A 266,915-nucleotide genomic window follows, 5' to 3' on the forward strand; every position below is an offset into this window, starting at 1 on the left:
AGTCCTAAAAGTCTGAACAAGAGGCAGAAGACTCCCTCTGGAGATTTGCAGGCACCACCAAACTGGGTGGGGTGGTTGACAGACTGAGCACCAGTGCTTTGATCAGTGGGACCTTGGGAAACTTGAGGCCAAGAGAAACCTCCCCGAGTTTTGCAGAGCCATGCAAAGCACAGCACCAAGCTGAAATAACCCCATGGATCAGTTCTGGCTGGGAACCAACTGCCTGCAGAGCAGCTCTACTGAAGAGGACCCACATGTTACCTTGAAAGATTAAATATGAAACAACAGTTCCCCCTTGCCACAAACGAGGCAAACCATTCCTCGTAATGCATGAGATCAAGGAAAGCTATCACCCCTTCTCCTTGGTGCTGGTGGAACTGCACCTGTTTGAGCCTCCTGTTCAAGGTAGGGAATTTGGACAGGATCCAGCAGATGAACTGCTGAAACACTCGGGGCACAGAGCACTTCTCCTGTGAGGAGAGCTTGAAGGCATTACACTTGCTGGATCTGCGGATGATGAGGTCAAGACGGGTCCTAATAGGAGCCCACTATGCAAAGGCATTAAAAAAGATGATGAAGTCAAGCACTTCTCGTTAGCAGCAGTGATCAAGGCAATGTCCACAAGCTGTCACTTGGAGATTAGACTGAGCATTAACAAAAACTTCTCTACCAGAGAGAAGAACCTGGAACAGGCTACCAGACTGGCTGTGGCATCTCCACCCTTGGAGGTGTTCAAGATGGCAGCAGCAGAGCCATGGTTGATGCAATCCAGTGTAGGCTCCAGCCCTGTTTTGAGGAGGAGTTTAGATTAGAGACATTCAGAGGTCACTTCCCACCAACATTTCAACAAGTCTGTGAAATCCTGCAAGGGGTACTGTGGTCCTGACACAGGTTTTAGTGTACATGCCACACAGTCCCCTTCCTGCTCAAGGCAATGTCCTGGTCTTTACCTCACATGTAATGCCCTAGCACATGTGCAATGTTCACAGCTTCACACTTCCTGAAGAGATTCATGGTAAAAGGTCTGCATCCTGTTCTACTGCACTGGCTGTCCTGCCTCAGTGAGACTTCTGTGCAAAAGCCAGCTGAAAAGTGGTTATTTTTAACTCTAGAGGAAAGGCTTTATTATAATCTGGAGCTGGCAAAGTAACAGTGTCAAGTAGACACATCCTCTCCAATGTGAACTCCTCAGCCATGAAATAATTCCAGGATAATTATTAGACACAGTTGAGCATGTAGAAAGAACTCAAATGCTCCACCCCAGGGCATTTATCTGTTGTAGGACAGCATGAAGCATGAAATACATTACAGTCTTTCATTTCCCCTGAAAGATTTTAGAGACATTTTAAATTCCTGGAGAGGAAAACAATTTAAGATTCTTCATGTACTCAAAACACCTTTCAATAGTCCCTCAGAGAATGCTTAGTACCTCACCAGAATCACAACTTACAGCTACAAGATCACTAGTCCTTAACAAACACTATGCTTAAAAACACAAGAAATACAAGAAAATACAAAATACAAGAAAACATTGGCCATTATTATTATTATTATTATTATTATTATTATTATTATTATTATTATTATATTTGTTCTTTGCTTCAAAGTAAAGCTTCCATCAAATGAGGTTTTTCTTATAGAAATGCTCTAGTTAGATGATTCACACAACAAATTCATAACTAAGAAGAAGATAGACTGGAAAAGGGAGTGTGGTTTTCTTTTATTAGCTACATGTAGTCTGACTGTAATTATTCCCAACTGGAATATTTGTACATAAAAGCAATTTTGCAATGACAGTAATTTGTACAATTATTCTAATAACATGTTATTCCCTTAATTTTTATAAACAAATTCTAAGACTCTTTTTTATTGTGTTTGCACAGAAATTCTCAAGTCAAATAATGAAGCCTCCCAGGTTCCCTTCAAGGTAAGGTAAGGTGAGGTGAGTGGAGAGTGATCTCTACTGCTGGTTACAAATGCACTTATTTCCTCAATATTCCTTTCTCCCTCAGGATATCCCAGATTTCCTGCTTATACAAGATGTCATCTCTTGTCTCTGCAAGTCCTGTGGGGCAAGTTAGCACATTTGTATTAATGATTTAATACATTTGTATTAACTTCATAGGATGGCACAGAGTGTGGATGCACCTTACACGTGCAAATATCCCATCACCATTAGGTAACGAAAAAGTCATCTTACATTGCAGGAAACTTAAGGGCAAACTGACATCACCACAACGTGATGGATGTGTGAATAAATGCCAGGGTGATGAGTCCCAGTCTAGCTCTCCTTAGCAGCCATACAGTAGGACCAGGGAGAAGCCATCTCTTTCCAGGTAGGATATGCAATACTGAAGTCTGTGATTTCACTTTCTTGTTACACATCCAGGGATAAATTTAAGAATTGTTTGACAAAAAGTAGTGGAGTTACAGAAATGTCAAAAATGTGCAGGTGGAAGAAGAATCACAGAATATCCTGTGTTGGAAGGGACCCACAAGGATCATTGAGTCCAACTCCTGTTCCTGCACAGGACACCCCAAGAGTCACACCATGTGCCTGAGGACATTGTCCAAACACTTCTTGAACTCTGCCAGGCTTAGTGCTGTGACCACTTCCCTGGGAAGCCTGTTCCAGTGCCCAACCACCCTCTGGGTGAAGAAACTTTTCCTAATATCCTAATATTTGAACTAGAGACTTTATTTTCCACATAACAGTGGGTACATTGATATGACTTTACAATAACTCAGTGAGACCAATAGAAATGTGACAATTTTGGCACATTCCCACACAACCCAGGGCAGTGGTTTAAGACACTGTTGTTTCCTAATCTTTTAAGATAAATCACCAATTTCAAGTCTCTTTAATGTACAAATCATCTGCCCACTGAGGTACCCTTGTATTGTGGATAAAGACTTCCCAGAAAGGAATGGGATAGCATCTGAGGGCACAAACAGTGATGAATACCTTCAAACAGGACAATCCCAGTGACCAAAGCACAGAACTGCTACATCTTCACTTGCAAAAAGAGGACTTCTGTGGGTTTGTTTTCATAGTGCAGTAACTAACCTCAGTGCACAGCCCTCCTGGGGGCCATTATTTTGGCTTTTCCCATGATGTCGTTGGGGGGGGTCAGTGGCAGTTCAGATGCACAGTATTCAGTACTGCTGGCTACAGCATGGCAGAAGCAAGCCCCTTCTTGCCTTCTCTAGGTCTGACTGTCAAACAGCTGTTGGACTAAAGAGACAACAGATACCAAGGATATAATCAAAGCTCACTGTAGCAAGCAGAAACTGTTGTCTTCAGCAGGATTTTGTCTCAGTCTAGAAGCACTCCTGTATTTCACAGCAAAGACAAGCACAGACTTTCAGAGGAAGTTTTTCTATTGTTCTACTTTAATCAATCAGTGCCAATTAATGAACATTTAGTTTCAGCTCAAGGAAGGAATGACAGAAATGATTATGTCCTGAGACAGACATCCCATCAGCTTCTCCACATCATTAACTGCCTCAGATGAATTGGCAATCAATTAACTGAGATTAAAAAGTCTAACACACAAACCATCTTAATTCCCCTCTCTAGAACCAGGATGACACAAAATTACTACCCAATCTCTGCATATATTCATATAAATGCAACCTTACTCTGTCCATAAAACAGTTTTTCTGGTTCATCCCAGGATATGGGTTCCTCTGACACTGAAATACATTGTGGATTTGCTCTTGGCTGACCCTGAGCAGGGAATGGGATAACCACTCCTGACATGTCTGTTTATAAGGCATCAGCTAAACAACTGTCTTACCACAGAATGATTCAATCAAGAGCTTTGTGCTATAGATACGTGTTGCCCATCGTAAAAGAAATTTGTGGTCTTGAAGACAATATAGACTAAAGATGCAAAAAATATGAATACTAGGGTGCAATAGGATAAGGTTGTAGTAGTTCTAGTGTAGCTCTGCCTTTCTTACTTTACTTAACATAAATATTTGTTTAGGATAGGGTGCACAGCACCTGAATTCCCTGGATTGTGCCAGTGAGATCCCAGTGCTATAAACACTGGAGATGAATCAGATGAATCCTGCCAAACATCTGCTTTCATTTATCAAAAAAAGGTTAAGAAACTTGGTCACAATTTATAAACATCTCTTGGGAAGGGTCTTTTCTTGACACAAACAGAAGCGAGGTGGTAACACTGAAGGGGAAGCTGAGTGCATCCAGCAATGTCCAGCTCATAACACCTGGTGGGAGCAGTAGCAGTCATGGAGATTATTAATGGTGAGACAGCACCATTTTTTTATGATAAATAAATAGAATAAAACCAAAGTGACATCATCTACTTAGTAGTGTCAAGCAGTCAGATTTATCATCATAGCTGCTTTTCAATAGTTTCCATTTATTTGAAGTGGCTAGCATTTTGATTTTATCATTATACCTGCCTTCTCTGCTTTTTTTCTTCAAAAGCATAAAATAAGTTATTCTAGAGTTCTTCTTCCTGCAGGTTTCTTGTTTGGACTGTCCTAACCTTAGCAGTGAATAAAATTAGGAGGTTTTAATCCAGCAATCCAAGCATGAACTGCATTGAAGAACTGTCCATACCATTGATGCCAGTGTACAGCATGACTTGGAATCCATGGGGAATTCCAGAGAAAAAGCCACATTGTGATAATATTTACAAAAGGGGAGGGATGGCCTCCTTGAGCAGCTTGCTAACTGCCCAAATCTAGGAATCAAACAGTAACACGATGATGTGGGGAGATGTCTCTTGGTGGAGGCTGTGGGCAGCACACCAGGTGTTATCCCAGCTCAGCAGCAGGGAGTTGGGAGCAATCAGACTATGAACTTTCAGTGAAAAGAAATGTGCTTTTTGTAAGGGTAGCTTCTCCTGCTATCACCCCTCTGATGGTCTGAGGCTTTGTTCCAGCCTGTGGGCTGTCCTTGTTTGCTGGATCCAGCCTGACAGCGTATCTCTGCTAGGTCCAGCCCAACACAGCTGGGCATGGGTAAATGTGACCAGAGGACTTTTGCTCTGCAGCCCCTCACCTGTGGGGATTTAGATGCCAGAAACTGCAGATGAAATCCCGTGGTTCCTCCTGGATTTGGGGGTCATGCTGCAGCAGGCTTCAAACAGTGACCCGGAGACCCTGCAAGGGCCCAGATTGCTCCTGGTGTTATTTCCTCTCCAGTGGAGAGTGATTGCACTTCACAGGCCAGCTGGCTATAGATGTCACTTTTGGGGGATTCCCATCTCTACTGGACATAAAAATAATGGTTGAAAACCATTGAACTACATAAAGGCAAGAGCCTTCCAGTGGCCTTGAATATGCTATTCATTGAGGTCGGAAGCTGCTATGGAATTTTTCAATACATTATTTAATCTGGGCAGCCTGAGCTCCAGAAGCAGAGGGAGGAAACCCTTCGACTCTGGAGCCAGGGGCCCTCGGGCAAGGAAAGGGAACATTTTCAATAGCTTTTAGAGGACACATTGGCCAAGTCACACATGTTCCAGCAGTTCACTGGCAGCACTATAAAGCTAGAAAAGAAGTGTCAGGTGAGCTTTCTAAAAGGGCACAGATTGCTCCCTACTCTGCAGCATGCTAACATTTGGGCATTTGTGCGTTTTAACTGCCTCATGGCTGGAAGGCAACCTCTTAGCACAGGGATTTTTGGCCACCCTAAACACAGAGTTAGCAGCAGCTCCTCAGTGGGCAGAAACCTGCTGTGGCACCCACTTCTCAGCAACTGAGGTGTCCCTAGTGGGTTCTGGGGTGACATAGTCCTGCCCTGAGAGCTGCACTGCCTCCCCACGCACTTCCACCCACCCACTGCAGGAGTGCTGCACCTCTCCTCTCACCTGTGCCAGGAGGCGAGCAGCTCCCTCTGGGAATTGTTCTTTCTTCAAGAGAGAAAAAATGGCTTTGTTTTGGTCTTCAGTTTGCCTCTCAGATGGATCAGTCCCAGGATCTGAATCCCAGTGTGGAGTGGTGGTGCCAGCACAGTGTGGGGAGCAGGGAGGAAAGAAGCCAAGGGAGGGCTGGGGATGGATTCTGCTCTCAGCCTAGTGAGGTATGAATACCACTGATTGTATAGCATGGTCTTAACTCCAAAGAGACCAGAGTCTAAACAGCTTTCCATGAATCACTTCTATATCTTCCTGCCTCGATGGCATTCCTTCCCTCCTTGTGCCTGTCAAAGTTTGCTGACATTTTCTGCATACAGCATCTTCTTTTCTAGTCCAGAAAATCTAGAACCTTGTTAATAAAGCAAACAAACACATGAAACAGTTTTGTTTCATTGACTCCCAATATCCTAAGGGAAAGTAAAACAAAACTTCACTGACTGGTTCCTGAAGGGTGTGGGAGCAGCTCTCAGTGGGGAGAGGTGACCCAGAGTGGGGGAGCACCCAGGGGACACAGTGACTGTCTTCCCTCACCCTGCACTGCACAGCTCTTCCCAGGCACACACATAAGTGTGTGTTGGGACAGAGCTTCAAGGGTGATGTCCTCAAGTCAAGGAAACAACATCACCAAAGAGGGGCCTATTCAATTTTCTGTCCTTCAAATGCCAGTAGCCTTTTTGTGGGTGTCTTTGATTTTAGAGACTGGTCGAGGAATTTGTACTTCACACTCAATTGCATCCAACTGCTTTTAAAGCAGAGACCATTGCCAGCCCAAGAAAAATAATCTTATCCCAAGGCCTTGAGAAATGTGGTGGCTGTTTTTAAGTGTCTTCCTCCATCACAAGCAGCTCTTTGTCAAGGGCATCCAAGGCTAACCAACACTGATAAGAGGATCACATCCCCTGCTGCTGCAAATGGTCTCGCTGCTCCAAGGGAATCAGGCTCTAAAGCAAAAAACACCCCAGTCCATTGGAAGGCCTTGTGCAGGCAGGGCTGAGGCAGAGCTCCCTGCCCACTGTGAGGTACCCTTGGCACCAAGGGATAGCAGTGCTCAGTTCAGATTGCACAGCCTGCTCACTGGCTTTAGTCCCAAGGGAAGTGGCGTCATCCCACACCGGCAGGGACCATCAGTTGCATTTCCCATCTTGGGACCAGTTAACCTTGGAGAGCCAAGGGAAGGGGAGGCTCCCCCTGGCAAAGGTGCTTTCTGCAGCATCCATGAGATGCGGGGAAGCTGGGACATAAGGTCAGAAAACAAACCCTAACACAAACAGAGCTGAAGGAATGGTTGGATATAATTTAACTGTGTTTCAACAAAAGAGGCAGCCCGTGTCTGAGCATGTGTTTTAACTCTCTGCAGATATGTAATAGCTGTGGCAGGATCCTGGAAGTGCAGAGAAACAGCAGAAGAGCAGAAACTCACCATCCCCTTGATAACAGGAGCCTTGAAGCAAGATGTGCCCCATGTCCCCAAAAGATCTCCCAGTGACTGTAAATTGCTTTGGTAACTTTTTTTTTCTGGATGCACAGTTTGCAGGGCCTTCTCCTGAAAGGGACCCTGTTAGTGCACCATCCCATGCCTCTGTTTCCCCACCCACATCCAGGGCAACTGGGCTGTCCCCACAGGAGCACTGGGAAGATGGATTGGTTAATATTTGCTTAGTGCTCTGGAGATAGCACTATATAAGTCTAATTACATTTTATGCCCTCATGTGATAAGGATGTCATCTTGGATTAGAGGGGATTAGTTGTTAATGCCATTCCTGTACATACCGGTCCCCTCCGGGGCTTTGATTTCTGCTGAGAAGGTTATTCACTCTGCTTTCAAATCAGTAAGGTCCTCCTAGTTATGGTAATCGTGGAAATCAAAGGTTTTTGGTGGATGAAAACAAGACTTGGTGGATACCTGACTATGCCTTCAGCCAAGCATAGGTGTGTGCTCAGTGACTGATGGTGTGCACTCAGTGATTCTCTTGCTTTGGCATCCCTAAACCTTCAGCAAGGCCAGGGGAAGGGGGTTGAGCATGTCTCCTCCCTCTGCACTGAGTTCCAAACACACCACCAAGTTATTAAGTACAAATCTAAGTTAATGTTTAGCTCTTGCCCAAAACACGGTGATTGCCAAAAGCCAAAACAGAGTGAGAAGCCACACGCTGGTAATGATTGCAGGGCAAAATGCTACTGCAAGGACATTCCCACATCCTCGGGATGCCCTCCAGGGAGTGCTCCAAGCTGCAGACAGGTCCCAGGGGGATGAGAGGGGCCTCTGGCTCCCATGCTGCATGGCAGGAGCAGGGCGGCTCGCAGGGATTTGGCTTTTTGGAGCCCATTGCAGTGAAGCTTTCATCCCTTCCCCACAGTGACCCAGAAAGCTCTCAGGGGACTTCCTGGAGAGCAGAGGCCCTCTGCCCTGATTGCAGAGGTATTATGGATTAAACCAAGATCCCTTTCAAGGATCCCTTTGCAGCACTCCCAGTTGCTCCAAGCATTGGTTTACCTCTGGCACAGGCTGGATTTCAGCTTCTGGCTCAGAACAAAAAGGATTGTCCTGTCCCCACCTCCCATTCACATGGGTTTGTCCCAGAGGAAAGCCTGGATCCGTCACCTATCGCTGACCACCCAGGAGCAGCCGAGGTTAGAGCACAGGCTCCTCTCCGCAGCAGAGGTGAAGGATGCCATCTCCTGGCTCTCAGCCCCCAGCGGACAAGAGCAGTTTTGGCTTACCAGCATGGTGAAGAAGCTCATTGGAAAGGAAAACCTGCAGGGACTTCTTAAAAAAGCTGCATTAAACCTTCAGAGACAGATCCCACCATGGTCCTTTAGCAGGGACCATCTGCAGCCAAGTATAAAACAGGGAGCTGCAACAAGAAGTGGTGGGAAGTGGTGAACAGCAAAAGGAGCCCTTTATGGTTCCAGGAACACCCATGACAGTGCTGAGAGGGCACAGCTGAGCGAGGCAGAGGGTGGCCAAAACTTCAGCCCCAGCTCTGGAGAGCCTGTGAGGGCACAGACGAGCACAGTGCAGGCTGAGGCTGCTGGAAGCCAAACTGGGTCAGGCTGGAGGTGCTTCTCCATCATCAGTGGAATGCAAAAGCAAGTGGAGCTTTCTGCTTACTTGGATTGGCTCTACAAGGCAAATAACCACCTCCATTTATTTCTTACTGTTGGCCAGAAGAGCTGGTCTTTTGCAAGACAGGGAATAAATTAAAACCACTGTCACTTTGGGTGGGTGTTCTCTGTTCTCCCAGGGCAAGAAGTGATGGGGTGCAAGTGGGGGGCAAGATGTTTGAGGGAAAAAAAGCTTAGTTTGGTGTTTGAAACCAGACATGTTCCATGGAAGACACCCCATGGCACAAGAAGCACCAGGGGCAGCTGCAAGGCAGAGCGCTGCGGGACATGAGGCTGAAGATGCCACCAGAGTGCCCTGGCTTGGCACAGCCTGTCCAGAGCCTCAGCAGAGCCATCACCCTGGGAGCCCTGAGCATCACATTTCTTTGGCTGCAAAGACCAACCTCCCTCCCAGCAGCTACTCCAAATGCAGGGCACGGAGCCAAGCTGTCAGGGAAGCCAGCAGGATTCCTTAGCAATTTTATCAAACTCAGCATTTTCTGGTAGAACATTTCCATTTCAGTGAGTCAGCAGCCTTGGAAAGAGTCTGTCTGTCTGTCAGCAGCAATGAAGCTCGAGGTGGGCACACAGGGAAAGGCCCCTGGGACACACACCTGACCTGGCTGCGTGGACACTTCTCGGGAGGAGACATGCAATGAACTGCCCCACTTTTTGGCCACTTCCCCTCCAGTCTATTCCTTGTCCATCAACAGAGAAGCTTGCCCAAGCTGAGTTTTCAGGTTAAGTGGACTGACATGCAACAGGTCAAGATAACAGAAGGATTCTGTTCCTTCACATGCTTGGTCACATCATCCCTTTGTCAAAATTAGGCCTGGAAACAAGTTAACTTTATTTCTCTGACTGTTATGTTTTTCTCATCTAAAGTTTTCTTGCTAAGCCCAAAATATCTTGCCCTATCCAAGAAGAGATTAACCCCCCCATGCATTTGCCTCTTGCATATTTGAGGGCTGCTCTCATGTCTCCCTGAGCCCCTTCTGTTGCCTGTTATCCAGCCCAGGTCAAGCTTGCTGGGAGTCATCATGTCCTCACTAATCTCTGGCCTCACTCCAACCTGCCCATGTCTTCCCCAGTGGGAAGCCAGCTTTTCTTCACAGACCTTCTCTGCAAACCCCCAGTCCCTTGTTCCAACAAGTCCTGGCAAGGATTTACAGCCTGTTGCTCAGCAGGGATGGAGTTGTTCTTGTTGTTGGAGAGATGGAGGAGATAGGGCAGGGGATGCAGGCTTGGGGGTAGCCAGCAGGTCGGAGACTTGCAAAGAGACCAAAAATGCTGTCAGCTCCCACTCCCTGCTCCCTCTCCAAGAGGGATTTTTACCCGGGGAGCTGAACTCTGTCTTCCACATCAGCTTGCAGTGCTTGAACCAGGGCTTCACCTGTCCCAAAAGGGGATGGCTCCGAGGCAGCTCTGGAGGGGCAAGGCAGGAAGTCAAACTGGGCTGGAGACTCCCAGGACAGACCAGGATCCTGAGTCCCTGTCAGGGCGGGGCTTGTTTTCCCTCCTTTCTTTTCTTCTTTCCCTTTTGTTTTGTGTGTGTCTGCTACCGAGGATGGGCTAGAGCAGGACTGACACATGAATCTCATCGGGCAGAACTCGGCTGCTCCTCTTCCTCTCCCAGCAGTGGCTGCAGGGCTGCAGACTGTAGCAGTTGCAGGTACCTCCTTGCAGGAAAAAGCAGGAAAAAACTGGCAGGGAGTGGAAACGAGTGGCAAGCAGATTAGAAACCCAGCTCCTATTTATAGAGCGGCAGTCAAGAAACTGCCCCTGTGACAGGGACATCCGTTTAACCCTTCTGGTCCCAAGCACCAACCCATCCAGAGATGCTGAGCCAGCCCAGCCTGTGCCGGGAGGGAGCATTCTGGAATAGGGGAAGCAGGACCCTGCGCCAGGGCACCTGCAGAGGGGGCAGGAGACAGGTCCAGGCACAATGGAGCTTACAGGGGTCATTCCTCAGCAAGGCAGTGGGGAGAGAGGTGGGGTTATGGGTGTTATGAAGTTGGGTCACCAGACAAGGAAAAGAAGTATCCTGCTGCATGGCAGACAGAGAGAGACAAAAATATTTCCTCTAAGAGGGAGGTAATGAACATGTTTTTGGGGCAGCTCCAATGTTTCCAGCCTCTTTTGTCTCCCCGAGCCTTTGGTAAATTTGAAGGTAATTGCAGGCATCCCTTCGAAGGCCACTGTGTATCCCTTGCCCAGGAGTGGTTGCTGATGCTCCCACAGGGCTGCTGCATCCCACAGGAATGCACACGGCCCCTGCCCCCTGCTGCTCCCCACCATGGTCTCCCCAGAGCTCAGATACTTCACAGCCCCCTCCACATTTGCAGGGATTTGTTAAATGTATTCTGAAGCTCCCTCTTGGCTGTTACTCTACCTGGTGTCACTTATGGGTGTCTTTATGCCATACACCGTTGTTTTATACACTGCCATGGCAAGACTTTCCAGCCGTTCCCCCACTTGCTTGTGTCAATAGCTATTTTTACAAGATTGCCTTTCTTTACTTCTTAATTGATCTAAATCCTTTCCCTTAGCTTTCTTGTTAAAGGTGGATTTAAAGGAAAGGAGTTCATTATCTCGGACATTTTTGAGTCATTATGAATTTCATCCCTCTCTTCATTAATTACTCATTACCCCTCAGCTCTGGAGGGCTGCTTTGTCCCCGATGTGTTTGTGAGCAGCTTCCCTGGCACCCTGTAATCCCCCAGCCCCGCTAGCTCGGTCTGGTTTACACTGCCTTCACCGTCCCTCTGCTGCCTGCGCGGCTGCTCCCAGTCTCCTCCGCTCCCAAACAAGCTCCTGCCTTTCCTTGTGCCCCAGCACTGTCTCTGCTGAGCCCTGTGGCCCCGGGTCCCTCAGTGGGTTGAACCCCATGAGCATCATCCCGTGCATCCCACCTGCCCCAAGGGACAAGCGCCCACTCCTGCTGTCCCTGAGCTGTGCAGTGAGAGGAGTCCCTGGCTCCTGGTAAATGGGCTGGCACTCGAGTCTGGATGTAAATAGCTGGGGTTTGGGAAGTGGTGGCTGTGCTGGGCCTGTTTCAGTATACATGCCAAGTTATGACAAAGCAGCATGGAGAATGGAGTAATGTTGTGTAAGGGCCCTGGGACTAACAGGCCAATACTTCCCAAGCCTTTGGCTGCAGTCAGATCCCCAGGGAGAACCTGAAACGTGAGCATCTCCTGTGCTGCAGTGGTCCAGGGGACACAATGGCTGCAGTGGGTGTCACTGTCCTCCCATCCTCCCGGCAGAGGAAAGCCATGCACAGTTGGGCACTCAAATGCTGACCCCACTCTGAACCAACCTTCTGCAGCCCGTTTTACATGCACATACCGGCTGTAATCCTGTGTTGTCCACAAATGGATCCATGACTGGGGCTCACAATGAGAGATGGCCTTTCTCTGGACTTAAACAAGCACACAGCCATCCAATCTCTGAGAGACCCCCTCCATTCCAGTCTCATGCTTGGGTTGATTTCAATGCCCCTGCTGCCCCAGCAGCCTCCCTAAAGCTTTGCAGGACTCTTTTTTCCCCCCAGAGCAGGGGATGGTGGTTTATGGTCTGCCTTCTCCTCCCTGAAGTCAGTGTTACATCCATTTCCCTGAGCCTTCTCCCAGCAGGCTCCTGCCAGGGCTGGAGTGCACTCGCTGGGATGGGCCCTTTCCATACTTCATGGAAGTGCATGAAAAGGCAAAGCAGGAAAAAATGTGTTGGGTTGGTGAAGGGAAGAGGGGTGTGCAATATTTGCTCGGAGAGCGTAAACGAGGGTTGCACAAGCAAGAAGTTGGGTTGCACAATCAGAGGTGGTGGAATTATTGAACCTAAGTTACCACTGATCAACTGAGCTGGACTTTCTCAGGGTATTTAAATTCTTTAAGTGGAGAAAATTGAGGTAAGACACCTACCTGGTGCAGGAGTACAACTGCTGACATGTCCTGAGCCACTCCTTGGCACACCCCTTAGTGGGAGGGAAAGGATCACAAAATCATTTGAGGGGGATTGCAGAGGGAAGAAGCAGCAGCAGCTCAGACTCTTCAGGACAGAGAAATGAATTGAGAATGGGCTGCAAGTGCTTCCAGCAAGTCTTCACACTTGCCAGGAATCTGCTACCTGCCTTTAATGGCTGCAGCAACTCCAGTCGTCCACAGGGGTGTGCTCAGCAAAACCCTCTAAAGCAAGGATTACAGCCATTCCTCATTCTCCATCTGTGAAGCAGTCATGTGGCTGAGGACGGGGATTAACCAAAAAGGGATTAAAGGGCCAGATACTTTCAAGTGGCTCAATAAACACTCTCCTGTGCTGCTGTCTCATCCTAAAGAACACATGAAAATCCATAGAATGGTTTAGGTTGGAAAAGACCCCTAAGGTCACCAAGTCCAGCTGCTAACCCAGCACTGCCAAGTTCACAAAATTGTGTCCATAAGTGACACATCTACATCTTTTAAATACCTCTATAGATGGTGACTCAGCCACTTCCCTGGACAGTCTGTTCCAAAGCCTGACAAATCTTTCCATGATTTTTTTTCCTCATATCTAATCTAAACCTCCCCTAGTGAAACCTGAGGCCCTTTTCCTATCATTTGTTACTTGGGAGAACACCTCACTACAACCTCTTTCAGACGGTTGTAGAGAGTGATAAGGTGTCCCCTGAGACTTTTTCTCCAGAGTGAACACCCCCAGCTCCCTCAGCCACTCCCTGTAGTATTTATGTTCCACACCCTTCCACAGCTCCATTTCCCTTCTCTGGACACTCTCCAACACCTCAATGTCCCTCCTGTAGGGAGGGGCCCAAAACACAGCATTTGAGGTGCAGCCTCACCAGTGCTGAGTACAGAGGGGCAATCCCTGCCCCAGTCCTGCTGGCCACACTATTGCTGGTACAGGCCAGGTGCCACTGGCCTTCCTGGACACCTGGGCACAGCTGGCTCATGTTCAGCAGCTGTCAGCCAGCACCCAGGTCCTTTTCCAATGGGCACCTTTCCAGCCACTCGGCCTGTGGCACTGCCTGGGATTGTTGTGACCCAAGGGCAGGATCTGACACTTCACCTTATTGAACCTCATACAGCTGTACTCAGCCCATGGATCAAGTCTGTCCAGACCCACGTGCAGAGCCTTCCTGCCATCCAGTAGCAACACTCCTGCCCAACATGGCATCATCTGTGAACTGACTGAGGGCACTTGATCCCCTCATCCAGATCATTGATAAAGACATTAAACAGAACTGGCCCCAGCACTGAGTCCTGAAGAACACCACTGGTGACCAGCTGCCAATTGGATTTGATTCCATTCACCACCTCTCTGAGCCTGGCCATCCAGCCAGTTTTTAACCCAGCAAAGAGTGAACATGTCCAAGCCATGAGCAGCCAGTATCCTCAGGAGATGCTGTGGGAAATGGTATCAAAGGCTTTACTGAAGTCCAGGTAGAAAACATCCACAGCGCTCCCCTCATGCACTCAGCAGGTCACCTTGTCACAGAAGATCAGGTCAGTCAAGCAGGACCTGCCTTTCACAAACCAGTGTTGGCTGGGTCTGGTCCCCTGATTGTCCTGCACATGCCTCATGATGGCACTCAGGAGGATCTGCTTCATGCATTAAGTACCTCAGCCTTTGTCACTTTGTTCCCCATGCATCCAATAAAGGATGGGGATTCTCCCTCTGGCTGTTAATTGCTTTTTTTCCTTTACAGCAGTAGCCAGATTAAGTTCTAGCTGGGATTCAGCCCCTCTAATTTCCTCCCTGCATAACCTCACGGCATCCCTGTAGTCCTGTAGTCCTCCTGAGTTGCTGCTCCTTCTTTCAAAGGTCACAAACTCTCCTCTTTTTCCTGAGCTCCAGCCCAAAGTTCCATCAAGCCAGGCTGGGCAGTATCCCCACTGGCTCTTTTCTTGGCACGTGGGGACAGCCTGCTCCTGTGCCTGTAAGATTTTCCTTCTTGAAGAATGTCCAGCCTTCCTGGACTCCTTTGCCCTTCAGAACTGCCTCCCAAGGGACTCTGTCAGTTGGTCTCCTAAAGAAGCCAAATCTACCCTCTGGAAGCCCAAGGCAGCTGTTCTGCTGACTCCCCTCCTTACTCCTCTGAAGCTCCATCATTTTGTGATTGCTGTGGCCAAGACAACCATCACATCACCCACAAGTCCCTTGTTGCAGAAGGAGCCAGGAGACTGAGATTATTTCCTTCTGCTCCTGTATTTCAATTGCATCCCATAAAACTTTCACCTTCTGCCATGCTCCTCCTGTAGCAAAGTGGGGTGGCCCATGCTGGCACCCCCAAATGTGCAAGTCTTGGCACCAAGGCATTTATTTGTGTGTCTTCCACAGAGAACAGCCATGGTCAGATCTGGGCAGGGAGTGCCTGGAGGCACAAGCCAGTGCTGGGAGAAGACAACTTCTCCAAGAGGAGCTCTGCATCTGGCTATGCTTGGTGAGGAGCCAGACACAGCTCCATCATGGCCTTCTCCCTTATAACCTCATGCAACAGCATGAGGACTTGGAAAAACCCAGTCAGAGGTTATGGAGAGCCACTCTGGAGATGGAGTAGGCGTGTGCCCAGCCTCCTCCAATCCAACCCAAGCTGCCTGGTGCTCCAGAGGGCAGGGAGACCTCCAGCTGTGCACACTCCTCTGCATGAGTCTTGCACAAACTGCCAGAATGACCAATTTCTGTATCTGTGGGATGTCCCTCTCCTCAGCTCCCACAATGTGCTTTGCAAGGACTGACCATTTCAAGCACGTCAGTAAAATCCAGCTTTGCAGCTTGGGCTGTCTAATACAACATTTGCAATGCCTCAGCCTTCAGAGCTTTTCCAACCCCCTCAGGACTCTAAGGGTAATTTAGGCCAGCACCTGGAGTTCCACAAGGCCCAGATGAGGTACTACTCTATTCCTTCTCTCTTCCCTTTCTTATAACCCCAGATACCTGGCACTGCTTGAGAAGATACATGGAAAGTGCTCTGGGAAGAAGCCAGGGTCACTGGGCAAGGGGGGACCTTCCCTCCTACTGTTCTGACACACAGCAGAGTCAGAAAAGACCCAGTCATCACAGGGGCAAGACGGTCCATCTGCTGCAGGGAGAGCCATCACTGGCCCTTGTTCCCAGCCCAGCCCCCGAATCTCGATGCAGAAGGGTCCCTGGGCTGGCATGGGCAGGGCTTGGTGACAGCCAGGAGTGCCAGGGCTGATGTTAATGCTCTGTGACACTCTCCATATATTCTTCTGTCTAGGAATATTCACACCAAAAGCTTTCCCTACAAAACCTGAACCTCTCGTGCACTCCTGGCTTCCTTGCTCCCATCACAAGGTATTTGAGGTAAAAATCTTACCTTAGGGGACTCACTTCCTGAGTGTAGAGCACAGCTTCACTACAGGTTTTTAAATTGTGATGAGCTATTATTCCCACAAGAAAACACACAAATGCTTGAGTGCTCAGGCTGCCCAGACATTTCAAATTCAAGTTGCCATTTGGTACCAGGCACAGAGACCTGTGCAGTTCCCCACACTCCTTCAATTCCCCAAACACTTCATCACCCTTCTCTTAACAAGCCTCAGAACACAGATATCCTTGCAGCCCTTCCTCCTTGAGTTACATGACTTTGCACAACCATCAACACAACCGTGTCCAGTAAGACCAAATCACTTACAAGCACAGGTTGGAGTAAGGAGCTGTGTTGGACAATTAGTTACTTTGATGTTTCTCCCCCAGGAAGAAACCCAACTTCCACTTACTCTAGGGCAAACTCAAAAGGTTTTATTTTAATTTTTTTTTAGCAAATTCTATCACGTAAATGTTAACAAAAAACATCTGTACAATTGCCATGATACACTCAAAAGTGAAACAAATAAGATATAAATACAGATATGGATGTAACATGACAAAAGCGGAAAAAATAGAAAAAAATACATGCGCATGAACACGGTGCCAACAAAGTCATTTCTCGTGGCTGGCATTTTTCAGAGCGTTTTTCACTTCCCATCTAAAACATTGTTAGCAACGTCCTGCTGTATACTACAAAGGTCTATTTTCCTGTCCCTTAATATGTAATATTATGCTTGATAAATAAAGGGGTGGGGAGAAAAGGTTCTGATGACAAAGATGCAAGTTACATTACTTATACAGGTTATTGGTAAGCTAGTAATAAGCAATTAAAAAGACAGTCTCGTATTGTATTGTAATCCAGGCAAGCACACATAGTGTACCTTAAGAAAGCCACATGCCTCGGTATTTCTGAACTACATGAGAACTACAGTACGTAGACCTGTGGGGCAGATGGAGCTGGGATTTGCCCATGCCCATGGAGCACTGGTGCAGCCAATGGCAGAAAAAACATCCACATCTGAGATTTCGGCAACCTTGCAGCCAAGAGCTGCTGTCTGCTGAGAGTTTTCTCTCATTCAGATTTTTAAAGCATGGTGGGCAAAGAAAATACACTTTTTTTTCTTTTTCTTTTTTTCTTTTTCCCTTTTTTTTTTTTTTTAAGTACGAAAAATTGAAGCCCTGCATAATGGGCAGCAAGAAAAGAAAAGGCAGCTGCAGTAGGTGGCTACTGCCAGGAGAAGGTGAACACAAGCTTCACCGGTGCAGTGAGGCACTGCAGCACGCAGACCTTCCTCTGCAAGCGTGCGTGGACACTGTGATTTGTAGCCAGAGAGACCTTTATGCTCGCTGAAGGGAAAACAAGATGATTGTACAGCTTGTTGAAGTCAAAACTGGAGATCAGAGAGGTGACATTCAGAGCTAGCCCTTTGAGTACTTCAAAGGAAACACAAAATAAAAACTGGGTCATGTTCAACATACTAAACAAACCTACTATGTACATTATCCGCGATGATTTATAAATACCTAAGCAGAATGCTCCTACTGTGTACAGGTAGAACATATCCTAGAGTACTCAAAGGATGGACAGTCCTCAACTCACGCAGTGAAATTTAAGTAGCACATTAATGAGCATCTGTTGACAAACAGAACTGAATCTGATTCAGGAAGTAAGGCCTGATTCTACCCTTTGCAGCCCCGGGTGTGCCAGTGGCCTCGGGAAGCGCAGGCTGGCCGCAGGTGCCTTTTCAAGGACGAGCTTTGACCCTGACTGAGGTGTCAGGGACATTACAGTGTGTTCACTCTCAGTGCATACCAACAGGATTTTATAAAACATATAAAATCATTTGAGAAGGAATTCAATTCCTGGAGATTTGCTACAGTGTGCCATTCAATGGAAAAAAAAAAAAATCAAAACCAACCAACAGCAAATGATGATGGACCAAGCTCCATCACAGCTGGGAGGGACTAATACCACCTGGTCAGCTATGCTGACCTTCTGAACCCTAGAACTGGAACAGAAGATGCTGAACTGAGATGGGGAGAAAGAGAGGCATAAATACTAAGCAGTTAAGAGTACAATTAAAAAAAAAAAAAACCCAAACAAAAAAAACCCAACACCCCAAAAAAACCCTAGCCTGCTACTAAAAATTCAAACAAGACAGCTTAACTGCTGCCAACAAGTCAGCTGAGTATTTCCTCAAAAGGAAAAAATAAATTTGTGCTAAAATCAAATTTGAATCATTCAAAAAAATTAAAAAAGAGCATTCTAATAAGCATACCGAAAGATGTGGAAAAGAAATGGTCCACAGAAAGGCAGACACGAACCATGGAGCAGCCAATATCCCCTGTGGTGAGGATGGCTTTTCTGAGCCCGCGGAAAGACCCTGGGGGAATCCCACAACACCCAGGAAAGCACAGAGTTTCTCCTGCCCTAGCATTACTAGCTGGGAAAGATGAGGGAACTAGCCCTGCAAAAGCCTGCACACATACCAGGAGCAAATCACCTCCTCTGCTCTCATGTGAGCAGGGAAAGGAACCAACAAGCTTTGCAGCCCAGTGCCACACAGTCCCCCACCAGCCCCAATCTCTCCTGAGATGAGGACTGGGAGAAAAGCTGGCACCAAGCATCAGCTCTCAGCTTAGCTCCTCAGGAGTGGGGCTGAAACACACAGGGATAACTGATGGAAGGGGCTCTACCCTCCCCTGCTGCAGTAACAGAGTCTCATGTTCTCAGTATGTTCCCAAGGTGTCCCTTCAGCTCCCCAAAGGGGAGATGGAGGAAGCTGGAGAGACTCCAAGGCATTGAGAGCAGCCAGGGAACACACATCCATCACCACAGCTGCGGCCATAAGCTGCAGGCCCGCGGTCCTCTTGCGTCACTGGCACTGGGAGCAAAACCCCAGCTGTGATCCATGGCAGGTTTGGGGTGGGCATGCCCACCAGCCAGGATCCAGCCCAGGGCCAAACACAGCATGTTAATTAGTGAGGTCCTGCCTTCCCTAGTTACAGGCAGAGCCAGGGGGAGCTCCCCCTTTGCAAACAGAGGGTCTCTGTTCAGGGAAGGGCAGTGCTGTGGGGTATTTGATTGCTGCTGGTTTGCCTCTGACCTGGTCTGCACTATTAGGCTGCAAAAGGGTTTTCCCTGGTGCACCCCCACCTGAAGCACCCTGCTGCCAGCAGTGCCCAGTAAGGGACCCCCACTCTTCTGAAATGCAGAGCACTCAGCAGGCCTGTCTGTGGCAATGGCCACAAAGAAGGTTTCTAAAGGCAGTTAACAGCACTGCAGGGTCTTCAGGAACAGGAGGGGCTGTGGCAGGCAACCAGCACCATCCCAGCTGGCTTAGAGGTGCTTCCATGTGGTATTTCTGTTCAGATTCAGACACCCTTTCTGTCCTCTGGGATGAACATTTTGCCCAAAGTGCAAAGGAGTTGTGGGGACAAAGCCATCCAGCATCAGTGGGTCAGTCAGAGCAGAAGATCAGCCCTTTGATGCTACAGATTTCAAGGAAAACAGCTGGCACTGAGGTACAGCTCTGCCAGCTCCCACTGCCCAGCCACTGACACACTGAGAGCCTAACCCCACCCACCCAACTCCACCATCCTATTTGCAGACATCGGTCCCAGAATGGGGTCTCAGTTTCCCTTTGGGGAGTAACAGGTAACCAGGAGAGTCTTTTGAACGTATGAAAGAGCCAAATGGGTTGAGAGGGGAGAAGTATTTACAAAATCAATGAAAAGAGCAAGAGTCCAGCTGTTATGCACAGCACAGCTGGCTGAAGAGCAGTTACAGAGAGATCAGCCCATCTGGGGTCTGTCAGAACTATGTACAAAACTCAGATGTTTAAAAAGAACCTACGCTTTCATTACTCACTTGGTATCTCTCAGTATTAAAGCATCTGAGGCTGGAATCACAGCCACTTCTGCAAAGATCTCCTCATGGAGAGCCCTGCAAGTTAGGCAAGCTGCAACAGGGAGTACGAAACAGGAACACAAGACTTGAAAGAAAAGGAGGACCCAGTCAGAATGGGTGGGGGGAGAGAGCAGATAACTAGCACACAGAAACCAAAACTGGGTATGAACTAAACCAACAAGATTTGTTTGACTTTTACATGTGTCCAGGTTCTTGGACTCAGGGTTAGAATGCTAACCTAAACATATTTCTGAGATTTCAGCAGGCTATACAAATATGTTTAAGTACGGCTTTCTGATGTTCACTTTTAATGAAGACTGCGACACAGACCTTGCTTCCTTTACATTCAATACCAGTAAGATTCTACATAAAAGCTTTTAAGGGACTAAAATACTGATTGCAATAAATATCTGCATGGCCTCCTTAAGTTGATGGAGCGTGCCAGTGAAGAGTAGCAGAAAGGTCTCTGAGAGGCACCACTGATTGCTTCTAAGTCTACACATGTCCACAGATCTCCATTAACTGTGCGTTGAAACATCTGAAGAGGAGCTGCTGTTGCTGTTGGTGGTCTGGGCCCTCTTTATATACAAGTTTAGTAGCTTCATCTGAAAGAAAGAAAGAAAGAAACATCAGGAGAAGATGCCAGAAAAGAACAGGTGGGCAAAAGTTGACTGCCAATGTAAAAACTCGCATTCTGTGGTGAGCTAATTTTGGGGTGAGTGGACACTGGGCACTCTGGAGGAAAAACAAAAGCAAAACTGACCATATTTCAGAACAGAGACAAGAGGCTGTGCCCAGTCCCACTGAAGTCACAGGCAGACTTAATGGGATTTAGAAAAGCCTCTTGCATTTCACTTCAGCAGCCATCAGTTCCCAGACCTCAATCCTGCAGCTGGATCAGGTCAAGCAGGATTCCCACAGAGGTCAGTAGGGCTGCAGGCACACTGGTGATCCAAAAGCCATGGGTCCCCGCCGTAGGAAACACCCTGAACTTTCCCTGCTTTATAGAATGTTCTTTTTCAATGACATTATATCTTCACTAACGTGGTACATCTAGTGCAACTGCAGTTGTTATGACTATATACTTCCCTTGCATGGGTTTGTTCTCTTTTTCCTCCTTGCCACCTTAACTCCAGATCCTGTCATGACTCATGTTTACATTTAACTTTAAAAATGCACGCACTCTGCGTAAACCCAGAAGAATGACTTACATGTTTATAGTTAGTGATGTGGTGGAGTATGTTTGTGGCACCAAGGATACTGGGATAATAAAGCCTCTACAACATTTTATATGGGGATTTCCTAACATCCCAAATATAAAGAGGTAAACCTCAACACACTTAGCTGTCCTCTTTGCAGAGCAATTTGGAGGCACAACTGTAATTTGTTTAGTGACAGGACAACACAGAAATAAAATCCAAGTGCCTTCAGTCTTGTTTTGGCCTATACCACACTTCCTTAACCATGACAGAAATTATTGCTTCAAAATGACAGCATGAAGCCCTCTGAACTAAGTAGCTATTCACATGCACAGATCTGTTTCAGAAACAAAAAATGCAGAATTCATCTTAAAATTGGCATAGAAATCTTGGATATGAAGACTTAAAACAGCAGAAAAAAAATTTGTGGTGGCTTATTGAGCAGCTCTGAAAAGCAATCAAACACAACACAAAATTTTTGTCTGAAGGACAGAGCTGAATTAAGGGCTTGGATTCACTTGCAGCATCAGGTCAGAATTTGAGTTTTGCAGCTAGTGTGACTCCAGGGTACAAAGTCCATTGAAGGGGCACTTGAGCTTGCTGTTGTCCCAGAAGGGACATGTGTGCCCTGCTATTAAGGGTGAAGCTCTACCTGCATTTCTACCAGCCCTAATCAGAACTTGCTGATGAGAGGACCTGCTCTCCCACCATCGCCATGCATTCCCATCACTCTCTGCACGAGAGTGCCTGTGCAGCCACAGAGCAGACTGAAAGCTATTTAATTTGTATTGCAGATCTGGTTTTCAGCCAGAGCAGCCAGCTGATCCAGCTCACTGCACAATCACCTCTGGATCTAATGCCAAAGGAGCAAAGCAAACATGGCTGGAGCGGGAAGGACCTGCTCAGAAGCAGCTTGCAGTTACAGGATCAAACGCATCACGAAACCAATCTCTGAACACCATCAAAATTTTCTTAGTGATATTTCAAATGCTCACACTGCTGAGCAAGTGCTGTGCTGCTCCAGTGGTATTTGTCAGGGTGAGACAGGATTTTAATAGAGTTCAGGGAACTTGACCCAGAGCTACAGTGAAGACATTGGTCTTGCTGCTAGTAAAAGCCAGCAGAATGGCTTGCACTACACCAAAACACCTGAGACACATTCCTCTTGTACCTTGCTTCCTGTGAGTTGTGCGAGATGAGGTTTCAGTTCTTCTCCAATTACTGAATAAATAGCCACTAGGCAAAATACACTGGCTTTTCGGACACTGCTCTCTGTGTTATCATAGCCCTGGAAATGAGAGGAAAAGGTCAGAAGACAAACAGCACTCCCCCACACCCTTCCTCAGCAATACACTACAGAGCTGAAGTGCATTTTGCAAATGCGGCTGACCTAAGAGATCAATAAAAAACCCTGTGCTTAATGTAACAGTTTGCCACCTGACTACTCAAAGAGCAAGAGAATACAATCACCCTATCTGTTCCTTCTGTTATTACTTATTACTGCCATGTTATAAGTTATTAATATCCAGTTATTTACAGCATTAGATAACAACACACAGTTTCCTAACACGAGCTCGGGATTCTATCAGGTACACACACTTCTGTGTCCAGTTCAGATGACCATGAACTATCCTGAACCGTCTGGACTCCTCACAGGGCAGCTTGCCTACCAAGTAGGAAATACCACAGGGAAGATCATACTGAAAGACCCCTGTATGTATGCTGATCTCTGGCAGCTTGGGCAGAGCTCAAACTAGCCACCAGGTCACTCAGCAGCTGGTGACACCAGTCCCAAACTCAGGCAGAGATTTATCACTCAGCAGCCATCCCACCCCATGAGAAAGGCAGACATCACTTCAGCCTGTGGGATGCTGCTCCTCTGGATGCAGGGTGACCTCTGCCAGGAAAGCCAGAGGAGGGATGCAGCACAGCTGGGGCTGTTCCAGCTGCAGGGCTGAATACAGCCCAGAATGACAGTCTGCAACCCCACAAAGCACTGAGCTAGGAGGGCACGAGACCTCGGTGAGCTCTGAGAAACACCAAGCTATTGAGGATCAAGGTGGAGAAAAGACTGAGCCTCCTCATCAGGACCAGGGCAAGCACCACAACTCTCCCCTGCCAAGCCCTGTTCTTCCATGGAGATGCCCATCTGTTCATGGAGTGCCTGCTCCAGGCCGTTGAGCTGCACACTTGTGCTCACACTGCTGCTGACACTCCTTGCCTCCTCACCACTCTTCCAGGGCCCTCAGTGTGGTAAACAAGCACAAAGGTGACTGTCTCCACACATACTCCTTCAGCCAGGATCCCAAAATACTTCCCAAATGTAAGGAGCAGATTCCTTCAATCACTGAGTTTCTAAATCTCAGGCAAACTAGGCTCTGAAACAAGAACCATTTAAAGACATGGAAGTAATTAGAGAAGACAAATACAACTGCCTTTTTAAAGGCATGCTGCTCCCAGACTTTTCCAGTGCATTGAAGCTTCACTGTTCAGATTGTTGTCTCCAATAGCAATGGCTAAAACCATTTTACAACAAAAGTTTAGATCAATACAGAATTGTCCAACTCCCAGAAGTTGAGATTTAAGAATTGCAAGAACTGACAATACAAAGTTGGGACGAATGCTAGGATGCATAAAGGGAGTTTCTGACTTTGCTCTTGTCCTTCCAATGTTTTATGCTCACAAGTGAGGAGGCCTCTTTATCCCAGTTCTCCATGGAAGTCTTACCCACCCAAACACATCTCCCCCTTTCACTCTGATCTGTTCCTGTCACAGTCTCTCCCCAGTAAACACATACATTTTTTCTCCTCTCTCACTGCTACTTCATGTATTTCCTTCTTGTTTGCAGCCCCATCCCAGCATGGCCAGCTGCTTGTGCAGGGGACCAAAAGACAAGACTGCTACAGCCAGTGCTCAAAGCTAAATCCACAGCGTACAACCAAGCCTTAGCACTGGCAAAAACACAGCTCCTCACCCAGCCTGAGAGGGTTATGAAAGAGGCTGAATGAAGTCAGCAAGTAGTTTGGTTCTAATTTCAGAGAGAAAAAAGGAAAGAAGCAACCTGCCTGCTGGGATTCAAATTCAAGTGCAAAGTACCATCAAAGCACAGAACAGCTCAGCAGAATTAAAGGAGACTACAAGATGTATAGAGACAGTATAAAATGTGGCTAACTCCTACCCTCAAGCTTATTACATGGCTGCTACTGGCTTATTTAGGAGTCAGAAAAAGGCATCCAGTTGTGGAACATACACATAAGAACCTGAATCTTCCTTTCCTTAACGCTAAAAGGATCAAAAACTCACATATAAAAACTTTGTTTTACCAAAAATTAAATCGTTTAATATACCAAAATCTGGCCCCAGAGGATCCATCATTCTCCTTTTAGGGCACAGATCTCACAAATGAATGGTGCCTTGTGCTCAGGAGCAGTGACATGGGATTCTGTACCTGTAACAACCCAGGAATGATATCGGGTAGGAGCTGATGCAACGATTCCTTGGAAATCCTCTCGATGACTTTTGTTTGCATTTTGATGGCAGCTAAGTTAATTGGATAATCTGCAGTCTGAATGATGGGGCAAAGCACCTTGATGCACTGCTCGGGGTGGATGGAACTCGCCAGGGTGGAAGCAGCTTCTTCAGCAGCTCTGACGACCTGAAATGAAAGTAGAGCAAACCCTAATGTTAATGAGGTCAAACCTGACAGCCAACACCACTGGTGTGTGCTAGGAATGACTGCCAGGAAATGCTTGGGGATGTTCATTAACAGATCTGCAGGAGGCTCTGTCGAGGGGCAATTGACTCTGAGAATTCACATCCTCTGCCTCCAGTGACATCTTTGTTCCAGCCAGTGGCAAGAAGTCCATCCTGCCTAACGTAACTGTGTCAGAGCTGTGGCTAGTTTGCAAAAATCACCTGTCACCCAAGACAGACAGCCACTCCCATCCCAGAGGAGCGAGAGGATGACATCTCTCCAGCCACTGTCAAAGAACCCAAACCCACCAGCTTAGACTTATAAAATGAATCTCCTTAACCATTACCACAAATGGCCCTGTTGCAGCTTTAGGCTGCCCCTGACCAGGCAGCTGTGCTCTCAACATGTCTAACCCATCAAGGCAGCACTGGGATCATCATATAAAATGGGAGGAAGAACAAGTGGAAACAGCAGTAGCACCCACCCTCTGCAGCAAGCCCACACTGTAAAGCAATCACACAAAGCAAGGATGATGCTAAATTCAACTCCTACCCTGAGGGAAGGCAGATTCACAACTTTCACTCTTCCCCAGCAGGTAGGACAGCTAGTTCAAAGAAGAAAGACCCAAATCTGGTCTCTCCTCCCAAGAGAATTTATTAATTTTACATTCTGCAGTAATTGGATAAAAAAGAACAGGATGGGAAGGCAGGTTTTCTTTTTTCAAGTGTCTGTGCTAATTGCCAGGCAACAAAATCAAGCTTCCTCTTGGCTGCACTCTTCCTGGCCACAAATAACACACTTTTTGCTCCTCATGTTCTTGCTAAAACACAAAAGATGGAGGATACTTTTTCCCATCTTCTCTCACTCCCCTCTTCTCAGGCCTTACTTTAAAGGAAGGGTAAATCCTGAGTAGACAGAGATGCCCCCATAGGCAGACTTAAATCCAGCACCTCAGCTTTAAGGAGAAAGAACCATTCTCAGATCCTCACGTTTGGATCTTCCAGCTAGTCCCAGGCAGTCCCTAACTGAGTCCAGGAGCATTAAAGCACCCCCTCTTTCCTGGTTGTGTGGGAGGCTCAGGTGTCCAGCACCAGTTCTCTACCTCCTCCTAAACTGAACTGCCTGGTGTTGTCTGAAGTCAATACTTTGAAACCAGCACTAGGAAATCTGTCCCAGGCAATCTGCAAAACAGCAAATTAATCAAACCATAGGTCTCCTGTCACTTAAGACTGAAGCAAGGGCTGCTGAATTTGCCTTGTTCTCCTCTCCCACGTACTGTGATGGTATTAAACTCAGGGTTTAACTGACTTTTAAGATAACAGCAGTTAATAGTGACCAGAAGGGATCATCTTCACCTACAAAGCCTGCTTCACCCACAGTCTTAGCATCACAGCCATGCTGCTAACATTAATCTTCTGCTCATGCTGACAGCTACCTCCCTGAAACAGGAATGGCACGAGACACTTGTATACCCAGGAAATAGCAGAACTCATCCACTTGGCTTTTGGCATTCTCTACAGCAGATCCGACAGTGAATGTGATCTCAGACACTTCACACAGCACAAATATTGCATGCAGGCAAGATACGGGCAGGATGATGAAGCAGTCTGAGATTTTGGACTGCTTCTGTACCAGTGCCCTATTTACAGAAGAAAAGCTGTCCAAGTGCTCCATTTATTTCAAGCCTTTCTCAGCATTTAATTATAACATTAAAACATATTCCAAAATGAATGGCAATCCACAATGTGGTCAATATTAAAAAAAATTTTTTCCTGAAAAATCTGTGAATGAGTAGCCATGCAAAACAGAATGCTTGCTTTCCCACTTAGAGCAAGTTTTTCCTCTTCTAGCTATTTTTTTGCTAATTTCTCTTCAATTTCACACGAGAAGCATGAAAGTTAATATTTTTCCACGTAAGTTAGTACTAACTTAGGAGCCAGCACTGTGTGATTTTGCTGGGAAAGGAAGGAACACCCGAGTACTTAAGGGAAGCCTAATGCCAGGCTTTGATAGCACAGAGTGGAATTGCTGGAGTGGATTAAGTCGGGAGCTCCCAGAAGGTCTCTAAAGGAATCCACTTCCTGGCACTGCAGTTTCTGACATCTGCTTTCCACAAAGGATGGAAAGCACGAACTTACAGAGGGCCCTGATACTTTACCATCAATTTAACTATTCACTAGCAAGCCACTAGCTAAAAAACCCCAAATATTACTATTTGGACACAGGCCACTTGGGATTTTGTTCTGCAGCAATGCCAAACACTGTTGGGAAGTGTTTTCAGACACTCTCAGAAAGAAAAGCCTGCACATATATCACAACACAGTAAAAGAAAATTGAAAAAAAAAAAATTAAACCTTAGATCCTCTTGCTATCCTGCTTGATAAAAAAGCAACAATATTTTAATATAAACCTATGGCTAGACTCTGATCTCAAACACAATACCATAAAAAAAAAAAAAGCAGTAGGTGAAAAATTCAGTGAATATTCTGTCTGGGTTTCAGCTCCATATCCTGTTTGCACACAGTTTACTATGCCTATAAAGTTGAAGATATGAAGCAAGTGCACAAGACAAAAAGCCTATAAACCAATTCCAAGCACAAGGAGCATTAAAACACAGTAATAATTTTTCACAAAAATAAGCAAGGGTTCAACAGCAACAAAGGTCACACATATTTTGCTCATCAAAAGGTAAGCAAGGGAAGTTTTGTAGGAACAGGAATTATTTATGCCCCTGACAGTCCTGCTTTCAGCACTGCTGCCTAGTTCTAGCACAGATGTGGCTACATTTAGGCAGTGGCTGGCTATTTCACATCCCTTCTCCCTGCAGTGCCTTCCCCCTGAACACAGAAGGATGTATATTACACATGTCCAGCATGATTGGAGCTTGTAAATGTGGCAACACCGGGGAGACTTCCAAGCCTCCCACGAGCACATCTGGTGGACAAGGCCTGCATCTCAGCCACACTTCAGCAAACCCCCTGAGTGTGTGATTAATAACATGCTCCAGTCTCACTGACATCAACGGGATCCCAGCATGTGCTTACATGCTTGCTTGGATGAGAGCCTCTGCAGGTAACAGCTCCTGGCTCCCTGGGGAAGCACCGGGAGGTGACAGGGTGTAGGAAGGGGTAGGGCAATACCAGCTGACAGTGAGCCAAAGAGACAAACTCATCCCTGCTGGCCCAGGAAGCCAAATGCCACCATTCTGCAATGCAAGTACCAGCCCTGTCCTTCCTCCTAGCTTTGGCAAAAAAACCATTCAGCCACCCAGACAGACTCTGCATCCCATGAGGGGCTCTCAGTATTTACCCAACTGGCTCAGTCCCTCTCACCTGGCACTGCCAGAGAAATCAGAAGCATTCCCAAATGGAGGGAAGAGCATTATCAAAAGATACAACCTGCCAGGTCATTTGGCAACAAGAACATGCAATTGTAATAGAGTTTAGCAAAGACACTTTGCCATGAGGCACAACGCTAGTACCTTGCAAATTGTACACAGCTTACAATATCAAAAAATCAAGTATCTTTTTTAATCAGGGCTTTAACCTGACCAGCAGAGTGAAACAACCTTAAAAGGAGTGGGAGAAATGAATGAACAGGATCAAGAAACAGGTCTTCCTCCTACCTTTGAAGGCAAGATCAGCAGATACACATCGGGAAGTGACAGGAATGGCTCGTACTAGCAGTGACACCACAATAAGTAGTGTCTATGTAATCTATCCTTTAAGCCCAAGAAAATGAAAGGGTGCTGTTTGCTACATGCTCAGACTGGAGAGCTTGCTGTCACAAGAGGATTAGAAGTTAGACAAGTTAAACAAAGGGGAAAAAAAAAGCCAGCACACAGAGGGAAGCAGGCAGAACCATTCACATGGAAAGCTGGAAGGAGGGAGAATATTCACAGAAAAGCATCATTGTATGCTTGCTTCTTGCTAGTCAGTCAGGTAGGGTATCAAGTGAAGCAAGATTTTTGTCTGACCTAATACAATTATTCTCAGGAATCTCAGAGATACAAAGAAAACTAGAAAAGCCATCAAACAATGATGGCTGCTGGATGCAGCAGGTTCAAAAGGGTGGCTATGAAGCAAGATGTGCAAGACTACAGAAAGCCTGCAGTTCTTTAAAAGCACAGACACTAAGTTGTGTGTAAGGTATGTCACAAACATGATTTTACCTCCCAGTAAAAGCTTAGAGCAAACCATGGCTTGAACTGGATAGTTTGACATCATTCAACACAGGGCAGGTAGCCCAGGAATGCAGATTTAAGAGATAACTCTTGTCCTTAAAGCAGCAGGTTTTTCTCCTTTCCAAAGGCTTACCTTATGCTCTACACACTGGAGACTAGATTCAGCCTGACTTCTGCTGGCATAACATAAGCTGTGTGTGCTGGTGGGTTCCTTGAAAGACATTTGTGATGCATTAAGATCTTTCTAGTGAGTCTCACAAAAGGCAAGTTTTTATACTTCCACCCAGTTTGCTTCAGGGAAGGAGCCATATTCACATGCACAAAGCCAGCAAGGTGTAGCACACAGAAAGCTGATCATCTCTAGCAATGTCTCCCTTAATGGCTACCAAGGAATAAACTTCAAAGTAACAGGTTAGGCAGTCCCAGGAATATGCATGGGAATTGCTTCCTGATTTCAGTGGGAGGGGATATGCTGACGTGCAGTATTAGGAACTGTGTGATCAAGACAGTGACTGGTCACAGATCCTTGTCTTTTAATAGAAAAGCACATTGGAATCATAAAAGTTCTACAAAATTTTCTGGACAAACTTTGGATGACAATTCCCACTGGTTTACCTGGTTCACAGTGCACTGCAGCCACAGGATCCTGTTCACTTAAAGACAGCCAGAACTCAGACTCCATCTCTTCCACTCAATTTCTTCTGCTCAGCTATTACACTCCATGCATTAAGATGTTGCTTGCTGCCTGATGGCTGCAGCAACCAGCTTACGAGTTTTGATAGTTTCATTTCTGCTTTAAAGAGACACAAAGTACTGGCAAATAAGGAAAGAAAAATATGTCCTGACTCACCTAAGGCAGAACATGCCAGGTTCATAGGCTACACAGGGCATCAGTGTAACATGCAGGGATCTCAGCAAAGCAGCACTTGCACACCTGGGTGAGAGCTTCCCACAGGAGCTTAAGCTGGAGCACTTTGCCACGATTGCTAGTTAACACCATCTCTCTAGAAGGTTGTAGAGGATGAGGCAGTGCAGGCAAAGCTCCACTGAAAGCTCAGAGGCTTTGTACACCATTGTGAAACACGCAGAGCACCAGAGAAGGTTATGAGGCAGAAGAACAAGGTTTTGCTTTCAGGCTTACAAGGCATGTGGCTGTGCTTTTGAGCCAATTTTTGCCATCTAGAGGTGGTTACTTAAAGCCTGTATAATCTAAGTTGGAGGGGATGGAGGTTTACGAGTACCTAGTCAGGCAAACTGCTATCCCTGAAGGCTTTACAGTCTGATCCAGACAGGAACAAACAATTATGGACTTGGTTTCAAAGCAGGAAGTGGATTCAGCAATGGGGAGTGCTCAGAAGATGAAAAAGCAGTGTGATTTTTATAAGGGATTCAGAGATTAAGTAGATTAGAGTGCTTCTCCTGGGCACTAAATATTTGAAATGTGTTGGGAAATAGAAGAAGCACATAAATGCGTATTATGGAACATCAATGGCTGCCCAGTTGGAGCACTTGGTAGCTTCCAGCATGGACTAGGTTAACAATCAATCTTCAAGACTATTATTATTTAGTGCTTTTCTTTTTGTAGAAACCTACACAGATCATGCTATCTCAGAGGACAGTTACAATATGTAAATGTCAGAGGCCAATCTAAAAGCACCTCAGCAAGATAATAAAAATTATCTACAGCTAATGGATAACTGATTTCTTGTTGTTCTTCTCCCTCTTTTAGAGGCTTATGAAAAAGAGTGCACAATAATGTACAATAAGCATCCCAATTATGCTTATGGACCTTCTAGATCATGAAATACAGAACTTAGATATCTAAGATATGGCACAGGATCCTTTCCTTACACACAGAAAACACACATCAGTTGAGTCTATAGCTTTTCTGCCAGAAACAGAAGCAGGGAATCAGCTGTCCTATGATTTTTCACTCTGCAGCTGATTTCCAAGATATTTTCTGGTTTAAAATGCTCAATAATAAGAAATTATCCTCATTTTGCTGGCATGAATCTGAAGCAACATCTTATCAGTGGTGTTGGGTCAGCAAGCAGCATCTCTCCTTAGTTATGGGTGAGTAAGTACACTGGAACAAATGAGTTAATATTAACTAATTGGCAACAGAAAGATGGTTCTCTTCCAAATAACTCCAAACAAAGACTGATAAAAATCAACAAGATTTAATATCATCCCCAACTTCAATTACGTTCTAATGCTCCAAAAGTAAGTGAAAGGCATTTACATGTCAACCCCCCTAAATGTTTCCAGTTATGACTGAAGAAGGCTTGACTCTTCACATCACCCCATTACACCAACAGCATTGAACAGACTGTTGTACTACAAACAGTATAAAAACAGAACAAAGCTAGAAAATGCAAACTAAACATGAATCCAACCCAGAGTCTTCTAGTCTGTAGCCTGGGGTTATGTTAATTTCGACCTGCCACTGAGGTCTGTGCTTTGCCAATCTCCTGCATTTGCACTCACAACAAGGTGTGACTCAGTCTCCAGCTCCATGTACCAACTTTTCCTCTCCTGTTTCCCTGGGGGGAAATGTGGTGCTCTCAGTTGTGCTGCTCTGCTGATCCCAGATCTTGCCTCCAGCAGAAGAAGGCAGAAGATTTTTAGCCATGGCAAAGATCCAACTGTCTCAAGACACCTGCTTGGACTTGGAAAAGCAGCCAATTATCCAGGCTTCCCAACTGTGCTAACACTGGTTTCATACTTCCAACTATGTAATCTGGAATAAAATCACAGACCTTTTCTTGTTTAAAAACAAATCAACTTTAACTAGCTATCAGTACTCAGTTGGGGGAGGGGGTGACATCTGCTGGTTGGTGAACATGTTTCATCATTTGATGTCTCCTGGCCATGCTGAACAACAGCAATATTGGAATTTGGGTAGACAAACAAACCTTCCTGATTTCCAAAGAACTGCCTCTTACTATGACTTCTTGGAGACTGTACCCAACCTTAACAGTTCTGCACTGTCCTCCTCTTCAAATTTCCTTTGCTTGGTCACTTTAAGATTGAGTCTCGGTGAGTCACATATAATTGAAAATGTGAGCAATAGCTTGGAGCAATTAGCAGTCCCTGTGCTGAAGGGGAAGCTCAGGTAAGAAAGACTGAAACAGATCCAGCTTGCTCAAACCAGACATTTTCTCCTAACTTACACAGCCTGTTGGACACCAAATTATCAAACCATAACCAAGGATCACTGCTCTCTTCTGCTACAAGGCAGAAGCAGCCCAGAAACATAACAAACTGGAGTGACATCTTATCAGGACATCACTGACACAAAGATTAACCCTTTCCCAACTAAATTATATACCACCTATTCTTGAAATAGTTCTTAGAGTGTAGAGGAAGATTTGATTTTATGCAGTTTAGGGACAGTGCACCACTCCCTCTAATATTGCTCTGATACAGTGTAAAGAAAACTGTAGAACAGAGTGCTCAGAACTTCCTTTCCCTCTTCAGCTATCCTTTGAAAGTGCCCTTCATGCACAAACTGGTGAATCCTCACTTAATCTCCTGCTCAGTGGGATCCAGTCAAAGGGCAGCTCCTCCTCCCCTCCTGGATAGAGCAGTGCTGTGAAGTCAGCAGTGGGAGTGAGCTGGAGGGCCACCACGGGAAGGGAATTTGTGACCTTCTGGCTCTAGGCTATGAGTTTGACCAACCAGGCCTTGCCCAAATGAATTCTCAGTTAATTTTTCACAGACTTAACTGAATCAGCAAGTGCCAACTACAGGTAAAAATACTTTGAGCATATTCCCAGGTATACATTTAGCCTAGCTCATGTGGATACTCAGGTGCAGGTACCTTTCTTAACTTCAGGAATGCTGATATTCTCAAACTACTGATAGACAGATGATGCCTTTCCTGGGCTGCATCATGGTTCTGAAAGCCTCATTTACACAGGTATCAGAAAATACTCATACACAGAATGAAAAATCCAGAACCAGTACCCCCACTTAATACAGCTGTGCACACACAACACAGATGGCAAAACAGGAACATACCTGCAGTGTCCTGCTGTGACAGCTGTCACCCAAAGATCCCACTGCAGCTACTGATGTCTCATTATGAAGATGCTGTATAGAACTGTGGCAAATCAAATGTGCAGCACAGCAGCTACTTGCTGAGAGCAATACAGCCCAATTATTCTGTAAAGAAGTGCCAGAACCCCCACCTCTCATTCCTGGTTTATCTTTCTCTGCTTTTCCTTGGGAGGCACCTCATGCAAAGCCTGAAGAACCTTTCCACACCACAAGAACACAGAGCATGGTGTTTTCAACATTGTTCTTAGCAGTCCCACAAGTACAGTGAATTCTGACGGGCATTAAAAACAATGTCAGGGACAATCAGGAAAAGTCTTGCTAGAAACATTAGTTTTGGAGGATTTTTAGACAAAAAATACAAAGGGCACTGAGTCAACGTGAGCTGAGAAGCATGCAAGCAGGAAAACTTGCCAATAAAAGGCACTCCTTCTGAACATAATGTTTTGTCTAACTGCTTTATCAGAAAATCAATTTACAACTGCTTCTTACTACTCTGAACTGAAAATGACGGGTGCAATGGCTCTAAATCAAGAAGAGGAAGGTAGGCAGAGTAGGGCGGCCCTCATTCACTAAAGCATTAATCATCTTCTACTTTTGCATTTCAGAGAAATCCAGACTGTTAGTTTCTTTCCCTGAGAGCGTTTTTTGGTTTGCTGTTTTCATTTTCAAACAGTACAGCTTCTGCTACTCACAGCTAAAATAACCTTGTGTCAGTCACCCAATGCTCTGGAGCAGTCTGGTCTATTATAATCACCTTTTCATGGCCAAATCTCTTCAGAGAGAGACGCCTAAAACTGTGAATTTAGGACAACCCTGTTGCAGAGAAGAATAAATGCCTAGGTTTCAAATGAAGGACTTTGGTAACAAAGCCATCACAGACTGATAGATAAATTCTGGTAGCACTTTCCAGAAGGTTTAGTTCTAACTTGTGACATGCACAAGGTAGCTTAAAAGACCCAACTTGGAAATCAAGCTACAAAGATTAACTTTAAATGTAATTTGAATTAATCTACCTAAAATGTTATCATGCCCCTTTATTCTTGCTTTACTTCAGAATACTTTCAGTTTTGTATATGAATTCTCTCATAAAAAGAAAAATGCAATTCACCCTTCCCTTTGCTTCTTTCTCTGCTGCTGCAGTATGGCCTCTTGGTCCGTTTTCTTCTGTTACTCACCAGTCCCTAGTTCTCCAGCACGGCCCAATTTCACCATTCAGTTTTCACACACAATTCTGCTTGAACATGGCCTTTGTGTTCTCCAGTACATTTTGTATTCTTACCTGTACAGCAGCACAGTGCCCCCAGCATGCTCTAAAAAATAATTAAACATTCACTTTTTTCCTACAGTGTCTCAGTCTCTCCCAGAACGAGCAGGGAAATCCTGGGAAATTAACAAACAATGGTGTGCCACTCCAGACAGCTCTAAGTCCACATAAACAGCTCTGACAGTCTCAACTTTTTTCCTCACTGTTTCAGCATGTAAAAATCCTGTCTCTTCATACTCAGGAGACTTAATACCGATTTGTTCTGCTGCCAAGATGGCACAACATGTTTGCCTGTTAAGACTCACAGGTGCTACATTTCTTCAGCAGGTCCATATTGCTTTCCCAGTAGCAATGATGAAACGCTCACTCACCTCCTTGTGGGAATCCTTATGTGCTTCCAGTGTTTTCATGATAGTCAACTCCGCGTAATTCTTAAACCTCGCCGGCTGGTTCCGTAGGATCTCCCTCAGGACTCGCAGAGCCAGGGCTCTTATCGAATGCTGTGTCAAGAAAAATAGGCATTAATAAAAGTTGTTTCTCAAAACTGTAGTTTGAAGTGAATTGTCGTGGCTCACCAAGAATTCTCACGGCTCCCTACACCACCAGCCCCAGTGGAGTGAGCAGTGGAATCCATGTAACAAATTCAGAATTGGGCTCCTTGCTTGCTCGTGCACAAAAAGCCACATAAAATGACTGTTCTCACATATACAAGAATCAGAATAACTACTTTGTTGAATTCCGTACTTTTGGCAATGAAGTACAAATTTGTACTCACAGGAGGACATCTGCATTACATGAATCTAAAAGAAGGTCAGATCATTTATGTTTTGCCCTTCCTCTTTTGCTCAGCTTGGAAGGTATCAAAGTGGGCTCCATCCATGTCACAAAGCTGTTTCTCATATACTGATGCAATAAAACTGACTCTTCTTGTAACTCCTATGGAAATTACTTTCAAGGATTTAAGTTACTGTAGTCAACACTGACCTGTGTCTTCATTCTTCATATCAAAAGATCATGAGCAGAAGGGGTTTATAACACCTGTTTCAATTGCATAATTTACATTAAATTTTTGACCTGTGGCCACTCCAAATAGATTTCATTATTTCAGCAGAGAAATACTTACTCTACTTCATACTCTGCCTTTAAAATATGTGCTTTGCTATTCATCTGCAGAATTCATACAGCAGCACAAATCACACATAGTTAAGACAAAGTCACCAGATCTTCTGATACTTGTGTGATGGTGCTATGATTAAACATGTAGAACTAGAGCAGTTCATGCTTAAACTAAGAACAATGACAGAGAAAATGTCAGCCACCTACCCTGCTTCAGAATTAACATTTCTGAGAGTGTGCCATATATTTTACAAGGAGTGTAAGAAATACAATAGATTTTTGAATCAGATGAAACAAAAAAAAAGAACTGTGAGTGCTTTGAAGCCTCAATATTGTACTGTTCAGATGGAGCATGGCTCTGATGTGAAGGTGCAGCGGGGTGTTGAGCCTTTACCAAGTATCATTGTGCTGCAAGCTGAACAAATATCCCCAAATGGAAAAAAGCCTAGCCTGTAAATTACCACTTTGATCAACTACCAAACATAAAGCTGTGATAATAACACAGCTTTCTTTAACATTTCAAAACAAGATTTCCTATAAAAGCAGCTTGTTCTTGATGACATTTTGTAAGAGACAGAGACCCATCCCATAAGATCTAATACCCTGGGGTCTTAAAACCACACAGAGAAAAAGAAAATTAATTTATTCTAGAATGCCTTTATTCTCCTTGTTGGGAATGGGTATAATATAGGTAAGAGCTTGTAACTTTATCCTAACTAAGAAGAGAACAACTACTGAAGTCTTGATAGTTTTTTAGAAGACTAGAACTTCTTTTCTGCTTCTAGTTTAATTTCCTAGCTATTTATTAGTAACACTCTGGAGGGAAGGGGAAAACCTTGAACACTTTGGAGTAACTTAAAACTCATCACTGAACCGAGTGAAAACTAGAGTTGCAACCTTCAAAAGAAAAAATGAGCAGTGCAGTATCACTGATGAGTGGCAGGTTTCATTTAAACTGGTGTGTAGGAACTATTACCCAAGATGAAGCAATGTACAGGAGAGTTAAGACAAAATCTACATCTCACATCTTTGTCTCCAAGCGTTTCCAGCAGCAAGAGCAGAATGGTTTTGAAATGCTCCTCCCAAACTCCAAGATTATCTTCCCTTGTGATCTTTAGCAATTCCAGGAGAGCTCCTTTCCGCTCCTCCACCCGCTCGTTGTGGTTGGAGAGCTCTTTCAGAAGATCAGCCACCAAATCCGAATGGTCAATGGGTACTTCTAGGACAAATGGCAGCAAATCATTTGGAGAAATGGGGAAAAGATCAAAGGTGCCAAGATTGCTAACCCTCTACAAAATAAGGTGCATGTAACAAGGGGCCGGCCCCCCAAAAATGCATCAAATTCCAGGTGGCCTCAGTCAAGCAAGCAACAGAATTGGACCAGCCCATAATTTAACCTGAGTTCACAGCATGGTTCATGCATCTGCACATGGCTTCTAACGAACCAGGAAGAGATGACAATTGGACTTCTTCCAGTTCCAACAATTACTTCTACAAGATGAGAACTGCCATGGTTTTTCCCAGACACACACACCCAAAACCAGTGGTCACATGTATGACCTTTAGATTAAAGTACAGTGACTCATCAGTGTACTGCAAAAGAATAAAGCTGATGTGTAGCAGCACTTAAATGAAGTCAAACACTCAATAACAACAAGCTGTTGAGTGAGGCGTTTCAGCCATGAAGAAGGGAAGGTCCCAAAGCAGTGTCCCTACAGATGCATGTGGTGCTTAAGGGACTAGTTTGCAGGAAACCCCAGGCAAACAAGAATCAAAACCACAGTATAATATTTTTTCTCAATAGCCACAGATGAGGTTCTGCTGGGACACGAGAACAAAGGGTATTTCATACCAAGCCTTGGCTCAGATGCAAAGTAATACACAACACATGCACAGGCAGGCACGTATCTGAGAGCACCACCCGTACACAAATACACCAGAAAGGCAGCAAGCTGCCTGCAGTGCTGCGAGGTGAGCTGATACAAACCATCCCGAAGCTGATCCATGTCGTCATCGAACACTGCTTCCTTCAGTGCAGTCTTGTCGTAAGTGTTGATTGTGTCAGCGTAAGGATAGGGGTTGTATTCCCGAGCACGGGGCCCTGAAAAGGCGCGGGGAGGCTGGGTGTTCAGGAGGGAGGTTTTGTTATCCAGGGCCATCCTTCCACCTTCCACAATGTCACTGCTTCCACGGACATCACCAGTAGGGAGAGCAAGGCCACCATCTCGAGATACCTGGGGGATCAAGCGGAGGAAAAAAGGTATGTTCAAAATTCTATGCAAACTGTAGCATTTCTGGAGTGCACCCACCAATAGGAAGAGGCACAGAATTATTTACATGTATTATTTATAGATACCACTTAAGTAAAACTTTGATTACTACCTCTTTCTTTCACACGACTATACCTGCTCCAAAAAATCTCATGATCACAGTTTCTGTAACCACTCTTGCAGCATAAGATACCATATGAGCTGTGCACTTTGCAGTGATCACAGGTCCTAAGCCTGTGAAGGAAACCATTCATGCATTTTAAGAACTAACATTTCCCATTACAGACCTGACTACACACACTCCATGCAAAAGCCACTACTGAGCCATGCCGAACCGGAGGAACACTAGACTGTTTCCATCCTACATGGGAATCCCACAGAAGCCCAGTGAGTACATTCCACAGGAGGCCAGAGTTCAAAGGGAGCCAAGGGAAACAGTCAGTGAAACCCCATAATTAAGGTGTAAGAAGCTAACAACCAATACGCAGAAGACGCCTGTAAGAATACAGCAGGAAAAACTAGATTTTGTACACTAACAATCCACAGACAGGTTTGATCACAATGTTTTAAATTGATCAAAACGTTTTAAAATTTCGTCTATGTGGGAACATTAATCAATGGAATACTTACAATGTCACAGTCTTTCTTTCCATCACGTTTGATTGGCTCATTCAGGTCCTCTTGACTACGAAAGCTAAATTTCTCAATCGCTTCTGTGACTCCACGAAGAGAGCTGTAGATTTCATCAGAGTTTAGGTTCTCCGTGTCATAATCCAGCATACTAAAGACCAAACGTATATGAAATGTTACAAATGAAATTGGAATCCGCTTCTGACTGTTAACAAAAACAAGCTGGAGACAGATGGTTCGGAGTACCCTTTCTAACAGTGACTGGTAACACAACATGGATGGAATCAAAGCAGACTTCGGGTCTGAGTTTCCCCTCAAACAGGGCTAAAACAAGGAGAAACATTGCTGTAAGTGAAGGGAAAACAGGTCCACTGTTTCTTACATTCAGTAAGTGCGCTACCTTCTGTAAACAAAAAAACCCTATCCACAGCGTGGCAGTGTATTTCAAAAGGAAAATAATATCAATCACTATGAGAACTCAAAGGGTTGTGACAGCTGATGGAAATGAAATCAGTGAAATTTAAGTTTAATAATACATTAAACTATGACAGATTTAAATGGAAAGGAAAATGTATCTTGACATAAACCTTAGTCTAACATGGCCCATTTTAATTTATAAAGTAGTAAAACCTAACTCACTGGCACAGTGCCTTGATAAAAAAAGCATTTCAGTATTGGCCCTAAGTTTGGGAATTCTCTCACTCAAATCTGACACTTTCCTGCAATCTATTTGTTCCTCAGAAATTTCTCAGCAACATAAATCCTCAAAAGTTTGGGGATTCCTTGAGGAGTTATCCAAAATTAAGTCCCATGATAAAATGCCTTGTATGCAAGGGCAGATGATATTAAAAGATCTGGCTGAAGAGAAGTTCCTACAAGCTTGGAGAAAATAAAGAGGCATTATTGGCAGGGCTTTGCTCTATCTAGGAGAAGTTGAGTTTGCATGAGACAATCACTAAATTAATAGATCCAGCACCAGAGAACAATTTCTGGCGGAGTCTCGGATCTCAGCAGAGCCAGAAGCAAATAGACTGAATCAGACATTTACATCAAGTTGTTTGTCAATAAATGGCAAGAAGTGGCTCCCTACAGTGGTGAATTACTATTTCATAACACTTTGGGAAGGATGACAGGCTGGGCTTGGAGGCAGATGGCTGGACAGAGTTGTGTTCCTTTTCCACAAAAGAAAGATTCCCTATGAGGTGGGTGGGGGAAAAACCCAAACAAACAAACAAGAAAATCCCTTCTGAATTCTGGGTGCACAGCTGTTATTTTCAATGGAACTAAAAGTAGGATATTAAATATCTATTAAATATCTAGAACCACAGCTTTTTTCTGGAAGAAACTTGGGAACTTCAGACAGAGGATAAGATTGGCGCTGCCCAATTCCTTTGGGATTAAAACACTGAAAATAGCCATAATCCCTGGCTCCCAAGCAACACGCTCGCACTACACTCACACAAGCATCAGCACCATGTATTTTGGCAAAGAAAGCAAAGAACAACTCCCCAAACAGTGTCTGGAAGGTCAGGGAGAGCAAGAAACCACTTAAAGAACGGACCAAGATCAGGAAACAAAAGCTGTTCATAAACCTACAGATGTCGAAGTATTCAGGGCTTTTGAGACAGCTGAACAACACTACTGCACTGTGATGGCTTTCCAGACAGATGGGAAGGCAGTTTTTAGGTTCTTCAGAAGTACCACCCAGGAATAGAAAAATCTTTGTTTCATACGACCTCAAAAATCTACGTTTGGAGCTCAAGCACATTTAATTCATAGATCTTAAAGGGTTTTTCACACAACATTGAAGTGGGCAATGGAATCACCATTTGAAAAGGTGTATACATGTGACTGTACCTGTGTACTCAGACCAAGAGATGACATGACTTACCAAAGGTCACACAATTAAATCCATGGCAAAAAAACCAAGAAATAATCACAAATATAATACTGACAATAAACCTTCTGCTGAAATCATCACTTCTTTCCTCAGGGATGAATTTTGCTCTACACTGTTACCAAAGAACAATCAGAATACAGACTCTTCAGTGCTAAAGGACTAAAGCAATTTCTCAGTGCCACCAATCTGATGCATTTGTCAAAGCACAAACCCACATTTTAATAAAAATCTAAAGAATCCAGTGATTTCATATGTCAGGAGTAAGCCTGTGTAGGAGGTCACATTATGGCTGTGCTCTACATGAATGAAAATTCTACAATGTGAACACACGTCTCTACTGACAGTTTGTGCACTGGAATACTTCACAGACAACACAATGGGGAGGAATAAAAGTAAAATGGAACTACACTCACCTTTCAGGGGAAAAAAAAAAGGCACAAAAGGGAAAAAAAATAATTATGACCCATGCAGAAAACTAGAGGAAAGGCACAGGATGAATAAGAAGTGAGTAGAGATGAGCAGTGTTTAGGGATGTCACAACATTATTTTCCATCTGCTGCACAAAACCAATGCAGCTGTCTGTAAGTTTACCAAGATACAATTTGGCAGTTTTCCAGTCTGGCATAAAATACATTTTACTTCCATAAATTGTTACTCAGTTTCCAATCCAAACTATGTGTAACTGATCCACAGTTTAGTGTCTTCAAGCAGTACACAGTAACTCACATCCTTGCACTTTCAGGCTCTGGGCTGGAATATACATTACATTATTCCAAACCTTATTATCTGGTTTCAGAAAAAAAAAAAAAAAAAAAGACAGAAAAAACACACTCAACTAGTTTTATTCCAAAAATCAACATGGATCTCCTCCATAGATATCTCCACAGTGTCCTGGCAGAGTCAGAACATCAAAGTTTTTAATTCTGCAGGTATTCACAGAGGTAACTACTATTGTATTCTATTTTCTCTCTCAGATGTCACAGCTTCTCAAATTTTGAGCCCTCAGAGAAAAATTTCTTTGCTTTTCTTTCAATAGTTTTTCATTAGGAACATTTTGCTTTAAGGAAAGGCTATATATAGTCCTTCCTCAGGTAGGAAGGACTAAGTCTAAGTCATGAGAAACCACATTTACAGATAGTCTGTTCTCAGGGTTTAAACTTAAAAAAATCTAAGGAATTTAACAGAGATCTGACAAATTAAATTTGTATTCAGGTTGGGGTTTTTTTATTAAAACCAGCATACAGCTTTATTCCAGTATATTGATCCAAGATCTGTATGCAGACTGGAACAAAATGTGAGGGCACAGAACAACAGTTGAAACTGTGATTGATAAAATCTTGTGGTAAGGACAATTTTAATTTCAATACTACACATTTCCAAGATGTTCCACAATCCCATTATACAAGCAAAGCTCTATTTGAAGTCACTCCTGAGCTGTATGTGTCCATCTGGAGGTACTCAAGTGCCACATGCACAGTGCAGCCAAATTGAAAGATCCTGCCCCTGGTATCATAATGCAACCAGCACCTGCCAAAAGTGCTCAGCAACTGTGTTCTGCATTGGAAACCAACTGTGAAGCCTTCCCTGCCATCTTCTTGAATGGGTGCAAGAGTCTGGAAAAATCCACTTTTTTTTATCCCCCCTTGCATGCTGCATCTTCCCCAAGCAGTGAGCAAGTTGCTGCCCAACACTCCTGCTCTCTGAAAGCTATCATCATCTCTTCTCCTTTTCCAACCAAAGCCTCTGCAAATCCCACATCTGAACAAATCCCACAGTGTGAAAGGGAAATAATACTGTGACACCTCAGACAAGTTGGTTTAACAGGTAGCTTGTTACCTGGGAGAGTAAGAGCGTCTGAAAGTCTTGTGGGAAGGAGCAGTGGGGATGGAGTTAGGCTGAGAAAGGGGAGGGGGGTGCTTCGACAGCCCGTCTGCACTCCAACCCCAGAGCCGACTGCCGTGACCAGAGGAGAAACAAAAGAGAGAAAAAACAGAGAAAGGAGAGGGAGGGAAAAAAAAAGAAACTATAATCTGAGTGGCTTAGTGCTGTCATGCTGCCTTGGAGAGAGAAAAAAATTAATAGAAACAAAATTAAACAAGAATACTCCGTTGAGCCTCACAAGTCATTGTTTTGGCCTTTAGTATTCATTTCCATTTTTATTCCTAACATAATATGATTAACAAAAAATCCAGCCCCTGCTTGTACTAACCAGCAGATTTTACAAATGGATATAGCCTCTATAAACAACTCTATTTATAATGTTCTACGCAAACAATCCCTGGCCGCATGTGTATTCAAACTCTAAGCAGGTATTTCTAAGCAACAGGATTTCCCTGGAAGAAAGGAAAATTGGAGTTTATTTTTTTATCAGACACCTGAAGGTAGCTTGTAAAGTTTGTCTCCTGGTGCCTCTATAAAAGCCTGCAATCAGGCCCTACATAACCAGAAAACCTTTGCAGGGCTTAGGATTTGATCCTGTTTCAACAGATTCAAACTGAACTCAAATATGCAGCAAGTGAAAGTCAGTCTAGAGTGTAAATGCATCATGGGGACTTGGCCCAGGTCTCAGCAGACAAAGCTGGAACGACTGGGTAAAACCAGCCTCCAAGTTGATCCAGATCTCTCCTTAAACTTTCACAGCCCCTTTGAGTTACTGCTTGACCCTGTGCCTTTGGGTCAAGACATCCATCCCTTTCTCAATTTGTCTAACCTCTGCTTTTGTCCTTTTCCCATTATGGTACATGGATTTTAAAAATCACCTTCTAAATGAGAATAAATGCTTGAGCTGATGGAGTATTCACAACACCACTTTGTTTCTATTACATTTCAGCACTTTGTCTTGGATAGCTGTATTTGTATATATGCAGGTGAAAGATACTTTAAGATCAGAAGTGAGAAACAAGTCAAGAATTCCTCCAGTGCAAACAGCAGCAAAGCCAGTTAAAAAACTCCTCTGAAGAGCAGTGTCAAGAATTTCACTCATTAACCATCAATCAAATCCCACAGCTATTACATGCCACTATAATCCTGTAAATACCCCAGACTCCCAGACTGCTGATCAGAAGTCTCACAGCTCAGGTCTCACCTACCTGAACATGGGCCACCAAACAATACAGGCTTGTCCTTATTGCATAAAGTGGGTGGCTTATTTTAATTCTGTTTCCATGCCTTTGCTTGCTCAACTTAATACTGAAAGTGTCAAATTTTGTTTTTAATGGTATTTTCTATTATCAGTGAAATAGCAAGCATGTAAACTTACACAGCCAGATAGAATTGTTAGCCTTTTATTCTGATGTATTTCCTCTAAAGAGCTTTGAAGGACTAAATTTTTTTTTTAATTTTAGGTGATTTTTGTTTATTTGTTTTTAATAATTGAAACTACACACAGGCTTCTGGGTTACTAATAATTGCAGAAACCCATCCCAAATGCATTCATTCGCTATTCCTTCAAGTACTCCTACAAAATTCTAGGTGAAAGTTCCCAACCTGAATGTAACATTTAAGTTTACAGAAGTTGATCTACCATTCAGAATAGTATACTAACACCAAAGGACTTTACAACTTAAGTGTTTTCCTTTCTGTACTACAATGTAATTTATCAAATCTCAGAAGATTTTCTCTGTCCAGCACAAACTCAAGCCATTATCTGTGCTTTGCCTAGGAAACATTCCTCTCTTTCAGTCTTAAGTCTGGGGGTTTTTTTCCTATTATTTTCAGTCTTCCCAAGTGCCCTTCCTTGCTTTTCTTTTTCACAAGGAACATCTTTCTCCCGTAACTCCTCTCACCAAAAACTAAAACTGTTAAGGGGAAAAAAAAAAAAAGCAGATACAAATGCAGAAGTAACTCACAGATGTAGTGGATATGTTATAGTGACCATGCAGCAGAACTGGAGGGAGTAATGAAGGCAGGAGAAAAGACTCTGTCCAAGACCCTGAAAGCATGCTACCATCCTGAAGGTCCTGCAGACGACTTCAGGGGATACTTAAGTAGATGTTATCATCTGGATAGGCAAAGCAGCTGCTTGCAGAGTCCAGTTCAACCAAAACATTCAAAATCTATCTAGAGAACCCAAATACATGTACACATAAATACATACACACACACCCCAAAAAGATCAGTCATCTGGAATACATACATAATACAGTAAATCTGTATCAATGAAACCTTGCTGATTAATGTTGAGGCTATTGTCCACAAACCATTAATAATATGGGAGAGCAGCTATGCTTAGCAGCATTTTCATATTCCTACAGGACCCAAACATCGTTTCCACACGTATCCCAGCTCCAAAGACATGTATGCCTCTGGTTTTCACTCCAATCCATGCATCAAGAAAAAAAATAAAAGGAAAGCATATTCTTCAAAACCAAAGCTGGCATTAAAAACTGGAGATAACCCTTCCACTGACTGCACTCAGACTGCCTGCACAAGACACAGGCAGGCACAAGGTAAGCAGGGCCTGGACATGGAGCACCCCAGGAGGCAACGGGAATACACAACCTGACTACAAACCTTTGATGGTAGGCCCCATGAAAATGTAAAGCCAAGCCTACTTTTGGAGGAGAGATACACAAAGAAACTGGGAATCTTCATCCTTTACACTGCTATCAGAATGACCTGGCTGTGCTTATGTTCCAAGTTTGTAGAGAGAAAAGTGACATTTCACACCAATGCTGAATAGCAAACAACAAGCATTTGAAATGGAAACATGACACTGAAGCACCTATACCAAAAAATGCAATACTGCAGCCTACCCTACTTACCACAGTCTGTTAGCACATCTTTCAAAGCCTTTTCTCTGAAAGAAGGACAACCAGAGCTACATTCTCCCTTTAAATCAGGACCATGCCCAAACTGTGCTGCACAAGACATTTTCAAGGAGGATGCAGCCCAGCAGAGCATCAGAAGCTACTGCCCCTAATTTGCAGTATTTGCCACTGCCTTTTCTACAAATGGCAAAAATCTGCAGATACTGTAACTGCTCAGAGGTCACTCACCACAAAAAAGTACAACTTCTCCCCTGCAAATATTTTAAAGGGCTTTCATAGCAGCTTCCACCTTTACCTATCACTGAAGAGTAACTTTCAAACATCACTCCTGAATAACTAAATCCATCAAGGAAGCAGGACATGCTTCTCGAAGACACCTAAATTTTTGAATAAACACCCCCAAGAACTCTATAGAAAATGGAAGGAATGATTGTTTTCTAAAGGAAATTCCTGTCTGACTGCATCCATGGCAGAATGCTCTGGAATTACATGCCCTCTCTAACTAATGCTTGAGAATAAATCACATGGGGAAAAAACCCCTTCAGTTTCTAAACCCAAAATTCTAGAAAACAACAGCAACAATGTACACTGGATTAATCAATACTTTGATATTTGCCTCCTGACATCAAGAGGTGAGAAGAAAGCAAAGACAAATAGAAAACAGTGAGTGAAGTGGCAATAAGCAGTCATGTCCCAATGGCAAAACCCAAAAGGCATGGTAAAAGGTTGTGGAATTATAAAATAAGTGCCACATGCAAACACGGCCAACAAAACCACAACGTAACCACAAGGAGACACAGTTAATAATTTCCCATGACAGAAATCAGCAAGGCAACAATGCTCAAGCTAGTCAAAAAGGAAACAACATAGTTGGAACCATTCCCCTGAAACTCTACCACTTAATTTCTTAATGAAACCTTTGTGGAAAAAACTCATAAGAGGCAACTCGACCTTGGCTTGCAAACTCCTTGTTTAGTTTGGAATTACAGCAGATATAGAAGTTGCAAAAATGTATCTAGATATCCAAAATTTTCTCAGGAAACCCCAGTGGTTCTTATGCTGCTGGAATTAGTACAATTCTTCATTAAATGCTAAATGCCTGTACTTTCCCTGACACACTGGAACTCACGTGTCTAAGCACCCCTTCAGAGAGAGATTTGCAAGCAACAAGCACAGATCACAGATTTCAGTGTAAACTGCTACACTGCACAATGAACTGCAGTCCTCACCCAACATGGTTCCTTCCTTACGTTTCTTCCACAAGAAATGTCATGAAGAGGACAAGCAGACAAGGGCAGCAAATTTAAGCTTTCCCAGCATGAATCAGATCTCGTCCAGGTAAGAGCTTGATACTTTCCTCCAGTATTTCTGTCGTCCCAGAAGATACTGTTTACAATGTCATCTCTCCTGCTCCAAGTTTTAATGGTGCAAAACATCCGCATTCCCAGCATCCAAGAGTCCATGCTGGCTGAATACAAGATTTTGGAGTGGACCAATATATTCTAGGGTAGCACCTGCAGCTTCAGCAAAACACCTGCTTGCAATAGACCTGCTGCCCAAAAGACCAGGCCACTACTCTGCTGGTGAGCAGCGAGGTGAGCAATTTGGGAGGTATTCAGCATTGAAACACAGTCACCACCTCTGCTTGTCCTGCATCCTCACAAAGAATAAGAGGGGAACAGGAGATGCAGCACTTCTCTCAGCAGCACAAGCACTGTACTACAGTCAGAGGAATTACTGATCTCAAGTCCACACCTAAAAAATAGGCACAACCTGAAACTCCTGTCCTGAGAGCCATCACAGACTTTGTGACATATGCAATCTCAACAAGACCTTACTTCTTATGCTGCCAATTAAAATTACTTTTATTTATTACCCACAAATGTAATTCTGAAGGCCATGAAAGAAAACTAACATGATAAGAAAAGACATTAAAGATTACACAGATAGCATGAGGACTGGAACACTGAAGTCAATCACCAACCACATATTATCATGTTCAAACACTGCTTCTTTGCAGAAATCTACTGTAAACTTTTTATCTTGTTTTTGCTTTCAAAGTGAGTCATATTCTGCAAATGCACACTCGGTGTTGAAATCCTTTAGTATTTTGCAAGGGGTTTAATTAGCCTACCACATTACCTTGGAGACAGTCCACCATGGGAACAGTTGGTAGGTGAAGTTAAGGGGCTGGTTCTGCTGCTGGAGTGCCGGGAAGGAGTCCGACCAAGGGTATTGCTGGGAGAACCCTAACACAGAAGCAGGAAGACAGGGATTAGCAACATGTTGCAATGCACAGACAGGAGAACAACAACAGGTCCAAACATTGCCTCTGTTTGCTCTAGACAAGCTTAGTGCAGTTTTGATTATGCCTCTTGACCTAAAAATCTGCAGCCATGGTTCATCTAGTCTTTAATATGCTCCTGAAGATACGATTCTGAGGATAAAGCCAGTGTATGTGCACTTCTGTACAACCACAGTACCTGCAAATTTCAATACACAGCATGTACAGCCTGCAAATATTGCCAGAGAAATGGTTCATCAATCCAGCTATCCAGCTTCTCAAACAAGATTTGCAAGGCTCCAAAATATGCTCACCATTACCCTGGCAATTTAGCATTCTAATTACACAGCTATTTTCCACATTGTCTAAAGCATTCTGATTATGCTTGTTAGGAGCATAAGTAAGCAGTCTAACTTATCATTTTTCCACTGGTCTGCACAATTTTTTATACCACAGCAAAATGAGTAGAAATTGCTCTCAATTCTGACACTTTTCACATAGAGTCAGAAGTATTAGAGAATCCAGACCATTTGCCTGGAAGCCTAACACTGCAGTTCTAGCTTAGCCTAAATTCTACTCGGCCCTGTTAAAGTGCTAAGATAGGGGGGTTCAAATTCCAGCAAGTTCACAAGATTTCCACATTAAAAAGACAAAAAGTTCCCTAATCCTTGCTGCTCTAGGAAGGGAAAGAAATTTCCTATTTAAATATTCTACTAACACATTCCTTCAGTGAAATAAAAATATGTAAGAGCTTCATATAAAAGCAGAACATCAGGTAATAGGCATAGACTGAGGTGACCTTGTAGGTCACATTAAAGATCCTGTAAACTCCTTAAAAGACAATATATCTGTTATTAAACTGATCTCAATAATAGTCATAAGCCCAGAAAATCTGTGGTATCAGGATCTGTTTTAGCCAAAAAAGTCATTACTGGCAGGACTTTCAAAAGCACCACCAACTTGAAAGCACAAACCCCACCAATTTTAATGCACTTCTCAGTAATTTTTTAATCTCTTCTGGTTAGGACTGTATTAAATTTTAAAATAACTCAGTTTTTTATTTTAATGGTCCCTATTAAAAGCAACATCAAACAAAAGCCTCTGTTGCCATATTGCTTCAAGACAACAGTTACAGATAATTCAAACTGAACATCTGCAACAGCTTATCAATGAGCTGCTGTCTTCAGGGCTCTGCTGTTTGCAAGGACAAGGGCCTCTCACCACACTGGTGTTACTGGAGTTCTTGAGGTGGTTGTGCAGGAGCTTGGTAGCACCATCCTGGAATGTTTTTGGCAAGGCACCAAGTAACATGGTAAACTCAGGAGTGTTCAGTTCAAAGAGAGAAATCAGGACTATTTGTGCTGCCTGAAAAGAAGAAGAAAGAAGAGACCATCAGTTTTTATTCTTTGAAAAGAGCACACATTCTCATAGTAGTGAACCTTACAGTAAATGATGTGTGTTTCACTCAAAAAGAAGACTCCTCTACCAGACAAATCTTTGAAATGTTCTTTGTGATGTATTATAAGAGCAATAGTTAATTTTTTTAGTTCTTAAAGCTTAAATATATTTTTGCATTTATATAATTATTTGCCCAGATGTGAAGTGTACAGCTATTCACAACTAGTGAGAAACTTTTACCATTGGCCTGTCCAGCACATATTTCAATTGAACAAGTTACTGCAAAGATTTACTGAGAACAAATAAAACTAGAAGTTCAAATAAGTATGAAGACTCTAGGACTGCAATTTGTCACTCCGGTGCTTTTTATTGTGTGTGTGGGACTAGTTCTCTTCCCACCCAACCTCTCCTCTTCCTAGGGATCCTAAGTTTGTTTCATCAAACAGATAATCCACCTCTCCTTGTAAATCTTAACCCCACTGAGGCTGTTTCAGCAATACAAGACTCCATCTGAAGTAGAAGATCAATGAGGATGGTGAGAACCACCATTCTCTCATCCATGGACAGGGTAAACCCCACCAGATTTCCTAAATTTAGTAAGTGAAACTGAGGTGCCACTGAAACAATTGAGAATTCTACCATTAATTTTAGTGGACAGGGTTTGCTTTATCTGCCTCAGAGAACTGCTGCCAGAACAGGATCTCCCCATATCCATTAGCAAACATACAGCTCTGCATATCCTGAACTAAGACAATGGAATCAAATGGGAATGGAAGCAGAATAAATCACAGTGTGCAGACCTGAAAAAGTAATTAACATCACATGTTCCTAACTAGACTTCCCCAGCAGAATCCAGCCTGCATGGATGCACCAATTCTATGGGTTTTTTCCCAGACTTTACTTTGAAAGTATACAAACATACAAACATTGATAAATAGAACAATAAAAATGAAGCACTGATGAACGACCTCTGATGGCCTGCAGCAGCACCTGCTCCAAGGGGCGTGTAGCCATTGACACATCAACTCCAGAATACCTATCTGGACACAAAGCAGTGGCTTGGGCTTACAAAGTTAAGCAGCAAAGCTACACACGCTCTTATTTTGGAAAAGCATACACACATGCTTAGGAAGAGCAGATGCTTGTGTTTGACCCTTTCAGGAACTTTCTAAAATCTCCTAAAAATGAAAAACAACTTTGAAAAGGGTGTAAATATAATTCCCTGCTGTGGGGATAAATGTACATTCATTGTTCTCATCAATTTAAAGAAGGATTTTTTAGTAAATAATGTGTTCACAAACATACTGTGCCATAATTAAGTGTATCTGCAATTCCCTGTGGAGTGGAATTCCTCACAGATGATGAACTTGAGTACACAAGAACCTTTCATAATGGAGGGGAATCACAGTACCTCATTGTTTCAGTGTGCAAACTGCAACTCAAGCTATACTGTTTTCTTCTGCCATCAGCAGCAACTAGCACAGTTTTGTATAGAAAAACATTTTCCATCTATGAAAGTTTGGTCAGTGTCATCCTTTTCATTTGGCCAACAAAGGAACCAAGGCCCACAGCACTCAATGAGCTTCCAAAGACTGCAGCAAACAAGGTCTTCAGACTTCATTCCAGATGGATCATGCTGCCTCTCCTGCCAAAACTCTCACTGACTTGAACAGAAACACAGTATGTCATTATTCACTCTATTATAAAGATCTAAGGATGAAAGAAGTGGGGAGATAATTTTCCCTCTGGCTTTCTCAATTCCATAGTCTACTCTCTTCTGACCTGAAGTTTTGGGCAACTCTGCCATGAAGCCTGCCTGGTATCCAACAAGGAAGTGTATTTCTGTCCATTTTGATCCAAGAACTTTTAAGTTTTCACCAGCACAGTATTTTCTGTAATAAAAGTATTACTGCACACAAGAGATCTCAGAACAAGGAACAGCAAGTTTCAGTGAATGCAAAGTGACAAGTCATGCCAGAGTACATTCCCACTGGTGAACAGCATGCGCATCCTCGATGGTTAGGAGTGGACATGCAGATCCTCCATGTCAGAACAAGCAGATCTCACATTCATTGAGATTAAAAACAAACAAAGAAACCCAAAAAACCCAAAACCGCAAAAAAACCCCAAACCAAACCCCGTGAAAATTGATCAACAAGGTTCCCAGATTGAGAGATTGCTTAGAGATTAGAATATCTGGAGTTATCAACTGGTAAATTAGGAGCTGCCCAAGGTGTGAAACGATTTCAGATACCTTTGTCCCACAAATCTCCCACTGATGGCTTAGAAATAAAGTCCATCCTTGGAGACCTCCTAAGTAAGTAGGGCAACCAGGTGCAAGAGCACACACACACTCTACGATGGGACATTCTGGAGGGACCTTTCTTGTATGACAGAGATGTTCCAGATGCATCTCACAAATCTGAGCAAAACCTTCAGCAAAGCTCCACCACAAACACTGATACCACAGACATTGTCCTAGTGGAGTAGCTGAGAGAAGTTTCAGGTCTCAGAGGTCGCTACAGTTTTGTTCCACTTTTGCATTTTGACTTTAATAAAAACAGAACTATGTCTGCCCTCCCTCTTTGCACAAAATACAGCTTGTCTTTAGGAGTGGCTGCCAGTATTCTGTGTACCCAGTGCTCTTCAGCAGCTTTCCTATCTCCTGTAAATAGTCATTGGGTTTTGAATGAAGTGCTGAACAGTAGCTCCCAGTGCTCACAATCTTTCGTGGCCTCAAAGAAAACAGACCTATAGTTTATGCCTTTTGAAATAAAGCCAAGGACTACTACATCCTGAGAGTGGTGCTCCAGTAAAAGTCTCAAAGGCAACACTGGAGTTGCATAGGTAAAACCCTGTCTGTGCTCTTTCTAAATCGTCCTCAGCCATCCAACTTCACTTCCAAGTTTATTTCAGGCAAGAGCCATTATTTGGAAGTACACCCATAATTTCCTACCCAGTATTTAACACACAAAGGTCTTGGTCCCTACTACCATAAGATGAACACTATTACTTACTGGCTTCAAAAGCTGGAAGATCCACACTAGCTTGAAATCACATTTGTAACATGCTCCAAGTCTCACTCCTGCAATACTTCCCATTTCTAATGCCAGTAGTTTTATTTCAGTAATGAAGAGCATCAGGAGCAGCATTTCCACATCTGTCTTAATAGTTAGATCTGGACACACTTGATAATCCTCTAAGTTTCACTTACCTAGCATATTTTTTCCTAATCAAAGGACATCTTCTACAGATAATGTTAAAAAGAATTTTGAATCTGTGGATTTTCAGCTTGTGACAAATCAGAGACATTTTCATAATCTCTGAATTTCTCAACATCTTCTGAAAATCTTGTTTCACTAGATTACTGTCAGAGTAAATAAATTTAACAAGCAATAAAAAAACCTTATTTCTGTACACAATGCACAAACATTCTCCATGCAACGTGCTTGATGATATATAGTCTGAAGAAAGTAATATCTGAATTTTCCCTTGCCTTTGTGTTCCTGTACCATTAGTATGGAACACTAATCCATCTCCTTCAGTGACATATAACGTAGACCCTACAGATTACCTAACCTTAATGAAGCCATTCTCTGCTGGCTTGAGCTGGGGAAACTCCAGTCACTTCAGAGCCTGACTGTGCTAAAGAGGGGGTCTGGCTCAGTGTCAGGTCCTTGAATCATTTGCAAAGGATTGCTTATGTAACTTCATTATTTTCCTTATCACAATGCAGTGAGGGATCAGGTTCCACCAGACAGTGGCAGCTCCCAAAGCTGCACACTTAGGTCACTGCAATTCCTGCTGTCCAACAGTGTCAGCTGCTAAAGGGACACAAATGCTTTAGCAATATCTGTTTTTTGTTTTTACCTAGATGGTGGATGATAGTCAGACTTATCAAAAGCTGTAACCTTTTCAACTTGGCTGAATTACAAGAAACTCTCTTTGAAATTGCTTGGGCTTATTAAGCAAAAAGATCAAGGTTAAGTAGAAAAATCCATTGATTTTAGAAAGGAAATGTGGTCAGCGACCTAAGGTTAATAAAAGTGCCTTATGATTGCTGTTGCTGCTGCTGGTCCAGTGGACCAAGCAGAATAACCAGCTAGTTGCCTGCCTACATGAAGGCAGTTCCCAATTTACTCAAACATTTATTGGTGATGGGCTCCCAACACAAGCAGCCCCATAAACAGAGGGGACTTTGTACCCATATCCTTTATGAGGAACTACAACAAGACAGTTAACAGAAAAACACATCAAAGCCAAAAATTACTTCAGACAGACACACTTTTTTCAGGCTCCCAGTCCAGGTCTCTTTACACAGCTAGACAGTTGAGTTGAGACTGCAAACACAATTAGTGTGATTAGTGCACAAGGCTTTCAGTCTACCTGTTTACATTTCTCTTCCAAGTTTCCTTCACCAGGCCCTGAGGAGGCTGTAGTTGTCCTAGCTGGCAAATCCTCACCCACCCAACTATGCATCGTCTGGGTTTGACAAACAGGAAAGTTGGTATTATTCAAAGAAAACAGATTTCAACTCAATCACCTAAACATTACACATGCTATCTTTTTGCAGAAGAATTCTGATCAATTTCTTGCTTCATTTCAAGAAACAAAAAGCATTATTTGATGTCATCAGAAGAGCACTTCTTTCAGCAGAGGGCAGCTGAAATTAAATTAAAATTAAAAATTAAATATTAAATTCAGCCACAGCTCTCAGGCTTACAGATCATCCCTTAGTTCTTCTACAAGGCATTGCTGTGGCAACCTCCTGGTGGCCTCCACAATCCCTTGAAAACATCTGCTGAGGTGCAGAGCCTAGGCATTGCTGAACTGAAATGGCACTTGCATCTGGCCAGCCAGGAATGGGGGAATAAGTGCATCTCCCTGCACCTGCCCTTGCAGGTATCTCAAAGTTCAGAGTAAGTTACAGTTAAGAACTTGCAAACTCCTGTCCCCAGTCTGGACATCAGTCTGATGGACCAACACTGCCTATAAATGCCTTTTATCACGTGATCAGTCTGGGGAAGAACCTCAGCAACATCTACTCACTTTTGACAAACACAATCATATTCTGAATGCATCACACACTTCACCATCCAGTCTAAGGCAAATGTGGTTTTTAATAACTTAGGACACAATGGGGCAGAGAAGCTCTCTCCCATGTCACTTTGAATGATACTAAACTGCAGATCAAATAGAGATCCACTGAGATCAAGAGGCAGCACTTGCACATTAGGCAGCTTGCATTAGCACACACTGGCACACGGCTTCAATTCTCCAGTGAGTAGCTGATGTTAAGTGAGTTATTCACATCTACTGAGAGTTTGCAAGCTCTAAACAAGTGTTATTTCAGTGTACTTTCCAGCAGACAACTAAGTATTAGCTGGCACTGAACTAGCAAACTATCTAGTGAACCAAACCTCCTGCTCGTTCCTTTTTCAGGCCTAGAATCAGATGAGCAAGGACGTCCACAACACAGACATGGATGGCAATATGAAGCACAATGGCCTTAGCAGTTTATACATAATCCAAGCACGTTAGCTTGAGTACAAGTTTTTAAACACACAGTTTTCCCAAAACATTTGTATTAGAATATGCTGTTCACATCCACATCCTGAAAAGAAAGAATTTGTTTCACAGATTTAAATACAGAAACAGATTAAATCCATGTTGCTATTGTGTTTTACACAGTACACACTTAATACGTCATGAAAGCCTTTTACAAGTCAGAGATGGTTGCATTACAAGTGTCAAAGGCATCTCAGAAAAGTGACAGCAAAAAAGATGCAGCACCAAATCACCACGTTTGGATTACTTTTCTATAGCAGATAGATGTGCACTGCTGATTCATGACCTAGGCACAGAAAAGACCATGCCAAAATGTTCATTATTTCTTGAAAACCTTAGACATTACCCCAGAAATCAAGCTGATGAAGGCTGCCATGAGTAACTTTGCTCATTATGAAGTGACAGTTGTTGCAAAAGCAGGTTTCAGGACTAGAAACAAAGGTTACACTTCATTAACAACTGAGAAATTTTTCTTATACACCTGGCATGATAGAAGTCTGAATTCTCAGGCAAAAGTTCCCACATATAAACTAAGAAAGAAGAGCTACTGAAGTCATGCGGTTTGTAATGAAAACACGCACTTTAATCTGCATGGAGTTTCAAAATGCTAGAGGAAGTATGGCAGAATTATCTGTCACACTCCAAACAGCTCTGCAATACATCACGTAAACATCACCTCGACCTGATTTTCAAAGCAGATACATCACCTGTACCTGTGTAGGGGTGTGTGTGTGTTTATATAATGGCACGTACACACAAACACATTGTGCACAGACACATAATATATGTGTGAGTACACACACCCTGTGAAGCTATTTCTTCTCTCATATTACCACTCACTAGCTCCTCTAGCAAACAGAGTATGTGCTTATATTCAAATGCTTTCAGCTCAAAGCATACTAGAAGGCTGTATAAAGTGGAGGGACTCGTTTTAAGGAAATCTACCCCAGCACCATGCTTCCAGCAAGCACACCATGATTTTCTGGCCACTAACACTGGGTGAAAGCCAAAGTTTTCCCTACACTGAGTACACTAAAAACATTTGGGCTCTCATAGCTCTGTAGCATCAAATTCAAAACAAACAGAAAATGAGGGATACTATTTTGGAAACACAGCTAGGACACAGAGATCCTTTTTGTTCTAACAGCTTTAAATCAAGTAAGCACTACAGTCCACCAGGTGCCATTTCTGATGTATTACACTATTTTTCCTAACACTACGTTTTAAGTGCCGGACAGAAGTTCCTCTGGGCATTTAGACTGAGTTTGACTTCTTTAGGAATATTTCTTGGCTAAAACAATTTGCCATTCAAAAGCATTTCTGCAAATGTCCTCTTTGCCACTGCTACTGTAACAGGCCATGACCAACAGTGTTTATTGCTCAACACCAGTAAAGATCAGCAAAATGCCATTTCAGCTCACTAAGAGGCTTTGGGAGTGCTCTTACAGTGACACATCTGTCCCAGAGTTGCAGAAATCAGCCTGATGCTAGATGGAAAATTAAAACTTTGAAGAGATTTTAGCGGTTACATGGCATCACCATGCAAAGGAGCTTAATTTCCTTTCCTTAAAAGTGTTTGCTTTCCTGTCACTAGTGCCCCTCCTACAGATATCACAGCAATATTTCATCCAAAGTTGCTCTATCTAGGCTTTACTGATAGACAGGATTTCCTTATCAAAGTGACAATATCATTATTTCTCAAGAAATTACATTGAAGATTACTAGTTAAAGAATTAAATACGTTTTCAGTGCCTGCTTCAGCTTATGAAGAGTCTGTTGGCCTGCAGCTTTCTCTCTGAAATCTTCATCTTCTGCATCATTCAGAAACTGTTTCTCAATCAGTTTTCGTGAAAAAAATCTGATCCCAAAGTCATTTTCTTTGGCTATCCCTACACATCACCTGAAAACCAGTGGTACCAATCCAAGGAGAGCCTTCCCCAGGGTACTCCCAGGGGGGCTTCATCTTCATGAAAATTAGAGCAACACAAGCACCCTCCTGGCCTTTTTGATGCATTGCAGTGGTTCTAGTTTCTTACCAAAACCCAGCCAACCGTCTGTATTCAAGGGCAGCTTGCAGTTACAAGTGGGGCAGTTGAAAGAAAAAGTTTTCCCAGTTACGTAAGTGGAAGGTAGAACATGGTGTACAGGTGACATAAGGCTGCCCATAACATGTAAAAATGTCTTCAGGCTTGTAAAATAAAACCACTGTAGGAATGCCTCATCAATAGAGAAGCCAGTCGGGATATTTGGAAAAAAGGAAAAAATTTCTTCTGCCCCAAGATTAGTACTCCAAATACCAATCAGGCAATACAGATCTTGTTATTTATCATTAAGACCAGAGCTAGGCTGATTAACAAGATGGTAAGAATTGTCAATGGACTTCACCTCAGGCGGCCTCATTCCCCTTCAGCCTCAGTACAAGGTCCTCCTAAACACTAAGATCCTGTGTGCCCTCACAGCTGATTCCATACCCACAAATTCTGGGCACTAATGTTAAATAAAAGTTTCCATTCAGACAAGCCTTGGACAGGAAGCTTCTGTAGGCTTTGGCCAGAGTCAAATGAGAAGTCTTATTCTAATTTCCATTCTCAAACTGATGGCTCTTTTCCAAGATCAAAGTATTTTCCCACACAGAGCCCATGCCTGTAATCCAAATTCAATAAGCATTTTACCTACGTAAGGATTACACAACAACTTTGCTGGCAGTATTACTAATAAAATGGTGAAGTTACTGACTTATAATGTCCTCACAGACCAGTCATCACAGTATTAGCACTGCTACTGTGTTACTTTTCTCTGTGGCAATTAACTGGCTTTTGTATAATTATTTCATCAAATCAAACAATTTCCAGAGGAAAGTCAGAATTAACACCCTGCTACAGAGGGGAATAAATCAGTGCAGAGGAAAGTCAAGTACCTCATACAAGGTTAGATACTACTGCAGTTGAAATCACAGCTCAGTTATCTGAAAGTCTGATCTGTGCCCTGCCCACTGATAAGCTCTGCTTGGGGAAAAAGCCATGAGCTGGCTGCATGTGCAAGCATCACCAACAGGTGCTCTCCTCACACTGGAAACACATCCCATCCAGGTCTCCAGGCAGCACTGCAGGACCTGCTCCTACACTGTGGCTTTTGTTCAGCATGGAGGGTAAATGCCCTCACCTTTCTTCCAGCACTGCTTGCAGGAAGTAAACCTTAAGCCGAATGCAGGGTAAACACCCATAAGTACTAACAATCTTTAAAACAAGACAAATATTTACCCATAACACACTGCAGATCACCTTATTTTAAACCTAAAGCTTGACAATAAGTTTAACTGTACACAGTTCATGGCTACTATGAGCAGTTTAAATGATTTCTGCCCTGAGAGGGAATCACGACATTTTGTCAATGATACACTCTTTAGTATCAACTGCATGTTTCTCATAGTACATCACATTTTCCTTGTGATAACAGAGCTTATGTTTAACTACAGGTGTCATTCCATACAGGACCATAAATTGTTCTATGCAAAACAGCATTTCCTTTGACTTTTTCTGATTTCACTAGCTACAAAACTTGAGCTGTAGTTCCAAGTCATGTCAGATTGGTTAAGTGTGCCCATTAAGTGTACTTAAGTGTTGTCACAAGAATACATAAAGTAATTAATAAAGCTGTAGCATTCGGTTTGAAAAGGTTTTTGGGCTAAATGACATTTCTTGTTCTATTTTTCCACAGTGCCTTAACACTATGTGGCTGGGACCTCTACAACCATCACACAGTAAATAGCAGTAATGGACAGATGATCACTAACAAAAGGATAACCTCAGTATAGACTGAAAATATAATCAATTTCTTGAACAGACACCTTGATTGCTATCACAGGATCAGATCTGCATGACTAATTGCCACGTGCACACAATAGCCACATGCCTTCCCCACTGGTGAGAGAGATCACCAGTGTGAGGAATTTTGCTTTATCTGCCTCTGCTCAAACCCCAGACAGAACAGCATGGCCACCACACACAGATGCTTCCTGCATTATGGTAGAATTCAGTAACTCAGACTTGGGTGAGGAGGATATTGGCTGTGGGACTACATTTCTTGGGGGAAAGAGTCCCTACCTTCACGAGTAGCTGATCAGCAGCATCACTGTTCCACCAAGTCAGCCACAGTCCTACCTGTGGACAGGACTACACCACCCAGGAGCCTTCAGTACCAAGAATGATGTGCACTCTTGACAGCTTGTAGGAGCTGAGTTGATTACAGTGGTAGTCTTAAGCCCAGATTCTACTGAAAAACTACCTATTTTTACACTTTTTACAGGCCTCTTGTGGTACTTCAATCACCTGAAGACAAAATTGATTCTTCTCCTTCCCAGTAATCTCTACTGCCATCTCCATTTTCAGGTTGTCACAGTGTTTACAAGGCATGGTCTGCTTTGCATTTAGAAAACCTCAGATCTTGAAGGCCACCATAGTACCTTCCACAAGGGTGGAATCTTCTGATGCTTAAATGAATCATCTTGATATTCAAAAGGTACTGCTTTTTTTTTTTTCCAAGTTATATTCTCAAAAAAAGCACGGCAGTACTCAATTGTGTTCTTCAGAACATTTCACCTGCCTGGATTGGCTCTTGATAATCCAATTCACGATTGCATAATGAATTTATTAGTCTGTTAACTACAGTCCTGACAGAGATAATAGCCAATGATTGCTTATAAATCCTTTGCTGCACTGTTTCTTCTAAAGCCGCTGGTTTGTACTATGTTCTTAATAAAACCAGAGTACAGCAACGGTATGATGAAATAAAGATCACCTGTGCATTTGTTTTTAGTAGCCTAACTTAGCTGAACTGTGTAATAATTTATTTGAAAACTACAGGCAGTGAAGGCAAATCCAAGTCACATGCAGGTTTAATAAAAAGACATTTTGATTCAGTAATCTCTTGTCAGCCTCAAGGCACGTGCCCAAGTACTGCCCAGGCAGAGTTTGCTGGAAGTTTTTGCCAGAGCTGTGCAAGCCATTGGAACAGACAGAAGGATGGACACCACAGTGAGCACCCCCTCCCCACAGCCCACAGGGAACAGCAAACATCCAATGTTTCAGCTGCAGCATACTTTGCTCTGCTCCCTTCGCACGCAGCAATGATGACCTCTAATGGTGGAATGTTTCTCCTGCTGAGCAATGTGCAGAGATTTTGCTTTTCAATGCTTATTTCTACTTAAAATAATCAGAACTTCCCCTCACAGCCCAGCAGCAAACTGCTTGAGATCCACCTGAACTGTAACACAGAAGCAGCTGCTTTGCCTGATCAATTCTTTCTGACTTTGGACACAGAAACATTAAAATGCAAATCTATATTCCAGATCCAAGTCCAGAATTTAAAGTACTCCTTTATTCCTGAGGCAGACTATCTCACAGAAGCAAGTTTCAGTTACAGTGCTGTGAATAATCCCTGTAGAAAGTCTTCAGAAAACAGGATGTTCCTTTTTGCCCCAGAACCAATCATCTGTATGTGAGCAAGCAAACAGCACACACCCAAACAGCTTCTTTGAAGCCTTCCTTCAAGCTGCTGGGTAATGCTGCACACATGTGTGGCAGCATATTTGATACCCAGCAATCTTTTTATCAGAATCAAATAAAAGTAATTTTAGTATTTCCGAAGTTATAGAATGGTATGTTGTTCTAGTATTAAGTCAACATTTTATGTGCATATAGTGTTAAGTTCTCATATAATTTTTACATTGTGGAATTATTAAAATTTGGTTGGGTTTTTTTTAAATCCAAGTACATCTCAAAGCCTTTACCTCCTACTGGAAATATAAGGTAATTTTAAATTGTGTTACAGATGTCAGCTACATAAAACTAAGCCTTGCTTGTCTCTTGGAAGAGATGAGTATCACTACCTGTCCTATTTTAGCTTGCCTGACACTTGCATCTAGAGCAAGATAAAGAACAAGGTAACTATTACCCAGGCCTGACCTAATTGTGTCAGTTTTTCCAGGCAGAGATAAACACACAGCACTTAAAAGAAAAGGGTTGAGAGCCCCTGGCAGCTTACTGATTTGTTTACTTTCTTTTAACAACATTATAACACTGAATTTTGCTAGCTTTCAGTCTACAAAGCACAAACCCTTCACCTAAACAACAAACAAACCTAGAGATATTTCCAGAATGCTCAAGAAAAAGCACATTTTCAAACTATGATCACTTTTTGTATGGTAATAATAGTTAAAAGGCACACAAAAATTATGAAAGGAAAAAAATTATGAAAACACGCTTCAGAACTGTGTGGACTGAATTAACAGTTTTGTTTGGACAGTGAGGTATGCAAAATCAGGGTTTTTTTAAGTTAGAGTCTAATCACTGAACTTCTCATTACCTTTATGACGGGTTTGTTTGCTTCTTTTCTCCTTTCTGAACAGTGATAATTACTGCAAATAATTCATTGTCCTGGCTTACCTTTCTCACATCTGAGCTCTTTGGTTCTGTTGTCCAGGTTATAATTCTAGATACAGCAAGTCTTGTCTCACTGGAGTTCACAAAGTCTGTTGGATCCATCTGTCTTGCCAAGGACTCAATATACTTCAGGATAGCAACTTTCACCTGAGAAATGAAAAGGGATTTGTGAAGCTTAGGAGCTGGCAAAGATGCATTTTTCCCATAGGGACAGATGCCACTACAGATTGGCAAGAATTTGTCACATGGTGGGGGAGAAGTATTCCTGTGACATACATGTCTCAAAGTTGCCAATATAATTTCTATATCATGCACATATTGCAAATAATTACCTTCTCATGAGTTCTGTGCTTTATGGTATGCCTGACATGACAAACTAAGACAAGCATGTTGATGCCTCAGTGAAATGGCTTTTGATACTGACCTTCAGGTTTGGTGTCTGGGTCTGATCTACAATAAACCTCATCAAAATGTTAAATTGCTGATCAAATGGAAAAGAATCCCTGTCCAAAGAAAACAAAGGCAAAAACATAATGCAACATAAGCTAAATTAACTCAATACCTTAAAGCTTACAAAACAGATTTCAACACGCTTTTCTCCTTGGTAACTTTACTATCAATAAGAGGAACTCTAAACTTAAGGATTAGCTAATTATTGACACAATACTGGACTAAACTGCTAAATCAGTATCTTTACACACTGTTACTTTACTCTCTGTATACTTCTTCAGCTTTTGGCACACCTGTCCATTCCTTTACATTTCAGACTCTGCTTTGTTTCCTTATCTCTAGAAGCAGCTTGGTTTATCTTGTCCTTAGGGTTCATGGCTGGTTTTGAACTCTCTCCTCTTTTTTCCTACTTTATTCTATTTTCTCCTAGATTATTACTACTTTTTCTTCTCTTTTTTAATTAACCTATTTCTAGAATGAGCTGAGCTTTATTGTAATAGTGTCCTGTGCAGGATATCCTTTGAAAAGGACATGGAGTGCAGAACTGGTGTAAGCACTGCAGTAGCATTCAAGATCTTATCCTGTTATTTGTGTTTGAACGTGAAAGAGGTGCTGAACTTTGTGGTAAAGCACCTTTCATATTCTGAATATTGCAATTCTTTTGGTACCTGTCTATCAAAAAAAACCTGATATCTGAGCAAACACCCCACAAAACCCTAACATTAATCAGTTATATTACATTTATTTTTTGAAGTTACTTATTTAGAAGAGAGACAGGCCATTTTAATTCAATACTTGGAATATTGTGACATAACTTTGTTCTCCTTTATTCTTATATTCATCAAGATTGAACCCTCAAAATACACAGTACTGCTGGATTTCTAAAATGTTTATGCCCTCCTGTAATCCTGAAAAAATCTCCACAACATTTGCCATCTGAGTACTCTACCTGGTGACATCCAGAGCTTTTTGAACTTTTGCCTGCACAGACCCCAACAAATCTGCTCCCATTTTTTTTAGCAACTGGGTCAGGAGAACAAAAAGCCAATCCTGCAAGTCATCTTTATGAATGATGATGAAATCAACCAGGGTTTCCAGAAACATGCTGAAGACCTATAAACAAAACAAGTGTCAGAGAAAGAAATACAGTCCTTAAAATATTCAAAGGGGAGGGGGGTTTACAGTCTGAGTTTCAGGATTATTTTGTTATAAAAGTTTCATGAATGAATGATTTTAGTGACTACATTGCTCTGGAAAAAAAGATCACACAAGACATCTAAAATGTGTTGTATTAAAATACCACATGTAACAAATGAAGGAAGGGGGTAGGAAACACTTACTCTCTGTTGTGAATTCCACGGCAAAGCAGGCCATGCAACAAAACAAACCACTCGTTAGCACACAGAGTGATCAAGGATGCAGTTTCTCAACAGATAAAAGACACATTCATTGAAAGTTTACATCTTCTTAAAACACAATCTCTTCTCAGCAGAGTTACTTAAAACATTGTATACCTTGGATCAGATTCAGTCTCCTCAGTCAAGAAAGTAACACGTGTTTATATACATTTATATGAACAAAGCTACATGTGTTTAACACCACAGCTAATGAGTTTGTATCAGTAATTCTATAAAAGCAGTGATGACAGATCACTGCTGCCACTAAGGACGTACTTGAGCCCAGTGTGCAATAAACTCCCACCTTACTCAAAAATTGGAAACACTTTGCAAACAGATAATTACACCTCCATCCTTTCCACTACACATACCTTGGGGAACCAAAACATTAAGAACTTACAGGTAGGTACTACATGTTTGGTGAGACCTACGGGACAGCTGGTCTACAGTATAATTAAGGCCAAAAATGCACATTTTGAGCAAGACCTGTGACAGGCTACTCTGCCTGCCCATGGAATTTCCACCTGACAATCATTTATTAAAACTGTTTTACCAAGAGGTCTTGAAGTACAAAGATTTATACAACTTATTCTTTCTCAACCTGCATTTAACCCAACTGCAGATCTTTTAAACTGGTTTTCCTCAACTAGCAAAACTCAGAAAAGGGCATGAAATTCCCTATTCCCTTCTCCCTGCTGCCCCTTAGCTGTCAATAGAAAGCCACTAGCTCTGAACATGCCTATGAGCCCTACCTCCCCATTCTGTGGCCCACTTCTCCTTAAGAAATGTCTGTGAATTCATGCCACAGCCTTTAACTTCAAAGGTCAGGGTTATAAAGAAGACAAAGTAGTGTATTTAAGATCTTAATTATGAAATTCAGAATAGTATCTTGGCGAGACATCTGGTCTCAGGTGTATATAACACACAAACCCCAGTGGCTGGGATGCTCATGACCATCATGGACCACACTTCCCTGTGTAGCACCAAAAATACACCCTAGAGAAGTGCAAATCAAACTGAACTTTTCACTCCAGGAGGTGACCTCTGAAAGGCATTAGGCTGCTCCTCAGGAAGCATGGAGTAACCAGTTCCTAGCAACATAAGAGAGACCGAGACACATCCCCTCCTTGTAAAACAAATGAAAGCCAAGGAGATTTATAAATGCCAGTTTTCCCCGGCAGATGGCAGGGGTAGAAATACAAACCACTCATCCTGGAACAGGGTCAAATGTGCACACATGGTAATGTAGGAGAGTGAGCCAAGGCTTTTGTGATCTTACCTTGCTGTGAGGGTCAGCAAACATGCGAGTAAATATTTCACACAGCCTTTTTAATTCGACTCGGCTAAAACACATAAATAAAACACGACATTAATGCCAAAGTTTTCGCTGCAGCAGGAAAAAAAAGCAGCTAATAAATATTAACAGCTGAAAGAGCTAACCTTCTTTATTTAAATGTTACTTCAGTCACACTTCTGAACAGTTTGCATATCTAGGCAAAGCCTTTACTGGCACTCCAGTTTAACTGCTGGGATCACCAGTTTTAGATTAAGAATCTAATAAACATTTATTTTTTTTAAATCTTAAGCCAGACACTTGTATTTCCTGCTGCTTTTATTTTCTTCTATATTCTGTACCACAGAAGACAACTTGAAAATGTGCATGTTTGGGAGGCACTTAGTTTCTGCCTGGGTCAAGGTCGCTGAATCACTGAATTATGCATCTTTTTCAGTTTAAGAATAGATTTTTCAAGTCTCCTTTGTGTCAAGGATTTCAAATTTTCAAGTAAAATCAGAACTTTCTAGTTATATACTAATCAAATATTTTGGTTTAAATTCCCAGTTGCTTCAGTAGTATCAGTCTACAATCACAGACTATTAACAGATCAGAACTGACTCCAAAGTCTGACAGAAGGCACATTGAGGAGACAAATATATAGAAATGGAAGACAGATTAACAAATGGCAATCTCTTAAATCAGAAGATAATTACATCAAGGAACAATCTAAGTTCCTATTAGCAAAAGATTATTAGGTGCTCAGTAGTGCTCTTTTTATGGTAGTGGGGAAAAAAGAATGATGCATGAGATACTGAGTTAGAGTCAAATGCAGAACGATTTGGTGCCAAAGCTCTTATCTGCAATGTATTGAAAATAAAAGTCTTAGCTTTCCTGCAAGGCAAACTGGCAAAAAATACAAAAGCTCTTCTTGTTTATGGTGCAAACAAAAACAGAGCAAGACAGTCAAGTTACATTTCCTGCATACTACAGATGCAACTAGGCATTTTTCACAATTATAATGAAACCAGAGCAACTAGTCAAATGAGTACTGACTGCTCAGAGAAGAGTTATTGAAGATTTTGACTATAGGTAATGTATTTCCAGACCAGCACTAATTCTACAAATCACCAACTTCTCTCTTTCTAAAAATAATCTTCAAACAGGCCAGAAAATGGCAGTAGTCTACAGATATTTTATGTTTTATTGTTTCTAAGTAACACAGGACTTCTTTTTTTTTTCCAATAAATCTATGCATGAAAGGCTGATTAAATTTTAAAAGGGCACAAAACTAATGGGTTTAAGAGTCTGGTAGGGAGGGGAAAGTCTTTGTGAAAACATCACAGTAAACTGCCAGCTTAATTCAGGGTGAGGCTGCACAGGCTCAAAATGACTACAACACTCTCCTGATATCATGTAGATTGCAGCTCTCTGAATGAAACCCTGTTTATTACGCTAATGAATTTTCTTTCTGGACAAAGGTTATATAAAGTCAGCAAGTATAATCGTGTCTGTTTCTAAAAGCTCTCAGACCTAAGGTAACAATGCAAGTACTAAACTGCAACAGGCAGTAGAAGAACATTTCCTTAAGGGACTCATTTATTTAGAAGACCTTATGGGGAGAGCCCTTAAAAAAGTAGGGCCCCATGAAGCTGTAGGAAACAAAGAGGACGGGTAAGTGCCACTCCACTTTGCATGCACATCTCTGGATATGCAAATCCCAGCTAATACAGGATCAGCCATCTTTCAGTTCGGAATACTAAAGAAAACCTGGCCACATCACTGCCTCTTATTAATGTGTTATACCACAACAGAAGGTATCAGGTTTAATTAGAAGACAAGACTTGCCCCTTGGACTAATGACCTTGATGATGTTCTTAAGATGCCGTGGGAACAAACAGCATGATAAAATCTAATCATCAGAACAGGCACCAAATCAACTCTGAACCAAGGAGGAAGCACATCAAAAGAAAACCAAAATGAAATATAGAGAACTAAACCCAGTATCAAATTAAAAAAATAACTGTGCAGAGGTGTAGTTTCTGGGACAGGTTTAAGAATTATTCAGGATCAAAGCTAAGACAACTTGCTAGTTTGAGGGACTGGTGACAGCAGAGTTCAAGCACTACAACCAGCAGGGTTGAAATCAAGAGTTTAATTCCACCAGCATTTTTGCTATGAGCTACTGACCTGGATAAACAGCCCATCACCAAAACTTCTCAGCACTTCCTCCCTTGCAACTATCCCCAGCAGCACTCCAAACCTTGTTTATAATCCTCACACACTTTTGTGGCAAAATCAAAATCTCACCCAAGTTTTTCATACAAGTAATGAGGTGCCACAGTTTTCCCAGACAGTTTGTTAAAGAGAAAGAAAAAAGACAGTACACAAGGTGGAAGTGTCTTTTAAGAGACACAGAAATAGACCACATCAAAAAGCATCTCTGATCTAGAGACTCTAACTACCCATTTTAAAAACCTGTAGCACTTCCCATTTAAGGCTTGTATCACATCATGTGAAGTGCTAGAATATTTTTATGATGGCAAGAAAGCAACTGTTTCAGGCCTGCTCTCAGTACATTTTCATTCAGACTGTTAACATGAACCATCAAATATTTTCAGCCAGTGTGAAGCCCTTTTAAAATGGAAACAATTGCACAAACCCAAGCAGGGAGGCTCTAAACCATACAACAAACACTTACAAACTTGGCTATAATTTAAATACATACTATTCATAACAGGAAAATAAAATTGTCACAGCTATTTGTGAATGTTATCTTCAAAGGAGCCAAGAGATAAACAGCTTGTTTCAAACATTTTCTCCATAAACTAAGGGTGAAATGTCTGAGAGCCAGTTGTCTAGTTAACATGACCTGTGGCCATAGGGAGTTTCCACATGACTATTGAATAATTCTGGGATCTACTGGATAATTCTAAGACCTCTTTTAATGTGTGATGTGACAAAGGTGTTTGAAGGGGTTTTATGGTTCTCAATAAGGGAAAAAGGTCTCCCTCTCCTACCACATGCAAAGTTTCATTGCCCTAAGAAACTTCCCTCTACATTATACACTACACCACTTATAGGACACAGGTTTCTGATATAAAATTTTTCAAGAGTTCTATACAAGATCTATAATTGCACCTAACACAGCCTTCATAAAGAATCAAAGTACAGCCAATGCCAACACCATCTGATCTCAGCTTTGAAACCCACACCCCAAGTCATTTTAGAGTAAGTACAATGTTTGCTTCATCAACTAAATTGCCATGGGAAAAAAATATTGAAGGTTCAAACAGGCTAATGTAAAAATGGCACCACCCCATGAGCATGTTTACAATAGCACCACTGTGGGAAATCTCACTGGGCTGCAACAAGCACCTACCATTGGAGGTCTTCATGAGATGGATGAAGGCTAAGAGAAGACAGCATGCTTACCTGAGCCCTTTCTACATTACTGCCACAAATTACACTGATGACACAGCAGAAACCTTTCCAAAAGTTAACTGCAATCCCACATTGTGGAGACAAAGCCTTCACAGCCATGAAGACACTACCTGTCTCCATAAAGCAGGTAAATAATACTGGCTTTTTACTGGCTAATTACTGACACCAGAAAACTATGAAGTCACCTCAGTGTCCGTTGGCTTTTCAGTAAATTCTGAAGACCTATGAGCCCTTCTTTCCTTTCAGACCAGTTGGAGCTGGCACAGTGGTTCAGAACCTCAGCCACATCTTCAGTCTGCCGCAGGTAGTGTGGAATGCCGCCGTTCCTGGAGCCATAGGAGCGCTCCGAGCAAGCGCTGGATGCGTCACTGTTGGCATCGTCATCCGAGTACATCCCATAGGGCTCGTATCTTCTTCTCACTGGCTTTTTCTGGAAGAGGGGAAACTCCGACTTACCAAGTTAGATACAGTTACATCGATGCCAACAGAAAAACATTCTATTTGCAATCACTAAAAGGAAGATTAGTGCTACTGTTACAGTGACTGAAGTGTTTTAAGGATGTCACCATGCACTGCCTGCTTACCTCTCACAGTAGAGCAAGACAGACCTCACTGATTTCAATGAGACTGAGTGACTAAGGGGAAGAGGGCCTGCCTTGCCCAGCATGAAACCAAGATATTCATGCCCAGGAGAATTAAGTTACTGCTAACTAAATTAAATTAAATTAAATACAATAAATGTTCTATTGGCAATAATGGTCAGTTCCATTGTTACAGGTGCTATGATGATACAACCTCTACTTTAAAAAAAAAAAAAAAAACAAAGATAAGGAAGAAATAGCTGAAGGAATCTGTGCTGGCATGCCCAGTCACTTTAATATTGATACTGAAGTGACTCTAGAAATGCACTGGGTATAGGACACGGCAATTTCACTTTTAGTTTGGGCTAGGATTCTTTCCAGAGGCTGCTTAGGGAGTAATTTCCATAGCATGGCATTAGAGGACCTAATTCCCTTAGGTACATCTTTGACAGCCTTGATCCTTACAGAAAGAATAGTAGCATAATTATGGCAGCAAAACAAACTCTTAAATAAACCTTAAAAGAACAGGGTTGACAAGATAATGTATCAGAAAAAGATCATCTATATTCTGAGTGTTTTCTACAGAATTCCTTCCAGTGTCCAGTCCTGCAGGTCTTGGACTTGTGAAGCCAGCAGAGTTTTGCTTCCACTAGGACTGGAGGATTGAAGCATAGAAATTAACTCACATGCAGTACCATGGGCGTTAGCAACAGGGTGGGGAGAGTTGGAAAGTAGAAATAAAAAGTCAAGAAAGCACTAGTACCTTGCTCCTGGAGTCTCCTAACAGCTGTAGGCAGGAAAATATTGAAGGGTGGGAAAAAGCATAGAGAATTATGTCAGAAGCTTATGTAGGGTTTGTTTTTGCAACAAAAACGTATAGCAAATGCGTCTTAGCAAATTAAAAAAAAAATACAGTTTTTGCAAAATAAAAGTGGGTATAATAATGCCTGACTTTATCTCCTAACTGCTGCACTACTCATACTGCCCATGATTTCCCTTAGGAAGCTTGGAAGTGAGAATATCAGTTGAAAACTTTTTTAGGAACAGATCTATATTCAGCACCTCTTTGTTTACTTTTCAGAAATCTGCAATGAAAGGTACCAGAGATTTTGGTAATGATTTCTTTCCCCACATATTATTAGCAGTGTTTCATTTTAGAGTGTTGCAAAGAAATTCTGATATGAGGAAGCTGCTATCTACAGTACAGCACATTTAATCAACTTCACTTGCCAAGTTCTCTTTCAACCCACAGTTCTTACACCACACTGTTTTGAAGATTAGCTTCTTTTAAGACCCCCTGGTTGGCACCACTGGCTTAAAGGCCTTACTTAACAGCAAAGTTTCCATCACCCTTTGAGCTCTTCTGACAGATCCGAGCACTGATTCCCAGTATAGACACCGTGGGTTTAGGCCAAGTCCAGCTCAAACAGAAGTAGTGGATGCAACTGGAATTGTACAGAGGGAGTAGAGGTCACAGAATGACCCACCATGTTTTGTTTCAATTGAGAATTTGGCTGAAACCCTCTTTGGAGAAGTTCTTTTTTCCTACTACATGGAAAAGACAACTCTCTGAAAACAAGGCTACTGGGTAAAAGCTGGCATCACAACACTCTCTCAAAAGGAGCCTGCACAGGCTTTGTAAATTGCCTGCTGTCAGAAGGCAATGAAGAAAAAGAGAAAACTGGGGTGATGGGAAAGAAGGGACCAACAAGACTGCGTTGCATCTCCTGAAGCCATACGAAGTCAGATTGATCAACCAAATCAGCAGCACCAGCTAGTTTGCAGCTAGGCTTAAGTATTTCCCTTTTAAGTGTTCAATCCTTCAAAATTTTAACATTCCAGTTTAGTGTTATTTAACTTCAAAGACAGAATATTTAAAAGAGCACTGTGTAAATCTAGCTGAAGATTAAGTCACACCCAAAGAAATCTTAGGGCTCAGCAGTCAATTGAAATGCTGTGACACTCTCCTCCCTTAAGAAACCTGCATTCAGCAGCTGCTCACATGCAGGGACGAAGCCTGATTTCATTTACACAGGCAAACCATTGTCTGTAATTATGTCTGAACTGCTCTGGTAGCAAATTTGAGGTGCTGAGAGCAGAAATTGGCTCACAAGCTGTTACATTTGGTAATGAAAATGCTCACTAGTGATTCAGTCCACTAAATGCAACAGCGGCATCCATTATATACTGCTCTTCCTTTCTTTTTTACAAATCCTCTCTTTGTTTTGAAAGGTAAATTTTGTAAAAAGGGCAATTTTTCCAGAAGAATTCTAATAGGTGCCATGAGCTGGGTGATAATCAGACATAAAAAGGAAAATGTTAGCCATCCTTGGGGAAAGTGAACTATGAAATGGAGAAAGGCCATCTACCACAAACACTGGTAACATAGTTCATCCTCCTTAAACTGTATCTGAGACAGATTCTGAGAGATCTGTCTCAAGATACATCAGGAAATCCTTCCCTCGTTCAGGTCTAGAGTTGGAGAAGACCCATGGGTACCCAGCTAACATGCTACAATAATTTCTCCTGCCTCTACACATCCTCTCTCCCCCAAATATTTGAGGTATATACAAAGGCTTAACATGTGTGTTCTGAAGAGCAGAAGACACTTTCTGGATTCTAGCCAAGAGATACCATAGTACAATAAGATTATACAGGACAATAACATTTTTTAAAGTGACATAAAATTTACTAGGAAAAGCGGTGAATGTTTGAAAGTATTAGCAACAAACTAGACAAATACACTTCAACTTACAACTTAACTGCATGAGATGGCACAGATTCCATGCAAGCCAAGTTATGAGCTCTCTGAGTATCTACCCAGGTGCAAATAACACAGGGCAGAAACTTGTGAAGTTCTCATTTCTTGCTGAAACCTGATCAGAAATTGACACTAACACAGAACACTGTTTCTCTGACAAAATCTGCATGCAGGTAATAGGACTGATGGAAATCTCCAACCCCGTGAGTGCCGAGCACCGTCACAGTGCTGTGCACATCCTCTGCCAGCCAAGCGAAAGGCAAACAGCTGATTCAACCCACCCTGCAGCTGTAGCACCAAGGCACGGCAGTCTGTCTGACAACAGCTGTGGAGAACTGACATGAATAAGGAAAAAACATACTGCTGCCAGTATACCCAAGGTGAAAACAGCAGAAGCTAACTCTACAGCATCAGACACCGGCACAATCAGAACAAAGCTATTTAGAAAGAGGAGAACATACGTACAGGTAACTTTAAGCCACTTTCCGGGGTTGGAAGCATTTTGTATTTTTCCTCTTACCAGTGCATCGGCTACAGCAGCCTCCAGATCTGTGCTGGTGCTCAGGACTCGCATGGCATTCACAGAAGCAGGCATCCTGCCTGGCTGTCCGAGTCCAAACCGGTCTGCACAAAAGACAACAGTGAAAGGGATTGTTAAATGAATTCCCATTCATTTGGAATCCTGATCAGGTGCCCGAGCAGTTCTCCCCACGGACTCTGGGAACTTACAGTGCTTTTCCATTAAACGCCCTTTTACCCAGAGCTCCAGAGAGTCTGCCATAAGGCTGAGAAATAAACTACTGTTTGTTGGGCGTTAAGAGGCAATTTTGGATCCTTAGGGCAACTTTGCATTTATTTATTTTAAGCTGGGAATCAGGGTATCTATTTTCTTTTTACTCAGTTGTCTCAAAATTTTATTTTAATGTCAGAGACAGACATGCCCATCCCAATCTGGCAGTCTCAGAAATCAAGAGAAAGACTCTCATTAACTTCAGAGAGACAGCACCATGCCCAGTGTCAGAACATGTAAGTACCCGAGCACTCATCTATCCTGCAGCCTTTTCTCTCAGGCAGGGATGTGAGACTAGCAGCACCAGATTAGCCTATTTTATGTCTCAAGGCTTGATTAACCAGTGAAATATATTCCTACACCTTTACGGTATAAAAATAAAGTTTATAACTCACTTGTGAAGTGACCCCAATTTCTGTTTAGTACTGCTCTTGAGAAGCAGTTTAAATTCCAGAGCTCTATATCAAAACTGGTTTTGAGTAGACAATATCAATTTTTTCCCTTTGAATTTGATGGCAAATCTCTCAGTAGCATCCAAAGCAATGGCATTGAGTCTAAAATGCCACTTACACTCCTAACATCAATTAGTTTACTTTATCACTTGCCCAATCTACCAAAAAAGTTACTGAAATTAGTTTCTTTAGCAAAGCCAAATTCAGAAAGGTCTACTAGCAGAGATATGACAGAATCAGTAACTTAAGTATCACAGGCCAGGTTCTGGCAGCCCTCCTTCCAGAGGGGAGCAGATCAGATACCAGATACTGGGATCCTGGCTCTGGTCCACAAGCAGAAAGACTGGGTATGACATTCCAAGTTTTTCTTTCATTGTGGGCTTGTGTTTGCTCATGAAGGCCTTAGAATATCCCTCCTGGAACATATGGTTACACCTCTGTCCCTGTATCCACACATGCCAACAGGAGTTTTGCCAGCAAATTCAGTGGAGCATGGATCAAGCTGCATGAACCCATCTAAGAGACCTTCAGCTGATCCACATCAAGCACCAGGAGAGAGAGGTCAAGTCACACAGGTTCTTCTAATTGTTCATCTATATTTAATTTAACAGTGGAAAAATACTGCTGAACTGTATCACAGATTTGCTCCAAAACTGAGGCCAAACATGGTATTCAGCAGCTTAATGTGTTTTTGGGGAAAATACTGCATATCACAAAATTTCATTGCTTTCTTCTTTATGAACCTACTGCACTGAAAAATCTTTTAGGGATTAGCTCACACTGACATGCATAATTTAAATCAGAGATTGAAGTTGGCCAGTTCTACTGTCCTAATTACAAAGCTTTATTCGAGATTAAGCTACTGTGGGGAAACAGGGAAGATTTTTAAAATCCAAAGTATTTTGAAAAGAAAAAAAACCCTGCAGACTAATATTTATTTCAAACAGAAGTGATATCTGTCAAAATTTACTGTTTCTTAGAGTTACATACCCAGACAAGACATTTCTGATTTACAACAAAAGCACATTTTCTACAAAACACATTACAAAGGAAAAAAAAAATAAACAAACTTCTTAGAACTACTGCCAAAAAGTAATCAAATCATGACATTTCACAAAGAAATAAAAGTTGTATGTGTTATTACTATCCCCTTTTTTAATGCACTTGGGTTGAAGAATCACTTCAAATATGAAGATGGAATAGTGCTTTATTCCTAAAATGGAAAAATCTGTGCACCCTTAACAGAAGCACAGAGATGATAATGCATTAGGTCTGATTGAAACTGAAGTCACCACTACAGAAATATATACACTGTAAAGCTGTACAGAAGACAAGCACTTTCCTAAGTGTAAATGAGATCTGGTACAGTACAAGGGCTGTAAATGTTGCAGTAAATTCTGGACTTGGTTTTATATTTGAATCCAACTCAATTACATTACTCAAGTGTTACTGAGATGAGAATTTGGCTTTAACTTTTGAAACTACATAGCATGAAGAATACCACTGTCATTTGTTTTCAAATAAATTTAGAACATTAGAAAAGGGAAGATAGTTGTTTTGGGTTTTTTTTTTTAATGAAGAACAAAATGACAAAGTAATTCAATTGCAGATCAGTTTAAATGCCCAGCATAAAGAAACAAAACTGAGCTTTTTCAACACATTAAGTACAGTGTGGCATGCTGGCTTCTATCTCGATGTCTATCAGGAATCCTCCAAACCACTTTGTTCAGTGATTTTTAAATTCACAACACCCAGGTTAGTCTGGGCTTCTCCCCAAGACACTGCTGCCATACTTAGGTGCAGAAATAAGACCATAGGAGAGACCTCAATGTACCTCTGATGTGGGGCTGGGAACACATCTGGCTCCAGGAATAACCAGTACAGCCAAGCCCAATCTTACTGGGCAAGGAATCTGTGGATTATGCTCTGGCCACATTCCCTTGTCTCACTGGCTAGATTCATTATACTTGCTACAAACGTGGTGAAAATTTCCAACCACCATTATTAATCCTATTCTGCCATTTCCCAGAAGATTTTGGCCTTCTGTAGTACACAGGTAACCATATAAAATTTGATTATGCTTTGTACCAAACCACAGGAGCCAAACATGAAGTGACTATCTCAGGAAGCCAAAAGCAAACAAAGCTTAAATCTGTATTACAACTGAGCTATTTTAGGTATTTTTAATTATTTTGGTTAAACACAAATTCAAATAGTTATTTGAAAAATACCAGTCAAATCAACTTGCATAATTTCTGTCAAGAAATGTTTTGTATTTTAGCTAAGTAGTAGCCATTTAACTAGACTCATGAGAAACAGAGTATTTTTCACTCCCTATTTGAAAGGTGTTAACTAAATGATTTTCAGTATAACAAATTCCTTACACAATTTTAGCCTCCAAGGAAACACTGAAGCCCTCATATTCTACATTATCTTTGTCCCCACAATTAAGTCTCTGTTGTCCCAAAGCTAACAGCCCTCATTCAATTCTTTTTAAGATTCCCAGTAAAACACCCTTATTTCAAAAGGAATTATGGGTTCTCTGTAACTGCAAATCCAGTACAGTGGTGGGACAGAAGCAACTGGAATCTGCATTCTCATTACATGTAACCCTCAGTCACCTCATGCAAAGCCCAGTGAAATTAAGGGATTTTTTTTTTTTTTTTTTTCAGGAACTTCCATGTACTTTGGACAAGGCCTTCAGAATTACATGAAGGATGGATCAGCCCGCGTTATGCTCCAAAGTTCATCTTGAAAGCTCATCAGGTGCTTAATTTTTGCTGCTCTTGTGTATTTTAGAGGGGATCCCACAAAGAACTTTCATTAACAGAGACAGGAGTCCAAAATACTTAGTAATAAATGGGATGAAACCCATTGGGACTCCTAGGCACTGGAAAGTGCTACATTGCTAAAGAGGAAACAGAATTTGCAAGTACTCTGCATCAGTCAGGATTTAGCCCATGCTGCACAACTGATCCAATTTAGAGGAGAATTAAAAAAGCCCTGGATCACCCTTTGCTTAAACACTGTTCACAATGTTCCTAAAATACATAAAATTAAAAACATCCAATAAATGAAACTCAAAACAAAAAGCCACGTTGAACAAAACCAGAACAGAAAGCCCCGCAGTGGTGAGAAGCACATGCCAAGTGCTGGCTGATGCACACGATGGCAAATGTTAAGATGGTGTAAAACAAGACTACGTATAAGAAGCGGATTCATGCAGTTAGCGCTTGTTCACCTGACTGCCCAACAGAATCAGCAGTGGAGAGAGCACTAGTGGACCTGGAATGACGTCGAGAAGCTGCAAGTAGAAGGAATGGCAACACCCACAGGATTAACACACACTGAACCTGAGACAGAAAATGCCACAATCCAAAGGGGATGCGTGTGACCGCTACCAGCAAGGGTGTTTCATAGTGACAGGGAATGGCGTTGTATGTGGATGCGTAACAGGTACAGTGCAAGCCCCACAGCGACGCCTCCACCTGTAGCTTCCCCCTTCCCCTCGTGAGCATAAACACGATGCATGACAAAACTCATTTGGAACAGTCCCACACAGGGTGCAGCTCAGCAAAAACACCCTGATGCACATCAGCCACGTTCCAGACCCGCAGGTCTGGCAGGCAGCCGTCACGAGAACGTGGAGCACATAACTACAGAGAAGGATTTAGATGTGTCTGATCTAAACCCCAAAGTGAAGCCATGAGGAATGGTTACGAATTGTGCTTGCAGGTATTTTTCCACAACATTCTAGCCTATACATAATAAAACCAACGTTAACAAAGAGAATGCGTAACCACATAAGTAGAAAGAGTCATACAGGGAGGTCACCAACCACTGCAGAGGTCCTCAGGTTGGTTTCTTTTCCAAGTAAACACACGTACACACATATTGCAGATGTTGCTACTTCCAAAGGTCTCTTGCTTTTAACAAATTTTGCATACATGTTTCTTGAACCTCAGTATGTACATGCACAGCTAACGAGAATATGCACATCACACACCTATCCAGAACGACACATGTATACAAATTGTTAAAAGCAACGGAGCACACACAGTAGCAGAGGAGCCTGAGCCAAATATAGCTCCCAATTCCCAGTTGTTAGCAGCACATCAATCACAAAATGCCTTTGGAGAAGTTTTCAGTTCTTGGATTCAGCGTACAAGTGAGTTCTTTATGAAAGTAAATGAAAAATGGGCCCAGTCATTTCCAAATTACAGAAATTTTGTCTTTCTAAAGAAGCTTTCCCTATGTCTAGCAATGACATGCTCACCAGCTCAAAGCAACTGACCCAAGAAACCGACTGTTCATTTAAGCAATTCATCACCACAGACTCACTGAAGGCCTTGTTGCTTTAGCATCATAACTAGTACTGTCAAGAAACTGAAAAAATAAAGCAGAATCACCTTACAATACAAATAGGCTTTGTCAATTATGCACATAAGTGTGCAGCAGAAAGTCTTCTGTATAAGGCAAAGCATTCATAAACACAAATACTAATATAATGAAATAGAAATCAGCAAAGTGAGAAAAATAAAATTTTGTGGTTTTTTTAACTTGGAGAGCTTCAGTAAAAGCTATACAGAATATGAAATGTGGTCTTTGACCATGGAGAACACATGCACTTATTCAAGAGAACAATCCCACTGATATCATAAGTAAACTCATGAAAGATTTGCATGATCAGTGCAGGATTATGGACTGAATCTCACAATTAAGGTTCATAGGTCACAACTGCTTTCTCCCAAGCCATCCACTGTGCCCCTGTGGACACCACTGGGCAAGACCAAGGCCCACGGAGAAAAAAGAATAACTAAAAAAATAAAAAAAAAACAACCCACATCTCTGCAAAGAGGCTGAGTATAGACTCACTCTTGAGTGTTTTTACTGTTAGGAAACAGGACTCTTGATACACAGACATGCATACCTGCACAGCAGCCCCAAAACAAGCTGCAAAACAACATTTACAAGGTAAGGATGTCAGTGCTGACTCTGACCATAATACCCTTAAATGCAAGAACCTTGTCATTTACATACAGCTACTCTGAGTACAATTCACAAATATACAAGTCTTTATAAGCAAAACCAGACCATGCACAGCAGGATCATATTACCTTTGCATTATTGCAAGATTAACTGGGTTCTAAAAATACTGTAAGAGAACCACATTGTTTTGGCTTAAACTGACATATATAAATTTCTTTGATATGAATTACACACTACATAATTAACAAGTTCATGAATGTATTTGAGCTTAAAGTATTTCAATGAAAACACAAGAAAAAGGTAATAGGATAACAACTACATTGGGTTACTGTTGTTACACTGATATTTCCTCCCCACGTAACCTTTATGACCTAATAACAATGTATTTCTAGAAATGCATTACTTTTCAGGTAATTAAATACCATGAGCTAAAATGAGAAGACACTCTCCTCACAATTTGTTAAAACACATCTGTAACTAAGATTTTACAGTCAGTGTAAGAGTCAGACTCAGCACTGGTGGGAGTCTACAAAGCTCACACCATCCATGGTTCTGATACACTGCATTTGCTTTTCAGAATAAGGGCTCAAGACTTCAACTACTGTATTTTCAATAAAATAAACAAAACACAGCACAGTGACATAAAACACTGACAAGTTAATGCTGAAATCCAGCCTGCTTATATATTCTGGCTGGAGGAAAAAAGCTTCATCCAAAATTGAAGCTAGGCAGGTTAACCATAAAAATAAGCTGCAGTTGTGGATCTACTGTCTTTTTCTAACTCTGGTATGAAATCAGCTTCATTTAATCAATAAAAAGTTAATCTATTTATCTTAAAGAGCTATGAACCAAGTTATGAATGCAAGGGTGAACTCCTTCCACTTTTCACCAAAAGTTGAGATATTAATGTAAACAGATCATTTTATAGCTCAATATAATGAAGTCTTTGAACCCAAAAGTTTCTCCAATATTAATTTATGCTACGTTCCATTTACACACTACATCATATAACTGTATTTTGTCACTATGTGCAAAATAGATCCTGTAACAGCATTCTTCATTAAACTACTACATAAATGAAAAGGGCCTGGAGATCAACTATATTTCATGTCTGAGATGACAAGTTTTGATACAACAAGTAATGTATTTGGTTGAATATATGATATGGTATTTGATCAGAAACATTAACTACGTTGCTGTATTCAGCATTGTGCAGAAAAACTTCTGCATACGGTAATGTAATGAGATTTTCTATTTGTACTGTACACTTAAGCTGCACTTTAATGATGCTCCTTGAAAATCTCAGGCTTTCCATGGTTTTAGGCTGCCTGACAGAGTTGCCCACAAAACAGCATATGCAACTTAATTGATGATTGACTGTCCTGTAAAACCTCTACAAAAAGAGAGCTGCTATCTCCATTGGAGCATTTAGGATAGAAATTATATACCGTAACTATACCTAGCTGTAAGAAAACTGAATCATGAACAATTGAGAGTCACTCAACAACAGGCTATGATGCTACAAAACTACTTCACTGTGACCTAGAAAATCCAGGCTTGCCCTCCCATAGATTTCCATCAGTGTCATTAAGTGAAGCACAGCAGCCCCATACAAGCTGATTCAATGAAACTAAAAATTGCAGAAGTTCAAACTAAGCTATTTCCCTGCTAACAGTGAAATGCTGAGAACCAGAATTGAAGCATGCAGAAGAAAACAGAGGGGGAAAAAAACGGGGTTGGAAACGGGGAGCGTCAGGAATCCAGAGGACAGAAAAGAGCTCATTCCACCTAGCAGTGTCTTGAAAGGGCAATCACAGGGAAAAAGGAAAAAAAAAAAGTGACCCTTAAAGCTCCAACACCTACATGTACTCACCAAGTGGAGGGAAGCCCCGAGCAGGGCTTGTATCTCGACTGCTCTCACGGCTGGTATCACGACTGCACCCCTGACTCATGCTGGGTCGGGGGATACGACTGCTCCGTGCTAGCATGCAGCATGGAGAGTTTCAGAGAAGGTGAACAAGTTTAATGAGGACAGAAAGCTCAAAGTCAAGTCACATTTCTGTTAGTTATGGTAATTATTACATTAGTAATTACAATTTGCAGCAGCTTGCTCAGGCTCTTTACAAACCAACTACCTTACATGCTGAGCTGTGTTTGTGATGTGAAATTTCAGCAGCATTAATGTCTGGCTGACAGTCTGCTTTTTTCTTAAGCAATCCAAGTTTTGTTATTCAAGTAGAGCAGGAATCTTCAATCATTTAGGAAAGCTCTACTGTTGCAAAACAGATGAGGTTGAAAGAAACCCTTCCGGAATATTTCTTCCTTAATTATAAAATAAACACCCTTCTGGAACAAAATAGCAGATGAAAATTTTTTTAAAGTAATCATAATACCAAAATCTATTTTTACATAGATTTGCCTTTCACAACATAGTTTTTTGAACAAATATCCTAAGGAAAAAAGAAGGTGTACGCATAGACTTGCAGAGATATCTTTCTCCAATGAAAGATACTGGGAAAAACATTAAGAACCTGAATACCTGAAAGACAGGTTAAAAAGTGATTTGAATTTTAACAGAACAGTAGCTTCAGATATTTAACAGAAGCTAACTTCTGCTCTTCAGACATTTCTAAAAACTTATCTTTATGGTTTTATATGCATACTGATTGAGATATATGCACACTTCAGGGGAGCTTTAAACTATATTCTTTAGTTTGACAAAACCCTACATGCTTGCAGACGTTTGAGACCCTATGTGCTTTTAAAATGTTTGCAGAAAGCTATTTAGCAAGCTTTATGCCTGGTAAAGAATACAGTATTTTCTTAGGGCAAAAACCAGCAGTTAATTGTCAGGAGAATTTAATGACGAGGCATTTCCCTTGCTGTTTTGAAAATGCAGTAGCATATTTCAAGTGTTCAGGAATCGTTGTTAAGGAATTTTTTCAGGCACAGAGTAAAACCTAATCTACCAGCTTGGATGACAACACAGCAGAGGTACATATGCATAACATGAACGTGCTAATACTTTAACTGTATCCTCATTTTTATAAAAATAATGTAATTTGCATGCTTCAGAATATATATATATTCTTATAAATCTCTACTGGTTTGTATACAGAACTTAAAAGCCTTGACTCAAGATGAAATTCCTCTACAGTGCTTCAGTGCTCTCACATACACTGGATATATTAGCATCCTTCAAGCAAAACAGTACAGAACAAAATAGAAACCTTCATATTTAGGCTTTAAAATTCAAATAGAGACTTCTGCCAGATTCTTGCTTTGTCAAATCCCTCCCAGTTTTGCAAAACCCAGTTTGCATCTCTCAGAAGAATTAATGGTTCTGATGGTTGACCTCTGATGTCAGACAATGCAAGATGAGCTATTAACCAAGCTGATTAGATCACCATAATGTCTCATGGTACAGGGTTAGATGGTCTTACAATAAATAAGACAGACTAAATTATAAGAACTGGATGAAATTAGGGTCCATGAGTACAATAATCCCATCCCAGATGTACAAGGGAAAAAGCTTACAGGTGAACTACAGGTAAAAGTAACACTAAAGTTCTTCACACAAATACTTAGCTTGAAATTGCAGACTGTCTAGAAGCAAACTTCTCATTCTTGGGTCTCATGCTTAGATGTAAATAATGGCAGCCTTAACATCAGGTTTGCACAAGCAGTCATTTCTCTTAAGCAGAGATGATCTGCCCATCTTTTCTATAATACAACCCTACTAAAAACAGTAAAGGCTCTTTAGAGAGGGAGAGATGTGAATGATTAAAAAAATTAATGGATGCACACAATAGATTCTCCTTCCATACCAGCTAACAGCAGCAGCATGAAGGATGAAGAAAATGCACTTTAACTGCATGAGAACACAGTAGTAGGACAATGCTACACATGAAGCATAATACTGACTGCACAAACCAAACACTGGGTACTTCAGGATTAATGGTCAAATAAAAGGGTTGCATGTTACTGGATACAAAAGAAAATCAAGAAAAAGAAATGGATTGAAAGGAACTGAAGGATGAGTCTGGACTCCCAGGCACCTGCCTCACACTTTCACCACTGTGTTGTGTAGAGGAGATTTTGTATCAGCTACTCAGACTTCCTTTAGACACTGCCAGCAGTAAAGGCCAGCAGTGTTGTCATTTAAGTAAGTGTCTCACACTGTGACAGCCTGTCTCTGCAGCACAGGGAGCAAAAGCAGAGAGAACAGACACAAGTCTCAATTTGAGAATTCTAAACCCCCAAAAGCTGGACAGAAATCAAGAGAATGAGTAGCAAAATTGATTAAGAGGAGTAGGCAGCATGAAAGTAGACAGTGTGTCCACAGCCAGCTCTGCTGTGAGAAAGTCTAGGACAGGACAAGGACGGGTTGTTTTCAATAACATTCCAACTTTCTAATGTGTACTGTACAACTAAGTTTTACCAATTTCATCTGGAAAGTCAGAGCACTTGGACACGGCTCACACCATTATTAAAACACACTATTGAGCTGTCTTACGCCAGTGGAACTCAACAGATGCAAATATCACCAGCAGAACATGAAAGTGCCCCTGTTTACCAATCTACCACTTGGAAGAAACTTGTATTTCATTAGGGTGTGAATTCTAATGATTCTTAAGTGGAGACTAAAAATCAGCAGAGACTTTCTTACATCAATACCAGCATTTTAAAGAGTTTGAAATTCTGCCAAACAGCCAAAGGAAAGCTCTGCAGTGGGGAACACCCAGTCAAGGCAAGTCAAGAACTGCCTTCAGATTTCCAATAAACATGCACAGCATAATCCCAACCAGAAAGAGTGCTGCTGCATGAAACTGACAGCTGTGCCTTCACCACTTTCTGGAGAATGGCTACCTTGAATCTGTCACTTCTTTCAGATCCAGCTGTGCCACACGATCTGCAGAGCATTCAACAGAATTAACTTCAGGCTGATAATTTTCAAACCATGGAAAATGGACATCACCTGTTTGAGCAGATGATCTCCTTCAAAGGGCCTAAAGAAAAGCTCAAAATTAAGTGCACTGTACTCCTCCTTCCCAACAGGGTATCATCACTAGTCAATCTCACTGAGCAGACAGCAGAGGCAAGCTTAATACTGAAGTGTCACAAGTAGAGCCATATAGGTGACTGCACAAGACCTCAGCAGGCTGAATGTGCTTTGTTGTGCTGCCTCTGGGAAAACGACATACTTCATCAAGGCTCCCAGCACACAGAAGGAATCTGCTTTATGGATACCTGTAGTCATCATGGAAATCAAAGCTAGCAGCAAGGTACTGATGCTAACAGGCATTCACATGCAAAGGGCTCTATTATTGCTACTGCCCCAGGAGAGCCTGAAAAATCCAGTGGATGGTTTCTGTATTTGGAATCAAGGTGAGTGGGAGTCTATTTAATGAAATGAACAAACAAAATAAAATAGCAAAGAAATACAGAGACTGAAGCAACACAATAAGAAAGCATAAAATACTGTTAGCTACTATGTTATAAAGGAATAAATACAATGGAATAATGGTATACAGCTGACAGCTCAAAAGCTATCTCCATCTGGGTCAGTATCACAACTTTCAGGATCCAATAAATAGACAGAATTTCTGCAGCTGAACAGGAAAGTGTCAGACACTCCTGTTCCCATAACAGCTCAAGCCAGGCTGTGTCCATCAACCTGGGAGAAATGGGTGAAAGCCACACATCTGATACATGTCAGAGCTCTCTCCCACTCTCAAAGAACAAGCACTTGATTGTGTTCTCAGGGAGCACATCAGAGAAATGAGATACAAATTACTCTTTCAAAAGAATTCAAGGCTCCTGTAATGTACCTGAAAGCAGGCAACCCAAGAGTGAGGATTTCACACAAGGCAATTTCCCTTCAGGTGCACAAGAATGTTTCAAATCAGACCACATAATATGATGATCAGTTTAAGCATGTTTGATGGTACCATCCACCATTCTTTGCTTCCTCCTAAAAATCAATGCCCTTCTACACAGTGATAGCAGAGCGATTATCTCTAGCATTTGGGAGGCTTTACACTTTAAAAGCAACGAACAGAAAAGCACAATGTATTCATACAGAGGCCATAAAATAGATCAGACATGAGAAGAACAATGAATTTGGAAAAGCAGTCACAATGAATATGCAGTATTTTTTATGAATCATAATGGCATATACACTCAGGTGCTTTAAATTCATTTCAGTATACTGGAAAGAATGAATAAAATACTTCTTTATTACAACCTCCTCTAAATAAAAATGCAGCTCAAATGTAAAATATAAAACTATTGCTAAGGCAATAGGTATAAATTTAATTGTCAACAGTAAGGCTATAATTTCAGTAAATTTCAATCTACCAGTGAAGCCTTTGTAGATAAAAAACCAATTTAGTATTGGTATCATTTAAAATATTCTTCTACATTAGCTTCAAACCTATAAAATAATTTCTATTAAAAAATGAAAATGTTCAGACAGCACATTGAATACCTTTTCACTTCAACTCAGATACACAAAATTTTATATATATGATATTTACTCACCTGACTTAAAAAAAAAGTCTGCTGAAAAATTTGAAAATAGAAACTATTACAGAATATTTACATAACAGTCACTGAGAGAAGAGTATCAAAAGCAGAACAATTAATGCATACCTGTAAAACATGGTCTAAGAACATGGCTCCAGGATATTAAGGATGAGAGAAGCAAACCATTTAAGATGCAAATTTTCTAAAATAATCCAAGAAGGTGCTTTTTGCCCTTAATTCCAAGTGACTGTGAAGACTGCTCAACTCATTTTAGGACTAAGCTTACATGAGGTCTTTTTGCTGTGATGGTTATTCACAACAATTGTTCTTGCTTCCTGATCTAATAACATTGCTCATGTTGAATCTCAAACAGAAAACACATCATGACATCTTTAGGCTTACTTTGAAACCATGAGCTCAACCTGGAAAATTAAAATTACTCTCCTATAAACCACAATCACATTAACTTGTCAGCTGAAAAACTCAGCAGAATAACAGTACCATAAACAGTTTCCTCATCAGCAGGAAAGCCCATCCTTCAAGCAGGCTGGCCAGCCTGTCACTGCAGTGACTGTTCTTACCTAGGCCTATTCTGTTGGGACTCGTCTCCCGACTGCATCCCTGGCTCCGAGGAATCTTGCTGCGCTTCTCTGAGGATGATGGCACTGCCTGGACTCTGGATGTTCCACTGCTCAGGCCACCATAGGAGCTTCCTAAGAGCTTACCCGGAGAACTAGACCGGCTACCAGCTAGAAGAGAACCAGAAATAAGGAAAAAACAATTAAACCGCCCCCCAAGATTTTAAACACACTGACAGCAAAACTGGAACACAATCAGCTCTATGTAAGAATTTAATCCAAATCACTCAGAAAACTAATGGGAGTGTTCCCTGCAAGCCTTCAAGAAGACTGAGGAAAGCCTGTGGACAATGAACACTGACATCAGCAACCCTGTGCTGCCCACGGAGACAAGCCCAAAGCAGACACTGCAGCGTATGAACACCCCAGTTGGCTTTAGCAGCTTGTGGAGGTGCTGGGGCAGCCTTGCTGCAGCTGCAAGGGATTCCCAGCCTGCCTCACCTCCTCACAAAGCAACACCAACCAGGCTGTGTGCAGAGCTGTGCTGCAGTGCTTCTGGCACAGGTCACGTGCTGCAAAGCAGCTCAGGCAGCTTTGTGCTACACTGCAGTGGTGGCATTGCTTTTCTGAATTACTTCAGTGAAGGAAAATAAAAAAATCCACCACATCTGAACAGATCAGCACAGTAATGGGTAAATCACATGAGCCTCTTACATTTGTAGATGCTGGCTTACTTAGGTCTGGCTGGTTAAACCTAAGCTATTTTTCAGATGATGAAAATTTTTAACAAGTTGAATAGTTGGCCTGTTTTATTTTTCCTTGTCTGTTTGAATAGTCCATGGCAACTTCGCATTTCTTCTAAGCCGTTTGTTTGCAAGACAGTATATTAACCAAGATTTATCTGCATATTTACATTCCAGCTGCAGTAGATATTTCTATCTGAAACATTCTTGCTGGCTAACTCAATGAGATGACTAACACTTTTTTTTTACTGCTGTGAGTCTTCATTTGGTAAGTCGTTTGAAAATTAAGTAACGCTAGATTAAAGGCAATCATAAATAACTGTAAGAGTAATAGATTGATGACTTTTTTTTTTTCTTCAGGTATGTCAGTCCCTGAAAATCTGCTGTTGCAATTTCTGACATTCAATCTAGTTGCTGAAACAGCCAAGAAAAGTATATTTGAAAAGGTTGCAAGAACATACTCAGACAAGCTCACATTTTGAACCAGTATTTGTGATTTCTTTCTGAAATGCATCTACACATCTCACAAAAATTTCATTTCCAGATACTATTACAACTAGTAGGAGTTCAAGATTCTTCTGTCTTAATTTAAGAAGATATGCAACTCTATTAGTCTCATGAACAATACCATAGCACATGTATTATTTTAACCTACTTGCCCCCTCCAATTTCTTGGCCAGAGCCATTCTGAACCAATCAAATATACTCCAATATTGTATGTGGTACTGGCTCCATTCTCCCCACCCCAAAGTGACAGGTGCCAGTCTTCCACACAGCACCACAATCTAAAAGTCACCTCACTGATGTCAGCAGGGACATACTGAAGTTAACTGAGAGAAGAATTCAGCCCCAGGTTTTGAGCTGCAGCAGTGAGCCAGCTTCAACATCAGAATGTACACTCACCATGTTTGACTACTGGGAGAAAGCAAAATCACCTGCCATACACATTTTGATTTATGACTTCAAGAAAATGCTTTCTAAGTCTTACAGTTAGGAGAGAATGAGGGAAGCTAAAAGCTTAGCAGTTAAAAAATGTGAAGGAAATAACGTGAAAAAGCAAGAAAGGGAAAACGTTTCTTACCACCAGCAGGATTAGCTGATCTGGATCCTTGATTATGAGGGCAGACCAAGGGACAGGCAAAAAGTGGATTAAAAGACAGCAAGACAATACAGCGTTCAGCATGCGGTTTGTGCTATACACAATACAGACAGATTTATTTACAAACATGTCACTCCTAAAGCCCCTGCAGAATGCAGTGAGTTAATGTGCAGATGCAACTAAACTTCCCAAGGTTGACCAGCTTCTCAGCAAAATGTCAACCAAGACACCAAGACCCAAATTCTGCTCTAAATTGCACCCCAACCCAGTCTGTGAAATTACAACATGGTTATTCACTGTGTGGGCATGGAGAATTTGGTTCTGTGACCGACTCATTATACTTGAATTCATAAATTATTCTATGCAACGTTTGGCGTAAGGATAAAGATCACATCTGGTTGGGCTAGGCTGGAAACTCAGCAAACTAGACCAAGGCAGCAGGTCCAGATATGACCATCCTAAATTTTCATAAGGCATTCTATAATAATATTAGATCCATAATCTTTGAAACCTTTAAAGAATATTTAACTATTCTTTAAATACTTCTGAGACTTGTCTCATCTGATCTGACCATTTTTCACCAAACTAAGTTTAGGGAAAAAAGGATGCTTCTGGCCTTGGATCAGTTTTAGGTTCAACACTGAAGAAATCAATTTACATTAGCATCCCAAAGCCCAAATATATCCTTATGACCTCAATGTAAAGATTTCCATTTGGCCCCATGCTCAATACACTATGTCTTTCTGCAGTTCTCCCAGCCTAACACAAGGCTATAAACTGCTTTTTCATCCCTCCAGCATGACAGAGCAAAGCAATGAAAGAATGAACAGAGAAGGGCTCTCAAATAGGGGTACAAAGCAAGACAAGTCCGCAGAACAGACAGGTCCTTCCACAAACCCAATCTTCTATTCACAAGGCTGAAGGTCCAGTTTCTCCCTCCCCCCAGTTCTTTTTTAAAATCTGAGTGACAAAATTCTCCCCAGATACACATGACAAATATGCAGCAGCACCATATGTGCGGCTCCTAGGAGAAAACCATGCCTTGCCAGGAAGCCAGCAGATGTGTCATGTGAATCAAAACAGAAACCTTTTTCCCATATCTACAAAAAATAGGTAATGTCCTATTTTCAACTGATGCCAAACCCCATTAATTTTAGACAGCTCACGTGTTCACACATACAGAAATAGAGTCACATAAGCAGGAGAAGCTTGGCAGGGCAAGCAGTCAGCTACAGGCACAGGGGGTGTCTCAGCAGGACCCAGTGCCAGTTATTTAGAGCTACACATCACAGCGACATGAAATTCTGCTGCATGACTGGTAAAAAAAGGCAGCAACTAAGCACTCAGATTTGGGGCCCTGTTTGTCAGCAGGAGCACACACTGGCTAGGTGGGGATCCGTTTTATTACGTGTCCAAAGTGAGCCCAATTCTCTGCTGATGCTACTGTAATTCAAGAGAAACATATTAATAACTCTTTGTTCTGCTCCCCCAGGAATAAAGCAGTTCTTACGCTGGGACTGGGAAACTACTTTAGCCCGGCTGCGGCCTCGAGTATCAGCAGGTGTTGAGGTGACGCTTGTGGCACTGCCAGAGCTCTGTCTCCTGGTACGAATCCGACCTGCAGGAATGCAAAGACAAAAAGACTGTTAACAAGTTTCTTACAAAGGCAGCAGCAGCATCTAACACACTATACACACAATTACCCAGTGTACAAAATAAATTTACTGGGAGAGGCAACACCTTTCATGAGGCTGGCTGAGGTGCAGGGGAGGGAGTAGAAACAGCCACGGTCCATGAGTCCAAAAACTTCTTTGCTTTCTGTAATGCTATCAGCCAGTTTAATTAAAAAATATTACCTCTCTATAGCCTTTGCTCCTGTTCTATAATAGCTTCTTTACAGAGGATCAACAACAAAAAATTTCAACTCTCCTAAATGCAGCTTCCTGTATCAAATTATTACTTTCTGACAAGGTGATCACCCTTTCAGAAACAGGTGTAACAGATGCCCTCCCAAATTCCATCTCTGGGATTTCCAGCTAGCTGTCTGGTGCTTTATATCCTGCTCCACCTGCGCAGGCTGGCACACACTCCTGTGACAGTCTGTCAACGTAGTCTGATCACACTTTTATTTCAGGCTCATTGAATTTTTCCTGCTGTTTACAGATCCCTCACATTTATCCAGAGATCAGTGTAACTTTACTTGTAATGGAGAGCCCTATTTAACACAATCAGTGAAGAGGAAAACAGATTCTGTTTGCCTTCTCTTTATTTAAGCAGAGAATGGATATAAAGTCTCAAAGTGTTCTTGGTCCTTGTTCTGTCCTTTCCTCACGAAAAAGCCACAGAAATTTGAGCTAGGAAAGCTTACGGGGTCATCGGTTCATCACCTTCCTGGGGCAGGGCTGTTTCCTACAGAATGTTCTTTCCAGTGCTAAGCTTCAATTATCTGTCTCTAGTTAACGGGAAAGAAATGATAATTAAGAGTAACACAAAGAAAGTCTCCACCAACACTTTTCAACAGGTCAGTTCTTAGCCAAATCTGAAGTTTTTTTCTCAGGACTCATGCCAGTGCTATCCTGCATTCAGAGGATGACTTCAAGTTTCAGGCACAATAACGAAGGGAAAAAACCCATCGCAGGTAAGAGAAGATCTAGACAACTGCACCCACTGGTTACAGATACTCATCTCCTGCCCTCTGTCTCCTCCATAAGCATACAGAGAAATATGAACAGGGAAACACACACTTCTGACCCAAAAAAACCCACTTCACAGAAGGCACACATGCAGGACAAGACAATGGCAAGCAGCCCAGACGGAGTGATTGGGAGCTGTGTTCCTTCTCTGAGCTCTCAAAATATTCGTAACATGTTCTGCAAGCTTCTGCTAGACACAAGTGACAAGGAGATGCCTAACTTTGAGAAGAAAGGGTAAATTTGTTTGCAAGGGGAAAAGCCTACAAGACAGTTCTACTTCAAACCCTCCACCAGCACCTAGTTTTTAAACAGCTCAGTAGGCAAAGTATGGGAATGTACCTTCAAATGATTGTTTATAGATGAGACACAGAAGGAACCATCAACATAAAACTGGGAAAACACAAACAAAGCTTTTTAGCCACTGGCTCAGCTGAACAAGCTCTGAGCACACCCAAGTGGGTCCAACAGCCATAAAACTGGCTGCTGATGTCTCCTTTACCACGAGCAAGGCTACAGATTCCTCTCCTCTAGGGCATTCTTGCCCCTTATGAAGAGTCAGTCTGATGCACCACCAGAGGCAGCTCTAGAGCTCTCTGCCAGCCTGATCCCACCCCATGCAAGCCTGGCACAGCTATACACAGATGAGCAGAGCCACTCTGCCACTTGGTAACAAGGAATGGACCCAAAGCCTGACACAGGCTGGCTCCAAGGCAGGCGGGCATGGGGAAGGAGGCAGACGGACTCTCCTCTCACAAGCCTCAAGGCTTCCCTTCATTTCTATTAGGAGGGCATCATAGTAGGACAAGAAGTTAAACCTGACTAGTCTTGGGAACCAGTAATGCAATTCCTTTACATCCTTCCAGAAGGCCAATGGGAGGCCTTGGCATTGCAGGAAGTCCTAGGAGGAAATCAAACTGAAATTCAACACTACACACAGTAACAGGCAGTACTGGAAGACACATTTAGTGATGTGCATGGGCTACAAATGGGTAAGAAGGGACTGATGTCTCCTCCTCTTACACAAAGACCCCTTAAGATCCTCAAAATTTCCTGGATTTTTCTGCATCTACAAAAGCTTTTTTCATTTTTTCTTGCATCTTCATCAGTAGGTGGCTAAGAAAGGGAAAACTGGCATGTGTCACTCTTCCACCTTAAGAAATACAAAGCCTAAAAGAATATAAAAAGTGAAACTGAGATTAGCTTCTGAAACCAATTCTAGAAGCTTTAAAAAAATAAAACTGACCTAACACATCAAACTTAATTAACATGTGATTATCAGCAAGATTGGAAATGGAGAACTCAACCCTGTTTTGAAACCCGTGAGGGCTGGTGGACAGATTCCTACCAACTTCAGCAGTTTCTGAATGAATGAATGAATGAATGAACGACCAGGAACAAAATTCTGCTTCCTTTTGGACTGGTACATTTGCACACTGATTTAGGCCTGTTGGATGTCAGAGAGAACAATGTGAGAGGAGAAGCTGTTCAGAGTCCCAAAACTGACACTGGTTTTCTCATCCCTTTAAAAAATGCTGATGAGCATTTGAACTAACACTGCACTGGATTTGCATTGTGCAAATGGATTTTTAATATATATTATACCAACTACAGTATGCATATATAGTAGTTAATCCAGGCAGCACAAATGTGTCTTCTACATTCCCCCAGGAATTTTGTTTGCAAACAAGAGTCTGCACTCACATCCAAGAGTTATTTGCACATAGGACTATGTGTGTGGCTTTATCTCTATCACTCTAACCCAGACAGAAAAACTAATTTCAAGCAGGACTGGAAATAGAATATCAAGGAAGTTATTTAGACTTTTTTGTTGTTATTAAATTCAAGCAAACACCTCCCCTCCCAAAACTTCTTTGTTTTCAAGTGGGTTTGTCTCCATATCTAGCTCAAACTACAGATGTAGCAATCCATATTTCATAACCATTATTTTTCTGCTGCTTCTAAAAGCATTACTGCATCCTAACAACAACAGCACAGCAAATGAACAGATAAAGACTGCCCCAACTAGCTTCCAAAAACCATAAAAGTATTTCCATAAAAAAGCCCTTGATCTAAATTTGACATGTGACAAATTGCTGTTGGTACAGAAAAGACTCAAAGACTCCACATAAATGCTTTGTATTAAGAAACCACTTCTGGATTTTTTAGGAGGTTTTAGTTGTACTTTTTAAAGTTATTGTCATTTTTACAACAATGGTTCAGAATCAACCCTGAAATGTCTAACAAATGCCTAAACCTAGAAAGGTTATTTTGGGGGTTTTTTTAGAAAAGGAACAAACAAAGGAAGATTCTGTGATAACATTTGGCTTTACAAGAAGCTTCACCTGGCAGGCTGTTCTGAGCTCTCTGGGTGGATACTGCAGCATCCCCATCCCCAGCACTCAGAACAGTCATAGGCTTTATGACATTCAGTCTGTCTATTACACTGAAGAAAATGGTTTTCAAAGAGTCTAGAAACGTCATATAACAGCTCCACAACTCAGTTTAATCAGCTCTATGCTGTGAATAGGGACACCTACAACCACAAAAGTTATACATGGATGATCTGGGACGATGATGGTCTCTGCAGGAATCAGGTTCATGCATTTAGGTTACCCAGCACTGGGGTTTTCATCCCATTTGGAGAAAAACATTCCTGAAAGAGCCACTAGCCCTAGCTGTACCACTGCTAATTGACAAATGGACATGGGAGACACACAGTAATCAATTAAAAACATGCTTTATAGATAATCTTTAAAAAACTTTTTATAACTACCATCAGAATGGCTTCCATGCATATCTAGCACTTCTCCAATGTTAGAAAGACCTGACTCTGCACCATGATTTTCCATGAGAAGCACTTGATCCTTACTGGAAACCATCAGGCTGCGGTTGCCTCTGGGTTTTACACGAGATCTCCCCCCAAGGCAGAGGGCTCAGTGAACAACAGTCCACTTTGCCCTACACAAACAAACACAGCCAAATCAACTCAGCACTTGCAAAGGGATGGACCAAGAGAAGTAAGAAACCTACTACCTGAGCAGTTCCATGTAAGGTCCCACTGTCAGTCATCACTTTGAATCAAGTCTCGCCCTTAAGGACAGGGGAGAGCTTTAAGGCAGAGAAGAAAACAGGAATGGCAATTTCTTTAAACTTGTGTTGCTCCCAAAGCCTTTGATAATGCACTCAAGGTGTCCACCTGAGCCTAAGTAACCTGAAAACTGTAACAAACCCCAGTTTATTGCCTTTCTGGTGAATATTAAAAATTGTGCCAATGACTGCAAACTTCTGATTTTGTTTAAACCTCCCAGTTTCAGGTCAAACTAGCATTTGTGCTCTCCCCTTTGGATAAAGGCTTGTCTGAAGGGCTTGACTTTATGCTTGCTTTGAAAAAAGGTAGCATAAATGCTCTGAACCATTCTTCTTGACTGAAAGTCAGCATTATGCACCCTTTTAAAATATTCCTTGAAAAGTCATTTCATGATACAATAATCAGAAACTTTCCTAAGGTTTCCCTTTAATCAGGTATAACAAACATGGCACAAGTGCCACCTCCCTAGCACTAGCTGTGAACATCAAGACTATAAAAGTTTCTCTCTTTTGAGCTTTCTGTGCATGAAGCCCTTAATGCAGTTCAAGAGATCCCCATACATGAAGGCTCTGGGCAATCAAGGCACACCTGTGCACTGCATGAAGACCTGCACAAACCTCACTGGTATGCAGACTCACCTACCCTTCCCTAAGGAAGTGCATTTCAACAGCATTTGCCAACTGGGATGTCACACTTAAAACCAAAGGGCTGATACTCAGCTCTTAGTTGGCATTCTTGCCACTGGCATCACCTACTCCATCTTGCTCCTTTGTTTGAGCTGCCTGACTCCAAACCAAACCACTGAGGAGAACCAAGGGCAAAGCAGATGGGAACTGCCAAGTCCACACAATGCTGGCTCCAAGCTGAGGGGAATGAGCAGAATTTTACAATGTAGATACAGAAAGCCATGATGGGAACCAGACTGCAGATTTAATGTCAAGCTGAACCACACAAAAAGACACAGGAATTTTCTCTTAAATTACTTACTGGCGACCTGCAAAAAAACCAAAACAAACCACAGGGGCAAAAGCGTAGATGACATTTCTGCTCTATGTTCTGTTTCCTTCTGTTTCCAGAGCAAGAGGATGGTTTTCTCTTCCCCCACCCTCTTAATTTTTACACTGATGTCAAGAATACAAAGTTTTATCTTCCCTGTAGTTCCTGACTCAACCTGCAAGATCACAGAGTTGGCAGAAGACTGTACTCAGCTTCATCATTCAGTGTAAGACACAGTGAACCCTGAATAAAGGGTTTTTTTCCCTGACCTATCTCAAAGGAAAACAAAGATGAAGAGTTTCAAACAGTGATTAAACTCATTCTTGAAGTACTCTGGCTATAGTGTACTGTGTAGTTTTAATTCTCCCTGATCTTCCTTCTCAAAAAAGAGAGAATCATATGGCAAAAAGAAGATATAAGACTTGGAATTTAAGACTTAGGGGATAGCAAACTCACTTTCTGAAAGTTCATCTCAATCTTCCCTGCCCCAAGCAACTTGCTGGTTCTCATCACAGATTTTTACCAAATCCAATCTGCTCCTAATGTAACTGAATCGAAAACAATAACCAAATAAAACACCCACCCTTTTGCATCATGACAATAAAGTATTTAACAAACTAAAAATAGAGGTATTCCACAGGACAGCTGTTGTTAACAGGCCTCTCCAAACATTATTATAGCCAAGGAGAGGATTGAAAGCTGCATATGATATTTCATATAAAACTCTAAACCTTCAACATTTCAAATGTAGGCCAAAATAGATAGGTTTGAGAACTAAGAAGAAAGAAAGAAAGAAGAGAAAAGGTCAATCATTAAAACAAACAAACAAACAAAAGCTCTGTTATTACAATAACTTGGAATTTTCATCTAACTCAGTACTGATTCAGAAATACAGGTTTCAGGCCAACTTCATACTCCTTATCACTGACAGATCACAAAGCATAAATACTTCCTTCTCAAGAGCAGAGGTCAGTTCATCTCTCAACACTTAAGTACCATTTCCAAAAATGGTAGAGACCTTTCCCCCTAAATAATAAATCAATGCATCACTAGTAGTAAGGAAAATAACACAGATGTCACAACAGCACAGTGGCACTTCTCAGACCACCACAGCCAAATACAAGCAGCTATCAAAGATATGAGCACAGTCCCACAAGACAGTAATAGATCCCTTGAAAAGAGACTTGCACTGGGAAAAAAAAGGCTTTGCTGGAGAGTGTGGTATCTTCATTCTGTGTAGAAAACATTCTTGTTTTCAACTCCTGTCTACCTCAGAAAAAGTGACTTCCCAGTGATCTTTTTTTTGCTGAAGAAATAAGAAATAAAGAACAAGTTTTGACAACGAGCCAGAAAAACAGACTGGGATCCTTCCCAAACTAGTAGGCTCAGTGTTCTAGTAAAAAAAGTCTTTCCTCCAACTGTCTTTGGTGTAAGCCTTCTCACTCAGACAGTTAACAACAAAAAGAGAGAGCTCAGGTTTAAAGAGGTTCACTAAATATTCCTTCCCTAGAGATCATTGTTTACTGTCCTCATTTTTCTGCCATGTGATCATCTCATTCAATTCTCTCACTGCCCAGTCTCTTCCCGAAAGCATTTGGCAGTTGTGGCCTGAGCTTTGGATGGAAAAACACAGAAAACCTTTACACATCAAGGAGAAAAGAAATCAGAAGCCTTGTGTTGTTTGGGAGTTTTTTGGTTATTGTTGGGGTTTTTTTTAGTCTGTACATGGGTCACCTTCAACCAGAAGCAGTGCTTTAAATAAAGAAAACCCACATAACAACTTAGTGACCAGAGTCATAAAAGCAGACTAATGGTTATTAGCAGGGAGGAGCTCGAAGAGAAAGTGAAGAATACCCCATGGCATCAAAATGAGCAGGACAACCATGCAACACTTCATGCAGGTCACCAGTGAACATGGATGAGAACCAGGTAACACTTTGAGAACAGAGACCAGGTAGGGTAGTACGACTGTGGACACACCTCAGTTACACAGAGAGACTGCTTACCCTCGGTTTTACTGGTAGTACCATCTTTAGGCAAATTAAAGAAAAATAAGGAAAGGGTTAATAGGGAAAAATCAGTAACATCAACAGAAGTGGGCACTATATATTAGCTACATAAATATGCAAAAAAAAAATTAATACAATTAAAGAAATGAAAGAAGTTTGACCAAGCAGCAAATCAAACCTTGATGTATCGGAAGAAAACACTTGCAGGTTTTCCCTCCTGCAACAACCAACCTTTGCCCAACTCCATTTTCGTTGTTTGCCTCACCACTTCTCTCATGGGAACGTGCAGGTGATAAATGTCCCTACTAGCTAAAAAGGAAGCAGGATCCTTCAGGAGCAGCCATGTTTGCATCACTGAGCACGAATTTGCTGCTTTTCTCCTACAGCCTGGCTTGAGAACAAGACTGACACTGGATTCAGTCTCTCAGCTTCAAGGACCAAGTAAGTTTTCAGTAGATACTTCCTCCCTCTTCATTCTTCCTTGTGACATAAGACTGTTTGAAGCCAGTTTAGCCACTGAAGCCAGAGTGCAGCACAACTCAAAAGGAGCTGCATCTGTAAGCCCACTATCAACTTCACATTCCATAATTACACTTCCACTGCAATGTACCTACATCTTGAACCAAGTATGAACAATTTAAATCAGGATAAGGATTCAACTTCTGCACTGAATACAACCAACATATCTAAGTCAAGGTAAAATATTTCAGATATGAAAGAAACCTGTCTAAAAAAGGAATCCATAAAAACCATCCCTACATAATTCACCACTTACATTTTAACAGATTAAAGAGCAAATGCCCTACATTAAGAAGAAGAAACTCCTCAAGTGACTCAGTGAAGACCATATATACAGATTAAATAAAGACCACAGACCCTTGAGTTTCCTCCCTGTTGTAAGGGTAAATCGATGACAAGTCTGGGATTAGATTAGTGTGAAACCAGCAGAATGAGAAATGAGCTCAGATGATCAGCTCTGCTCACAACCAAGATGAAGCTCAGCAAATACAGTGTCAATCACTGCCTTGCATTTCCTCCTCCGTGACTCCTTCGATGGCAACTCCAGGAGAGAAAGATGCAATGCAAAGTTTGTTTTAAGAAACCCTGAGACACCTGAAGGTGATATACAATGCTCTGAGGGAATAATGTGACATGTGGCTATAATCCAAAGAGTCAGCATAAGGAACAGATACTTATATCCTGCCTGGTGACGTGGCAAAGCCAACCTTTTTGCTTCTGTATCTTTCTCTTTTGTGAAACAGAAAGGGAGCAAACTCAACTAAGATGTACTATTCAAAGCATAAAACACTTAACGGAAAACCAGTTTCAGGAAAGGAGGGAAGGAAAAGAAGGAAAAGAGACAGGGAAACATGTCAAAAGGAATTGAGTAGCATTGTCCTCAGCAACGTCCCAGAACCACAGTATGTTCTGCTCTTCCCCAGAAAGACGAGTGAGACGCAGATTATTACACAATTCAAAAATGTTGCTTCAAGTCAGTTCTGTTGTATTTTTTCTCCTTAATCCCAAAGGGCAAGAGATCACACACTGATCCTGGAGAGCTGGTAACTATCTCAGAGGTACATTCTTGTAGGCAGAGTTTATTATTCCAACAAAACTGGGAGGCACTTTCTGCTACTAAAGAACTCTAACTGCAAGAGTAGAACATGTAGATTTACCTAGTGATGCGTATGACCCTGGGGGCAAGGCTGCAGCAGAACTGAAGGGGGTGGATGCTCCAGAAGACGTCACTTTTGACTTGGCACTAGCTGCTGCATTCACATCGACGTCACTGCGGGATCGCTGCAGAGATCCTGGTGTTGACACAGATTTTGTACTTACTGTAGATGCTGCAGATGGGAGTGGGAGATCCAGAATAAAGAAGATTAATTTTTTGAGCTGTGTGCTTCAAAGAGCCTGACAAGCAGTTTAAAGTACTATTTTTAACACTCACTGCTGGCACTGAAATACCTCAACTAAGAATGCTTTATCAGGGCAATGTGGGCTTCCCCACACTGCCTGCAGAGATATTTCATCAATGCTGCCCTGATGCTACCTCTAAGAACTTTATCAGACACAAGCCCAAATGGTAAGATCAAAAAGGCTGTCAGGCCAGTAAAAAGAAATTTCTAACAGAATCTAGATGGGAAAGTTCAACCACAGTAGCCATCACTGGCTTGTGAGATTTGCTGGTCAAAACAGACCTGCAGGTCCTTCAGTCCAGGTTCTAATAACTTCCTTCCCAACACCTCATCTTCTCATGAGGATCGTTGTTCCCATCACTTGTTGATGCTCACCCTCTTAAGCATGAAGCTTGGCTACTCGGCTGCAAGCAAACATGCATTTGTGTGCACAGTCAAGTAGGTTACACAACAACATCTCCTTGAATCAAAGGTCTCAACAGGTTGTAGTTACAGACAAACCAGCCAGAACCCAACCTTGGTCAGGTGTAAAAGGCAGCTTATCTTCTACCAACAAAGTTTTGTCTATTACATTCTATATTAAAATGTATTATTTAGATTATTTTATGCATTTACTTAGGACAGAAAAGCTAAATATTCCATCTGACAAAAAAAAACCAGATTAGCAATGAGATGGAATTTAACACTGTAGGACTTGCGTGCAGACAACTCCAGTAAGTGCTGAAACCACGGAGTATAAATAACAAAACACTGTAAAACTGAAGGCACTATTAGACTATGTAGCTGCATGTCTTAGCATCAGCAGCAGTTTACTCAAACTATTACAAACCCAAACACACCTTGGCTACAATTTTCAAGGCTTTTTATGCTTCCCTTCAGGTGTAAGACATTACTGATTTACTAACTTCTTTTAAAAGCATTATTTTATCAGCAGCTGATCCACAGAATACGGTGTAAAACCCAAAAGTAATTAAAATTTCTACATCCTGAGCTGCTATTTTTAGGGAGCAGTAAACTGTGATCAAAGTTGGTTTTTGCATATCACAATGCCACACTTCCTTGGCAACACCTGAGCACATTTTTCAGCTCCTGTTCTCACCTCTAGATGTTGTACTTCCAGTAGGACTTCTTTTGGCAGACAGTGGACGGCTGGAAGTTAATACAAACATTTATTAGAACAGAAGTTATATTCCACAGTCATCAAGAGCAGTACAATTCTGTTCCCTCAGTACACAATTAAGTTAATAGGACATTATTTATATGCAGGAATAAACTACCAAAGCTTGTTGTTTAAGAATAAATACAGCACCACCATGAAATTATTTATAAAAGTATTAAGAAATAAATTAGTATTTTTATTATTTGTGCAAAAAAGAGATTTTTAAGAACACTTTTTGTGGATTTAAAAAGTTACACCAGTAAGTTATGGATATTTTTCATATAGGTCTTACACATAAATCACAGACATTTGGAGCCTAAGTTGACTGTGCATCAGAGAGTAGCTAAAATACATTCAGCAGAAGAGTTACATACTGACTTTGCACTTACAACTCAAGTTTAATTTAGTCCTTTTTTTTCTTTTGTCTGGAAACAGACATACACCTCTAGGATTAATGCTAAACGCAGAACTTCAATCTAAGCACTGTTTTAAGCACCTGAAAAGCATAACTAACAGTATCTGCTGAGCACAAATAGCTTCCTAGAAAATTATTTATGGAGTCAAGATAACGATTGTATTTTAAAGCCAGTACAGGGTTTTGCTGGCATTTATTTTCACGCAGTGTTAGGTAAAAAAAACAAAACATATATATTTCAGAGTAACCAAGTGTAGAGTCCAAGTAATGACCAGATGAGACAAAGCAGTGTGATGGCCCCCTTCAATTCAATGGAGCTGTCTGTCAGCAGTTGTTTAAACGGAGAGGTAGTGACACAGAAAGCCTTACTTGAGACTCTCCTGGGAGCTGGAGGAGGAGCGATCTGACTGTGGCAAGGACACGATGCTGTCAGAGTTCTTCAAATGCGACTGCAGGGCCTTCTGGTAGGAAGACTCCAAGGTGTGGTACAAATGCTCTGCCTCTCGGCTGAAGTGACTGTGGAAACCCCAGTAGCACCTGGAAACAAGGCACAGCACTGTGAACATGCCCTTGTTGTGTTTTAGGGGGCTGTGGCACAAAGGCACAGCCAGAGCCCTTCTCACTATCACCATTAGTGGGCTTGTCAGACCAGTCATTTCAGCCACCTACTGCCCTGCACCATTTAAGACAAACCACTTCTTCAACCATTGTATTGCTCAAACAGCTGCACAAAAAGACAAACCAAATGAAAGAATGATTTGGTGCATTTATTGTAAAAGCACAAGTAGCTAACAAAGCTTTATTAGGGAAGAAATCCTCATCCCTCCAGCTGCCTACTGTACACAGGAGACTGCAGGCCCACCAGACTGACACTAGTTTGGGACGGGGTGTGCAGTAGCTACTTCAAAAACATGCCAAAGGCAGAATGCATGGGCCTGATTCAGGAAAGCACCAGCTGCTGTTTTCTTCCTTAAGTTTAACAAGCAGCTCTCCAAGAATGCTGCAGAGACAAGCCTCTGTACTGAGCTGAGGTTTGTGACTGCCTTTTTGGAAAGAAACAACACGGAAAGGGAAAGAGATGCTCACATGGACTTCAAATCAGTGCCATGTTGAAAATAAAAGAGTATTTTAAGATGAGGGAAGAATTCCTCTATGGTCCAAACCTCCTGGCTGATGGCTAAACACCATTCACTCTCAGCACAAAGGAGATGAAGACTCTCAGTACTTTTCAGGGGGCAACTAATGGGCAGTTTAAGAGCAAGATCATTAGCTCAAATGAGTCAAGAGCTGTTTGTGTGTGACAGCCAGTCCTCAGAGAAGCCACATGCATTCTCACATCACAAGAAGAAAACAAATTTCTGTCTCACTATCAGCCACACTGCTATTTAATAAACATGGGAAGAGAGAATTAAGCATGCCCTCTGAAGTCCTATGCCATTCTCCTTGCTGTCTATTCAGCTTAACAAGTCACCTGCTGTGAAGTCTCAGTGACTACTGTAATTTTCAGTGATGGACATGCTGCCTTTCAAAAGGATTTAAGCAGTCCTACTGTGAAACACCATTGCTTATAACACAGCATTTAGATTAATAAAATTTATTGTTCATTGTTTTCATGTTTTACATCATTCTCTTTCTGCAGAAAAATGTTCCTGTAGTGTTCTGTTCAGAAGAGCATGGTCCTGGTATACCAGCATACTACTGTAAGTATGATCATATTAATGGAAATGCATAAGACCTTCAACAGAATAAAATCAACTGCAAATATTAAAATTTCTTATAGATAAACACAAAAAAATTTTCAATGTCATAAAATACTGCCTTAATTTAGGATACCATTTAGCAGTGTACTAGCACAAGGACTTTTATTTCAAGAGTAGCAAATAACAATAGAACAGACTCTTTCAGTTGGATAGGACCTGCAAGGAACATCTAGTCCAGCTGCCTGACCAATCCAGAGCTGATCACAAATCAAAGCCTGTTGTTAAGGCCATTGTTCAAATTCCCCTGAAACACTGACAGGTTCAGGGCATTGACCACCTTTCCAGGAATCCTGTTCTGGTGTTTGACCACCCTCTTGGTAGAGAAATGCTTCCTGACATCCAGTCAGAACTTCCCTGACAGTGTTTTAAAGCATTCCCATATGTCTACCACTGGATCGCAGGAAGAAAGGATCAGCACCTCCCTCCCTCTTCCCCCTCCTCAGGAAACTGTAGAGAATGGTCACCCCTCGGCCCCTGTTTTTTCCACCAACAGTGAAGTCAGGAGAATGTATCTTGTCTGGATTTTTGTCTCAACTATGCAATAGCACTGACTCACAAAACAGTGAAAAAGAAGGGGACGAAGAAGAGACACCAACAACAGCTTCCACTTACTTTCTTGCCTCTATCCTGGCTTCAGAGTCTGCATCATGAATTCCCTTCTTTATTGTTTCAGCTAACACTGATATGTGTCTGAAAAAAGAAAGAAAATATTATCCAGCAGTTCAGAAAGATGTGCCACGCTTATAAACAAATGACTCATTTGATTTTGCCTTGGTGTCTGAGAACAAACAGGTCACCATGTCCTTTCATTACCATCAAGGATCCTTTGTGACCTTTATTTATTTATTCTTACAAGTCAGTTTTATTTCACCCACACTGCTGTCTAGGAAACAGCAACCAGCATTCTTCATAGGTCTGTACTTAGCTATCCAAACTGCCTGGATTCAAGAACACTCTCCTAAGCATTAAACAATATGGTGCAGTCTAGGGCTACAGAAACTGTGTCCCAGTCTCTCCTTGCACAGTTATTTTAACTGGTCATTAGTGTGAAGTAATGTAGAAGCCTCAGAAGCTCCTGATAAGACACAGCAGACTTCACCTCACCATCTCACTTCAGGATGCAAAAGGAAAAAAAGAACGTTAAACAAAAATTATTGAGTTCAGGGATTTACTCAGCCATGTTTTCCAAGGCTGGCATAGGAGACACTCACCAAACTCTGAACAGAACTACAGAACAAATGGTGTATGTGCACACATGCTTTTTTTGGTGGCAAAAATACCTCTGCTACAGCTACGTAATATAATCTTGTGCCCTAAATGATCCTTTCTCCAGAATTAACCTGCTCAAATAAGTAGGAGAGAACAAACTCACCTGTATTCAGAACTTACCTTTCTAAGGAGTGTGTCTGCCACTCCTGCAACAGCAAGTCTAAAAACTCAAAGCAGCGCCTGAGAAGAGAGAAATGCTAGGTTTAAGTTAACAGGGGAACACTGGCTTTGCCATACCTGACTCGTGAACAACAGCCATCATTGGTTAGGAAGCTTTTTGGGACATCAAAATTCAGTGTTGACCCCAATAAAAATGTTCTAACAACACCATTAATAAACAGTCTGAAGTACTAACTGGAGGCAGCTCACTATACAGAAGCCTGAAGAGATGGATTGATATGAAACAATCCCAGAAGCTTCCTTTTTTATCAAACAAGATATAGGCCCAGAAGATTCACACCGATACTCTGTCCCTGTTAGTCCAGGCTTCACACACAAACCTCACAGTTAGCTTCATGTGGGGACAGACCTCTACCTTTCCAACTTTAATCTCCCTTCCTCACTTCAAGAATCTTAAGGCACAAGTGTGCTGAAATGTGTTCAAGGTTTGTCCCCAAATGCAGCAACCACAAAGCCCTTCCTTTGGTCTAACTCAAAGAGAACCAGATAATGTATATGGAGGAGGCAAGTGCCTCCCAGTGAGGTAGTGGGCTGAAGCACTTAAAATCTGAGTGCAGACAGGACCATTAGACCATGCAGTCCAACTTCCCTTCCAGATGATGCTTTCACACAAGAGTGATTTACTGGCTCTAAGAAAACAAGTCACTGTAACAGGTAGCAGTGGGGAATAGGAACGTGTCTGCAAAAATGCCAAAATAATTTGTTGTTATAACAATATGTAAGGACAAGGATTAGTAACTTAAAAGCCTTTGTGGAAAAATGCCTTTTCCTCTTTGCAGTAATGCAGTTTATACAGAATAGCTGACTTTGAATTTGAACTCAAATCATGGAGGAGAATGAGATTCATGTTATAATAAATAAGTGTGTGTTTAACCCTTTTCACAAATAAGAAAAAATACATTCACATTTTCAGAAAGCACACATGAACCTATTTACTAGTAAAAACCAGTAAAGACAAACTGAATTCTCACCTTCTAACTGCAACAGACTTGGAGGTACAATTACTGGTTATGATGGGTATTAACCGAGGGATGTGCGTGTGCTGGAAGGAAACAAACAACAAGAACAGGAAGAAATCTTTACACAACAATTCCATAGATTGAAAGACCATCTCCTTCAGCCACCTGAGCTCAGTATGCAGATCCTTATTGCTGTTCAATTCTTAAAAACAGAACTGCTAGATAAAGGAACACTAACAGATATGGACAGTATTTTACAATTTATCACCTAAAATACTTAACAGATACTTGATTTTCTTCCATAGTGACACTTTCTAGTGAGTCAAGGAGCTGAAGTCACTGCAGGAGGATCTACACTGCCAGTGGTGACACCCTGAGAGACATCAGGCTACCTACAGCTTACCCAATGAATCACTAGGCAGATGTCACCACCAGGAACTAATAGTTTTGGGAAACATGGACAGTCTGTGAGGTATTTTAGAGCATAATTAAGAGGATGAGTCTGTGCTGCAAGGCTGGTCTAAAACCCTTTCAAAGAAAAACGTTTGCTCAGCTCTTAAGAGAGATGGAAATATCTTGCCCTGCAAAAAGAAACATTTCTCCTACTATTTTGGTAGAGCTTAACAAGCATCATCTGCACAAGGCTGCACAACATCTGAGACAGCCAAGCCCAGCACTATCAGAAAAGTAGATTAGGCACTTAATCTAATTTTCATTGCAGCAGCACTCATTTTTCATCAGAAACACTGCAGTATTTGGAAATTATAACACTGTTCTCTTTTGATGTATACTTACTCGAATGATTAATCTAACTGCTACAACACCAGAAGTGGCCATGACTTTGGCACTATTTGGAATTAGATTAAAAATTGTTGGCATGATGGCTTCTGCCCCATGGTCAAACTTGTTTCCCAGAACTGATGACAGATGTCTGAAAAACAGAATGAAGTCATGCTGGTAAGTGAGCTGAAGATTAAGCAAGTCAGACTTGTACAGAACATCTGACATAAGCACATCTGACATCTCAATCTTTGCAACTGTCACCTCCTCTCCAACTCCAAAGGACAGATAACACCATGTTTCAAAAAACAGTTCCTTTCCTTTCATTTCAAACTTTTGTTCTATATTCATCTGAACCCTGAGAAACAGTAAGGTCAGCATAGAATAAAATAACTAGCACAGCTAAAAATCTATTATCAAACAAGTGGGATCAAGTTGATAGAGTATTTTTTGGTTAGTTTATATTTCAACTTCTCTGAAGCTCCCTATTTTGCCTAAATATGCACAAACTTAAAAAAAAAAGTCAGAAACACTGTAGCACCCTTTTTCTTGAGGTATTTCACAAAGGATAGATCATCAGAAATAAAAACTAGCTCAATCCAAACTGCAACAAAACATAAACATTTTCAGCTTTATTGTTCAATGTTGCCCTACTTGTGCATGAAGGCATGGCTTGCTCATTCATTCTGTGTATCCCACACCAGCATTGTTTAGTTCTCAGGAACACAGCTTGGCAGAATTACAATTAGTGGCCTACATGGGTGGGGTTTGAAAGAGATGCAGAAAAATCATGTTCTACCTTTACCTATATAGCACTAGCAGCACAAGCTGCATCCTAATTGTGTTTTAACCAGTGACTGGTTCCTTTTCTTCTGTATCACATTTCAAGCACACGTAGAAAATAAACTTACCCCAATGTGATACAAGCCTCTCGTACGACTTGAGACCGCAGGTCTTTAGCAGATAATTTAAATGCTCCATCCAAAAGTCTTAAGTGTTGGAAGAAGTTATCATATTCTGCAGCTCCAGCCAAAAGTAAGGAGCGGATCTTTTTCAACTGTTAGGAGCATAAAAGAAATCAGTGACTGTTAATGAGCAGTAAATATACAGACAGTTATGTTCAGGACCAATACCTGGTTCCAGGTTACTTGTGCAATTATTCCTCAATACACATTGAGGAACTTGATTCTTGATGTCCAAACAATTTTATTATTTCCTATCTTATATTCAACCCATAGTTAGTTGCATACGAAGTACAATAAGCTAAACACTCTAACTTACAGAAATCCAGAAGTGTTGCATACAGCTACTCAAACTGTATAGTTAATAACCCAAACATTATTTTTTAAACCAAAAGGTACCTTAAACATTCCCCTTCGTTCCCCTATTTACAACAGCTTGTAATGTTTAGGTAATCCTTGTGTTAAAAAGATATCTAGACTTAAAGGGCATGGTTCACATTCAGGCCTGAGTAATACTGACTTATATCCAGAATGTGTCCATTGACTTCATTAAAACAGTTATCTGGCTCTAACAGAAGTGGAACCCTGACCCCAACAAAATGGGAAATTTCCTATTAATATTGCAGGAACCGCCATCTCTTCCTACAGAAAATCCTCTGACACCTTCACAGGCCCTCCCGTGCACCAATGCATCTGCACATGGCCTCAATTTCAGCTCCCTGGTACTCAGTACAGAAATAAAATTAAACAGAAGCAAGCTGAATCAGCCCAGTCTGCCACTCAGATCTGTAATACAGGGTTTGACAGACATGGCAAAGCTATAACACCAGTGATGAAAGTCTACTGTGTAGACAAAACCATGCATCTATTTATATCAGGAAAACACAGCTCACCTCAGTAAATAAAACTCGGTCTTGACATGCATATAACATCCAATTTTCCACTTTCACACTTCCCACAGTCATTTATTTATTCAAAACTTAAGTGTGTAAACTCTTGCTGAATTATTTTACACCTCTTTTTGCAGAAGTTTAAGTAAGTTCTCTGTAAGCAAAGTAATCTTCTGCCTTATCAGGTAAGTTTTAAGATATTCTGAATAAGACTTGACATTTTGATTTTAGCACCTGCTAGCAAATTTCTAGCTTTGCATCTGGATTTGCTGCATGACTTCTAGTTCAACCTGATGCTGTCTCAACAGACTCTTATATATCAAATAGCAATTTCCCCCACAAATGTGGCTTAAATTCACTCTCATAAGGAAACATTTCCCTCAAGTTTGGGGGAACATAACAGGTGCTCACCACTAAAACTACATTCCAGCCTTAGTCTGAGGTTCTCTCAGCACCCTCAGTGGGGTCAAGCTCAGCATAGAAAAAGCTTATATTAATAGAGATCCTATCTAAATTCACTACTTACCGCAGAAACTCTCTGTTCCCAGTCATGTTTATCATCTGATAGGATCTCTCTGATCTTGTTTATGGATTCCTCAAGATCCCGGCTGGAATAAATCTACAGATTGAAATACAGAGTAGCACTGTAATGCAGGATTTACTCCATAAAATCAGATCACTTCCCAACTACATTCGTGTCCTTTGCTCCTCAATGTTTAAACATCATGTGCTAGCCTTGGACACAACTGGCTTTGCATAATGCACAGAATTTACACCCACTGCCCGCAACCAAAAATTTAAAAATTATCACAAAATGATTAAAGGATCATCTTTCATTATTTTACTATAGTTTCACAATTTTAAGCAGCATTCCTGCAGTTACTGCTGGCTATATTAGTCAAAACCTACAGAAGATCATGAGTGGACACATGTGCTGTTCAGCTGTCCCAAATATAAAGCTCCAGTGAAGGAAAGGGAATACGTGATGCATCTCAGCTATCCAGCTAAATCAGCAAACGTGCATGGTCCAGTTGTCACACTCACAAACAGCAGCAATCCCTGAGACACAAGTCACCTTTAATGCTTGCAGTTCCCAGAGGGTTTCACACAAACTACTGGCACACACCACCATTTAAAACTTGCCTCCCTTCAACTTCTAACCCGCTTTCCCCTTAAAGATTTGCTAATATTACAATGAAGCACAATTTCCCAGTGGCCTGTATCCACCTTCTGATTTTTAGTACAGTGTGGTTTAACATGTAATTCTACTTACCTGAACCGTTGGGACATCTTCAAATGCCTTAATGAAGTCTTCTTCATCCACAGCACCTGCTCCCTCTTTGGCTGCTGACACACAAATGAAAAAGTCGTTTCAATCTTGTTATCAACAAGAGAATCAATTAAGAAACCACCAGCTATCAAGGCACTTAATCAGGAGAAAGTTCACTACCCATGCAGCCTCTGAGTGCTGCAGATGTAATGAAAGCAGAGGCAGGGAAATTCAATGCCAGGCACTGGCTAGACATTCATGGCATCCTTCAACTCATAGGCACAGAGGGCACATTAGGGAAGTCATTACAGTAGTCACTCAACAGTTAGGGGACACAGTCTGAAAGATGAAAGGGAATACTTACTTTAATTATATGGGAGATTTTATTTTAAAGGATTTAATCCCATCTATAATAGATGAAGGTGGAGATCTGACAGGTGCACAAACAGATGAATGATAAGGAAGATAAATAGTCTCTGGAATACTAATCAGATTAGAGACTGTCTGATATAGGGAACTTTCTCCATTTCCCTAGGACACATATAGAATTAGAACTACATGTAGAATTATTGCTCACATTTAGAATGACTGTTCAGTTTTCTTTCTGCACCTTCATTACCAGCAATGCCCAAACGTCTCAGAAGAAAGACAATGTGCTAGGTTTAGACTGCAAGGGCTGAAGTTTGGCGTGTAGCTATAAGCAGCTTCAGTTCAGATAGAGCTGCAACTACAAAGGCAAAAATCTACACACTGGAGCACCAACATGATTTACTCATAGCCCTCAGTGCACAACCACACAGGTGCAACCTCCCACAGAACGCAAAATAAATTACAGGTATGTGGGGATTGTTTAGAGATTCGTCCTACCAGACTTTGGTTGTGGCATGCAGACAACACAAACACAATGATTGCATAGGGAAAAATTTGTTACTGGATTCTGGGGGCCAGTCTGAAAGTGCTTGCAACAAGCTCAATATAAACACTGTAAATACTTCATAGACACATCAATTCATACAGCCTCTTGGCTTACTTGAAGACTTGGAGCCCAGAGCTGCAGAGCCAAGTCTGCGGGTAGTGCCCATCCCAACTCTGCGTGAATTTGCAGGGGCCTTTGAAGATGTAGAGGAGCTGGCTGAGGAAGGTCTGTTCCCATCCACGGAGTCTTCATCATCAAAAATTTTATCTGCCAAGAAACCACACTCAGCTGTAAGTCCAATGAAGCAAAGGGATGTCCCAAGGAACACGCCCATGTTACGACAAACATGCTACATTTTCCAGCCTGCTCTGCCAGCCCTCATCTCAGCAGTGTCCTCATGCTGGAAATCCAGTTAGTCATGGAATACCACCAGCTCACTGAACCCAAGCCTTCACTATTGCAGCCACTGTGTTATAAACTCTTTCAATGAATGCATTCAGATGAAAGAAACAAACTTCAAATCTACAGCAGAAAGATGCAAGCCCCAGATAACACTTGGGGTGTTGACAGACTCTCATGTTCATGTCTCCAAAAGCTCTTTTGACATGGACTGTAGTGAAAGTAAGACCACAAGCAAATCCAAGATCAAAGAGTGGAGGGGACCAGGCAGAAGAGGCTGCCCTGTCACACACCTGCCAACGGCCTGCACCAGACCAAGGACAAACAGGATAACCCAGAAAAGTTCACATGGCAACACCCATGATGTTGATAAATCACAGACCATTAATCACAGACTCATCTGGAGCTACAAATCCCCTTAAACTTAATTAACACCAGAGATTCCTTATAAGGAAATACAAGAAATTTCCTCAAATTCATAAAAACATAAATATAAGGTGCATTAAACCTTACAGAACCTTCTGTGTACATCCAACTTTAGCCTCTACCACCAAACGCAAACACAAATTAACGTAAAATGAATTACTGCCACTTTTATTCTCAGTCAAGGTCACTTCAATTCCGAAGGACTGCTTATGTTGCAGTTTTACACAGATTAGTTAATTCACTTGAAAAAACAGCCTTAGGCTGAAAGGTGACAAAGCAGTTGGGCAGTTGATATAGATGGAACATGTAATTATTGAGGCCAGAAAGCCAGCTCAGCCCCCATCACTTGGCCTCTCAACACGAACATTCCATTCAAGATTTGAGACTGGCTTCATGTCCATCCCTCTCCAACAGCCTGAGGTACACACCCACTCTCCACCCGATTAGGAACATTTCCTTCACAATTTTCACTTGGCAAAAAGTCAAGCAGGTGCTTTAATCCATCCCTGCTCAGGAAAGCATCCTGGAACATCTAGTAACAAATACAAGCTCCTAGCTAGGCACTAATGAGTGAAATTCAACACAGGCTGAGCTTTCTGAAAGTAAAAAAATAACTTGGTAACAGTATAGGCATATTCTAGGGGAGGCAAAAGAGCAGAAGGAAAAGCCTGTTTTCTTCTCAGTCCAACCACCTTCACTTTTCTCTGCCCTAAGTGGCACTGGCTTATTAGCAGCTGGACACAGGAGAACTATCACAGATCATCTAAAAACCTACACACCCCATTTCTAATATGCAGCTCTGCACATGATGCCATACTCCAATGACAGCACAACACTGACACGGCAGGTACACAGAAGCATCAAAAAGTTTTAAAAGGTGGAAAAGGACATCTTCCCCCTTGATTCTGATGTTCAAGATGTCTTGGAGTACGGGAAAGGGCTAGGGAAAAAAAAGCAGCTCTAAAGGAAAGAGGTAAAATAGTAACTGGTACTTGTGCTGTTGCTCAGGCAAAAGTGAACAAGGCAAAAATGAACATAAGAACTTTAACTTAGATAAATTTCAGGTCACACAGCTAAAGAGAATATAAGCCACAATTAGGATGTGGGCTGTCTCTTTAACACAGTGCCTGAAGGCAGCCATAGAGACCATGCTGCCTCCCTATTGACACCAGTCTTGCTCTGACATATGTAATTCAAAAATAATTTGAAAAGAGCTCAGGGAACAATCATGAGAATGATTAAAGGATTAGAAAATATGTTTTTAATTCAATTAAATGAAAATTCTCTGCAAGAGATTGTTTAGTCTAGCCAGACTCCTAATAAGTTGTTTGATTATATCCTGTGTTAACACAGCTACTGAAGATTTATTAACGCAGTTTTCCAACATGATTTATTAATACTGTTTCTCACCTAATAGAAGAATATACAGCAAGGCAACTGGCTGGAGGTTAAAAAGAAATTAAATTTTGAGTAGCCTTTTTTTTTTCCTCTCTACCCCCCTGCTCCCCCCCCATTTTTTGCAATAATCACAGGGCTGACCCTCTGTTGAGTTACAAGGTGTGTCACCCAGTGAATTCTACCACAGGCAGTTCTTAAAAATCAAAATTGATTTTTTTTCCCCCAAAAGACACAGTCTAGTTCAAACATGAATTATTTCAAAAAGCACTATTTTGTGTGAGTTGCACCAAGGTCAGGGCAGATCAAAATAGACTTTAAAATCTGTAATCTCTGAAGCCTCTAGGAAGGGGTTTAAGTGATTCAGAAAGACTTGCACAGCCATTCAATCCAAAAACTTTGAAGCAAAACTTGTCCCAGTTGCACTTATTTTAAAAGCTCCTATGTAAATATTTAGCAAACTATTATTTGCCATATATGTCTTAACAGCCAGGAGAAAGTCAGTCATATTTGAAACAAAATATACTTTTACTAGTTCATCACCTTTTTCATCAGGTAATAAAATCCTCCATCAGCTGCATTTCAGGCTATCTACATGCAGCCTTAGTTAACTCACTTCCTCTTCTATATGCATTTTTAAAGCCTCAGCCCTCTGAAAGGAGAAGAGGGTGTGGTTTGCTATTTCATATAATAAATAAAACTAAAAAATCCAGATATTAAAAGCATTGCACTCCTGTAGCATTTTAGCAACTAAATAGACTACAATTTCTTTCTAAAACAGGCTTTTCTGAGCATTAGCAAAATACAACACTCCAAAAATCCAACCAGTCCACCCACAGTTCTGGGGATGACTGGATTATAATCACATCTTCCTGTTCATTAAGTCTGCAAACTAAGCACTATGTATTTATCAAACCAGAATATCCCTTCAATAACCCAACATCATTTTCTCATCCGAGCAGTGCAGAATGACAACACCAGAACTGCACATCAAGTCTGCCAGCAGCACGTGTGCAGAACAGAAAGAGAAACAAAGAACAGAAAGGAACCTGAACATGGGAGTACAGAAAAGAACAGAAAACGAAGTTATTATACATTATTGTTAAACCCCCCCCTTTTTTTTTGCCACCCATGGATTCCTGCACATAATAATCATTTGAACTGGGATCGTATTTTTCAGCGTATCGACAAATGGCAAATTCAGCATGGGTGTAACTCTCAGGACACCAGCCGAGGTGCACTGAAGTGGAATTGGTGCCCCGTTCTAACATTAAATAACCACTGATGTTCTCCCATCCCAAGACACCCCCAGTGCTCATTTATAAGGACCTTAGAGTACTCTCTGTCAAAGACATGCCCTTATAAAAGAGGCCTTTGTCTGCTCGCCACTCTGCTGTCTCAGAGAAAGAGAGAAGACAATCTGCTTTACATTTTTCAATTCCTTTACATTATTTAAGAAGAAGAAAAAAAAATTGCTTACAAGTACATATCCTTCTGCAAATAAGCTTCCTCAACATTCCTTCATATTTTCCATAGCGTGCCCAGATGTAAGAGTGCTTCACGGAGCGCCGCGGCTTTCAGTCCAGAACATAATCAATCATTGCCCCTCGGATTCATTAAGCATGCTGTCTTCACACGTGGATTTAAACAGCCATGCCCTCTGTCCTCTCTCTACGGCTGCAGATCTGCATGATTCTTATCAACACCCATTTCAGCCCAGGAAACTTTGGTTCACTTCTAGGGAGGAAATTCCCTATTAGTGAGGGGAACCCGGGACAAATAATCCAGGATGAAGATGAGCTGAGTCTGCCTGGCTCGGCTGGCTTGCACTAGGAACCAGCCTGACTTTATCCCCTGGGAAGCGCTAACAGGAGCATCTCAACAGCTGTCATCATTTGTCCATGACGAATAAATTCAGTCATTATTCATTTTAAAATGTAACCCCTTCAGGTCTGGGCAAGGTGAAGGTGGGGAGAAGAGGCTGCACTAGCTATTCAGAACCATGGTAAACAAGGGCCAGCACTTCCCTTGCCTGCACCACCCGCTTGGGACCTTTTAAAACAGTCTCAAATGTCCTTTCCAATGAAAAAAGATGATTTCTGGCTTTTAAAAACTTTAGGATGTCAGATCCAAATCTTTTAGTTATTTGTCTGTAAACTTTAGAGAAGACAGCTTTCCACAGTGACGACAGACTGGGAAAAGAGCTTTCCATCCTATCCTGTTCCTAACAAAAATGCCCCGCTATGGTCTTCAGATTAGACTGTGCAAAGGCCTAAACTTGTCCTGGGCCCACTGTGCCCACTCCTCATCTGTTCCATTTCCAAGCATCAGTGCAGCTGACAAAGGCAAGATGGGTACTTCTTGCATATATCACCTGCACCAATCTCAGAAGAATCCCCCTTTTGGGTTTAGATGAAAGTGGATGACACCAGAGGAACCTTCCTCCTCACCCTTCCTATGGCATGCTCCACCAGGAGCAGGCAGGTAGCTGCTAAATCTGACATACGTTACAGCACTTCCAAATTCCACGCTCAACCCTTACTAGGTGGGCAAAGCCCAGCTCCCTGAAGATCTGAGAGCCCTTTAAAAGCCCAGAACACACACCAGCAAAACCACCAATGCAAAGAAAACAGGGTGTGTTCCTCTTTACTCCTTTCTGCCAGGCACAAGTCCATGAGCACTGGACCATATTTTTGAGACAGACACCCCTTTGACATCTCAGTTCATGCCCTCCCCCCAGGGCAGCATCTGGCACCCCCATTTCCAGCTGTGAGTTCTGTTGTCACCCTCTGTGGGTGTCCAAGGGAGACAGCTTCAGCTGAGGTTAAATGCCTCTTCCCATTAGTACACATGAAACCCATGCACGGCTTACCTGCAAGCCTGTCCAACTCCCACATAAGCATTGTAGAGGCTTCTCCAGGAAAATGAGTTTATAACCCACTAGAGATAAAGGACTGTGCATATGCTCCTCAGCAGGATTAAATGTTTAAAAACAAAGGAGTCGCAGCTACAAGCAGAAGTACACGGGCACAGCACGTCATTAAGGTTTCTTGCTTGGCCATCTCCCAGTGTCCCAGCTGCTCTCCCCTGGCCCCAGACACAGCTCCTCCTTCCCACCCTCCACACCAGGCAGTGTTTTGAGCCTTTAAATGCTGCCCACTTGGGCTCAGTGACCCTGGTCAGCCCCCCCAATGCCACCTGCCCCCCTCTCTCCCATCATATCCAGTTATCCCAGGTCGACCCAGTCACCAGCTCCAGTCCCAGCCCATCCCAGCTGCTGCCTTCTGGCACTATTTGCTGAACCGTCTCATCATCCTTCACAACTGGCTTTGAAGTGGAGTCCTGAAAACCTGACTTCAGCAGGAACTGCTTCAAGGGCTGAGCAACAACAAGGGCATGAATATCACCCAGTACCTTGGCTTTTTTCTCTTATCTCACCCTATATACCACACTATTTAAACTAGAATCTGCATCATTATGGGTGGGAGTTTTTCTGAATAAGGTTTCAACAATGCAAATCTAGTCAATGTACATCAGCCACAGGTAAGGGGGTTCTTAGAGACCCAGGCCAAGAATGTCAGGCCAGGTAAGTGCAAAATGCTTTTTGCTTTAATAATTCTTATAACACCACGTGCTTTTCCTTAATCCCAAATGCTTCAGTTTTCCCTCCTTAGCCAGGAAAGGAGACACTCATCATCTTGCCTGCTGCCTCATTCTGTCTAATCACAAGCTAATGAACCTAACAGGTCTTCAACTTTCCTATCACAAAGGAAAAGAAGAATCCTTGAAGAAGTAGCACTTGGAATTGTCTTCTGCTTAAAATACTTTGTATTTACATAGGCAGTTGTTCTGCTTAGTCCCAAGCACCCAACTACAGCAATTTCACAGTATTCATGCCTGCCATCCCTCTGTAAACACAACAACTTTTAGGCAGTAGAAATCATTAAAAAGCACATTTCTGTTAGTGAAGAATCTTGTATTTATTAAACCCATACCAGTATGATAAAATTAACTTCACCAAACTGGTATGAGGAAATTGTTGTACACTTTGACCTGACCACATCCAACACCAGAGCAGGCAGACACAATAAGCATATGGAAAGTAAATTCCAACTTCAATCTGCAAGAATAAGCAATAGCCCTGGCAACATTGAAAATCTGCTCTCAGGGACTGGCCTGGTAAGTCAAACAAAATCGTCCTGCAGAAGACTGATCTGAAATCATGCAACTCATGGTGATTTTAGATACTTTTCTGAGGGACATTAACATTTTCAATCCTGGAATCAGATGGCTTCAAGATGTAGCCATGACACATGGCTGTGGGGATGATTGAGAACAGGAGCTTTCTAGACTTGAAAACAAGAGACAAATAAAAAGGATTTAATGAACCTGTTTACTTCAAAATACAACTTTCTAAACCGTAATGTTGACAGTAGTAATGCCATCACATCAACAAGCCATAGCATGCCTTCTCTAATAGCATATGAGCATTAGCACAGCTAAGAACACAACACATGGAAGTTTTTAGAAACTCCTGTTCATGAAGCTAACATGCCTGGAAATGGGTGTTTGTAAGAGTTAGGGAAACTGTCACTTAGTTTTCAGCCATATGAAAGTTTCCATTAGCTTTAAGTAGATTTAGAAAAGCAGCGGTACAAATGTTACACTCCTACAAGCTTTATTAAATTAAAGCTCAAGAGGAGACAATGTAATAGCTACAATACTGAGTGAAAAGCACCAGCTCAAACAGCCAAAAGAATTCACAAAAGCAACAAAAACTGAAATAAATTCATTAAGAGCTAGGATTTCTAAGTTTCACCAATTACTTTACTATGGTTCATACAGACACCTGAACAAGAATCAAACACCCATGTGCTAGGAGCTGCACAGACACAGCCTTTACCCCATACTGATTTTAAAAAATTCAATAATTGAGAGACAGACACAGACATGTACATAAGGCAAAATCAAAGTGGAGAAGAGATAGAGATAAGGATTTGCTTTCCTCAAAGTAATCCTTGGAAATACAATATTCCCACAGTGCTTTTTCCAGCCAGCCACACTGCCTTCCCCCAGACCTCAAGAGCATCAGGAAATCCACAGTGCATACCTTGGAAAAACACACCCACCCCGAAAGCCCACGGATTTACATAAAATTTCAATTTAAAGAGCAAAACCAGGTTTTCCCTGCCCTGCACTTACCCCTGTGGTCGCCCAGAGGTTCGTCATTATGCCCTGTGGGACACCTACCCTCCATTCACTGCCAGGCTGTCCATACATCTCCGCAGCCTTCACAAACATCCCAGCTATTTCAGAGCCTGTAACACACTCCACACCAAGGCATTGTTTCTGTGTTTCACGGCCGTGGCTTTCCCTGCTGCCTGTCTTTGGGGGTGCTACCCCAGTTTTGTTCAGGATCCTTGAAAATACCCTTTAAATTGCACGGCATTATTAGTCTCTCCTGACAGCGCTCTCATTAGCATAAGCTTCAGAGATAAAAGACACAAAGTGGGTCCCTGAGCCCTAGAGATACCAATCAAGGAGAAAGGCTATTGATGCAGGATGGCTCACGGAGATCTTTCAGAGTCAGAAAACACCTTTTTACAGAACTGCAGGAATTGGCCCATAGTCACAGTATTCTGTTCATACCTGAGCTGCTGATAAACCACACTTTTCCACTTTAATATTAATCCTCTGTGCTGCACTGCAGTGCCAATGTTAAGATTTTGCCTCATCCTTACTGAAGTTTAATTATTTATGCAAATAATTACATAAAATAAAGTGAATTCTTCTGCCTTCATTCACAAGACACAAAATTCCATTCTGCAGAGGCACAGGAGCTCTCTCAGGTGCCACTTCCATATGCACACATGGCAGGAATGTGTCAGGTTACAGAGCAATCAATGAACCTTTCCCCTCCCTGCTCTCACCTCCATCTCTGCATTTGCTGGAAAACTTATGGCAACAGCCTGGACTCCCTGTGTTTGCAGCAAGCAAATGTCAGGATGCAGGTAGCAGGCAAAGTGGGCATCAGCATCACCCAGCTGCTGGCCATCCATACTACAAGCACCCCAGGCAACAGCCTCCTTTACCAGGTCTGTGGTCAGCTTTGCACAGTATTTGCTCTAAAAATTACGTAAATGTGACTAAAAGGCAGAGCCATTCAACAAGAGCAAGAAGTATTTTTTGTTATTTTAATGTGTGAGTAAACTGAAACAGAGCTGAGGGACATTCTCAAGGGTGTGAAGACTTCAGGGCATTGCCAGGGCCTAGATTAAGCTCTAATTCCTGACCAGTTTTTTGTACAGATCCCTTTCTCTTCCTCCTACTAAAGATGCAAGCAGTGCCACAAATGTTTTTTTATTTTCCCAATATTATCTTCAAAACTGCTTTATGCATATTCAAAAAAGGATATTTGCAAATGGCTTGGGAAAAGTAGAAATCACATCACAACATATTAGTAAAAAATACTCTTAATTTAGTTGTTCTTGACAGGTTGCTTGAAGCTTAGCCACACCTGAAATTGAGTTCTCTGTATTTCCCAGGGTTGGTGCCCAGCACTGCTACAGGAAAACAGCAACCAAGTCTAAACCAAGCTCCCAGGGAGACACCTGCTGGCGGTGACCTGGGGCTTATTTGCCAAAACCCGAAGGATCAAGGAGATACCTGTGGAATTGAGAGGTGATATTTTGTCTTACCTGGACTGCCTATACCCTATGTAAGTTAATTATCAGGCATACCAACAATGTGAAGCCTTCAAATGGACAGTGATTTTCACCAGCAAAGGGCAGGAGCCCCATGTGCAGGCAGGGCAGGTGACTCCAGCCCCACAGCCCAGGTCCAGATTTCCAGCTATTTGCACCATCTGCTGTCATGACATCATAGGGTGAGGCACTTCTCCAGCCTGCACTCCCCAAATGGCATTCCCTACACAGATCCTTCTGCCTCCTCGGGCAATTATGACCAGTGTAGCTCACCACGATGCTGACTGCCTCAACACTCATCATTGTCAACACAAGGAAATTACAGTTTCTACGGTTATCACTTATCACTTCTTGAAGGGACACTCATTCTCTACACACACAGCACACTGAGGTGTAAACACTGACGAGGAGCATGCAGAGCTGTGTTCAGAAGGAAAGAGCATCCTGACATTTTTAGGACAAAGAGCTGTTACAAAAAAAGGCAAAGGTATCTTATTGCCTCCAGTTACACAGAGCACATTTGGGGGGGGGCAGAAATGCTGCAGATCCCACTTCCAGCCACCACAGAACATCCTGCAAAGCCTGCTACTGCACGTAAGTCCTTCAGCAGAAAGCTTTCTAGAAATATCTACAAGGAGATAAAAATGCCACGCTGCAGCCTTGTTTCCTTTCAGGTTAAGTCTCAGAGGATGGCTGGGTCGGTGAAGTTAAGACAGTAAGATGTGCTGGAGGGACCTGGGGAAGCTGCAGAACCCACCCTTTCCAGTACCTTCATTTAGGTTTATTTACAATCATTAACAGAGACATGTCGCCCAGCACCTCATATAGCCCCTCCTACGAGATGGTGGAGCATCCTAAACTCTCCAAGCAGCCACCTCTGAGCCAAGAAACAAAATAGGTGCAGTTATCCCTGAACAATGAAGGGAAAAATGAGGCTGTCAACCTACAGCCTGTACAGCCACAGAAAAGAGGAGCCTTCTGTCCCAAGGCTCTCTGCCTGGTTAAGGGCTAATGCAAGAACACGGGTACTACACTGGCAAAAACTGTACAGTGTTACACACATCACACATCAGCAACTCCAACCCAGAACGCCTGGCCTGATGCATAATTAATATACTTTAATTAGATGACCATTTAAAATACTGTCAGATGCTCAGTGGGCAATAATCGTGAGATAAGAATGTCCAAGACTGCAGGAGGTTGAGACAAAAGAAAAACCACAGAAGGGTAACTAGGGAGCAACACTTCTCCAGCCTACATGCCTTTTGAGAAAGATTATCAACTAGTAAAACAGGCATGACCAGCATGATGACCAGGAATTTCTACCATAAATAAATGCTTCATCTTTATAAAGATGCATATTACTACAGACTGTGAAGACACATATACAAGAAAAATGTACAGACAAGTTTTGTTCATTTAAGAAAAATTCAAAGCTGAATTTTATGATCCAGGCTATGCTCTATAGCCAGAAATGGTTACCAAACAGTGGTCTGACATGCCTCTGGGCTCTTGTCACAATGGCTACTAAGTTAAAGAGTTGGCTCTGTGATATCCAGAGCATCCACTGCAGCTGTTAGCAAAGGAAAGGGATGGGGAACCAGACTGATGCTGACGCTTCTCTGGAATATTCAGCAGCACCGTCTGGCTGCTGCAGCACTCTCCTGATGCACTAAAAAGCACGAGTTTCTGCCTACTCCTAACTAATAAAAGTAGGACTCAGGAAGATTCTAGCCTCGCCACCACTTCAATTCAGCTCCCTGAGAGCAAGCAGAGCTGCATGCACACAGGATCTTACAAACCATGCTTCAGCACCAGTACACCAGTGCAGATGTTTGCAGCCCATGCCAGATTCTGCAGTGTCTACACGAGGGCATTCAACCACAGCCAGACCTTAGAGCAGCAACACCTTAGAGCTGGTGAGAAATACCTATTCCCCACTCACACCACACTCCTTTTGGCAGACACTAGCAGAGGGAAGCAATGGTCTCCTGACAATCAAGCTCATTTGTTTTTTATCCCCAGTGTCTCAAAAGAGAATAAACACAGTAAATGAAAAGCTAGCATCTCACTTTTCTCAGGATCATTGTAGAAAAATCTTATTGTATTTATTACGATCACTCAAGACCAGTGACTTCAAAGGTAGCATAGAAAATGGTTTTAAGATGCAAAACCAGAAAATTGTAGATAATATAGGACAGGTTTTACTTTTAGTGAAAAAATGCTTTTCCAGTAATTTTTAGAATTTTTAGTTCACTGGCAATAACTTAAAATACTACTCTGCACAGATTTGTGCATTATCTAGATAGGATTAGTTCCAGTTTTTTGACGCAATGGAAACAAAGGCCAAGTACACATGAGGAAGCTGATTCCAGGTCATGCAGAAAAGTCAGAATTAGAGCACATGATGTATCAGAGTATAAGATTTCCTTTATTTAATCACCATCACATTAGGCTAAATTCTGCTTCCAGCTCTATACATTTGGGATGGAGGTGAATCCAAGAGCATGCAGAACTTTGCAGGATTTTTTTTTTTTTTAAAGTTGCTATTATCTCAGATTTTCTTCTGTATGGTTTTCAAACGAGCATGGAGAGGTTTTAGTATATCAATTAGTAGACTATTTGATAGATACTTCAGTACAGAACATGGTTTCCATGTGGTTGGCTAACAAAACCTAAAAAAATCAGACTGATATTTAATAAAGCTTCAAATATAAGCACAATCTGAATGCCTGATTTACAAGAGGAAAACTCCGATTCCTGAGATACATCCATTTCTTGGGCCTTCTTCACCTTCTTCAAAGCCTCAATTTAAGAAAACCATGGGCTCAAGGAAAAAAGTCATGGGAAAAATGCACCAAAGCCAAAAACGTGTCACAGCTTATAAGATACTAACAGTGAGCACGGCTTCTGTTTTCCTGAATCTTGTTTCCTCCACTCCCCAACACCTTTAAAACAAAAGGTAGATCCATGCTCCTTCATCCACATTCTTCCCCATAAAGAACCACCATTAGGTACTGCAAATAGAGAAGTCATTCTCAGAGGGAGAAAAGCAGATAAAAAGGTAGAGTCAACACATTGCTGAAACGTTCCTGCCTTTTGTTATTAATTATTTCAGCCTATAAAATTTGATATTCATATTTCAGAGGCAACATGAAACCCCGAGCAAGCAGGGGAACTCTAATGTGCTACAAAAAAGAAAGCATCTTTCCCAAAGCACTTGCAATATAAACAATGCAGTCACAGCACAGATAAAAATGATTACTATTATTCAGACTTTATTAAACAAAAAGCACTAATATCCTCCTCCTTTTCTTTTTAAAGAAAAAGGGTAGTTAAAGAAACAAGTAGTTATGTCCTCATCAGTCTAACATAATCCTGCCCAACCCATTTTTATCTGGCCTCAGTCAGTGCTGCTGTTCACTTTCTCCCCATGGCTCAGCACCCTTTTTCAACCATCCTCAGGTCCCTGCATCTAGGTAAAACTTAAGCCTGTTGTCCAGCCATCCAAAACCATCTGTGCCATGGCTGAAAGTTGGACTTAATAATTGATTCTGATACTACAGTTGGTTATTTGACTTCTTTAGTAACCATCCTGTTTTCTTCCCACATACTGTATGCACAGTAGAAGACTTCCACAGCTGTTCTATCCAGGAAAGAACGATGAAAGAAATCAGTTTTCCCACATAAAGCTACTTTCTGCATCAAATAACAGTATGTCTGGATCAAATAGGAAATTCAAATTGAAAAAATGTGGTGTGGCAGACCAGTAAAATCTCAGTGAATCTGACCTGAACTCTACCAGTTTCTCTGCTGTATTGCCTGTACCACTTGACTCTAACTTACCCATAAGAAGAACTAAACAGGGGGACTAAGGGCAGACTAGTTTTGACCTTAATCTCTTAATCAAGTTCAAAACTTGGTAAGAGGTGGTGGAAGCTCTGAATAAACATTTACAAGCAAGCAGAAGGTCTCCCCTGGTTCAAGGGCAAAGTCTGTCAAGTGAAAACGAAGGACAACTTCGCCTCAGGACTTAGACTCATGATCAAATTATTGCTGCTTAACAAGTTATAAGACACCAGCTGAGCCAAAGTAACAGCCCTTGAGATGCTATTAAGCTATGCCAAGTGTAAGGTAATATAATTTAACTTAGCCCTAAAGAAAGAAAATTAAGCCAAGCAGAATCATTCACATTTACCACAAAGAATACAAACACTAATCACAACCCAGCTAACATCTTACTCTGGATCTACTCATTAAAGACTTTACAAAACAAATGCTGACCTAAATGGAATTGGAGACATTAAAAACCAAGGAGGTTCCCATGCAAAAGCTGGGAATGCTGATTGCATAAAAAGCTTGGCATGGCCATTTTCACAACTACTGGGGAAAAAAAGAAGTCAAAATCACTCATCTTTCCTTAGCACTGACACTTTCTCACAGGTGATTCTGCCAACTTAGAGAAGCTGATGTGGAACAAGATTGAGACACAGTAGTGAGCACTGCTGGTGTAAGTCCCTCCTTATTCAGAAAAGTTACAGAAATCATTATCATCACAGGATACCTTAACCCAACTGATTTCCATCTATATAGATTTCTGGTTTCAGACAGGCACACTTGCTGCCTCCATGCAAGACTTAAAGAAGTCAACAAGTCAAAACTAAAAAGAAGACAACACTTTATTAATACAAGGAACCATTTTCTAAGCAGCTTGAGATCTCCCTTTTCCCTAAGGCAAGTCTGGCTGGCACAGTGACTTTGTACGTCTGTGACCCTGAAAGATGACTGCAATGATAATTCAAATGGACAAATTAGATAGCAGCTTCTTCCCCCTTGCACTGATTTGTCTATGCTGTAGAGAGCCATGTCCCTTCATATATAACATTTACACTTTATTCCTAAACTTCAAGCTGTAAAGTGCAGTCCTTGTAAAGGCTCAGCTCCTAGAAGCAAGCTGTCCCCTTTTCAGCAGGCTGCCTATGATATAAACATAGAAGTCACCAGGAGAACCACAGACTCCACTACACCGTGTTTCTGCTTAGTTAAATTGCAAAGATGAGTATAAATACACGTTGAGATTAACAGTTCCTACTCTTATTTCAGTTCTAGGATATACAATTCACTCTAAAGCTTAAACTCATTAACCTTAAAACTTATGAGGATTTTCACTACTTCCCTGAAACATGCATTACCCAACACAGACAAAATCTAAGTAACCAGAGCTTATTATGATACTTGATGCACATTGCCTGAGTTACAGTTTGGGGAGATGGAAATAGCTCTGGAAAGTACAGAGGAGAGGTAGAGATTAAATTTCTACAACACACAGGGAAGGAGGGATAGGGAGTAGAGAAGGGAATACAGGAATCCTTGTAAAACACATATTACAGGAGTTCACACACTGTGTGCTTTGTGAGCCATCCCAGGAACTGGTGCATATGCATCTTCTTACTTGTCAGAGCAACTCATATCACGCTCAAAAAGCAAGAGTCAGGCATCCCTTTCAGTCCAACAATTCAATTAAATACTTCCTAGTGACTGAAGTCATGATTTCTTATTCTGCATTACTATAAAGTCACTCCCCACAGCTTGATGTCAAAATAAAATATTACTAAAACAGTATCAACCCAAGAGCTAATTTAAATGCCTAATATTCCCACTAACAATGGCTTCATGGGTGGTATTTTGTAAGTTGCTAGACACAAGTTCAAAGCCTAGCATAAATAACTATCTAGGGTGATTCAAGGATGACCAACTTAGACTTTCCTCCTGTTCAGGTATGTTATGGCATGTACCGTAATGCAGGAAGACTTTTAGGTCCACCTGGTCTCTAGGACTTACAGAACACAAACCTCTGTATTCAGGGGGTGTGGGAGAACAAACAGAAATCAAGATAAAATGGATCCATATTATTCTAATATCCTACCAGTCAGGAATTGAAGAGAGCATGGGCAACCAACTGCAAAAGCAAGTAGCACAACATTTGAGCAAAAATCTTAATCAGGAGTAAAACCAGAAATTAATAGATTGCTTTAACCCTAAACAGGCTTCTTTCAAGGTTATTCAATAAATTAAAATAGGGATGAAGTCTGAGACATTCTATTTTGGAAACTCTGCAACAGGTACCCAGGTTGAGATAATGATCTTCAAGTACTTACTGGGCCTTTTACAGTGCAGTAGTGCTGATGAAATCTTTCCCTGAACCCAGGTTTACTGTAAGTGATGACAGGAAAGAGAAAACAAATTTCTTAAGTTTGCTATGAAGATCATGACCCCAACACAAGTATCTGCTATCAGGTTATAGAGGTGGTAAGAGCTGAGGGAAGGAAAGCTCTTTGAAGCACCTTTGAAATCAGAGTACGATGGTTCCTCACATTTGCATGATTTCTTATATCCCCATTTTACTAAGTCTTCATTTTTAGATCATTTTGTTGTCATCTTCCACTCACTTCACATTCTTGTACAGGAGAAAAGGCATGACTCAGAGAAGAGGAGGTGCAGAAGAGCACCATTACTCTTTCACAAAAGGCAAAATGGATAATTTTTCTTTGTAAGGGCGAGCTCATCCAGTGAACCCCCTCCTGCCAGTCCTCACTCAAATTACAACGCTCTGTAATACATCTGTGTACTGCATAGCAAAAAAAAAAAAGCTAAGTTCAAGGTTATTAAAGGTACTTTGTCTCTCATGGGCTGTAAGGTATCCAGACACACCTAGAATTTACATTCCAGAGCAGGAACTAAAGAAAATAACACATGGCAAAGAATTAAAATGTTTTATTTTAAATACATTTCATTTCAGACACATGAACGGAGAGAATTTTAAAAATGGGACTAAGTTATTAAAAATGAAATGTGTGTTAGAGTAAAATCTAATGGTTCTTCTACATCATTCATTTCACAACAGCTTCCCACTCACATGTGCAAAGCTATACACTTGCTTTATATACAAGTAACATATATCTGGTGGTTTGTGTTTATTAATTATGTAGCAACACCAGGATTCCAGGTGACACCAACACCTTCCTTCCACGAGCTGGAAGAGAGACTGAAACCCATCTTCAAATGATAACAACTGGTTACAGGCTTAATCTGAGAGTTTCATTTCTGAACCTTCAACTCTGGGGCTTTTATAGTGACTCACAGGCCTGCAAATACACCTGTCCCAATGCACACTCAAACCAGTTGTAAAAACTCTTTGAGAGCTAAGACTCACTATTTCTATTTATTCATTCACCAAGTCAAAGGATCTTGGTGCATAAGTAAATTTCTTTCAAAACTGTAATACTGCTAAAGATCAACAGTCAGATTCCAGACTCTTAGCATTTGCTTTACATTTTCACAAATCAGAAGCAGGAGTGGCCATGTGTTATGCTCCGTGTGACTAAGTGTTAATACTTGCTTTGACAGGCAGTATTACTATCTGTTGACACGCTGAAAAATGCTCCCAAACTCCCTGACTTAAACACTATCAGGTATGGAAGTGGTAATAGCACAGAGGAGGTGTGAAAGCAGAGGCAGATATGAGCACCAAATTAGCAAGTTTTTTTTTATTAGCAGGTGTTTCCAGGCATTGCTTAGACTAACTGAAGAACCAGTATGAACATTAAAAAAATTTGCATGAACAGTTGACTATAACATAAAGAAAACAAAGAAGTGTATCAGTAATAGCACATCAGAAAATATCAAGCAGGCAAAGTTGAAGAAGAAAAAGCCACATAAATCTTTCTCCACCCAATTCAGTAATTTTTAGCAGGCAATATAGGCTGCTGCTGACTTGTTGTTTAACACAAATAACAGGGAATGCTCACAGGGCACTGCCATCTGTCAGCAGCTGTTACTGAAAACCAAACACAGGGGGCAAGTGAGCAGCTCACAGCACCCTGCCTCCAGATGCAAACAAAATTCAGAAGAAATAGGAATAAAGTGCAGGGAAAAATAATGTCTTATCAAATCCCTAAACCCAAATTCTATGCTCAAATGTACATAAACCTTCAACATTTCTGGAGAAGGCAAGTGCCAGTCATAGCTTGATCACTTCATTCTTTTCACAAGCAGGAGTGCTGAAGGTCCTGTAAATTTGCAGGTAGTATAGAAGTAAGAGATTTCTGTCTAGGCATGATTATTCTTCATATGTGGCCAATTGCTTTACCAGGTATCAGTTTATTCAAAGAGAAAAAAGATTTGAGGCCTCCCAAAACATGAGAGCAGGATCAGCCTGGTTCATCTGAGGTTCACACCGTTAACCAGCTTGAGCCATCTGAACTGCTCACCTCTATTACAGATCACTTACCTTAATTTCAAGTAGCAAGAATTATTATTTTGCCCAAACTGGAATTAAATGTCTCAGTTATACAACAGCTATTTAGTATTTGTACTGCTGTGGCAGCCTGCAGCAACCAGCAGCATCCTGGTTCATTGGATATAGTGTACATCCTATCAGCTCCCTAGATGCCATCAAACACTGAATCCATGCTTAGAAGCCACAAGCCAGCCAGGGAAGCAGGCTTTGAACCATTAGCCTGCATATTAACAAGCACCCAAGGGGCTTTCAGTCCAGCTAAACCATGTCAGTTGAGCTAAAAAGATGAAATTACACTCATGCTGCTCCTCTGGTGAAAGTCTCCTGGCATGACTTAGTCTGAAGAGTTTGAGAAGGGATGAGAAAAACTTTGCCTCCCAGCACTACGGAGAAAGGAACCCCTAAGTCTCTTATGGAATTAATGCATGTCCTACAAGAACTTGTCTGTTCATGTCTGATTCATGTCCCATTCTCGTTTAGGCTCAACAGGTAACAAGCATGGCTTAATAAAAATGACTGAAAGGTCAACAAGCATCTTGCTAGAATTAAAAAACCCATAAACGAACCACACCACAAACTAAAGATGGTGGCAAAACTTAGGAGTTTCAACTTTCTAAATTAAAATTTAAAACTCAAAGCAATGATAACAAATCAGCCTTAGGCCTGTCCAAGTCCCACTCCTGCAAACACACCACCATGCTGGCAAATCATCTGGTTCTCTTTAACAACCATCTGTGCTTGCCTTCACTTAAGGAAGAATTAGCAAACAGAGGAACTGGCACACGTGAAGCACAGCACGTAGCAGACAACTATAGATTCACTTTTAGTTTTGCTCAGAGATTGAAAGCAAGTAAGATCAGTTTTTTTAACTGGGAGGCATGAATTTCAATAACACCTTTACATAAGCACATCCATAAGAAGTCAATGCTTCGATTAGCATAAATTCAAACTCTTTGCCTTGCCTCTTTTTCCATGCAAAGCTTCAAGGGTCTCCACTACGCACTCCCTCCTCTTTACAACCTGAAGACTGAATTGATTAAGTATTCACTGAAAAGCAGAACCAAGAAAATGGGCTGGAAAACTTCCAGTCCCTCTTTTTTTATAGTAATTTTGTGTTTAGTTTTTTAAATATTTGAAATAGGTTCCTTCTAATTCATCTGAAAACCCCCTCCCACTGACACAAAGAACCACTGATAATTCCTGCCTGGAACAGGGGTGGGTTTGTTGAGGTGGGAGTTGGTTCTTAGTCATCTAGATTACATTTGAACCAGGCTTACTTAGCTTCCTTTTCCAAATATTATAAGGAAAGAAAGTAAAAAAACTTTACTAAGATGAAGAAAATGCATTAAAACATCCTGAGTTACAAGAAGTATTTAGGTTGTCTACACAGGAAAGAGGAATACAGAGCTCTATCTGCAAAATAAAGTTTATCATTACAAGTAAAGGTTCAAAAGACTCCTAATAATAGTACTTTGAAGAACAGCATGAAGATTAAATGGAACAAATTACAGCTCAACTACTAATTTGTAGAAAACTGCTCTTCTGATAAACAATTAGAATATATCCACATTTAAATATCAAGCTTTAAATTCTTAATATTAAAATCAAAGATCAATCTGCATCTTAATGCTTCACTGAAAATGCCCATGTGCAACTTGACAGTCACACTGATGACAGACCAATAAAACTAAAGTGAAGCTTTATCACCCATTCTAGCATAACACCAAATCAGCAGAGGATGTGCATTAAATGATACAGGCTGCCATTTATAGAAGTGCCTCTGTTGTGGCTTGCAGCCTTTTCATGCTGACATCAGGTTGTGCTGTTAGCTGAGGTCACATTCTCTTCTGCCTTTAGCCCTGTTACCACCCTTGATAAACTGAAGTGCTGGATAACAGACACAATCTCAAATGACACTGGCAAACCTTGCCTTCAGCTTACTGACAAACACACAGCTAGAAAGTACTCAGTAAAAAAAACCCTGAATCAATTTGAAGATCTTCTGTAACTACTGCCTCCTATAGGAGGAAAAATGAAATAATGGCATAATTTAGGTAAAAAGGGACCTCTGAAGGTCAAGTGACCCAGTCTCCTTCCAAAAGCAGGGCTGACAAAGTTGCATTGCTCGAGGCCACATCCAGACTAATTTTAAAAACCTCCATGGATGAAGATCCTCTAGGCAACCTCTTCCAGTGCTTCACTTATTAAATTCAAAGTGAAGAAAAATACCAACTCATGGGAAAAACCCCAAGCATAGGGCTGTCCTCTCAGTCCCTCTAGTACGTGGACTACTGGAACCTGCATTAGGACCAACCGAAAATCCCTCAATGAAAAAATCTTATTTCTAATTCAGAGGTTTTCTGGAATTAGTGGTCTATGCACTATAGGTACAGGAAAGTCAAGATTCAAGCCCAAAATTTAAAAGATAAGCTGCTCATCACAGCTTTTTACTGGCATTTGCCCTGCGTGTAGTTTCACAGAAACCCCTTCCATGCCATTAGGGAGCAGAGATCACCTGCTTTCAAACACTGGGTCAGACCATTGCTGGCCAAGGGTGCAGAGCACCATCAAACACAGTTCAGGTACATTCTCATCTCTACCTGGAGCTATTTACCATTTTTAGGGCATGTAAAACATGCTGTTTCAGATGGCTCTGTGATCCAGCTTTCCTGGGAAGAAGCTGTGGAAAGGACCAAACCTCACATGCTCACACTGGAGGCCCTAAAGGGAACATCCTGCTGCAGTTGATGGAGTGCCTGGCCTGGTTTATACAAAAGACACAGGACCTGGCACAGTCCACCTCTGGCACAAAGCTCCCAGGGCCCCAGTATCCTGCCACACCTCCCACACTTTCAGGCAGAGTGAACAGAACTCCTCATACTATGCTGCTACAAACAAGAAACAGTTAGGATAAAAATAGGGACAAGACTGCTTAGAGCCCATGATAATAAATAGGCTTCAGGGAGCCACATGAAGGGAAGCAGCAAGCAAGGAGCACAATGTGCATACAAAGACCCAATACAGAGTCTTTGGAGAAATCCCACTGCAGTGAGACAAAATCCAGTGCACACATCAAAAAGAAAAGAAGGGAGAAAAAAAAGAAAAAGACATCTAAGGAAAGCACTAGAGACAAGTATGGAGCTTCTTAAGGGGGAGGGAGCAGAGAATAAGCTTCACTGTGCTGGTGCATAAGTATTTTGCCTGTGGAAGCTTGGGATCAGATCTTATTTCTCCAATGAAAAGGAGATTGTCCCTCCACATCACAGAAGCTCCATGTGATTAGAACCCTCTGCAGATTCAGCTCCTGCCCAGCACAGAGCTCAAACAGCAGGAGCACAAATCGGAGTTGAAGTGCACTGGCAGAGCTGCAGCAGGAAGAGGCGTGCTCAGCCCTGTCTCCCCAGGTCTGCCTCCAGGATTGCCCCTGATCCCAGCAGGAGCTGGGGGAGCTCAGGGGAAGAAACATAAATGATGGAGAACAGAGTTAGACCCATTCTTCATAAAGCGGCCCTAATTAGAAATGTCAGGTCTCATTATGAGCCAGCGCTCCACTAGACAGGAGTCCCATTACTCAGGAGAGATGTATGTGGAAGACATGCATTTCTTAAAGATGTATATACATCTTTCCTCTACCCACACCACAGCCAAAGGGAACAGTCATTACATGGGGGTGAAGGCAGCACCAATGCTGCCAACTGCATAAGCACTAGCAGATGCAATGCCAACACTGTTTCATACCTAAAACTTCTATCTCCCCCTTCCCTCTGGAAAGCCAGGAGCAGTCATGCCTAAAATACTCATAACAAGGCTGTTTACAAAATAGTCTACCAGCAATTTTCATAGGGCCCTGTTCATTTCCCATTGAAATCATTAGAAAGAATCCATTAGTATCAAAGGGAGCATATCTGGAGTAAAAAAATAGAGTAAATTTCGCTCTTCTACCTCTGCATTCAAGCATTCGTCTGCAATGAAGCCCAAATACACTTCATATTCCTTAGACATCAGCATCTGCATCTAATAGCAGAAATGTCCATGTCAAGCATCTAAAGGATTTTGTGGGGCACTGACAAGCTCTGAGGGAAGGCAGGTTAGGTCTGTGACAGTAAAGGGAGCAGCTCTGGAAATATGGTTGCTATAGGTTTTGCCATGCTTGAAAAAAGCAGTTCAGGTGACACTCTACAGTGAACAAAGGTATTTCTCTCTTCCTCTGTAGCGAGTTCTTTGTGATAAAATTCACCTGGCTTGACTCTGAAGGCCAACTGCAAAGCAGCAGCCATTAGAAGCTTTCCTCATGAAGATTTGTCTGCAGTGAGATCCCTGCAGGCTACATGTGGGGTGTAAACCTAGCCAGGATTATTCAGGGCTGTCTGCAGCTTTGGGGCTTCAGGGGAATAAACAAAAAAAGAGACTCAAACTGCTTTGCACAATGCAACAAAAGGATTCTTTTGACAGAGCAGCAGGGCAGAATTAATTCCTTCACCAGGCAGAAGAAACGCAGCCATTATGCAGCATTTGCTGTCTTAATACTACAAAAATAGGATGCATTTACTTATTATAGCTCAGTTTTGTTCTATTTCACATCACTGTATCTGAGCTACAAACAAACTACTTCAGCCAAACATAACGGAGGAGGAAGGCAGTGTAATGCCAGACCAGGGCCAAGTACAGACAATGCCTTCACTGTACTTCCCACTGGAGTAACAGACCCACGCTTGTCCACTCCTGCATTTTGAAAAAGCTCCTCTTCGTGCCCCTGACTCACATAGCTGTAACGGCAGGTTTTGTTCTATCACTGCATGTTAAAACTGGACATACCATCTGTATTAGTAAGTCTTCCTCAGAAATGGACTCAGCAGTCTGATCTCATCCAGCCTAAGGTCAACGATCTGAAAATGAAAACTAGGTACAAGATGATGTTCAAGCCTCCAAGCATTTGGTCTCAGGATCTTCAGAAATCAACCAGGGGCTCTTCAGTCTAGACACTTTAATAAAACCTCACGGTTATGGAAGCTGCAGCTACTGTGGTTACAATATACAAGGACAGGGATGTTCTTTGTTGCTGGTAGGAGAAACACACATTTCATGTACTTCTATTGCCCATAAAAGCCTATCCTGTATTTCACCAATTACCATAGACTGACTGCTGTCCTCAGAGGCTGCTAATTACAGCTGCTAAACTCAGTCCACTTGTTACATGCTCAACCTGAAAACAAATCTCATCAAGTAAACGAGAGCAGCAGCACAGGAATTCATCAAAGTGCTCCACAAGAGGTGCAAGAAATTTAATCTCTTCCCCAAGCAGTCTTCGGGCACCACTGAGGCTGCTGATTAAGGACAGCAATTGAATTCTAACTGGGACAGTGTTTCTATATAATAACAGCCCAGAGCATTCATTTAAAAGTAGTTATTAGGAGACTACTCTCCAGAACCCAGCACCCAGCCAGCATACAGAAAGGGGAAAGAAAGACACCTACTCCTCTACCACTTTCTTGGAAACTGAACTATTTGCAAGCCTCAGGCAAGGACTTCTATGTCAAGAACAATTTTGTGATTATTTTCATAGCTGCAGAAAGCTTGTGATACATTCACTTGTACTCACTGAAGTACTCTACTGTGCACCCCCAACAAGTGTTGAAATCAGTGTGTGTGAAACACAAACACAACCCAAATAAACTTCATGAATCTGCACAGTATACAACTACGGAACAGTTTCTACTCACACCAGATTGCCCTCAGTCTTCCTCTAGGATATTTGAAAAACTTGTACTCCCATCTCTCAGAGAACTGCTGAGAATTAAAAGGCTGACTTAAAATCACTGCTATAGTCACAGTGATCAATATGTGTGTGCACGGGCATGTGTATGAACCATCCTACTGATAAACTTGCCCCTGGAAGATTCTGTGTACCATAAATGACAAAGCTAAGCAATCAAAACCATAAGATTTAGTTAGTCCTTTCATGTAGAAATGTCACTGGAGTTAATATTGCTCCAGCTTTGATCCCAAGCTCCTTCTGACAGAACATGTACAAAGGAGAGCCAGCTGGGAAAAACAGCACAGAAGATACCAGGAAACTGGTGCAGAGGTTTTAAAGACAATGACCACTGCAAATTTAAGGCTTTGTTTTAGAGGTGAAACACAAAACACATGAACACAAAACACATGAAAGAATTTGAAGGAAAAGACCATAGGAGAGAAAACAGCAACTACCAAGCATTCCTGAACTGTGACCATCTCCACAGCTGTACCAGATGTTACTGCAGTTTCCATGGGAGGGAAGGGTGTAGGATTTTTTCATTCTAATTCTTTATGAACACTGGACTGTAAATTAATCCTTGCAATGTGTTCTAAGGTGCATGTGTTCTCTGAGGCAACCACTGGGGTCGCTCAGATCTACATGGTACTTTACCAGTGGGGAAGAAGAGAACAGGCCCTGCATGAAGAAATTCATCTCCAGATGTGCAGGACATTCATGCATTTAACTTCCATCAGTAGTAATGGAATGGTGCATGTTCATCTTCTACTCATGAAGCCCACACTAAACAGCAGCATTTCATCCTTTAGCTGCCCACTCTTCTAGCCTGTATTTTACATGTCTGTTAGTGGGGCTGGTAGTAAAGTGGTTCTGCTTACATACACCAAAGCTTTGGCAAAAGAGCGTTTGTGTGTTCATATAAAACCATCAGGCTTAGGGGAAATGATGAAACACGCACAACCAGAGTAACTCTGGTCTTCTTTGGAAATCCTGGGTCAAGGTACTTTGGATTCAATACTGAATTCACAACACACTAACAACTTACACACTTACTTTTCTTCTGACATTTGCTGCTTTGACAGTTCAGACACCCAACAGCGGCCTGGAGGTCAGACATTTCTCAGCTGATAAGACCAGCTGGACTACTGCCCCAGGCTCTTCATTCCACCAGCTGATCTTTTAAAGCTGAGAAGTTCCCAGCATGATGAAATCATCATGCTTCATTGACAACAACAAATACATGCTTGTTTGCTTTAATAAGCAATGAAGTACGTTAATTATTCAACACAATTCCAGCTTTAGAAAAATCATGGATTATTCTCAACTCCTCTTTTGACCTGGACAGGAGGAGCCAGAGTGCAAAGGTCTCTCAGCTGTAGATGGTGACACTATCCACTCACAGGTGATGCAGTTCATGAGGAGGAGGAGGAGGAGGAGGAGAACCAGCCCAGACAGGTTTCTGTATTTATTTCCTGGCGTTGGGAGGCATTTACTGATGGTGAACAAGGAACACCACACACATGCTTCCTCTGAAAATACATGCAGTAATTACCTTGAAAACAATGTTCTAAAAGGATAAAATAAAGATCTGTCCATAGAAATGGCACATACTGTAGCATGCAGTATTCATTCCACAGCATTCAATTTGCTCAGGAAGACTTCCATGTTCTCTTACAAAAAGAGCTGCCAATTAACTCACACCTTCAGACAGTAAATACCAATACAAAATCAAGGTCTATAAAATTCAGATACTGACCTACTCGGACTTCCTAAAATTAGTCTACTACATCCACAGTATAGTAAGGATTTCAAAAAGACAACAGGTACACTGAATCGAGAGAAAAAGGGGAAGAAAGTAAATGCAGTTTTTGCAAAGATGGGTAACAGAAATCATCTCCTCTGAAAGCTCAGATGAAAAGCACAGGCTTCTTATGTAGCAAAAATAAATACAATATATGCTTCTCTCCTGTAAATTAATTCTTCACAGGTGAAGGGATACAGAGCTCCTCTGCCTTTCCATTTCACCTAGTCCCCCCCAGCATCACCGAATACCACAGATATCCTTTCTGTTACAGAAAAGCAGTTACAACACAAAACTACAGGTTTAAAAAAAAGCGATGTCTCTATTTGGCACATTCTTGGAACTGTGATTTCATGCTAATTCAAAAGTACTCACAACCAATTTAAATAATCTTCCCAAGTGATGCTGCAAAAGGAAGCAGTTAGGAAATGGAAGTCTCAATGATCACTCAAAAACAACACAGACCAGCAAGGGTTTCTGAAAATTCATGTCATTCACCTCTCTCAGCCTGTTCTGGTCTCTTATACATGCACATATCCTCTTCCTTCACCCCATCAAACAGATCATTTATCATATTTTATAGAATCTTAAACTGAGCTTGATGACACCAGGCTACAGATGCTTGCAGACTATTTTTTTGAAGTTCCACTTTTACTGCAAGATTGCTTCAGTCTCTTCACACCGTTAGAAAGATACAGAGCAGTCAGTACTCAGACACTAACAAATAAACACATCCATCCCTGTGGCACATTCATTAGCACCTACCTTTCCCTGTAGTCATTCTCTGCAGTGCTGGGGAGCTGCTGGGGAAGGGCACTGTGCTCGGGAGCAGCCCCACAGTACATGTCTCTCAGTACGTCTCTCAGCAACTTAACCACCAGCAAACTCGCCACCCTCCTACACCACTTTGCTGTGTGACCTAGCAGGCGATTGCCACGTCTCCTCCAAAATAAAAGCCTGCTCAGCATTCATCTGAGCTCCATGTGCCCCCCTGTGCCTGTTTGCTCACACCCCTCCCCTTCTACACTTGAGAATTTCAGCAATATGCTTATTTACAAAGCTGTTAGAAAGGAGTAGAGCTCCTCTTGTCCACTTACACCTTCCACAAGGATGTACTATTGGTTAATGGTGTTCATTCAAATATCACTCAGACATTACTGCTCTCACAGCTCCCACAAAGGTGAAGAGGTATTTACTTGTTTTTTTCATGCCCTAAAAATGCTGAGCCAATGAAATCAATTTTCTACTTCACTTCCTATTTCAACTTGAAAACTGTATTAATAGAGAGCAAGCCATAATGGAAATTAAATTATACAAGGAGATATAAATGCAAAAAAGCACAGTGCAGCATTTATTGATTCAAAATATTTCTGTTATCCCAGACAGTTGTCCCTCCTTCCCATCTGCAATTCTGCTGCTTGGATGTGTGTTGACAAACAAACAATATTCCACCCTCAGATGCATGGCATTACTTGGCAAATGTGGGTGATTTTCCTCTGTATAATAAATATCAAAATAGCTTCCAATGACTCAGCTTTATTACCAGCAAAACACAGGAATCTAAAATAGCTCCAGTTTTCATCCAATAGCATCCAAGTTCTCAACTTCACAAACAGAATTCATTTAGTAAATAGCATATTTGTCTTATACACCCTCCCAAATATAGAAGTAGTTCTACTGAAAAGTAGCATTCTCCTTCTTCATAGATTTTCAGTAATTGAAATTATCGCATCTTTTATTTTAGCACTGTCTTAATTAACTTGCTTACTCTTAGAGCACACACTCATGCAGTCAACTACCAAAATTGCATCCTCCTCTCACCTTACTCTGTGCAAGTATCTGTGGGGGAGAGATCTCAGCTCCAGAATTCTGGCTTTAAGATCTCCTGTTTTGATTTCCTTCCAGCCCAAGACCACTACCACCTCCACTGTCCCTAATCTTTTTCTTCTGAGTCAAAATTCAGCAGCAGCAAGGAAGTTAAATGCCCTCCCTGTCCACAGTAACACCACCACTCCCTTCATGCACAAATATAAACGCATCTACCAAAAATTGTGTGACTCATATAAAAAAATGAAGGTTTACATCAAAGAATATCATATTAGGAGATCACAACGATCAAAAGCTAAAAAACCCCACTGGAACATTTTGGTCGCTAATCGCTTTGGTTTGGGTCATCGATTCCTATCAGCCTGTATTTTTCAGTAGATAATTTATTTTATTCTTAATCTGGACTGAAACTTGATTATAAACTCTTCTGGACTCCAAGTCTGATTCAAAGTCAACTCAAATCCATGGAAAATCTGCACAGTTTATGTTAAGGTGCTTCCAGATAATACCAAGGAAACCCATACAGCATGAATTTCTTGGAGTCTCTGTCCAATAGCCTCTCTCTGTATCACATCCAACTAAAGATCATCACACAATGCCACTACAAGACAGCAGCAGACTAGCTGGCAATTACTGGCTCTTTCATGCTGAAAATGTATTTGTCCCAGGGGAATAAGGCATCTGCATAATTAGCAAAAGCAGTTACACAGAAAATAATTAGCTTGCTGAAAACCCAAAGGGGGAAAAACTATAATTTTTGCTTCAAGAGGCTGACTAATTATATGCCAAATAACAAAACAGAGATGCACTGAGAATCATCGAGAAATCCAGCATGGATTTTAACTTCATATTCTAGCTATAAGGGCTGCTGGTAGCCTAGCAACAAGCAGCATAGTTGGGCATGCCAAAACCTCCTCTGACTTAATGAAACACTTCAGATTACTATGCAAACCTCCCCCACCCCACTATGCATTTGATTCTTGTGTTACTAAATGATAAAAACAAAGCCTAGCCAAAAAAAAAAATCAAACAATTTAAGATAAACTCAAGCAAGCACTAATGGACCACAGTAGAGAAAGATAAGCAAATACAAAAGATGAATTATTTTCAGAGACTTGAAATTCACAGTCTGATTAGAGATGATTCATTAGATCTCTTCTTTGGATTAAGAAAATGTCTTATTATTTTAAGCAACTTTTCTAGTAGTCTCTGTAAGATTTCTGTTTATCAGTGTGTTGGGAACCACTAGATATGAAACCTTTAACAACTTAGAGCAACTTACTAATCTCCAAAGTACTCCTGATATACAAATAGCATTGCTGCAATTCCTTCTTTTTTTTTGAATACTCAGTGAATTGGTAGAGGAAACTGTTATCCCAAAGAGTAGTCTCAGAGCCAGGAGACCAGTTTTTACTGTGTTCCACCATTGCAGAAGCCACAGCTGCTGTCCTAACTGCCCAGTACTCCTGTGATAAGACAGGTTTGACAACCACTTTCAAGTCTCACTGTCATTAGCACAAGTCTGGTGCTCAGTTATGAGTGACCCTTCAACCAACAGCCTCCTCTTGGTTACCCACACGAGAAGCACATTCACATATTCACCCATCCAACCACTCTGCCAGATTCAAAGGGTTAACAAGACTGAGCTATTTCTACTATTTCCTGAGAAAGGCAAATCTTTTGCATGTGCAATATCTATCACCATCCTCCCTGGTGACTCTGACAACTGCTGAAAGCGTCACCTTTGTTCAAAAGTGTCAGGGACACAAGAAACCTGACAAATTTAGCTTGTCTTTAGGCCATAATAAACTTGTGACCATGGGTGAAGATAAGCCTCCTTTTGCTGGCTTACACAACCTCAAAAAGATAAACTGAAAGTTGCACAGAGCTGTTGACACACGAGATAGGATGAGCATGTAACACTGTAATTGTGCTGTCCTTGGAGGGCAAGGAAGAAGCAACAAACCAGCCTGTGGCACTAAGGGAAACCAAACCCTCCCCTCAAACACACACAAAAGATGCTAGTAAGTAATGTTATCATTACTATCTTCACAAATGAGAACTGATTTAATTCTGCAACTATAGACTTTTTCATTTCTAGGGAAGATGAAAAGGTTCTGGCAAAACAAAAAGAAATCCTACCCTTTGCTCTCTTTGACCCTTAGCACTCCTCCACTCTCCCTTTTCCCCCAGGCTACTTTTTTGTCTCAATGTCCATACAGCAGATTCTACCACGGAGAAATCCTAGCACACACACAGACTCCAGGGACTGCATCCTGCCCCAGCACGAGCGAGAACAGCGAAACATCAGAAGATCAGGTTAAGCAGAGTGAAGAATACAGGAGTACTTGTGTTGGGAAGTACTGAAGCCTGTCCATGGAGTTAAGGACAGGACACGGGGATCATAGGGTCTCAGGACCTTGATGCACAAAAAGGATAAATCTTCCATTGAAACAGTGACAAAAGGTATAAAAGAAAAAATAATTTTCAATAAAGCCTAAAAGTAGATTTGATACAGACTGATGCTTTAGATGTAGCAATAAATCTCAGATCACAAGTCTGCCTCCTCAAAACATCAAGTAACAGCAATCTACACAGTACAATGATGCATCAAATTGCTTTATCTTTTTTTGAAAGCCCATTCTATTCCACTGCTAGCAAGACAAAAATTCCACCTTAGCCTAGCCAAGTGGAAAGCAAAGAAGTTGAATCAGCAATAAATCTCTTTCAGTTTGAGTAAGGGTTTCAGAGAAATCACCTGGAAGTTGGGAACCTAAACAAATGTGCTAAGGGATTAAATATTTACTTCCCCTCCCACCTGTTAAAAAAGAACAAGGACATTTGTTTCTCAGCTGCACTTTTTTTACCCCTGTAAGCCTTATCCACCTGTACAGACAAAATACCCCCATATTATGCAAAAGTGTAATTTTAACCCATTCCACCACAGAGGAGCCTGTACTAGGTCTTCACCATTCCCAAACATACAAGAGAATACATCGCATTTCTGAATAATCAAAACTGTAACTTCAGGATTTTCAAATCAGTTAATTTTATTGTTTCTGCAGGGATGAAGTTTACTGTGTTGTAAGATGGTTATGGCAGGGAGAATGGTGCCCAGAAGTGAAAAAGGTATTTTTTCCAATTTAAAAGAGCAAAGACCTCTCTGCTCTCTTGATTTCCAAGAGCATGGTGGGAATGACTGGGAATGTCACTTCCCCTGCTCCTGGCCTTGCAGAGGGTGTGAGCTTGATACGAACCCACAGTACTGAACTCAGGTTCTTCATCTGCTCTACTCAACTGTTGGCAGAAAGATGCATTTCCTCACCAAGAATTCTCTCAAAAATCTATTGTTAAACAAGGAGTGATACCTATTAAAATTACATTCTAGCCCATAAGCCTATCTGTAAACACAGTAATAAACACTTGTTATTACAGTAAGCAAAATACTAGTCTCAGACAAGACAGACAGACAGAATTAAGGCTCTGATAAGGGTCTTTGGCTATCAGTCCTAAACATACAAAATATGCAAACTTAGGAACTGCAAAATACAAACAATGTGAGCTTTAAACGGAGCACCGCTGCATTATTGTGTACAATCTGTGCCTTTTAGGGCATTAAGCTGAAAAGGCAATTCTTCTCTAAAATTACTATTCTGTTTACCTTATGAACAATTTACATGCACATGGACTCGAGAACAGGAGATGCATTTCCCTAATGTAACTCAAGAGGGGAAAAAAGACAGCTATAGCACCACCTTCTCTTCTCAAAACACGTGCTTCCTTCTCCTTCTGATACTACAAAAATACAGCAGATAAATTAAATGTCCATTTTATTTGTTGCAAAAGCACTGTGTATATTTCTGAACAGTCACCATACTTGTTTTCCCTAACAGAGTGCTTGCTATATATCCATTTGAATGCCTCACCAATTGAAAATTGCTAAAAGTACCAAAAAGAGAATACAAGTACTTCTACTCACCAACTGAAGTCTGGACCATGTTTCCAGATTTTTGGACCTCATCGAATTTTGTAAAAATTACATTCAACCTGTTTGAAAGTTAAAGAAATACACAATGAACAACTGAATTTAAATTTAAGAAATATTAGAATCATAATATCACTATGGTTGGAAAAGACCTCTAAGACCATTGAGTTCAACCTTTAACCCAGCACCACCACGTTCACTATGAAACTGTGTCCTCAAGTGCTACAGCCACACAGCTTTTGAACACTTCCAGGGATGGTGATTCCACCACTTCCCTGGGCAGCCATCTTCTAACATCTCATGATGTTATAGAACAAATTTGGCTTCGCTCAGGTCATTTGGAGCACTGTCAAAAATGTCAGCAGAAAGTGTCAATGCAAGGAAGTTATTTTAAAATTAAAAACCCCCAACATCAACACACAACAGCTGATAGGAAAACCTGAGATATAACTGAAACTGCTACATTACTGAAGATGTGATATGGCTAATTGTAGATGCATTTCCAGTTCATCACCACTCTGCCTATCTTAACTATTTGCAGAAATACCACAAAACACGCCCCTAAAAACACAGCATTTGCCTGTGGCCCTGACACCTTCCTATTTTTCACTGCAGAACAGGAAGCAACAGTGCTGCCTCCACCTGCATGCAGCCCACCTCCAAAACCACCTCTTCCCTCTGAGCACTGACAAGCTGCCATCTACTCCATCCTCAGGTCTAACCATGCTCTGCCCTAAACACTGGAGGCAAGATGCAGAGCAGCTTTCTTAACACACCTAAAATGGCAGAAGCAAAGGGACGTGGCTTTGGTTTTGACACAGGTTTTGTTGCTTTTAGTTTGAGGCTTGTGGGGTTTTTTGTTGTTTTTGTGGGATTTTTTGTTTGTTTGTTATTTGGGTTTTTTTTTTGGGGGGGGGCTACCTTTTTAACATAAAATCTTAAAACTGATTATTTTTCTGTGGGTTTTTGTTCTTTATGACAGCCTAAGTTGCATAAACAGAGGCTACTCTGAAGTGTGTCCTCTCTATATATGCAGAACATACAGGAAAAATATTAATTCACTTAATCGTAAATCAGTTACCTAAACATCTGTAGTAATTTTAGTGGTTTTCCAAGATGCTGTGGAATACTTGGGCAAAGATACAGCATCTGCATTAAGTAAATCTGAGTGTTTATCAGATTAAAAAATCAAAAATCAAACAACAATCCCAGGAAAAGGTTCAATCATGCAGTTCCTGAAGTCTTCTGAAGGAAGGAAGGGAATAAAGAGCAGCCCAAAAACAGTGAAGACCTAAGGACATTCTCAACTTACCGAGACTGGGGTAATCCTTTTTTACTGAGATCAGCCCTTACACGTTCACCAACATGTCTGTAAATTTCCACAAGGCTGTTTATTGCTGCATCTCGAACCTGGATGTCAGAGATGAGAGAAATCAAACATCTTTACAATTTAAATTAATAAATCCCTAATAAGTCCTACCTTAGACAACTAAATTTGCATATTTCTCAGCAACAACATTTGCCACTATACACATTACCACACACTTCATGAAGGAGCTTCCAACCCTGCCCTTCACATGTTAACAGTATCAGCAGGTTAACTGTGAAGTGAAAAGGCAGTGAAGGTGTAAGACCAAAGGTTTCATACAGAAGGAGCTTGGCTGCCTTTGCCAAACTCCTCCCATTGTGTACAATGTACAGGTACATTTACTGGATGAAAAAAGGATAGAGACACAAAGAGACCTTATATTACTGGGATAGTATAAAATTAACTGATTTTTAATGCTGTCTTTAAAAACTTACAATTCTGTGTTGATAGCAAAACGGGGAGGAAGGAAGGAGTAATCAATCACCTGAGTCACCATGAATTTTGCATGTTTTCCAAACTGATTTGCGAGAAATTGCTGAGCACATCCTTCCCTCCGGACCACACAAGAGACATAAATCTGATTAAAGTGTCACCTCTCTGTACTTAAACCCCTCCTCCACAAGAAACAGCACGCAGAGAAGGTAAACAAACTATCTGCTCTGCCTACAGAAACACCTACAGAGCTGTGCACTACAGCTTCTCAGAAGATGGCCCAGCAGCTACCCCCACACAGCCCCCAGGACTAGACATGGAATATCCTGAGGACACAAGCTAGAATTGCCTGTAGGTGGGAGTCAAAGGGCAGGCACACATACCCTGCCTTAGCCAAAGAAAACCCCAACACTTGACTCACACCCATGTCACCCCGTTCTCCTGCTCCGCAGCCTTCCCACCCAGCAGGCCACTGCCAGCCTCCACACCCCTCCTCCCCTCACACCAGCCCTTCCCCGGCGCTCCTGCCTCTCCCTGCCCATCAGCCCCATTTGCTACCAACGCTGCTGGGCACAGCAGTCTGTGGGGACTCTGGTGCCCCAAATTTCTGAGTACATGGATGCCAACCCAGCCTGTGCAGAGCAAGGATTGCCTCTGTGTGTACAGTTAAGCACAGGCACAGCTGCAGGACTGTGTAAATCCCATACTGGGCAAGGCAAGGAGCCCCTACCATCATACTTGGTTTAGTCTACCAGTAACAAAGCTTTAGCAGTAACAAAGCTTTAGTAATTTTATTTTTGAGAAAATGACCAGAGTTTAAGTACTGTTGTCACACAAGATGCACAGCAGGTTACTCAATCGCATCAGCTGAAAGCAACAAAAGCACTATTTCTGAAAAGGCTCTAATGCCACAGCTTCTACATCCACAACAAAAGAAAAAAAACTAGACTTGACCTGGAACTGTTCCTCGATTCTCTCTCCAAGAGAGGGCAGCAGTGACCGAGCCCAGCAAGCCTCCCAGCGCTCAGGAGGCACCAGCAGCACAGCAGCAGCTCCAGGGGAGCCCAGGACCAGCCCCTGCTCCTGTTTTACCCAGAGCCACTGTCACAGGGATTTGTGTCTGACCAATTCAGGCACAGGCTTTCTGGGGACGAGGGACCAGACCCAGGAGAAAGGGAAAGAGATCAGCCTTGTTTCCCTCAGCAGCTGGATACAGGATAACGAGCTGTGCCACGCACAAGGAAGAGGCAGCGCTCAGGGAAACTGTCTCAGTGCCCTCCCCAACTTTCCAATTCATTCAACAGCTCACCTATGGCAGGACCAAGGCACCTGTCAGACAAAGTCCAAGCCATAAACCCAGGATTTCCTTGGAAAGTAACAGCTTGCTTAGTCCCAGCTCAGAACTACAGGGGACCCTAAACATTAAACTTCCTCAGACACTTCTTGGAGTAATGGGTTTACCATCCTGCACTGGCCCAAGCAGCAAGGGAAGGCTGCTTCACTCTCAGTCCTCTTAGCAAGGGGAGACCCTGACAGCCATGGAAATATGGCCAATTCCCCAGAGCCAACGTAAACCCATTCTCCAGCTGGACACCCCACACCTCCTTCCAGCTGAACACCCTCTCCAGACCTGGATCACATATGTGTCACACATATGTGTCACAGCATTATTCAAAAACTGCTACCACATATTACACATGAGTTTGAACCCTATTTCCCACCTCCCTCTTCTCGCTAACCCCACATACTCGCATCTAAATTCAAACAGGACAAAAAGCACTTAGGAGCAACACATTTTATTCCACTTGTATTTTCATTTGCATTGCATCGCTGATTGAAGGTCCTGGTACAGATTGTCTTCACCCCCTATTCAAAACCTCCTTGTACATCTTCTGGCAGTGCACGTGGCCTGGCTGTCTGACTGGTTCCATTTTTCCTCCCTGCCCAGACTGGTTTTTCTCTGAAGGTGAGGGGTGCTGCACTGAGCCCAGAGAGATCCCTGCAGCCTCTCCCTGCATTCAGGCTCCAAGGCACAGGAGTTCCCTTCCCTCGATGGCTTCCCTCTTCTGTTCATCTCACCTGCAGATTCATGTTGTTCTGCGGAACCCTTGGAGTAATTGATATGCTGGTTTGGACATACTTCAAATTATACCTCTCCAAAACCAGCCAAGGGTTCTGCGTGCACAGCATTGTTCACAGCTCACCACCAGCACAATTAGCTCATTCACCAACAAGGCAACCAGCACCACCTTTAGATGTGACTCACAGCAAAAGCTCACCTGGCTGTTTGGATCTCCAAGTAAGTTACATATATGTGGCACTATCTTACTCAGTGTTAAACTCTGAGCTCCAGATCTGGGAATAAAGAACAAAAAGCACCATTATGAATCACAGACCAGGCTCACGTACACAACACAGGTTTGCAGAAAGTTTTGACTTACGCATTGAGTGTTGCAATAAGGCAGAGGCAAATCCCTTCTCTTGTCCGAAAATTCTTGTGTTTGAATCCTCCTAGCATCCTGTCCCACACATACTGTGGAAGACAGAAAACAGAAAAAAGGAGATGGGGTAAGAAGCAGATTCTGTCTTCCAGCAGACATACACGACACCATCCCTGAGCTCAAACATAAGCTTTACACCCATCCAAGCAGAACAGGACAAGAAGTAGCAAAATACCTCTAGATCCAATTCTTTGTTTTGTGCTGACTTCACAGTAACTCCCCATTACCTAAAACAATACTCATACTTACAGAAAGCAAGTACCTTCCAAAGACCTGGGACAATAACTGACATGTACCCATACCACCTTGGGAAATCCACTGACACACTGGCATGTTGTCCTATCAGGCAACAGCCTTGCCAAGTGAAGCAAATATAACAAGGTATAGGGAGATGAAGCCATTTCAGACAGAAAAATGGCAGAGAAAACCTCACAGAAAAAGGTTTCCTTTTTTTACACAGCCAGTCACTCACGCTGTGGAGGGCTGTTGAACATACCTGAGGGTTAGCAGCTTGTTCCATGATTTTCAGCAGCAAGGTCTGATCCTGCTCCCTCACTGAGTCCTTAGAATCTCCCAGCCTATCAAGCAAACTTGGCAGCACTAAGGAAAGAAAACAGGAACATTCAAATCCCTCAGAAAAAACTGTAACACTGGCAGAGCCCCTCTGCTCTTCCCCTTCCCCCCTGCCAGTGGAGGCACCAGCCCTGCTGCCCTTCAGCAGAGCCTGAAAACCACCAAGAGCCTCCCAAGTGGTCTCCTGGGGAGAAGACAGCTTTGTGTCCAGCAGCCAGTGCAGGTGCTGGCAGAGTGACAGTGACATTCACACAGAGACCCCTCACCTGTGCCAATCTGGGCCTTGAAGCGATCTTGCAAGCGGGACACCAGTGCAGAGATGATGTCAATGCCCAGGAGAACCACCTGCAAGCACAGGACAGACAATGAATTAGAGTGCACTGCAACTGTAATTGCTGCTCAGTGCTACATTCATATGCATAGATGTGCAAGGTATACAAACGATGTGCATAAACCATTTCAGTGTTTGCTGCAACTAGCAATTCTAATTAATTGCAATTATTACACTTACAATTAGAAAATGGTATGCACTAAGCATTGCTTAATTATTCACTGGCAAAAATTAAACCAAGCGCTTTTATGACATAACTGGAATTCAAAGACACCTGGTTTGAGAGAAGCTTCATGACAGGCTGCACATCAGAAAACCCACTCTGATTAACTATGCTTATTTACTGGAAAAAGATACATCACATACTGAATGTACTGTGTAGCCTGTATATGAAACACTTGGCAAGACTCTATAGATCATGATCGTGCTGGCATGAGACATTTCTCCCTAAGTTTTTGGATAAGCACCAAGGTTAATCACACTCGGAAGCATTAGGGACAGCCAGGCTTCTGAGGCAGGGCTACTGGGGCTGTTCCAACACAGACCAGCTCCTTGTACATCCACACAAGTGTACACAGAGACATACCAATACTCCCTGTACATCCACACGAGTGTACATATATACACACATATAGACATATATTCCCTGTACATACACATACAACCACAGCAGTGGTCCTGGCCCCAAGCCTGTCAGAGCTCAAGGAGTGTTTGGACAAGGCTCTCGGGAACATATGGGACTGTTGGGGCTGTTCTGTGCAAGAGCCAGGAATTAGAGTTGATGGTCCTTCTGAGTCACTTCCAACCCAGGATATTCTATAATACCGTCATACATCCATGTATTTATACTCCCTGTACATACACGCAAGTGTGTGCGTACACACGTGTATATCTATACCTATACTCGATGTACACACAGAGCTGTGTGTACAGCGCCCATCCGTGCCCCTGTCCCCGCACATGCCGGGAGCACAGACGCACCGCACACGCGTTATCTGCGCGCTCCCCGCAGCGCAGCGCGGGCCGTGCCCCGCAGTGCCGCGGCCGCTCGGCAGAGGGCGCGCTCCGTCGCGGCGGCCGCCACGCGGCGGCCCGGCCCCTTATGCAAATCAGCGCCGGTTGGCGCGGAGCACTCTGGGTAGCGCCGCCGCCGCCGCCGCAAGGGCTCAAAGCGGGGCCGGAGCCGCCCGGACGCGCCGGGCCCAGCGGGGTGCGCGCCCCCGAGCCGGGCGTCGGGCCGCGGGCGGGCCGGGGGCGCGCCGTCCCTCGCCGGGACCTAGGGCGCGGTTCGCCTTCCCCTACGGGCGGCGCGCCCCCGTGGCCGCCAACCGTCCTTATCTGGGGGTTGCGCGGCTGCTCAATGAGCGTGTGGCGAGAGCAGCCCTGCTGACGCCTTGAACAACACAGCAGCGCCCGCTCCGTGCGCGGCGCAATTTTTGGAACCTCGCACCGCGGCGTGTGCGCGGCGCGTCTTCAACAACGCTCGCCCTGAGCCCAGCCGGGCACTCTCGCGGCCCTGTGCGGGACCCGTGCGGTGCTGCTGCCTCTCGGCACCGCTCCCGCCGCCTCCCGGCACCGCCGGCCGACACAGCTGCCATTCCCACTTCCCCCTCCTTCAACGAGCGCTGCATCCAACAGAGCCCGTCCGGGGCACCCGCTGTGCCGCCCTCCGCTTAACCCCTCACGTTACTCGCGCACTAGCGGTCAGTCCAACAACCTCCAGCTTGTCACATGGATTCACTCCAAATTCGGCTCCATAGCACCCAGGGAACTACGCGTGGTGTACAGGGAAAACGGCCTGCTACTCCAGGTGAAAAACCTTCCTAAATAAATGCCCCTGGATCCTAACTTCTCCCAACACACAACTTCACCTGCTCCAAAGAGCTCCTGCATTCTTCTCCCCTCACAGTAACATACCCTTCAACACTGTCAATTTTTTATTCAACGTCATTTATTCATACACCAAAGGAGAATTTTCCTCGTGCTTTTATTAAGCCGTGTTTCATTTTCACATTCATCTTGCACACTGGATTTAATCTACCATTGACAAATGCTCAGCCAGCTGCCCTAAGCCCTATCGCTGCCTGTGTCTGCCAGCTCACTGGGAGCCTCCCGGCTGGGGTCCGGCAGCAGAGCCCCAGCAAGAGGGTGGGCGCCAGATCCTCATCAGCTGGGAGATGCTTTTAGGGAAAGTCAATGGGACTGAGTGCCAGTCACCATTCACAGCTGTCTGATCAGAGTCCCATCACGGCAGCATCCTGTACAGAGATAAGTGTGCTGCCTGCAATTACAGAGATGTGCCCCGGGGATAAATTCGATCCCGGGAGAGGAAGGAATCCATCTCTTCTTCAAACTGCCCGCAAGCCAGGAAGAGTGAGGGGAACTCATCGCTCAAACATGAAAGGAAACACATGCACAATGCAAACATACCCTGCGGTTCACTCTCAGGATTAAGGCCAGGAGGATGAGCTAAGCCTTGCACGACTTTTTGCTGTTGTCCTTATAAAAATGGGGAGTTAATTAGCACAATGATTACGGTGGTGCTTGGACAGCTATTGAGGGAACAGCAGCCGGGGTGAGCAACTATGCTGGATTCATTCATTTATTCCCAACTATGCTGGATTCATTTATCAACCCCAATGTGACACCTGCCTCAGAAGGTCAGAGGTAGAAAGCAGAAATCATTGTATGGATTGACAGAGTCAACAGATCCACTACAGACAGATAACAGACAAACGAGGGCATGGCTGGCAAACGAACAAAGAATTAATTAAATTCCAGCCCTGGCTGCATTGGACTGCCTGCACTGAAGAGCCCACCCGTTCACTGCTGAAACAGTTACTGAAGCTCTGCCTGAATTAACACACACCAAGGTCCGGGAGGAACCTCAGGAACAGGGAGACTGTCACACAGGGAGCAGTGATGGGCCCTGTCAGCAGCTCACCCCTCTGCTGTGATCCCGAAGCAGGCCTCTCCCCCCAGGGAAGCCAGCTGGTGGGCATAGCTCCACACCAAGGAACAGGAAGGGCAGCTCTCCATCCAGAATTCCAGATAATGCTGCAGTGCTGGTAACTACAGAGCTATTCCAGGCCTTACATCAGCACAGATCTTTTAGCCTCCTATTTACAGAGGCCCCCAAAAGAGGGATCTCAGAATGAGAAAGAGAATGACAGCCCTCGGCCTGAGGCTCTGCCTCTTTGCTCATTTGACTCCTGAGGTTCCCCAAGACAGTCAATAAAGCAAGTTGGGCCACCCAGTATTCAGCTCATTTGGCATCTGCTGCTGCTTTGTCTTGTCTCAGAGTACTTTCTGTAGGTGACAAGGGCTGTCAGCAAACCCTTCTCCTGCCTCTCTCCAACTGCCAGGTCATCACTCCCAGTAAAGAAGTCTCTTGTTAGTTCCCAGGATGCAACACAGCCTTTCCCAATACAGACAGTACTTTTTTCAGAGGTCAACAAAAACAACTCAAAGCATCTGTCCTTTAATATCTGGGTGGAGTTGAAAGACCTGCAGGCAGCTTCCCATATCAGAGAGCACACAGCCCACCATCATCTGCTCCGGCAGTATTTGGTCACCAAGCATGGCAGACAAGTAAGTCCACCCATTTTAAAACAAGACACACCTAAACATACTCCCATAAAAGGGTAAAGAAGCAGCACAATCCAGCAGCAGCTGATTCAGCACAAAGTGACCACAGTGAATCACAGCCTCAGGCTACCCTGACAGCCTGGACCAATGAGGTGGGGGAGAGACGAGCCCTTCCCTGCACTCACCACACCATGACACAGCAGGGATGTGGTGGCTGCTGCATGAACCTTCATCCCCCATCTTGCAGGGAAACAGCAGTGAGCAGTACATCCCCACAGAGTCACCGCACTCTGCTGGCCTGCTGCTGAACCTTCCACACCTGGCAGCTTGGGACCTAAATGGGAATGCTGGAAAGAGCTTCTACACCAGCTGTGACACCAGCTTGCTTCACGCTGCTTCAACATGCTCACTACCACTGGTGACACAGCTTAGCTATTTCACTTTGAAGTCTGTCTGAGAAGTTTTTCTTGGAGAAGGGATGGGAAATGGAAGACAAGACTTCTAAATCTCAACATGAATAAAAAGAATTGTAAGAGTATTCAACCAGGGTTTTTTTGAACACTTGCTTAATCTTTTGGATTCATAAGCAAAAACATGGAGAAGTGCTTGCATACTTTGAGTAAATTTAATATACCTTTGAAAAAAGGAGAACACCTCAGATTACACACTGAGAAGCTTGAGGCAAGCGCTGATGGCTCACATCACTGCTGGTCTGATCAGTGCTGATCAGTCAAAGAGGGATCAGTTCTAATTCCTTGTGACATGAACCATCCACCACAACTGAAGTGGGCACTCAAAACCAAGCTGAAGTTAGATGATACTGGCAAATTTAGTTTTGAAGTCAGGTATTTTGGGTCAGCAAGCAGTAACCAAAGTCCTGGCAGAGAGAGAAACATGGAGTCAGCTTCTGAAATGCTGACTGCTGTATCCCACCTGTACACTACTATAACCACATCCACCCTGGAAGAGACAATCTCCTCCTGCCATTCCAAGAGTTAACATTCCATATTCCAAGGCAGGATCACATCTGCACTGGAAGCATGAGTCCATCTCCCCAGCCCAACAATCCTTACACAGATGGTAAGTTTTTTTTGTACAACACAATTTGCAAAACCAACACCAGCAAACAAAAAGGCAGCAACAGTAGCACAACTGGTTTTACTGGCATGACTACAAGCTGTAGTGAAAGAGCTGAATGGGGGGAAAACTTTAAATATATATTCTTGGGTTCTTTCTCTAGATTGATGAGATGCCACCCATTCTGTCATGGGCACCACCTTCAAAATCTTCAAATTCCCTGATGGAATTAGGTGAACCAAAACACATGATGAAACCACTAGCACTTGTAAAATAAGCAAAAACCTGGTTATTGAAAGTTGTTCTTCATTTACAAGCCTGGTAACAGATGAGCAACTCAGTAAAAAATGCGTAGTTCTACAGTGAAATAAATTCCAGGAGAACTAAGGTCATTTAAATGTTGGGAGGTATTAAGAAAAGGTTGTCAGAAATGATCACTACAGGGCTGTATTTTTACTGCTGCTGTAAGGACACAAGGGCACCTTTCCTGTGCAAAAAGCAAAACATTCCAATAACTATCTTCTGGATCCAGTAAAAACACCAACAAAAGCCCCTCAGTTGTCTCTTGAACTAAAAAGCTAGAGATTTGGTAGAACCCATGAGAAATTCAAAGCAATTTAAGGAAATGCACCACAGAGCAAAAAGTTATCACTACAAAAATTCCACGAAGACTGACAGGATGATGCTTAAAAGAACACAATCACCCTAAAATGCGGCCATCTGCTTGCAGAAGAGCTGCCAAGTATGTCCCAGGTGAAAGAGCTGGACCAAGTCAGCCCTCAGTCACACTGCTCCCTACTCTGCCTCTGCTCAGGGAAATTGAAGGGGGGAGTTCCAAAGAATTCACCCTGTTTTGCAAAGATTCTGAACTGGTCCTTGAGTGGTTCCATATGATGAGAGGAGCAGCAGCCACTGGGCTCTCTCCAAAGGACATGGAGGGAAGCACAAGTTGCAGAGTCACTGCTGTGGAGTACAGGAGGCTCCTCTGCCCTGAGCAAGGTCAAAGCTCCAGACAGCACAGCAGGTAAATCACCACTGACACAAACTACAGTCTGCTCAGTTTCCAGGGAAGGAGCACTCATGGTAACACAACAGGAGACTTTGCAGTTGAAAGCAGAGTTACAACTTACTTCACACTTTCACATCTCAATTACCCCAAACACTGCTGGAAAAGCAGCAGCAGCAGCATTATTTCAGAAAGGTGGTCCTGCTTACGCAGCACCTTACAGCTATGGATACCTGCATGGCAGCACTCTATGCTTAGTGTCTTCACATGAAACAACATCAAAACAAAACACCTGCACTACCAACTGCTATTGCCTCTGGTTCCTCACCACAAAGCAGTTAAATGTCTTAGTCACAAACACTGCCACTATTCCGTACATTTCCATTGCCCCCAGCTGAGCACTTACACTTACAGCCAGGTCCTCAGCCAGGAAGGAAAAAATGAATATAGCTCTGTGAGCACTTGCCCCAGGATCAGCTTGGGATCAGGACCACTACATCCTTGTAGCTTTAATGACTAGTTGCATCTCAGAGCTCAAGGCATAATGAAGCCTCATACAACGAGTGCTATTAAAGAAAAGCAAAAAGAATATGGCAAGGAAAAGAAAAAGGCCATTGCATTTCCCTGTTTCGTTTTTCAGAGGAAAATGGAAAGCCGTCATTATGGCAACTAGTCAGTTGCCAGCACGGTGATGTGCCTTATTAACAGACCAGGCTGCTTTAGCAGTCATTAGCAGCAAAAGGCTGCCACAGTGCACAGAGCAAGTGAGAAATCACACTGGGAATCTGCCTGGAGGCAGAACCATATTAGCTGGAGCACCTCAAAAGCTCCTAGCACAGAAGCACTGACCCCAGCTCCATCTCTAACACTACAGGAATAGAAAGGCTCAGCATATTTTAAAATTGGAACAGAAGTGTTTCTGAGGGTTTAGACAGCATCTGGAAAAAAAAGCAAGGCAAGCACACAACCTAGCAGATAATCACCAACAATCTTCTGCTCTCTTAGGGCTCACAAAGTCTAGTATGAACTGTGAGGATGTTCAAATATCCAGATACTCTCCTTGATCACTAGTTCCCAAGCTTCTGAACATCTGCACTTCCAGATTACACCATTCAACACCAGCTTTTATGAGGAACAGCAATACTGCAATGCAACGATGACAGGACGCATGGACAGCCTCATGAGGAAGGCACCAAAGAGGTGCAGACACAGCCAAGTCCCACCAGCTGCTGGCAATGTGAAAATAGCTGGGGATCAATCAGGGAGGCAGAGCAGCCACTGTGGTGAGGAATAGGCAGCAGTCGACTTGAGTAGGATACTTGCTAGATGCTGACAGCTCTTGCTAGGTCGTAGTTAATGAAGCTTTGTTCTTGCCTTGTTTGGGAAGAAAGGAACACATGCAATTAAGAATGCAACAGCATTTTCAGTAGCCACAGTCTTTGTAAAACTCTGGTGACACCCTAAGACCTAAAGCTTTCACATCACCTCCCACCCTGCCACAGACTGCCTGCTCAGCATGTACCATGCAGTCCCTACACCTTTGAAAAGTGTCTCTAGACACAATCAGCAACAGCCTAATGGTACAACAATGAAGAACTCCACTAAGAAGAAGGGTTCAAGATGCCTTTGTCAGCCACAGAAAGACGCAATAGCCCAGGAAAGTGAAGAGATGGGTGCTAGGTAGAAAAAGGGGCAAGAGGTGGGAAGAAGGAATGCTGCCTCCACAAAGGAAGGCACCACTTCAGCCAGAATCCTACCCATACTCTTTCTGACCTATTTATGAAAAAGCCCAGAGGATGACCCCTTAAAGACATGGGTTAAAACACTTTCCAGTCTCTCCTACACCAGTGAGGGGTGCAGGTGAGCTAGATCTAACCCAGCACTGACAGCAGCCACAAGATCCAGCACAGCCCATACAGCATATGTGATGCTTCCACAGCTTACTGTTCAATAAGGTCAGTGAAGACTGAGAGCTACTTGACTTAAGCTGTTGACTACACCAGTTCCTTCTTTTGCCATTCCCTCTTGCTCCCTCGCCAAGGTACTGTTAATTGCTGTTTTTCAATTCATGTCAAACAACTTAAAGGGAAAACTTCCAGAGGCTTGCCATCAGTGCTATACTCCAACTAAAACCAGGACTCCAGAAAGAACAGTGCCACGAGAACACAGAAGGGGACAGTCCCAGTGCTGACCTGCTCACCTGAGCCTGCCTATGCAGGTGGAACCAAACCAGACCTCACATCACCAGATCTGTACCAGTGCCCACCTGCAAGCTGGGCAGCTGTCAGCATGCACTCTCTGCTTGAGCCACTGTCTGATCCTGCAAGTGACAGGCACATTTCACTGAAGTGACACCACTGGCCCAGGCCTAGCACCCTGCAGACCTTCTTACACAGCTTTTGGCTCAGCAGCTCCAACCACTCTGTAGCCCCTGCATGCCTCTTGCAACTATGTCTTACATCCAGCTCTTGGCACAGTTCTTGATCAATTCAGGCATCATTTTTAATATTTTTTAACTTTTGGCAATCAGATCTCTTCCAAGACTTTGATCTATCTGGTCTAGGAAACCAATGAAAAAAGATTCTGTCCCTGCCCATTTAAAAGCTAATTCTAGCTTAGAGAGTAATGCTTTCCACATGTTTCAGAACCAAACCCCACATGTCACTTAACACACAGGAAATAAAAATTATTTAATGCTGCTCTCCTCAACTCCTTTTGACCTGTGTGTCTTTCCCTTTGCCTTTTTGGCTGTCATCATTGAGATCTGGAGCAACAGCTGATGCATCACTGTGAGCTCTCACAAGAGAATAGAACATCTGTTTTCCTCCCTCAGACTGAAAACAGACGCCTTTTTAGTTGTGTCCAACAGATACTCAATTATATGACAGCATAGTGAAGCACAATGCATCTAAAATCAGGGCACACCCTTGGGCCACATGGGTGCCTGGCATGTGGTCAGGAACCCAAAAAGGCTTTGCAATCTCAGGCAGGCTACCCATCCACAGGTATCCAGCATCCAGGACACCTGCACACACCAAGGGTAGTTTTCCTGCCTTGGCAATGTCTGCAGAACAGCTCTGGAGCAAACACCACGTGCACCAAGCGCTGTGCAGTCCCACTGCGGCTCAGCTGTGTACTTGTGACTTTTCTAACAAACTGTCTGGAAAACCCAATTCCATGCAAAAAACACTCCTCATTAACCAACTCCCCTGACATTCCAGATCTGAAAGAGGTGACACTTGTCACCATGGGACAATTTTTCAACAAAATCTGCCTGGAGAGATTTTATTGGCTACTGCAGTCACATTGGAAACTCACAGCTATGAAAAACTCCTGCAAATGGCACCTGGGAAGCCCAGCCACAGCAGAGCAAGGTGAACAGCCTGGCAATCCTGGTTCAAGGTTCAGCTTGGGACACATGGATGGGCTGACACTGGTAAGACAGATCAAGCAGTGCCTGTTCCATGTCTGTTCCTGTGGCTGAAGCAATCCAGTCTCCAGACCTATTAAACTGCAGGCATTTTACAGACAAAAACAAACCCCAAAGAAACAACCAAGCAAATCCTCCATCCCCCCGAAAATAAAAAAAAAAAAAAAAGCCCAACCAACCCAACCCAAAAACTCCAACTACAAACAATTGAAGGGAAGGGAATTCTAAATCCTGCACTGCCTGAAGGAGCCAGCATTTTCTTAAGGGAAAAGAACAAGCCATCTGAGCAGCATCTGACAGGACAAGTGGAAAACCAATTGGAAAATTATAGGGACAAACCACATACATTTTGGCTTCTATATCCATCTCTAGAAACACATTTAAACAAGTCAGGCAAATAGCTCCTATCAATGCTCTAGTGCCACAGCTACACAAACAAGCATCCCTCACATTAAGAGGTTGCCACAAATTCTTGTGGATTAATAGAAGAAAGGTATTAATTAAATGTTCAACTAAATCATTAGTTCTTAGATTAATTATCTTAAATGGAACTCTTTAGAACTGAAATAGATCAGAGGAACAGAAAGCTCTAAGTGTAACAAAAGAAGCCGCTCAGGGTTGGGCACAGGTACACAAAGAGCTGACACCCCAGGGGAGCTCAGCCAGACCAAGCAGGTACCTCCTGGACAGGCTCTACTCACCTTTCACAATGCTTTCACTGCGTTTTTCTCTCCTTCACAACTCTTATCGTTATTTTCAACATAACAACAGCTGAACTGAATCAAGTGTTTAACCTTTTCATTATTTTAGAAGATTGATGCCTTGTTTTGTAGTTCTGTTATTTTTTTTCTCCCAAGTTTGTTCTCACTGGACACTTGCTAACAAGATCAACCTTCTTGCTTTCTGCTGAACAGGATATGCTGTATATTCATGCAAGCAGTTAATAGCACAGCATATCTTTAGAAAATACAGAAACTTAGTTTAATATAACTCAGTAAAAGGCCTTGTGTCATGTTTCAGGGGGAGGGAGGAGGTTTTGTGCCCCAACACTGCAAAACCTTGAAGCAACACTGAAAGACAATTTTGAAGAAGAGTCACCTGCAGAATTTGAGTCACATTTCACCTCAGAGAAGAAAAGGAACAACAATTTTCCAAATGTTTCCTTCTAATTAAAATCAACAGGTTTTATGAAAGAAACATAGAAATATTTGTAATTTGCTACGGAACAGACTTGAGACTCAGCTGTTCCCTGTGGTCATCACACATACATTCAAAGGTGGATTTACTTATTTTTGTCTCCAAGGGATTTTAAGGGAGGCTTGGTGGAGATTTCTAATGCACAAATTAGATGCCAGCCCTAACTGAAATATGCATCACCCAGAGGGAACTATACCTCTAAAAGTGTGCCCTCCATGCCTTTGAAAGCTCTTCATTCTACACCATCCCATATCTTTTTATTCATACAGATTGGCAGTTATGGAAGCCTTCCTGCTCCTGTAAGTTCAGAAGTGGATTATTTCCTTTGAGGCACCTATTCCAAACTGAAATGTCCCATTAGTATTATTTTCTTGTTTTAAATAAAGCAACAACTTTCACACAGATGGGAAAGACTGGTGACTCTCAGAACTCTAAAACCAGATGTTTTGTGAATTCTGAAAGAAGACAGACAGAATGCTGGATGTGATAGTGTGCCATTGTTAAGCTGGCATGAGAAGGATGCCAGACTGCTTCCTCCCATCCCAGCCAGCTTTACTGCACACTCCAAACCGAGTTAAATGAAACAGTGACTCTTTACTTTTAGCATAAGAATGGGGCCAATAAATGCAGGTGGGAAGTTGTCTCCAATTAGTTCAACACCATGCCTACCCCACTGCTCAAATTAGATCAATCAGGCCACGTTTCTAGAGAAAGTGTTTTGTTTTATTTGATTCTTAACATAAAGGTCTTCAGCTGTAACTGACTTCACCTTGTCATTAAAAACTGCAACAGTTTTATATATTCTAGTTAGAAGCAGCTCTGTCAATTCAAAACCAGGTTTCATGAGCTTGTGTGTCACTACCTGTAAGACACTGCTGACAGACAGTCACCTATGACACTGTGAAACAGAAAAAATTATTTTTTTTTTTAATCCTTCTCTAGGTACAGTAATATAAGTCAGGCAACAATTTGTAGCCCCTAAAGACTCCAGCTACAAGATCTGACCCATGACAATCCTGGGCTTCAACAATTTTTCATGAAGTTAATAAAGGATCTGCAACACGAAGAAGGGAGCAAGATACGCACACACATAGAGGTGAAATACTGCCAGTGATAGCAGGAATTGATACATTCTTTTCAGCAAAGAAATGGTATTGGGCTTTTGGTTCATTTATCTAGGAGGTTTTAACTTGACATCATCTGATAAAAGTAAAAACTTCAAAGTCACACAGCGATAGGCTTCAATTACTATTTCTCTATCAGTCTGTCAGTGGCAATGTGATTCAGGAAGGCGGAGGGATTGCTGCTGGCAAGTCTCTTGCAGTCTACAGCACAGAGGCTATTTCAGCTGAATTGGAGATTGAGTTTCACAGATAGTAACTATGTCAGGCTAGAAAACATAATTTAGAGGATTTAAAATATGACAATGCCCAAGGATAACACAAAGAAACATAATATGCTTTCCAGATAACACTTCTTGTAGTACAGGTTAGAGATCAAGTGGCTGCTTTTTCTTAAGAACAGACATTGTAAGAGAAGTCAAGCAAGTAAGTTGCTAAATCTTCCACAAAATCAACACCACAAACTGATTCAGAAGCAAATGCACCTACAGTTATGCCTCTTCTTGCCCTTCATCCTTTTCCTCCTGTAGGTTAATAGCACTTTCCTGCACCATAGCAAGACAGGAAATACAAGGTGGTGTTTTTCATGGGTTTTCATATCCTCATCTGGAACTACAGAGCATTATTACTATCATAAACTTGTCACACTGAGGTCTAGCAGGACTGTATGTTGGAAAGAAGTATTATTTGGCTTCTTTATATACATCTGCCTGCAGTGTTGGGACTGTGCCAGCATGCAGTCCAGTAACAAATGTAGTTCAGTCTAAGATCTATACATGGAGGAAAAAAATATTCACACAGACGTACTCGTACACACACATCACCATTTAAAGAGATTTCACCTCCATCTTTCAAAGGACTGGGAATTTGAGTGTGCACATATACATTCTGTTCCTTGTCTCCAAATTCATACATCAAAGAAGATGCCACAACCACAAAGCAACAAGGAAACAAAGCACAGAGTCTTCATTAACTCTTTCTTTTAAAAAAAGAACTTCAAAAGATATGCAGGCCCTGCAGTGGTTTCTGCTATATCTTGACATTTTCATCAGCCAAAGGTAAGGAATTTGGATTAGCTGCTACAGGCCAGATTCTGACCCATGAGACTAGCACAAAACCAGAACCTTGAGCCAGCTGTCTGTATTCACATTCTCTCCAGAAACAGGACAGAGAAATCAGCAGTCACTGCATGTTTCTCTCCTTTTGATTATTTAATTCAGACCTTAAAAAGTCACCTAAATTCTATAAGATAGGGAAAAAACAATTCCAGATTTTTAGCCACTAAGCTGCTTCAGAAGACTACCAGGGAGATCCCATGCTCTTTAAAGAGTTGCCCAATTATGTGCTGACCTTAACGTGGGCTTTGACGGTTTAAGTGACTCATTAAATAATCCAAGATAGTGAAAACTTTATTTTGCAGGACAGGTTAATGCAGTTACAGTATTTTTCCATAAAATTCTTTTTGATCACTAGATAATTAGGACTAGGAGTCAAGATACAGCAGCATTAACACCTCCCTTTTATCACTTCTCCCCAGCAAAGAAATACAAGTTCCTAGGAAAAATAGCAATGGAAAGCAACCCCAAATCCCTCCTTAGGAGCATTTGAGAAGGCATATAACAGTAATCAACACCAGCACTGGTTTTATTATTCCTTTCACGTGTATAAAGCAGCATGCATGCAAACAGCACCCTTCCAGCCTACACTGTCTCTGCAAGAACTTGAAGAAATTCTCTGACTTTACAGAAAGGAACTGGTGCGCTCCCAGTTGACTCTGAGCACCACAAAACAGAGGAGTTGTATCTAGGTAGGATCAGTCTCCCAAGTCTGCCCTCCAAAGCCTTTGGTCAGGACCTCTTCCCCCACAGAAGAGATGAGGATCTGGCCACAGCTGCCTCACAGCCACATTGAGCAAAGAGCAAGCCCAACACCAGCCATGCTCAGCAGGGAGCTGACAGACACAGCCCTCTCTCCTCACCAAGTTAGAAAAGAGCAGCACAAGTCAAACCAGTTTTCTGCTCACCAGCTCAAGAACTTCTTCTGAGGCAAGCCTAAAAGCCATTGCTTGCTTCTTGCAAGCCCTCACTACAGCAGCACACCGCAGTGCAGCCACAGTGCACGTGAAAGGCACACTTTTCCTGAGGCTGCAAAGCTAACCAGAATACCAAAAAAGGGAGCTCCACCAAGAAATGGACAGGAAAGACTACGAGCATTAAATAGACACAGTCACAAACCAAAGCACCATTAAACACCACCCATCACTTCTGCCATGTACATCAGATGACTGTAAGACGCTCTGTAAGCATGGTGACCACCAAGGGAAACTACAGCCCAGCTGACTTGTACAGGACATTTCTGCTGCAGCCTCCAAGACTGTTTCTCTTCTCCACTGTTGCTTTTCAGGCTGTACATGCAAGTTCATCCACAGGAGACTGGCTTGAATCCTCTGTCTCCAAGGACAAAATTCTCCACACACACAGCAATACTACCTCTTCTACAGGTCCCCTTCCCAGAAATGCCCTTAATTCATATAATCACATTCTTGATCACAGCAGAAGTTCCCAGTCAGAGTGACATATCAACATTGTGACCCACTTGTCTGCCACAGCATGAAAGCCTCACAACAGTGTTTCCTTGGTATGACTGTAGCTGTACTCACCCCATCTGCCAGCGTGCTCTTTTCCCTGCCACATGCTGTGCCTTTCTAGAGATTACAAAAAACTATCTCTGCCCACGACAATGCCTTTAAAGCTTCATGCCACATCACCCCCCAGCTCTTTGTTAATGACACTGCTACAAAACTGGAGCTGGAAACCAGAGCAGCTACCGTAAAATGGCTAAAGATTCCTTTAGATCATCATTAAATAATGACGATGTTACACCTCCAAGGGCACATGATCTCTCAATGAAAAGAAGGCATAAGCAAAGCCTCTGAGCACACCCACCTACAGGCAGAGAAGTTTTGTTCTTCTCTACCCTTCAATTACTTAGCACCTTTCTGGGATGAAAAGAGTGGTGTGCCCTCCCTCCCAGAATCCCACCAGATCCAGCAGCACAGATAAAGCTCTGCCAACACACTGCAGAACAAGGCACAAACTACCAGCCCCATTTGGCACATGTTAACAGTTGTAGTGAAAACCACATTGAAGAGATTTTGCTAGCATGGACTTGAACAAAGGTGGTGATCATCTTTTCCCATATCCTCCAGCAGAAGGATAAAGAGAAATCCTCTTAGATTAGCTAGAAAGAAAATTAAACATGCAGAGCAGAGGGGCACTGGAGCAGACTAATTTGGGAGAGTGTGAAATCTTCAAAGGATGTATTTTAAGCATAGGTTGGATAAATATCTGACAGAAGACATCCGGGTACATTCATTTGTCTTCTGTGAACAATAAACTGGATTTGACTATTTCCTGAAGTCCCTTATATTACAATACTTACAAAGCTTCCAAATTTCCTCCTTGCCATTAAAAACACATTATCAGCATTATAAGTTATTAGTTAGCGTGCATCCTTTATGAACAATGAAAGGCAGAGTGATAGACTCTTATTAGCAATCCTCTGTAGAAATACACTACGCTGCCTAATCCAAGTTACTCCCCAAGGTAAGGTTGACACCCTGGTTAATAAACTCTCCAATACTGGCTTAAATCAAGATTAATGTACAACCATGAAGTGTATAAATGTTACGGTGAACCTTAGACTCCCTCTCCTATGTCTGAAACTCAGACCATATCCATCCTTTCTTCCCCTGGAGGATCCTTAGCAAATTCTACACCAATGACCCCAACTTAAACACACACAGAGAAATACAATTTTCTTCTTGACAAAACTTACTTTGAGCCAAGCTTTGGGAAATATGGAGCATGTACATCATGAGATTCCTGGAATAACATATTAGAGAAGTGCTCATTCCGGGAACATGAAAGAGCTTTCTCCTCACTGCAAGTATGATGCAAGGAGACATTTGGATCCTATCATGCTGAGCTGCTCCAAGACCCAGTAAAATTCCTCATATTTGTGACATTCATTATTCAACAGCAATCAATAGATCTTAACAAACTTTTGGCTCTTCAGAACAACTTTCTAACCACCCATACACCTAACTCCACAAAACACACTGGACTCTGCATGAAAAAGAAAAACCTTAGCATATTCAGCATGTTCCATATCAGTATGACTCAGTTGTGCTGCTTTGCAAGACCTGCTACCAAAGCCAGAATAACACACAGACCAGCCCTTTCCCAATTAAATTGAACCCATTTATGCCACATTAAGTGAGCTAAATCTTGTAAAAAAGTCTCCAGGCTACTCAAAGCAATAGAAAATTTACTTTAGGCTTGCAGTGTTTTACTCATTAGGGAGAAGTTCAAACTAAATTGCATGAAACTGTGTCAAAAAAGAAATTTGCACCATTTCCCAGACCATACAGAAAGTGTCTTACCACCATGTAGTTAAAAACCACCACATCATCCTTAGCTGTTGGCTCTTGAAGGGGCAAGAAACAAGCTGATCTTAAGTTAGACATGCTCCCCCAACTTCAGAGGTCTTGACACCACCCCCATTTTCAAATCACTACAATGGGCCAGTATCCTCAATTTAATAAGTACAAACATTTTCCCAAAGTAACAGGTAAGAGACTCAGGAAGAAGGGAAGACTTTATAAACTTGGACATTGTATACTGAATCCAAGTCCAGAACAGCCCAGTTCCTGTATGAAGCACAAGCCCTGCCCCTCCACTGACCCCAGACGTGAGGTTCACAACTTGTGCTCCCAGGCCTTGCAAACAGACTCACTGCTCTTCATACAAGAGAGGATATTAAACAGCCCAGACTACCTGGAAATAGAAACTTTATTTTAAAACCTTATCTCAGGAGATTTTTTTTCTTCCATGGGTAGCCTGAATATCATAAAGGCAGAGACCACCAAAACACATTAGTTACTACAGGCTAGTCTTACACAGTAATGTGTAGAACTCGTATCGCATTATCACAATGCTTATCAATCCTAAAACCACAGGGAAAAATATGGCCTAGCTTGTGGTTAGGGTCTCCTAAAAATTCATATGCAACCTCTGAAACTCTTCAACATATTTTCTCCAGAGCTTTCCCCTGAACACAGCTGAACAAAATGGGCAACCAACTTCCAAGTTAGGCATTCTGCACTGCTGCTGCAACTGTGTCCTCTCTTGCAGCCTTTAAGCAGAGCATGACCTCCTACAGGCAGGGGCTGCATCTCCTTGCTGGCTGCAAACACCACAAGCAGGACAGAAACAAGCCCAAAAACTCTGCTGCTGTCAGCAGGTTATCTAAAGCCTCCTGCAAATACACCGGACTACTATTCTGATTCCCTGCACAGAAGAGCTTGGTTGTGGTGCAGACCTGTGGTTTGCAAACCTGGATTTTACCACTACCACCTCTCTTTTACAGCCTCAGCACCCAGTGGAAGGAGAAGGGTTTGCTGCAAGCTGAGTCAGTAGCAGGCTCTTCACTATTAACCACTATCCACTATCACTCTCCTCTTACTGACACCAAACAAAACCCACACAGCTCCTTCACTGGTCAGATTGGGAGCGGTACTGGTTGGTTGATAAGGATCTGCAAGAGACGTTTTCTTCTTTCAAACCTGGACTATACAATATGGTTGGGGAGAATGGCAAGTTCTGCCCTCCAGTCATTTCCCAAGAGCCCAAATTACTGAAGGCACAATTGCAATTACCTGCAGCCAGGGCTGCCAGCTCAGCAGCAACTAAGCCCTTCCCATGGCTCCCAAGTGAATTCACTGTGATGGTTTAAGGAACTGGGCAAACAGACCAGACTCAGCAACTGAATCCTGTCAATACACTTCTCCCTCCTTTAAACAACCTCCTTGAGACCTGGGGGAACAAGGCATCATTAATCTGGAACGAGAAGCATCTGCATGTGGCATTAGCTAGAACACCTGCATATAGCAGCCAAGAGAGAAAACACCTTTTCCCCTGGAGCTAATCCCTGCAAAGGCACCTGCTTTCCCAGCAAACCTTTACACCAGCAGAAACCCAGTTCCCACTTAGTTGCTCAGAATTCAGCAACACAGGCAGATTAACTTGTAATTGTGATCTTCTGACACACACACAAAACCCACTTGCAGTAGTTTAATTGTGTTTTTACATGGAAGGGGCCAAGGCTGGCAAGTAACTCACCCAGCCTCTCTTCCACACAGTGAGGAATCCTTCTCACCAGGAATTTGTGGAGCAGCCTTCATACTTTGGGGAGTGACTTACAGCTCCATAGAAACATAAGGCAGAAAATTAAGAGCGTGAAAAATATCCAAGGATTTCCTCTTCCCTATGGAGTCACCTTGCCTGCCAGCCTATTTCAGTCCCACAGACAGAGGAGGTTTCCCTCCCACCATGGCTGGTACAAGCGTATTCCTAACACTGGTTCTGTGCACAGGCTCTGTGCTCAGTCACACCAGCGCAGGCCAAGGAAGCTCCAGAACAGTCTGGTAAGCAAAAGCCTTTAGATTGCCAGAGTTGTGGTGGGCAGAGCACCAACGTGCCCCCAGAGCCAAGCTACCTAACACACCTACTGGTGCAGCAATCAGGGGAGGGGGAACAGCTCCACATGAACCCAATGTTGCAGTAAATACACTTAAATCTTCACAGCAGTTTCATTCCCATTCAGAGGGCAGAATGGAGGCAGAGTACACTGCAAGACCATTGCCAAATTTTCCCTGTAGTATTGCCTTGCTACTTTATCTGTGAACTACGAACTAAATACAATCTCTGCCTGAACGCCTGGTGACTAAAGAACATAGCATCAATATTTAAACCAGTCAAATTCTCTTGACAGAAAGCAACACATTTATGCCATGTCTATTGTTCAGGCAGGTAGGAGCAGCAGGCTTCAATGATGGGTTTAGCCATTTTGTTGGTCTGAAAAGTAATTCCAGATACTTTCAGATGAAATGCACTACAGAATTTAAAAATTTATATTAATCTCATTCTTCCAAAATAATTTTATTTTCTTTTGATCCAGCATCAAAGACCTTCAGGATATGTATATCATTAACTCTGCCAATCAGAAGAGCAGTGAACCTCCAAACCAACTACTTACAGTATATGTAGCAAAAACATGCACTAAATATTTCTAAATCAGATCTTGCAAGATCAGGGGAGAAGCAGGGAGGTTCCTCCTAATAAGCAGGACTTTCAGGAAGTTTTATACAGATTAGTTCTAGTGAAAGCTTTAGACATCAGCCACCAAATAGCATTATCTCTATTGAAGGAGTCCATGCTCCAAACCAAATACTCTGGACAAACACAGCCCCTGCTGAAAGATGGCACTATGCAAGGCATGGGCCACCACCACAGCCTGAGACCCACCAAGCCTTGAAAACGACAAAGACTGACATGAGGCTCAACTGTCCACAGTGCAGACAGATCACCTACAGCTCATCACTAACAAAAGAGCATTAGGAAACAGGGGATCTACAGCTCCCCAGGAACTGCACATTTATCTCCCTGTGATTCTCCCCTTGCAGACTCCTGGTGCATGTGCACAAACTTGCTTTCAGCAGCAAGTTGAAGCTCACTGCATTAAGGAGAAAATTAGTTGTGCAAGTCAAATAAAAGCACACATGCTTCTTTTCAAGTTTCCTTTTAATCTTTTCATGCCAGATAAAAGGAAAAAACAAGATTCATCTCACAGGTATGCAACTGTTCCAAAAATGAGCACTGAACAGCAGAGATTCAAAACAGGCACAAGGATGAAAACAATATCCATATGCAGGCTAAACATGTCATCCACAAACACTGAACCTGTCAGTGAGAAAGAGAATGCTTGTAGCAAAGAACCTCTTTCAGCCCTATGTGGGTTCAATCCTTATCTTCCTCCCTGCCAAGCCTCAGAGGAGCAGGATGCACCCTCAAGTTCTTGCAAGAATGTGGATGCTACCACAGGTCCTGGGACAACCAAGTATCTGCTGATCAGCTTTTCCAAATACCTCACTCTCAGCTCTTGTATTTGCTACAGAACAGTAACCCTTTCCATACAAAGACACAACCCCCAACTGATTACACAGCATGAACCCAAGCAACCACTGTTCTGGACAATGACAGCTCTCGTGACTGAAACCTTAATTCCAAATCACAATCCAGCTTGTAGTGTTGGTTAATCAGCTGCTCTCCTCAGACGATTATACCTAGAATGATTCTATTCAAGTCAAAGGAGATTGCACATTTCCCCCAAAATAACCAAGAGCGGATTTTTAGGATGTCAAAACAAGCACTGTCTGGAAGCAGAGGGAACCATCCTCCTCACACCACTGATCTAGGAAGTGCAAAGGAAACAGCAAGGACAAGAGAACAAAAAAATTATTGAAAACAGCAATATCTGTCTATCATCAAGCTACATAATTTTAAAGAATACAGGCAGCAGAAACTATGATCTCTTTATCCTACATTATTTGCACCACTAACAGATTTTTAGAGGCAGAGGGCCTCATTAGATCAGTTAATCTGATATCCTATGTAATACAGTTCGTGAAATCCCAAGCAGTTCCCTCTGCACTGAAACCAATTATTTTCTATGAATAAAGTATTTCTTCTGGAACAGCGTTAGGGTTTAATCTGATTTAAGATCTTTAAATCAAATAAAGGAAGAAAATCAGAACTAAGAATTCTGACCAACAATTTATTTTTTGTTATAGATACAGACCTTGCATACACCACTGTAAAATGCAGAAAAACATAAGCATTTTTGTCATCTGCCAAAAAAGGATTCCCCACCCCCAATTCACAAGCAATAGTTTTCAGCCTTCTGAAACATACAGTGATCTACATACTTTCTAATAAGGATGTGGATCTCTACAGTCCAAATGCAAGCCCACAGACAACAGCCTCACTTCCTTTGAGTTATCTTTTATAGCTCCCTAAACAATAAACCAAGTTCCAAATGGCTGAGAGCTCACAGGTTCAACAATGGTGCACTCCAGCCAGAGTGCAAAGAAGCAGAGAGGGCTGGGGGTGTTCCCATATCCATTCCTAGGGCAGTACAGAAAAACAGTAATAGCCCAAGATTTTTTTCCCCATCTTCTATAGTGTAAAAGCTTTATACAAAACAGCAGGTTTAGAAGATGCCACAGTCACACAATACCAAAGTAACTAGCACAGAAGCCAAAATTTCTGATATAAATTCACATATAATTGACTACTAAAAGAATTATCAATGTGTTTTTACTTAGAAATCACTGAAACTTTCACATGGAAATACAGATTAAAAGCTTCAAATAGTGGGAGTGGCAAATCATAAATTTCAATCACTAACTCTGACTTCCATAACAAAAGACTAAACAAGATTAGTTATCCCCCAATTACCCATTATTGAAGGTACGCCTCAAAGGAATGTCTCCCAGAAAAAAATCTCCATAAGAAACAAAATCCAAATGTAAATTAATCCTTATTAACATACACACAAGTAACACAGGCATGTTATTAACAGCATTTGAAGAGCTAAAACTAAAAATAAACAGACCCCTTCTTCCCCACATTAGCTGTGGTGCTCATCCAAAATTATGTCCCATCTCCAGAGAGTGTGCACATGGCACATTGCAGCAGTTGGGGTCAATTTGAGTTTCTCCAACTTTGGTGGCAGCAGGATCTGGCTCTTAATTAAGTTCCAGACTTCCCATTGTCCCAACATTACCACACCTTTCCTGATTAAAAAATGCAGTTTTTAGAGCATTTTTGTTTTAGTTGTTCCTCAGCCAAGTTTGGCTGTAGAGCCATTTCATAGCACACATTCACTTACCAGAACTGCTGCTCTCATTTATCACAAGCGCCCCTCTGATCCCTGGGAAACAACTCCCCAGGAACACATTTCATTTCCATCCTCCGAGTCTGAAGATGGCAGACTTCAATGGTGATAGCCATGAAGTAAACAGAAGGAAGATAAACAGGCTCAGGGCATCTCCTTGACGTCCCAGAAGTTTTTCCTGGCTCAACTCCCACCCTGATGAACACCATCTAGAAGTCCTGCCCTTGGCCTCTTCTCTTTGCCTGTGCTTCCCTTACCCCAATGTAAAAAGACACACCAGAATGTCTCCTGCTCTCTTCCTCTCAGACTACCACCCGAGAGTCACCACTGGTTATCTTCCCACAGGGAAAGCAAGAGTCTATCCCAACCTCATCCTTCCCCACAGCTCCATCTTTTCCCCGATTAGCAGCTCCTTTCTTCTCCAAGCTCCTGGCTCATGCAGGAGCCCTCTGCTCAGATTTCCCAGAGGGCTTTATCCAGGCCTTTTGAACTGCCAGCATTAACCTGTCTGCACAACTGGTTCTTTGAGACGTGGACACTTGCACAGCTCCCCATGGTTTCTCACTCCATGTCTCACCCATCCAAAGCACAGCCTTTGCTCAGCAGTGTTCGAGGGCTGTAGCTACACCAAATGAGCCCCTTTGACTGGGAACATGAAAACTGCAGGACCACCAAAGCCACCCTTTGTGCCTAGTCCAATATGCTTATATTGATGTTTGACCTATCATCTTGGAATCATCATAAATCACACTCCAGCAAAACAATTGTGATAAATTTGGATTCTAGTTAAAACACAGAAAACACCACATGAAATTCTGGAGTACCCACAAAGAGTATAAAGTACATATTCCAGCAATTTCTCCTGGCTCTCCTGTCTAGATCAACTTTCCCTTCCCCTTATTTCCCTCCTTTACGTTAGGTGAAAGAACTGGGGAGCCCATGGGACCAATGTGACCTACACAGTTTCACTACTACATCACAAGAAACCTGCTTTCCACAGACCAAAGAGCCAGCAAGCCACCCTCACACCAGCTTTCACATGACTTAGTTTTGTAACAGAGCTACCACCTTGTTCTTAAGTGTTTGTCCAGCTTCAGCACACTCTGCTATAATTCTCATGCACTACTTCCTCCTGAAAATGGCCATCCGAAAACTCAGAAATGCGAATCAGAGAGCCATCAATTAGCATCAGCCCCAGATACCTCAGTGATAGCACAGTGAAGGATCAACAGCTGAGAAAAGACCATGTTAGTACCTAGTACTCAACTAAGATGTCTCCCTGATAGAAATCTGAAAGATACTTCTTAAATTTATTAAGTGTCTAATCATGCAGACCTAAAATCCAGCCTATCCCATCTGTATAAAACAGCTTGAAGTTCTCACATGGTTCTCAGCAGCTCACCTTTCTGCTATTACACATCCTTTCCCTTCCACCTTTCCCAAATATATGCCCCATTTATATCACTACTGCTGTAAGGGAATTATCTTACAGTGATACCTTTTTTCATGGATGATCCTTCTTTTCACACCACCATCCCTCTCTAGCTGTTCTGCAAATTGATGTTTCATATCTTCACCTTCAAAGCACTGTCATTTGGTCCAAGATCCTGCCTTCCCACCCCTCTGTAATACCAATTCCCATCACACATCACCTCTAGGTGCAACTTTTCAAACAAGAACCACAGCACTTTTCTCCACACATGCCCTCCTGCTCTTAGGAAATCTTCTCATTAACTTTTAGCAGGCTTATAGAACAGGAAATTCCAGAAGGAAACAGATGAAACTGCAAGGAGAGAATGAGACCTGACCAACATGAAGAAAGAAGCAGAGCTCTTTGAAGGCAACAAGAAAGTTCAGGTCTTGATGGGGATTGAAGCTAGTAGTCTTTCACAAGCAGATGTACTCACATAACGTATTCACATTCCAGCAAAATTATGCAGGTAACAACTTTCCAAAGACCTAAGGGAAAGAAGGTAGAAGAGGCAGACAGGAAAACCAGGAAAGCTACCCATACAGGCCTGGAAGAAAAGCTCTAGCCAGACAGACAAAGTATTCCAATCTGCAAGAGCATGCACCTCCTAAAACCTGTGTGCAGTTTCAGCTTTCCATACCACATCCAATCATTGCATGAGAAATTCCTTTTGGAGGTCAAGCAGTTCAGCCATGCACACAACAGCAGCACAGCAATGGCACCCTTCATGCCTCAGGATACAACACTGCAGTGCCCCTCTGAGCATCTCAGAATTAATCAAAGTACACTACTGCCTTCTCCAAGGAGTTAATTTACAAAAGTAGGAGTGTATTGCAGTATCTGCACAAGGATCATTCTGTCCACAGCACTCCGAACAGATGAGAGCACACACAAATACATAGTTTATTAGGGAGTATTGGGTTAAACAGTTTGGTGCATCAGGATGGACTCCAACAGCTATGAGCAAACAAAATTCCTTCCAAAACTCAGGTACAGTTTTTATTCCAATGTGAAAGCTAGAGCTCTCTATCTTTACGGAGCTATTACAGCAATTGGAGTATTAACAGGTCTGGCTCCATCAGACAACTTTGGTGATGGGCATACGTCAGTAAAAGTCTCTAATGTCCAGCTCTGTACCGCTCTGAACGAGCGGCGACCCTTTAAGCTCCCAACAGGGAGACACGAAGTCCTCCCAAACTGTTAAAAGCAGACATTTGTTCCATGTCACTGCACAAGGGCTGATGCCTCCATTTGCAGCAGGATTTCCAATTACACCAAACACAACTATGTCACTTGATATTAGTCAAATGGAGAGTCATGGCAATACAAGGCAAACTCACTGTCTTCTAATGGAGTATAGTTCTAACAGACAAAGAAAATTAGCACAAAGAGCTGATTCCTAATACACATTTCAAAGTAAATGCAGATATTACTCAGATAATATAATTTCGTAACATGCTGAATCGAAGCAACTTTAGGTTTCCCATTTGCTGCTACCAAGTTCTCAACTACCAGCTGACTGGCACAAACACTCTTAACATTGGCAAAGTGGTACCACCACAGTTCACCTCACAATGCTTCCACACCCCAAAGAAATCTTGCCAGCCTTTGTGCTTGTGTGCACACATCCTGCCTGTAGGAGCAGAGCTGCCACACCAAGGGCACGGCCAGGCTGGATGAGGCTTTGAGCACCCTGGTCTAGCAGAAGGTGTCCCATCCAGTGGCAGGGGGACTGGAACCAGATGATGTTTAAGGTCCCTTAGAGCCATGCTATGGTTCTACATCACAATGGGGCTCTACTGTGCAATTTTTCATCATTTCCACAAACTTCTCTCCAGGAGGTTACTTTTGGAGATAGAAAATTTTTGTGGCTACTAATGCTTTTTCTTCTCACACCTAATGCAGATTCAGCCCTACACATTTTATCCTCTGGCTAAAATCCCAGCCACACCATAAAAAATTACCAGGCTCTCCACAGTGTGATAACTGGGAGTCTTTGCTCCAATTCTTGAATAGTCAAGTATTGCTTTGTTTTAAAGTTCCATGTTTGGCACAAATGAGGAACTCAGTAGGTTTTGCCTAGTTAAAAAAAAAAAGAGATCTCATCTAGAAAGAAAGTAATGAACGATTTGTGGAAGGCAACATTCATTTGGAGAAATTCAGAGACTACATGTCTCCACTGTGTTCCCTCCTGCATTTAATGATATGGCCACAGACCAGACGACACACAGGATACAGTTACACAAGGCAGCTTCATACAGACTCACACAAAGCACAATTCCAACCATCAGCTCTGAGCAAGGCAAGCAGGAGGGCAAATCTGACTGTGCTCAGCCTCAGTTAAACTGTTACTGGTACCCTGGGTGACTCAGCACACAAAACTGCTGGCATCACTGGCATCCCAAAAACATTTACGCAGGAGTCAATTCATGTAAGCACCTCTGACACTGGGACACTCAGCACTTACCTGCTGATAAATTCTTCTAAAAAACAGTAAGAAACAAGTTTTAGGGCCTTGACAGTATACACTAATATGGTGGATGGAACTAGATGGTGAGTCCAAAGACCCTTGCAACCTGAACTACCCTGTGATCCTAAGAGCTGATCCAACTGCCATATAGGTAATGTTACCTTTCAGTTCCAAAAAGCACCTGCTGAAAAAGAAGGGCTGCCAGAGCCAGAAATGCATATCTGAAACACAAAGGTAACCCTGCAGCAGACTACCTGGTCCCATGAGCTGGTCCTCCAAAAAATCCCATAGGTGCACTTAAAGCTAAGAACACATTGGAATGTTAAAAAAGGAGTATTATTGGGTATTTTTCAGTCCTATTTTTAAGGAAGAGATCATTAAATTGTTGATCTAACATTCGTATATTCTTTTTTCTCCCCAACTTCTCAAAGTTTTAGTCAAGTTTACCAAACTTCAACCTAACATGGTAGGGAAAACAGCGATACCAAAGATGATATGCTCTTACAAATACAGTAACCAAAAAAGATTCCACTGAAACACAGACCTCAGCATGAGGAAAACCAAAGCAAGAGATACCAGCAAATCTACATAGAAAAAGTCAAAGGAAATGAGGCTTCATACAATTTCCTTGCTTACAAAATGACTGAATTAAAACTAGACCAAGTCAGAGGCAACTAGAGCCCACTGACAGTGGGACTTTTCAGTAGACAATTTTTTCATGTGGAAGTTCAAAGGGTGAGACAAAAACAGCTTTTAAGACAACTTCAAGGAATATCCCACAAAGAAGACATGGAAGAATGTGCATACTTTTTAATGGAGAAGCTAACAGGTTGGTGCTGGTGGAAGGACCCTGGGGGTTGATGACTATTTCTTTCAGCATCAAGAGAACAAAAAAACTCCACTGAACAAGTTAGAGCCTAGCAAAGAAATCAACGTGCCAGTAAATCCAGCCCTGACACTAACCTTCCATTCAGGTCATGTCAGGGAAAGTGAGGATTCACTCCTACTCACCCTGCTACCTACTAAACAAGAAGGGAGGTGGGTCACACATGCATGTAAATGACTGCTAATTTTACTCCATAGGTAACAGGCACAACATGAACAGTCTCTGTAAGTCACTCTGGGATTTCTGAGGACCAAAACCAGTACACTCTTAAAAATATTTTACTTAAAGTCTTCAAGCAGTTTCAGGCACAGTATAATACATGTTCTCACACAAAGGACTGAAATGAAACTTCCTTATCACTGTGCATAATCCTGTTACTCTACACTGCACATAAACTATTCAAAATCATCCCAAAGATCTATCCTAAAACAAAATGTCTTGTCCTTATCTATTTATCTCCACAAGTTTTACAATGATCTTTCTGCAGGCAGCTTTCATCTGACATGCAGCCTAAATTTACTCACAGCCAGTTTATACCCATTCGTTCTTGTGCTAACCCTGCCCTTTAAATCTAAGAGTTTTTTCCCCTCCCTCACGGTCACCCCTCTGATGTATTTATAGACAGCAGTCATACTCCCTGTCAGTCTTCATACTGTAAACTAAACAAGCCAAACCTCTAGTCTCCTCTGGTTAGACAGGCTCTCCAATACCCTGCACACCCCACTAGCCCTTCCCTGCACCTGTTCCAGCTTGAATTCCTTCCTTACAGACAGGCAACTAGAACTGTACAACACATGCCACAGAAGGGCCCAATAAGGCACTCTACAATAGCATTAGTACACCCTTATCCCATGAAAATAAATCCCCAATAATCTGCCTTTTCCACCAATGCATCAGCTGTGACCCTTAGCCTGCAGTGAAGCAATACACACCAAGGTTTTCTGAGCGCTGGCTAACTCTGTTATATCTCTAATAAACCCTGGTGACAAGCACTGAAGTGCTGCAAATGAAACACTACACCAGCATTAAAGGAATAGCTTTATCCTCTCAATTTAGTAACCACAATGCTTCAGTCTGTTGTGTGTTGACCCAGACTCCCAGTCCCAAACTAGAGCCTGTTGCCCTTGCCAATGCTGATGGAGTCACTCTACCAAACACGCAAGAGAAAACATACCTAACAAAACAAAAATAAAATAAAAACACCCAAACAAACAAAACCAAACAAAACCAAACAAACAAAAAACAAAACAAAACAAAAAAAAACAAACCCACCCCCTAAAAGAACACACACCAAAAAAACCGAACAAAACCAAAACTACAACACAAAAATGCAAAATGACAAAAAAAAAAACCCCACACTGATACACCAAACAAAGAAGAAAAAAAAAGAGTCACAGACAACATTTGTTAGTCCCAGCCCTCAAATCCTATGGGAACTTAACTTGGTCAGCAAACAAAATCAGGGACTCAGATCCCTACAATCCCAGAGTGATATGTACAGGAGACTTTTGCTTTGTATCCCGTTTTTCCATTTATTTCTCACCATCCACTATGAGACACCAAAAGACATGATATCAAGCTGTCTTTAATTAAACACCATGTAAGTGTTGCAATTAGGCTGCTTTGGTGGAAACAAGAGAGGTGAAAACTGTTGGAGGGGTTTTACTGTATGTGAAACTCTTGGTTGGTCTAAAGCATCTCATTAGGGTTTGGAAGGCTGCTGTGTTGCAGACACTTCTGGGACACTTGAGGACTCTGTTCCAGGCTTCAACTACTTCTGAAACAGCTGACCCAAAAGAAAATACACTTTGGTTTGCAAAAGCTACATTTCTTCTCAGGGATGGGGTTATTTTCCCCTCCATTTCATGAATGAGTTCTGGATATTGAGCTCTAAAGCCAGTGGAAAAGAGGTTAGGCATAAATGTGCCACTATGGAAACAAACTTCTGTCCTCATTATTTCAACACTGTGTTTCCACTCTTCACACTCCCTTGAGATCCTGTAGGTTCTCATTATTTATATTTTATTTGGTAATACCTTGGTAAACAACTGAAAGATGCAGTTCTTTGGTACACTCAGGCTCACAAACCTTTTGTTTTATGCCATCAGTAGCACATCCACATTGTGCATAAAACAATAAAGCATTACTGCTCCACTCCAGTTCTTCCCACTGCAGTCAGAAAAGGACAATCCATCCTGCTACACCAGTCATTATTACCTTTTAAGTATGAAGAAAAATCCACAGGGAAATTCTAAATGCTGACTTGCTAGAGCACATAATTCTTCCCCTTCCCTGAATACAAAAGTCTGAAGCTAGTACTGAATTTGATCTACTCCAGCTGCTACAGTCTTCTGTTTTCCACTGCACCCTCTGTGGCAGTGCCCACACTGTTGGTACCAGAGGTAAGAGCTGCACCATAATCCAATCGAGTTACCACACGGAGCAGTTAAAGCGTTGGGAAGGCAGGTCCAGCTATTAGAGCCAGAGGGAAAACAACGCATCAGCTGGACTGGGAATTAACATCAATGCCTACAGGAAACTGGATATCCTGAAGCCAAAACACTGCTCTTCCACAAGTTTAAGGCAGGAAAACCCACCTATTAGGAGCATGCCAGCATAGAAGCCTAAAAATAAGGACTGGGCACACTCCACAAATGCAGTTCAAACCAAATGAGTCCTTAGCCCTTCCTAAGGTAACTCTTCTCCCCACAAGGAAAGTCATCAAAAGCAGTTTCTGCCAAGATACCTTTTGCAATATGGGCATATGCAAGGAATAGGCTCTACTCTTAAGTCCAGATCTCAAGATCACTTTTCCTCCACAGTCCCTTTCTCCTATCTTTTGTGCCTCTAAACTAATTTAATTCATTTTTAGCAGCAATTTCAGCTTCAAGGTAAAAAGGTTTTAAGAGATGAAAGTGCTAGATGAATGTATACATTACTGATCTCCGTGCACCCCCAGCAGCTCAAAACTCAGCAGCTAACAGCAGCTGCTTGGAAACCCTTTACAAGTCTCTTTTTCTTCCCCAGATGGTGAAGCCCTTTTCCTCCGTGCATTAAACACTCAACAAAACACACTCACCAAATTATCATATCAGCCCATAACCATGCATGATAATTATTTCTTAAATCTGGATTTCTTCTGCCGAATTTCAACCAAAATAAACATGGTATAGAGAACAAATGTATGCTTATAGTGAACAACCATTCATCAGCTTAAGTAACTCTAATGGACGTCACTTTAAACTAAGCCTGCACCATCTGTTCTACCCCTCAATTAGCAAGCAAAAAAAATTATTCAATACACAGTTTAAGAAAGCCAGCTAATTTATGTATGCAAGTTTTATTTCTCTTTAGCTCAGTGAAACGTGCTCTTGTAATGCTTGATATTCAGAAACAGATCAGAATGGAAGGTTGCTTTCTCTAATGCTATTAGGAATTTTGTCAGGGGAAATAAAATATCCATGCAATATTTCACCATATCAAAAAAATTCTCATTAACATCTCACATTTTACTTTAAAGACCATGATGTCTCTCTCAGTAACAAAATGAGCTGGGAGCTAAACAAATCAAATCTGAAGTGCTGCATACATGAACAAAAACAAAGCTCAGGACACAGCCCTGCCCTGACAGACTGAGTCTATCAGCACAGCAGGAGGCTGTGGATGTGTCCTCAGACCTGGGGGTCTGTTAACCATGTCAGTTCCTAACTTGCCTCTCGGAGGCAAAACCCAGTCCTGCAGGCCGCTGGGCACAGAGCCTTGCACAGACCCAGCTGCACTGGGACAAAGGGACCATCCTATGCAAGGTGAGATACTCTCCTTGGAAAGCAAACCCTGTCCAGTGAGAGCAGTGCAGAACCAAAATTCACTACTTGCCAAAGTGCATGAAAAAAATACAAAGCTTCATCCAATTCCTTACAGCAAACCTCCGTCCAGTTTCACTTCAAACTGGCCTCTCCTACCACTCTGCAACATGTGAAAACACTGAATAGAATCTGTCTTCAGTATGTTGGACCCTGACCTGCTTGAAGGCTCTGTCACCATCGATCTCCGAGTTCACTCTTGGATGTTTGTCTAAAAAAAACCTGCAGTAACAAGGGCTGTTTCCACTGGAAACCTCAACTCAAACAGCACAGGCAACACATCCCAGGGAAAAGAAACGTGCAAGAAACCTCATCTCCCAATACTGTTGAGGAGAAGCAGGCGAGAGAAGGTCACTGCTAAACACTCTCAGTTCACCTCTCGGAGTATCAGGCTGGTTGAAAACCACTTTAAGATCCTGTACATATTACTTTACATTACACCTTAATATGAAACACCATGGTTTGGGTGCTGAGAAAGGCTCATCAGCCACAGATGAGCCAGGAGATGCTGCACACTTAACATCAGCATTACTAAATACTGCAGAAGCAGCTCAAAGCGAGATGGCTCACCAAGGGATTACCGACGATTTCAGCTCTCTCCCCTTGCCATAGGATTGTGAACCTGAGAGAGCACGCTGAAGCCTCTGACACTGCTGTGCTGTTTTGCCTCATGTCTCAAGACAGACAGCTCTGTGCAGGCCTTGGTTATTGTTCAGAGATTCAAAGCTCACCAAAATAATTCTCTTGTATCCTTATCAGGGAAAGAAATAAGTCAAGCAGAACCACCATCCTGAAACACCACCGACCAAGCAAACAAAGCACAAAATGAAGAAACAGACCAGAGGCAGAATTCCTCTTTGGTCTGCAGCATCCTGCAATACCTTCCCCACCCCAACCTCACTGGTGTAATCCACAACTCCTAGTGCCCACACAAACACAGGCTGTCTGCTCTAAGCAACTGCCCTCCAAAGAGGAGTAAGAGCTCTCAAAGAGAATTCATCTTTTTACTCTGCCCCATTCTTCTGTCTTCTACCCACCTGTAAGTACTGCTGGGGAAATTCAAGCCTGCAATGGCTGTTAGGTGCAGCTCAAGCACACTGCTGGCAAGCACAAACATGCAAATGGCTTTGCACTGGACCTCAGTGCCTTGTTTCATATAATCACCTTTATGTTTCCTTGACTTGAAAAGCTGAACTATCCTGAACTATCCAAGTGCCTTCTGCACGTAAGGCACCTGCCTGTTACAAAGGAGGAACCAGTGATCAGGTCACAAGACCATTTGTTAGAAGAGTTTCAGAGGACTGAGTGCTATCAAAAGCATGTTAAGCCTCACTATGTTTTACGCATGATGTTTTTAACAGACTTGGACAGCACCAGGAAAGAAAAGCATCTCTGCCCTCCTTCATTCTATTTCTTCCTGAATCTCTTGAAAAAGACGACTCCATTGTCTACAGTCATCGTGTTGACGTCAAGAGCTGCATAAAATAGTGTCACAAAAAAATAGAAACAATGTACAGAAAAACAGCAAAGGCTAAAAAGGTCAGTGATGGCCATGACATACACAGATCAAACTTGTATGCCAATGAGGGAGACTGCTCTAGCCCTTCCTGTAAAGGTGCAATTTCATCATCATTTCAAGCTCCTTTTAATCCAAACTGAACTAGTTTGCCTTAGAGATGTCACTTCTCTGGTTTGATGATGTTTCCTTGGTGATAACATATAAGCACAAGGGCTTAGTTAGAGGAGTCCTAGACAGGCAGGAGCCATGAATCAACTGCATGCTGTCCCAAGATAATGGATCTGTTATCCACACTCAGTCTTATTCTGAGAACACACACTTTATCACTCACGTATTAGGAAAATTCAAATCATGTAGATCTCAATCTTTGTTTTAAGCTGATACTTTTTCAAATTAAGAGACTGAGGTGAGAACAGACTACAAATATTTCAGCTTCTTCCACTGAGACCAGACCATTGCAGTTTTGCTCTCCAGATGGCTATCCTAGAGCAGTGATGCTTGGCCTTTCACTCCTAAAGTTGACACACTAATCCATGAACTGGATCAAATGATACCAGCTCCCATGTGCTCTCTCACACCAGAAAAAGCAGAGCTTCCAAACCCCACCCCACAAGCAGTCAGGGAAAAAGGCAAAGATAATGCAGATGCAGGCATTAAAACAAAAGGAAGAGACTGGCATAAGAGGGTGCACTAAGCCTTGGCTGGATCTTGAAGTAGACTTCACCACATCACTGACCTCCAAACAGTCAGCTTGCCCCACTCAAAAGCTTCACATCTCCTATTATATTCATTCACTGAGAAAACACCCTCCAGACATCTGAGACATGTCTCTGTTATGCTTACTAGAACTTATTAATTACAGCAAATGCTATCTATAGAACACACACATTAATGAACAGCCAGCTCAGCAGCATGAGTTCTGGAACAGAGTCACTGCAGTACAGAAGTGCCACCAGTTTGTTACTGGAAAATGAATACCACAGAGATCATCGTAAGTGTGTAGTTCAACAGACTAAAGACTGGGAAGACGAGCAAGTTATCGGAATAGAAATTCTGCAGACTAAGTGGGATACAGGGATTGCAAAGCACTGCACAGCTCTGTGATTCACATCACTTCATGAAATCCATGCAAATAGCACATTTTGTAACAATTTCAATTTTACTGTGCTTGGGTTACTCTTCCACCCAGAATCATCAAAGTTTGTAAGAGAAAACCAGCTAGCAAGAAAAGGGGCAATAAGAATATGCAATACTGTCTGAACATTATATGTATACTGCTTGTTCACAACAGCAAACTAAGAATTTCTTCCTGTGCTCCACCAGAACAGATCCTCTATTGAGTATCAGCTTTGGTGGTTTGGTGATCGTGTTTTTAGTGTTTGGGGTTTTTTTCACCCCTACATGCCAAACAGCTTCTACAGCAGCTGCTTGTTGACAAAAACACAGACAAAGAAATGCAGTTGTGCAGAACACTCTACAACCTCACAACCACTTCCCAATCATAACTTCTGTCAAAAATAATTTTAATTAATTTGAGTATGTTGAGCTCCAGAGCACTTACAACCTATACAGCCAGTCTCTCCTTCACTTCTACAGGCGTGAACTCCAGTACAACCCTCAGTGACATATCTTCAGGCTCAGCTCTGTAGCAACTTTCACTCCAAGATTCTTCTGGACTCATCAAAAAGGAACACTATTACATCCCATACAATAGCTTCAGTACTCTTATTAGACTTTTCAGAGAGCCTCATGAACAGACCAGGACAGAAGTTTTTCAAGTCACAGCTGAGAATCCCTCCCCACTCCCACAGTACATGGCTGTGGTAGGACTTTCTCTCTAAACCTGTGGGGAGATGAAGTAACGTGACAGGGACAACAAGGCAGTGGAGTTCCGTGTCCTACCAGCTCATCTCAACACTATCAAACTCAACAGAAGACTCATACAGACATTATCTTTCTTGAGCCAAGTACAATTGATCTACTGTGTTGCCCACAGAAAACAGGAAAAGAAGTCTAGCAAGGTTTAATGACAGTGAAAACAAGTGCAGTTTATATATGCTTTTTTCAGTTTTATAAACCTTTTAGTATGGCAGGAAATCATCAACATTGCTAACTACTGGCATGATCAAAGAGTGCCACCAGCTAACAAGGTACACAAAGAAACCAGGATACCACAAACTATGAACACCAAATGTAAATCCACTAGTGCTTAAAACACCATTTACTGAATTCTTACTGCCTTGAGTCCTCAATATCATAGCAGCTATCAGCTGCCAAGATTTGGAACAACAATCACTGATTCAGTGTAATTACCAGCTTACAGAACAGTATAATAGAATGTCTACTATACAGCTTTCATTTAGATCAAGTAGCACTTGACATCGAAACTTCTGACAGCAATCACATTCCACATAACAAAGTCTTACCTTATAATTGCTGGAATTTACCCAAGAAGTGGCCAGTCCATCAACCATTTTATCCAGCATAGTCTGATCATGTTCAAGATCAGCTGACTTCTGTTTATCTGAGAAATAATCTATCAATTCCTGGCCAACCTGAAGTCTCTTTCCAACATCCTTCTGCAGCACCTGCGCTAGGCAGTACTCCATACTGGGCTCCATGGTGTCTCAGAAATACAGCACCAGCCAGAAAGCCAGAGGGCAGCAGGGCCAAAATCTCCCTCTACAAACGCACGCAGGAGGTCGCCTCTTTCTTCGATGAAGGTTACTGAGGGCCTGGGTTTCAAAGATGCAATTCTGAGAATGGCAACAATGCAGCATGTGTGTGTGCACAGCAGCTGGCAGGATATTAAAAGTCCAATTTAAATAACTGGTAATAGATGAAGCAACGAGCAGCACTGTACAGTTGAGTCTGCAATAAATCCCAATTCAGCAGTCCATTCTGAAAGAAATGAAAAAGAACAGTATTATAGGTTAAATTAAGACTGGAGGAAAAAAAAAAGACTGAAAGCATGTCACAAAATAGGTTATTCATATACAGCTGTGAAGCTGTGGTAAGTCAGATACAAGCAGCATTGGTCTATTTTAAGGAATCAAACAAGGTAGGTCAGGACAAAAACCTTTGGTTATTCTTTACAATAGCAGTTACCCATCAGTTCCCTAGAAGTTTTAGTGACAGACAATAAAATTGTGGCTTAAAGTAACTGCTGATTAATAATCAGTATTATTGCAACTGCTACCATTCACCCAAAACGGTGGGGACAAAATCCTTAAACAGGTCACCAGGAAAACCTATCTACTTTAAGTGAAAGCAGGAAGAGGTCGGGATCCTGTTTTGACTGTTGGCCTTCAGCAATCAATGTCATCAGCTGGTCAGCAAGATAAAGCACTAACACAGGGCTCCAGGAATGTAAAATGATCAGCTTTCAAAAACTAGGTGCTCAAGCTGTTTCCAGGCTGAATTCTGTTACATCCCAACTACACATTGTCCAGGAAAGAGCATTCACTGGCACACTCTAAACACAGTTCTGACAACCAAGGCCACAACAAGAAAGGTCAGGCCAGACTTTTGCTGCCACTCAGAGGCACAGTATCACCTCAGAAGCTTTTGGCTTATGCAAAAAAAAAAAAAAAAAAAAGAAATTACTCTATGTTTGGGCTCTGGTTAAACTGAACCCTATAAAGTCTCTTGTCCCTGGACTTCATCAGGGACTTTTTTTGTCCCTCCATCTGCAGCCAAATGAATCCCACAAGACGGCCAGGGAACAGACGAGGGGTTTGTCCTCCACCTGCCCACAGACCAGGGCTCCTGGCATCACCATAGTGCTTCCTGAAGCACTCCCTCATCACAGGTTAGCTCTTTTAGGAAGGGGGTGATAAAAACCCAGGGCATCTTTTTGTTTCCTGGCTAATAATATTCAAAGCTAGAAATCTGCCCTACTTTTTCTGCCAACATGAGGAAAGCAGGTCAAGCTCAGAGTAAGGGAAGAGACTGTGCAGCAGACACCTGGTTCAATAAACAACTGGAAGGAAGCTGGAGGCACAAGTTCACTAATTGGAAGCACTGGGGCAGCAAATCTAAATACCTTCTGTTTGAGGAAATAAAGCCTTCACAAAAGTCTTAATAAAACAAAGTAGACCTGACACAGACGAGACGCACATAAGAACCCCAGCCTGGAAACAAAAGCACCTTTTGCACAGCAGACTATTCAGTTCATTATGTCACCCCCATCCTCTTTGGCCACATCTTACCACCACCAAGCACAGCATCTAGATTCAACTCTGAGGGCTTAACCTACAAGCATGTCCCTAACCCTACAAGCATTGCCACACGTGTCCCAGCTTCCCACACTGGTTTGTGCAGGAGTCACCAGAGTGCAGGTCCCTCCATTCAAGGCAACCAGTTCAAATTCCCACTGGCTGATTGGGATCAAAACTGGTTCTGTACACCCATGGACTCACCTCAACCAACTGCTGGGAAAATCCTACCCTCAGCCAGAAGGGATTGCTCTTGTCTGTACACTAAGCTCCCTCCTTGCCAGCAAAAACTCACCCCCAGAGCAGCAAGGAAGCTTTGGCTGCAACTGCACACACAGCACCTCAAGCTTTAAGTTAGTGCTGTGACAGATTACTGCTTGTGACCCCTACCCCAACCTGAACCATCTCAAGGACACTCAAAACTCCCACATTTTGTTTCAAGTCACCTCAAGAGGGATTTGATTTTAAATTCTAAAATTGTCAACACTTACTTCAATCACTACTCTTAACGCCTTTTTTCTTTCTAAATGAAAACTCCAAACTAGAAGGAAGCATTGCCTTTTCCATTGCAGTTTCTACTGATGCTACAGTTTCTCACTTGGGTCAGTTTAGCACCAAACCTGAAAGAAGCACTCTGAGCTTTCCCATCCTCAGCCAAAATGTTCATGACATGGCACTCACTCCCATGACAGCACAGGCACAAAACCAGAGCCACTTCCACAATTGTACAAGCACAGCAGATGTTTTCATCCAGGTCTCCCTGTCTGCAGCTTTGAATACTGGCCCCTGCCCTGCCCTCCAGCACAGGCTGGTCTTGCTCTTTGCTGCAGACACTCCAGTTATGGGAGACAGTCTTACACACAGCAATGTCTAAATATTCAGTGGAAGGATTTTCACCTAGTAGGGAAGCACTTCACTGGACACCTCGCTAGCATGGAGCTACTGGAGAAGGGACAAGGAACTGGTATTAAACTGCTACCACATTCTAGCTGAAACCCTTCAAGTTAGCTGAGCAGTTTGTTTCTGGACTCCAGAAGCTGCACACATGTCCAGAAAGGGACTCTTCTGCTAAACTGGATAGAATATGGTGAAAGAAGTCTTCACTGCTTTTAAAATGGAAATGTAGAACTTGCTTAAACTTGAAAATTCAGATTACAGAAGGGCGTGAAGCAGTGCTAGTTACCACAGAATAGCCATTTTTTACTAACATCACACAGAGGCAAGTCCCAGCACGTCCAGAAACCATAAGCTGGCCATACTGCCATGAGAAAGGAGCATTCAAAGTTTCAGGTCTGTCTTCTATGTGGTTTTCATTGAAGAAGTCTCTGCCTACAAGCACAGAAACAATCTTTAAAGCAAACTATTGTAAACAAATTTCTCTCCACATTCCTCGCTTTTTAAACACATGAAGGAAGGCATAGGATAAAAATCATGGTGCACTACAGAAAAACAAATTTGTCCACAACCTTGAGGAGCCTAAAGAAGATCCACCATACATTATGGCACCGCTATCAAATGCATAGAGGGAAGAAGAGCCAGAAACATCTTTCAATCCTGAGGAAAACAGTAATAGGAAGCCAAGAGGAAAAGCTCAATGTAGCTTGCATCTACCATCTAACAGGTGTTTAAGTAGCACATCTCAAAAAAAAAACTTTTCTATAATGTTAGGAAGTTTGTTGACTCCCCTCTTCCCCACAGGAGGAAGTGGAAAAAATAACACCTGAGAAAAACAAAACAAGACCCAAGCCGACAAAAAAATTAACTTCTCAGACAATGAAGCATATGGCTGCTGCATCCCATCAAGTCTGCAATCATCTGGGCAGATGCTCCCCACATAACAATCTTTGAAAAACACTAAGCCACAATCTCAGCCCCAGTGGTCTACTTCTGTTCCTGGACTTTCCGGGTAGCCAATGTTACAAGATACAAACAGCTTTGGTTGGACTGGGATGTTGAGTACAACCTCTTCCCACAGAAGAACAGCCATGCAGAACTCAAAATTAATAACTCAGTGGCACAGGTCCTGTGTTTGGAGCTCCTCCAAGTTTTAAGATGGGTTGCCAGTGTAAGTTCCAGAGCAAGGGTTTTCTCCAATCCTCCTCCAAGCCTTACAGTCTGCCCTTGAAGAGACAGGCTAGGCTCAACATGTAGACAAAATAATCCAAGAGAAAAAACTACCCCAATTCTGTCACTGAAAAGAAGTTCTGTTTCATTAATGAGCCATCAAAACAATGTGCTTTGTAACACCCAAATTTTCCATCAACAGCTATCCAGCAGAAAGCCATTATAAAGAGGTTTATGTTTAATGCCACCTTGGAGTTCAAAATTATGAATTTAAAGGGGAAAGCTGACAAAGACCAAACAGCCCAAAGTTACTCAGCTTAGATACTACCATCATAACAGCATAAAAACCAATAGAATTCACAGTAAAGCAACTGGCTAGACACATAGAATAAATTAATCCAAACAGTAACAAGGAAAGACTTGTTACCTAAGATGCTGTGGCAATATTAACCAGGTACCTAAGTCAATGATTTTTTTCAGCACTTAGGAAAACACCACTGACCTCAGACTAAGTAAAAGTGCATGATTTGCAATTCTCAAGTAAGACTTTATCTTAGGATAACATTACAGGAAATTTTGAATCATCTTCAAGATTTCCTTCCTTCTTTCAAGGAAGGAAACCTGAAGCACATTAAAAATGCACTACTACTCTCTTAGGGTCCTGCCTATCCTTGGGAGTTCTTCCAATATTGCTATTTGACCTTAAAAATGATGTTGTGCTCTCTTCTGCTCTAGACATCAGATTATCATCTTTGTCATGTTTCACTGTCATCTTCATTTGCCAGAAAGTCAATGCAGTCCATAACCTCCCCAGACAACTGCTCAAAACACAACTGCTCCAGACACAAGCATGCAGAGACAAGCCTCTTGCTGCCACTCACAATCACTGGAGGCAAGAGCCAGCACCATTCAATAACCAGCCCTTTCCAGTCATCTTCCTGAAGGTATCTCTCAACTTCCAGCCAGTAAGCTTAATTTATAACCAACCTGTAAATATGACCACACTCATTTGGTGCCTTTTTTTTTTTGTGTATGTGGTTAGCTGTAGCCCAACAGCTGTGGAAACAACACAGCAACACAACTGTACCAACAAGTCTCCTTCTTCACAGGTCTCAGGACCTAATTGCATAGTCACTTCAGTTTAAAATTAGTTCAAGGTATATTTCACAGACCTTGACTTTCCACAACAAAGAACTCTGATCCTTCAGGAGATCTCCATCCTACCCAAATGGAGCAATTTTTTCAAGTATAAAAGCAACCAGGCATCCAACCTGCAGTAGTTCACCACTTCTGCAAGGTGGGCAGTGTAAACAACATAACTTGCTTTGCCAGCCAAGCCCCTTGGGCAAGAACTTCAGAGATATTAGAACAGCACCTGGAGCCCATGTGCTGCAAAGACTAAGCGGAGATCTCATCAGCCAAGGCAGTATCGAACTGCAGCTCTGCAGGAAGGGTGGGTGGAAGTTCTCAGCCCTCTGTCCACTTCTCTGTTTTTGCTTCTACCAGTACAGCTATACCCTCCCCAGAGGGGACTGGCATCAGGCCTCTACAAAGCATTACAGTCACCAAGCACTCAATCAAACCTACTCTTCCCTCGGGTGTGCAAGCAGCCATGAACAAAGCAGCTCAAAGTGTTCGTACTCTTCAAACTCTGAGAGAAGGAGGTGGCAAGTAAAACATCAAGTGTCCTACTTGAAGACGAAAGCAACATTTTTCTGGAGCCAAAGGGAGTTTGTAGGAAACACCCAGCAACTGACAGACGGGCTCTCCCCACTGTTCACCTGTATCCATAAGTAGGCAATAATGCTTCTCTAGTGCCAGGGGAATATTACACAATCACTGTGATTGTTTTAAATCAATAATTAGTGTTGCCCTGTACTTAAGCCTCCCCCTAATCCAAAGATGGTATCTTAGATTTCCAGACTGACAACTCATGCTTGTCTAATTAGCTGGAGGGACAGCCCGGTGCTTATCTCCCTGTACCAAGTGTCTCTGGAGGCACTTGATGCACTTCTTCCACACCCATCCAGTAACTTTAACTGTCCTCAGACAGTGCCAGTGCCACCACTTCTCAGTCCAACCTTGCTGATAAGCAAAGCACTGCCTAGGTGGATGCAGCTTCTTTTCGGGAAGGTCTTCAAATGAGGGTTTCTTTCTCCTCCCACAGCACTGGCCATACTAAAGCAGTGTTTGTAAAACTCTACTGCTGCAAGCAGTTCATCCTCAGAAGAGCCAGGTCTGAAGGCTTGCTAGGACTCTGCTAAATACTGGCTGGTCTTCAAACTTGCCTAGAGTCTCTTAAGGGGTTCATATTCACAAGCACAGACAGTAAGCAACCTCCAGCAGGGCACAACTCCACTGCCATCAGGAAAACTGAGGCAGATGTCTAGAACGAAGACAGCTGAAAGATTTCCAGGGCTTAAGCTAACTGTGGCCTTCTCCCCCATACACAGTCCTTCTAGGCCAGATGCTGCCTGTGAAAGTTGCATTACCTAGCCTGGATAAGACGAGAGATAAGCTTCAGATAACAGAAATTCTTATGCCTCTACTAAAGGTTTACATTGCTGCCTGGGTAGCTGAACACCTCACATAGAGCTACCAATTTCAGCAATGCAACAATGTTCAAAAAAAATCTCCTCAGTAATGAAGCTGCAGCAAATCAAGACAACTCGCAGGTCACCTCAGTGTGACTCCAATACCCTACACTAACGAAACCACTTTGCAGAATGGGGAGTAACCCTTCCAGAGTACAGTAGAAAATGAGATGAGCTTTAACATCTTTTGTTTCCCTAGTACAACCCCTCTCTGAAATTAGTTTGGTTTTAACTTTGTCTGAGACCAAGGACGAGTCTAGAATGAGCTTTCAAGGTCTCCTTCCTCTTTAACAGTTCAAGTGCCAAGATGCAGCTCAAAATCCTACAATGTCAGGAACTGCTCTGTGCAGACTCCCTCTTGTAGACATCTCAGTTCATGGTTCCAAGGTAACGTACTACAAGCAATTTATTAAGGGCCTATGGGACCAGTGGCAGCGGAGACACATGACTGTCATCATGACACTTAATTCTGTAAATAGTACCCGAGTTTTGGGTTTATGTATATAAAAATATCCTCCCTGTCCCTCATTCTAGAGATCTAACTTTATCTCAGAGCCTGCAGACTGCAGCTCTGACACTGTGGGACCCTGGCACACAAACCATACAGCACTGGCTCTATACTGTGGTGTCGCTCTTCCTGGTGGAGCGTGCTGGACCCTCCATTTAGTTGGTTTGGCTGGCATGGCTGTGTGTGCTGCTGTTATGACTGTAGCTTTAGCTCTAAAGGACATCGTGGACTGGATCAGGTACATCAGCATTGCTGCCACTTTTGGCTTTGTGGCTCTTTTTGAGATTGGCCCTGGCCCTATCCCCTGGTTCATTGTGGCAGAACTCTTCAGCCAGGGCCCACGACCTGCAGCTGTGACAGTGGCCAGTTGTTCCAACTGGACCTCCAATTTCTTGGTGGGAATGCTCTTCCCCTATGCAGAGAAACTATGTGGCTCCCATGTGTTCCTCATCTTCCTTGTTTTCCTGGTCATCTTCTTTGTCTTCACATTCTTCAAAGTGCCAGAGACCAAGGGCAGGACTTTTGAAGACATCTCGAGGGGCTTTGAAGGACAAGGAGCAAATGCCCCCACGTTACCCCAGAAGAGCCCCATGGTGGAGCTGAACAGCATACAAGCTGACAAAGCAGCTGCCTAAGATCCATGACACACCCATTCTTCAACTCTTACATGCCTAAAGAGTCATTAAACAGTAATGAGTATTTTGGACCAAACCACTACAACCTTCCAGCTTGGTGCGCAAGGCTCCCCCCAAGGGGCTGTGGTGGCATCCAGAAGAATGGAAGTGGCATCAGCCCCCTTTCTACAGGAACTAGGAGTGGAGGCCAAAATCTTCCAGTCACATCCTAACCCTCTCCTCCACAATCCAGCAGCAATACTGGATCATCTGGAAAACAACAAGGGAAGAAAAGAAAAAGAATAGACTTTTGTGGGTAAAATGCTTAGCAAGGTTTGAAGTAGAACACCACTGAGAGTTAGAGCAGTGACCCATCATCCCTTGCAGTTTGCTGGCAGGACAAGTGGCTTCACAGAACATCTGAATTGTGTAATCTCTCTCTGCATTGTGACTGATGAAGTCCCTTGGGCTAAGATTACTACTTCAGGCAGTCCTGAAGATGGAAAGCATCTCCTTTGTGTACATCACTTGAAGAAAAAAGTAGTATGATACCACCTTCCTATTTTACAGGCAGGTATAAGGTGCCTTCCCCGGAGTCACTGCAAAACAAGTCTGCAGTGGTAACTGAGGGTGAGAGAACACCTTGGGAAAAGAAAAACTGACACCATCACACGTTGGTATAAGATCTGAATAACTGAATTTTAAAGAGAGCAGTGTGTTTGACATAAATTTCTTACTCCAGTCCTCCAGGACCTTGCTATTCTTACTGATAATTAATTGGCTAGTGACACAGTAGTAAGTTTTTGTGTAGAAGTCCAAGCCAGAACTACCCTGGAAGGAAGTACTTGAGAGACAAGTGCTAATAGTAAAATGACAGGCTGGAACGGAAAAATAATACGCAAGACCAAACCTTGGGTGCAAGCCCTCAAGGGACACTGGCTGTGGAATGCAACAGCAGCAGTTTGCAAGTCAACAGTTTTAGAAAAAGGTTATTTTCTTGGTCTCTCTTCAGGCTCCCCAGCTAACACCCATCTCTCTTCTGTGACTCTAAGCACAAGTTTTCTGCATGGCAAAACAGGGGTCTTTACCTACCCCTGTTCTCCAGGACTGCCATGGAAATTCTTGGCCAAGGAGAGAACTCAGCAGCAGCAGGATTTCAGCTGCTGACAGGGGAGTAGAAGCCAGCACCTATAATCAGTTCAGCTCCAGAGAGGGGAAGAAGGGTTACCCTTTACATTAAGGCTTAAGCAGATTCTACTCAGCCTGGCACTTGCAACTGCATCAAAGTGGATGGTCAAAGAAATCCCTCAATACAGGCTGCAGGGGAGTGCAGAAAGCCACCATGACACTTCAAGGTACATAAAACAGTGGGTGGAAGAAGCACAGGACAGGGAGGAGCAGAAAGAGGTTTTATTTGGCACTACCATGAATTGGGATGAACCTTAGTAAGAATTAAGAGAACTTCTGCCTGACAAAACCACCTGCATGTAACAGGCAGAGACACACCTGCAATTCCTCCCTTCTGCTCAGCAGCACTTTGAAACACCTGTCAAAATTTGACTTTATTTTGATCAGATCTCTGCCTCAGCAAATTACTGTTGGTTAAATTTGGCTTTCTGAAATATCTTGGAATCTAAAGCATCTACAAGCAAAATGTAAAGAAAGAGCCACAGATTAATCCTGAAATACTGAAATGCTGCATCAGGGACTGGCCTGGTCAGGCTGTTTAGTCTGTTATCTTGCTGTCAGTGGAAACAAATTAGAGATTTTTAAATCTTCCCACTCACAATAAACTAATGATGATGACGCTTGTCTAATTATTAATTTTGTGGCTCCTACTTGGCATGCTTGTTTCTGGATGCAGAATGGACATCTCCCTCCTTGCAGAGCCAAACATGCAGAGATTTGATTAAAGGCCAGAACAGGAAGCCAGATGAACTCAAACACTAACCATGAATTGAGATCAAATCTCTTGGGGAGCACCTGCAGCCTCTTGGACAAAACCCATTTGTTGCCCTTCTATAACTTGAGCAGTTACAACTCCACCCAGTTCATTTACGTTTTGTCGTGTGGTTTCTTTTCAGGTGTAAGAGTGCTAATGCTGCCAAAGGGAGGAGAAAGTGAACTCTCCCATGGATGACAGAGCCAGACACCAGTGCAGTGCAGAATGCCAAGGAACACGCATGTGCTCAGCTCCTCAGTATCCCACTGTGCAAAGCTCATAACCAGCTCACGTCAGGCTTTCACACAGCTTTGAGAACTGGTAACAGGTTGGTCCAATGGACAAGATCCAAACCACTGAATGAGCTCTAAAGAAACACATAATGCAAACTTCAACACTGTATAGTGGGATGGAAATGGAGCAACTGAGCAAAGTCCAACATGAAGTGGACACCATCAAACAGCAAGGTAAAGCTAAAGCTGCACATCACTGTCACATCAACCTGCATCAAGGAAAGAAGCAAACCCCTTCCCTCACAGTCAGACTGATTAGAATTTACTTAAGTCACAGTCTGAAGAAATTAATAGACAAGGACAGTCTATTTTATTCACTCGGGTGACAGACCTTTCCATACTTGCCAGCATTTTCTCCACTGCACTGGCAATCACTGCTCCAAGGTGAGCAGGCGCTGTCAGAATCCAGGAGAAGCTTCAATTACAACTGCCAGCCAAGGAGGCATGAACAGCAGTAAGCCCCATCCAGGCATGCCAGCAAGATTTCCAGCCCTAGTCTAGGCAAGGCCTGAGATAATGAGACGCTCAGGGTGACACATGAGCCTGATCCAAAGTCATCTGAGGCCAGAAGGGACCTGTAATGGCTGTCCCCAAGCTTCAAAGCCACATTACTCTCACAAAAACCCACACGGATGTTGAAATGGTAAGGTACATGCAGGGATGGTCACTACTTTATCCATCTGAGCATTTTGTGTCCAGCCTCTTGAAACTTCTTCTGACCTACCCCGGACACAAAGGTAGTTGAGGGCTCCTCTGTAGAGGACCTCTCGCCCTCATCCTCCTCTGTGATGTTGTAAATCACTACAGAAGTGGCCAGACTTGCTGTCAACTCTCATCCTCTAACATCCAACAGCTCTGACCAAATTGCCTGATGGATAGAGAAGGATTAACATGGGAGAAACAGATACATCATTTCAGTTTGACTTTTGCTGTTTAAATATATGGTTTTCTTAATACCTAAGTTGCAGCATAGATTTAAGATTCCTATAGAACTTCAAAGATGCATGGAGGACCAACTCATTCAATCACAGGCACTCTCTCCAGCTGTACTTCTGGGGAACATCATGTGAACCAGAGAAACATTTCCACTTCCAAAACTTGCTGTTCTATCACTTTTAACACCGCTTGCTATCAGCTAAGTGAAGCAAGGCTGAAGTGTATAACTCCATGGCATTTTTCTTCTTGCAACAGAAACTTCTGAAGCTGCTTGACAAATTCTAAGGACTTCATAGGAATGTTGCAGGCATCAGTATGAAAAAAATGTATTTATGTTGGCAACAATTTAAAAACAAATTTAAGCAAGGGAGACTACGAAATACACAGAGAATTGCCCATGGTGACATGTCATTCCTCTGTCCCTCTCGTAACTTCCAGGCTTCAGTCCCACTGACAGAGTTCAACAGAGAAAACAAGCAAAGGCTCGACTTTGCCAAGCCCAGTACTGCAGCACAAAGGCTTATTCCACACATCAAGCTGTGTTGCCACGACAAGGAAGACCCTGAATATGACAGTACTGCAGTTCCATCCTGCACTTGGGTGTAGCCCTTTTCTCAAGAGAAAGCTCACTCCTATTGCAAGTTCTCAAATGTATCCCCTCTCCAGCTGCAAACCTCTTAAATCCAATTCAGAATCCCACATGGAAGCAAATACCTGCAACTTCCAAAACCTTTCCGAGAACTAATCTAAGCTCTAAATAGTGGATCTGTGTCTCCAGGTATCAAGCAACAATACTTTGATTTGTCTTCAACAGTGCCCAGGCAGCATCAAGAGGAGTACAGAACAGAGATGCAACTGCCCAAAAGATGCAGAGAAATGGGCTGCACTGCTCAGCAGCAAAATGGACTAAGACTTATTTGTCTCTGATGCTGGCACAAGTGCTGGGCTGGAAACCACATCCCTGCTCTATTAACACTGGCTTGGCATATGCTACTTTACTTAACCCTAGTCTCCTTTACTAAACACTGACTTATGAAATAAGTCCACATGGGGCAGAGAGATCTATTGGTCAGAACAACCCACACACCTGGGGAGCCTCTGTGCTACTCCACCACAGGCTTCCCAGACAACCCTGAGCCTGTTATCCTACCTCAGTTTCCCACAACCTTGTCAAGCGGCTGTGCAGGGTGTTGGGGAAGGAGGCAGCCTTTCCCTTCCTCACCAGTATCTTTAGACGTATAGCATTAAAAATATCTTAAGCAGAGCCCACACAGGCCTGTAACACACACAACTACATTTTATGTACTCAGATCCAGTACCTCTGAAGCATTTCTGCACGATTTTGTCTAATGACCAACCCACCTCTCCGGACAAACTCATAGTTCCGACCCAACTTCCATTAAAAATGCAGCCAGATATAAACGAAGCAGAGCTCGGCACGTGCACAAAGGGGCCAAGCGCAAGGGCTGAACCCACCCAAACCACACGATGCTTTCGGGAGCACAGCAGCCTCAAGCGTTAGCAAAGCCCCGCGCTGCTCGCTGAGCGCAGCACGGCCGCACCTCCCTCCCTTCACGGAGCTGTTTGTTCCAGCGGGAACCCTCACCGGGACCCCCCTCTCTGACACGGCCCCGGCACCGCCGCTCCCGCACGGCCGGTGCTCGGCGGCCCCAGGGCGGGGGGCCGAGGGGCGGCCCCGCGCCAGGCCCCGGCAGCCCCCGCACCCCAGGTCCCGCCGGACCGCCCTCCCCTGCCCTTCCCGAACCGCGCCGCTGGAAGAGCCGGCACCGCGCTCCTCCCGGCCGGTGCCGCGGGCGGGTCGGCCCCGCCCCGAACCGCGCTCCCCGCGGTCACCCGGCGGCGGCGGCGGCGGCGGCACCGCACACAAAGCCCCCCCGACCGCGCTTCTCCCCGCGGCCCCCGCGCGGTGCGGGCGCGGGCGGTACCTGCGGGGCGGGGGCCGGGCGGATGCGCTCCCTTCTCCCTCTCGCGTCTCCTTCCCTCAGTGCCGGCGGCGGCGGCGCCCGCTCCGCTCCATGGCCGCGCGCGCGCCCCGCTAACCACGGGAAGAATGGGGGACCCAGAGCGCACGCGCCGCCCGCGCCCGCCCCGCCCCGCCCCGCCCCGCGCGCCGGCGCGGCGCCGCCCTGCGGCCGCGGGTACCGCGGTGAGGTCAGCGCGCGCCGTGCGCATGCGCCGGGACCGTTACCGCGCGCCCGGTCGCCATGGCGACCCCGCCCGCCGGGAGGCGGACCGGGGAGCGCGGACACGCGCGTTCCTGGGAATGCCAGGCGTGTTCCCGGGAATGCCACGGCCCCGTCCCCGCTGACCGGCCTCCGGGCACTGCGGCGCCCCCGGCTGCTGCTCCGACCGGGGCCAGGCCGAAACGCTTTGAGAGGAATTCCCAGCACTGCGCGCGGAGAGCGCGGGGGCTCAGTGCTGCCGTGAGGCCGTGGCCGCGCACTGCCCTCCTTTAGGGAATCCCCGGGGAGGAAAACTGTTCCACAGAACCACAGAGCGCGTCAGGCTGAAAGGGACCTCAGCGGGTCACCTGGTGCAACCTCCCTGCTCCAGCAGGGCCATCCGAGAGCACATGGCACAGCATTGTGCCCACACAGCTCTGGAATGGGGGAAACTCCACCCTGTCTCTGGACAAGCTGTTCCAGTGCGCGGTCACTGCACAGTAAAGAAGTTCTTCCTCCTGTTCAGGTGGAAATTCCTGTGCATCAGTTTCTGCCCGTTGCTTCTTCTGTTGCTGGGCACCACCGAGCAGAGTCTGGATCCATCCTCTTGGCATCCCCCTTTAGATACTTATACACACGGATGAGGTCCACTCTGTCATCTCTTCTCAAGGCTGAACAGCCCCAATTCTCTCAGCTTTTTCTCATATTAGAGATGCTCCAATCTCTTAATCATCTTTGTTGCCCTCCACTGGACGTGCTCCATGTCTCTCTGTTTTGTACAGCCTTAGTTAAAAAGCTGCATTTAAAAGTAACTAATTATTTCTCCTTCATGGAAAGATTTCCAGCGCCTCCACTATAAAACTGAGGTGAGATTGGGAAACAAATGCCCTGTGCAGAAGCTCTTTACCAAGATGTATTTGACCATCTTGTTGCCTGGGCTCATGACTGCTTTTCTCCTGTTGGTTGGGGAATGAATCTCCATATCCCCTCAAACTACCACTGTCCTCGTCCTCTGTGCTGCAGAAGGCAGCTGACCTCCGTAACACTGCAGCTCCCAACGAGCACGGAGTCTGAGCCATCAAAACATGGGAGAGCTGTATGCGGAACAAATGATTGACTTTCATTAATAACTTAGTGAAATAATAATGCCCTTCTCCTTGGCTCGTGCCTCTGGCACAGCAATGACTCTTGGCAAGCCCCCTCCAAATAATCCTAGATTTGCCAGTTTGTTCTTTTTTGCCATCAGGTTCCAGAGCAATACCTAACTGCTGCTTTGGGTAAAGCCATCGGCAGAGGCTGAGTGTGAAGTCTGGAACAGGCTGCACAGATGTCAAGAGAAAGCTGGGGATATTAGTGCTTAAAAGGATGCCAGCTCTCAGTAAACTGAAAGCAGGTGATTACAAACCAGCTTTAGAAATTACCATGGTTCTTACCCCCAGGCAGTAGCTAATCTCCTGAGAGCCCTAACTGGCTAAGCACTACTACCCACAGTAGAGACACAACAGCTCTGCTTCAACTGTTGTGGCTACCCAGTCCCCATTTCACTCTCTATCTGCTCCCAGAGGAAGCACAACCCATGTGCCGAGTGTTTTCCCTCCCTGGTTGGGCAGTTCTGCAAACAGGACTCCTCCAGCGGTTTGCCCTTCTCCTGTTTTGCACTCTCCCAACTGGAGGGCAACATGATCTCTGACGACAGAGATCATGGGTACATTAATAAAGGACCAATCGTTCCATGTCATCTGGATCTGCTAGAACTACAGGCAAAATTCTCTCAGAGAGTCTAGACAGTTCCCTCTCTGTTCCCAAATACCTTCACATTTCATTTTGAACAAGAAAATGAGATAAAACCTGAATAGTTCTAAGTTAGGTGAATTATGATAAGCAATATTTAGTTTAGTTCAGTAAGAAATCAGTAACTTTGCATCACACATTTATTATTTATTGTGTATCACACTTTTGCTGTGACTTTATTCTCTTCAGTATTACAATAACGAGGCATTTACTTTGGAAATCTCCCAAAACTGCCTTCTGATACAATTGCATGTTTGCCCTTTTTTCACAGATTCTTACTTCTGGTGATTCTACAGTCAATGTTTGGCAGCCTAAAGCTTTGTAAAGGAATGCTGAGAAATGCAGCTGGCATAGGTTAAAGTATTTTTTTTTCCCCTCGTAGATAAAACTTGCACAGAAAATGTGGCTTTTATTCTCCCTTTGGTTACAAGACTTCGGGAGACAACAACTGCACGAAACTTAGAAGTTTCCTCATTGTGCAACTGACAGATTGTCGACATGGTCTTTCTCTATGTGTTTTCGTCACATTTTTATTTAAAGCAGGTAAAGTCTCTACACAGAAATAAATTTGTCACCTAATCAGCTCTAATGTTTGGATTTTTTTGCCTGTTATTACATGACTGTTTCCTTGCTCCCTCCAGGGACTTTTAGAACAGTTTATGCCTATATTTAAGACAACCAAATTGCTCCATGAGCAGCAGCACTAATGATGCCTGGCTTCTCACAGGTCTCTGTTCTTTGTCCCTCTAATCCACCCTGCTCTCTCAGCAGCCCTACCTTCCTTTGTGTGTCCTGTGCCACTCCCCTCCAAGGGGACACGGGCGGGTTAGTCCAGGGCTGTATCCGCGTGCAGATGGAAGGGCAGCCTTCCATCACAAGGGATCACACCACGCCCGAGCTCCCTCCTGCCTTCCCCCGAGGCTGGCAATGATTATTTCTCTCTTCCATTGCTCATGAAACTTGAGATTGTTTCCTCCCCCCTAAACACCGAGAAGGAAAAAGGAGGGAGTTAGCCTGGCAGTTGAATAGAAGCGGACAGACAGACTGGTCACATAAGCCTCGTTTTCATTAGGAAAATAAGTACAAAATACATTGTAACCTGCAGGTTTTCTTCCAATGTTTTAAAAGTAGGAGGTGAAAGCATTGTTCTGATTCTTGCCCTTTAGGTTTCTCGACATTAATCTCAGGATTCTCGATTCCTCGGCACAGCCTCTCAGCTTTCCCAGGGCCATCACTCTGCATTAGCTCTGGCACACCTGTGACAGACCTGCACATCCATCGCCTGCGACAGCTCCCAATGGAGATCCACCATGAAGGCACGGCAGGATACCCCAAGGGCAACCAGATCTAATCTTCTGGATGGAATCCAGTCTGCAGGGATAACTCAGCTTCTCCAAAGTTATTGTCAGGTAACAACTGTGCTATTGCTAAGCAGTCCTTGGGGATTCATCCTGGGGTGCAGGGAGGACTCTCTAAATGAAGGAAATTGAAGTAACCACTGGAGGAGCTGCTACCATCATAAGAGACTGCTTGACCAGGCCTTCACTACCAGTGGCTCAACAGCAGGCATTTGGCAGTACCCTTATCCATAACATACCTAAAAAAAGGAACTTTTTACTATGATCTGATTTCTGAAAGGTCTCCATTTACTTACCTGTCTCCAAAACAAAGAGACCAGTGCAACGGAAAAGTCTCCTGAGAGGATACTGTTCCCAGTGAAGCTGCACGTATCTCTCTATCACTCCACCTGCAAAGTACACTGTTCCCTGCTTGTTGAGAAAACTCTGCTTGGACACAAGGAGCTGTGTGCTTATACACGTGCAAAACAATGCACAGCCCATCTGCAAGGTGAAAAAAGAGATGAACTTTAACTATGGACATCTGAGTAAGGGCAAAGCAAAGTCGGGAAGCTTTTTAAAATAAAGAAATGTAGGGATAGTCTAGCTTTCAATTACCAACACTGCTCTTTCAAATAAAAACACATCAATAAAACTAGTGGGAAGCAGATGGATGGACTGGCTCTATTTCAGCAGAAACACTGACTATACCTGAATGACCTGCTCTTCCCCTTTCCTTCAGAGCCCTTTTGCACAACATCTGCTCAGGAATCTGAGAGCCGGGTGCTTCAAGGAGAAATGTTTTTATTGATGAATGACAGTATGATGATGGCAGCTGCCCATAACAAGAGAGGACAGCAGTGTCAAAGCTTGTCTGTCCCCGTGTTGCTCCCCTAGAGTTGAGTACTCTGCTATGCAGACTTAGAAAGCCACAGTTCCTTTATGTGCTGTCCCAACTTGAATACTTCCATGGCTAAGGGGGAGAACAGATTCACTTGACTCAATGCAGCAGTGCATCTCTCCCTTTGCCATCTTCTGGCACTTACATCTCCTGCACACATCACCTGCACGGCCTTGTGCCATGCTGAGGGGAAGGCTGGACTGCTGCTGGCACAAATACCATGGGCAACATGAGGTGAAGTCCAGTACCCAACTTCTGAGTGCTGCTGATCCCACTCTGGCACAGGCCCCCCGATGTGACTCACCTCTTCTACCCCTCACTTACCTGGGAAACAGGGAATAAACTCCTTGTCCATACTGTGTGAGAACAAACACTTGAAACAAGGAAAGCACAAGTACTTCAGATCAACGTGAAATTTAATAATTCCTCATTCTTTCCTTTGCACATGACAGTTGTCACAGCCCCAGATTTGAGCACTTTCAGCTCACACAATGTGCTCCTGCACCGCTATCTTTAATTGGCACTTTCCTGCCAAGCCTCAGCGTTTTGCATGGGACTTTTTCCACGTGAGAGCTGCCACGAACAAAGCATCCCACTGACCCACTTAACTCCCACGTGAAGGCACATGAAGCTTCGCTTCAGTCACCAAACAGAAAAGAAGACACAAGAGCAGAAGGTTTTGATTAAAGGGAAATGAGCAAATGGCTTCAAGGTTCATCGTGTGCACATGGGCACGTCTGTGTGTGTTCACTCCTTGCAGACATTTGGCCACCCAAGGAGAAACATCCTGTACAAAGCAGGTAGTCCTCAGGCAGTGTGAATTGGGTTGGATTCGAGCTTTCCCGTTGGTAGGAAGGTCCTGTGAGCCATGCAACATCCCCACAGGCTTCTTCCCCTGACACGGAGTGACTGCCTCCAGGGAGGCAGGCAATGGTTCATTCTCCCTGACCAAGTATCAGGGAAGATACCAATTAGTGTTAATTTTGGCATTCTTTGTTTTGTGACCAGAGCCTAAGCTGAAACCCCCCAAAACCCAACACAGGCTACTGGCAACAGTTTTCCATGCTTTCTGAGATGTGCTAGATTTAGCCTGGAAGATCACCTCTGGTCTTACCAAGGCATGGGCACCAGGTCTTACATTTGCATCAGAGACTGTATTTTTCCTGGCTGCCATCAGGCCTCTGGAAAGAGACATTTACATGTCAAACTTACAAGAGTCCTATTTTTGTCTTGCACTTAAATTTACATTAAGCAACAGTTCATCCCCATTTCCGCTTCCCTCCTAGTTTCCCATTTACACTGTTTCAAATGGATTTACCTCTTCCTGTGCTCGTTCTCTATAGTCATCCGTGATACTATTTTATCTTTTTTCCACCATCCAAACACAATTATGTTCATATCTCCTTTTTTTTTTTATACTTGCACATCACACATGTGCATACCTTACCAGCACGGGTTCTTTCAGTCTTTGAAAACATTTCCTTTTTATCCTCTCCCAAATATTAAGCCAACTGGAAAGTGACACATCAAGGTTAGGAATGCAGTCTGCTCCTGACAAGGAAAAAATGCTGAGCTTTGCAAGAGAGGCTAAATGGATTAAGATCCTTTTAAAGATTAGGTCACCCTTCACCCCAAATGCAGATCTCTACTGAAATTAAAGGAAGCTCTTACAGAGTGCAATGAGAGGGCTGACATTTAATGGCAACACAGCAAACAGCCCACCCAAGCCCAACTGTCCAAATCACCAACTCCAAATGAGTCTTAACAACCAACTGGTTGATTCTGTACTACATATTAACACGGCAAGATTTCATCTTGTAAAATTATGAGCTGATGGGGGAGAAAAGCTGAGGTAGGAGTTCTCAGGATAAAAAACTTAGGCTGTGATTCATCTGATGTGGCTGCACTGACATTACACCAACAGACAGGTTTGCCTTAAAGGAATCCATACTGCCTCTGAAATTAGTCCCTTGCACTTGCATAGCTCCTGCCAGACCAGTCACAAAGCTCCAGCAGCTCCAAACCTGGAATTTGTTTTTAAGGATATAGTTCAACAGAACACACTTTAAGCATTGTCCAGTTAATAAACTACAAACATCAGTCTTTGTGTGGGACAGCTGAAGGAAAACTTTATAGATTTGTCTTACATTTCCTCGGCCATCACTTCTGGGCAGATGAACGCAGCCCTCTTCTAACAGGCAGACCTGAAAATGCAGCTCAGCACCTTAAAACCACACCAAAGCCCTTCCAGCTCTCACATCAACAGAAATAAAAATGCTGCAGGTGATAAAGCATCTTTGCTGCTGCTGCTGCACAGCTGGCACAGACCCTGCTCACTCCCCACTGCACAGCTGCCTTGTGTGAGAAACAGTAACTGAGCAAGCACAGCAGAGAGGCAAGTCCTGCCTTCACCCTCAAAATGCTGCAATGCTCTCAGCCTCGTGAAGCCACCCTGACAGCAGTAACTCCACTTCCCTGCTTGTTTTAAAAAAAACAGTGCACAAGCAAACTGGGAGTTTGTGCAAGCCCTTGTGGGAAACTGGCAGCAATGCCTCACTGCAGAGCAAGCAGCCCAGTTTCCAGGTCTGCACCTGCTCACCAAGGCTCCTCTCAGTCAGCACTGGGAAAACACACAGAAAATAACAGGGCTTTCCAAAGTCACTATCATAAAAATGGGATTTAGTAGTTTCTTTCCTTCCTGTTCTTTAAAACAACAAGTTTCAAATCCAGGCCAAGCCCCAGACTCCACAGGATGGATCAAATGGGCAGACAGGGAAAGGAAGCGACCCCAGTGCCTGTGGCTCACTGCAGACACCTACCTCGCTGTGTCAAAGCCCTCACAGTTCTGCCTCTCTTCAACAACATGTGTGAAGACAATTATAAACCAGCATTTTCTTCCCTGATTGGAGCCAAAACTTGTGTAGGAGCTTCTCTGTAGCTTTTCCTTTCCCAGCACAGGAGAGCCACATGGTTACTGCCCGCAAACACACAGCTGTGCAACTACTCCAGGCCTCCCAGGACAGCCAAGATCTCTGTTCCTGCCATATGCTTAATTAATGCTGGGTGGCAGAAGTGATGAGAGGCCTTGCTGCACCCTGCATGGAAGAAAGTGTTTCACTTTAGGAATTCTCACTCATACAGTTAACCATTTCCTCAGCTTGCTCTGACAGCTGCTGCCCTTGGGCAGGAAGGGATGTGCCTGCATTAGCAGTGCCAGCAGCAGCCTGACACACAGAATGGCCTCCCCACTGTTCCAGCAGCACCCTGGGGTGGTCCCCAGCATATCTCTGGTTAAGAAGTGCACATTATTGGTGTCTAGAGTTAGACATTTCAAGAATTTGGAGTTTAGATTGCAAACTCAGGAAAAGAGGATGTGTTTGAACAACACCTTGGACAATGAAGGAGTCTGGTTCAAGAGGATTTGTGGATATTCCTGGAAAACACATAATGGAGATCACATTCACTGTACTCCTGTTACCTGCTTGCCCAGCTTTCACCTGCAGCACCCTGCCCAGGGCAGGGACATCCCTCAGCACCTCACAAAGCACAGCCCACCCTGGCCAGCTGCATCGCACAGCAAAGTGAAAGCCAAACACGCCAGCACTCTGAAAGCTGCGAGAGGGGGAATTTGCTGGAGCTCCCCTCTGCCTCGCTGGTGCATTACTTGGAGAGCATGTCACCCCTCAGAGCCATGCCCAAGTCCTGCCTTGCACCATGAGCCATTTGCAGACAGGTTTTAACCTTGTCCCCCAGGGCTGCAGCCATTTCCAAAGCAAACAAACAGGCTTGGTACTGGCAAGAGCAAGTGTCACTTGCCCAGCCTGCTCTCCTCCTTCACTTGGCTCATGAGCAAGCAGCAGCACTTGGACTGTGATGTGCATGTGCAGCCTGGGCATCCCACAGCACATCTAATAGGCAAAACAAGTAGGAAAACATAAAACTGCATATTTACTTTTGAGCAGACTAACCCTGCCACATTCACCAGTATCTTTTTCTTGAGAGGTGAGCATTGGTTTCATCATTCCTTTCTCCCCTCTATCTTGGAGCCAATTCTGCTTTTCTCCCCACCCTCCTTTAGCCCCCATTCTTCTTTTACTTCCAGTACTTCATGTGCCAGGAAATGGTGAACGCTCTTAAACCCTGCTCCCTCCTGCAAAACAGAGAAATTGTAATGAATGAGTGCAAATTAACAGGCTTGGCTAGCACCTAAGTTTCTCAAGCTTGAAAGCAGTAGTACATACATGAGTGTTCAGCAAAACAGCTCCACAAAGTCATTCATAACTGAAAGGCAGAGCACTTGCAAGTCATGCCTTGAAACCACAGCCTCAACACTCCTAGCATCCCAGTAAAAACAACTCAGAGCCTGCCCTAAAATCAGTGGCCAGGAGGTTTGTGTTTGTCCAAGATGTACAAACAAATGACTGGAGAGATGAGAAAAATCAGTGCAGGGACTGAGGCATAACTCATGACACAGCACATCTGTCCACTTGCTATGGAAACTATGTTTGGCAAGTATCAGGTGTCTCAATTTCTGCTTACGTACATCTCCCTGGACAGCAGTATATTAATAACACACGCAGCCTAAAAACAGAAACTATCACCAAGAAAAGCTGCCCTTCTGCCGAGAGTTCCTTGCTGTAGCCTGGGTATTGCTGTGCTTTCCTCAAACAACACAGACTTTTGCTTCCTTGCTTTTCAGAATTGCCATCTAAGCTGATCTCAATTGAAGGAAGATGAACAAACAAAAGGAAAGGAAAGAAAAATTACAGCAGGAAGCAATCTTATTGTAACCACAGTTTTCTTGAACGTCTCCCCATCAAGGCTCGCACTGCTATGTGACTCTGGAAAGCCAGCAGCAGCCAGGGTTTTAGCTTAAAGGCACAAACCTTTCCAAGAGACCTGCAGAAGCCAAAGTCCCTCATGTAGGACACGCAGGAGCTCATGCAGCCAGACAGGACGGCCCTGGCACTGCAACCAGCATGAGAAGCCACTGAATCAAACATGGAAGAAAGCAGCGAGTGGACACACGCAGGGGCAGAACACTGGGCACAGAGAGGAGCACACCAACAGAAGCAGAGTGGGAAGAAAGCAACTACAGGTTCAAAATGCAGGCCAAGGCACTGCAATGGAAAGCACAGGAATGGAGATGCTCATTTGGGGAATGTGAAACTGCACCAGAGAAGTTACTCTAGATAAACTAAGTTTCCTTGAGAGCAGCTTTAATTTGGCAGCCTAGGAAGAAGCACTTGTGGCAGCACCATAGAAATGGGCATTTTTGGTTAAGATCAGTATCAGGTTTCTCATGTGTTCTCAAGCTGTGTTAGAGACTCCTGAGTCACACCAGTGCAGCCGTTCGCTCCACTCTGCCTGGAGAGGATGGGTTTCCTTACAAGCCCAGGAACCCTTGTGCTGTGGCATGTCCACACAGCCGAGTCGTGTGTCAGGAGATGCAGCTCCCACCAGGAGAAATGCAGCCACATTTCTGGTTCATCCTGACCCAACAGCAATCTTTATGTGCCCAACACAAAGTCAGGAACATGGACTTCAAAAGAAAACTGTCTATTCTGGGCAGATGCATTTTGCTTCTTTTCTGCTGCTCTCTGCTGTATGACATCAAGGTAGAAGTTTTTCCAGAGCTACCCATCAGATACAAACAGAGAAGCAATTTCTGCCAACCATTGTGATCATGCATTTCTCAAACCTTGGCTGAGCATGTATTTCCCACGGGTTTGGGGTGCAAGCACTGCCTGCTTCTCATGAAGCAACGCACAGGGAAGGAAGCCTGCAGATGTACACAGCAACACTTCCATTAAAAGGCAAGGTTGGTGAAGAGATTCCCCTGGCCTGCCCAAGGTGACAAGCATTTGGCATAGAGATGCACTCATCCAAGTGGCTTCCTCAACAAAGGAGAATGATCTAATGAGTCACCAAGACAATGTCATTATGACCCCCCGATTATTCCAGTGATCAGGCCAGACAGATCAGAATCAGCAAGGCCAATGGTTTAGATTAATTTTTCTCTGCCAGGGCTTCAAGTCTTAACATAGCCAAGGAGTTAGTGCCAGCCACCTACCTAGCTGGTTATTATCACCTGGGCTTTCCTCTGAAATCTTCTGCCAAGCCTGACCAGCAGCCAACAGCATTAGAGTGTTTAATCTCAGACAACAAAAGATGAAGGCTAAGTATGTGTACAGAACCCAAACTGGGATTTCTACAGATCTCAGACTTGCATTAAAATCCAAATTCTAACTGCACAGTCAAACTGCCTGTTCAAACAGGACTGGATATCTGCCATCTGCAATGACAAGCTAGTTGGAACAAGAATGAATCTTAATGCATCACAAAAAGCTACGCTCAGTTCTCTGAACTCATACTACTACTGACAAAAACCTGCCTTTGCACTCCTGGTTATTACAATATTTCAATGTGCTTATCACCCCCTGGAGCAGAAGATACCCTTGTTTCATGCAGGCAGTGAAACTAAAATGCAGTGACAAAGGACAACAGAACTGCCAGCAGAAGAACCCAGACTGCTCTGATTATTGGTGCATCTTCTCGAGAGCCTCAGTTGCTGTGAATATATGAGAACTCACACAAAACACAGACATTCAGTTAAACAGAACAACCATTACCAAAAGCCAAGAAAGTTGGAAAACAGTAAATTTTTTAATAACTTGTCATTAATTATAAATTTAAGATACAGTTGCTTGCATTAGCAAGCTCTGAATGGACAGCCTCATATTTTCTTTTCAAAAAATGAGCACTAGACACGAGTTACAAAATTAACTGAAGGTTTTGGCACGACTGTAGCTGTGTCACAGCACGGGCACTTGTGAGCACAAAGTCAAGAAAATCTTTGTAGGCAGAGAAGACCATAGGTCCCTTGATGGCTAAACCAGAGAGAGGATTTGTGAACAGAGTCCTTGCCTAAGAAAAACTGAACCAGTCTAGGCAGGATGAACCAAACCAGGGCAGCAGACCCAGTAGAAGCTCCACCTCAATAGTTTTTAAGTTGAGAAAAACATGGCTACAGCTGCAAAAATTTTAAGTCTGTTTCTGTTTCTTCAGGCTTGGTCTTTGCCTTGGCTGCTTCTTTGGTCTCTGCACAGCATTCTTAACACTGGCAGAGGGAAGCCTGAGAGTTACTTCATCATCCTCCGCGTCATCATCCACCTGAGCAGCTTTCCGGCGCTCGAGCACTGCTGGAGTACAGACTGGAGTAGGATCCTGAAGAGATCAGAAAAACAGGGTTCACTGCAAAGCCATCTGCCAGAGAAAGTTGTCACTGGCCCTGTATTACCACAAGACAGCTCAGCCCAGCTCTCCTTCAGGAAATTGTTTTAGTTTTATAACTAGCTACTTTTGTAGACATTATTTCTGTGGACAGAAATGTCACCTTCAAAGAAGTGTATGTGAACGGCAAATGGAAATTAACTCACATTTTCTAACACGTTGTAATGCACATTTGCTTTCTAAACTTTCTATTTCCTGACTCAAAGCATCAAGAAAGTCAAGTGGAAGAGAATCAGGGCAAGGGGCGGGGGGGAGAGTATGCTTGAGCCTGGCATACAGAAATGCCACATTCAAGTTCACAGCAGAGCTGAAACATCCCAGCTTCATTACCTCAGTAAGTCCTCAGAACTCAGATGACAAAATGTATTAGTTATCCTGTCTTCCTCACAACCAGCCACGCCCCAATTATTACAAGTCAATCCAGTAATAATAAAAATCCCCAAACAAACACCCCCACCCCCCCAAACTCACAACAGTGATGAAACAGAACAGAAAGGTTAAAGCCTTACAGCGTTTTTAGACCGTCAGCATCCCAAATCTCAGTCCTGATGATCTGAACTTCCCTTTCATCCTACTGCTACTTTTCCCTGGCATTTGTTTCCAAAACACCAAATACCATGCATGGAGAGCATGGGGTAGGAGGGACAGTAGAGTATGGCAATGGGGACAGACAGCACTAGACTACATTAACAATTCAACTTCCTTTTGATCAAAACAGGCTGGCACTGTAACGTGGTCCAACAGAAGGATTCCGTCAAGGAGATCATGTTATGTCAGTTCAAAGCACAGGTGCAGGGGGTGCACAGGTGGCTGTCCCCAGCACCCTGCATTCCCCCAGCCTCAAGGGAGTAGAGGCTGACAGCAGACACACCGAGGGACTGGCACTGCTGGTTACAACGTGCTGAGCAGAAGCCTTTGCTGCTGAATGCTCCCACGGGAGAAAGAAGCACGAGGATTCAATCACCCTCCCCCATTCAAGAGTCTTAATACATCTCAAAGGAGCTACTTCTAGCACAAACATCTCTCAAGCAAACAATGTCAAGGTTTTTGTGTGTTGAAATCAGTATGAAGGTGCCAGCTGAAGACTTTAAACATCCGCCCCAGTGTGAATGGTGGTACTGGACACCACAAGGACTGGTCCGTCTTACCTGGCTGCTCAAAGAAACATTCAGTTTCGCTTTCTTGGCTGTTTTAACTTTTTTTCTCTTTTTGGAAAGTGCCTGTGCAGCCTAGGAAGCAAGACAGATCAGGTGGATCACTACATGCTTGGGTGAAGATGCGAATACTTAACAGCTCACAGGTTCCTTTGTTTCACAGCTGCAAAGTCTTTGCTACAGCAAATAGGATTAAAGTAATAAACTGACTGACACAGAGGTGATCTGGTTCGAACAAAAACACCCAAAGCAACACAAGAAAAGGTGCTACTGTGCATTTTAAAAACACTCCACACTAAACAGCATTAATTGCTTAGAGCTCAAGTACATGACCCAAGCACTCTGCAGAGGAGGAACATGCAGGGGCTGTGGATGGAAGTTCTGGTTTTGGGACCTGCTTTCAGACCCCTTCCCTGCCAAAGCCTCCCACAGAGCTCGGGCAAAGCCCCTCTGTTCTTTGGTGATCTGCACTCCAGTATTAAACCACAGAATATCCAACTGCTTGTACCAACAGAAGAAAAGGAACATCTCCCCTCTGTTGTTACTTATTTACTTCTCTACAGACACATGGAGTGCAGCCCAGCCACAGCACCACACTGAATTCCTGGAGCTTCTATACAGTTCCTAACACACATGAGCCTCCCTGGGGCTCCAGTGCTTTTGCCAGTTCCACACAAAACACATGATTTCCATGTATTCAGCACAACCCTAGAAACACACCTTGCTTAACACACTCATCGAAACAGCACCAAACTTACAAATCCTGGGAAGTCATACTCGAGGCCCTTCTCAGCCAGCTTCTTCCGTAGAAGCCTCTCCTTCCGCAGCAGGCGCTTTGTCATCCTGGCTTTCTCCACGAGGGAGCGGATCCTGTTGTAGCGCCGGACAGCCGGCTGAGAAGGCTTCCGGAAGATCTTGTCACAGTCCTTGAAGAGGTTTTCATGGACCTTTTCGGGAGGTATGAACTGACCTGTAGCAAAGACAGGACATGGGATTACAGCAGAGCTCCCCTTCCCGCCAAGGGCGCTCACACAACGCCGTTCATGGCTACAACACCGTGCTGGTGCAGCGATTTAGGAACACTGAACTGGTCACTGCATCCTCAGCAAGTAAGAGAGATGGATGGATGGATGGATGGATTAAACACTTAAACTTTAAGAGTTTCACCCAGAAAGAACAGAGAAAATTGTTTTACAACAACATGTAATTCATAATCCCTTCCAAAGCAAGTTTTACTGTCACCATGTCTGAGAAACTCAGTGATTTAATCAATCTTTTAATCAAAAAAGCCCCTCCTGTGAAACCTCAGACAACAGCTGCAGCAGGTACAAATGCCAAGGAGTTTCCACACCAAAGGAACTCTGTGTTTGCCTCTACACCAAACCCAACCATACCCTGAGATTTCATGCTACACAATCACACTAAGAGCAGTATCAGCCCTGAGAAAAAAACAGCAGCAGTGACCAAAAGGCTGCTGAGCATGCTCTTTACACATGATGAAAAGCTCAGCCCCGCAGAAGATATTTTTGGGACAAAACTTCATTAAAAAACCCTAAGATTCTATGCACAGTTGAAAAAGATAACTGAAATAACTACAGGTTTCCTTTGCATGCTTGAGGACTTAAAATTCAGCTTATACTTACACTTCAGCAGTCTCTCAGAAAACAGGTAGTTGTTCATTGTGTCTGCAACAATCTTGGCCACATCATCAGACTCAAACTCCATAAATGCATAGCCTTTGCTGCCTCCAGTCTGTGAGTGACGAGACAGAAACCTGAAACAACGCTTTGCTACCTGAAGAGCTCTATTAAAATTATTTTATTCTTCCAAAGTCATAGCCCATTCTCAGCTAACCACATGTAACTTCAGAAACCTCATTGAAATTGTGAAAAGCGTCAGATTTAGCCCTAAACTGGTATGACGTTATTTGTAAAATACATATTTGCACACAAAACAAACTGCTCACCAGTATCTATACTTGCTAAAAAAACAAAGCTGCCCTGCTTGGCTGATGTTTGGCTGTTCCATGCTTATACAGCAGTCTTATAATGTGACAGCAAACCCAGAAGTGAGAAGAAATTAGATTTATCGAATACAAAACAACAAGTAAGTTAGAACAGAATCGTGGCAGTCACTTCACGTTCTACGTTGAACTGGTGCACTCAGGCACTGTAAATTCACTGGAGTGAATTTCTTTTCGGAAGAAAGGACCACAAGAGCCGCGGCCCAGCCGCCTCCAAGTCGGAGACAGCCCCCGGCCCTGCCGGTCCGACCGGGCACGGCCCCGCCGCGCCCCACGTGGGGCTACCGACGGCGCTGTGGTCTCTGCGCGTTCCCAGGGCCCCTGCTGGGCAAGGGGGGAGCCCCAAAGGTCACGGAGACTGCCCGGCCCAGCCTCAGGCAGCCGGCTGCGAGCGCTCCGCCACATTCCGGCACTGCACGGGCCGCGGGGCAGCGGCCGGGACCGCTCCTCACCTTCTTACTCCTGGACAGCCGCAGCCGCGTCACCGTCCCGAACTGCCCGAAGTACTCGCGGAGTTGCGGCTCGCAGAGGCCCCGCGGAAGATGCCCCACGAACACCACGCCCGGCGTCAGCTCCTCCTGCAGGCACAGAGCGACCGCGTCAGCCCGGGCCGGGACTCGCCGCACCGCCGCCGCCGCGCCGCCGGGCCGCCCCGCTCACCTTGGTCGCTCGCTTGGTACGGGTCCGCTGCACCTTCTGCTGGAACTGGCGCTGCAGCCGCGGCTCCAGCGCCAGAAGCGGCGCCGCCCTCACGGCCGTAGCGGACGCGGGCGCCTCCGCCGCCAAGGCCGCCTCTGCCGCCATGCTGCCTCCGCGCGGCCGCCGGAAGTGCGTCACTGCCCCCGCGCCGGCGCCGCGCGGCCAGACGCCGTCTCCCAGCAACGGGGCGGAGGGGCCCTCGCGCAGCCCCACGAAGCCCGGCCTCCTCGCACGGGAGGGCGGCCTGAAACACAGACGCCGCCGGGGCGACAAACTCCCGCCCTGGGGGCGACCAACTGCCCCCCCGGGGCCATCAGCCCTCTCTGGGCACCCTCCGAAGCCGCCCCTTCGCCCATTCCTGGCTGCTCCGGCCGCTCAGGCGGTGCTCGGGGCAGCCCGGCGCGGCGCGGTCAGGCGGTGCGTGGGGCAGCCGCGCGCCAGCGGCACTGAAGGCCCGGTGGGCGGGAAGCGGCGGCATCATGTCGGTGAGCGAGATGTTCGCGGCGCTGCAGGGAGCGCTCGGCCAGGACCAGGACATCCGAGAGGTGCCAGGGCGGGCGGGACGGGCGCGGGAGGGGACGGGGCTGTGCCTCGGCTGACGGCGCGCTGTGCCCGCAGGAGATCCGGAAGGTGGTGCAGGCGCTGGAGCAGACGGCGCGGGAGATCCTGACGCTGCTGCAGGGCGTGCACCAGGGGCCCGGCTTCCAGCACAGTGAGTCCCGCGCCGCCGCCCCCGGGCAGCGGGGAACAGCCGGGGGGCGGGAGTGCCCCTCGGAGCATGTAGGTCCCCTGTACTGGGACCTCTTTTCCAGCTTCCAGTCTCTCCCGAGAAGTCCAGCGTGGGCTTCCCGGAGGCTGCTGGGAAGAGGAGGGCGCAGCTGGGAGGTTTCAAGCCACACAAGTAGTAAAGCTGTTGTTCAGCCTTAGGGAACACCGTTCTATCCCTTTCTCCCCTCCCTAGCCTGGTGCTTTTCTGTCTCGGTGCAGAGCAGTGTGTTCTTTTCCAGGTGTGCACGTCCTGGGCTGCTGATTTGGCTCTTAGGTCTCCCTGTAAGTGGCTTGCACATAGACTGTTTTATCATTACTTGTCGGGCCTTGGTATCAATGTCCCTGTCCCATCTCTTCACCCCACACCCCAAAAAGCTGTGGTCCTGAGCACTCGGGGGTATTCAGGATGGACTGGGATTGGGGGGAGGGGGGGAAACACACATGAATCTGGTTTGTGCCAAACAGATTCTGTGTGCATGTATAAAATCTGCTTAACGCAGCAAAATGTGAAAGGAATTTGCAAAGGCCGAAAAAGCAGGACATGCCCTTGATGTCTGAGTGACAGCAGGAATTGTTCTGCATCTTTGGAGGTTTGGGTTGTCACCAGCCTGGTTCCAGGCTTTTGAATGTTGGACAGAGTGTTTCTGGGCCAGCCCATTTCCTCCAGACCAGGAGAGCAGCTCTGCAGGCCCAGGTGTCAAATGTGCTCTTTCTGCTCCCTCATTTCTCAGCCTACTGATAAAACTACTGGAATAAACTTAAACATGTCATTTAAGAGCTGGGTTTTTCCAGTTAATATATTGTGAGAAGAAGCAACCATTCTGACTTTGCTGGAAACTCTTGAAAGGAATCTGTCAGCAGGCCACCCTGTGAAGGGGAACAGAACAAGCCTCCCCAGGTGCTGTTTTGCTCACGTGAAGAGCTGACTGGTTGTTTTCAGCCTGAAGAGGTTCCCCAGCACAGTGGGGCTGGAGCTGGAGGCCTGGGGTCCCTCTGGCCTCGGAGAGGGTCTGTGTTTAGCCATGAGCAACAGTGCAGGCAAGTGCAAGTTCCATCTGCTTGGGAAACCTGGCAGTGCTGGAGATGAGAGCTGCTGAGTGGTTATTTACACAAGCAGACACTCAGTTTTCTAACCTGGGAAAATGCCTGGTCATGGTGTGGGTAAAACTTCAGAGTCGTTTTCAAGCATTTGAGAGTAGAGGCCCATGTTCAACTCGGTGTATTTTCACTTGATTTTTAATTCCTGTAACTTGAGGTGTCTGAGAAGAGATTGGGAATAGTTAAAGGAAAAAAACAAAGAACCAAACCAGCTAAAAATGCAAAACAAACCAACCAACCAAAAAAAAATCCCCAAGCAAAACCCCCAAAGCCTCATCTTATAATTATTGCAAAAATAATGAGTTCATGCTTAATAGGTCAGGAGTTAATTTGTGATAACTGACCTGTGAATTTGTCATCAAGTTATATTTACAAGCATAGTAAAGAAGGTTAAGAAATGTTTAGATTAATAAAGGTTTAAAGCAGAATAATGTAGTGCAAATAAACAGAAGCGTTGTTGGGGGATAAATAGCACCTGTCAGTTGTCACATATTCACACAACACTTTTATTTGATAATGGTTTTAATTCTGCAGTGTTAGTACCTTAAATGGATGTTTGGCTTCCTACAGCATCTCATTGTTTGATGCAGTACAACATTTTTACTAAGAAACTAGAATGATTCTTCCTTAGTAGAGTAAAAGGGGATAAACAATGATTCCTGGAACTATGAAAGAAGATTTTTCTTATTGCAACAGAGTTCTGGCTGTACTTTGTGACATAAAGATTTCTTTGGCCTTATACTTATTTATTCCAAGATGTAAGGAAAATTATTAACACTATTAATAAACTATATTGAACTAGAAAAATCTTAAATGAGAATAAACCATATAAACTAATAATTAAAAGGTAAAAATACTGTTAATTACTTGAAGTTCACAGGTGACAGAGTAACAGCTGTAGCTGTGTTGCCCTGAATTGCAGCTAGAGCTGTTTTCCCAGTTGTTCCCCACCCCTTGTGCCACTGTAAGTGGGAGATGATTTACTTCTTCCTGCAGCCTCCTGGTTGATCCTTTGTTTATTCCTGCTTCCTCAATTGAGGGAGTGATGAAAACTCAAGGAGACAACAGAGAGCCAGTGGGAACAGGGAAAGGGTTTGCTCTGGGCTGAGCAATCTGTCCTACCAAAGAGAAGGGTAAGGGGTGTGGGCTGAGCTCTGTTAGCAGAACCACGGGATAATTGGAAGTTTAATGGAGGACAGCTTCTCGTACCAGGTAGTGCCTTTGAAAATGTCATCTTGCACAGGCTTCCTTGGCTCCTTGTCCCAAATGGAGCTGGAGAACTGCTGAGAATGCTGGGCAGGGCAGCGTGTGCTGCATCCTGCTGCTGTTGATACCAGTCAGGGTGACAGGCAGGGCCTCCGGAGCCTGAGAGCCAACTCAGTGTCTGCTCTCACAACAGCAGAACATCAGAGGTGATACCTGAGGATGTGTGAGGACAGTTTGAATTTGGGGGTTGTGTGTGTCACTGGGCATTTTCTGAGCCTTTACAGTAAGGATTGTTTATTTTTGTCACAGGTTCCTTTGGCAGAAGCCAAATGTGAACGTGTTCCTTACTCTGTCCCCACAGCCACGTGATAGCTCACACGACTGAGGCAACCCTGTAGCTCTCAGTGAGCCTCACACAGCTCTTTCATCCTGACTGCCACATGGAGCACATCCATATTCTGCCTCCTGAAGCTCTTATTTTTTTACATGTCATTCTCCCTTCCTTTGCTTTTTTAAACAGAAATTATGTTTTGTTAAGTGAAAGAAGTTTTATAATCACACTTAAGTGTCTTATTTGGTAAAAACCATCACAGCTTTTAGATCTAGGTTCTGTGAATAATCTTGGCTTCTGTACATGAAGATGCAGGAGGGCCTATCAGGTTGATCTTTGGCCTTTTTTTGCTCATGACCAGGATCTGTGAAAGGGCTGCAGTGAAGCTGTGGTTTGAGCCCTTTGGTCGGTCGCTGGCACTGCAGGTGCAGCGGGGCTGTAACTCTGTCGGCAAACGGGAGGTGGCAGTGGCTACTACAGGAACAAGAGATCGTTCCTCTGCAGAGCTGTAACTCTGGGCAGGCTGAAACCCAGGCTCTTCAAATACATCGTAAAAAGCAGGAAATGCAGTTTCCTGAAGGGATGTTGCACCTCATGTAAGCAAACTCAGACGGATTAGAAAAAAACAGGATAAGATTTTAATGTGGAGAAAGAAAAGTTGCTTTTCCTTTGACTATGAGAGTTGTCTGGCAGCAGTGCTTGGGGTGTGTGTGTGTTTCCTTTTGGGCCAGCTGCTGTGTGCAGCACTGTTCCATTGCTTGGGATCTCGCTGTTACTGGGACATCTTGGCTCAAGTTCAAAACAAATGCCCAGAGCAGGTCAGACAGCCTGGAATTCTGGAGTCTTTCTGCTTTACCTCTGTGGCTCATGGTGTGACCAGTAGTACTTCTCAGATTGATTCCAAGTGTCAGTAACCTATCTTGGACAAGAAAGAAGCATAAATCGTGTTGTCTGCACTGGAAAACTCTTTACAAACCCCTGTTGCCTGTCAAATTTCCATTTCCTGAATGTATTCATTCCCTGAATGCTGTGCTGTTTCTTTTTCAGTCCCAAAGAAGTGTCAGAAGGCTCGTGAGCACTTCGGTACAGTGAGGACACAGATGGAGTCTCTGAAGACCAAGTTTCCTGCTGATCAGTATTACAGGTGTGCAGGATCACACACAGCCAGACACAGATATCTATGGGAATTGCTTGGGCATCATCATTCCTTTGGGATAACAATGTAAAGGCTTATGGGCTGAATGCTTCTTTCTCTTTGAAAAGTACATTGTGGTAGACAAGTGTGAGGTTTTTATCAGCGTAGATAAAAAATGCTTTTGCTCAAATGCTATACCTTTTCACTAAAAATACTCAATATTGAACTATTTTTCTAGAAATTTTCTTAAAAAATAAAAAGGGAAGCTTAAGAAGTTGGTGTTCTGCTGGAGCTGCCCTTGTATCTGGGAGCAGGGGATTTGCTGCTCCATTAATTTCAGTTAAGTGCTTCGGTTTGGGGCGTTTCTGCAAGCAGAGCTCTCAATCTGTCATGAAATGGCTGTTTGGTTCTGCAGACACTAAATGAAGTTGTCACCTTTGCGTTCTGCTGCTGCCAGAAGGGGACAGTGCCCGGCGAGAACATTTCAAAGAATAAGAATCTTGTCAGCTCAGATCTGCTGAGGGAGGGTGGGAGGGAAAGCCCTGGCTGTCTGTGGGCAACACAACCTGGAAAACTGTGGGAGCTGAGGAGGCGTGTGAGAGGGGTGAGCAGATGTCAGCATCCGGCATGGTAACCTGGGTGTGGAGTTCTGCAGTACAAGGAGATGCCTTTTGGCTGGTGGCATTTTGATAAGCCAAAAATACTGCAAAATGCACTGCAGAAAGGCAGAAAACACACACATAACGTGTGCTTGTTGTCTAACGTTCCAGTAATAAACATTAATTATTTATACCCTGATCTGGTGTTTCTTCTGCAGGTTTCATGAGCACTGGAGGTTTGTGCTGCAGCGGCTGGTGTTCCTGGCAGCATTCGTAGTCTACCTGGAGTCAGAAACATTGGTGACCCGAGAAGCTGTTGCAGAAATACTTGGGAGTAAGTTAATGTTGTAACTGAAGAGAAAAAGCTTGTGACCTTAGACATTGTAGCTTTCAGAGGTACAGGGAAATGGCAGAACTTCATTTCTTCCCGGGAAATTGGTTCCAGAGTTTATCTGGTATTTGATTTCATTATATAAACAACGAATTCTCAGAAGACGGAAATTGGCAAACCTAATGTTAACAAAAGTATTTATTTGTTAATAAGTTCTTCATCAGTGAAGGTCATTAATTCAAAGTGTGTAAATGCACCAAAAGAATAACACAAAGATGAGGGCTTGTTTCTCTGAATTCTTGCTTTTGGTATTTAAAAAGTGCATAAAACAGATTAAATTCTTTGTCATAAAAGAATTGTATCTTCACAGAGCAAAAGATTTGAAAAAAAGTAAGGAAAATACGTCTTGTATATAGATGTAAATCGAGTTACCCTGTTGGATGTACAGTTGAGGATGTACAAGATGCTGAATCGAGAACTGAGGAGAGGCTGTAATTACATCACATACAGGAAAAGGCTGACTTTTATTTTATAATATTATTTCATAAATTTGATATTTCAAATTAGCTCCAGTAAACAAATGCAATTTAAGGTGGCTGGGTTTGCTTGTGCTCAGCACCACGTCATCACTGCTCTGTTTTTGTCTCAGTTGAAGCTGATCGAGAACGGGGCTTTCACCTGGACATTGAAGATTATCTTTCTGGCATATTAACTCTGGCCAGTGAACTGGTAAGAAAGATACTCGTATTTGGTTTGAAACTGACCTTAAAAACAAAAGTAATGTGTTTTTTAGCTTTCCTGGGTTGTTTGTGGAAGTTATGATACACACCACCTTGATCTGAACTTGTAGCAAGATGCTTCTCTGCATATTCCTCAGCGATACTTTTAAGATTTGAACTAGTCATTTGATTGAAAATGCAGAACTATGGTCAGCAAAAAGGTAGATCTAAGTACAGATAATCTGAGTGCCTGGAACACAAGTGGTTCATTTGGTACAGTAACTGATGGGGACAGTGATGTGACGTGGGGGGGTGCTGTGCTGACGTCTCCGGTGTTTCCACTCACAGGCCAGGCTGGCAGTGAACAGTGTCACAGCTGGGGACTATTCCCGCCCTCTCCGCATCTCAGCCTTTATCAACGAGCTGGATTCTGGCTTCCGCCTCCTCAACCTGAAGAATGACTCCCTGAGGAAACGCTACGATGGCCTGAAATACGATGTCAAGAAAATTGAGGAAGTGGTTTATGACTTGTCGATCAGAGGACTCAATAAGGAGGCAACAGTTGGTGGAGGCGGAGAGAAGTGAAGGATGCTCGTTTGAACAGCATCATCAATTACCTCAGATGGTTGCCAATTTAGGAAGTACCTAGAGAAGCCTTCCTACAGTAGTTTAGAAGAACTGCAGCTCAAAGCTGCTCTCTATTTTCTTACAAAAGGTGTAGTACAGGCATTAGATGTTTTGTAAAATCATGTCTAGGTTAGGACAGGAGACTCTGTTTCCAGTGGAATTCCTCTGTCAAACACAGGCACCGTTCTCTGCACGGCAACAATAGTAGTCAGTAACTCCCATGAGCTGAGATTCCCATTAGTTCTGTAGTGTTCTTCCCTGCTCTGGCTGGGAAGTGCTGTGGCTGTCTCTGTTCACATGCCCTCAGAGATGTGTGCACAGCACACAGCTCAGTGCAGACACGTGGAATCTTTTAAGAAATACAGTGTGTAAAGACCAGATTTTTTTAAGACACTGATTTTTTTTTTTTGCCTTTTTGTTTCTTAAATTTTCACTTATGTAAGTTGAAAAAATTTGCATAACTGTTTATGAACCAGATCTCTTTTTTAATGGTTTCTGTTAATGTATCTCCTTTATTTGAGGAATTAGTGAAAATACTCCTGAGAACTCTTCCATTGGAACTGGTGTCTTGCACCCTGCCATATCTCCCGTCCCCTCTCCCTCTTTTTTTTATTTTCTTTCCACAAAGATTTCAGTTACCAGGGAGAGCAGGGTTTTCTTAGACACCTGCTTTCTCTGGTGTTTGTTTTACTGGCATTTACTGGCATGAGTAAATGCAGAGTTTTAAATGATGATTTGCCTTGAGAACTCAGTGTAACCAATTTTTATGTTTTTTTAGCTTCCAAGTTTTCTGAAAAGAGAAGTGTAAACTGATAAACTGCAGTGGTGTCTGAGTTGTAACAAGCTGTACAGGCCACAACTGTACCTGTTATCCTGGGATTAAAAAAAACCAAACATAAAACTATAGTTTGTGTAGTAAAATGCTTGTATCTCAAGAAACATGGAACTTACTACTTCCAGTAATTGTATGTAAGATGTTTGCAAACACCAACAGCCTCTTTCATGTGTTCAAATGGACAGACTCATGCCTCCCCATGTGCTTGTTCTCTTGTCCTAAATGACTGAGTTTTGCCATTCTCCTACTTCTGGTAGTGCAGGAGGGTTAAGGAGAACAGCTAACTTCTTTAAGAGGAGGAGGAATACTTTTGAGGATGAACAGGAACAGTCAAGTTTATGTGGGGTTTGTTGGTGTTTGGGTTTCTTAGTGAAGATTTACCACTGTTTGAATTAGGGGGTTGTTTTGTTTATTGGAAGAAAATGGTTTCTTGGTTATTATGGCCAATAAAAGCTGTTCTTTGATTTTGGCCACTTGATACCTCTGCCTGTTGTCTGATCATCTGCTGTTGTTTGCTTCCCTTGCTGGGAGCCTGTTCTGAAATACCAGCATTGCAGTTCATCCTTCAGCTGTCTTTGGGCAATAATGGAGTTCCTCCCCTTGGCTGTAGCTGTTCACTGGTGCACTCCTAACACTGCCAAGTGCAAAGTCAAGCTGCAACAGATTTCATAGGCTTTTTTAAAATTTTCAATTTTGAACAATTTCACCAAGTAAAATAGGAGAGCTATGGAGTTTATCCTTACCAATCCAAGAGGTGGCAAGATTATCTTCAGAGCATCTCATAATCTTTCCTGTTTGTCCTCATCCTTTGTATTTTATGTCACTTAACATGAGGAGATGGTAATATTCCCCTTTCACAGCTGAAGAAAATGAGGGTGTAACTTCCTGAGCCCCATGGCAGTGTAACAGCTTTTAAAGTATTTCTTTGTTCTTGCCCTGTGCCAGTGTTTGCTCATTTCTCAGCACTGTGGACATGGGAGGAAGGAAGGAGCTTAAGCCAGTTTTACTGCCAAAAGCAGAGATGAGGGATAAACCAACACCCTAAGGCTGTGCAGACACAGCTTGCAGTTCAATGTCACACAGGAAATTTGTGGGAGCAGAAAAGGGGAATAGAGAAGGGGAATAGAAAAGGCTTTCCTGAGCATCAGTGTGGTGTGTCTTAGAGGACTCCTGGCATGTGGGACTGGGATGTGAGGCCATGTGGCAGCACAGCTGCTGGTTAAGGCTTTGTGCTGACTTGTGTCCCAGGTGCTGCAGTTGCACTTGGTCATGCAGCCTGTATGCCGAACACAGCTTTTCACTAGATCCCAGATGGAACAGTGCTGTGCCACAGGGGCAGGTACCATGGGAGGGACAACTGGAAGAGCAAGGCTCTTACTTAGGGCTGACAGAGGTGCAAGGTGTGGGATCCTTCTGTCTAAGGCTCTATGAAGAGCCAGTGCCCAAGAAACAGTGTTGTGTTCTTAGAGGGTGTTTAACAAACACCTAATTCTTTCCTGTTCTAGTTCTTGGGAGAGCCTAGCACCATCCTCTGGAAAAGCATTTTTTACAAGACCCAGGCTACACAGCTCATTCTCAGCCTGGGTCTGGAGAAGGGAAAAGAAAACCACTAACTTTCTCCCTAGGCAGCAGCAGGGGCAGATGGGGATGCTTTCGTAGCTTCCTCTGCACATTACTCTGATCCTAAACGGTAAGTTGTGTTCCTGTCCCAGAGCTGGGAGCAGAGGTAAGAAGGGAAAACTCGGACTTGAGTAGGAAAGGGGGTGTCTCTGACGTTTTCCTTTCCCAGGGGGAATAGGAGCAGGGAATGACAATGGACTGCAGAAGCTGGATGGCTCGTGGTGAATCAGATGCACTTGAACTCTGAATAAGTGACTCCTGTTGGTGCCGAATGGACCGTGCAGCGTGTGCTGGCAGCTGGGAGGGGAATGAGTCAGCGCAGGAGCACTGGAGAGTCTGACTCAACACCCAGCACGGCTGTTCCCTGAGCCACTTCAGCCTCAAGTGTGTTCCCGGGAGCGCTCTCTTGGATCCTCTTTGTATTCACTAACTTGTTTGTTTGGATTTTTCCCATCTTGATGTCATTTTTGTGGGTTTTCTTTATTTCAGTAAAAAGGGTACTTAAATAGTTGATTAATGTCTCTTTATTTATAGCCCTGCCTGTTCAAGCCCAGCAGCTCAATGAAAGTGCTGACCTGAAACAGTTCGGGAAGCGGGGGTGAGCAGGATGCACAACAGACCCTGGGGCTGGCTCTTGAACTGGGCTCTGCCTGCTGGAATTGATTAACTGGAGCCAGTCCAGCCACCTCTTTAAAGTGGCACTTGTTAGAAACAATCTTTATTTTTCAGCAGTGTTTGCTCCTGACCTGGTGCATCACACAGTCCCCCCTCCATGCTGTGCCAGTGTGTGGAGGGAGGCTTCTTCCTCTCCCTGCGGCACCAGCTTTCAGTATTCTCTGAGCTGTAACACTACGTGGTAAATGGTTTGATTTTTCTTGCAGTAATTTAACTGCTTCCTGTTTTGACAGGATTGCCAAGGATTTTCTCTCTGGGTAAATAATTTGCCTTCATTTCACTGCAAAGTGAGTGAGCTACAGAGCCTCACCTAGATTTTTCAGCCCGCAAGGTCATTACACACCAAGGCAATTAAGGGGAGCAGAAAATGAATGCAGATAACTCTGGAGGTCTGTGTGGATGCTGACCCCTCACCCATCCACAGTCCATCTTCTCTTGTTCAAGTACTGTTACTGGATGCTGTGGTGCAGCTCTGCTAAAGAGTGTGTAGGGGTTGTTCAGAGCCTCCTCCCTGCTGAATTCATGGAGTGCCGTGCAATGAGTGTTTTGATTTCAAAAGGAAGAGTCCTATCTGGTTTGTATCTCCTGTCTGCATGTTGTGGGTCAGGCATGATTTAGGTAAGACAGGTATCTCCTTGCAGGCTTCACTGCCTGTTTATTGTCCCTTCAAACTGGCACTTCTGGTTTGCATTGGTTGGTCAGCACTGGGGGCTTGCCCTGCCCTAGGAGAACATGGCTGTTCTGAAACCAGCCCTTTCTTGAAAGGAGGAATACACTCCTTGTCTGAGTGCTTGTCCACCTGCACGTTCCCACTCTGGGAACATCTAACCTGGGGAAAATGTAAGAGCCTGAGCTCTGCAAGGTGCTCTGCTCCCCTGGAAGTCTGCTGGCTCTCAGCCCCACAGGGAGAGCCAGCTGGCTGCTTCCAGGGCCCTGTGCAGCTCTCACAGGCTGCTGTCAAGTCTGACAATCACCACAGCTTGTTGGAGACTTCAGCAGGGACTGCAGAAAGCCTTAAGGGAAGAAAAAGAGATTTCAGCCCCTGTGAAACAGTTCCGGGCTATAAAGGCCTTGTGCTCTTTGCATGGTTTGGTTACTCCCAGCACCAGTCATGGGATCTGTTCTGTGACTTTATTGTGATCTCCAGGCTTGCTGCTCCCATCTGCCCTGCCCACAGCACCCAGAGAGATGCTTGATGCAGGTCCTCCCAGGGATGTGACTCTGGCACTGCAAGGGAAGTTCCTGCCCTAGGAGGGAATAGTTCAAACCACCTGGGCCTCCACTGCCAACAAATCCTTTGCCTGATTCCATGCAGAGGACCTTCCCTGAGAGGGCTGTTTGCAGACTGGGTCTTCTCAATTGCAGCTGAGATAACTTCTCAGGGATGCAAAGCCTGCACTGATGGAGATCACACTGGGGCAGGATTTGAGCTGGAAATTTGCAAATTATTATTATTATGTTAATCCTTTCTAATGGATCTAGAGCCTAATGCCAGCTTTCCAACTCTTTTCCAGCTGTGTAACTGCTCCCAGTCAAGCCTGGGCAGAGACCAGTGCTGGAGGATGCTCTGCCTATGTTCTGATTGCCCCAAAGTGTTTTTCTATCTCTGCTGAAGAACAGGAACTCTGTTCCTATCACACAAATTTCCCATCATGTTGTAGAAAGGTTACCCTTAGGGGATCACCTTCAGCTTCCCAAGGGAGGGATATTCTTTTCTAATGAGTGCCCTTAGGGCTTGCCTGGAGTTTTTCGACTGTACAGTGTTACTGTAAAAACTTCCTTATTTCTTCATTGCTTGTACCTATGTCTGGTCAGATTTGTCCTCTGCAGCAGCATGTGAGAAATAAGGCAGTTCCTCCATCTGCCTGATCAGCAAGACATTTTGCTCCTTCATACTCCACTGTAGTGACAGGTCACTCAACAATGACAGTGAGAACTTTGAATATTTATCTGATTTCTGGGAGGACAGTTTCCTCCATTGCTTTTGGTTCCAGGTTTTTCCAGTTTCAAGTCAGAGAATGTCAGCCTAGCTCCAGCTAAATCTTATCCAGTTCCCCAGCATACATGTAAGAGGAGACACGGCTGACATCACAAAATGAGAGTCATTACAGCTGCCTCTTCCATGAGCGCTGAAGGGATCTTTGGCATGGTGCTAGAATATTTCAACTATTTTACCTTTGAACATGTCAGGAACAAGCAAGACAGTGCAAGATTCACAAGAATCTCCTGCTGGGGAAAAAAAAAATTCTGGGACTTCTGCTGCATTATAAATTCACATGCAGCAAAGTCAGGAGATCTGAGATGATCTCAGAGCTTTTTTCAGGATTTGGGGTATGCTGAGGTCAATCTCTCAGTCTCCAGTGACAACTACCTGCTGCCAGACCAAAGTTGGTTCTCCCTTTTCAAGGAGAAGTGTGTTCTTGATCAAATAGTGGAGACCCACACCGAGTGCCCCTTCCCCATCTGCACTTCTGTTAAGGACAGCCAGGAAAGTACAAGGACACCATAAAGGAGAGGATCTCTATTCATTAAAGCAGAAGTGTCTGCCCTCTGAAGTTTTTGCTCTTCATCTCCACGTGATTTTTTCAGGCTTTCCCACCCAGCCTTGTGACTCATAAAGGAGCTATTCCATCTTTCCTTGGGACCTAAACTCATAGGGGGCTCCTAATCCAGTGTTTTGTTTTCTTGTGTGTCTGCCTTTAGAGCTTAAAACTATACGGACTCTAAAAATAAAAACTGTCTTTTGTTGTTTTCCTGGTAAATGACCAGTAAGGCTTATACTAAATTATTTTTAAAGGTCACTTATGAGTTCTGATAAATCAAGGGAGTAACCAAATTTCTCTTTTTTCCCCTGACAAGGGGTACTTCCAGAAAGGCCTGCTTGTACTAGCTGGGAAAGTTCAGTGGGCAGGAGTCTTGAAAAGTAATCTTAGTATTGTCAGTCATGACAATGAGAGGCATAAAAATATTATAGAGACCTAAGATGGCCAGCTTGGAACAAATAATTGCTTTCTTGGCTTGCAGACAACCCTGTTCCCAAGTACCCTGGGTTATAATAGAATTTTGTCAGTTTGTTAATCAGAAATGGAAAAATACAGCACAACTAATCTCCATGGCTGCCAAGTAAGATGTGTACACGTGATACTGAATGACCTGGAACTTCCCAGGAGAGGGACCATCTAGTTCAGAAAAGTGCCTGAGGATTATGGAAATCTACTGCCTTGTCAGTGTGCTGACACTCCTTGCCCTTCCTGTGCTGCCTCACCCCACACCACAGGCACTCACAGGGCCACAGGGATTGTTCCCTGCTCGTGTCCCCTTTCAACACCCGTAATTTACAGGCAGGCGAGCAGCTGCACACACCGGGTGTGTGTTGGAAGCACAACCTCTGTCCAGTCTGACAGGTTCAGCAATCCCACTGTTGCTTCCCATAGCTGTTCCAAATCAAAGGGCTTGTAGTTACTGTTCCCTGGCCACATGTTTTTTAGAACAGGGCTGCAGCACCAAGTACATGGCCTGCTCATAACTCAGTACCTGGTGATTATTCATGGACCTTCTTCTGGGGAGAGTTTGTCTGGTTCAGAGGAAATAGGCCATGATTACAGGAGCCTGGCAGGCAGGTGCTTCCTGTGATACCTAGAAAAACCCTGAATCTGACGAAGTGAACAATCAGCCAAACATAAGATTGATGCTAAATATCAGACCTTTTACGTACACTTATTGTTCTCTAACCTTTTTGAGCAGCCAGGCTGGCTGAAGGTATCTTGATTTAAAGATATGACTGTACAAACGGTCCACTGGTGGTTTTGAGCATGAATTGATGTGGAGAAAATCACTGTGCTGGAAAGTAATTGAAAACTTTCCAGCAAGCAGCAGCTTTGTGTGGCTGTGAAAGCCACTTGCTGTTTGGATAAATTAGGCTGTTACTGTACCTACACCTTCCCTTGTCAGAGGTGCCTCGGAGAAATGAAGAGAAGGTGGCTGGGCCATTGTGGTCTTGGGAGAGAAGACAAAGGTGCTACAAGCTGTTGCTTTTTGCATGTGAGGTGAATGGGGCTTGAAGGCTCTTAGATGAGATCTGTCATGACAGCATAAGAGAAATCTTCCTCCAGCAGCTGCTCTGCTCAGGCATCTGTCTCTGTGAAAAACAAATGACAAACTAAAAGCAATGTCTCGTGCTCTTCACTGGCTGCTCAATGCATATTTTGGGGGAACAAACATTTTATTGTCTAGTGATTAGGAAGCACTTGAGGGAATTCCAGCTCACCTGAGGGAGCCAGGCTGCTGCCCTGACAATCATTCAGACAGCTATTGCTTGCTACAGAGCTCAGCTGTGTGCAGCCACGCTCATGTCTTGGGTACCCTTCAGATGATGCAAATCTTCCCATTTCCTCAAGGACAAGATGAAGCACTAAAATGCTGGGTGGTGCAGAACAAGAGAAAATACAGCCAGTAGGCACGTGTCACTGGTGTCTGCCGCAGTGCCCAGAGCAGTGCAACAAGCCCTGGAAGCTGTGGCCACAGGTGCACAAAATGTGCACTGGGCACATTTTGAGGCTTGCTCAGGTGCTGGGTCAGTGGTGCCTTTACAAGACTAGGGCTACCTTTGTGAAGATGGCTTCTGTCTGCCTTCATTGGTGTCCTTTGATGCTGGTTGATCTCTGGAGAAATACACAAACGTACTTGTGTGAATCCTCCTGTGAAATAAAAGCCCGTAACAAAAATATTTTGTTGGTAGTGAATAATATGGATTGGCTTTGTCTTTACCCTGTGGGCCTGAAAGAACATTTACAGGCTGTCCTCCCAGATCTGTGGACCAAAATTTAGGCTCCTTTAATTTAGCCTCCAGGCTGAAATCTGGCTTTTGTTGTCTAAGTCACAGCGTGACATTTTGCAAAGCAGCGGTCAGTGGTAATGTCAGGCTGAAAAGGTTAAACCCTGTTTGCCTTTTTACCATTGTTCAGCTTCGAGTCATTTCCCTGCTGAGGAACTGAGAGAGGCTGGACCTTATGGGAGAGTTCTCTGTGGCCTCAGTTTTGGCTCCAGAGCCAAAAGGGTTTGTGCCCCTCTGTTGTTGTCTAGTGAGAATCTGAGTAGCAGGTTTGTACCATTCTCCCAGTCTCATCTGGAGTAGCCCTGAATTCTGTTCAGGGGATCACAGAGCAGCCATAGGCACATTGCTCATCTGAATGCAACCCATACTAAGTGAAAAGAAGACTCCAGAATACAAATATTTTTAAAAATACCCACCTAAAGTAATTGAAACATAATTATTAAAACTTTTTATGTTACTCTACAGTACAATGTAAATTGTTCCTTTCAATTACATTTTGAAATACACTAGATTACATCATTTAAATAATTGCAAACTCTTAAATTCACTATCAGTGGTAGCAGAGCTGTATTTACATATACTTCTGAGATATTTCAGATGCAGCATTATGTTCCAGTCCCTAAGTCAGTTAAATAACAGACTCTCACTGGGGGGTGTGCTGCTCTTCCACAGGTTCTACACATATGTGGGGTGTATATGTCAGAGAGCAAGAACTGCTTTTACTCATGTTTGCTCTTTTTTTTCTTTTTCTTTTTTTTTTTTTTTGCTGTGTGCATGCAGCTGAATCTGAGCAAATTGATACCTACTTGATTTGGATTAAAGATGAAAGGCCTTTCTTTTTAAACAAGCGTTTTGACTGAATATACAGAGGTGAATAATGAAACACAGTCCTTAGGAGTAGTGGTGGAAAACATAGTTTTTTCCAGGTTTCATCCTCTGTTGCATAATACTGCACCTAATTTTGCTGAGTACCCTGACTTTACCTAATGCTGATGAAATACAGTCAATAGTGGAAACCTCTCTTATTGTCAAGACTGGCTTTCAACACGATCCATGCAATGGCAAGCATCATACATCATTCTCCTGCAGTGCAATATTAACAAGTTAAACTATTATCCTTCAGAGATCTCCTCGAGGAGAGCCCATCTCTGTATGTACATGAGCCACAAATTATTGTGAGTCCAGAGGCTGGAGACCAGCACCTGTGGTGTTTGCTTCCAGTGCTATTAAGAGTCTTTGGGGACCAGGCTCCTCCCCGTGTTGTCCATGGATCAAGTTCAGGCCACTGGGGCTCTTGATGGTCTTTGCATGTGGCAAAGCCCCTGCAGGCTCAGGGCCTGGTGTGAGGAGTGCTGATCATGATGTTGGGCAGCGCGTTCCGCCGCTTCTTCCAGGAGCCCAGCTCCCTGGAGTAGCGCCTGATCTGCCTGAACCAGTGGTGAGTCCGAGCCCGGTCGCTGTCCCGGAACACAAACGCCTCCCGCCTGATCTCAATGAGTTCAAAGGTGTCGTCGCAGTCGGGATCAGTGGAGACGATGCAATTACTCAGTCTCAAGGGCTCCCTGAGCAAATGGAACTTCCCGTTATTTTTGTCCCTGATGAGTACCAGCACTGCATCCTTCACAGGCCCTGGCTCGGCTGATTCCAGGCTGGACTCGGACACACGCTTCATATTCACCAGGAGGAGGACCTGCATGTTCTGGAACTTCAGGGTCTTGCTGCCTTTCTTCACCCACTGGCCGTCGGGGGGCTGGGCCAGCTGCAGAGACCCCTCCATCACAAACCGCGTTTCTTCCCGCAGCCAGCCGACAGTTTTGAGGGCAGTTTCTCTCATCTCGATGTTGATGACTTCCCTCTTCTTCTTGCTGTCCTGGCGAAAGGATCGGAGGGTCCACGTGTTCCCCTCCTGCTTGGTTTTCATGTTGATGTGCTCCAGGTGGGACTCGATGCGGCTCTTGGCCTCCCGCAGGCTGCTGTGGTCTGGGTGGTACTCGGTGGTGGCCTTGATGATTCTGCTGAGCAGCAGCGGGTACTTGGTGACCCTTTGCAGAGGGGCCATCAGGAAGGACCTCAAGTTCATCCGCCGCAGTGCTGTGTTGTCATTCTGGGAGACATTGAGGAATATTCTGCAGGGATTTAAGAAGACAGGATGAATCCTGCAATCTCAAATGCCAATGAACAGTGTGGTGCTGACAGCTGCTGGGCACTGCAGCCCTCTCATTTTCAGCAACCTTGTGAATTCTGTCTTCTCAAAGACCAGCAACCATTTCTGCAGCTGTGCTCAGCTGCAGAATCCTGATGAGGTGCCTGGGACACTTGCACATAATATCCTAACAGTCTTCTATTAAATAATAAAATAGCAAGGGTGTGATCTCTCTTTGGTACCCACTGATGTAAACATGAGGCAGATACATCAGTTTATATCAGATTGCATTAATTTGTAATGTCTTTCATCATTAGATTACAAAGCCTATTAAATAAGAATTTGGCTGAGCAGTGGAAAGAGAAATGACTCGCCTGACATTTCCCATTAGACCAAGGCTAGGAATGGGAACCAAATTCAAGTCATGTGTGCCACAAAGTGGCTCTCTGCAGTGGAAATCCAGCCTGGGCTCCAGATCGGGGACGGAGAGCTGTTCTCAGCTGAGTATTATTTGGTGACAGTTCAATGCAGTGGGCAGTGGGCAGACACTGCTACCACAAAACACAGCTGGGGACCAACTGGTTGCCTTAGTGGAGATACCAAGGACTGAGTATTTTTTTGAGAATAAATTACTGTCCTCACCCCAAGAGGGAGCAGTGATAACTACAGAACATTAGCATCAAACTTTGACCTGGATGGGCTGGCAAAGGCTTCACCCTCAGCCTGCTGCCTTTCTGTCCCCAGAGCCTGGATGAATATGCTCATCCCCATTCTCACCTGAGCAACTCCTTCTCCTTCTCCAGTGCGTTGAGCATATTCACAGAAGAGGACTGCTGAAGACAGTAGGTCTGGAAGGCTGGCAGCATGTTTACGAATTCCAGGAATATTTCTCCAATGCACACAGTCATCAGGTCATCGTCCCCCTGCAAATATGCAATACAGCCCTGCTCAGTTAGCTCAGGAGAGGCACAGCCACGGGGCCTGCCTTCAGTCCTATCAGCATGAACCTGCTGCAGGATCTGCTGAGCACCAGACCAAAGGGTGAGCTGGGCTCACCCTTCCCGGTCAAAAGGCAGTTCCTGCAGTTCCAGGGGGAATCAGTGTCTGGAGAGGGGAAGGAAAGCTGGTCTAACTACTTGCTCTTCCACACACAAAGAGCTGTCTTCTCTCCTCCTGTGAGCTCAGCCAGCTCATCAGAGCAAGGGCTCAAAGGCCAGAGCTCACTCCTAGTCAAGAAGGTGCATTGTGGCCCCACAGCCTTATTTCTATTTCTCTGCCCTCTGACCACCATGCTGGTGGGGCAGGAAAGCTCCTTGTGTGAGGCAGGGTGCATCAGCAGAAGCAGCCATACACAGAGCTGTAGAGCAGGGAGCAGCCTGCACTGCCTGGCCCCACAGCCAGCCTAGAGCCAAGCTGCAGTAAACTGCAAGCCAAGGCAAACACAGCCAAGCCAGCACGAAGCCAGTCAGCTCAGGCTGCAAGAGCACAGCCTGAGAGACAGAGCAAGCTGAGCTCTGTGCCCCCATGGTGACATTCTTACCAGCATCCAGGCTAACTGGCCTAAAACTAACTTTGATAATGGGGCCATTAAGACCCAATAATAGGATAAATGAGGAAGACTGCTGATGGCAGTGGCATCATCACAGCACAGTGAGTCCAGCACCACAAGGCTACTGAAATCAGAATAGCTGAGGGAGCAAGGGACTAGATAGCTGATAGCGGACCATAACCCAGGAGTCCTACCTCCTGTTCCTCTGCTCCACCTATGCTGCCCCACTAACACAAAACCTATTCCAGTCTGCCTGGTCTGGCCCCTTTAGAGGGCAGATGCAGCATCATACCTGGTCAAAGGCCTGATCAATCTCTTCTTGAAGTATTTCCAGAAAGTTCTCATTGAGGTCAATGAGCTCCTGGATGTTGCTGAAGATGCCCTGGAGCTGCTCCTGGCTCAGCAGCCCAGCTGCCTGCATTGGGAGGTAGAACTCCTCTTTGATGATGCGCAGGTCCTCTCCATAGCTGGCCTCTGTGTTGACAAACTCCAGCACAGACTCCTTGCGCTCCGTCCTGCGCTTGTGGCACTTCTCGCAGAGGTCAGCCCGCCTCTGGTTGCAGTTCTGAACATCTGTCTCCACTGAGAGGTCCCTTTCTCCACAGTCGGTGCAGGGACGGTGGGCTTCCCAGGCCTGCAGGGAGCTCAGTGTTTCAGATGCCCTGTTCCTCCACTTCCTGGCTGGCATCTGGCCAATGCCACTATCTGCCCTCTCCACATCTGCTGACTTGGTCCGGGTGGCCTCAGTGGGATCCAGGTCATCCCGGGCATCGTTCACACCAACGATCCCACTGTCCGTGCTCAGACTGCTGACATTGCTCCAGTGATGTCTGGAGCGGAGGGAGCCCCGTGGAGTGCGTCGGGTCTCATCAAAGCTGCCACCATGGCCAAGGTTGGCTTTTGCTACCACTGGACCTGAGAACAGACACAAATTGTTACAGGCACTGCCAGCTGCACAGAGCTCACCTGAGGAACTTGTGCTGGCACAGCCATGAATGGCAGGAACCCTGGGGGGACAGGCTGGATCTGGTGAAGCAGGGCTGTGAGCTGTCTCCCCACCCTGTTTTGCTGCTGAGACTGGTGAGAGTCAGAAGTAAATGGCTCCCAGGTGAAGTCTGGGATCTGTCATCTCTGCACTGCCCATACCTGTGAACTCATTTGGGCTGCCCTTCCCCTGCCATCTACCAGAAAGGGACAGAGCAGAGTAGATCCTGATTTCCTGCACACCTGGGTACAACTCAGGATGCTCCCCCCCCCCCCCCCCCCCATTTTGTAGAGTTACTCCACATTTACAGCAGCACAGCAGGGCTCAGCATCTGACCCACGAGCCCCCGAGCGTGCAGTGTGTGTACCGTAGTCTCGCTCCTGCCGGCGCTTCTGCGCGTGCTGCCGCGCTGCGGCCGCGATCTTCAGCTCCAGCTGCTTCCTCTTCACCGAGTCTGTCGGCATCGGGTCACTGAAGTGCGGCCGCAGCCGGCACTCCCGCTGGGCCTTGGCGCCATCCGTGCTCTCGTGGACGATGTCGGAGCTGGATCGGCGACAGCCAGGACTGGGGGTCTGCAAGAAAGGCAAGAAAGGGTTTGGAGCAAGGCTGTGGTGAAAGCAGCACCTGCTTTTGCAGACACTGGACTTCAGCTGCCAAAGGAGAGAAAAGGAAACTCCTCAGCAGTGGGATTGTAAATGTAGCTGTGCTAAATGATCATTAAAAAATCTGTTCCCCCAAGTCCCTCTGTCTTGTTCAGCCCTAACAAGCAAGAGCCTCTCTCCCTTTGCTGTTTTGTAGCTCTGAGTACAGTGGCTCCGAGGTGGTTGTCAAATAACCACGAACAAGTCAACAGCACAGCTCTGGCTATGGGTCTGTGCTCAGCGACCTGAGCTCACTTGCAGCTGCTCTGTGAAGGTTTCAGCACTGCAGGGTCAGGAACTCCAGCCTCCGTGACCCACCTGCACCAGCAGCTTGCCCAAGAGAGCACTAGGAGGGAATCTGTCTGAACCCCCAGATACACTGGAAGCCATGAAGGGTTTATTGCTGAACTCCCTGCATGAAATGCAGTGGTACATAGGCAGGGGCAAAAATCTCACTCCTGTTTCATTAAGTGTAATAAAAAAATCTAATGCTTCTACGTTTAATCACTCATGGCAGTTGGTATCAGATTGCTGTCTCCCAGCCTGCCCGGTTCCTACAATGAAGGGATCCTTCAGAGCTTCTAACAAAGAAAAAATCCTCAACACATGTGTGAGAGGGGAATTCCTCTCCCTTACATTCCCTGCAGGTGGAGTGTCACTGGAAGTCTCATTGCTTGGCTTGTCCTCCCAGGTCTCTGTTGCCATGGACATCGCTGTGGGCTGCTGGCTGTCCTCCAGAGGTGGGAGATCAGCTTCCCTCAGATCACACTGCCCCTTGGAGGGGGATTTGGCAGCAGTCTCAGCATTGCAGCTGCAAGGGAAGAAGCAGACTCCATTGAACATCACAGATGCAGTTCTCCTGCCGTTCCTGACACAGATGAGACTGAGCAGCAAGCCCAGGTTCAAACAACAACCTGCAACAGTTCAGGGAAAGTGCAGGCAGGGATTGTGACTGGTCAGCATGGATGGCTGTGCCTGTGTTTCAGGGGCTCTAAGCACTGCTCAGTTAAGACAGCGCAAATTGGGTAACTGTACTTGTGCCAGCATCATTCTGGGTTATCAAGTCTCGGCTGTTCACAGGGCATTTTTGTGTCCATAAAACATGAGGTTCTCCATAGGGACCAGAAACACTCCTTTCTAAGTAGGCCACATCCATATTTGCTGCTATTTAAGGAGATGCTGCCAACACAGAAACCATATTGCTCATCTGGAAGAAAATCACCTGCTATAAACCATAATACTTTGAAGGGATTAGAGGATTAAAGGAGTATTCCCTCTGTTTTTCATCTCATATGATCCCAAGCCCATTAAAATCAATGGAAAGATACTAACTACTTTCAGTGAACTCAGGATCAGGCCTTTGGGTGCACTTCAGAGACCTGAAAAGATTGGCAGTGTCTATTGCTCTCACTTGGCAGTTCTGGGATGCCCTCATTCATGGCTGTCTAGTGCTAACAAGGGCTTGGCCTGGCTGATACAGGCAGCCTGTCCAACCCCACGTCCCCCCCTGTGTAGACAACCCCACTCTCCAGACAGACAGAGTCTGGTGCAAAACCACTGACTTGACAGAGTAGTTGACAGGCTGTCGTTTGTGATACTATTTGTGATACATTTTTTTAACAGGCTCTCTAAGACATCTTATTGCCATGCATAATGAAGCCTGTTGGGAAGAATTTTTTTTTTTTTTGGGTTTACTTAATTTTTATGGACTTGGATTCCTTTAAAAAGAAAGGTTGTGAGGACTGGATATGGATGCTTGTATATACAGGAAGCCAGTGTCTGGAACATATTTCAGGTTATGCATGTATTTTATGCTTAACAAAAATCTCCTATGAGAAAAACCTGCTTCTTAAAGGCTTCACTTGTGAACTTAAGCTGGTAGGTCATACTGCTAATGTGCAATTCCAACAGTGTCAACTACAAGCAAACACATGAGACAGATGGGCATTCTCCTTGCAGTGAATGACAGTTGGCTCCAATAACAAACCATCAGCCAATACTGAAATCGCTGAAGAGGGAACAAATCTCCCAGAACACAAACTGGCTCTGTTGTCAGGCCAAAAAAGTTGGTTTGCATCTCTCCAGATGATGCTTTTTCATCTTCCATTTATGTTTCCAGGCCCCTGCTGACACAACCAGTTAAAAGGAGTTTACCCATGGCTGCGCAGCAATGGCAACAGTGCCAACAGCAGGCTCCTGGCATTTGCTTTTTGTTGTCTCCCTCCAGGTCTCTGCTCCCCAGCCTATAGAAAGGGGATACCAACACCACTGCTGTCACAGAGCAGTCTGTAGCACTTTACAAGGTGGCAGTAAGAGCAGCACAGGCACACAGCAAGGCTGCGGTCCCACCATGGTACTGGCCTGGCCTGGTCTGGCTTGAGAGGTTCTTGTCTCCTTCCTCCCTCCTGTCCCCAGCCATGCTTGGGGTACCATTCCTTATGTTTCTGTAACTGTCTGTGTGGCCATGATCTAAAATCAGTCTTGCAATTATAGGGGTTTAAAAACCCTCTCTCATGTATTCTCAGACAGATAATTTCATCCGTATTTCATTGAGTTGGGTAAAATATGAACAGTTCAGCTGGGCAAACCCATAGGAGAGAAGGCACAGGTTAATGAGCAAGAAAACTCTTGAAGATGATGTGCCACTGCTGAAAACCACCCTTTCCAAAAGCTGCTCCTGCTCAAACAGCTCCTGGTTGAATAACACAGAAAAGGGACCATGCTGGGGCACAGAGAGGCAATGGGATGTGTCCAAAGTTAGTAGCAGAGCTCATAATTGGAATATTATCTTCTTGATCACACCACCTCCCACCATACAGAACATATTCTCAAGAGAGATGCTGAGCTTTCATTTGTCATTTTCACAGTGCTTCAAGATCATCCACTTAAATATGGGAAGCACCCCAGAGTATTACTGCTCCTCTAAATGAAGCTGACAGCAGCTCTCTGCTGATAGGGTCTATGGACCAGATGCCACCACTTATTGTGGTTTCCATAGCCCAAAAGGGATATTTTAAAAAAATCTCCAGATGTGATCTGCAGTGGGAATAAGAGCCAATACTACCCAGAGAGCTAAGCTAAGGAAACATGACTGAATACTGAGAAATTCAACCCACCCCATGGCTGGTCAGTTGGAGGTAAGAAAGGCAATGATGCAGAGCCCATATTGTATGAGATTTCTTCATCCCTGGTTTGACTGTTCTACTTCTTGTTATGATCCCTCCTGCTTGATGTACTGGCTGTGTGGTCTTGGGGCAAATGCAGCTCCATGCACTAGTGTGATCAGAAGGATGTAGGCAAAACAGGGAGGATACAAGCAGTTTTGTAGAACCACATGCTAGGGCTGCTCCTTTAACCTTTGCCTCTGGCTTAGGAGGAAGAGGGGACATTGCCAAAGAAACAGGATATTGCTTCTTTCTCAAGTCCCCTCCTCCTGGCAGAGATCTGTGCTGCCAACAGGTTCACGCCATTGCCTGCTCAAGCAAGTCAAGTCCCCTCTGCCCTCACACAGAACTGTAGAGGGGGGGACCTCTGGCAAGTTTCCATCTGTTGGATCAAATCACTTATTGGGACAGGAGTTTGTGCCTGGGGTTGGTGTCAGTTTTTTCTGTTCTCCCCAAGAAAGGTGATGCACTTGGGCCAGCACAGGGAGGACAGGTTGTCTTTGAATGTGTTTTTAAACCTCTCATCATCATCTCTGAATGGCATGGAAGTGGAGGTACTGGGGATGGTGTACAACTGTAAATGCACCTGCTTTCCTTCACGGTCTCTCTGAGCCTCTTCATGGTTTTATCATTGTCCAGGCCAGCAGTTCTCAGTCCTTTCCACATGTTCCTGACTCTTTCTGACTAATGGAAACATTTCTGTGTATGTCTTCCCTGCTGTCACCTGCCTTCCTGACTTGGAGTCCTCTGCTAGGTGAAGTTGGTATTGTACCCGCTATCCTGGTGTCACCCCAAATACAGCCCATCACTCTTTTCAGGAAGTCTTCTTAGTCATGTTCTTGGCTAAATTGTGCAGGTTTCTTTTGTCACCATGTCTCCCATTTCAGAGACACAAAGCCGTGGTCCTTGCATGTCCTTATCCTGAACAATTCGCCACTAAAGCAATTTCAGAAAGTGGACTCTATACTGAAAAGCTCACAGGATTTCCACCTAGATGTCAACATCCCTTGTCAGCCAGGACTACAGTTACCCTAAGTTAAGGGTATCCAGTGACCCATGAGGGGGCTAAAGCCACCATAATGATGAGATTGAAAATCAAATCTTCACTGACAAAATATTAAGTCAATTGAATGAATCTTAAGTAATTAACTATGAATTACTAGGGAGATTGTTAACTTACAGACAAAACTTCTTTGTATAAGTGACACTTACACAGAAGCACTAGAAAGAGAAGACAGTTTTAGCTATTTTATTCTGTGATGCTCCATCACAACATCTCTATCAAAGGTTTGCTGAGCTCAGTATCTGTGGAAATGGGACCAAATCCCCAGCTTTCAGCTCATTTCACTCAAGACTTAGAAAAAATGTGGCCTGAATGCCAGTGATCATAATTTAGCACCCAAAATGCAGACAGAAATCTCCCACCTCTGCAGTGAAAATCAGCTGGAGTTGTGAATACTCAGGGACATTACAGTCTCAGGTGAAAATGATGGAAAAATGAGAAATTTCTAAACAAAGGAAACTGGAGTTTCCCAATAACCAGTGCTTTGGCAATAACAATTACCATTACTTGTTATTACTCTGGAAAATAAAAAGACCAGGGTGGTTCCTTCACATATAAAAACACCTCTCTAATACTGAAACCATTGTCATTCACATTTTTAGATCAGCTGTCATTTTGGTATTAATAAAATCGCTTCATAGATTTTAACAAATCTAACTAGGGAGACATTCACAGAAACAAAAACCACTGTGGATATTAAAAGTGCAGAAGCCACACTGAAACCATAAAGGCCCTGGGCAGGAAGTGTTTGGAGACCGGGAGAGCAGGGGGAAGGAAGTTCATACGCATTCCCCATTTCCTGTACTTTGCTGTGCACACAGCTCAGGCTCCAGATACCAGTGGAATCATTGATCTGCACAGAGACAGCTGTTCTTACACCCTTACTGCTTGTGCCGTTCTGTGTATTTCATTTCACATTAATGACAAAAAATAGCCTAATCCATTAAAATGGTTGCAAATCATAACTTCCTTCTCTACCTCTTCACTTGGTTTTCATACTGTAGAAGAAAAGCACAAAGGCTGGGCTGGACAGCTGAGGGAAGCACTGAGGGCTCTGACACCACCTACTTCCCTTTGGATTATAAAGTTGCAGAAGTATTTCTGCTGTCACTCTGGCTACAGCTCCACAGAAGTTCTTTCAGATGACTCTCATTCCTATGCAGAAGTCACTAGCACCTCCTCTAAAACCCAAGTCCATTCTCAGCCCATGCATTCCAGAAATAACAAGACAGCATACAAGGTTGATGCCCTGGCATTTCACACACCCATCTGTGGACTGCAGAAGCAGCCAGAACTAAGTCTAATGCAGTTCTTGGCAAACCCAACCATGAAAGCCAAGTGCATGGAAACAAACCACTCCACCAACACTTACTCCTCCTTTTCCCATCAGCCTTATCTCACGATAAGACAGTGATAACTGCTCCAAATTCTTAGCTTCTAAAACTTTGCTGATTCCTACTGAGCCACCCTGCATAGAAAGGGATCCCCATTTCTTTGGCAGGAGGGAGGTAACAGGACTGCAGTGTCCAAAACCAGGATAGAGAAAGCAGTAGTTGTGCATCTTACTCAGAGAAGGGGAAAAACCTTGGATGGAGAAGATGGAAGAAGGCTTTACACAAGTATTTTCTCTGGCTGCTTACACAGAGATGGCAGAAGGTCAGTATTTAAAAGTACTTTCACTCACTGCCTGTGCAGGTTTCCAAGAAGGGGTTAAAGACCCATAGCAGCCATCTTGCCCTTGTGTGCCTGTTCACTACATACAGGCAGCAAGTGAAAGTACTTGCTGCTGCATGTCACACTATCTAAATTCATGTCCTGCAGTGGTGGGACCGACTCTACATCTTTCTTCAAAGGAATCATATTAGTACTTTGTATCCTTTGGCTGTCTTTTACTTTTAACAGATGCTAAAAAAAAAAAAGACATTTTGGTAATTTAATACAGAAATAAAATGGGTGGGAAACTGGGTGTCAGAACTACTAATGGCTGTTGTCTTTACAGGATTAAGGTGCACAAAAAAGCCAAGTCTAGATGAAAATGCTTTTTGATGTTTAATCCCACGCAAGGTGGAGTTTAAGCTGAACAGCTTAAAGACACGTCCATGTGGCTACCAGAGACTCCAAGATGAAAGGCTCTGCCAACAGCGCATTCATGCTACAGGAATTAAATGTACATATCAGGAGAAAGACCCGATCATTAACAAGGGAACTGCTTTCAGGTGACCCCACGGAGCATGTTACCTTTTCTTAATAAGTTCCAAGGCTGAACCTATGAATTCATCCTTCATTTTTTGTAGCTTAGCTCCATAGCTGGATAAGTCTGTGGCTTCTAACAGCAGCGATGAACAGCAAGAGGACTGGGCTTCAGAAGCCAGCGACTGCCCTGCAAGGTGGAGGACATCATTTAAGTGTCTTGTCTCTCCTTTCTGCTGCTCATCACTGAAGATCTCCTGCCCAGCACTGTGTATTGCTCCTGCCTGTAGAGGTGATCGTGGAACAGGGCTGGAACAGATAGGGACTGGTGAAGTATCTGGGATGGAAGTCTGGAAGGTTCCGTCCTTCACCTCAGGACTGCTCATCTTGAAACCATCCCATGTGGCTGGGTTTTGGGAAAAGCCAGCAGAGGTGTGGTTTTCATGGAATACATCATCATCCTCCTCTGCTGTGACAGCAGGTTCATTCACAGCTTTGGTCCCTAAAGCTTCTGGACAGACATTCTTACTGTTTTCCTCCTCCAGTGTCTGGTTTGCAGGCAAACCCTTTTTCAAGCAATCTGCTGGCCCACTGCTGCTGTCAGATGAATTTCCCTCCTTATTTCTCATTTGCTTGAACTCCTCAAAGGTGGGTATGTAGAGCCTCCCTTTGCAGCGGCCTTTCTTGCTCTGTCCCAAAGTGACTTTGCCATCTGTTTCCCCACTGTACTGTTCTAGGGTCTCTGGTGTTCTGGATTTGCTCATCTCATGGCTTTCCCCAGCATGCTGAAGGGGCAAACTAGGGGAGCTATTCTGCCTTCGGAGCTGAAGCCTCCTCTGAGCCTCCTGCTTGATGTCTTCTGGACTGATGATCCTGTGTGCAAAGCACAGTCCCTGCCCTGCTGTGTGGCTGTGCCTGAGAGCACTGTGTTCCACCAGAACTGTGCAGCAGTTCACAGCACAGCCGTTCTTGCACTGCCGGCACACCTGGCATTCAAAGAACTCCTGGGCCATCAGCTCAGGCAGGGCCACCTGTGGGCGCATTGGCTTACAGGGCTCTGCCACCTTGCTGCTGTGCAGCCTCAGCTTCTCCTTCAGCTCTTTTTTGGCATCCCCATGCAGGGCTCTTTCCTCTGCAGAAGGGAAGAGCCACTGAGGCACTTTGGCAAAGGGAGGGAGGAGCACATTCTGTGCAGATCGAGATGTCTGTTTAGCACGGAGAGAGAGGTTCCTCAGTGAATCTGATGCGCTCTGTACTGGGGCCACGTCCACACAGCCTTCTGTCCACTGACTGGTGCCTCTATAGCGGAAGATGATCTCGTTATCCAGGCTCCGGCAGTGAGAATACACCCCACAGTCAGCAACTGTTGCCCAGTGAAGGTTCTCCACACTCCGATACATCCGGTTTTCCACAGGATTGGCCAAAGGTGCCTTGCCTGTGTGGCAGGCAAGAGTGTGGAAGTCCCCAGAAAAAACATGAGTGTCTAGGTTCTTTAGTGGATGCATTCTGCTAACCGAAAAATCCTTTAAGCCATGTTGTGCACAGAGCTGATTATTTTGGCAGCTCGAGATCACCCGGCAGTGTTCCTGTCTCTCATCAACACTGATGTATGTCATAGCAAATGCACATGGAGGCTCTAGGACAGTGGCGTCTAGGGGAAGAGGAGGGAGCTGGGGTGTTGCTTAGATGCCAGTCAATGTCCACAGACCACAGACAGCAAAGTGTGCTGCTGGGCACTCAGATAAGAGAGCTCTCACATGGGTGGAGTCGCCATGCGTAGTAGACCTGTGAATGGAAGCAAAGATGAGTTACTGAAGCAGCCTGGTGCTGACTCGCAGGATGCAAAAGCAGGTCTGCTTCCAGGGTATGCAGAATCCAACAGCAACAGCTTGTGTAGGAGCAGAGCAGCGTAACTGGGCGATGAGCCGTGGGGCTTGGGGCAGGGAAGCTTTTTCTTCTCTAGCCAAGCCAACAGTGGCCTTACACTACCCATCTGAATTTGGAGAAGTTTATCCCACCTACCCTCAGCAATTCCCTCACAGTAACATTGCTCTGCTCTAGAGACAAATGCTCAGAAGTGCTTGCTGCAGGTTCAGCTTACTCACACAGCAGCACTAAAGGAGATGGCAGGTTTACAAAAGATAGCAAGGTTCTTTCCCTCAGACGGAGTGCAGAAAAGAGTGTGTGGGTTAAGGGGGATGCTGGGGTGGGAAAGGATGATGTAACAGTGTGATCTCCTGGAAGATTCAAGTAGCGAGGAGGAAGAAGAAGGCTGGCAGGTGGTGGTTTTGTGCCTGACAGTCACACTGCAGGCCCTTATTGCTCTGATTCACCCTTCACAAGGAAGATACATATGGTTTATTGACTGCATATGGTAGCCAAGCATTGCCAAGGCCCTTCCAGTGCAGAGATAAAGGTACCTTACAGACTTTCACAAATGCATCCTCCTGACTCCTTAGCCACGGGCTCAAATGATCATTTCCCCCATGACAGCTCAGCAGAGGCCCCAAAAGAGAAAGGTGCACTTTTCAAGGCTCCTCCCATGAGCTGTGTTCTGCACTGTAAGGCCCAGGGAATCTAAGTGACTAAATCACATGTTTAGAGTAGAGAGTTAAATCCCTAAACTCCAGTTTGGACCAGCAGGACGAAGGCTAAGTGGCTACATCCTTGCTGGAAGTGGATGGAGCCTCCTTACACTGAATTGAGAGATTCTAGATTTCTTTTAATGATTTAGGCCTCATGGACTTGCCAGCAGTCACACAAGACATCAGTGTCTGCTACAGCCCAGTCCACTCCCTTCCTTGGCAGTCAGAGGCAAAGGGATTGAGTGAGTGCCATAAGTAAAGGAGAGTAAGATTGGGCAGGAGATATGGAATTAGCCTGAGATTCGCAAGGGCAAGATAGAGCTGGGATGGTGCGGCATGAGTCTTTAATAATAAGCCAGGCAAGAACCAACCAGGTTTAACACACAGGAAGAGGTCTTGGTAAAGCAAGACAGAACCAGTTACAGCCCAGCCTGTTTGTTCTGTAGGGCAGCTGGATTCCCCACACGTGGCCAACTATTCAAGGAGCACAGCCACCTTGACCAGGAGGGAAGAGGTTTGTTAGTCCCCAAAGGCTAAGACACCACAGGCACCTAACCATGTGATGCACCAACAGACATTTTCTATCTGAGAGGAAGTCTGAATTACTGTATTGCTGGAAGCCAATCTTGCTAACACACTGGGAGCTTGACTCATCCCTTGCTTAGAGTGGCTCAAATTAGCATACCTTCCCCGCATTAATGAAATTATGTCTAATCTAATCCCAGAGAGGGAAGGCAGAACTGCTCCTGTGGTTCACCACTGAATGAAGAACATAATTTCTGTCCTTCCTAACTGCTAAAAATAAAAATTAAAACTAGCTCTCAAAGTGTGGCTGTTCCCCAAGATGTCACAGACACTTCTCACCCAGTCTTCTCATGATGGGGCTGGAGTTCCCCCTTCTTCACGGCTCTGGAGGAGCCCACAGGTGACAGCAGAGAAACGTGAGGATCAGGACTTTCTGTGATCATAGGTTATAACATAATCTGTCAAGAAAGAGAGAATTATATGATGTGAGAGCCAGTCACTGAGCAGAGAGCAGGGCTCCTGGTAGTGCCGAGAGGCTCCTGTGAGAAAGTGCTGTTAATAAAAGATGCCATGCCCTGTCAGGTTGGTCTGTGATCAGTCGCAGCCACAGGACTAAAAGCCACCATGTACATTTGGCACTCTGCTTGCAGAACAAGAAGAAAGAGAAAAGAGCCCTTGCTGCAGTGAGAGCAGAGAATAAAGCTGTCCCCGCCCCAGGCAGGGACTTACACAGAGTAAGGCCTGAAGAGAAAGCAAGGCCCATGTGAGGCAGGATCCTGGGCTGGACACTGGCTTGGCAGGCTCTGCATGTGTGCATGTGTAGCAAGGGGGCCAGAGAAGAAAGTGCACAGGCAGGGGTAGAAGCAGTCAGGAGAAGAGTAAGGAAGCAGAGGCACAGAAACAACAGGATGGGATCTGTTTGTGGCTGCTCCATTCATCAAGAGATGGGCAGCACTGAGAACACAATTGACTTTTGTCCTCATGATTCTCTTCAGCTGGAAGTCCACTGCCAGGGCTCATAGAGCTGACCTCTCTATGGGCTGCAGGTCAGCTACAGTGATGCCAGGTGTGGGTGGCTGGGGGCCACTCTGCCCCTGCCTGCTCAAGTGCACAGCACAGGCCATGCAGGAGAGGTTGCATCCCTCCATTTCTCAGGGGAATGCCTCAAACCCTCCAGCAGGTGAGGGTACCCCTCTGCCCTGCAGAACAGCACAGGCCCATTCCCCCAGCAGCCGTGGAAGGTGCCAGTGCTCTCAAGCACTGCCAGGCAGCAGGGACCTGCTGCTGCTTTGTCAGGGCAGGATTTTCCAGAAAATGTCTGTGGGATGGCAAAAGTCACTTCAGTAGGGCAGGCAGAGTGAGGGACAGAGAGCAGGAGCCAGAGGCAGGTTTGCAGAGTGGAGGAGCCAGAGAAGACAGAGAACAGCCATAGCTGGCTCTGAGACAGCAGGAGACAGAGACTTTACAGAGGAGGTTGAGCAGAGTTTGCGGAAACATAGGCAAGCACCAAAATTTACTGGATTGAGTGCAGGAAGATGGGAATTTTGTTTCCAAATAATTTATTTTAATATTTTTCACCCATCAGGGGTGAATTTTCTTTCTCTGTAAAGTGATTTTTTCGGTTTAAGAGAACACTTCAGACACAGGAAGTCCCTTTGATACTTCTAGGAGAGCTCAGAGCAAAGGTGCATATGGATGTAGCTCACAGGTGGGTGTGCAAGGGGGTCTGGTGCCCTGGCTGGAGTGAGAGGAAGCCTCGGAAATCAGTGAGTTCTGTTCCCCCAAATGCCTGCAGGGCAGCTGTGGAGATCCCGTAACAGCCAGCTCCTTTCTTCCCTGTCACTTCACTCTCGGAAGGACCATCTCTTTCCTACTGAACTCTTGTGATCTTGCCTGTTCCCCCATGTCACTGCCCTGAGGGCTGTGCACAGCATGTCAGGCAGCTGAACTTAATTTCCCTGAGCACCCTGGGCAGCTGCTGCCTGAGTCATGACCTGGACAGGGGACTGGCTGAGGCACAGCCTCCATTCCCCACTGCTCAGGGATGCTTGGAGAAAAGCAGCAGTCTCTCTAAAACACCAGGTAATTTGTACCTGGCCTGTAACCAGGAAACACTGATTGTTTCTCCCTCCTTCCCCTGTTTTTGTGCTCCATGGCACACAGCAACAACATCATCGCTTCAGCTCAGATGCCTGCATTTGTCAGGCCACTGACACCCATGATATAAAACGTGCCTGCACACTCAGCTCCCAAGTAACATGGCCACAAGCCTGTTGTAGGCAGTCTGCTGGAGGAGAGCACAACATGGAGACAGAAAAAAACCCAAAACAAGTTAATATGCTTTTGGTTGATATGCTAGGGATGACCTTTGAGCACGTACTTGCAGGCCCACAGTACATACAGAGTATTTAGCTGCAGTCTTATACGATCACCAACAAAGAAACACTGGGAACCACAGCAACATGAAAGTTTGTCCTCCCACCACCTCAGAGCTGTAAGTACATGCTACAGCTACAGCAGGTGATTCCGGGTATTGAATTGCAATGGTCACAGAAGTGTGAGGCCCTGGAAGGAAGGAAGGAAATGCTGATTTCTTACATGGTCACCCAACTCTGTGTACCTCTCCTAAAGGTACACAGCAGCCCTAATGTATCCTCTGCTCTCCTCCAGTTAGACCAAGAACGAGTTGCCAGGTCTTTATCACTCCCCAGTATATGTGAGCACTGTGGATCGATGCCATGCTCCTTCGTTTACACACCTGAATACTTCCAGGAAGTCCTGTCCATACTTACCCAAAGCTCAGGCTTTATTCTAGACCAGCAATCCTCCAGGCCAATTCTGACTTACTCCAGGCCAAATAGCAAAGCAGAGATCAGTGTTGGCTGCTGCTGCAGCACATCATTGTTCCTCAATCACACTGTCCGTGAAACATTTCCCTGTTCCCTTGCTCAGGGACTGAAAAGCTTCTAGTGGTTATGAGCCTCATGCCTTAAGTGAGCATAAGACTAAGGGCAACGTGTGCTCAGCTTATTTTCTACCCCGTGATTGTGTTTAATCAACTTCTTCACTACTCTGATAAGTGCCTGCTTGGAGACTTGCCACTAACCTTAATTTTCCTGTAAAATCCCCCCCAAGAACTTATTTCTCAAGGATTAAAGCTTGAAGGATAAATTATTTCTTCCCAAACACATCAGAACTGTTCTGCCTGGCTGACCTTCCCAGCAAAGCACCAGACAAAGTGTCAGGAGGATGAAGCAGGCAGGCACAGGATAAGTAGCTCATTGCTGATGAAAAGCACTGTGGAGAAGACCATGTTCAAGGACTCCAGGAATATCAGGACAAGGGATCACAGAGCATCACAAGGCCTCAGGAAAAGAGGCCACCAAATCTGGCAGGGCTGAGTAGGTTTGCTGGTGCTGCTTTGCAGAGTTCGCTGCAGCAAGATTTGCTCTATAGACTTACCAAACATGGATCTCTGTTCCATGAAATGGCAGAGAGCAGCTGGCTATTGTCTGGCCTCTCCTGCTTGATCAGAGACATCAAGTGAGACTGGTACATTTTCCACTTTCCACATTTACAATATCTCAGTCACCAGCAAATGAGCTTCCGAGTCATGGCCATCACACCAAACTCCTACTTCCAAGAGAGGGGAAGAACTGCAGATCCTTACTCCATCTTGAAATAAGAGATTACACTAACCTTCGTCTTTTGTTCTATTTATTCTGAATTAGGTTTTGCAAATTGCAGCACTGAACAGAGGTAGGTTTATTCTGGACTACAATCTCCCTTTTATTTCAGAGATCCAGCCAGATAGAGGGATGTGAACAGCACATTTCAAAGAGCTATACAAAGGATTTTAGCAAGCTATGATACTGCTGTGAGTTTTGTGCTATCTGATACAGCTAACCTCATGGTCACAGCATGATTTGCCTACTGCCACGTCATGCACATCACTTCAGCTGCTTAGCAGAACAGCAACAGTCTCAAGAGAAAGAATGCCAGATGTTTTATTTTTTTCATATTAAAGGTTAACAAGAAAAAGAAAGGTGCCTTGGCTTTATTTGCTTTCTTAGCTGTCCTCTTAACCAGAGCTGTGCTGCAGAAACTGGTTGATGAAGATAAGGTGATTGTAGTTAAATTTCTTGGGGGGTTTTTTGTCTGTTGTAGCAGCTGAAACAGGAACAAGGCTTATATAGTGTCTGTTAATTGCAGCAGAAGTACAGCCACAGTAGTTCCCTAAACTAGTACAATTTCCTGGGTTTCTTCTCCTTCCTAGGTTAAACAGCTAACCATAACTTTCCCTGAGTTTACAGTATTATCACTGCTTTCATTGTCCACTGCATGACATAAATCAGGATTGCTAACAAGAGGAACAACTGCCAGATTGATTTCAAGGCCAGGTAATAAAGGGAAAACAATAACCTTCATAGTCTGCTCACTGTATTTATAGTCCCTGTGTTCTCACCTTAAACATAAGCAGGAACCACAAAGTCTCAGAGACAGCCGGCATGGGAAACCCCTGAAGACCCAGTGCAGCCCAGAATCAAGAGGTTGCTGAGAGCACAGGCAATGGCATTAAATTCTGCTGTGTTATGAGCTGCTTGCTTTGCCATGTGATATTGTCTAGCCATTCTCCTCCTTTCACATCTCTTTTCCTAATCCTTTTTTGGGATTTTTTTCTTGCTTCTCCAAGTCTTCCTCAATCTCACTGCACTCAACACAACAACTTGTTGTTAACAACTTGTCCAGAAAAACTGGTCTTGGCCACGGTCAGGGCTGGCTGGTCGGAGCAGCCCACAGGGTACACATGTGCCAGCCAGATGTGCCACAGAACAATCTGTCCACAGTATCTGTTGATCACCATAGGAACATCCTGGTATGGATCAGCTCAGTTCCAACAGGGAGAGTGTAGGAATCACCATAACTTCATGTGAGCTTCTATTTGGGTCAGATTGGCTCTGAAATCGTCTCAAGGCAGTGAAAAAGCTACTCTCAACATTTTATCGACTCAAGTATTCTTGGCTTCTGTTCTGTGGGATTTTTAAGCTGTTTGGGAACTATTTTTATTGACATAAAAGGTTTCACCTGAGAAGCCCTACTGCTCCACACACCTGTGCACTTGGCAGCAGTGCCTTTGACGAATTTTTCTGGCTGCTCTCTTAGTCACAGCAGCTTCCTTCTTGTGTTCCTCCTTCAAAAAGGCTGTGATGACATGATGCTTCCAGCCTACCTCCAAGGACAGGCATTCCAGCACACTGATTTCAGGTAGCATTCTTGCAAGGTGTCCTGTGTTCCCTTTTGATTCCTTGCTTTGGGAAAGGGTACACCCTCTTGTCTCACCAATGCACCACTCAATCTCTTGGACGATATTGCTCCAACAGTCCTGCTGATGATGCAGCAGAGGGATTGGAGCTTGAGAGGATTAACATTCATCTTGCAGCAAAGGAAGGCTGAGTAGGTTGATTCTGTAACAAATGCTCCTGTCACCAGTGTGACACCCCCATCAAGTGTCCCAGCTGGAGTTGTTTGTCATCATCAGCTGTGAAGCATCCCAAGAGATGGCAACACCCACCATCTGCCAAGCTTTCAGTGATTCAACACCCTGGTTGACCACAAAGCTCCTCTGGATGACTCCCTCTCAGGAGAAAGCAAGTCTCATTTGCAATGAAGTCCTCTCGTGGGACAGATCACCCACGGCACCCATGAACCTGCAGGGTACATCTGATTGACAGCTGCTGCCCTTGTCTGTAACTCTGTGAGCCACTCTGCTCCCCTCCTATGGCTGGAGAAGGAGTCCACAGGGTTATAACCAAGCAGAGACAATGCTCAGGCTTCAGTTAGCTGATGTTCAGGACCCAGGTGGTTTCCCCTGACCTGTGTAGACACCATGAACTAAGCATTCCCAGGCCTTTGGGTCATGCAGAGCAGATCTTGACCATCACCCACCTTGGTCCTGGCATACACACACAGCACTCACTATTGGCCTTACAAGGAATAGACATGGTCTGAGCACAGGCTCTGACCTTGCTCCATACCTGGCAAAGACACAGGCAGTTCTCAGAGGCAAACCTGAGCCAGGAAAACCTACCCATCCCCCTGTGAGATATCTGGGAATTATAAAGCCATATGTCAGCTCACTTCACAATCTGGCACCTCCACTTCTCCTTCAAATTCCCACTCTTCATAGGTATAACATCAGCACTAACTGCAGAAAATGGCTGCAATATGGCTACAAGTGAATTTGTTATTTCTTGGGAGGCTGGGAGAAGAAAAGGTTAGGGTTGTGACTTGAAGCTCAGTCCCAGCAAAGGGTCCAACATCAGTTGTGACTTCCCAGTGCCAGCTCCAGACTGTTCTCCTCTGGCTCCCAGCTGCCAGAGGTGTGCCCCAGCCCAGCCCTGCTACGCTCAGTCAATGACTCGAATGCCTTTGTGAGGCAGCCCAGTACTGCCAGCCCAGTGCTCTGCCTCCAGCTGTGATCAGTGGCACATCCTTTTGGAAAGAGCAACACAGATGGGCAATGTCTGCAGATGAAAAATGAAGAGGTGGAGAACTACACCTCAGATCATCTAAAACTGTCTTGATCCTCTCTGCATGTGTTTGAGGAAGGCAGAAGGGACAGTGCAGAAAAAGAAGGGCACAATGGATCAGTTGAATATGAGAACTGAGAAGTAAATCAAGCCAGTAGCAGGAAAGGGTTGGCTGCTCCCTTCCCCTTGCAGCATGTGAGGAGGATCAACAGAGCCTTCACCTAAGCACTCAGCTGAATGTTGTCATCTTTTGCACATTTCAACTCACAATTTTCATTCACTCTCTGGCAAGAAAGAGGTAAAAAGCCAAGTCACACTTGATGGAAAAAATAAAATCAAGTCCTTTTTTTAATATCATCATTTAACTCATGATTTAATCTCATGATTTGCAGGGCCTCAGTCATGATGCTGGATTTCTTTCAAGGTGGAAATACCCCTGGCTGAACCAGCAACACATGACCATCAGGGCACATAGAAACATAGCATTTCCCATGCTCTATTACACTGCTTCCACCAGTCCCAGAAGAACAATAGAAAACCAGTCCTATGCAGTTGGCTCCTTCAGGGTGGCTAAAGGTATTCCTTCTTCCTTGTTCTAAGATTGTCCCAAGAGTCTCAGCCTAATCTTTAAAATGCATAGGGCAGAGGAAAGAAATCACACCCTAATTCTAAGAATAAGCTATACGTCAAAAGTTTCTACTCCCTTCCTTATACTAGGAAGATGTTTTTTGCAGCACAGCCACAAATGTCAAACTCTGAGTGCACTAGTGGCTTACTGCATCAGTCTTTCCAACCAGGCAATATAAACCTTGGCTCTCATCTCACTAGTGGGGAAAAAAGCCCCACGACTTAATTCTGTTGATCTCAGTTCATTACCTCTGCACTGGAAGCCACTCCGGCACTCCCCAAAGCTTAGGGTAGGTGGATGAGCAGAGTTCTTCCATGCCAGCAACACATGTGAGATCAGAAGGAGGTCTGGTGGAGAAAGGAGATGTTGAGGATGGTAAAGGAGATGTATGATCTCATCTGACACCTTGCTTGGTTACATCCCAAAGCTGTCAGGCACTTTGGCATACTGTTGGCAGAGGCAGGTTTGCCATGAGGAAGTGTGTGCCAGCAGCACCAGTAGTCCTGGCCCAGCATGGATGGCCACAGGCAGTAACATTTCCTGTTCCTTTGGCTCTGGAGGCACTCGGCAATGCTTCTACAGAAAACCAGGCAGGACTGTGCCCACCACCTGTCTCAGCTGAGGGATGTATCCTCAGAAGGTCCATGTTTGCTGCCCACTATGAGGCAGTGGGAGTCCTGACAGGGAGCTCGTGCAGCTGGCCAGGCTCTGCCTCTGCATCAGTCCCACGAAACATCACAAGCTCTTCCCTACCTACCAAGGAGAATTAATTTTCTTCTTTTTTGCAGATTTTCAACTCCTCCCATGGGCCTCTCTAAACAACCCCTTCCCTTTCAGATGCTGATGCTTTTCAGCTGATTAAACTGTGGACCAGACCATGAGCTGGGTGTAAATCAGTATCGCTTGTCAATGCTAATTTACACCTGCTGAGAATTTCCCTTCCTTCACCATTTAGCAGAATTATATGACATGTCTTTTATCTCTCCGCACAGTTTAGCCTGCCATTCCCCTTTCCTGGCCCCCGAGCCTCCTGCTTTGCTCTGAACTCCCTGGAGGTTTACAGGATAAGTTGCTTATTTGCAATGTAAAGTGTCTCTCAGAACCACAGCCCCGTGCAAACAAACCCAGGAGAGGCACATTTATCCCTACTTGTGCAACAAATCCAGCCCCATCTTTTCCTGGCAGCAGTTCCCTAAGCACACACTGCGCAGAACTTGCTAAGGGAAGAAATATGTCCCTTATTGCCATTACACAATGCAGGACTTCTCTGGGGAGAAGCAGAGGATGGAGAATGAAAGGATTGATTCCACAGAGACCCTGAGCTCTTTCCTTTCTCATTGAAACTGATGGTGATGGCTTGCCACCCAGCTCAGCACCCTGTAGATTCTGACTGTCAATAAGCAGGATACCATTAATGACTTCTTGTTGCTATGGTGATATTGATGGATAGTCCCTGGTGTTGGTGGGAATCCTGGGAAAGCTAGCAAAAAAAAAAAAAAAAAAAGTGGGTCAAAAAAAAAGTGAGTTTGCCCACAAAGGGGCAGTTATGTGACATACTTGGTGAATTTAGTGGCACTTCACACCTCCTGCCTCCCACAAGAACAGCACAGTGTTCTCCAGAGCCAGTGCAAACACTCCTGATTGCAGTAGGGCTCTGGTGCAGAGGTGCAGTGCTGCAAGTAGATTTCAGTACTAGGCATTACTTTTGCAGTTTCACTCTGGCAATTCATTTCATATACAGAATAAAAATCTTGGCTCCAGTGAAATCACTTGGACCTGTGCCAGTGGGCACAAAGCCAGGATTTTCCCCAGCTCTCAGGATGCCTTATCGCAAGTGACAATTTCATTCAGCTGCTTCGATAGCCACTGGGAACCCCTTGCCTCTCCAGAACTGTTTCAAGCATGGAAAAGCCGCTGTTGCAGTTTTTTGCTCTATTTCCCTGAGGCTCAGTGCTGTCCTCTCTTTGAAGGTGGTGTCATGGGCTCTCTCTCAGCTTCCTAATTTGCAATGCGCAGTTTAGAGAAAGCTTTCACCTTTCACCCCAACCAAGCCACTGCTGGAAACAACAGGCTGTGCTCCAGTCACAATTGGGTCCTTTCACTTTGCACAAGTGTTCTTGGGATTTGGGGCTCAGGAGCCATCTTCCTAAAATAACACTTCTTTCTTTGACCTTCCTTTCTCTGGGAAAATCATTCCTAATTCAGGTTGGTGAGACATCAGTGAAGAAGTGATAAAGGTCCAGTGGAACTCCCTCTTTCTCTACAGATGCTATTCATCTAAGTCCATCAAGGAGTGCACAAACTGCAAGATGCCTTGTTTGGGGGGAGATTTTAGTATGAATAGCAAATTTTAGAGTATGCTTTCCATCTAAGAAAAGACTCTTACATTTTCTGCTTTGTTTTATGTCTAGGAGTACACACAAATTTACTAAAGAACCTTTTATTCCTAAGAGTAGTACCACTCTAGGCATGTATCACTCCATCACCTGATGGGCACTCTTAATCCAAAAAATTTTTATTGGTTTGGATCTGTTATTACAGAAGAATGATATCCACAGGGGAGCATTATCTATAGCAATACCATTACATAGACAGTTTTGCCAGTAAATGCCCCAGTGTAGATCAGATCCAATGGACGTGTCAGCTTTTTCCCTCTATTTGTGTGTTCAGATCCTTCGCCTCCATGTGACCTCAGGAACTGGAAACAAAATTACCCCGCTCCTCTCTTTTGCATTTTCTGATATCCCTAGTTCTAATGGCCTACAGAGTCTGAAAGCACTTTACATCAGGAACAGATCCCAGGAGAAAAATTCAGTTCCTTTCTCTACATTACATGTAGCTGTTCATAGAATTTACTGGGCAAGGTTCCTAAGCACACGGAGGCTGGACCAGCACTGACAGAGGGTCTCTCTTGTATAGCAACCCTTTGATCAGACTGTCAGCATCACTTATTTGCTTTTGTTTCATATTCTTCAATGCTCCAGTAAGTTGTTTTTCCCAGTTGATTATCAAAGGCAAAGGCTGCCCTTTCAAGTTGGATTTGCACCTCTTCCCTTCCCCTCCATTTCAATTAGCTATGGAAATTACTTGGATTTTCTTTTTCTATCTCCTCTTGCCTGCCTGTCTGAGAGGCTTTAGGAACACTGATGGCTGGAGAAAACTCCAGCTGATGTCTTTCCTGTAGGAAATGTTGTGACTTGCAATTAGCACATCTAAGTGCTCTGCTTGACCTACTGCTGGCCAGGGTGGCGAGCACAGACCTAGCTGCAGTGTTCTGACTTTTCCCCAGCTTGGAGCAAGGAGATGGAGGACTGTGAGTGCTATGGATGGAAGAAATGAGGTACCACCACAAACTGGTAGGGACAGACAAGGACAGGAATTGGTTTATTGCACTGGGAGACAGAAGGTGATAGGAACATAAAAGCTTCTTGAAATAGGATTTCTGCCCGCGGGGAACTGCTGTTCTACTGCGTTTGCAGCTATTACTTCTGTGCAAACAATTCTGTGACTGCAGAGACACAACAGGCAGTGAACTGCCCAGGGCAGCTTAGGGCTGAGCAGAAATGGCATTTGGACTGGGCTCTGGGTTCTTCCACTTGGAGATGCATAGGTAAATGTCTTTAGAGACAAATCCCAGCATGCTGGGAGGAGCACACATTCCACAGGACAGCTTTCCAAATGTCATTTGCCATAAACAGCTGGTCACCAAAGGTTTCTCAGGTCACAATATCAAGACTTAAAAACACATCAGATGCATTCAAGATAGGAGAATCACTCTGGGCTGTATTTGGCCCCAGCTGGGCTTTAACTCCCAGGTGACCCCACAGGAACAGGATTTGGAGAGATCAGACTGGAGGCAGTACAGATCCATGGGATTTCTCACCACACACAAGTCTCCCCCAGACACATCATGTCATGCATGGTTTACTGGAGATGTTTTAAAGTCATCATTAAGAAACAAATTCCAAGACTGATTAATACCAACACATATACTCTTGGGATATTCCTAACCACATCTATGTATTCTAACTTATCAATATTGCCATGGGACTCTTTCTTTTTGGTTTTCTGCCAGACCCTAAACTATCGTGAAAGGTGATGGAAGAGGAGGCAGGACATGCCCCTTTGCTTAAAGCCAGCTGTAAGAAAATGGTTTTGTTTGTTCAAATGTACTGGATACTTCGTGCAAGCTGCATCTTTATGCAGTGCAGGTTTGCAACTGCACATGTAACATGGTGAAGAAAATTAAGAATAAATGCAGCAATTTTGCAGCTCTTCCTAAGAGAGTGATGGAGAAGGATACTTGAATCAGATCCCTTCTCCATGTGCTGCTGGTCTTGAGTATTGGCTACATCATATAGACCTCATGACATTAAGCGTGGAGACCCACCCTGGATCCAGAATCACAAGACACTCCATATCACTTCTTATGCCAGTAACTTGCTGCAGGGTCTGAAGCTGGCAGCTCCCAACCAACTCTGGGTTCTCACAGCCTGAGTTAGGTATCATTACTTCCACACCATTTTGTAAAATATTCCAAGAGCCTAATGAAGGTCACTACATTCTTGTTAACCTTTATTTTTTTCACAACTAGGAAAAAATAAGACACAGATCATAGTAGCTGATGGCAGCCTTTGCATGCACATTTATTTTACCAAAGTAGTGCTAAAAGTTGAACCAAGAGCAGCAAGGCAGAGCTGAGGGCAACCAGCCAGGGTTTTTTCATAATAACACAGCACAAATGTGTGCAGCCTTGGTGGCTGTCACAAAGTGTACACACCTACCCAAAGCTGAACACTCCACAGCAAGGAGGCAAAACCACTCTATTGATACAACTTCATAGTATCAATCAAAAAGAGGAAACATTGTCCATGCAGACATCTAATCCCTCATGGGAAACAGACACGAATCCTTTGTAAACACCTTTTTTAAGGAGTACTCTGAGAAGATACAGTGGAGATGCTGCAGCCAACATTATGGTAAGAGTCTCATGCAACACAGCATCTCAGAAAAGAATTTAACCTCAACCTCATAAGTACTGCCCATCAACGATCCCTGCATGGAGCTATAACACCTCAGAAAGTTTAATTACCACTTAAGAAATGGAAGACTAAATGAGCTACGTGACCTTTCCCACCCCAGATCCTGTAGGTCAGCATTATTTAAGACAACTGGGATCTTGAAAAGCTAAACATTAGTGTTGGCAGATGAACAGATGGATGGACTGCTGCCAACATAATCCATCTTCCCACTTGCCTCCATAGGACTGGGTGACATTCAAAGCTAACTACTTCCCTATGCAAAGAGAAATGCACGCGATGCAATGAGTAGGCTTTAAAAAGGACTCATCAGCTGGCAGGACCAGTGGCAAAATGCTTTATGGATGCTCTTTAATGTGCAGGCAAGGCTGTAAAAAAGAGGCAGCAGGCTGTGACAGAAGAGGGGACTGTAGTGACCACAGTGGATTAGCTGTAAGACAACCTCTGAGCAAGTTGTTAAAATCTGTCAGGATGCTGTCATTTTTCCTTTGTGCATAGGAGGTCTAAATCTAATTAACCTTTTAATCAGAGCAGATAAAATTGTAGTATTATCATCAAAGGGGATGCCTTATCTACAGCTTCATGAGAAATTTCTATCTCAACTTGGATTTTTTTTTTTGCTTGAGGCTCCATGAGTAAATTCTGCAAACACTGAAAAATAGAAAAGAGTGAAATAGGAGATTGTTTAACACAGCCGGTTACTGTGCAGATATCAGCTCATCTGATGCCAGATGGGACTCAGCCCAGAACTTTCAGATCCAGCTCAAATACCTGTTGCCTGGGCAGAGAGGAAGTTCCTGCTCCCTGACTGGGGCAGGCACAACAGGAGCTGTGACACACTGTGCCAGTATGAATCGTGTCACCCTCCCTCAAAGAGAGGGCACTGAAGCCCACAAACTCCCACATACTCAGGACCTTCTGGTGTTCTGCAAGGATTAAAAAAAAAAAAAGTAAAACAATCTCCTACATCTACTAGCTATAGCAGGCTCTTCTGTCAGCTACTAGACTACAACATAACTTTCCTAAATTGATGCAAATAACTGACAGGTACCTTTGTACCTACAGGACCCCAGAGAATAAAGATTGCTGCCTCTGACTGGTCTAAAATATAATCCAGATCAGACTGTATGTTGTGGGTTTTTTTTTTTTTACAATGGCTGAAGTCTTCAAGATTTTCTACATCTGCCGGCAAACATTAGTACTGTTGACAAAGTCAGCCAGCACAAGCAAGTGCAGAAAAAACCCATATCAAGATCTGAACCTGGGACTCCAGATAATGAAGCTTCCTGGCTAACCCACTGGCACATCTGTTTCACTGAACTTGGCTGTGTAATCTGAACCAAAAAACCCACTTATTTCCATTTACTATTGCCCATATGCCACCTCTAAATATACTTGCATATTAGCATTTATGCAACGTTCAGTACAAAATCCATATGGCTCCTTTCAGCAAGCAGCAACAAGGATAAGTTGCAAACTGAGTCTGGAGATGGAGCTTCTAAAGATTTCTTTCTAAGCACCATGTAACATTTGCTGTAGATAGACAGTGATCGAAGAGTTGTTACAACCCGCTCCAGATGGACCACATTTTCTTCCCTGCATGAAGCTAAAATGGATTTCTTTTATATGAAATGTCTCCTAGTGATCCCTCTGGAACAGAATTTGGGTAGCAGAGCAGATCCAAGCTTAGGCTGAGGAGTGTTGTACAGCTGCCTCTAATTACCTTGACTAGCTTCATCCGGGACCTCCACCCCTGCTCCTGCCACCCATTGGCCTGGGAGCTGCATTTAAGCTCTTGCCTTGGCCCTTACTTGGCTTAGGCTGTGTGTGTGTTTGTCTTGATCTGCTTGGCTTTATTTCTTGGGTGACATCAGAGCTGTGTTGGTACTACAGATTTCTCTGAGGCCTGTTGGATGAAAAAAGATACAGTTACGAGACCCACTCTGCTCTTCCTGTTTAGGTGCAGTGGGACTGTGCTCCTTTTCCAATGTTACTGTCTCAACCTGCCCACCTTGCCTGGCTTCTACCTCGCCTTCCTTCCCAGAGATGTCCATCCTTGCTTGCTTCCTGACTAGGAGTTTTCCAAGCCCTTGAAGTTGCTGAGTATTACCCACAGTCAAAAAGAAGAAAAAAATGTTGACGTGGAATGAGAGAGTAGAAATTCAAGGTGTTTTTGAAGTTCCCCTGCAGTGACCACTGCTGGGTGACCTTCTAGGATGTAGGAGCAAAGCAACTCAAGTCTGTCACATGTGGCCTTCTGACTAGCAAAGAGAGCCTCTGAGTATTAACAACTTGCTTTAACAGATAAAGGGTAAATATGGGTTGGCTGTCACTGCCTGAATTGCAGGAATAAAATGTGGCAGCCAATGAACTTCTTCTGCATTAACCATCAAGACTCTAAGACCACTAAGCTTTCCCATCCACTGAAAGAGAAAGGTTTCGTGTCTCTAAGAGACTGCAGTCAGGGAAGTAAGTGAGGAGCCATGTGCTGCTGTTGCTCTTAGTCTTTTAGATGATGGGTTCTTAGCTCCACAAATTGTTGTATCCCTTGTGGACGCATGCTGTGTTAGACTTAATCTTGACAGATAGCAAGGAATTGATCACAGAAATAACACATAACTGGTTGCTTAGTTACCAATGATGACTCCACAGTTACATTTGCTGTGTGCAAACAGAGCCCAGTACAAACCAATTATCCCTCATTACAACTCTAAAATGTCAGCTTCAGAGAGCTGAAAACAACTGAGCCAGGTAATAAAGGGAAATTTGAGTAGAAAAATACAAATGATAATTGAGAACTTTTTTGCCCCCCTAAATGTTCAAATAGCCACAGTCCTGTGGCTGAGGAAAGTAAATATATTGGTTTGAAAAAAAACCAGGATTTTTGTTTATTGGGAAAGTGAAAACAAGCATGTTACGTGTGTAAACACTGGGAAAGTAGTAAATAAAAATGGCAAGCTAAGAATTGCGCAAAACTGATAAGGGGGGAAAAGATACAGGGAGAATTAAAGAGCTTCAGGATTAATGAGGGTATAAAGGAGCTGAAATACTTTGAGTCCTAAAAAAAGCATGGTGTCACTCCAAAAATGAAGTGGGGGCTGTGATGATTAGTGGGAATGGCTTGGGCATGGGAAACAGCCCTATGTCTGTGTGAGGCAGACTTGAAGAGCCAGCAGGTGCAATGGTTGCAGGATCTGAAAACATCCCTCCCACTTCTTGAAACACAGATACATGGCTATTGCTATTTAATACACTGTGAGGAGCCACCCTCATAGTTCTCACAATTAGGCGCTATTCTTTTATGGTCCATCCCCAAAGAGCAAATCAATAAATCACTCATAATTGTGACCTTCCTTTAGCAAGGTCTGTCTTTCATCTATCAATCAAACTGAGCCTTGATGCCAGCTCTGTGGATAAATTGCTGTGCTTGGCTGTCTCACCAGCAGCACAATCATGAGATGCACCACAGACATGCTGCAGGTTAGACACTGGAACTAACCTGTGCCTGAATTTATCACCAGGACTGTAAGCAATTCATTCTTAGCATTGCTTATGTCCAGCCTCTCTCCTCCTCAGCAATTCATCTTCCCTCTCCTAAAATACATTATGACAAAAGCACCTATGGAGATTTCTGCCTTCCTTGCATGTGCTGTAAAGTGCAGCTATCTGATCATGTCCTCATGACAATGTAAGTTCTCTGAATGCAGGAAGAGTCAGAGCTGGTTGCAGCCACAGTAGAAATGGGTTTGGGCTGAATGCTCTGCTTCTCTCCAGTACAAACTGCATGTCTTGTGTACAGGAGAGATAAGGACAGTAAGTGTTACATTCTCTACAAGGCCCAGGCTGGAGAAATACCCTACCCCAAGTAACTTGCAGTTTACAGAGGAGAAGAGAAAAACCCATTTCCTCCTTTCTCACCTCTTTATGCAGTGCAGCACAATGTAATAAAATTAAATTCTACAGGAGATGTAGAGCACCTTTTTGCCTTTGACTCCATTATGAATTTGGTTCCCATGTGGCCAGGAGAGAAGCAAAAAAACAGAATGAGCACTTCTGAGGTTGATAATGAACAGAGAGAAGTGTGTTCCTGGCTATTCAAGAGATGTAGAGAAAGTGCCACAAGCGCTTCAATGTCAGGAAGCATTTTCTGTTGTTGAGTTTGAGCAGAAGCTCAGGGAAAGATGCTTTACAACAGTCACCAGCTCAGCTCGGTGTTGGCTGTGGGAGCTATTGCTCTGTGAAGTTTATCAGCAGCCTGGATGGGATTTCTGCAGTGTAGGAGAGATGCTGCTTGTGTTTACATTAGTAGTTGTGTATGCATTAATAGTTGTGCCTGGCAATGTGTGCATGTGTTACATTGACGGCTGATCCACACAGGTACTTCCTAAATGGGGTTGGTTCATAAACACCACAGTGTGCCTGCTCAGGAGAAATATTAGAGGCGTAGGAACAATTCCATGAGACTGAGTCTGTGTGAAAGAAGGTAAGTGCCTCTCAGCTGCTGTGGTGTCCAGGCCATCTGCCTGAAGGGCTACACTCTGCTCTGGGGGTCAGCATGTAGCAGCTGAGTCTGTTTCTGTAGATGCAAAGCCATCTTCCCTGCGCAAAGACAGCTTTGTGATCTCCTGAGAGATGGGGGAATTCTGTTGTCTCTTCTGCTCACTGTAGATCTATCCCAAATTAGCACTGTCTGCTGCTAATCCCTTGGTTGTTATCGAGGCCCTCAGGTATGTAAACCTGGACCAAACGAAAAAGGCCCCAAGAAATAATGGGCTTACCTCATCATATCCCAGCCAGCAGCACTGCTGAGAACATGGTGGAAAACTTGATTTATTAAAATTGATGAAGGAACTGGCTTGTCTTGAATAATTCATTACATATCAGCTGCTGCTGAGGTAATAGGAGCTCGGCAAGATCCTCTTTAGCACTGCACAGTGCCTAAAATCTTTAAATAAGATGAAGTCAAAGATTGGCTAGTTAAAGATTGAAGGGCTTTCTCCATGTGAAGTGAGAGGCCCTGGTTCCTGGTGCTGAGGTCATCTGGCTGTGAAAATCACCCACGTCTCTCAAATGGAAGCCAGCCTGCTAATGTCACTGATATTTGCCAGGGCATGAAACATTCTGCCTCAGCCATCAACTTCTGCAGAATATAATGGCTCCATTTTTCACAATTCTTACTGGAATCATGTTTGCTTTTCAATATTCACCACAAGCTAGGGATGTCTGAGGGTGTTGGCTTGCTTTTCTGATCATTATGTATGAAAATAAATCAGCCTGGTACGCTAAGAAATAGGCACTACCATCTCAGTATGCAGATCTTGAGGTGCAATCTCTGCTGCTGCTTGGGGCTCTTGTCAGCATCAGCAGAATCAAATTACCCACAGCCTGGGCAGTGGCAAGGCTGGATTTTGGAAGCACGTCAGAAGCCCTGGAACAGAATCCTGCTAACTTAATGTGGTCCCACTTGAGCTCTTTTTCAACTCCACTGATGTCAATGGCAAAACCTTTGATAAACATGTAAAGCAACAACAAAATCAGGCACTGTAATAAGATGACCAATGCTCCTCTTCCTGTATGTCCTCCTGCAGAGGTCAGAGGAATTGCAGTTAATAAAGAAAGAGGAAAACCTGATAAATGCAATGAACATGCTCCTGCTTCCCAGCTGCTGGTACGGGGTCTCCACTATCCACATTTCCAGACCCACCCTGAAGCCCATCACTTTCTCTCTTTCCAGCTGCTGATGATGGAAACTGGCCTCATAGCCAGATCTGTTCTCAGCTCCAGCTTGCATTGCTTTCCTTTGTGCCCCACCAGGTACCTAGAATTTGTGAGGTGCTGATGGTACAGAACCTCTAGATCATTGAGACAGCTGGACACAAGACAGCCTTTGACTTAAGATCTTAATGAATACAGAGATCATGATGCCTTGCTTATTTCCTCAAGCCAGATTTTACTTTCAGATGCCATTCCTGCTTCAGCCAGAGCAGATGATTTTAGCAAGGCCTCAGTGTCTGAAGTATGTTGGTAAAGGTACTCTGATGTACCACTGGCATCATGAGACATTTGACATAGCACCAGAAGACTGCCAGTTTGCTCTCCTCTCCAAAAATACTGCTTTATCAATCACTTGTGAAAGTGTTTTAAAAATTAAAGCCAACTTGCCCTTGCCTTGAAATGGAGGCAGCACTTTCTCTTCCTGCTGTCTGTTAATAGCTTCTCTGTGGGAGGTCACAGGACATTGATTTACACCCCTGAGCTTTTTGTGGACAGAGGTTAAAATCATTTGGAGAAGCCACAAACTGAAGTTGTGACTTCTCATTCTGAAGTGTGTGAATGCAGCAAATACTGTAACTCTCACAGCTGCATGGGAGATGTTGTGAACAAACAATGTGAATGGGAGATGCTGTGAACAAACTGTAACTTGGTAACATATGAGACTGATGTCTGGTCCCAGATCTCCCCAGACAAGACATTCCAATTCCTGTGTTTCAGCTCTATTATCTGTAAGAGGCCAAAATAAAACTACCTTCCAGCATCTGCAAGAACTCTCCTTTCAGTCTCTGAGAACCAAGGAAAGTCAGGTAAGGTTTCCTAAAATTGAAGTGTAATTACTTGAAATTAACCTAATTCTGAGACCTGTGCTCAAGTATGAGAGCTCCAAGCCACTGTTTGAGCACAAGCTGGCATGGCCCAGCTGTCTTGAGGGACACTGTGCCTTCCCCTCTGAAGTGGCAAGGAAATGCAGGTATGTGGGCAAGAACAGGACAGTGGTATCAGAAGACCAGTCCATGACCCATACATGCCTCTCTTTACCCTCCACCAGCACAACTGTGTGTGTGGTTCTGTCAAAAGCAGCTGCTTTTGACCTTTCATCATTGTTTTCTTCTCTTCTTTCTTTCTCTCTCTCTTTTTTTTTTTTTTTTAAGCAGTCATCTGTTCTCTTCTGGAAAGGGCACCTGGCTGGTGATGATGCACAATTGCCTTGGGAGCTGGTTTAGGAGGCATGGTGGCCCTCTGACCTGCCAGACAACAGCAGTTGCTACGTGGCTTCCTTTGCTTTGTTCCTTCAGGAGACCAGCTGGTATTTATAGCATTTTCTCTAAGCAAGGCATCGTCCCTGAGGTACACTCAGGTGAGAGTACTTCAGGGAATTCCCACTGGGAGGTGAGAGTAAAGGATTTTATTATTAAAAAACCCCAAACCAACAACAAAAACCACAAAACCCCAAATCCTGGAGGAAATGTTGTTTCCTTTCAAGTGATTCTGTGAGGCAGGGACTGCAAAAGAAGTAGGGAAGCAAGAGTTTCACTGGTTCCAATACAAACCCATTTTTTCCAGGAAGATATAAAAAGTCCATTTCAATGCAAACCCTTTTGGGGAAGGGGGGAAGCTGAAGCCTGTTCAAACATACACCTGGTTTTGGCTGGGATAGAGTTCATTTCCCAGCCTAAACAATGAAAGAAAGTTAGAGAAGGGCACAAAGCAGCCTAGTTCTCATTCCAGGCAGAAAGGAAGGCAAATGGTGTAAATCAAGAGTAGGAAAACATTGATGTTTCCCTTAAGCTTGTTTGTTCTTTGGGCTTTTTTAACCCAAGAGATATAAAACAGATGAAATTGAGCTGGCTAGAATTTTGGGGACACTGGACTGGCTGGGATCACAAAAGAGTCTGTAAGTTGCCTGAAGAGACACATATGTTTCCCTAGGGTACAAGTGAGGGAGCAAAAGAGTCTTTCTTCCAGTTCTGCCTTCAGTGGTGGTGTACTGAAGGCACACTCATCATCAGTGTAACTGATGGCCCAGCTAAGTGTGAAACCTGGCTTTGTCTATACAGCAAAAAGAAAAGCTAAATGCTTTTTTTATTTTCTCTGAGGATATGGTGGAACTAAGCCAAAAATGCGTATTTGTACTGCTCTGCCTAAGACAGCATAAGCACCTTCTCTGGTGAATCACTAGGCCCCAAAGCTTCTGCTCCTCCTAAACGAATGCCAAGTATCCTGAGGAAGTGCTGCCAGGTACAAGGACATAGTGACACTGCTGGGCTAATGCATGATGGGTGTCCATGGCTGAGGGTCTGCAGGATTCTGCCCCAAACTCCCTAGGATGATGAGGTTTGGGATCTAATCCTCTGTATCTGACTTTTCACTGTGCCCCAGTTTACCTCAGTTTTTCTGCTTAATGCTATTTTCTGATCTTCCATAAAGCATTTTCCAAATATTTTGCCCAGTATCTTCCAGGAAGCTGGTGAGAGCAGTTCTGGGGCCCACATAAGCAGGATACTGGCAGGTAGGTGCACAGGACATCTTCAGAGATCAAGGAAAAAAAAGAAGATTGCTGCCACCATGCTTCTATGGACAAATTACACATGACAAAGTTTGGAAATGCATATTCTGCAAGGTAGAGATAAAGGGTGTAAGGGCAAGCCCATTCAGATAAATTTGAGGCTTCCTTGCAGCTGCAACAGCCATGTTGACATGCACTAGGTTAAGACCAGACTCAACTGTTTTCACGTTAATTGCCTGGCTGCTTTAATTGCATATAGGCTTCTAAGTCATGGAGACAGCTGTGTGACATGAAAAACTGATATTTACCTCTTCACTGCTTTATCCTGCCCAGTGCTGCAGGGTCAGTACACATGTTCCTGTGCATTAGAGTTGTGCACAGAGCTGGTGGACTATTTTGCAAGAGAAGCAAGTAACATTTCACATCTGAAGGTACTGTTCAGACTTTAATTTCAGGAAAAACTACCCTGTTTCTGCTCCAAGGAATGCCTCCAAGGCACTGATAACCACCATCAGCAAACAGATAATAATCACTGAGCTGCTGGGCTACTCATTGGCAGTGCAATGACTGCACTTGTACACCCGATGGCCTCTGATTGATGATGTGACACTCATGCAATGCAGTCAGTGTCCCTCTGGACTTGAGTGGCACAGCAGCCTCATGCTGTAAGGACACACAAAGTTAGAATACCACAAAGTAGTGTTTTGAGCATGGGTGAGGATGAGGAAGCTTTCTAAGATGAGCCTTGGAACACCAGGCTTCCTGCTGCAGTCTATGTCAATGGGCTGGCACGTGGAGGGATGCAGGACTGCTGAGTCCAACTTCTCTTTCTTCTTTGGATCTCTCCTATCCAAGATGATGTAGGATAGGAACACCATGGGGAACAGAAGATGCCCCTACTGCTTCCAAGCACTGCACTGCCCTGTGAGCTGACTCAATTAGGTGGAGCACCAGGTCTGCAGCCAGGCCCAGAAAGCTACCAGCAGCTGGGAGCAGCAGGCTGTGTGGTGCAGAGATGGCAGGTGGTTCCACGCTGGGGCTGGCCATGCACTTGCACCAATGCACTGGCACACCCAGCCTGGCTCCACTGAGCCAGGGGTGTCACTGAGTCTGTGGAGCAATTTCCTGCTAATGAGACTGCAGATTATCTTGCAGTTGTGCCTGTTACAATTAGCCTCCTGATCTCAACCTCTGTTAGAGCTTTGTACGGAGAGAACTCAGGCTCATCCCCCTTATAACTTCAGTGATGTAAGAGTAGAGAAAAAAAAGACATTAAATACTTTGCATCAAGGAGTGCTGGGTCTTTCCCCAAATAAAGTGGAGGAGGATCCCTCAGTAGGGTGTAGTCCAACACAAGCAGCTTTGCTGTCAGGTTCCCTCACTGGGAGGAAGGCTGTGAAGTTAAGAGCCTTCCTGCTGCTCCACACCCCACAACTACTTTGTGGCCATCAGCCATGCTCAGCAGGGGCATGGGCATGGGGACAGGAGGCTGGTCACTGCCAGAGGCTTCCTGGACAGATGTGTGCTTGAAGGAGCACTGCTGGAAGACACCTCTGACTGCAGCTCTCCTCTCCTTGCAGGACAGTTCCAGTCAGTGAGGACCATCCCTGTGTGCTGGGCCTAGGAGTAGGCTCATCTGCACCAAATGATCACAAATCAGTCCTCATAGTCAGTACATCAAACAGAAAGGAAGCTGGACTATTGCATATAGAGAAGCAGTACCCTAGGCTAGTGTTTATGCTCATTTACATGGATGAAAAAAACCTGCTCAGAAGCGAGCAAAGATATATGATTTTGGCTACTGCAGGAGCGAGGACACTGCATGTGGTAGAGCTACCAGGAGAAGCTACAGTGAAATCAGCTGCCCCCCTCTTCAAGCCATTTACTGCAACACGAGGCAGGATGGATCAATAAATGTATTGAGCTAGGAAAGTTAATCTGCATCCAGAGCATCATAACAAATTAAAAGGAAATAAAATCAGTACAATTCCACTGGCTCTCATTACTATCACAGTGGAGAGTAATTAAAGTCTATGGGGCGAATTCAACGCTGTAGGAACTCTCCTGAAGCCAAAGGCACTGTACAAGGGCATTGCTTTTTCCAGATGCTATGTATTTCCAACAGCAGCAGGAATGGCAAAATGGGCAGAGGGGATAGGGCAGGGTAAGAGCAGAACCTCTTTAGGAGCCAGGCATTCTGCTGCTTGCTCTTCCTCATGTGGAGTCATGCTGCACATCTGCTGCTTTGGTGCTTGATGTGCTGACTTTCAAAAGCTCCAGGCATTTGTATGTGGGGCTCCCACTTAGAGACTTCCCAAGCCAACACACAACTGCCATTCATCAGCTCTGGCTGTCACCTCATCCTGCCTGTTCCCTGCTCCCCTGCATTACCCTGCAGCCTTCCTGTTAACTCCTCTCTCCTCCCCACTCCTAAACACAGGCACCCCTGCTACACACTCTCTTAGTTGCTAAAGAAATGCCTTTTCCTGCCAGAGAGCACCTTCTGCTATTCTGTTGCCGGATAAGGCTCTCAACCCATCTTTCTGTGCTTTCCTATAAACTCCTTATCCTTTGACCCACACACATCCCTGATGAAGAAGCTGAAGGAGGACTATCACCTGCCCCACAGTCACAGCCACTTGCCCTCCCATTACAGCTCTGCTCCAGTCCTGTGTTATGAGCTGGAGCTGTGCTATAAAGCAGGAATTCAACCTGAAGCAGCATTTACTGCCCAAACCTCTGTACCTTGACCCTGTGTGAGACCCCACTATCCTACAGCCGAGGCGCTGTCTTAGCTCAGTTGAGCACCTGATTCCCATCGAGTGGAAGATGTGTGAAGCACAGGAAGCCCATCCCTCATCACTGCACACAGCATTGTGTCCAACCACCAGCGTGAGGCAGCGGGTGCAGCTGCCACACTGGCACCCAGAGAGGCAACTGATGGTGACAGCCAGTGGCATGGGGCTGTGAATGCAAAGTTTGGTTCACAGGGCTTAGGAGCTGGAAACTGTCATTAAAGGAGAGAGGCATTGGATGTAACACATCAATCTGGGGAAGTTCTGTAGATGGTGTGTAGCAAAAGATTTGATCTCAGCATGCTTGTCCAGCTTTCACCTTTACAAACCTCTTACCTCCTGTCACCACACCCTGTGCATGGCTTCCACCTACAGAAGCTACGCCTATGTCAGCAGGATGATGCAGCTGCTAAATACCATGTGTGGCAAATGCCAGTCTGCACATGCACAGTGCTGCCGAGGGCTCTTCCACACGGACATGTTTACCATACAATAATTATGGTAATCTACAGAGATAATCCAAAGTGGATTGTTAATGCTATTTTACAAATTGATGTACTATGGTCCTGCAGGTGGAACCATGGTCTAAGAGTTGTATTTCCAGATATACCATGATCTTGTTCACTGTCTGGAAAAGTGGAGGTCTCACTTGACCTGGCCTTACCTCAGTATGCCTTTCAAAAGTTCAACCACTTTATTAACACATATCCACATCTGTAACCATGTTCAGATTCACCAGTGAACAGCACAAAAGCCTCATTCTTAAACGTCTTCAGCACCTTAAAAGTCACAGCCATATTATCACAGAATGTGCTTCAACATTTCACCAAAAATAGGTGCTCGCATCTTTCAAAACAATCCAGCAAGGAAAGCAAATGGAAATCTGCCCCTTAATAAGTACCTACCTAGGGGCCAAACTGCTTTGTTTCTCTAATTTCCATCTGAAAACAGCAGACCATCTCTCCAGATATATAAATCTCATCTGCCTTTCCTATTACAAGAACTTTGAGTTTATTTGTATGGCATTTATACATTCTTCAAAGGGATTGCTCTTTAAGGTAGCGTTAGCTTGAGGCATAACTGGAGTTTTGACCTGAAAATTACTTCGCTCAAAAAGGACTATGCTCTGACGGTCTTTATATGAGGTGAGATACAGGTAAAAGAATGGCTCTTAGGCAAAGAGGAAATAAAGTTCCTGACTCTCATCTCTCTGGACAGGCCAGGGGGAGTAGGGAGCTTCTTCCCATGGAGGTCAAAAGCCATCCTGTACAAAAAAATATCCAAGGTACACACTAATGTATGTTGCACTGTTGTAAGCATGAACAGGATTGCTGATGTGGTTGTGGGCTATGCTAGTGCCTGCAGCTTCTTCTGGCTGGGTTAGCTCTGTTTTATGGATTTACTTCATGCTACTGCTGGAATGAAGAAAAGCCTGAGGAGTGTGCTGAGAGCCAGAACAAAAAGTGTTGCAGAGTTATTGCTCCACTGTCTGCATGTGACCAGAAATATTGCAGCACTGTGTAGACAAGCAATGACTGTCTCCCTTGGGAAGGTGGCTCTGTGGTACCCAGGTAAGGACAGAACCCAGAATGAAGGGCAGAGGATCCTCACTGAAAGACAGGACTGGCTGTTGAGTTAGCAGACCTAGTTCTCAGAGCCAGGAAGGAGACATCTACTCTTCCTGTACCTGTTGGAAGGTGTTCCAAAACTCCAGTGGCTGATCAAACAAGTAAGCTATGCACCTTAATCTTAAAAATCTGATCAGCTCACACTCTGCTTATCAGTACAAAGGAATCCATGCCTACCCATTCCTCTTTCAAAAACAGATTTTCTTTTTCTTTTTTTTTTTCCTGTGACTTTGGCTGATGCTTGTTTTCAGTGATACTGAGCTTTAAGGGAAGCTGAAGTACTGTCTTGTGAGGTCTCCCCACTGCAGGTACAGCTTCTGCAATCATAAAGCGCCAATTTCCCTTAAAATTGAGCCCTTAAATAGGAGGAGAAGTGCCACACTGGGGCTTACTGACAGGTTATCTTGTGTTGTGGAAACCTGAGCCCTGATTGTCCACAGAGAACAGAGCTGTTGCAACAGCTGTGGTAAAAAATGGGGCACATCAGTGCAAAACAGTTAAGTACCGCAAACCAGGCCTCCTGAGGGACTGCTCTCATCTTCTTGTAATTGAGAGGTCTCAGTTCAGGCCTGAGGGGTTTTTTTCAGTCTAAACTACCACAGCACAGATTAGTAGTGAAACTCTATCGATCCTTTATGAGAAGCAGTCACCTCCCTGGCGCTTACAAGGCATTTCTTGAAAAGGGTCTTTCAAGACAGACCGCCTCTTGGAAGGGGTTCCTTCTGTCTACTCCTAGAAGCAGGCTGGAAGGATCAGCCACACCACCATGAGTGACAGCAGTATTTCAGCACAGAGCTGATTAATATCCCCAGGCACTGATATCCTGTTGGTCTAGGGGGGCTCAGCTTCAATCCAGTACCAGCCAAGGCTGGTGCTAATTCTGCTCCAGCCAAACCCTGACCCACTGCTCTGCCTCTAGACCTCTCTGCAAGCTGTGTTTACTGAGAAAGATGCTTGAGATGTAAAGATCCTTAAGATAAGCAAGGACTTGAGTAGAGGGAATGGTAGGCAAGTTGTCCTTGCAACAAGGTAGGAAGCCAGCAAATAAATCTGACACAACAGCTCCAACAGGCTGTGACACTAGAAACTAATGTGTATCACTTCTGTGCTAGGTCTGAATGGAGCTGTCTCTGCTCATTGTCTGAGGGTCTTTAATTTCCTTTTTCCTGGGGGAAGAACCTTGCATGAGAAGTTCAGCTGTGTGTATTCTGAGTCTTGTGAATCACTTGATTGTGGTCAAAACCACTGTCATCTTTCAGTTGCTAACTGGCTTCCTAAACTTGCCTACTGAAACAGTAGGATTGCTGTGTGGTAAATAAATTACTTTTGACAGGAGACTGCCAGCACTGCTCCCAGACGCCAGGGAAGCCACAAGATGGGCTGCACCATGTCTGACTGGAGCAGCTCTAGCACTGTATCCACAACTAGTGCAGTGTCAGGCTGCTTCTGCAAGCACTGACAAAGAACCAAGCCTGCAAACTCCCACTACCATCTGCTGAAGCTTCATATCCCAAAGGAAAAATGGATTTTTGCTTACACGTATCTTTAAGCATTTCAACAGCAGAGAAGGCAAGGGCGTAGACACTCTCTCTAGCTAAAAACACAAAGACATGCTTTTTCTTTATAAGAAAAAATTTACTGCTGCTCCTTGACTTCCTGTCTAGGACAGGGTTTCTTTCAAAAGCTTTAGAACCTTTAGTCCCTTTCTGGAGAGAAATCCTTAGGACAGGTACTGTTGAATTCCCAAACAGGTTATTTCTAGAATATGAAGAGACTGTTCCAAAAGGTCTGCAAAGGGCCCTGAGTTGTTCCAGGCCCTGAGATGTTACATGGCAAAGTGAGTATCAGCAGACAGTGGAGAGTTTTTTTTTCCCCTTGTGCTTCACCTTGAAGCAGCTGTTAGCAAAGCCAGAAAACTCCTCTGCCCCTTGGTGTATTTAACACACCCTTGGCAAAGGGACTGCAGTCTGTCAGCTCATGAATATGGGAATTGCCTCATTCTCCAGCTATTCTTATTACTTCAGCCTGAGGATCCCAGCTTTCCATAACTAATTCCTGAAATCACAGACTTTCCACTGTCCTTTCTGTCCTTGAGCGGCAAATCGCTCCTCCTCATGTAACTGATGCTGGTGCCTGCTGTGGGGCCACTGGTTTTCCCAGGGCCCTCCCCTAGCAGGGACGGCACCATGGACAAGGTTACTGACCCCTGCACTCCCGCGCAGCTCCCGGAGATACTCACCCTTTGTTGCTGTAACTTACAGGAGGATGTCTGGAAAATAACAAGTGCTGTGCAGTGGCTCGGGCTGCCTGAACAGCTCTGAAGCCTGGGCAGTGAGCTGGCAGGCTGGCAGCTGTAGTGCAATCCATCCCTGACAGCAGACATCTCTCACCCTGTTCCTACAAGCTGCAGAGCCCCCTGACTTCCTCCACATCTCACCTCGTCTGCAACTCACACAAAGTCTCAGGATTTGCAGTGCCTCCCACCTGTCACTTCATCTTCCCCTCATTGTCACATATGTTCTCAGTCCACTTTCCCTCTCTGTGCCCATGTACTTGTTTTCTACCTCTTTGTTATTTTCCCTTATCTCACTGATCCTGCCAGCCCTGTCCCTCCTCCCAAGACTCAGAGCTGAAGCTGTTCCTGTGCTGGAAGGTGATAATGGCTGCCAGGAACCAGCTGTGAGGGCCACTGCAAACTGAAAAACAGATGGAAGCTGAGACTGGGCTCATTATGAAGCAGGGACTGCAAGACTTGTGGAGATGCTGGCCAGAGGTGCCCAGTTTATTCCCAGAGACAAATGGGTGCATCCTGTGAATGCTGGCAGGTGACATGGGAGCAGGAAACTCATCAAGCTGTGGACAGCTTTCCAATCCTGGCTATGGAGTGCTGCATGTGATGCCTCCTCATCTCACTAACACACTCACAACTGCTGCTGCCAAGCTGCTCTGGACAAGGAGATGTGCTCACTGCAGTGGCAGCTGAGGAAATCTCCAGGCTGGTTCCAAGGGCTACATTCCTGCAGGACACAGGCAGGTTAGAGCTTTTGTCGTAGACCAAGAAGCAGCTACAGCAGCACAGGCTATATTGCAACAGGATCATGGCAAGGTGGAAAAAACCCATTAAGATCTTCCTATCTTTTGTGATACAGGTTTTTTCTCCCAAAAGCTTGCCAAAAAGGGTAACTGCATCAATGGAAAATATGTCCTCTAGCAGTTCATTTCTTAGTTCCAAACTGGCCCATTCAAAAGCTGCAGAAGAAATCACCTTCAAAGTCCATGGTTTTGTTATCAGAACCTCCCTTTCAATTAGTCATATTATAAGGCTGTAAACGCAATAATTCCATCAATACTATGGAACAGTCATGTTGCATTTGTATTAACATAAATGTGTGCTGATATGCCATAGAGCTAATCTGATATGACAGTAATTGGCTGATGCCCAGCCATGGAGGCCCTGGAGCTATCCTTGCTGTCTCTCCTCTAAAAGAACTGTCCTCTGAAACACTGGAAAGGAAACAAACTGTGATGCCATATCTTGCCTGCCATCAATCAGCAATGCTTCCTGCACCTCCAGCACTGAGGTGTTTGAGGTTGGGGGGTAATTGTTTGGTTGGGAGAGCTGTATTTGAAGTGGAACTTGATGTCCTACAAACTTAAATATTAAGAAACCAGGATTTCCAGACTATCTTGTTAGACTAAATCAGACTCAGCAAACACGCAATGGATTATAAACTCAGAAAATCCATAAAAGCATTCCTCTCCCTTTCCTCTGTGACTACTGGGAGCTGTGCATCATCACCTAGTCTTGCAGTAGGCTTTTCTTACACAGATGAAGCTTAACGAGATTAAAACTTTATAAATGCTTTGGGGCTACTGTTGCTATCTTGTACAGTGCTCTACAGACAGAGGAAAGCCTTAAATCTGAGACTGCACCTGGGGTTCTCTGGTTAAAAGCCTTAAAGGAGATCAATATAAGCACTGCCTAAAGATGTGAACCAGATCTCAAACACAGTCCGTCTCCTGTCTGGGCCATGAAAGAAAGCGGACAGACTCAAAACCAGGCTAGGATCAGGAGTCTTTGCAGTTGCAGTTACAATAGGAACCACTAATTTTGCTTTTGGAAATATACCCTTCAAAGGACCTTAGTGAAGAGAGACCATATCTCTTTTTGAGGGAGGCTATCAAAGAAACCACAGCAGACACCCAGGCTTTCTGTATTTGGCTCATCAGCTCTGTGCATGCTTTGCTGTCTGTCTGCACAATGCCTTGCCTAATGCATCCTCGTCCATGATAGAGCTCTTGGGTTCTACCTCAGTACAAACCAAATAAGAGAGACTTGTTTTACTCAGAAACCATTCTTCTCAACAGTATGGCACTAAAGGCACATCGCTTTTGGCAATATGCCAGAGCAGTATCTCAAAATCCCAAAGCATACGTGGCCTGACAGTGCCCAAAACACCTCATGGAGCAGCCAGTGAAATTAAGAGAAAATTTTTTAAAGTAAGGTGGGGAAGAACACCTTAAATAGGGAATTTGGAATTTGTGCTTAGGTTCTGGATTTGACTTAAATCTTTCTAGGTCTCTTATCTGCTCCTTCATCTGTAAAATGAGATCAATAAAACCTCCCCAGATTTGCAGCAGTGCTCCCAGTCTTAATTGATGTCTGTGAAGCATTTTGAGAGCCATGAGTGAAAGAAACCATTACCAAGCCCTCAGGCCTTACTATAATACCAACAAACAAGCAGAGTTGTTTATAATGCTTTTCAGTGCCACAATGACTAGGAAATGAGAAAGGCTAAAGTGTAGATGCACCCAGTGCTGCTTTGCTGCAGTGTAAATGAAAATGGTATGAGTTGATTTTACAGATCTTCCTCCAGGGAATTCTGCTTTCAATAATGCAGTAAAACTTCTACCTCTATGGATTCAAACAGATGCCCTTGCTAACACCTCAGGTATCAAAACCTATTAAAAATTTGGGAGAATGCGTCTTGGAGTCGAAATTACATGGAAATTAATTAAGAAATTACTCACTCGGACCTCGCAGATTTAAAGAGCCAGGTGCTGCCCAGCCACCCCTTCCCAACGATCGAACTCAGCCTAGTACCGTACCAGCACACGATATCCCACCTTGCACATGACAAAAAGCCCCCAGGCATCACCAAGGCTCTGTCCTGCCGACTGTAAAGCTGTCTGTCCCTGCGGGTGCAGTTTTAGGAGCCGGGACGAGCGGCCGGGCTCATCCGGACCAGGGCACGGGCAGAGCGCTCCAGCCCGTGCTGCGCCAGCGGAGCCCCCGCTGCCGGCGAGGACCGAGCGAGTGCGGGGTGCGGGCACATGCGGGACCCCGGCAGCGAGCAGGTGTCAGCCGGGGCAGGTGTGGAAGGGCTTGGGAAGAGCGCGTATCCCCCGCTCCCGTCTCCAGGCTGGGCGCGGAGCTGCCGGTAGGACCCAAGCGGCCCCGCTGGACCCGGGGAACGAGACCCAGCACACAGATAAATAAATCATAAAGCGCTCTATGAGCGGTCCCGCAGCCCTCCCCGCCGCGCAGCCATTTGCCTTTGTTGCAGCCCCGCGCCCGCAAGGTGCGGCGGGGCCGGGGCTGAGGATGAAGAAGGAGCTCGCTCCCCGGTCGCTCTCCCCTCACAGCAGGGCGGTGGGGACACATCCTGCGGGACTGGCTGCCGAGAGGGACCCGCCCGCCCGTCGCCCGCACCTACCTACCTGCGGAGCCCGCCCGGGACGCGTCGCCCGCTGCCTTTGTTGTGCATGCCCGCCCCGGCAGCGCCGAGCCGCGGGTCGGCTCCGGCCCGGCCCCCCGGCGCCCGCCGCTCGCAGGCCCAGCTTAGCCCGTCGCCGCGGCAACGGCGGGCGCGGCTCGGGCGAGGTACCGGCCTCAGGGCCCCGCCCCGAGCGGGCTGAGGGGACAGAGCGGGGGGTCCCCGGAGGGCCCCGCCCCGAGCGGTGCTGAGGGGATGGAGCGGGGCGTCCCCGCGGGGCCGGGAGCGGGCGGTGCTGAGGGGACAGGGCGGGGGGTCCTGGCGGGGCCGGGAGGAAGCGGCCCCGCAGCCCCGGCTGTAGCGCGCTCGTCTCTCGTTGCCCGCCCTTCTCCCCAGCCCTGCGCCCCTCCTTCCCCAGAGGGCCGGGCAGTTCCGAGCTGGGTTTAGGTTAGCCCTCGGCTTCCTCTTACAGTGCTTGGGATCCCTCATTTTCCATATCCGGTAGCTTTTCTTTAGACTGGCCACCTCGGGAGTCCCTATCTCCGGTCACAGATCGCACGTTCTTTTGTCCTACAGCAAGCACGGCTCGGGTGACTCTCTTGACTATCTTCCTGCATCAGCCTCCACAGGCTCTTACACGTGACGGGCAGTCTGTCTGGAAAGAGGGGAGCTGCTCTGAGAATAAAGCCAAGACAGTGGTAACGCCTCCGTTTATCCCTGTTCCTGGGCATAGGAATACGAATTGTATCCTGCATTTACAACTGTTTTAATTGACCATTCATTTTAGGGATAACCATGACAGCTTGAACCTCTTCCCTTTCAGTCAGTACGGACTTGGCAAATTAATGGTTATGTTGATTGTTTCTAGTTTTAAGTGCTGCAGTTCACTGGCTTTATAATGTAATACTAGATTGAGCTGGGTCCTGTTACCAGACTTGTACGTGTGTGTGTGTTCATCTCGTTCTGAACAGGCACATTCTGGACTGGTGACAAATGTTAAAAGGAAGGCCCCTGATCAGGATTGCTCACATTCAAGGGGTTTTCTAAGTGATCCAGCATAGGTAAAGACATTGTTTCTGTTTAAGGATATTAATTAAAGAACTAAATTCTGCAGAGAAAAGTTGATTGTGGAGAGAAATAAATAGCATAGCAACTCTGAACTCTTTCTGTGTGTTCAACACCTGATTATACAATTTTTTTTTTCTTTCTGGGATCTGTCAAACTCCCATTTCACCTTAGTAGAAAGGGATTTCAGTGGCACTGGGCTCATGACATCTTCCACTGAAGGCTCTTAAATTACAAATAAAACATACGAAACCTCTTCTGCCTCATCTGACAGAGGAAAAGACAGAGACAGAATGTGCTCAAGGTCACAGAGATGTTCTCTGGCACAACTGGGAAAAACTGCCAGAGCTGTGGCATCCCATCCTTGGTATTCATCTGTAAGACTTTGCCATTCTGTCCCAAGAAGGCACCTGGGGTAAACCCAGCCCTGCCTTCAGGGAGGGCAGGGGAGAAGGAACAGGAGGCAGCTGTT

At 43.9% G+C, this 266,915-nt stretch overlaps 4 protein-coding genes and 1 non-coding gene across 19 annotated transcripts; 2 read left to right on the forward strand and 3 right to left on the reverse strand.

The window, feature by feature from the left end:
• Positions 1 to 16,738: 16,738 nt before the first annotated feature.
• CLASP1 (cytoplasmic linker associated protein 1) lies at positions 16,739 to 189,808 on the reverse strand. Of its 6 annotated transcripts, XM_069021032.1 has the most exons (41): positions 189,703 to 189,808; positions 184,693 to 184,855; positions 177,015 to 177,489; positions 143,098 to 143,176; positions 142,755 to 142,858; positions 142,199 to 142,290; positions 142,037 to 142,112; positions 139,269 to 139,366; positions 137,951 to 138,018; positions 107,480 to 107,632; positions 106,453 to 106,526; positions 105,706 to 105,798; positions 104,239 to 104,384; positions 103,343 to 103,478; positions 102,560 to 102,630; positions 101,529 to 101,588; positions 100,752 to 100,829; positions 98,749 to 98,916; positions 97,905 to 97,954; positions 96,563 to 96,733; positions 94,884 to 94,907; positions 87,611 to 87,718; positions 86,083 to 86,109; positions 84,262 to 84,429; positions 71,442 to 71,545; positions 68,924 to 68,947; positions 67,765 to 68,009; positions 64,142 to 64,205; positions 62,415 to 62,578; positions 61,440 to 61,518; positions 61,019 to 61,162; positions 53,394 to 53,489; positions 48,831 to 48,974; positions 47,468 to 47,574; positions 38,657 to 38,807; positions 37,744 to 37,990; positions 36,782 to 36,975; positions 35,012 to 35,140; positions 24,886 to 25,092; positions 22,609 to 22,725; positions 16,739 to 20,843 (listed from the first exon to the last, which is right to left on the reverse strand). In XM_069021032.1, exons 3-41 carry the CDS (start codon positions 177,207 to 177,209, stop codon positions 20,757 to 20,759), a joined length of 4,542 nt encoding a protein of 1,513 aa, XP_068877133.1. In that variant the 5' UTR covers positions 177,210 to 177,489; positions 184,693 to 184,855; positions 189,703 to 189,808; the 3' UTR covers positions 16,739 to 20,756. The 6 variants fall into 6 exon arrangements, with proteins under 6 accessions (XP_068877133.1, XP_068877134.1, XP_068877135.1 ...); XM_069021033.1 differs by lacking the exons at positions 86,083 to 86,109; positions 94,884 to 94,907; positions 184,693 to 184,855; XM_069021034.1 differs by lacking the exons at positions 68,924 to 68,947; positions 86,083 to 86,109; positions 94,884 to 94,907; positions 184,693 to 184,855.
• LOC138113682 (U4atac minor spliceosomal RNA) lies at positions 144,490 to 144,606 on the forward strand. Its single transcript, XR_011152307.1, has one exon. It is a non-coding gene; the product is annotated as a U4atac minor spliceosomal RNA (small nuclear RNA).
• A 10,807-nt stretch (positions 189,809 to 200,615) lies between the features above and the next one.
• On the reverse strand, positions 200,616 to 205,279 carry NIFK (nucleolar protein interacting with the FHA domain of MKI67). The gene is given in 7 exon segments (XM_069021038.1): positions 200,616 to 201,048; positions 201,051 to 201,195; positions 202,410 to 202,490; positions 203,174 to 203,385; positions 204,059 to 204,167; positions 204,891 to 205,016; positions 205,099 to 205,279. Coding segments are annotated over 7 exon segments (870 nt in total). The 5' UTR covers positions 205,243 to 205,279; the 3' UTR covers positions 200,616 to 200,995.
• A 296-nt stretch (positions 205,280 to 205,575) lies between these two features.
• TSN (translin) lies at positions 205,576 to 213,264 on the forward strand. Its single transcript, XM_069021040.1, has 6 exons — positions 205,576 to 205,682; positions 205,756 to 205,849; positions 209,588 to 209,684; positions 210,493 to 210,608; positions 211,255 to 211,334; positions 211,673 to 213,264. Exons 1-6 carry the CDS (start codon positions 205,617 to 205,619, stop codon positions 211,907 to 211,909), a joined length of 690 nt encoding a protein of 229 aa, XP_068877141.1. The 5' UTR covers positions 205,576 to 205,616; the 3' UTR covers positions 211,910 to 213,264.
• Positions 213,265 to 219,678: 6,414 nt separating this feature from the next.
• LOC138113133 (uncharacterized) lies at positions 219,679 to 265,430 on the reverse strand. Of its 10 annotated transcripts, none has more exons than XM_069021041.1 (10): positions 242,676 to 242,776; positions 242,167 to 242,265; positions 239,226 to 241,574; positions 235,100 to 235,218; positions 231,699 to 233,435; positions 225,870 to 226,044; positions 224,960 to 225,164; positions 223,900 to 224,522; positions 222,836 to 222,981; positions 220,379 to 222,041 (listed from the first exon to the last, which is right to left on the reverse strand). In XM_069021041.1, the coding sequence occupies exons 5-10, from the start codon at positions 233,264 to 233,266 to the stop codon at positions 221,246 to 221,248; spliced, it is 3,513 nt and encodes a 1,170-aa protein (XP_068877142.1). In that variant the 5' UTR covers positions 233,267 to 233,435; positions 235,100 to 235,218; positions 239,226 to 241,574; positions 242,167 to 242,265; positions 242,676 to 242,776; the 3' UTR covers positions 220,379 to 221,245. The 10 variants fall into 10 exon arrangements, with proteins under 10 accessions (XP_068877152.1, XP_068877142.1, XP_068877143.1 ...); XM_069021042.1 differs by lacking the exon at positions 242,676 to 242,776 and adding an exon at positions 242,367 to 242,665; XM_069021051.1 differs by lacking the exons at positions 220,379 to 222,041; positions 242,676 to 242,776 and adding an exon at positions 219,679 to 219,778 and having other exon boundaries at positions 242,167 to 242,665.
• Between the last annotated feature and the right edge of the window lie 1,485 nt (positions 265,431 to 266,915).

Source organism: Aphelocoma coerulescens, chromosome 7, assembly GCF_041296385.1.
Source record: "Aphelocoma coerulescens isolate FSJ_1873_10779 chromosome 7, UR_Acoe_1.0, whole genome shotgun sequence".
In the NCBI taxonomy this organism is placed as follows: domain Eukaryota; kingdom Metazoa; phylum Chordata; class Aves; order Passeriformes; family Corvidae; genus Aphelocoma; species Aphelocoma coerulescens.

Coding starts and splice junctions, on each gene's coding strand:
- TSN (XM_069021040.1), top strand. CDS start 205,617: ATGTCGGTGAGCGAGATGTTCGCGGCGCTGCAGGGAGCGCTCGGCCAG. Junction 209,685..210,492: donor CCTGCTGATCAGTATTACAG/GTGTGCAGGATC, acceptor TTTCTTCTGCAG/GTTTCATGAGCACTGGAGGT. Junction 210,609..211,254: donor TGTTGCAGAAATACTTGGGA/GTAAGTTAATGT, acceptor TTTTTGTCTCAG/TTGAAGCTGATCGAGAACGG.
- LOC138113133 (XM_069021050.1), bottom strand. CDS start 233,266: ATGACATACATCAGTGTTGATGAGAGACAGGAACACTGCCGGGTGATC. Junction 224,523..224,959: donor CCGGCAGGAGCGAGACTACG/GTACACACACTG, acceptor GTCTGTTCTCAG/GTCCAGTGGTAGCAAAAGCC. Junction 222,042..222,835: donor AAGGAGAAGGAGTTGCTCAG/GTGAGAATGGGG, acceptor AAATCCCTGCAG/AATATTCCTCAATGTCTCCC.
- CLASP1 (XM_069021032.1), bottom strand. CDS start 177,209: ATGGAGCCCAGTATGGAGTACTGCCTAGCGCAGGTGCTGCAGAAGGAT. Junction 47,575..48,830: donor ACTCCAGTAACACCAGTGTG/GTGAGAGGCCCT, acceptor CTTCTGTGTTAG/GGTTCTCCCAGCAATACCCT. Junction 22,726..24,885: donor TCATTCCTGGGTTGTTACAG/GTACAGAATCCC, acceptor TCTCATTTCCAG/GGCTATGATAACACAGAGAG.